This window comes from Trachurus trachurus (genome assembly GCF_905171665.1).
Source record: "Trachurus trachurus genome assembly, chromosome: 24".
Lineage (NCBI taxonomy): Eukaryota > Metazoa > Chordata > Actinopteri > Carangiformes > Carangidae > Trachurus > Trachurus trachurus.
The window spans coordinates 28,279,446-28,567,803 of record NC_139910.1 but is presented as its reverse complement, the minus strand read 5'-3'; the positions used below and the strand labels follow the sequence as shown (position 1 = coordinate 28,567,803).

Sequence of the window (288,358 nt, the reverse complement as noted above, 5' to 3'; positions counted from 1 at the left end):
GTGAGTTTCTCTACTGTGTTAAAAATAGCAACTTGCGCATTTACGCACAGCAGTACAGTTACAGTAGCTTAATTAACATGTCGCACATGCTCTCAATTTAAAGACCCCTTTCTTTCGTTGGGTAATAACATGTTCTGAATGTTGAAAGTGATTCCATTGATCTTTTTCCAGTAAATTTCTTTAAATTTGCACCTTCAATTGTGTCTGTTTTTCATACATTTCAATCCCCAGGTTTGATAAATTACATTGCGTGTCCAAATGCTCCTGGCCCGGCCCCTCTGTCAAATTTTAGAGCCCATTCTGGCCCACAAGTCAAAAAGTTTGCCCACCCCTGGACTAAACCCACCCTTGATTGTTTGATTTTAACCCTTTAATAAAGAGGAGCCCTGAAGCAGCCCTAGCAGTCATTAGTTATCAAGTATAATAAGTATTTTTTAAACAAATGGCATTAAAGCGCTTGAATTTGACAAATTAGCATCTATTAAATGACATTAATATCAAAAACTTATTTGGATAATATTTTTTGACTTGTTTTGATGATGGTAAAAATAGAGCATCTACATACCCAAGTGTTCCTTACCAACTTGACCAATTGTCTGGCCATGTATGTAACTTTGGACAGACAGATGAACAGTATCTGCTAGAGAGTACAGTAGTTATTACTAATTTGTAAGATACTGTACATGCAGTCATATCTAAGCTGATAGAAGCTTTACTTTATTCGTTACAATGAAGCTTGGAAACATACAATCTCTTCAAGGCAGTAGGAGATGCATTTATAACAGAGCAAAGTCCTTATGTTCCCTGGAGTGTACCCTGAGCTTGATTTGATCATTTGAAATGATCATCCTGATCATCCAACATGCACTGGCTGTGCCTCTGGCATTTTATATATGTTTTCTTTTTCTTTTTTACATGCATGTCTTCACAATATTAGATTACCATATCATGTTTCCCATTAGGTCAGGTCAGGCATGATTTGTAGCCTAATGCATGATTTGTAGCCTAAACTGTATTTGTATTATTATTATTTTAATATTGTTAGGGTTAGAATTTGGATTTTTGTTAAACATTGGCACATCTGTATACCGGTACTTACCATCACTAGAGGTAAACCTTTTGATTTCAGGATAGTTCAGATGACCTGTGGCTACATCCTGCAGGCCAACTCATGGCACACAGCAGCATTGAAAGACAATAAATATGAATTATTTTAATCCAATAGCACAATGCCATCATGCAAAGTTAAACTGGTTGCTGCTCTTTGCAGAGCCCCAGTATGGGCCAGTATGTACCCTGGGGGTGGAAATTGCTTCTTTTTTTTTCCAGAATTGTTATTTCACATGAGAATGGATGCATGACTGTTGTGTGCACAGAGAAAAAAAATCACATCAACAGCATTTCCTTAACGTAGTTCAGAGGTGATTAGTAGGATTATATCCAAGGGAATTAATTATTTTAGAACTGCAATACTTTCAAATGATTTTGTTTTTTAATTCAAAAAAGAGCAGTGAACACATCCAGTCTGAGAAGAGTAAATATATAGCAGTGTTTCAACCTGCAAAACTCCAGGCAAACATGATACAGTATGTACAAAAAACAGGTAACCTATGATTACAAGATAACCTACCAATTTTTGGGGGTTGTGTATCCATAATGATAGAAACTGAGGGAATTCCTCCCAATCACCTTTTCCGAGGGACTTTTCAGCTTTTTCAATGCTATACCCCCAGGCTGATAACTGAAAGGCCAGCTGCTGAAAGTAGACTGCTACCACACTCATTGCTGGTCCCATATTATTGCTATGCTGTTACTACTAATGACAGAAACATAGTATAGAGGGGAGACAGTTTTCCTCTCTAAGTAAGATCACGCTTATAAGTCTGATTAATTTACAGTGATGAGTCATTCACCAGGCAGGCAGAAGATTTTACCGGCAGATTGTTGCGAGAAGGAACCACTCTTTCTTATCCTGTTCCCACAGACTTGTAAAACTGTATTAATATTCTGTGCCACAGTGACACGTTCCTCCTGGGCTCTCTGAATCCACACAGCTGAGAACACAAATTATTAGGCCGAGCAGCCAAAGAGACAGGCAGCATAAACCACAGGAACAAGGTCTGGGAAAAGCCAGAGCACTAAAAAACATAGAAAAGGGGGATGATTTATTGTCCAACCGTGTTCACCGTGTTCTGTAAGAGTAAGTTCTACTGACCTCAGTCCTCCCCGATCATACTGACATATAAGAAAACACAAGTAAATCTTCCTCATCGTCAAAAGACGCTCATGTCACTAGACAGGTTGATCAATAGGCTACTAATGAATCTGCAAATGCCCAAATCATATTCAGTGACATTTTTAAATCAGCTTTATTGATTATAAATCAGGTGTCATTTTTTCAACTTAGGCTAAAGCCTCCAGGCAAATTGATTTGCAAATGACAAATATGTTGGTGTTATGGTTCAAGAAAGTTTATGGTTGTCAAAAAGCTATCTGCAGCTAGGCTAAGGTAAAAACATTCAATGGGAAGGCAGTAAATCATTAGTGTCATTTAAGCCCTTTGTCAAGACATGGACTACACTTCCCTGCATGAAAGACAGATCCTGCCTCCACACCTTTCATGTCACTACATTCCGGACATGCAGCTTTCTGTGCTGGCACGAACCCGCTGTCTGTGACATCATGAGAAGCTGTATTACATTATTTATTTCAATTTTTAAACCGTAGTGACACTTCACTAAATAAGCCCAGAAAAATTGACATATCTTTAGAGGAAGATATACAAAAGATGTAACTACAAATTTAGCATGCCCATTTCTTTTGCACATTCTGCATTTGCTGGATCACTGAAGCACTCCAGTGTTTTAGTAGTGCACTATGAAGTTGATGGCTTGCAAGCAGCAGATTAAAACAGCTGCAATGGTGTGAAACATTTCCTTCTGAAGAGAGGTGCAAATCCTCCAGACCTCTAGGGGGAGCTCTAAGTAGAACAGCTTGGGCTGCAACTCAAGAGACAGAGAGACCAGACAACAACATATTTTTGTAGCTGAAGGCAGTTAAAGCAGAACTATGCAACTCGGCCGGAAATAGCTCGCTCCTTCGTTGGTTTCTCTTTTTTTCCCTCTCCGGGGCTCCCCCACAGTTCTGGGAGGCACATGTCACTGTCGTAAAAAAAAAATTCGCCGCCACCACCTCCTCCACCCCCTCCCTACACGTGCTTGTGTTTACTGCTGAAGGTAGAGAGCGGTGTTTGCTAAGCCCTGCTAACACGGAGCTAACGCTAACACGGCGCTAACGCTAATACGGAGCTAACGCTAATACGGCCACACACAGACAAAGACACAAAGACACAGACATACACACACATGAATAAAGGTTCCAAAACGCGAAGGTGTGTGTGTGTCATGATGTATTACATTATCTTATAAAAGGTCCATGGTGTGTGTCCGTGTTAGCATTAGCTCCGTGTTAGCCACAAGCCGAACTTCTAAACATTTCATGTTTCCATGGTTTCCTCCGACTTTCCGAACTCAAACCAATCACGATTCATGACATGCATGACGTCATCTGCGTTCTTATCTCGTACTGCCGTAAGGCAGTTTCTCGCGATAGTTCTTTCCATTGATGAGATTTGGGACACCGAGACGGAGGACTGATCTTGCAAGTGTGGTTTTCAGCCAGTGGGGGGTGTGGGCGCATTGGCCTAGACCCCATTCACCTCATAATAGGTCACTCAACCATCACAGTGACTCTGAGCCACAATAATTACAGCCGAAATCCTGCATAGTTCTGCTTTAACGTGTCACGTGGGTTTCACCACTACTTCGCCCCTAGGAGACAATAGGAGCAGGTCTTGAGTCTATTGACTCCAAAGGGAGAAGTGAACATAAGCACAGATTCAGTGTTGTTTTTGGCAGGCATTTTAGATTTAGTCTTAGTCTTAGTCTTTTTGACGAAAATAATTATTAGTTTTAGTTAATTTTAGTCATTCCTATATGTGATAGTTTTAGTCTAGTTTTAGTCGACGAAAACTCAACAAGGTTTTCGTCTAGTTTTAGTAAAAAAAAAAAAAAAAGTCTTTTAACAAATTAATTCAATAAAGGAATGGTTTTACACATAATGTTTCCACCCAATGGCTTATGGTCTAAGGATTATGCATTAGCCTACACACAGATAAAGTGGTAACAGTAGCCTGGTGCATTCAGTTTTTTTTCTGCTGGATTATACGTCCATTAGGGCTGGACGATTATGGCAAAAATCATAATCACGATTATTTTGGTCAATATTGAAATCACGATTATTTACACGATTATGGGGGGGGTACAGGATTTATAGCTTGACCATGCTACATTATTACCTTAAATAAACAGTGCCAATGTGTGTTTAAGGTTTTTAAGTTTATAATTTTAAATATTTATTCAAAATGTATTTAAAACTTTTTTTTTTTTTTTTTTTTTTAAGTTTTATGATCCAGCAGCAGAAACTATACAGGGTGTTTAGCTTAACTTTTCTACATTTTTACCTTGAATAAACAGATTTGGAGTAATTGTCATGGTTTAACTTATTAAGAGGGAGAATGGAGGCTCTCTGCTTCCGTGTGTGTCGCTTATTGCGTCTCTGGGATTAAGGGATCAGAGCCTCCGCCCCGCTGCGCTGTCCCAGCTCTCGTCACAAACGCACCCCATAACTTTTTTTTTTTTTTTGACGCGCCCCATAAGTGATCTCTTGTTTATGACAGATTAAACTACACAAATACACGTCGTAACATCGTATAACGTTATCCGCCGCTCTACAGATTGCTTTGTAAACATATGCACATGTAGCCTACGGGCCGGAGGAAGAAGAGGAGGAGGAGGAGGAGGAGGAGGAGGGGGAGGAGGGTTGTTGTTGTGCGGCCGCTTTGAGGAGACGAGCGAGTGTTTTAAATTATTATTTCCCGTTCATTCGTCCTGAGCGGTGGCCGCTGCTCTCTCTTCACTGGCGCTGATTTTTAAACGCCGCCGTCAACACACGAGTGGACTCGTCCGCAGCATTAACTGAGAGAAGAGTGCAGTGCAGGCGCGGGGGCGGAAGCGCGCATGTGTGTTTTTCAAAATAAAACACCAATAGACAAAAAAAATAATCGTTTATCTTCGATTACAGTGTTTTTATGATCGTGAGAAGCCAAAATCGTAATCACGATCAAAATTCGATTAATCGTCCAGCCCTAACGTCCATATATCTTTTGGTCGAGTGACGGCAGGTGTGTTGAGCAGAACGTGCGCAGCATGCCAGATGGTGGCGTGACCACACAAGGATGAGATGCAGCAGCGTTGCAGATACTTGTTGATTTTTAATTGACAGGTTATATACACAATAAGCAGAAATGTCGTGCATTTTGAACGTCTGACCACCCGTCAGCGCTGCAGAGCGGCTGCACCGCGGCTGCACCGCGGTCACCGGAGCAGCTGATCACTGCCTGCTGCTCTCTGCCGCTCTGATCAGAAGCAGCGGGCGGCGGGCGCACCGCGGCTCGTCTCAGCAGCGTTGTTCTGTTGTTGACGGAGCCGTTGCTAAATCGTGTGCAGCTAGTAATGACAATCCATAATATGGAATAGGCGATCACAGCCCTACCACTAACATTTACGTCCGTTCTCGTCTCGTCAATGAAAACTCACACACGTCTCGTCATGTTTTCGTCATCAGAGAGCCATGTTTATCTCGTCACCGTCTCGTTATCGTCATGAAAAAAAGGGGCGTCAACGAAAATATTTCGTCATTGTCATCGTTAACGAAAACAACACTGCACAGATTGTGGTTGATTCTTTGGCCCCATAGTCACCAAAGTAAATACTGGACTCGTCACGTTTTTCACAAGCCACATATCATCTGAATATCTTGACAACACACTCACAAGATTTGGCACAGATATCCTAGGTTGCATCAACTAATATTTGCGAACGCCCACGCTGACTAATTTTCGTAATGCTAAATATGCCTGTTAGTTGTGTAGCCTAAATATTGAATGTTATCATAAGAAAATATAACTAGCTCACTTTCCTGTACCGACAACTTTTATAAATCCACATTCACAAAACGAGGTGGGGGTATGGGTGACCATGCCCACTTAGGAGACAGGAGGTGTACCATATCATATAATTGGCGCAGCTTGTAATGAGGTGAAGTGCTATGAATGCACAATTCTCTCCTTGACTACATCATCAGCACATATGAAAGCATTTTTTATAGGTCACTGAGGAAACATTAGGAGGAAGGTGGAGACAAGAGACGTGAAATAAAGAGATGGGAAAAGAAGAGCAGAGCATATAAAACTTGAATTCAACTCCCAGATAAGTTGCTGAAATATCAAACACCTTCCATGGATCTTATTTAAATACTTATGATAATTAAATGTCTAAAATTGCTAATGTAACCTCACTGACCTCCCAAACTCTACACTTTGTCCCTCAGATGCATTGTCCAATCTGTGATCTGCTGTAACAGTGTAGCTTGGCTTTTTAATGTACATAGTTAAGTCCTGGTGATGCACAGTCCACCACTAGTGCAGGTAAACAGATTTATATTTGTATTATATTAAAAAAAAAAAAAAAAAAAAGTGGTTAAGACAACTTGGTTTAAAGGGACAACGAGGAGTTTTGGAAAAGCGAAGCGTTTTCACACTACATTTATGAGCCTCCGCGCGCACCGTACATTTCTTTGACCGGGCGCAAGACGGACTCATGTTTTCATTCATCAATAATTAAAGTCAGAGGTTCAAAGAGGTTCACATACCACCGTAGTTCCGACCATAAACGGCGATGCGGCTGCGTTATTCTCATGATTCGCAACGAAGGAAACGCTGGTCGGCTCGACCAGCACTTCCGCCACCACTAATAATAACAAAATAACGATAGAGACAGAACGATATATTTATCTAAAATGGGCCCATTAACAAGTGTGGGTAGCGGAGATTCATCCACATTAACGTGAGACTTTTTTATAACCGAATAGAAACTCCTCGTTGTCCCTTTAAGAGTCCTGATTGTGTTCTTGTATTTAATCACATGACTGCACTATGTGGTTTTCCTATTTCAATAACCAGCATATTAAATGTGTTCTAAAATGCCCTGCAGGAAAGATTAATGAGACTACTGGTGAGCTTAATAATAAAAGAGTAATTAATGTCTCACTTCTGTATTTTCTGTAGCAGGAAGCTCATGTGCAGAATCCTCATTGAAATTTAGGGCAGAGAGAGAGAGAGAGAGAGAGAGAGAGAGAGAGAGAGAAAGAGAGAGGTATTATTTTCAAAGAAACAGACAATAGTGAAGGTATGTTTTGTTTTTCAGTTTTTGAAGATGTTTTTATCATCAACAATTTTTTAAAAACATATTTGTCATTACTCGTGTCATATAAATTCAGGTTTTATATGCTTGTATTATATAAGACACCATTTACTTCCTGCTGTTGTGTCCTGCTGTGTGTCCGGTCTGCCCTGACTGGCTTCACCTGTGTCTCAGTGACTCTTCCTCTGTGCCTGTTCATCTTTGTCCCATGTGTCAAATGTTCTAGCTGTTATTGCTTGTGTTTGCTTTTCTAGTTAATAATTCTGCTCATTTCCGGGGTGCAGATTTACTTGACTCCCTGTCAGATTTTGTTGCTTGCTTACCAACTGCCTACCTGAGTCCTCAACCTCTTTCTGACAAGTGAAGAGAGTCTAGCTCTGCACTGCTTATCCCTGTGGTTTCACGAGTGTGACGTTCCTGGTCTGACCTCTGTGTCAAACACTCTGCTGTGACACAATGTCAGGATGAGAAAGAACATCCAAACAGTTTCATCCTCCCAAACTAACATAGAAACTCCCATTTCAGGCTTTTATTTCCAATGCAATAAAGGGAAGTAAGACTGTGTAAAACTGTAGTGCTTACCACCTGATTCTGTCATTTCAAAAGTATATAATAAGTCTCAATGTAAACAGTTTTGATTGGTGGAAACTGAAAATTTCACCCGGAAATTTCATCATTGTGTAAGAATTACTCCCATCTAGCAGTGCGGTTGTAGATAGCAAGCAACTCAGTCGTATTTTTCATGCTGCATTCACGTGAAATCGGTTAGACAGCAGACGGACGACAGCCGCTGCACGTAACGGCATAAACAAGCCTCTATGTAAACAAGTGGTCCGTCAGCACGAGACAAAACAATACACCTGACAATATGTTGTCATGGTGATGTGGTATTGTTTACCTGACCCACGTTTTACCGGCTTTCTCTGGACTTCTGTGACTAAAATGACATCTGGTTTGTTAGCGACGGCCGTCTGCCCGACTGCAGGTGAATGCAGCATCAGTGTAACGCTCCATTCCTCCTCACTGCGTTACCACGGTGACTTTTCACAGACGCCACCTCCACCTGAGCCGACAGCTCCGGTGTCTCCGCTGAGTTTCCGTGGTTTCCTACCGTCACGCTGCCACTGAACGTAAAAACATGGAGACACCACATGGCAGCAGCACCGAGCTTACCCGCTCCATGGAGATATGAATGATATGAACGGCTCATTCAGAGCTGAAAGGAACACTTCACTTTGTTGATGGGGGGATTACTGGTTAATGAAAAACAGACTTTTGAATGAAATAATCGATTTTCGTGAATAGATAACAGGAGAAGTTACACAATGTACCTACAAAATTTGAATTTATACCTGAACAAGAGTAATGAATGTTTTTGAAAGGTTTCAGGTGGACAGGAGAGGATGACAGTGTGGTCCATGTTAATTTGCCTTCTGCTCTGGTACATCTTAAACATTGTATTGTTTCCAGTAGGGCTGTCCCAAACGATTATTTTTCTCCCGATTAATCTATCGACTATTTTTTCGATTAGTCGATTAGTCTAACGATTCATTTTTTGACTAATCTAACGATTCTTTTTTGGTTGACGATTAGTCTTTTACAAAAAAACACCTCTGAGCACTTCTCTTATTTAAATTCTTCAGATACTCTTTCTGGTGTGCATTCCTCTAAATCAGTGGTTCCCAACCTTTTTTCCTCAAAGCCCCCCCCCCCTGCTTTTGTCAAAGACAAGCCTTTTTATTCTATTTTGTGCCATCCTTATTTTGTTTTATTATATTTTGTTCTATTGGATGTGTTATCTAATTTTACAAATTTTGATAACCTCACAACCTCAGAACGAACAAAGCTCTGTGGACCCCCTGACATCTCAGGTTGGGAACCAATGCTCTAAATAATCTTTTTTTTGGAGGGGAAAAACTGTGCACACTGAAATATTAGCACAGTGATTTTGAATAGGCACATTTATTTAGTATAGTCATGGAGCAGACCAGTGTTTCCTCTAGGATTGTTCTTTAAGCCGGGGGTGCAGGACATCACCCTCACTTATGATCTGCTGCTGTGCTGCGTCCGGGTGCAGAGAGCAGCAGCGGAGTAGATAAAAAACAAAAAAAAAGACAACACGAGGACGTGTTTACATCTATTGATACATAAAGCAAGGAGACTGTGGCGGGTGGTCTGATTGTCCGACGAGGGAGGGGGGCGCCGGGGGTCCGCGATGAGTTTCGCTTTTACCGCGCACCCTTCGCTCTCTCCGTGTGTGTGTGTGTGAGAGAGAGTGCGTCAGTAACTGCGAAAGAGCGCTATGCGGAGATGAATGAACGGAACGATATTGCAGCTTCAGGTGCTCGTTCCTCGCTGTGGTGCTGCTGTGGTACAGCATGTGTTTTTCTGCTGCACGTTACAGTCTATGGTTCAAAACCCGACGGTGTGTTGTACCTGTCGACGTATTTACGTCATCGACGTAATCGATTAGGTCGATTAATCGGGACAGCCCTAGTTTCCAGCATCAAAGGGTAGACATGATGCTGGAAAAATTCCTATACCTCCTCTCAAATGAGCACATACAGCAGCAAGAGGAGTCTTTTTTTGGTCTGGAGAATGAGAAAACGTTCAATTTACATTTTAGAGTGAAGGATTATTTTAACATTGTGAGTCGTTGCCAGGAAATTTCATCATAGCTGGAGGTATGAATCAGGTCCTCTACTGTAGTGATGCTGACTCTGACAAACATAAAGAGAGGAAAGGATAAAAACAACACATTTTCAGACTGCAACACACCATCTGGTCAGCGGAGAAGACCTTCAGCTGTAGTGAACTCCTTTAGGACCAGACCCCTCCCATTCTTTAAGTGCTATCAACACCAAAACCAAACACTCGCTCTGCATGCCACTGACTTCAAGTCTGATTCTAATATTTTCTTTAATTCTATAAACCAAGAACTCAGAAAAACCACTGTAAAATATAAGCTGTGCATGTTTACCACATGAGCTACAGAGCAATTAATTCCCTGGATCTTAATCACAGAAACAGCATGGCAGCCTGGAAAGACAGACGCTGAATTGTCTAAATGGATGCTAGCATGTGTTTTGTTTGCCTGTCAGATGTTTGGTGCTGAGCAAGTGGTGGACGGTGGGGTGTTAGAGCTCTTTCCCTCAAACAGCCTCTTGCTGCATCCAAATACAGTACTATCAGAGTGGTGAGAGTGGACCAAGACAGCACAGTTGTGGGCTGGACAGCTAAATAATGAGCTGAAACTCACTGTGAAACGGTGGTGAACTGTCAACTTTTTTTGTTTTGCCTTTTTACAATAGTGAGATACATTATTATGTAAAAACCTGTTTCAGCCATATTAACCACCAAATGAAAACATGGTTTGCTGATATCACAGTCTAAAAACAATTCAATACATTGGTCAATAAAAGCTGATTACCAAAGTCAAATAGCCAACTACACAGAAAAGGAAGAAGGCAGCTATTAAATCATATTTTGTCCATCTTTAATGTGACTGTTCTCATTTCATGTGCCACACAGTAGGTCTGACACTGTTTCTGTGTGTTACATCAGCTTATAATTTCCATGTCAGTTCAACAGCAGCTTTTAAAGCAACAGTGCTGCTCGTACAGGAACGGGCGAGTCCAACAACATCATTTTAACATCCAGATGCTGATGTCAATACCTTGGGGATGGACATGGGCGAGGGTGGGGGAGCTGATCCTCAATTGAGCTAGCGTACTCAGCGTAAAGGGCAATACCGTTTACCACTGTAATTGAATGTTTCTCACCATTAAGGCCTTTCTCCATAGGCAGGGCTGTATGCGTGAATGGTAGTGTCGAGTCTGTAAAGGCAGGACAGTGAATTCAGTAAATGTTCTGACATGGATGAGTCTTTTATAGTTATACTTTCCCAGACTGCTGAGGCACATATTTTTTACTTTATTAAATATTCCTTGCCTGCACAAGACTAACTTGACCTCTCTTGGTACAATTAATCCCATCTGGACAAGCCTTTATATAACCCATGGTATTTTACAGAGGCTTTCTTTGCTCAGGGGTACAGTGCAAATGTCAAACTAACCGTAAGTGAAGCAGTTTGGTGCACATTCTGCCAGAGATATGAAATAGAGGCTGAAATAGCTGCTGATTGCTGACACTGAGGTTTCTGTGAGAGGGCAGTGTTGACAGTATCAGCATGCCAGCTCATACAGTAAATCTGACTGAGCAGGAGGAGCACAGTGAGATTGTGTGACTCAGACAGATATCGTCTTAAAAGTTAAAGGCACAGGGTGTACATCAGAACCTTACTGGTCAAATGCAACCTTCAAATAAAAATTGGCCAAATATTGTCAATCTTTTTCAGTCTTTTTAAGTTCTTCATTGTATCTGCATTATAATGTCTTGCAATTCATTGGGCATCATTTGAAGTGGTGTCAATGGATCAACTCTACCAAGCGGAAACCACTACGGCTGAAAAATAAAGCCGACACTCATGTCATGTGTTACTGAGAAAGTAACTTTTTCGTTACTTTAAAACGTTTTTTTTTTCAATGCTCCCATTAATAAAGGTTGGCTGAATTCCCCTCTATCCGTAATTTCAGTTCTGTGATGAAAACACAAGTTTTTATCTGTAAAATTTTACCATCATCATCTGTTTTCAATGACGGAAGTAAATTCACTCGAGTTGTTTTTTTTTTTGATCGATCAGCTGTGTTTACCCAGAGCGATCGCTCTGTGTTTACCGTTTCAGGTGTCATCACTCGAGTCGGTCTGTCGGACTCCAACCGCTGCGGCTCGGGTGTGTGTCTCGCTGTGACTCTCGAGCTGTGTCCCGATCATGGTCCCAATTCAGGGGCTTCAGCCTGAACTGGCACACAGCTTCGGTCGTGCGCGTGACGTCAGCCCGACTTCCCATTTCACCGACTACTAGGGGTGTAACGCCAGGTTCACACCGGACGCGGAAGCGCCGTGAAGCGAAGCGGCCGCGGAAATCGTGCGCGAGCCGCGTCCCTCCAGTTCACACCAGACGCCGATTTCTCCGCGGCGGTCGCGAGCGCCTCTGCTCCTCAGCTGTTGTTCACTCACATTCAGAGCTGTGTTTTTTACATCATGGATAAGTAAATAACCTCATATAATTATAACACCATGTGCTGTGGGTCACACAACTCCCTGTACTTCACTTCCAAGATTAATTTCACGTCCTCCTTCACTTTACAACAACTCGTCTCTCTCTCTCTCTCTCTCTCTTTCCCTGTTTGTTTGTGTGTTTTGACCCCCCCCCCCCCCCTCCTCCCTGCAGCCAGCCCACCGTGTCTCCCTATCCTGTGTGTGTGTTTTCATCTCTCTCGCTCTCTGTTGAGAGTCTGACAAATATAAATACGGTCGCATTTGTCAATCGCTGTATTTTATTTTGAAAAGTGCTTTATTTTGAAAATTGACCGGATTCTCTCGTTGTTTCATGTGTGACTTCCTGCCAAGATTGACGCGATTGCTCGCGGCTCGCGCACAAAATAGAACAGACGCCGAAACGATAAATGCACGGCGCGAGCAATCGCGGCGCTTCGCGGCGCGTCGCCTCTGGTCTGAACTACACAACCTGTTAACTTGGGCGCCGAAGGGAAGCGGTCTCCGTTCCGCGGCTATTCGCGGCGCTTCGGCGTCCGGTGTGAACCCGGCGTAACGGTATATGTATTCGTCCCGTGCCGTCACGGTACGGGGGTCACGGTTCGGTGCACACAGTCACACAACGAATACGTCTGAATGAATATTAAAAAAAAAAAAAAAAAAAAGTCGAGGCCTCACTCCAACCCAGGTGGCGGTAATGAGCCTCGAAGCTGCCACAACCATCATAACAGACGAAGAAGAGAAGTGATGAGAGTGTGAAGTTAGAGGAGCAGCTGCTTCATTTACTGTATGTCACCGTGGCTTCTCAATCAAACACAACGGCGACGGCTCGCGACCATAGACTGTGTAGCAGCTTGCGACTGGTCCACCGCATAGACTGTTAAGGTCGACCGGACAAAGTCCGTCGGCGATTTTCACGGATGCGCGCTGCGTTGCTAGAAACGCATTAAACACGTTAGCGCATGTTTACCCGCCCACTCCCACCCACATGTCAATCACTGGTGAAGGAAAAAGACAACTTGTGTGAAACAACTTATCCCACTGCTTTTAAGCCTCTTGACATGAACACAGACCAGAAACATCACCAAAGCAACTGGCATCTAGTCTAAATTAACTGTGTAAAGTTTAACCAACATTGATGTTAGTGTCTTGTTTTGTTTTGTTTGTAATAGTTGTCAGTTGTCAAGTGCAAGTTTTTTTTCCTCTAGAATTAATGAATGGCATGACACTCCTAATGCACTTGTTTAATTTTCTATTCTATTTTTTTTTTTTTTTTACTTTTATAACACAAGACAGATTTTAGTTTTACATTCAATAGTGTCTGTTGTACCGAAACCGTACCGAACCGTGACCCCTGAACCGAGGTACGTACCAAACCGTGACTTTTGTGTACCGTTACACCCCTACCGACTACCCATTTCTCCGACCATACATTTCTATATTTTTGCTCCCATTAGTCCGACTTCCCATTTCTCCGACAACCCCAAAGTCCGACTTCCCATTTCTCCGACCACACATTTCTATATTTTTGCGTCCATTAATCCGACCTCCCATTTCCTCGATTTAAGTATGCCCGGTGCTCCGACTCCCAGTAATTACGACAGTGTATTAGCCCGACTAATCCGGCCCAGAAGCAGCCCTGAACCAGGCTCTACAAACACTGGTGTGCATCATGCCACGTAGCAATGACACTCATCGTTCATTATTAATAATAGCCTACTGCACAACTGAAAATATTGTAGCGACCCCGCATGTTCTTGTTATGATGTTTAAGTTCTGTGATTTCATCGCTGTAGGCTACTGTATGTCCTCTGTGTGTGTGTGTAGGTGAGTGAGTGAGTGAGTGAGTGAGGGAGGAGGAGCAGAGTGTCTTTTTTTCTTTCCGCCTATCACCGGTTTGATGAGGGAGTGATGTTCTTAATCTGAACAACTAAACTATCAAGTCACACACAAAACTGACACACATGATAAACAAACATAACTATGCTGCAGTTTGTTTGTCAAGTTAACCTGTCACCTTCAGCACCACGGACAGCGCCGCGGATGAGCCACAGAGCTGCAGCTGTGAGCGTCTGGGCTTAGGGCTTAGGGCCTCATTAATCAAAACTGTAAGTAGCTAAACAGTGCAAAACTGCTACTAAATTTTTGCTTAGGCCTATGGCGAAAAGGGTCCATGGCACTGGTCCGACCTCCCATTAGTCCGACCTCCCATTGGTTCGAACTCCCATTGGTTCGAACTCCCATTGGTCCGACAATCGGAGTAATGAGAGTTCGAACTAATGGGAGGTCCTCATTAGTTCGAACTGGACTAGTTATTAGTCAAACTCTCCATTCTTACCGTTCACTATGCATTTATATAATTATTAATATAGGCTCCACCTGTCAATAAGACACACGTGGAAGAAGAGGTGCAGTTTATTGTGTTTCACCAACGAGGAGCTGTCATTACACACGACTTTTACGCACTGCTGCGCGCTCATTAGTGTCCGTAATTAAACCTTGACACTTATATCAAATCAAACTTACATTATTACAGACAGGTGGATTGGGTTCTCTCTCTCTCTCCCACTCCGAACAGACAGACGGACGCAATCAGAAAGGAAACGGAGGCTGCCCATTGATCCTTTTTTCCTTTCTGGGATCAAACGGATCATGTGCAAAACAAGCACTTCATATTAATGACATATAACGCTCATTATGCTTCCAGCCTGTCTAGTCTCTACCTGGTGTTTTTACTAAACTTAACCAACTCCTTTCTTCATTGCCTGAACCTAACCAAAGCGAAATTTACTTTTTTTTACTCTCAGTCTGCTGTCAGCAGGAGCGGCGGCTGCAGCAGGCTCGCGCCCGTGAAGTGAGCTCAAGCCGGCCAGGTTCAGCCGTGCTCGAGCGGAGGGGGGGAGAGAAAAAAAAAGTGTATTTCTTTTACTCTGTACTCTGGGAGGGGGGCTTTGATTATCAGTTAACAACACATCTTGATCAGCATTTATGATGGTTGTGCGCGATCTGACATGATCTGGCTTTCTGACTGGATATGGTGATATTCTGGGCCGCGCGTGTATGTGTGTGATCAGAGGCGGTCCTGGCTAGTTTTACGCCATGGGCGAAACCATCCCCCCCCCCACCCCAAAAAAAAACAAAAACCCACCAACGAACAAACAAAAGAATATTATAATCAGTGTTGGGGGGGTTTCTTTTAAAATGTATTCCCCTACAGATTACTGATTACATGTCCCAAAATCTGTAATCTGTAATGCATTTCGATTACTCAAGTAAAGTAATACTAATAGTATAGGATTACTTTTAGCGTATTTCAAAATCACCTGCCTGAGCGCCTTTAACACTGAATTTGATCTTACACATGATCTTATAGGCTACCGTGGTTCCTTTAAATTAAATCATCAATAAATGTGTTGTCAAACCACAGTTTAATTTGTTATTGATCATCCAGCCATATTTAAATGATTTTTTTAAATAGCCAATCACATAAAATTATAGGCTTAGGCTATATTAAAACTGAGCAGCTTGACTACAGCCTCTGAACCTCTAAAAAATACACAATTTAAAATAGTTTTTGTTTGTGAGTGTAGGGCCAGCAACATGATGATATTTTGAATATAAAGTAATGACAGGTACCACTGTTCCATCTGTAGGCTAAACTAAAAACCTACCTAAACTCACTTCTCTGCTGAAGTCGGTGTGGTTTTGGAAACAGCGTGACGTTGCTGCTAATTATAAACATCATGACAGTCTAGGATCCTTTTTAACACATGATCCTGTCGCAGTTCATTCATGTTGTTTACCAGAGACCGGACACTGAAGAGGAAGCATTTGGTATTTTCAAAAATAATTAAGGGCTGGCATTTCGAAAAATTAAAGAAATATTCGGAATGGCGGCCCTTCGGAATAGCGCACTGGAACCGGGGGCATCGACTCTCTGATCAGTCACACCTTGGCCGTTTCTCAATACCAAGAATGCAAAGAACGGACTTGTGTTCTTGAGAAGTTCTTACTAGTTGTTCTCCGAAGAATGAACTCCGTAGATCACAAGAATACAGAATGCTCCGTTTTCAGTTTTGAGATGATACGTTCTTCTGGTGCCAGAGGCAGCCTGCTCTGATCAAACAGCTGATTAAACAGCTGGGGCCTCATTTATCATTGTGAATACACCTTTTTTTTTTACACCATTTCCCCCCCATTTTGTGTGTACGCACTTTTCTCCGCCAAATGGGCTGTAAAGCTGGGTTTCCACCGAATAAACCTTTATTTTTTTTACGGCAACATCCATTGTCCATAGTTTTCTTTGTTTGATGTATGGAGCTGTCCATCATACAGACGCAGGATTATTTTTGTGTGAATAATATTAGGCAAAGTCACAGACTGGTGGACTTCAATGTTTTAGAATGTTTCAAAGTAATAGTAACTGGTAGTGGAAACCCTGCTGACATGTAAATAAATAAGTAAATAAATACACATGTAAATAAAGCAGCAACAACCCTCATTCGTTATGTTATTTATTTTATTTTTAAGTGCTTTTAAATCTCACGAGCCATGAATCTTCCTACATCGGGGGGAAAAAAAACAGCGAAAAGGCTGTTGTTTGTAGAGGATTGCCATTGTGGATTTGTGGATCGCTATTGTTCGTAGATTGTGTAGTTACCCTAGTAGACTATTACCACCGTTAAATATGGACCGGCGAGTGTTAAGGCCCCCACAGAGTCGGGCGTACTCTACGTGTACTGTGAGCCGCGTGCACTATCCGCGGACGTTTGAGGTTTTATAGTTGAGCATACGGTGTCACATTTAAAACAGGTCAATGAAAAGATTTCCCGCTGAGCAGTCTGTTGTGTGACACCAAGTACGTGGAGTCCGCACGGTCGTAAAAATTTTGCTTTGCGCGGATGGGTCCGGTGAACATCCGCATTGAGTCTGCCTCGAGTGCGCGCGGACGTCCGCGGAGTCAAGTACGGCCGAGTATGTGGGGGCCGGGGACAGCTCTCCATTCCGACACACCTCCACTTCGACACCCCGCTGTTCCGAAATACCCCCACTTCGAAACACCGCTGTCAGTGCCCAATCCGTACCCGGAACACGATCCGTTCCAGCGCTTCTGCGCATGCGCCGTTTTACGGCATTAGTTTCAAAGCTATGCTAACTGATAGCCTAGCAGTAGAGCAGCTAAAAGTCCGCCGTAGCGTTGTTAAAACGTCACTTTATTAATTTTAAATATTTTTTCATGCGAGAAAGTCACAGTTTAGAGTCCTAATCTGTGGTCAGTTTATCCAACTGACGTCTGTTTGGAAGTTTGCTCCGGTTTTTGGAGAAGTGCAGAGCTAGCTGGGAGTAGCCACCGGGAGCTAACGTTAGCTCGCTGCTCGGCTCATCTCAGAGGCAGCAGCCGGTCGGCTGAGGTGATTGACTGGTCACCCAGATGTCGTCATGCCGGTGGAGAAAGCGAGCAGATTAATTTATGGTCTCATTGATTAGTTTGTGTAAATGAAAAGTGAAGCTTCAGGAGGAGCTGGTCAGAGGAGCAGTGCTGACTTGCTGCTGTCTGTATGTGCAGAAATCACCACATTTACATCAATAAATAAATGTTTTACAATTAACTGATCGGTCTACATTACATTTAATTTAATCAGAAATAGAACAGAGGGGAATTTGTTGCGACGTGCTTGTGTTTTTCCTCATAGAACGTCTCTGTTTTCATCCATATCCGCGGTGTCTGCCGTAAACTAAAAGAAGGGGGGAGTGCGCGCAGAAGCGTCCTGGAACGGATCGTGTTCCGGGTACGGATCGGGCACTGACAACCGCTACTCCGCCCCGAGCTGCCGAGCTGAGGGGGCGTCTTCATCAGAGGAGAGCCAGGATGAGGAGGAGGAGTCTGGAGAGACGTCACGCTATCCTAGCCTTTGCTGGATTTGTAAGTTATCTTTTCTTCGGGAGCGCTTGGTTTTCCATTCATATTGAAGTTAACAAAATAAATATGGTACAGTTCCCATGGGATAGGAACTTCATTTGTGATAAGTAACAGTTTATAGTAAAATGGAATAAATATAAATAAATTAAGATGTTAGGTGTCTAGCAGTAGTGTGGAATGTACCCTGAGAAATGTGTTCCTTGTCATCTACCCATCTCTGTGGGTCATAGTTTTTGGGGATACTTGACACTGTATCTATGTTTAGTTAGCTTGGTCAAGAAGTTAAATGTCAGAAGGCATAGGTTAGGTTTTGTTTTTAGATCCTGTCTTTGTCTGACCATCTTGGACAGACATACCCTTATATTGGAAAAAGGTGGAGTTTTAGAAAACGTATATAAGGTTAGAGCTTTAGGCCAAGAGAGAGAGATCTCACATTGGCGCCAGAGATGCTCTAGGATTTTGACACTGTTGACACTAATTTTTGAATGCAAGTGAAGACGTGTTGGCGGGTATCCCTTCTTTTCATCAACACATCAATATACCACAGATGTTTACATCGGCAACACGGGGTCAGTCCATGATGCCCTTGTCCTCCGGAGGTCTACTATGTACAAGGAGTCCCTCTATCCACCAGCTGGCTTCTTCCTCCTGGGAGACGGGGGGTATCCTTGCCTACAGCATCCTGTGGCCCTCCAGACTCCCTACCGTCAACCTGTAGCAGGTAAGAGAATTCATTATTTATTACAGTTGTTACTTTGAATTTGCATTCCTGGATGTATTCTACATTACCTGTATTTTAATAAACAGGCCAAGTTGAGGCCCATTTCAACAGGCATCACGCCAAAGCCCAAAACATTATTGTGCGCACCTTAGGGTTGCTCAAAACCGGCTGGAGAGCCATCTTCCTCCGGGCTTTGGAGATCCGGGCTCTGTTTGCCCCCAAAGTTGTTGCAGCATGCTGCACAACCTCTGCCTGTTAGCAGGTGACATCCAGGAAGAGGAGGAGGCAGAGGAGGATCATGGGGCGGATGAGGAAGATGAGGGGAATGCTGCCCAAGGCCTAGGAGCTGTCGGGAGTCAATCTCCGAGCCAGACTTGTTGCCCAAGTGTCTGCCCCTGGAGAGCTCCCAGCTTGTCTGAGGGGGCATGACTACTGAGAGGAAAAACCCCAAAATCATAATCAGTTGAATAATTAGTTGTCATGTTGAATTGTTAATTGTAAATATTGTTTTGTTGATAAATTTAAAATGATTGTATATATAGTTTATCTTAATTAAAAATGTATAGTTTATCTTTGTTAAAAATGATTGTGTATATAGTTTATCTCAATTAAAAATGATTATATTATGTATATAGTTAAACATATAACAATGGTTAGAAAAGAAAACACCTAAGTAAAGTCAGGGGGGCGACCGCCATTCCGAAGGACCGCCATTCCGACGGTCTGCCAGTCCGTCATTTCGAACTTCCCGAGGGGCCGCCGTTCCGAATGTGTTTTATTTTGAAAATTGACCGGATTCTCTCGTGGTTTGACTTCCTGCCCGGCTTGACACGACGCGCCGCGGGGACAGCGCCCGACCGGCCCCTCCCCCTCCGCCTCCAAAGTTTCACCCAGGTGCGAGTCTGATGCATTACATCCATGGTCTGATGCAGCCGCGGCACTCCTGCTGAAAATAAATGTCCTTGCTCTGTGCTTTGGTTAGGTTTAGGCAATGTAGAAAGGAGTTGGTTAAGTTTAGTAAAAAGGTTAGGTAGAGGCCAATAAAATCGCAGTTAATATGTATCTCCCCCGGGAGTCGAACCCTGATCCACCGCGTCAAAAGCAGATGCTCTGACCACTACGCTACCACCGCAATTAGGCTTGTTTACTCCGTGCCGTAAACCATTCAAGATTTTTTCAGGTTCGGAATGGCACCCTTTCTTTCAGGTTCGTAATGGCACCCTTTTCCCATAAATAATTAAGGGTCGGCATTCCGACAAATTAAAGTAAACGTTCGGAGTGGCGGCCCTTCGGAATGGCACCCTGGAACCGTAAAGTCAACCTCCCAATCAGATTTCAGTTTCAGAAGCATTCTTTGTTGTGACCACCATTATAAGCCTTGGTGCCTCAAAGTCTAAATAACCCAATGCCTTACCTGCATATTAGCACTTAATTCACACTCAATACTCACACTATTCAATTGATAGAATAACAATAAAACAACAATAAACTACATTTGAAAATTACCTACAACTACTATATACACTATTTACATTTTCTCCACAAGCTTCTCAAAGAGAGACAAAAACCTGTCAGCTCTCTGAGCTGCTGCCCTCCCCCTCTCTTCCTCTTTACGCCAGGTTCACACCGGACGCAGAAGCGCCGTGAAGCGAAGCGGCCGCGGAAATCGCGCGCGAGCCGCGTCCCTCCAGTTCACACCAGACGCTGATTTCTCCGCGGCGGTCGCGAGCGCCTCTGCTCCTCAGCTGCTGTTTACTCATTCAGAGCTGTGTTTTTTACATCATGGATAAGTAAATAACCTCATATAATTATAACACCATGTGCTGTGGGTCACACAACTCCCTGTACTTCACTTCCAAGATTAATTTCACGTCGTCCTTCACTTTACAACAACTCGTCTCTGCCTCTCTCTCTCTCTCTCTCTTTCCCTGTTTGTTTGTGTGTTTTGACCCCCCCCCCCCCCTCCTCCCTGCAGCCAGCCCACTCCGTGTCTCCCTATCCTGTGTGTGTGTTTTCATCTCTCTTGCTCTCTGTTGAGAGTCTGACAAATATAAATACGGTCGCATTTGTCAATCGATGTATTTTATTTTGAAAAGTGTTTTATTTTGAAAATTGACCGGATTCTCTCGTTGTTTCATGTGTGACTTCCTGCCAAGATTGACGCGATGCTCGCGGCTCGCGCACAAAATAGAACAGACGCCGAAACGATAAATGCACGGTGCGAGCAATCGTGGCGCTTCGCGGCGCGTCGCCTCTGGTCTGAACTACAGAACCTGTTAACTTGGGCGCCGAAGGGAAGCGGTCTCCGTTCCGCGGCTATTCGCGGCGCTTCAGCGTCCGGTGTGAACCCGGCGTTAGGGTCCGGGCAGCTAAGCTGCCAGGACACTATTGTATTCCTAGTAACATATTGACTGAACTTAATCTTCTGTATTTTGACGGCGCCGCAGTCATAGAGGGTCCAGCAGCGCTCCTGTCCATACATTTTTCATGTTTTAAGACATGTTTACAGATGTGATAGAGTCAGTGAAAGCTTAATTACTGTAATAAACACAAAGTCTGGGCATCCGAAGGAGGAGAGGCCTTGAACGGGAAGCAGACTGTGCTTTCAATCTTGTTGCACTTTAGAAAATATAATTCAGGGTAGGGCTAGGCGATATACCGGTTCATACCGAATACCGGTGAATTTTTTTTTTATGATATGAATTTTTCATATACCCCAATACCGGTAAGTGTGTAGCGTACAAAACGTTGGGAACACAGAGCGGCGGAACGTCGCGCCGCGGGACATTGTTTGAGAGGGGGGCTATACCAAACAAGCTGCATGCCTGGGTTGAGTGGTGAATAATGTCACAGACACAGAGAAACTTATACCAAAAAGAGGAGCCGTGTCGGTTGTGTGGAAGTACTTCAGTTTAAAAAAAAAATCTGACGCTGATCAAACAACCATAATCTGTAAATGTTTTTTTTACTTAATTAATTATCCTTAAAAAAAAAACGAGTCTCCCCCAGACCAGATGGTTTCACCCAACCTGGCATTGTGCACGGCATCGCCTGTCAATCAAACAACGGAGTCGCAGTTGAAGTGTAGCAGCAGCGCTGCTGAAACAGGAGGGAAAAGTGATAAAGGCGAAACCAGCGCCGGTAAAATCCCGACAGTATTCAGAAGAATTTGTGATGAAGGGATTTACGTCCATGAGTTGCAACCCACATGAGCCATCGTGTTTTGTTTTTTTCTGTGGGGAGAAGTTAGCAAACAGTGGCATGAAGCTGCTCATCTCCAGCCGCATCTCAACCAGATCTCAACACAAAACATGCACGTCATGTCGGTGAGCCTCCTGAGTGTTAGTTTGTTTATGAGGAAACTTTATGAATTCATGTTGGTGTTACATGAGATTTTAAATGACAGCATCAAAGTGATCAACTTCATAAAGTCAAGGCCACTAATGCAGGTGTGTTTCACTGCCTCAGTTAACACAGACAGAGAGAAGTCCTCTGGCTCTCAACCTGTTGGAATTATGATCTGAAGCCACACCTCTGATTGAGCACAGTCCCCCCCATACTAGTCTGGATACTAATGTTCTTCTACGATATTCAATCCTCGTAACAGTAAAGTAGGTCATTCTAAGCCAATTTACCGCAGTAATTATTCTCTAAATTATTAACACCCAGTCATGCATGAAAAAAAAATACCGCCAAATACCGTGAAACCGATATAATTATGAAAAATACCGTGATATAAATTTTTGGTCATACCGCCCAGCTCTAATTCAGGGGGAGAAAAAAGGCTTACAAACATGGACCAAAACGGCTCTATAATACGCACAAAAATCCAAAAGAAACGAAAATTAACTAAACAGGTCGGTGTTTTACGCATGCCTCTGTGCGTCTGGCACACGTGTCTTGGAGCTCTCCCACATTGGTTTGAGAATGAAAACTATATGTTCAGCTCCCCTTACATGTGAAATTTATTATTATTATTATTATTATCATTATATTGTTGCTGTACGAGTCAAATACGACGAAGAGCCAGTCGCTCGAAACGTTGTCTTTTTAATAAAAAAAAAATATATATATTTTTCTATTTCGGGAGAAGACAGTGTTGAGTTCTCTTTCTGCCTCATAACTATATAGACAGTGCCATGGATTTATCGGTGAAGTCACTGCTGATATTTTGTCTTAGTAGTGCTGAAATATGACCAAGCCGCTGTCCGCTGTGTCAGTGCTGAAATGAATGACAGTGTGTCACTGAGAGAGAGAGAGATGGTCAGGTTACTGTATGTCAGATGAATTAGTCCTCTAACACAAACAGTTTGACTTGTCAGTTTTTCCAGTAGGATGTAGTTAACGGGCAGTGTAGCATAGGGGTCTGGGTTTGGGGAGCTCTCCGCGGTGCTGATCGCCCGCGGCGGATGCATTTCCTCCACAGGATGCGCTGCGACCGGCTCTGCCTCTTTCTTTTCTTTTTTCCACCAGCTTTCTAGCTTGTGTACATATTTGTCTTTCAGCTTATGACACGCGCCGTCCCTGCAGATTGGCAGCTGATTTGACAATCTAATGCAAATGATTTACTATTGCGCATTTCCTTTTGCTGCTATAATGATACAAATACGATGGAAACTGGCAATAACAAACATGCATCAAAATTACAGAAAGAAGTGTCAGGCAGGGAAGTGGAGTTTTGCTTGGTGCAGAGGGAGAGAGCAGAGCACAGCAGCGGATATTTAGCCTAACTGCTCCACAAAATGACACAAACAGGAGGCAAAAAAGAAAGAAAGGGGCAAACACATAAGCCGTGAGTCTCCTTTGCCCCGAATCTTTCCAAGCTGACCCGAAACTAGGCAATTAGTCATTATTCTAAAGCCTAAAAAACTCTAAAGACAATCAATCATTTTTTACTGCCATCATCGATTAAAAAATATGTCAATTTGATGGTTTGGTTTCAAATCACCAAATGATTTGCTGTGAATCATTTTGTTTGTTGTAATGATTGTGAGCTTGGACAACGGACGTCTTGTCTTGTCTGTTGATTACTGTACGCAACGAAATGTCATTTTACATGTAAGCGGAGCTGAACAGGCAGGTCATCGCTACTTTCTGACAAGCTCTTCCATTGATACGAGCATGCAGCTCTCGAGAATTACTGAAAGAGAGAGAGCTCACAGAAACGCACATCACACACACACGCGGCCCAGAAAGGAGCCAGATCATGTCAGATCGCGCACGACCATCATAAATGCTGATCAAGATGTGTAAACTGATAATCAAAGCCCCCCTCCCAGAGTACAGAGTAAAAGAACTTTTTTTTCTCTCCCCCCCTCCGCTCGAGCGTGGCCGAACCTGCCGGCTTGAGCTCACTTCACGGGCACGAGCCTGCTGCAGCCGCTGCTGCTGCTGACAGCAGACTGAGAGAAGAAAAAAAAGTTAATTTAGCTTTGGTTAGGTTCAGGCAATGAAGAAAGGAGTTGGTTAAGTTTAGTAAAAACGCCAGGTAGAGGCTAGACAGGCTGGAAGCATAATGAGCGTTATATGTTATTAATATGAAGTGCTTGTTTTGCACATCTGTCTGTCTGTTTGGAGTGGGAGAGAGAGAGAGAGAACCCAATCCACCTGTCTGTATACCTGTCTGTAATGTTAGTTTGATTTGATATGAGTGTCAAGCAGAGGTTGCGCTAGACTTTTTCGTCGCCGGTCATTTTGACTGACGGGGTCATAAAAATTCCGTCATAATCTATTTTTACCGGCCACTTTAATTTTTTAAAAATCATAATAATGCCGTATTCAGGGGACAGCTCTCCATTCCGACACACCTCCACTTCGACACCCCGCTGTTCCGAAATACCCCCACTTCGAAACACCGCTACTCCGACACCCCCCCCTCCCCCCCGCAGCTGTCCAAGGTGCTGAACCGCGTGACGTTGTTTACATTCTGCTTTGTGGCTTGTCTGTGAAACGTGCCCTGCTCAGAGACTGGGCAGATCTGTCCCACTTGCTTTCTCCCCGACTCCGTTGTTGGAGATCTCCACACAGTAAAAGAAATACACTTTTTTCTCCCCCCCTGCTCCGCTCGAGCGCGGCTGAAGCCGGCTTGAGCTCACACGGGCGCGAGGCTGCTGCAGCCGCCGCTCGTGCTCACAGCTGACTGAGGGAGATGCTTTGGTTGGGCTTAGGCAATGAAGAAAGGAGTTGGTTAAGTTTAGTAAAAAGACCAGGTAGAGGCTAGACAGGCTAGAAGCATAATGAACATTATCATTAATATGAAGTATTTGCTTGTTTTGCAGTTAATTATGCACATGATCCGTTTGACCCCAAAAAGGAAAAAAGGATCAATGCGCACTGCGCACTGGGGGTTTCCCCCAATAGCCTTTTCGGAGTAGCGGGGTTTTTAGAAAAAATAGAAAACCCCGCTATTACGATGAATGGAAGTCTATTGTCGGAAAGGCGGGGCTTCGGAAAGGCGGGGTGTAACCCCGTATTCAATAGCATTCAATTTTAATTCATATCAAGTCCAATCATTTCTCTTTTACGCATGCACGCAGCCAATCGCGCATCACTGAAACAACTGAAGCTATAGACCACACAGCCAGATGCAGCACACATTCAGACAGGACAAGCGGACAAGCGGCCAGCGGCGCTCTTTATGTCTGTGGCGTGGAGCAGTGCGTCTCTGAATGCAGCGGAGGCAGCTCCGTGACACTACTGTGTAGGCTGAATACCTGTGAGTGCCCGCGGCAGCGCCGCTGCTCGTTGAAAACAGCTGTGATAACGTGATTTCAGGTCCAGAAACGTTTGTAATATCATGGGAAAAAGTCGCTAGATTTGTCGCTAGTCGCTTTTGACAAAAAAAACGTAAAAGTGCGTAAAAACTGTTCTGTCATATTGGCTTCAGTTACAGCGATGACGTTCAATAAAAAGCCCCTTATAGCTCAGGTTGGTCATTATGCTGCTGAGAGCAGGCAGAGTTATGCGCTGCAGGATAACTGATAGCTTGCTGATGTATCTCTATTCTATTCATGTTATTTTCCTGCTTGATTTATGAGAGCAGATGCCCACTGGAAACTCTGGACTTGTAGATGAGTATGAGATGAGGATGCTGGGAGTATTTAAGGTGAGACCATTTCCCTCTGCTGTATTGGATTAGTTCATCTATTGTTTGTTTATCTATGAATGACAATACTCATTTATCAACACTGTCATGTTGAAAACTCTATGGAAAAGTGTTAGCTCAACAGCTAATGGATGCTTTAATCTACTAAAACATTAAACCATCAGCATGGCTTAATAAATGAGTACATACTGTAAATAATTATATGTTTTCAACTTCAGTCCTAAATATACAGCAAATACACACCATGCATGGACTGGTTCTTTGTCAATCCTGACCTAATGTAGCCGGGACGGGTCTGCAGGGTCCCGACTACGCTGTTCGTGTGTAGTACGCTGCGTTCATTCAATGACAGGGGACACGGGGCTGGTTCTCACATTCGACTTTATTCCTGCATGACGGTGACATGAGACACAATGTGATTGCAATGGTCATCTCCTCTCCACATAACTCCTCTCCCAGTGAGGGATAGCGCAGACTCACTCATGCGGTTACATGCTGCCACTCCGACATACCGCCATTCCGACATTCTACTATTCAGACATGTCACCATTCCGACATACCACTATTCCGACATGCAAACGTCCTGCCATTCCGACAGTTTCGTCCCACCATTCCGACAAGGCTTTAGTTTCCATAAGGAAATGTGCGTTACTCTGAGCGGTGTGTGTGTGTGTGTGTGTGTGAATACTGAACAAAATAACTCAAAGAAAATAAAGTCTATGAAAATTCTGCAAGGTGAAGTGCCTGCATGATCTCAATTTTAAAGCGACTCCTCTTCTCATCTGGCAGGTTATGGAGGCGAGGAGCCAAGCTGAGGAGAAACAGCTCCTCCTCATCCGGCTTTTGGCTGAGGATCCCCATCACCTTCTCAAAATCATCACCCTCTCTTTGTCTCTTTCTTTTTCCACCTCTAGGTGGACCTGGGGGAGGAGGGGGAGGTGGCGACAGGGAGGATGAGGTGCCTGGTGTGAACACCTCATACTCTTCTGGGGGAACCACAGAGAGGTTGAGGGTGAACGTGCCCTCATCAGGATCTAGGGAGGTGTGGGGACAGGAACTGGGGGTTGGCGGGCCCGAGCTGGAGGTGGAGGGCCACGAATTGGGGGTGGGGGGGTGTAAATTGGAAGTGGAGAGGGATGAACTGGGGGTGGAAGGTTGGGAGAGGTTGGAGGAGGTTTCCCTCTCCACCACACTTGGCTCCAGTTAAGTCCTAATGGTGAAGAACCTCCACACTGACCCTTCTGCCGCAGCTGACCCACTTTTTCTCTCCCTGACTACCTTCCTTTCCTTCATATAGCGGTCCCTTAGGTTCTTCCACTTTTTCTTTAGGTCCTCCACTGTAAGTAATCAAATACATGTTTGGTTTTTTTTGTTTTTTTTTATTGTACAATTAACTGTGCCTGACAATGTATGAACATATTTTTTTTTTAATAAAATATGTTGTGTGAATAAGCCTGTGCATATTGCGATTTTTCGAGGTCATAGTTATCTCAAAGAAAAAATCAAAATCGAAAGCAACTGCACTGGACTTGGTTATTTGTCTAGGAAGACGTTTCACCTCTCATCCAAGAGGCTTCATCAGTTCATGTTCGATATGTTGTGTGAATATGTATTTTTCCCCTCATTTTGATACACTATTTGACTGGGAATTGTGTTTCCATCACCCCTTCTGTTATCTACTTCATAAATGAATCAAATAGTCACTTAAACAATACATATTTCTGTATATTCATTGTATAACAATGTACAGAATTAAAAATTAAAAAAAAAAATTGTGTGAATGTAGTAAAGTGTGGCCTTTTCATAATCATGTATACATGGATGCAAACAGCGCGCCGAAAAGCGAAACTCGCTTTTTTCATGACCAATTAGGTGACTTGTGTGAATCGTTCAGATCCGAAGAGTTTTTGTTTGTGGGAGGGGGGGGTCTCAGCGTCTCAGCTGGGGTCAGTAAAATGTTTTTCTAACAGGCTGACAGTGACAATCACGTGAAACTGAGGCGAACTCATTCATGGTTGTCTCTGATTATATTGATAACAGCCGACCTCCAATGTAGACGCGCGACATGCGCGCTCATTAAAGCGGCGCGTATCCGCATGCAGTCGGTGCGACGGCGACGCCGTTTTTCCCCCATGCATGTGGAGCTGTGCGCCGCGGACATGCACGGTTCCCTACGTTGCTGTGTCAGGCAGGTGTTTCCCACGGAGCTCTGCCCCGTTTCAGAGGTGAAGGAAGCTCTAAGTGGAAAGACATCGCCTCCGCGATGTAGAATGTGTTCAATTAAAGTGAAACTAACACATTATATAGGCCTAGCTATATGTCCATTACACACTGAATGACACATCCCATGTCTAACATTCAGTGAAGACCTAAAATTCAGTATCTCCAAAATGGAAATATTGCAAAGGTTTCTTTTTTTTTAAAAGCATTTTTAATATAGAAATGTTGGCCTTCTGAAAACTATGTCTATCTATATGCACTCAATACTTGATTGGGGTTGAACTACTGGAAATTGCCTTTCCGTGATATTGTAATGTACTTATTTGTTAATGGTGAGCACCCCCCCCCCCGGGAAATTCCTCTCTTTTTTGGTCCTGACCCGTTTGCATCCCTGTGTATAGGCTACCTGATCCAAGAGAAGCATCTCTGGCAATGTATAGCTAGCATATTTTAAGATACCTGACAAACAAAAGGTTCAACAAACCTGATAAATTCAAAAAGTTGCTGATCTCCCTCCATCTCTGTGACTTTTTATTGAGATCGCAGTAGACCAGCAGTCTTGTGTCCCAAAGTTCAGGACACTGGGACACAGCATGAATTAGTTTGTCCTCCATTGTTTTCACGGTCCAGAACCCTGTACTTTAAAAAAAAAATAGTTTTCTTCTCTCCTTCTCTCCTATTGGACGTGCCGAGATGTCGTCACGTCAGATTAAACATTTTTTAATTTGGGCGCAGCATGCTGCGGCGGCATGCGCCCACCTTGCGTGCCGAGCGGTTCGCCCGTGCGCCACAGTAGCACATACACAATAAATGGGCTTGCCGCGTTCGATGTGAAAGGCCCTTAAAAGAAGGAATCTGAAGATTTTCAGTTTAATTGCTCCTGTTTTGCGGTAGTTGTGTCTGTCCCTGCATTGCCACCAGGGTATATACAGGAATCCTGAAGCTAATTTTAATACCTTTTTTAAGACTTTTTCCATGACCTTCCCAATTCTTTTTAATACCTCACCACCACTTCAATATGTAACCATTTACATCAGTGACACATTTAACACCGTTTTAGTTTGTGATAGACTACAGACCACTATGATACGACAGAATTCAAAATAGGCTGGGATAATAACTCAAGGGCTAAGTTTATTAAAAGGACAGGACAGTCATGACATGTGCCTCAGCTCATTTGATGTTGTTTCCAGCAGCTTCTCAGTTTGGACCAGTTCGTTCTGTTTTTCTTTACGTCTTCTTCTCAGGGTGTTGGACTTTGTTATCAGTTGTGCCATTAATGTCCCAGATTTCCCCTCTGCCTGCTCTGCTAACTCATCAGCATCTGTTTGGAGGAAGCTGCAGACCTCTGTGTCACGACCTGGCTCAAGGCAGACAACACGAAGGGAGGCAACGCACAACTCTAGGCCGCGACATGACCATTTATTTAACAAAAAGCAACAGAAATACTTGTGAATGTATGTGGTGTGGAAGTAAGAGAAGGATCAGTAGTGTATGCAGAGCATGGATGCTTGGACGTGTGTGTGTGGAGCGTGTTGGATGGTGAGCAGCAAACCAAACAAAAGACAAAAGGCTGTAGTCAGTGTTGGGAGGGTTACATTTAAAATGTATTCCCCTACAGATTACTGATTACATGTCCCAAAATGTAATCTGTAATGTAATTAGATTACTCAAGTAAAGTAATGTAACTTCATTACTTTCTGGATTACTTTTAGATTACTTTAAAATCTCCTGCCTAAGCGCCTTTGACTGGGACACTGAATTTGCTTTGAATGATCTTACACATGATCTTACTGTAGGCTACCGTGGCTTTAAACAAAAGCATTAATAGGCTACATGTGTTTGAATTTGTCAAACCACAGTTTAATTTGTTATTGATCATCCAGCCACATTTAAATGTTTTTTTTATCGCCAAACACATTGAATTAGTGGGCTTAGGCTATATTAAAACTGAGCAGCTTTCTCTGCTCTACAGTTCAGACTACAGCCTCTGAACCTCCTACTCATGCAGAATACCCTAAAAAAATACATGTTTTTTAAAATAGGTTTTGTTTGTGAGTGTAGAAGCACGGGCGATTTTAGAAAATTTTGGGGGGCCTGTACAGCGGGGGGCCCCTGTCGTGCCAAGGTGGTCTAGCTTGCAAGCAAAAAGACATACAATGTCTAGACATCCAGAGGTCATACAGACTGCAAAATAAACCCCAATTACACAAAGTACTTGTGTAGTGTGTGTGTAGTTGTATTCTTTGCCACTTACATAAGTGCATATCAAACTGACATCTGACACCACAGCACCTCTGCTCTGCCAATCTTGCTTAACATTTAATTTTTATATGATTAGAAAACCCTCATATAAATAACAATCAAGCTACATTAGTAGAGCAGAATCAAAATGTACTTATCTTTTAAAACCTACAATAAAAACAAGCAAATAGAAGGGATATGCCTCTGTTTTGGACATATAGCCCCATTTCTCACAACCGGAGAATGTATCTGAAGCATACAGACCATAATTTCACCGATCCATCAAGTATCAACTATCCATCCTCTGCTTCAACATGTGTCTCTTTCAGGCCACACTGTCTTCTTCCACCACATCTGCCCTATTCTCATCTGTCTGTCAGATATTGCTTGAGCTTCACAGAGCTGATGTGTCCTGATTTCAGCCTAGAATTAGCCTATCTCTCACAGCAGGCAGACGCACACACACACACACACACACACACACACACACACACACACACACACACACACACACACACACACACACACACACACACACCTGTTACTCTGCTGTCTCTCTCCTCTGCTCTCTGGTCTGGGCTGCCTGGTTCTTTTGGGCTAGGTGATGGACGGTCCAACCCGACCGGACGCGCTGGTTTGACCCTGGTTCGTGCCGAAAATCTGAGTCGTCAGGCCGGGCTGGGCCTCGGGCGTCATCTTCTTTTTTATTTTTTTTATTTTGGCCGGCCTCGCCTCGTAATAATTAATGCTAGTCCCACTGAGCAAGCAACGTCCATAGACGTCCAATACAGGTTGAAATCACGTCGGCCCGTCCAGGCCATGATCTGGACGTCTATATGACAGCCAGAATTAGTTGATAAATGACATTGAGACTATACGTCCACCCTGGCCCGGTTCTGGACGTCTATAGACAACCAAAATGAGTCGCAAATAGACATTCTGCTATGCCTTGTTCTGGACGTTTATATGACAGCCAGAATTAGTTGATATATGACATTGAGACTATACGTCCAGCCTGGCCCGGTTCTGAACGTCTATAGACAACCAAAATGAGTCGCAAATAGACGTTCTGCTAGGCCTTGATCTGAACGTCAACATGACAGCCAGAATTAGTTGATATATGACATTGAGACTATACGTCCAGCCTGGCCCAGTTCTGGATGTCTATAGACAACCAAAATGAGTTGCAAATAGACGTTCTGCTAGGCCTTGATCTGGACGTAAATATGACAGCCAGAATTAGTTGATATATGACATTGAGACTATACGTCCAGCCTGGCCCAGTTCTGGACGTCTATAGACAACCAAATTGAGTTACAAATAGATGTTCTGATAGGCCTTGATCTGAACGTCTATACGACAACCAGAATTAGTTGATATATGACATTGAGACTATACGTCCAGCCTGGCCCAGTTCTGGATGTCTATAGACAACCAAAATGAGTTACAAATAGACGTTCTGCTAGGCCTTGATCTGGACGTCTATACGGCATCCAGAATTAGTTGATATATGACATTGAGACAATATGTCCAGCCTGGCCCAGTTCTGGATGTCTATAGACAACCAAAATTAGTTGCAAATAGACGTTCTGCTAGGCCTTGATCTGGACATCAATATGACAACCAGAATTAGTTGATATATGACATTGAGACAATATGTCCAGCCTGGCCTGGTTCTGGACGTCTATAGACAACCAAATTGAGTTACAAATAGACGTTCTGCTAGGCCTTGATCTGAACGTCAATATGACAGCCAGAATGAGTTGATATATGACATTGAGACTATACGTCCAGCCTGGCCCGGTTCTGGATGTCTATAGACAACCAACCAAAATGAGTTGTAAATAGACGTTCTGCTAGGCCTTGATCTGAACGTCTATGACAGCCAGAATTAGTTGATAAATGACATTGAGACTATACGTCCAGCCTGACCCGGTCCTGGACGTCAATAGACAACCAAAAGGAGTTACAAATGATGTTCTGCTAAAAGATTATTTATAATTACTTGTATAACTCTAATGTTTATGAAGTAAATTTAGTGTTTTTGAAAGTGTGCAAAGGCCAACGAAATTACAGGAATGTCCTGTAAGGATTATGGTGGATTTCATTTATTTGAAAGGGAGAAAAACCAGCACACTCTGAATATAAGATCCTTTGGTGATCTTTAATGTAGGACAGGCAGGTAGACGTTTCGACCGTAGTCTTTTTCAATGTAAAAAAAAATGTGATTTCATTTATTTCCCATTTTGTAAATGAAACATTACTATCTTTCTCTGTTTTATTCAAGCACATGAAAGTATATCTGTATAAATGTGGAGCTTTTACCAAGGTAATATCTGTTTACAGTTCATGGTTTTTGTGCACTTTAATATTTAAATTTTTCTAATTCTGGATGTAAATATAGGAAACTTTTTTTGCATTGCTGCCAATTCACCGACAGAGTTGCCTTGGGTGCTAGCCCCAGAGCAGCTTGTATATCAGTAAAACGAATATACTGTATGGACAAGGGTCCTCAATTCAATAAAAGTGCATGGCAGATCCCTGGTAGAACATGGAAGCAAGAATCAGGTTTGAAGCTTGACCCAGCTGTGGCTGATGTTGTCTTCATTTCTACATGTGTGAACCAGTGTGAGCCCAGAACTTCATAATACATCATTCAAAATATTCAATCAAAAAACATGCATGGTGTATCAAAGGCTCTTATTCTGAAGGAGCATGCTCTTGTTGTGAAGGAGCGCCTCAGGAAGTGACGCAGTCACCACCAGTGAAGAAGTGAGAGCACACAGGAAAAGTCAAGCTGACAGAGTTTTTTCTCCTTCCTCTTTCTCACCTGCGCTCACTGTGGACTTATAGTATTTTTTCGCCTGAAACACGGTCGTTTTTTGTTTGAAGAGGGTTATTGTGCCACTCCGAATGTTTAAGTGAATGAACAAAGTGAGTATCGTTTCATACTGTGTTATACTGTGTTTACTAGCACACTTAGCTAAATATCGTGTGCTTTCTGCCGCCGGACGGTAATGGAGGTCCGTGGTGTTTACATTGTTCATGAATATACTGTGAACGCTGGTAGCCGAGTGTTGTGTGTGTGTCCAGCAAGCTAGCTGTCCGAACGTAACGTTGTTTGGGTCGTTAATTTATCAGCTGTCGGCCGCCATGTGCGCCGAGTGTTGTCTTAGTTTATACCCTGCTTCGCCAGGAGAGGGAGCTATTGACCACTAGTTAACCCATACCTGTGCTCCTGTGGATTTAAATGCATTACTGTTGCATATAAAGAAAAGACACTTATATTTTCTGATTGTGTAAACATTGATTATTCCCTTTATTATTTGAATACATTTATTATAATGGCTATGTGGTTTGTTACTATTTTGCAGAACTATATACAACAACATTGAGTGCACAATAAATGCCACCATCAGCGAACCTACAAGCCTCATTCCTGTGTCCTGACCGGCACCTCATCTTGACCGCTGTAACAACCTTAAAAGAGCTAGCGCTACAACTTACCTCCTAAACATTGGTCCTTCGAGCCGGATTACAGCCTTCAAGATGTTATCAGACGAAGAGCGCCTCGCTGATGCCAGACCTAAGCGTCACACACGTCGACCTGCCAGGCTCCAAGATTTCGATGTGGACTACGTGGAGAATCGTCATCGAGACTCATCATGGTGGAGACCGCCACCCTCTTCCCCTCCCCCCGAGCTGGCTTCCCTCCTCCCCCAGTACGGCCTAGTGAACCTGAGTCACCATCACTCACCTCAGCCTCCCTCTGGTGGCTTCCCTGTGGATGCTGCTCACCTAGAGACGCCTCAGCTAGCCCAGAGACACCTCCAGAGGAGAAACCTAGCCATGGATATCTTACCTGGAGCTCCCACCTCACAGCTGTGGAGTTCTTATCGAGACCCAGCCTTCCATCCAGATATCCAACGCATCCAGGAAGAGAACACAAAACTACTACAGTCTCAACAGGCCTTTCAGGCTACATTAAAGGAACTGTGTGAAGCTCGAAAGGAGATGAGAGAACTAATAGGTGAAGCCCGCTCATTGAGGGAGGATATGAAACGGTCCACTGACTCTGCCTCAAGTCATAGTAGCTACCGACCTATTGGGGCCAGTGCTGCGACCTCCCAGCCCGATCCTATGTTTCTACAGCCTGATGAAGAATCCGAGGAGGACTGGCCTGCTCCTCCACCCTGGCCTGAACCGGAGGATAACATGCTGACGGGTATGAGTGATCTTAATTTAGGGCCACGGGACATGTACCAGAACCTCCCTCCTCGCAGTCAGCCACGTCAAGCCCAGTCGACCTGTTATCCCCCTACTTCAGTCTCTTCACACCATCCCCCCTACCCCACCCATCTTCCCCCCTATGACCAGCCCCTGCCTCAGCCCTATCAGTCACACCCTCACTCTGCTCCTGTCTACACAGGCTCAAGACACTCAGTACTGCCTCAAGTAGCCCCTCCCCCAACAGCCACCAGGGTGACGCCCAGCTCTCTCCCCACCAACCAACCTGTAAAGCCCCCTGTGTCCGAACTGGTGTACAGAGGCCCCAAGCCCACAATCCCAAAACTCACTCAGCCAGACCCGAGTGAGTTTGCTCGGCTCCGCCTTGCATTGGAGAACCTGCTTCCACCAGACTCCACAGAACTATTCAAGTACCAGATCCTTGTGGATCACCTGAGACTGGAGGAAGCTAAGCTAATAGCAGACGCCTATTTAAATTCTCCCACCCCCTACACTGACACAATGAGATCCCTGTACGACAGATTCGGCCAGCCTCACCAACTAGCCTTGAGGAAAATAGCTAGTGTCCTGGAAGCCCCTGAGATTAGACGTGGCGACATCCCAGCCTTCCAGAGGTTCTCTCTCCAGATCCAGTCCTTAGTCGGCTTACTCAAGACCTTAGGCCCAGAGGGAGAGATTGAACTGAACTGTGGCTCCCATGTGGTTCGTCTCCTGACCAAGCTTCCCGCTGAACAGAGAGCTGACTTCCGTCGCCATCAGTTCAAGCAGCCTAGGACCTCACACACCCTGCACGACCTGTCAGAGTGGCTCAGCTACGAGTCCTGGTGCATGAGCTTCGACAGCCAAGTCAGCGCCAGAACCAACAGGGAAAGACAGCCCCCTAGACCGGATACTCGCTCTGGGAAACACACGGTGACGGTTCTACATGGTCTCGGAGAGCCGGCTGGCAACGTCTCTGCGTCCAGTCCTGTGAAAAGGACACCACAAAGGAAAGCCTACTGCGCTTACTGTCAAAGTGATGACCATTACCTCAGTCAGTGCAGCGAAGTCGCCAAACTCTCAAAAGAGCAGCTCAAGGAGTGGATTCAAGTTAACAAGCGATGCTGGCGCTGTGCGCGAAGCCACCAAGCAGCTCAGTGCACGCTGAAGAAACCCTGCAGCATCTGCCAAGGGAAACACCTCCTCGCCCTTCACGAGATAAACCTGAGGCCGGAGAGAAGCAATAAAGAGCCTGCAAGGAAGGAAGAGAGCTGCCTGACCAGCTCTGCCTCTGACTCCCTCTACCTCGACCGACCCGGAGCCAGCAATCGGGTCATGTTAAAGGTCGTCCCGGTGCTTCTCCATCACGAAGGACGTAGCTTCAGCACCTACGCTCTGCTGGATGATGGCTCAGAGCGGTCCATGCTGTTACCAGCTGCAGCCAAAGCACTAGGAATGAAAGGCGCCCCAGAAGATCTCCCTCTGCGGACAGTCCGGCAGGACATACAGGTGCTCCATGGACATAAAGTCTCCTTCCATGTTTCCCCCCCTGCAAACCCAAAGGTCAGCTATAAGATCGACGATGCCTTCACAGCTAGCCGACTCAGCCTAGCCCAGCATACCTACCCCATAGAGCAACTTCAGAAGAAGTATAAACATCTCCGTGGCCTCCCCATACCTGCCTTGAAGGACGCCAGACCATCGCTCCTTCTTGGCTCTGATCAGTCGCACCTCATCACACCTGTGGAACCAGTCAGACTCGGACCGCCTGGTGGTCCCGCAGCAGTCCACACCCGGCTGGGCTGGACCCTCCAAGGTCCTGTCCGTTCCATGGGGCGGCCAGCCGACGCCGTGCAGTGTCTCTTTACCTCCTTCCCTCCACAGATGGATGAGCTGTACCGCCACGTAGAGAGGCTCTGGCAGATGGACGCTGTACCTCACCGACCAGAAAGAGAAGTGACTAGGTCAAAACAGGACCAACAAGCGGTTGCATCGTTGGATGCCAAGACCGTCCGCACCGAGGTCGACGGGGTGAGGAGGTATGCTACCCCACTGCTACGTCATGCAGCCATGCCTCCATTGCAGGCCCCTAAGGAGTCAGTCATGGCTCTTTTGCGAAGCACGGAGCGACGACTCCTGAAAGATCCTGAGCGAGCAGCGATCTACAGAGCAGAAATGGAGAAGCTCATCGAGGCAGGCGCCGTTCAAGAGGTCACTCAAGAGGAACCGTCCGGTGAGTGTTGGTTCATTCCCCACCACCTAGTTTCTCACAATGGGAAGCACCGGCTCGTCTTTAACTGCTCTCACCAACACCTCGGCCAAACTCTGAACCAGTACCTACTGCCTGGCCCCACCCTTGGAGCTTCCTTGGTTGGCGTACTATTGAGGTTCCGGGAGCACCCCATCGCAGTAAGTGGAGACATCAAAGGGATGTTTCATCAGGTCCGCCTTCTTCCTGATGATCGCCCACTACTGAGGTTCCTTTGGCGTGACCTGAAAGTCGATGAGCCCCCAAGAGTGTTTGAGTGGAAAGTCCTGCCCTTCGGCACAACCTGTAGCCCCTGTTGTGCTACGTATGCACTGCAACGCCATGTTACAGATCACAGCCAGCCTGAAGACATCGTGAGGTTTTCTGTCGACCACTGCTTCTACGTCGATAACTGCCTGCAGAGTGTACGTACTCCAGAAGAAGCCAAGCAGCTGGTGGATCGGCTTAGAGATCTTCTGTCTTCAGCAGGCTTCGACCTCCGACAGTGGGCCTGCAATGAGCCGAGCGTCCTGAATCATCTGCCAACAGAGGCCCGATCACAGAGCCTAGACCTGTGGTTGGCCCAAGACAAGGCCAACCCTCAAGAGTCCACCCTGGGTCTCAGCTGGAACTGGGAGAGAGACTCCCTGAGCTACAAGCACCGACCGGTGACCTACGACGCTCCGACCCTAAGAAACATCTACAAGGTCCTAGCCTCACAGTACGACCCCCTAGGTTACCTCCTGCCTTTCTCCACCAGGGCAAAGCTCATTATCCGGCAACTGTGGGATAAGCAGCGCGGTTGGGATGACCCGAACTTACCTACAGTTCTGCTCCAAGCCTGGTCCACCTGGGAAGATGAGCTCCAGCTCTTACCTCTACTTACCTTTCCTCGAGCATATGTACCTGCAAACACTGACTACGACGCTGTCACTCGTGAAGTGCACATCTTCGCCGACGCTTCAGAGCAGGCTTACGGAGCTGTGGCCTACCTGAGGACAGCGACCAAAGAGGGCCAGATTCACCTTTCCTTCATCCTCGCCCGTTCCAGAGTAGCCCCCAAACGCGTACATTCCATTCCACGCCTGGAACTGTGCGCCGCTCTGGTCGCAGCACAACTCGCCAGTCTCCTCACCAAAGAACTCACCTTGGAAGTCGCTCACATCACTCTGTGGTCTGACTCTACCACGGTGCTCACCTGGCTCCATTCCCAGTCCTGTCGCTTCAAGGTGTTCGTCGGAGCAAGAGTGGCTGAGATACAGGAGCTAACGGAGGACTGTACCTGGCGCTACGTGGACTCAGAGCAAAACCCCGCAGACGACTTGACAAGAGGTAAAACTCTGCAGGAACTGAAAGATCCAAACAGATGGTCCCAGGGACCTCCCTTCCTGCTGAGAGGCCCAGACAGCTGGCCAGAGAGGCCCAACGCTGAGCCCCCCGAGGATCAAGCAGAGCTCAGAAAGACTGCCTTTTGCGGAGCTACAGTCACCTCACCTTCAGACTGTGGCCCAGGGGATAAAAGATCCAGTTCCTGGCAAGAACTCCTAGAGGACGCAGTCACAGAGCTCCAGGGAGCGACCCCCTCTGGCACTCCACTCACAGCTGAGGATTATCAGCGAGCAGAAACTGAGATCCTGCTGAGAGCTCAGAAGCAGTCCTTTCCTGATGACTACAAGCTCCTGGCTGGAGGGAAACCAGTGCCACCTTCAAGTCGCCTACTCACCCTATCACCTGTCCTCGATTCAACCTCTGGCCTAATAAGAGTGGGTGGTCGGCTCAGACGGCTGGAAGATGTCGATGTCCCCCTACATCCTGTTGTCCTCGATGCTGCTCATCCAGTGACACACCTGCTCATTCAGAAGTACGACAGTGATCTGCACCACCCAGGTCCCGAGCGAGTTTTTTCAGAGCTGCGGAGATCGTTCTGGATCATCAGAGGACGAGAGGCGGTCCGTAAGCATCAACGAGGCTGCGCTGAGTGTCAACGTTGGAGGGGCCAGCCCTCAGTTCCAAGGATGGCTGACCTCCCAGAGGCTCGCCTCAGACTTCATAAACCCCCCTTTTACTCCACAGGCGTGGATTGTTTTGGACCCATGCTGGTTAAAGTAGGCAGACGTCAAGAAAAACGCTGGAGAATCATCTTTAAGTGTTTGACGACCAGAGCTGTACATCTGGATCTCCTCAAGAACATGGACTCTGATGCCTATCTGATGGCGTTGAGGCGGTTCGCCGCCAGAAGAGGAACCCCCGCTGAAGTGTGGTCAGACAGAGGGACCAACTTTAAAGGAGCCCAACGAGAGCTCAGGGAGGCCTTTGAGAACATGGCTCCAGAGCTACAACAGCGGCTTGCCCGTCAGAAGATCAAGTTCAACTTTAACCCCCCTGCAGCCCCCCACTTCGGCGGAGTATGGGAGCGGGAAGTTCGTTCAGTCAAGTCAGCACTCTACACATGTGTTGGATCACAACCTGTTCCTGAAGAAGTGCTACTCACCGTGCTCCTGGAAGTTGAAGCCATCCTCAACTCAAAACCCTTAGGCTATGTCTCGGCTGACATAGCCGACATCGATCCTGTGACACCAAACAGTTTGCTCATGGGGCGGCCCGACGGTTCGCTCCCGCAAGTGGTGTACCCAGAGACTGACATCCTGAGCCGCAGGCGCTGGCGGCATTCCCAGATCCTGGCGGATCAATTCTGGTCCAGGTTCATCAGGGAGTACCTACCTGGTCTCCAGACGAGACAGAAATGGCAGTCCTGTCCTCCGGATCTGCAAGATGAAGCAGTCATCCTGCTGGTGGAGCCTCAGCTGCCACGGGCTCAGTGGCCAGTTGGGCGTGTGGTCAAGGTCCATCACAGTGATGATGGTTGTGTCAGATCAGCGGATGTCAACATTAAAGGACACATCTTCACACGGCCAGTGGCCCGACTGGTGAAGTTACCAGCTCTCCCACCTGGAGAGGAAGACCCTCCTCCGACCTCCAAACCCCCTAAGATGAACTGAGCCTTTTCTTAGATGCAAATGTGCCATGCACATTTGGGGGCGGCTGTATCAAAGGCTCTTATTCTGAAGGAGCATGCTCTTGTTGTGAAGGAGCGCCTCAGGAAGTGACGCAGTCACCACCAGTGAAGAAGTGAGAGCACACAGGAAAAGTCAAGCTGACAGAGTTTTTTCTCCTTCCTCTTTCTCACCTGCGCTCACTGTGGACTTATAGTATTTTTTCGCCTGAAACACGGTCGTTTTTTGTTTGAAGAGGGTTATTGTGCCACTCCGAATGTTTAAGTGAATGAACAAAGTGAGTATCGTTTCATACTGTGTTATACTGTGTTTACTAGCACACTTAGCTAAATATCGTGTGCTTTCTGCCGCCGGACGGTAATGGAGGTCCGTGGTGTTTACATTGTTCATGAATATACTGTGAACGCTGGTAGCCGAGTGTTGTGTGTGTGTCCAGCAAGCTAGCTGTCCGAACGTAACGTTGTTTGGGTCGTTAATTTATCAGCTGTCGGCCGCCATGTGCGCCGAGTGTTGTCTTAGTTTATACCCTGCTTCGCCAGGAGAGGGAGCTATTGACCACTAGTTAACCCATACCTGTGCTCCTGTGGATTTAAATGCATTACTGTTGCATATAAAGAAAAGACACTTATATTTTCTGATTGTGTAAACATTGATTATTCCCTTTATTATTTGAATACATTTATTATAATGGCTATGTGGTTTGTTACTATTTTGCAGAACTATATACAACAACATTGAGTGCACAATAAATGCCACCATCAGCGAACCTACAAGCCTCATTCCTGTGTCCTGACCGGCACCTCATCTTGACCGCTGTAACAACCTTAAAAGAGCTAGCGCTACAACTTACCTCCTAAACACATGGAGTGCCGCATCTTTGTCTCTTGTCTCTACCTCTGGTGCTCTTCATTGTCAGAAACACTTAATTCAAAATGTATTCAATAAATTAATGAAAAATACAATGTTTCACTTATTTAATTTAATTCATGTATTTAAAAAGGACAATGTACATAACATCAGCTCTTTTCTCTTTTGATCATGAAGGAATCAATGAATGATATTAACTAAATGCACACATTTATTGGTTTTAAGCACATATAAAAAACGTTTAAGTATTTTCCCCCCCTATTACTATGTAACCATAGTAAACAACACCCATTGGCTGTCTCAACCTGAGCATTTGACCGTGATTGGTTAGTTTGACTGTCATCACAGCGCGGCCAATGGGCGCGCCTTTCCGTCAAATTTGAAAATACGCGCTACTGCAGCTGGGAAATGGTAACCGCGACAATGCGCATCACCGTCATGTGGATTTTTTTATGCCGTGGATAAACGGATAAAGGCATGGACAAACCGTCGGGCGGAACCTGGTCAAGACCAAGTGAATTTAAATTCTTCAAAAAAAGAACAGGTAAGATAATATTCCTCTGTTATTATTGTGACGTTTGTTTGTGTGCCATCGGTTTCAGTAGCTCCGTGTGTGAGTGTGTGCGTGTGTGTGTGTGTGTGTCTGTGTTTGTGTTTGTGTGTGCCTTTGTGTGTGTGTGTCTGCGGGCGGGGTAACGGACGTGGAACGCCGATTGTAATTGCGACCGTGGCAGTATTTTTTTCCTGCATCTTACTAAGGTGAGGACGATATTGCAACCAGTGCAGCTTCATTAACGTGTGTGTTGAGATGAAAAATTACCTGCCATTAGCACATGAGCTATACTAACAGTTTCACAATGTATTAAGTAGCGAATTTCAGTGTATGTTGCTACCAGGTCTGAAGTCTGCAGGTAAATGAATAGAGTCGGTGAATAACAGAAAAGTGACTGTCATATACTTGTACAGTTACAGAGGATGAGGAGAGGAGCAGCAGAACAGCAGATGTTTCCTGCACAACCTTCACTTCATCTGGACTGAGTTGTTTCCAGTCTGCTGCTCATGGTCCCCTCGGACTGGTAAGTAATTGTCTAACTAATACTAATAATAGGCTATTACTAAAGGGACAGTTCACCCAAAATTCAAATTTCACTCCATCTACTCACCCTCATGTCAAGAGCTGTGAGAATTTTCAGAGTCCTTCGTTCCTTCTCTGAGTTACAGGGGGGTCCGCAAAAAATGAAATAAGTCTATATTTTAAGCTTGTTTGTAGCGGAAGCTCCCAGTGTCTCAGTTCACTGCTCTTCCACTGACCGGTGGAAAAATTTCTCATGTGGGGGCTTCAATACAAGAGGGACATTACAGACGAGCAGTATGGAGGTATTTGGATGTTTTTTGGTGTGTCTCTTTGGACGAAAAAAGTTGGTTGACAACCATTATATGGACAAATACTGCTGCGTGGACCCCCCCCCCCCCCCCCCCCCTGTAACTCAGAGAAGGAGCAGAGGACTCTGAAAATTCCCACAGCTCTTAGTCAACATGAGGGTGAGTAGATAATGAGGGAAATTTGAATTTTGGGCGAACTATCCCTATAATTCTAAACTGGAAACAACCTCTTTTTTTCCTGGCCATTGAAGAAAACAACATTAACTGATATGAGATGGAGTAGCATTAAATTCTACTAGGCACAACCTTCATCTCTTTCCAGTCTGCTGAGATCAAGAACTGCGCGGCAAGATGGTGTGATGCTGTTTTGGGGACTTCAAAATATCAACAACTTCACTTTATGTCTTACTTCAGCCTGGTAGGTAGTGCTCTTCATTCACATATAATTCCACCTGATACGAAGAGATGTCCTCATTGGTTTTGTGTTTAGGTTCACATGAGGTTTCTAAATTTCCCTGTAGGGACCAATAAAATATCTATATCTGTTTATGTAAACACTGATGTGTGCAGGGTAGATCACCGTTCAAGAACCTCCCCACATGACAAATATCCCAAAGTACTAGATGTGAAATATGACTGAATATTCTTTATGTCCAACTGTATTTTACACAGCCAAGGACCCACAGCAGTGCTTCACCTGTGAGATCATCATGCTGGAGAACCACAAGAGAGCAAAAGATGATGGGGAGTTCAGCACACAAACAGGTAGGAAAACAGACCAAGATCTACACCAAATGCAGTTTTGTTTCTAAATTTTTTCATACAGTAAAACCTATTTCAGATTAATTCAGTTTTATTTGTATAGCACCTCCCCCTACATAAGTAATGAACAAACTAGGAATTAAACACAAACACAGATACACACACATTGAGATGAAACAGCTAACGCTTTCAATACAGTTACAGATTACCGTATTACTGTTTAAATTTTAATCATCACATCTCTGATGAATGTGTGTTATGTTCAAGTCAAAACTAGATGGAAGGCAACAGCCCTGCTCTATAGAATTTTCCTTCCAACACTTTTTTACACCCAAGATAGTGACTATGGCCCCCCCTCATTTATCAAACTTGTGTAGGATCTGATGAAGAACAGTCAGCATATACCAGGTGTCAGGGGTTCAACTCCTCTCACTGGAGGAAATTTCTCTGGCGTCTCTGTTCTATTCTGATTTGTACTGTTCTGACAATAATAGTCATTGATGAGCATCTATCTGCCAGACCACGCATTGTTTGTAATTCACCTCAGTTGCTCAAAATAAGTGGAATTCAATTTCCAACAAGTGCAGTGTAGCTGTTGTGCCCCGTCCACTAACATTTAAGAAAATAGAGAGGTCCTGAGTTTGGTTTTAAAAGAACACAGTAATGGAGAAAGTCATAAAATTAGTAGGTAAACTGTTTTAGGTGGATAAATATTAAAAGCCATCTTTACTTGCAAAGTTGGAGATTTCCAACTGGCAGTCTGCTGGGGTTTTAAACTGTCTTTGATGTACTGTGTAGCCAGACCAGGAGCTGCTTTGTTGACCAAGAGTAGGTTTTTTGAATTGAAAACGACATGTAGCATGTTGATGTTACTGGTATTGAGTCTGGACTCCAGGTATTCACAGATCTGGGGTCTGTTTCACAAAGCAGGTTTAGTGAAAACTCTTGAGTCTGTTAACCCTGAAATGAGGCAAACTCTGGGTTTTCCGTTTCAGAAAGGGAGGTAACTCAAACCAGGTAAAGAGGAGTAACTCCAGCCCGTTTCACAAAGAGAGGTAACTGAAACTCAGAGTCAGTTACTATGGCAACCTCCAACGCACACGTGAACCTAACCTGGTTGGGAGCAGGTTTTCTCCAACTAACCCTGAGTTTCTCCTTTTTATCTGAAGCTGCAGACTGAAAGCAACGGCTGACAGTACGTGATGTTTTATTCTCCATGAGGATTTGTTTGATCGTTCCCGTTGTTCTGCACCGTCACTTTGTCTCAACAACCCTCACATGACACAACATGGACACGCACACAGAAGAAAATTGCTCTTCTCTCTCTCTCTCTTATTTTTTTCGTTGCAGATCGATCCACTTCTGGATTATTTCCAGGTGTGATTGATGACTACACGCACAGCCCCGTCACGTTATCATGGAGACAAACTGACAAACTGAACTTAACATATCAAACGCACATTTGGAGTTGCACCTGCTCAAACACACAATGTTGAATAACTCTCCAGATGTATTTTTATAGATTAATACTCACGTAATGTCCCGCGGTGTGAAGGTACGGGGGGGGGGTCGCGTCTGCGTCAGCATTCATACGTCAATCCACCATGAGAGGTGGGAGGGGCAACGTTTTTTTTTTTGCCGGTTGCCATGGTGAATCACGTTATCTTTGTTCCATTGATGAGGGCTTTCCATCTCCCCGTTACTCAGAGTTGAATGAACTAACTGTTATCACCTGTTCTGAAACACAAAACTCTGAATTCTGAGTTTAGGATTAGACTCAGAGTTTGTTGAACCTGCTTTGTGAAATGCACCCCTGCTGTCTTTGTTTCTCCTTGTTCATATGAATTAAGTTTTCTGCCATCTAGTGGTTACTTTTTTCCACGCGAGTGTATGCGTTCTATCTTTCATCAGGTGTAAAGCACAACTTAAATAGCCTATCTTTGCTAGTTTGAGACTGGTGCAGTGTGGCACAACTTAGGTTGGACATTAGAATGCAGCAAAGGATGCCAGAGCATTATTTGTACGCATAATTTAAATAATATAAAAAACTAATTTTTTTTCTCCCCTCTTCTCTTCCCTACATGCACCAAGGAGCCAGCTGAATACTAGCAATTGGAAGGTGGACGTCTCTTCATCTGCTTCATCTGCTGCATGACTTCTGGTATAGAATCATTGACCTCTGTGATGTTTTAATTTTACTCGTTATTACATTGCATTGTGTAATTGTTTTGAACAACTGTTTGTGAACAGTAGTTTGTTGTAAATTTAAAGCTGAATACATTACACAGGCAATGATGTTGTGTATTTTACTTTTAATTAAGTTGAGCTGAAAGTCTTATTGACCTATCAAATGCATTTATATTCCTCCATTATATTATATTTATGAGAAATGTAACAGTTTGATCTGAATCATTAAATAGTGCAGTAAGTATGTTTTATTGTAGTCATGTATTTGCATTTGAAATCTTTAAAGTAGCAGTTTTTCCTCCTGAAATAATGTCTTCTGGATGTTTAATAATTATGTCTTGAAAACGTTTTCTTTTTGTCGATGTTTGTGTCGATGTGTTTGATTTGTTTAAAATTTCCTCCTGTGTTGTACACAAAAGGAGATGCCTTTGTTGCGTTTTTTGCTTTATATTTTATTATTATTTTATAATAATAAAAATAATTTAAAAAAAATAAAGCGTATTTTAATGACGTCCATATAACATCCAAGATAACACATCTACACAACGTCTAGAAAAGACATAATAAAAACGTTCATTCTGGCTCCTTAAATGACGTCTTCTGGAAGTTTGATAATTACATCCTGACAACGTATTTTAATGACGTCTACATAACATCAACAATAAAACGTATATCCAACGTTCAGAAAAGACGTAATAAAAACCTTCATTCTGACTCCTCTGAAGACGTCTTCTGGATGTTCAAAAATTATGTCCTGAAAACGTATTTTAATGACGTCTATATGACATCTAAAATACACATCTATTCAACGTCTAGAAAAGACGTAATAAAAACTTTCATTCTGGCTCCTCTGAAGAAGTCTTCTGGACGTTCAATAATTACGTCCCGAAAACGTATTTTAATGACGTCTAAATGACATCCACAATAAAACGTATATTCAACGTCCAGAAAAGACGTAATAAAAACTTTCATTCTGGCTCCTCTGAAGAAGTCTTCTGGACGTTCAATAATTACGTCCCGAAAACGTATTTTAATGACGTCTATATGACATCTAAAATACACATCTATTCAACGTCTAGAAAAGACGTAATAAAAACTTTCATTCTGGCTCCTCTGAAGACGTCTTCTGGACGTTCGGAAAACACGTCTTTTCGACGTATTTTGGACCACTTTTTGCTCACTGGGGTGTGTCGGTCCGTGTCGGGTCCGGGCTTCAACAACTGCGGGTCGGATCTGTTACAGCTTACAGTCTATGACTTAGGCCTACTGTAAACTTACTGCTGAAGTCGGTGTGGTTTTGGAAACAGCGTGACTGACGTTGCTGTTAAACATGCAGCTCATCATAAACACATGACAGTCCAGGATCCTTTTAAAAACGTCATCCTGTCGCAGTTCATTCATGTTGTTTACCAGAGACCGGACATTGAAGAGGAATATGCTGGGCATCCCGATAGCGCCACTACCAAAATGAAGCCAACTTCACCAGTGACTGCCGACGAGTTTACTCTGTTTTGTCCGTCCCTCTCCCTTATAACTTCCCCACAGTGCAACAAGCGTCCGTCAGTGCAACCTGCTTGTGCGGTAGGCTAAAGTAATCCAAGTAATCCTTTTTAAAAAAAGAAAGTAACTGTAATCAGAATACATCAATTTAAACTGTAACTATAACGGAATACAGTTACTCATATTTTGTATTTTAATTACGTAACGCCGTTACATGTAATCCGTTACTCCCCAACCCTGGCTGTAGTGGTGAGTGTAGGCCTGGCTGGAAGAGAGAGAGCAGCCAGGCAGGAGGGCCTACCTTGCAGAGGCCACTGAAGCCATGAGCTCCTTTAAAAGACCCCCACAGACACTGGTCTTATCAACCTCAAAGCTTCCATCGATGTTTCAAGGATGTTGCACGTTTCAACCTCCTTGTTGATGGAGAACCCTCTTTCCACCATTGCTTGTCCGTGGGACAGAAGTAGAAGGCTCTGAGAAAACTTGGATAGCCCTGGGTAAGACTTGCTGAGGGACTGAATGCAGGAAGACATCAAGTCGCTCCTTCAGTGGCTGAAAGGAGAGGAATCCCTCGTCTCTCGCGTCAAGTAAGAGAAAGCTCTGGAACTGTTGTATGATTACATCATCTGGAATAAAAGAAAAAAAAATTACATATACGTATATAAATTACATATCTACTTACTATAAATACACTCAACATCATGCAGTGCAGTATACCAGCTGTGCCATAAATTCTGCTTTTATAAATCTTACACATGTTCGGTTTTTGTTAACATCAAAAAGGTGTTAATTGTACTTTATTTTGTTGAGATAATTTTCTATTAGATTGTAGTCAATTGGCAAATCATCACTTGTTACTCTGCCTCAACCAAGTCCGAAAGTAAAAAAAAGAGGAAATATTACGGTTTTATTGCTGTCAACAACTGTACGGGTTTAGTAGCTAAAGTTAACAGAGTTAAACAATTCAGTTAACACAAGCATATATATATATTGATAAGTAAGAAGAATAGTTAACAAATACTGATATAATTATGTGTATTTGCAATGTATTCAAATCAAATTTTACTTTATTTGCATGGATTTCCTATTTGAACACAGTTGTCATCATTATGCAGTTGTGGGTCCAGACTTATTGTGAGTGACCTGTCAGTTTGCCTCATTCAAGTCTGAAAGTTTGATAAAAACTGAGAAAATGCTACGATTTTATTGCTGTCGATGACTGTACGGGTTTAGTAAACTTAAAGTTCAAAGTAATTAACACAAGTATATAAATAAATAAAGGCATTCTATCTATTCTATCTATCTATACTGTAAATACTGCATTTATTGACCTTTATTTAGCAATTATCGGGGTTTTCCTATTGTTTTCAATTGCCTGCCAAGCACTTCCTGGAACTTTGGAGGCTACATGGACCACGTGATCGGCCAGCATTTTGAACTTCCGTTGTGGCCACTCTCTCTCTATAGGCACTCTACCCATGACCGTTCACCAAGCCTTCTCTTCCGTTTTTTCGCGCTGAGGGCGTCATGTGCATTCGTAATATGCACTGGGAGCGCCAGAGCGTACTTTGTGAATTTCCGAGGGCGCTCTCGAAGACAATTTACGAACACACCCACAATAGCGTAGTTTTTTATGTACCGGTTCATCTTTGTTTTTTAATGAAACGAATAAATTCACACACGTTTACGATGTTTTCAGGACCCAAACTCTTGGACAGCGAATTAAAAAAAATACCTTAAAAATGTAAGACTTAGTAAAGTCGTGAAAATACTTTTTAAATACTTTTTAAGGATCTTAATTTTCCCAAAATTGATTTATCACCTTTTAATACTTTTCAAGACACCGCGGATACCCTGGCCACGGCAGCGATGAATGGAGTGTATTGAAGTTCTGCTGCTTAGGCTGTTTACATCCCTCAAAGCCACAGACAGCATCAGATGGATACTCAAACATGCACTGAGAAGATTGTTTACTTCAAGCAAGCTGACATGTTTGTAAAACTAGATCTAATTCAAAGTCTTGCGCAAGACCCAAGTTGACGCTGGGTGTGTCCATGAAACTACACAAAAACCATTTCATATTCTTCCATACTGCTCGTTAGCTGCAATCCAAGTGTCACCTGTTGAGTAACGCACATTTCCTTATATTAAAAGGGCCCATATTATGCAAAATCCACTTTCTACAGGTTTTGTAGTGGTCCTATGTGTTCCCGTGGCCTTTCTATGACGCCTGGAGGTGAAAAAAGTCTGTTCACTCCCTTAATTGATTTCTACACTTTTTTGAGCTCGTGTCTCCAAACGGGCGAATTGGAAGTGCTGGCAGACTTGACGTCAGGATGCGCTGAACTCAGGTGACTCCACCTCCCGGTACTTCCTTGTACTCCCCCTGGGCCAGTCTGGAAAAACGTGAGCTCCGCCCGCTGACACTTTTCCGGTACAGCGACCCCCCCTGTCCGTCCGTCCGTCAGTCATTTGACATGAAGCGGTCGGCCTACGGGAGGAGCAGTCGGTACCGCGGCCGCCAGATGATCCTTTTGAATCATTGACTGAAAAACAGCCGCCTGTCATTAAAAATGAAATCGCGGATCAGAGAATATTGGAATGATACCGCTTCTCATCAGCGCAGCGGTCCTCATCACGGAATGAGAGACATCTGAACGAGGAAGTCTCCTCTCCCGCCGCAAAACCACGTCAATATTCTCCGGTAACGTCTTATCAGTCCATACAACAGTGCACAGTTTGTGCTGCTCCTCAGTTTCACTTGTTTTTTTTATTTGACAGTTTCACACAGTACTTTCTGATGGTAGTAGGAAAAGAGTAAAAGTAGTAAAAGAAAGAAGGAACATTTAGGCCTATATTTTTTCAGACAAGATGCCAGTCTCAAATTTTTTTTTCGGAAATCAATGCCGGACCCCTGTCCCAATGTCAACACTGGCACATGTACCTGTAGTGAAAACCACACCCTCTCCCCGTGACAGGTGTGGAGTGGAAGTGGTTTACACATCTTATTTGCATTTCAAGGTGCAGACACAGAAATGACTCGTTCTCAGGAGAGCTCTGGAGAGACACTTTTAGATTACTGAGATGTAGAGCTGCAGATTGATTTGGGGACAATACACTAGGAATACTATATGGTTGGACAACTTAGAACCATGTGAAATAGTTGAAAAACAGCATAATATGGGACCTTTAAAGCCTTGTCGGAATGGTGGGACAATCGCATGTTGGAATAGCGGTATGTCGGAATGGTGGTGTGTCTAAATGGTGGGATGTCGGAGTGACAGCATGTAACCGTTCTACTCAATGAAGTTGAGCCGCATAAACATGTTTTTTTTTTTTTTGCTGTCCTCCGGTAGAGATGGGACTTATGGCTCTTTGAGGGGAGCCGGATCTTTGTGAGCTGTTCCTTTAAAAGAGCCATTCAAAAAACTTGCTCATTTGACAGATTTTTACATTTATTAAGTTTTAAGAAGCCAGTCTGGTGGTTACTCATTTTATCTTGGAAATAATGGGGTGAGATTTGGAACAAAATAATACAAAATTAGATATCCCACTAATATCTGAGTTTGAATTATTCTGAAATATTGATTATAACCTCATTTGATATGTGTTGTTATGCCCCGGTCTAGGGGAACAGGGACACAACATAAATGATACAAAGAACGAGGGTTCACTATCAGAAAAGCCGTAATTTATTGTCCACAGCTTCAGAGTATTGTACAACGTGGTGGACACAGTCAAAACGAAATAAAACAGAAAACAAAATGAAGCGTGTCTTCAGGGTGAACAGTGACAGCTCTTCCCAATGCAGGCTGCTATTTCAAACGACCCGCTCCTTGCCAGCTGGTCAGGCTCATCGGCTGCAACTGCGGAGAACCAATGGCTGACGGCAGGAGGCGGGACCTGTAGAATAAGCAGAGATAGTGCAGGGGAAAACAGGGCAACATCGGCTGGGGGCCGTAACAGTGTGGACTAGATTTTAACGTCTGAAATGGATTCATTGTAAATATTAAGACCACTGCAGCTGCTCTGCTCTCCGAGGCAGGGGCACTCACGTGTTTGTTTTTGTTGTTGCACTCAAGTGAAGGCACAACTCAGGTGGTGTCATGCTACATTTGCATGTCTAATAAGGAGCAGCACAAATTTCTGCCATAGGCACACCTTTTAAGGCAGCCCAGGAAGTTGCCATACTTCTCACAGAGTGTGCCACCAGTTTACCAGGTATAGGAAGACCCTGTCCCTCATATGCCTGTGAGATGGTGTCCACCACCCAGTGTGACAAATGCTGTTTAGACACAGCAGCCCCCTGTTTGTTTCCCCCACAGCAGACAAACAGCTGTGAATGAGAGTGTCTCAGAGAGTGGGTGCGCGCCAAGTAGGCCCTCAATGCTCTCACTGGACAAAGCGTGCGCAGGGCCAAGTCCCCCTCACCCGAAGTCGGGTCTGGCTGAAAGGAGCTGATCTCAATTACACAGCAAAATTCCCAGTGTATATTGTACTCTATAAGTGTACATTTAACTCCGGTTTCAATATAGGTCCAAGAGTTCGGTGTTCACTAAACACCGTCAAAAGTGCAAAATATGTGTCACCGAGTGGAGTGACTGAGACAGGGTGCAAGACCACAATGTTTTCTGAGGGGAGCGACCACCACAACCAACAGAGACCAGAGGGGAGTTTCTTCTAAAAATATATATTTTATTACAACAATCAATAAAATATAAAACGATACTTTTAAGAGTCCATATAAAAGAGTCCAGTATGTTTTACTCCTGGGTGAGGGACGTGTTGAGCTCTTGGGCAGCAGGCCTCAATACCACTGGCAGTCAGTCACTTTAGAAAGAGAAAGGAGAACACAAGGTAACCGTCAGGATGTTTAGTCCATCAGTCTTCAGCTGATTTGGCTAACAGGGAATCAAACAGTTTTGGTGGGGAGGGAATAATTAATACTTCAACCAAATAAACAAAAGCCAACACAGGGCGGGTCAAAACAAATAAAGTAATCAAAGGTTAAAGAAATCAATTTCACTGCAACTCAAAATAATCCCCATCCAAACTATTGAGCCTGTTCATGCAATTACTGCTATAGGATTCCTTAGCTAAGAGAGGGATAGAAAGGGTACTTAGCTGGAGGAAGGGTGGAACGCATCCCCACCCTTCCACTGTCTCCCACGGCTTCCCTCTCTTGCACTGTGCGTCCTCTTGGTCGGCCTGGCGTGCCGATGGCGCCCTCCCTCTGTGCAGCGGCGATTCCTGTCGCTCCACAGCCGTGTTAAGTGCTCTAAGGTAGACTCAATCGTCCCCAGCCGTGACGACCGTCAGGTTGCACTCGATCCTTCCTGGCGTTCCTGCCCGTGTCCCTCGTCCGTGCCAGCTGAGCTGCTCCACGCTGGCCTGCTCACCGCTTGCTGCTCCTGAATGAAAAAGAGTGAAGCACCCACAGCCCTCCCCCCAGCGCTGCTCAATTACACACGTGCAAAGCATCAGGTAATTAGTGCTGCAGGTACGCAGGCAGGCACACCCACACACTCTCAACCTGTCACCCTGTGACATATGTGCTCCAAAAAAAGAGTTATATTTGAACCCTCTGAGAGTGCAATTGTACTCTGTCACTGGTAGCCTACTTTTAGACACTACTACACTGAGGAACACCTGACTGCGACTTGGAGCGCAGATCAGCCAGTCGTCCAAATAGGGCAAGATCTTTAGACCGCTTGCTTGCAGAGGGGACAGTGCCGCTGCCACCACCCTGGTGAACACCCTGGGGGACAGCAACAGGCCGAAGGAGAGGACCTTGAACTGATAGGCCTGGCCCTGGAATGCAAACCTTAGAAACGGCCAGTGGTCTTTGCTGATAGCAACGTGGAAGTAGGCGTCTTTTAGATCCAGGGACGTGAACCACTCCCCCTTCTCTATAGTGTGCAGGATCTGCCTCGTTGTCAGCATTTTGAATGGAAGGACCTTTAAAAACCTGTTTCGGTGCCTTAAAGGGATAGTAGCCCCAAATTGCGGAATTGTCCCGAAAAAAATTAAATAAGTCCACATTCCAAGCATGTTTGTAGCATTAGCTCCCAGTGTTGTTGTCCGGTCTTCCGCTGCCAGCGCGCATGCGCAAGAGCACATGAGAGCACTGAGACCGACTCGAGTCTCAGTGCGAACATTGCGCATGCGCGCTGGCAGCGGAAGACCGGACAACAACACTGGGAGCTAATGCTACAAACATGCTTGGAATGTGGACTTATTTAATTTTTTTCGGGACAATTCCGCAATTTGGGGCTTCAGCACAAGACGGACATTACATACGAGCATCATGGAGGTATTTGGATGTTTTTTTGTGTGTGTGTTTTTTTACGAAGAGCTCTGGTGTCCCTTTGCTACCATGGCATTGAAATGCACTGCTACGCTAAGACCCCCTGTAACTCAGAGAAGGGACGGTGGGCTCCGAAACTTCTTCCAGCCCTTAGTCAACATGAGGGTGAGTAGATAATGAGCGAAATATCATTCTAGGGTGAACTATCCCTTTAAATCTAAAATGGGCCTCAGGGCGCCATCTTTCTTGAGAATTAAAAAGTATTTGGAGTAAAACCCAGTGTGCTGTTCGCTGGAGTCTACTTTGACAATCGCCTCCTTCTGAAGGAGGGTCATAATCTCCGCAGCCAGCACCTGAGCCTGAACCGGGTTCTTTACCACAGTCATGTGGACCCGGTAAAGGGAGGGGGTCGGTGCTGAAACTGGATCCTGTAACCTGTCTTCACCGTGGATAGGACCCACGGATCTGACACAGACTTTTCCCAGTTGTCCAGGCAAAGTTGAGAAATAGGTTCGGTGGTGGACTTCGGAGCATCAGGTCCTCCGCCCCTGAGATCCTAGACCTCTGGAGGGGTGATTCCCCTGTGGCGTTCCTCTGGAACCTGACCGGGACCCGTATCGCTGGCACTGTGACGGCTGCCTAGCAGTTTCACCAGAAGCTCCCGTGTCTGGACCCTGTCGTCTGTCAAACCCCCGGGACCATGACACCTGAAGCGGGGGGTGCGGGCCCCGAGTCCTATATCTGGAGGCACTGGACCTGGAGAACGTCCGCTATACACTGTCCCTTACGTACGCTGAGACTTTTCTGCTTTGTCCAGCAAACTCTGGGAGTCTGGGATGAACACTCTGCCAGGGACCACAAGCAGATTAGTCAACTCCTTCCTGATATTCTCAGGCAATGTGGTCTGAGCTAACCAAACCTGACGGCATCCTAGCATGGCTGATGACATTGCTACCCCCATATCCCTGGTCAGCTGGGCATGAGACACCAGCGCCCCGTCAATGAAGTTCAATGTATCCTAAACTTCCTGGCTGACAGTCTTCCTGATTGCTGCCAGCACCTGTTGAGAGGGAAATGGCAGCCTTGACGTCACCCGGTCCAGAGCGGGTGAGTGCCAACCTTCGTTGCCACATTAAAGAGTGTCACAAGACGGACAGCCTGGTGTGCCGGACATACAATGCAGCTATATGCGCAGCTCCCTCCGACAACGCCTTAGCCATTCCATGCTTTCATAAGCATCTGCAGGTAATCTGCAGCTCCTGGAACAGAGACTGAGGGCTGAGGCTGAGAGATGCCAGCCCACACCCCCTCCACTGCACTCAAGAGCCTCCGCAGACACCGAAAGCCCAACAATTTTGGCTGCACTCAGTATTTTTGCCATGGCATCCTGAGCTGGGCTCTTATTGTCTGCAGTACTCCCCAGTTCTGAGTCCAAGCCACCCAGTGAGGTGTTCAGCTTCTTCTCCTCCAGAGGCTCCCTGGACAGGCTCACACTCCCGCCAAAGGAACTGTGATCATGTAGGGAGAGGACATCCGGCGAACCCTGCCTCTCCTGATATGGCGGAAGATCCTCCTGAGATGCCACACTCAGCTCCCATGAAACTGAGGCTGCAACAGTGACTGGCCACTGAGCCTCCATCCTATTCAGCCTATCAGATAGACTCTGAATAGCATTTGAGTATCCTCCCGTCTGAGACTGATGTTCTGGGCTGGGTCGTTTTCCACGTGCAGACTTTCCAGGGTCCCGTTCCTGATGGCGATCAGGGCTATGGTCCCACTTGCGACTCCTGCTCTGCTTTGCATTATGGCTGTGCTGTCTCCTCCACCAGCTTTGCTCTGCGACTGCGCTCCTCCAGCGGGAGCTCTGGCGCAGCATGGCATGGATTTTCAATATCCTCCACCAGGTGTACTACCCTCAAACAGTGGGGGCACTCCCTGTGGCCATCACGGGGATCCATGCCTGTCTGACAAAACCTACACCACTGGGAGGGCATCCCTTAGTCAACCAAAAATTAACTACAACACAAAACGCACCGCACTGCGAAAAGCGGGGGATTTTTTTCAGGGCCAAAAACGAATTTCACTAACTGAGCACCCACTGCGAACAGGGGAACAATAGCACAACAAACACAATATAATGTGTAAAGAATAATATAACACAAATAAATTCCGCAATCACTTACTGTTATGTCCTGAGTAACTTTACCACACTACTCGGACAGCCAAGTAACACAAAGAGACCTCACCTGAGGAAAACTGATTATAAGGCATCCCGCAAGGTGCGCAAATGCACGAGGGACGGTCCAAACAGGATATGACTCGAGGTTGTGAAACACTAAGGACAGCCCATGGAGACAAAACAGAAGTTAGGAGCTGGTAAATATGCTGGGTCTTCAAACAGTTGATAAACCTAGTCGCCGTGATCGTAAGTTCAAATCCAGGTCATGGCAACTCTGCACAGACAGGATGCTGCCGTCCTCGACATCACTGCATAATATACAACTGTTGACCCTCTATTCTGTGACAAATCAGGTGATCCAGCAACCTGATGAACAGAGGGGCTAGTGGCGCAATGGATAGCGCGTCTGACTATGGATCAGAAGATTCTAGGTTCGACTCCTGGCTAGCTCGCTCAGTCCTTTAACTGGTCACATGTCTGTCCATAAGTTAACCAATTAGAAATCTCTACTCCTTAATGATGTAAAGCAAAACACCTAGCCAAAACTAAATGGCATAGTGGCCACAGAAAGCCAACAGGCTCACATGAAGTTAACATTTAGGATATGACTGGAGTTTGTGAAACACTGGGGACCGCCCATGGCAACAAAACAGAAGTCAGGATCTGGTAAATATACTGGGTCTTCAAACAGACCATAAACCTAGTCGCCGTGATCGTATAGTGGTTAGTACTCTGCGTTGTGGCCGCAGCAACCCCGGTTCGAATCCGGGTCACGGCAACTCTGTGTGGCAAGGTGAAGAGGGCCCGGGCGGGGATTGAACCCACACCTCCCGGGTAAGAGTCATGCGCGCTTGCCAGTCACCCAAAGGGACATCCCCTTGGCCAAGTAGCCAGGGCACATCATCAATTGGAGGCATAGTGACAGGAACCTCAACTGTCACATCTCTCCCCCTCTTTTCACAAGCACGTCCTCGTGCTTCCGCGCAGGCTGCCACACATTAGGAATCCATGGACCCACCCCTAGTGCTACATGGATCCTGCCAACAACGCCAAGATGTGGCGGGGTGGAGTGGTGAGTAGTGGTGAGTGGTTGCCAACAACGCCACCTGGGGAGTTTCGCCCCAGGAAATAGTTACTGTTTTTTTTATAAAAATGAAAAAGGTCACGCAGGCTCGAATCACCACAGGGGAGAGTTCATGTATCAAAAGGATAATAATTTATTGTCACAATATTGTTTTGATAAAACTTCAATAGTTGCCAAAATATTTCACATTCACAACAGACTGGGCCAAAGAAAGGGGAATGGACAGGGCTGGGCCAGCCACGGCGACCCTAAATCAAACCAAGGGGAAGGAGAAACAAACCAAGAAAATAATATCACCCGTGACACTGCACACACACGCAATGGAGGAGTGAAGAAGCCACCACCAGGGATTGGGCCGCCGCGCTGGACTACAGCACCTGTCCACAGGGAGAGAGGGAAAAATTAAGATGGCCGCAGTCTAGCTGACCTCGCACACACACCACAAACAATTAAATACTATTTATAATACAAAACCAAATTAAACATAATATCTTCTTAAAATATTCAAATGCAAATTAGAGGAAAACAAACAATTATCAAACCCGCCCCCCCCACAAAAGAAAAAGGAAAACAAGAAAAAAAGAAATAAATTGTTAAATATCTCCGAGGTCACTGTCGTCGGCAACAACAATCATTTAATCAAAACCATGTAATCGAGCCAAACAAAACAGCAGCAAACATCATGGTGGCCGATGACCGGAACACACCAGGACGCAGGATAGTGTGCAGAACTAGGAGAGTGGGGGCCGCTGGTTACAGCGCCCCGCTGTAAAGCAAGAGAGACAGTGTCACAACTAGTGCAATGATGTAAAACTGCAACAGCAGACAATTAGAGCAGCCTACCTCTGAGCTCTACTGCACCCAACACGCGCCCACCAGAACCGCTCGCTCCCTCCGGCTCACCACCGCTCCGAGCACTGCAACGGAGCGGGAGGATGAAGCCCCAGGGCCAATAAAAGTAAAACACCAAACAATAACTAACACGGCATGCTTACCTTAATGATATGACGGGGAGACTCGGGCATGCACGCCAGCCCGCTCACCGAACGCGCCGCACAGCAGAGGCAGAGAGGGAGAACAGCGACCAAACACACCTGTCCCAATCACACACACAGCGTCGCTCCACCAGCTCGCCGTTGCTCCAACACTGCAACGGAGCAAAGGGATGAGGCCTCAGGCCCAATAACAGCAAACACAAACCAGCAAATACGCAGAATTCTTACCTTAATGGTACGACGGGAGGACACAAACAAGCACGCCGGCCAGCTCACCGGACGCACCGCACAGCAGAAGCAGAGAGGGAAAATGTCGACCAACACAGCTGTTTTAATCACCTAACAGTGCCGTCCCCCCATTAACCTGCGCCAGGCTGACAACAGCGCCATGCAGTGACCAGGAGGGAGATGACTCACCCGGTCACATCTGCACAGACAGGATGTTTTACTTCCTGCCGTCCTCGACATCACTGCATAATATACAACTGTTGACCCTCTATTCTGTGACAACTCAGGTGATCCAGCAACCTGCTGAACAGAGGGGCTAGTGGCGCAATGGATAACGCGTCTGACTACGGATCAGAAGATTCTAGGTTCGACTCCTGGCTAGCTCGGTCAGTCCTTTAACTGGTCACATGTCTGTCAATAACTTAACCAATTAGAAATCTCTACTCCTTCACGTTGTAAATCAAAACACCTAGCCAAAACTAAGTGGCATAGTTGCGGCCACAGGAAGCCAACAAAGTGGGAGCGTGCTTATGTTCCCACTGGACTCTCTCTACCTATCTGGACTCTATCTATCTGGCCTGTCTAGCATCTACCGGGTCTTATTACTAAACTTAACCAACTCCTTTCTTCATTGCCTAAACCCAACCAATGGTGTGACCAAAGGGCTGTGGGAACATAGGGCCTAATTTTCAGTGACAACAAAAGTTAGAAATGTGGGAACATAGGAATGACCCCAACAAAGTCACATGAAGTTAATATTTAGGATATGACTGGAGTTTGTGAAACACTAAGGACAGCCCATTGAGACAAAACAGAAGTCAGGAGCTGGTAAATATGCTGGGTCTTCAAACAGTCGCTAAACCTAGTCGCCGTGATCGTATAGTGGTTAGTACTCTGCGTTGTGGCCGCAGCAACCCCGGTTCGAATCCGGGTCACGGCAACTCTGCACAGACAGGATGTTTTACTTCCTGCCGTCCTCGACATCACTGCATAATATACAACTGTTGACCCTCTATTCTGTGACAACTCAGGTGATCCAGCAACCTGATGAACAGAGGGGCTAGTGGCGCAATGGATAACGCGTCTGACTACGGATTAGAAGATTCTAGGTTCGACTCCTGGCTAGCTTGGTCAATCCTTCAACTGGTCACATGTCTGTCCATAAGTTAACCAATTAGAAATCTCTACTCCTTAATGATGTAAAGCAAAACACCTAGCCAAAACTAAATGGCATAGTGGCCACAGAAAGCCAACAGGCTCACATGAAGTTAACATTTAGGATATGACTGGAGTTTGTGAAACACTGGGGACCGCCCATAACAACAAAACAGAAGTCAGGATCTGGTAAATATACTGGGTCTTCAAACAGACCATAAACCTAGTCGCCGTGATCGTATAGTGGTTAGTACTCTGCGTTGTGGCCGCAGCAACCCCGGTTCGAATCCGGGTCACGGCAACTCTGCGCAGACAGGATGTTTTACTTACTGCCGTCCTCTACATCACTGCATAATATACAACTGTTGACCCTCTATTCTGTGACAAATCAGGTGATCCAGCAACCTGATGAACAGAGGGGCTAGTGGCGCAATGGATAACGCTTCTGACTACGGATCAGAAGATTCTAGGTTCAACTCCTGGCTAGCTCGCTCAGTCCTTTAACTGGTCACATGTCTGTCCATAAGTTAACCAATTAGAAATCTCTACTCCTTAATGATGTAAAGCAAAACACCTAGCCAAAACTAAATGGCATAGTGGCCACAGAAAGCCAACAGGCTCACATGAAGTTAACATTTAGGATATGACTGGAGTTTGTGAAACACTGGGGACCGCCCATGGCAACAAAACAGAAGTCAGGATCTGGTAAATATACTGGGTCTTCAAACAGACCATAAACCTAGTCGCCGTGATCGTATAGTGGTTAGTACTCTGCGTTGTGGCCGCAGCAACCCCGGTTCGAATCTGGGTCACGGCAACTCTGCACAGACAGGATGTTTTACTTCCTGCCGTCCTCGACATCACTGCATAATATACAACTGTTGACCCTCTATTCTGTGACAGCTCAGGTGATCCAGCAACCTGATGAACAGAGGGGCTAGTGGCGCAATGGATAACTACGGATCAGAAGATTCTAGGTTCGACTCCTGGCTAGCTCGGTCAATCCTTTAACTGGTCACATGTCTGTCAATAACTTAAAGTGCCACTCCCGCGACCCTTTTCGGTCATTTTAAAACCAGCTCATTAGCAATGCACATTAGCAATGCACCTTAGCAATGCACCTCTGGAGGGTGGGCGGAGACTGCGCTGCTCTGCACCCGCCCAGCCACCTCCTCGCACCCCACCCCCCGCTCGCTGACAGCTGGACATTGCACAATTACAGATTCAGCACGTTTAGCGTAAAACTCCACACTGGGATTCGATCCCAGACAGGAACATAGTCCTTGCTCATGGTGCAAGCGGCCCTTCCGGGTGAGCTATACCTGTTATACCTTGACAGCTACACTGAGCTGCCAAGCCTTTCACCTCTCAGCCAGATGCAGAGCGGGGCGGGAGCTTGTAGCACTAGTGCCCTCCCCTGGAGCTGTGACACGTCAGCTCCAGTCTCCCTGAAACTGCCAGTTTGCGTCTGCCATTGGTTCACAGCGGTTTGAAGGCAGAAAAACTCAGAAATGCAATTTTGCACTTTCTGCTGATATGTACTCTAACACAAGAAAAATGCCACAGGAACATGTGAAAAGCACGAAATGGGAGTGGGTCTTTAAAGGGACAACGAGGAGTTTCTCCATCGGCAGAACAAAAAATTCCGCGACAATAAAAAAGTCTCATATTAATGTGGATGAATCTACGTTACCCGCACTTGTTAATGGGTCAATTTTCGATAAATATATTGTTTTGTCTCTATCGTTATTTTGTTACTATTATTAGTGGTGGAAATGCTGGGCGAGCCGACCAGCGTTTCCTTACTTTCGGTTTTGCGGACGCTGCCCGGCGAGTCATGGGAATAACACCGCCGATTCGCCATTTATGGTCGGAACTACGGCGGGATCTGATCGTCTTCAAACCTCTGACTTTCATTCTTGATGAATGAAAACATTCTTGGCAAGACGTCAGTATATATCACGTGACACTTAATACACTCGCTCGTAAATTAAGCTAGCGGACATTAGCGATCATAAATGGCTACAGCGAGTGCTACAATCACACATCATACAGCCAAGACAAGACAAAAGAACTTGTAATTGATTTTAGAAGGAAAAAGACACCAGTCACTCCGGTAGTTATCAAGGATGTGGCTATCGAGGTTGTCCCCCACTACAAATACCTTGGCATCCGTGTGGATAATAGGCTGGACTGGAAAGAGAACACCTGTGCTATTTTCACAAAGGCCCAGTCCAGGCTGTTTTTCCTCAGGAAGCTAAGATCATTTGATGTTAGCAGGCCACTCTTGAATGTGTTTTTTCATAGTATTTTAGCTAGTGTGCTTTTTTATGCTGTTGTCTGCTGGGGGTGGGGGTTGAAGTCTCAGGACAGACACAGGATTAACAAAGTGATCAAAAAAGCTGGTTCTATCATTGGTTTCCCTCCGGCCCCTTAGAGGTGGTCATGGAGAAGAGGGTGGGGAGGAAACTCTGGTGCATTCTGCACAATAAGGACCACCCACATGTTTTCTTCCATGAACTGAAGAGTTCTTCTAGCAACAGACTGGTGATGCCGAGATGTTCCTCAGAAAGATTCAGGAGGTCTTTTGTACCTGGTGCAGTGAAGTTTTTTAATGAACATTGTTGTTAATTATTGTTGTTTTCTGTTCTGTGCTATGCTGAGTAATGCATTGCATTGCACTTATTGTACTGCCTGAGTTGTCAATGCTTGTCATGTTGTAGTATTGTGTGTTGGATGTTGTGCGTACAGAGTGACAATCAATTTCCCTTCAGAGGGATTAATAAAGTAAACCAACCAACCAACCAGCCCAAACGTCCACCAATGCAGCAGCATACATCCAACACTCTCACAACCCTTCCAGACGTACTTACATGCTTCATTCACGCACAGACAGTCGCCATAGCACGAACAGATGACTCGATGGTTACTCCTCACTCCCATAGACTGTAAAAAGATACAACAAAAAAAAAGCTCTGAGAATGCATCATTTGGTCAATGTAGGGATGAAGGTGGGCCACAAACATTTTTTAGATTATCAAGTGGGCCCTGAGTTGGAAAAGTTTGGGAACCCCTGGTCTAGTGATAACTAACACATCTAACAGCAACAAATACACAGTAACTTTGGGCGCGTGACGTCAGTCCGACTTCCCATTTCTCCGACTTCCTATTTCTCCGACTACCCATTTCTCCGACCACACATTTCTATATTTTTGCTCCCATTAGTCTGACTTCCCATTTCTCCGACATTCCCATTTCTCCGACCATACATTTCTATATTTTTGCTCCCATTAGTCTGACTTCCCATTTCTCCGACATTCCCATTTCTCCGACCACACATTTCTCCGACCATACATTTCTATATTTTTGCGTCCATTAATCCGACCTCCCATTTCCTCGATTTAAGTATGCCCGGTGCTCCGACTCCCAGTAATTACGACAGTGTATTAGCCCGACTAATCCGGCCCAGAAGCAGCCCTGAACCAGGCTCTACAAACACTGGTGCGCATCATGCCACGTAGCAATGACACTCATCGCTCATTATTAATAATAGCCTACTGCACAACTGAAAATATTGTAGCGACCCCGCATGTTCTTGTTATGATGTTTAAGTTCTGTGATTTCATCTCTGTAGGCTACTGTATGTCCTGTGTGTGTGTGTGTGTGTGTGTGTGTGTGTGTGTGTGTGTGTGTGTGTAGGTGAGTGAGTGAGAGTGGGAGGAGGAGCAGAGGAAGAAGTGTCTTTTTTTCTTTTCAGCATGCCTATCACCGGTTTGATGAGGGAGTGATGTTCTTAATCTCAACAAGTAAACGATCAAGTCACACACAAAACTGACACACGATAAACAAACAGAACTATGTTGCAGTTTGTTTGTGAAGTTAACCTGTCACCTTCAGCACCACGGACAGCGCGGCGGATGAGCCGCGGAGAAGCTGCATCTGTGAGCGTCTGGGCTCTGGGCTTAGGGCCTGGGGTGTCATTTATCAAAACTAAATAAGTTAAAAAGCAGTGTAAAACTGCTACTAAATTTTTGCTTAGGCCTATGGCGAAAAGACGAAAATGGCGTACACCCAAAATATTAACACCTTTTTCAGATCTATCAAACTGTGCGTACGCACAACTCCCCGCAATTTCTTTTTGATAAATCACACTGAACCCAAGAATTGTGCGCACGTGAACACACCTCATATTCCGCCCCCGGAACATCTAGACACAACCATATATGGTCAGCACGTGCATATTAATTAGCCATGTGCGCTCTGTGGAGCGGCTACAAAGTGACAAAGTGACAACGAAGACAACGGGCGGAGGGCGGGGGAAAGAGAGCGAGATACATGGCATCGGGCAATAAATTAGTCAGAAAAATGATCTTGCATTTTAATAAGCTACAATAAAAACCTCCCAAATCTCAACAAAAGGGAGCAGAAAGAAGAATAATCTTATGTAGAATCTGCCCCTTTATCCCAGAAGAGAGAGAGAGAGTTATGTCAGATGAATTAGTCCTCTAACAAACTACAGTTTGACTTGTCAGTAGTTTTTCCAGTAGGATGTAGTTAACGGGCAGGGCTCTGGGTTGTTTACTGCTCCACAAAATGACACAAACAGGAAAGCCGGTGGCAAAAAAAAGAAGACAGAAAAAGAAAGGAGGCAAACACATAAACCGTGAGTCTCCTTCGTCTCGAGCCTCTCCAAACTGACCCAGAGCCGGTCCCGTCCAAAATCGGAATTCTGGATGGTCGGATTTAGCCCTGGTCGCAATATAGGGATTATTTTAGTTGGAGCAGTGGGCAGTCGGCCCAATGGGTCTAGAAAAGTCGGATTAATGGGTAGTCGGAGAGATGGGCCGTCGGACTTTTGGGTGGTCGGACTGACGTATGCTCCCCAGTAACTTGGGGGCCTTTTCTACAGTTAATTTTCGTTTCTTTTTGATTTTTGTTTGTATTATAGAGCCGTTTTGGTCCATGTTTGTAAGCCTTTTTTTCCCCTGAATTATATTTTCTAAAGTGCAACAAGTCAGTTCGGAAGATATAACTATTTAAGACTTATATTAACACAAACATTCCGCTTACTTCTGCTTTAAAGTTGGTTTATGAGGTTGTGGAGTCCCTCCGCTTAAAAATCAGTAAAATCTGAGGCTTTGATGTCGTCTGCCGTTTAAATTTTCTGTCCAATCTGTGTGCTTTAATGAGATTTTTTTTGGGGTTTAAAAAAGAAAAAAAGGAGACAAAGATTGTTGGAATGATGGGACGTTTAATTAAAAGGTTATAGCTATGGTCTACGACTTGGAAGATTGGTAATTATTATTAACATTGTTTATACAGCGATTATGGTCCGATCTACACAATATGAATAGCAAAAAGAACCAAAAAAATTCATTCAGTCTATCAGCTGTGGGCCTGCATAGAAATTGACCAATGCTATCCAACCGTCACAGTAAACTCGCATTGGTTCGTACCCTCCATCCAATCCCCTCGTCTCCCCTGCTCCTCCTCGACCCCCCTCGTCCCCACCCCCTTTCGGTTAGAAACTACAAGTAGTTGTAACCGCTCTGAGCTGCTCAGCCACAGACACATGAACCCATGAATTCAGGCCTGCTGCCCCGCACCCCCGGCCAGGCTGCCACTGAAAGCCCCACTAGGATTCAGAGAAGCACAGTACAGAAGCACAGAATGTGTTGCTGCCCTTATTACTGGTACCGGTGCCGCGTCGAGTCGCCCTCCCTGATCCTCTCCCCGACACAAAGCCGCTTCCAGCCGCAGCTGAAGCCTGACCGGGGTCTCTCTGCACTGCGGTGCCGCGGAGCTACAGGCCTCGGTCTTCCTGCTCCTCTCCCCCAGACACAGCACCCTGTCCTGGGTCCCCATGTAGCTTTGTAGCTGTGCTCGGCGCTGCTAATGGCGGCGGTGCCCGTACCGGCGGTCGCCACGGTCCCGTTGCCGGGTACAGTGACGACGGCAACTGGCACTGCCTCATTACCGGCAGCTGGTGCACAGCGGTGGCATCGGGACTGGCGCTGCCGCCATTAGCGGCGCCGAGCACAGCCGAGCTACAGGGAGACGTCGCGCTTGGCACCCCAGGACAGGGTGCTGTGTCTGGGGGAGAGGAGCAGGAAGACCCCGGTCAGGCTGCAGCGGCGGTGCTGATACAGCGGAGTTTATGTTGAACAGGTAATCTTTGGTTTTATTGTGGAAGTTGTGACTGTGAATCCGACATTTTACTCCACATTCAAAGCTGTGTTTAGTTTCTGCTGGCAGCAGGCTTGTTGCTTGCTCTGCTCTGCTCTGGGGGGGGCGGGGGCGTGTCGCGAGGAGGCTCTGAGGGGAGGGCCATACGAGCTCGGAGGGGAGGAACCTGTGTGTGTGTGTGTGTGGGGGGTGTGTTTTTCTCATCCTCTTTCAAATCGTAGACCCTAGCTTTAAGTGTTGCCAACAACAACAATTAGGGCCTAATGTCGGAATGGCGGTATGTCAGAATGGCGGTTGCCCCCCATTAACAATCATTGTTTAAATTGGTCTGGTCAATTGGTCAATTAAAATCAAAAAGTATCTGACTGCAATGCTGCTGCATCCCATCCTTGTGTGGTCACGCCGACCACCTGACATGCAGCGCACATTATGCTGAACACACCTGCCGTCACTCGACCAGAAGATATATGGACGTATTTTAAATATAATCCAGCAGAAAAAAACTGAATGCACTACTGTTACCACTTTATCTGTGTCTAGGCTAGTGCATAATCCTTAGACCATAAAGTATTTGCCATTGGGTGGAAACATTATATATGTAAAACCATTCCTTTATTATTGTAATTATTGGTGGAAATAACAATCTACAAGCTCACAATGTGTTGCAATGTGTTGAACTTATAGATCTGCTATTTTCACAACTTAGGTGTGACACTCTTGTATGATGAAGTAGGCCAGAGCATCAATTCACGGGGAAAAAAACAGTTGAAATATGTTGAAAAAAAAAAGTAAAAACGTTGAAATATGGAGATAAAATATTTCTGCAATCTCCTAAGCCTACTTTATAGCCTAATTTGTTAAAATACTTTTTTTTTTTATTTTTTTTACTAAAACTAGACTAAAACCTTTTTGAGTTTTCGTCGACTAAAACTAGACTAAAACTATCACATATAAAATTGACTAAAATTGACTAAAACTAATAAGTATTTTAGTCCAAAAGACTAAGACTAAATCTAAAATTCCTGCCAAAAACAACACTGGCAGAAACACAGAGCAGAAACTGTCTCAGGGTTAGTCAGGCCTGTTGAGAGAAAGAGAGGGAGATGCCAGCATGAGAAAAATAAAGAGAGTAGGGAGTCAGCCCAGCATCAGCCCAGCATCATAGCTCCTCTGTTTGCATTTGGGGGGTAGCAAGATGGCATCATGGTAAATGATCTGGGTTATATACACTGTCATGACCTTTCCTCAGTTGGTCTTATTGAAGTTACCGCTAATCACCAGCTCTGTATCTGTGTACCGTTTTGACTTGAGAGTAAGGATGAAAAAACAGGGTCTGTGCTGTCAAAGATAACAGAGCCAAAACCCTGAGCTTCCTGTACTGTAGCATTTATCATTAAAACTGACTCACAAAGCCCTGTACTGTAGCATTTATCATTAAAACTGACTCACAAAACCCTGTACTGTAGCATTTATCATTAAAACGGACTCACAAAGCCCTGTCAAGGGTCTTCCCTTAATAGTCTGTTTAGTCCATGCAGTGAATGGACAATCAAGGCAGCTGCACAACATGGTCACTGCTCTGTCAAACAGATTTACATTTCTGACGTCTCTCTGGAATCTGATCCTGGCTCTGAAATGATTCACTTTGTCAGTGGACAGGACAATTGTAATATGTTGGGCAGAGGAGTGAGGCTCTGCTCTCATCCTCTTCCTCCTCTGGCATTGCTCTCAGCATGATTTGAGGACCAGGTTGCTAAACTGTACTCGAGCCATTTGGATGGCTGGAAATTACATTTTATGCCATGGGGTTATGTCTGTTAACTCGTAACTGGTTGTGGCTGGCACATTATGAGGCTGTCATAGTTTGACTGCCCCTATGAGAGACTGGTGAGCTGTCCAGGGTGAACCCTGCCCTCACCCCATGTCAGCTGGGATTAGCTCACATCTCTCCAACCCTGCACAGCAATGTAAGCAATAGGATGGATGGATTGTTTCAGTTTAGTCCCAAGGTGAAAATTCACAGTCATGCCGTTGAATTTCCCTTAGGGTACAAACAGCACACTAACATGTTAACAAGGTTCAAAACTAGATTTTTAGTGGATGGGATCTTGAAATTGTTTTGAACAATGTTTCCTAAAATTATGGTTGTATAACAGAGAAAAGGGATTCAAATAAATCACCATGAACAGACACATAGTGTAACAACATCATTTAATACAACCAGAACAGGAGTCAACAGCCTGACGGAGCTCAGATGCTCTATCAGTAGTGAACATACAGCATCGGCTCACATGCTGGAAAATTGGCTGTCACATTGTTTCATGTGCAAATGAAGCAATCAAGTAGTAATTGGGATAAATGAATCCTTCCTCCTCTCCTTTATAATCATATCTTCCTTTCATCCTCTGTCTTCAGCTCTTCCTTTCTTCCTGCTCGTTGATCACACATGATAATTGTAGCGAACTTTATCTCCTGCTGGGTTCAAGTCCTGTACATCCCACACATTTAGGACAACTTGATGTATACTTCTGTGCATTACACAGAAATGGGTCTGGCTAGTCAGTAGTTGTAACAGAAACCATCCCCCATCGTTACATGAGTGTGTTACTTATATCTCCTCGACGCTGAATCCCCCTCATTTATTTCTTACGCCTGTCATCCATTTATTCCATGTCATTAAAGCTCCTGATCGGCTCTGAAATTGCACATCGTATGTGATGTTCCTTTTCAGTGAGTCACTCGTTCATGTGTGAGCGTCTGACCTTGAGGTGGTTGAGAGGAGATACAACGTACTGTAAATGCAGGCGCACTGGGGGAGGTTTCCAGATCAGTGCAGTGGATGATCACCCATGAGAGGTCAGAACTGGAGACCTTCTGTTTGGCTAAGCTCTGGTATTATTGCTACTAAAGACCGTGACAGAGCGAGGGCCCATATTTCAGCCTGGAATCACAGCTGGTTGAACAAATGAACCAATGTGCAATGTTCCTTCTCTCTCATAGTTGTTTTGTTGTTACATTATACTTAAATTCATTTCCATATCAACAACTGATCAAATAATGTATTTTAGCCTAATGTGAAACGTGTCACAATGAAAATGCCAATGAGAAATATGAGGAATTCTTCAGATTCAGTTAGACCTGTGATGGAGTTCCTGCCCCAAGTAAAGGAGGTAATGTAGTGACCAAAAGGATGTGATCATAGGTACAAGCAGCTTAAATTCATTTTCCCTGCAGGATGGTAGGGCTCGGCCTTAGAGATAAGGTGAGATAGACTGCTCTTTTGCATGGAAAGGCCATGGAAGATGGCTTCTGATTAGGACCTCAGAATGCATGGAAGTGATGGGAAGCCTCAGTGTTGACCAGAACATGCTAGAGAGGTTATATACCTCAGCTGGCCTGGGAGAACCTCAGGAGTCCACAGCAGGAGCTGGAAGACGTCACTGTGGAGAGGGATGTCTGGTCTACTTTGCTCAACCTGCTGCCACCATGAACTGACAGGATATGCGGATGAAAACTGATGGATGGATCTGCAGATTCAGCTAATTGTTTTGATTTTGTGTCACTCTTAATGTTCTCATCACCCTTGTTTCCCAGGCAGAAGACAGCTGTTTTCAAGCAGCAAATGACAGAGACAGAGTTAGCTGCATGGTGAACATTTAGCAGCTAAAAACATCTAATGAAAGTTGATATTACTTCATTTCTGTTTAGAAGTACAATTGCCTGCCTACATTGAAGCGTTACCACCTTAACAGGGTGCTAATATGTCAGTGTTTTACCAACAAGCAGCCGTCCATGACACAAACCTGTGTGACCCGGTGTCCCAACAGACTGAGCCATATCTGTTCTCCAGGTGCGAGATTGCATAACAATGCACACACACACACACACACACACACACACACACACACACACACACACACACACACACACACACATTTGAGGGCAACACTCACTTTGGTGCAGATATTTTGGGCTAGAAAAACTTAGTTGTCTGATTATACTGGACTTTGTAGTCACTAATGAGGCATCTCATTTGCATAACAGTGTTATCCAAACATCATGAGCAACAGCTCAGCATAAAATGTAATTTGACATCCTACTAACACTGTTTGCCAAAGATTGGTGGAGTTTTCAGTGGCTTGTGTCAGTTCTAATGTACACAGCTCTTTATACGGCACTGCGTTACAGTAATACACGCTGTCGCCTCTCAGGAAAAAAGGTTCTGGATTCCATTCCTGGGGCACTGGTACTGGTACTGGTACCCCACCCTCGCCCTATGACAGCTGGGATTGGCTCCAGCCATGGATAAGTGATATAGCGAATGGGTGAACGGATGTAAAATGTGTATGTGAGTATGTTCAGCATTAAACCACCATTTATTTTGTGTGTGCTCTCCCAAGTATTAATTTTCAGTCACTATGGGGCTCTAACTCATTCATTACATCTAGTTATTACAAGCTGTAAATGTAAAAATGTTTACTCGCCAAATAATCACATTACCATTTTCATCAGCTATACTGTGTGTTGCCATATCAGTGAACTACATTTCTAATAGGTAGCTCTTCAAGTATGTTTCTTCTTACTTGTAATCATGAGTAAGACCATCTGTCTGTAAATGGACATCTGCAGCAATTTAGGTTTTAAATGTATTTTTCTTCCACTATATGTATTTAACGCAGTGTGAGTTAAGGCAGTAAGATAAAAAAAAAAAAAAAAAAAAATACTGATAATACATATATTTGGAAAATACCAGAAATTAAGAAGTAATAAGAGTCACAAGGATTCACTTAATGTACCGTATGTTTACATCTCTTTTCTTTTATTGTGGCTAGTCTGTCCTTCTTTCCTGCTTGCACTAAAAATCAGCCTCGTATACTGTCGTCTCAGCACAATAATTGATTTATTAGTTAAATTACTACATTCATTCAGTCATGTATTCAATCATTCATCCCTTCTTCCTCCCCATATCTGCTGTCACCTCCCCCCTGTGTCTGCATGTTTCCCACTTGTCTATGAATTGAGGACAGATACTGTAGTCAAGTGAGGATGCGTCAGTGAGCTCCATAGAAAATTTATTAGCAGCTCTGATGTTGGCCGGCCAAAACTGTGATTGCTTAAGCACTTTTTTCATGGTGTGATGTCAAATGGATGTGTCATGCTTGATGAAAATAATTTGTTCTGAGTTTCCTGTCCCTCCTGTTACCAGCTGTGTGTGTGTGCGTGTGTGCGCTCTAGTGTTACCAAGCCATCTGCACTGGAATTTATGCATTGGAGCCCTTGTGAAAAAATGTTCATATATATTAATTTATATGTGGACTTGTTGTGTTTGTGTGCATCACTTTCATGGATGAAATCTCTGAAGCAGCTCCAAATGTATGGAGGGAGGCTTTGAAAATGATGAAATGATGAAATGAAATGACACGCAAACACATGCAATCAGAGAGCATAAATTTAGCTATCCTCAAATCCACAAACCAGTGCAGTACAGTGCAGTCAGTGATAAACACAAGCTCTATTGTGGTCTGGCGCAACATTGTGCGCAGCTAATTTGGTAGATGCAGGTGCGCCGTGATGAGTGTGGCAGCGCAGTTGGGGGAGGAGTCGACAGATTCAGCTTGGCGTAGTGACAATTTCGTGCCAAAAGGCTACGCCAAAGGTGTGCCGAAAGCTCGCCAGCTCCAACCTGGTCTACTTTTGGTGCAAGGCGGAGCGCAGCCGGTCTACATAGTGGTCATTTGGCTGACTGACGCACAGTGCGCACACGTCACCAAAATCACATGTTCTCTCACCGAACGCAGCTGGTGATTATACTGTAATGATGTGATTTGCCAAACTGTTTTAGCTGTCTTTATGTTTGTTTTGTTGTTGTTGTTCAAGTGTGTACTTTATGTGGACCTACTGTGCTGATCTTGGCCAGGAACCCCTTGCAAAAGAGATTCTGAATCTCATTGGGATTATTCCTGGTTAAATAAAGGTTAAATAAAAAAATCTCACAGGCAGGTTTTGAGAAGAGAGACAGGCACATTCTATGCAATGGGAGAATACCTATGTATATTCCCCAGGTCCTATGTTCCCCGCTGTTGCCGGTCGATGGACTCTCTCTACTTATCTGGACTCTGTCTATCTGGCCTGTCTAACCTCTAGCTGGTCTTTTTTTTTTACTAAACTTAACCAACTCCTTTCTTCATTGCCTAAACCCAACCAATGGGACAATTACACTTCTCACTCAAAGTCACATCTCAACTTCTCACTTAAAGATAGGCAAAAATCTGCAAAGTCACAACTCCACTTCCAGGTACAGGATCAAAAATTGCATGTAGAAAAGCGGGGAACATAGGACCCTTTTCTAAAAAAGGGTTCTATGTTCCCTGGTCACATACAAAGCGGGGAACATAGGACCCGGGGAACATAGGGATGACCCCCTATGGGGAATTAATAATCACAACAACCACTATATAATGTAACTATCAGAATCAGCACATAAATGTATATATATATCGATTGTCCCATCACATCTGATGTCAGATCAAAGGGTTACATGCTGCTATTCCGACATGCCGCTATTTCGACATTGACTTCTAATTGTCGGAATAGCGGCATTAACATTATTTTTCAAACGTCCCACTATTCCGACTTTTTTTTTTTCATTGTCGGAGTAGCGGCACTTTACTATTTTTCAAACATTCCGCTTTTCCGACATTGATTGATTACCTTATAGTCAGACTTGTCCTTCTGATTTTTTTTTTTTTTTTCATCTGAGACACTGTTTCTCATACACAAATACATAGGCCTATTAGAGAAGAAAAAACAAACCCTCCAAGTTTAAAAACACACAGGCAGCTGAGATTTGGGAGGTTTTTGTTTTTATTGTAGCTTATTAAAATGCAAGATCATTTTTCTGACTGATTTATTGCCCGATGCCGTGTATCTAGCTTTCTTTCCCCCACCCTCCGCCCGTTGTCTTCGTTGTCACTTTGTTGTCACTTTGTTGTCACTTTGTTGCCGCTCCACAGAGCGCACATGGCTAATTAATATGCACGTGCTGACCATATATGGTTGTGTCTAGGCATTCCGGGGGCGGAGGTGTGTTCACGTGCGCAACTGCGCACCATTCTTGGATCCAGTTTGATTTATCAAAGAGAAATTGTGGAGAGTTGTGCACGTACAGTTTGATAGATCTGAAAAAGGTGTAAATATTTTGGGTGTCTTTTCGCCGTAGGCCTAAGCAAAAAAATTAGTAGCAGCAGTTTTACACTGCTTACTTACAGTTTTGATAAATGAGGCCCCAGGCCCAGAGCCCAGACGCTCACAGATGCAGCTCCGTGGCTCATCCGCGGCGCTGTCCGTGGTGCTGAAGGTGACAGGTTAACTTGACAAACAAACTGCAGCATAGTTCTGTTTGTTTATCATGTGTGTCAGTTTTGTTTGTGACTTGATAGTTTTTTTTTTTTTTTTTTTTTTTTTTTTTAATACTTTATTGCAGAATTCAAGTTCATATTCCAGCACATATCTTATCAGTCACTGGCACGTTCCTGCAACATTTATGACATTTTTTTTGTGTGAAAAACATCAAAGGAAAAATGAAAATTAAATGGATAAAAATAAAATAAAATAAAAAGTAAAATAAGAATAAAAGATAAAAATAAGATACTAATAATAATAATATTAAGGGGAATATTAATAATAAGGGGGGGAGGGGGGTGGGACAAAGTTGGAGAAAAGAAAAAAAAAAAAAAAAAACAAGAAAAAAAGGGGGCATAAAATAGAAACAAAAATACAATATATACATACACAAATTTGTTCTCTTCAGAGATCTAATAAACATTTCTTCAGGGCTGAAAACATCCGTTTATTTATTTATTTATATAATCAAACCACTTGTGACTTGATAGTTGAGTTGTTGAGATTAAGAACATCACTCCCTCATCAAACCAGTGATAGGCATGCTGAAAAGAAAAGAGAGAGAGAGACGCGCCTAGGTATCGCAGCTGTAAAAAAAAAAAAGACCACGTGTCGGAATAGCGGTATCAAAAAGTGTCGGACTACCGGCATGTCTAGATAGAGGGATGTCGTAATAGCGGGATGTCTAAATAGAGACATGTCGGAATAGCGGGCGGACCCCAGATCAAAGGCGTTTGTCACACGTAATGGAAACTCAACCTGAAACTAAAAACAAACTATCATCTCTCTCAGCCAACCACAAACAGCCATGGCATCAGATAGTGAGTATATATTCGGTATATCTCATCTCAGAAAATTCAAAAGAAAAGAGAAAAAGATTCTTGGTTCTATCTTCAGTGCAGAAGTGCACTGCAGCCAGCGGGCACATGACGTCTGTCCGACTACCCATTTCTCCGACCACCCATTTCTCCGACTCCGACCATATATTTCTTTATTTTTGCGTCATCAGTCCGACCTCCCACTTCTCCGACTTAAGTAGCCCTAACCCTTAACCTTACCCTAAACCTAACCTCAACACTGTAGAATGGGTAGTCGGAGAAATGAGCCGTCGGACTTTTGGGCAGTCGGGGACTGACGTATGCTCCCCGCAGCCAGCGTCGGACTAATGGACGCAAAAATAAAGAAATGTATGGTCGGAGAAATGGGTAGTCAGACAGACGTCATGCGCCCGTGCACACCAGTCCGTTTTCAGAAAACGTTTCGTTTACACTAACCCGTGTATATCAGAATCCCGCACATGATCCCGCATAGCAACCTGATAGCAACAACAACAACAACGTCACTTGCCTCCTTGTGTGTAAAGTTTTAATATTTTTTCATGTGAGAAATTAACTGTTTAGATGCCAAATATACAGCCAGTTTATCCAGATGACGGCTGTTTAGAAGTTTGCTCCGATGTTTCTTGGAGAGATGAAGCTTCTTTTTTTCCGGAGAAGTGAAGCTCCACCTGTGGAGCAACGACCGGGACATCACAGAGACAGTGTCCGCTCTGCAAAGCTGCTCGGTCGGCCAGCCTCTGTCGTCCTCTCGGCGACAAAACGATCGCTAATTAACTTACCCGCAGGTTTTTAGAGGTTTACCACCGGCTGGTTAAATTATATTTGGGAGATAAATGTTGGTCTTATTGATGAAATCTAACAATTGTGGCAGTAACATTAGTTTGTTTGAATGAAAAGTGAAGCTTCATGTGTGTGGACAGATGAGCAGGGCAGCCTCGGGACTCTGTACAGAAATCATCCCATTTAACGTTACATCAATAAATAAATGTTTTACAATGCACACATCAGTCTGCATTAAATTTTATCATTATTATTATTTATTTATATAATATGGTTACGGTTAGACGTCAGGGTCTGACATCGATCGGCTGCCCAAATCTCTGTTTTTCTCTGTTTACGTGCAAACGGAGTTTTCCAAAATCTCCACTCTGGCCGGAGTTTTTAAAAAGCATCGTTTTCAGGGGCGAATTCTCAGTTTGCGTGCAAACGGAGGGTGCAAACGATGGTTAATGTCTCCGTATTTAAAAATAACCGGGTATGTATAAACGGGGCCTAACATTCTCACGCTTGGTCCAAACATGAGTTCACACGCCTACTATATGCTGTGGGAGGGTCAGTCTTGTTGACTCAGGTGATGATCAGCTTCGATGATGAACTGACTGGTTCTGTCCAAGTGTTTTTTTCACTGCACTGTAAGGTCTAGTTGTTCTCTTGTACTACAAATGAAACTCTGCTTACTTATGAAAACAAATTACATTTCCTTTCATTTCACAAAGTGTCCAAATGGTTTGCCAGTAGAGAGCTTTTATTTTATTTTCTGAAGTTACTTTTTTGGGCTTTTTTGGATAGGACAGTGGACATATGACAGGGAATTGGTTCAAGGTGTCTTTATTGTTGTGCAGTCAGCAGAGAGATGAAGAACCACATCAGACATACATAAAACAACACATAAGATGTACATAATAAATACAGCATGCGTGATACAAAATACAGCATAAAACACATGATACAATAAAATAAAATAAAAGGCAGCACAAGAATAAAAAGAGGAGCTATTTAGAAGATTCACATGGTAGTGTTTAAAGCAGAAGTGAGTGGTCCGGTCGTTTTCGCTAATGCTGCGTTCCAGGCAGGCTTTTGAAATCGTAAATTACAGCTTCAAGTCACAATTTACAACTTTGTAGCGTTCCAGGCAACCCACTCGTGTTTTTCCGACCTGTTTTACCGGTGAAAGTCACTATAACGGCCACTCGTAACTTCCGACCGGTGAACTCGTACCAGATCGAACTGGTACCACTTCACGGTCGGAAAAATACGAGTTTCCTTGAACGCACCATAACAGTCCTCGTCGCTACGTCACCACATTCACGGCGTTCCTTGGCTGCACACACAGCCCTGCATGCCGTTCTCTCTCCTCATTGGATAAAAACTGTAGGATACGATAAATGTTTTCTCCTCGGCTCAGAGCAGAGCAGAGGGACTGAGAGACCCGTGTTTCAGTCCAAACACTCTATGTAAGTGATTGCTGTCGGAAGATATAACTATTTAAGACTTATATTAACACAAATATATCACTTACTTCTGCTTTAAGGAGTTTTTGTATCTGTTGGTCTTACATCTCTTGGACACAAATCTACGGCCAGATGGAAGCAACGTGAATTCTGGGTGCAGGGGGGGCTGGGGTCATCCAGAATTGATCGGGCTTTCCTAATGATCACGTTATTTAAGGTAGCCCCAGCAATCTTGCTACACTCTTTTACAATGCTGTGCAGACTGTTTTTGTTCTTTAAAGTTAAAAACCCATACCAACAGATAAAAGAAAAAGTAAGAACAGATTCAATAAAACAACAGTAAAACATCTTCATAAAGGTGCTGTCCACATTAAAGTGCCTGAGTTTGCGGTGAGCTTTCCTGCATACTTGGTCAATCTGATGCTCAAAGGTTAATCTGTTGCCAACAGTACAATCATGAATACTGGAGAGAATCAAAACTCACCCAAACTCAGACTGGGATGCAGAGACAGAATTTATCTCAAGTCTCCAGCACAGCTCAGCGACTGAGGACATGGTCTGCAAGATTGAAGGTTTGGTACCGTGCAGCTAAAGTGTGCTAATCAAAGCTAACCTGGGCTAGTGAAATTACCTTCTAGTCAAAGTTCAGATTGATGTTGAATTCATCCATTGTGCAAACACTGTCACGGTGCCATCTACTTCTCCACTGACATCAGTAAAACTAATTTGACATCAATTCTAAGCCTCTCTGACTCAAACAGCTGCTCTGTGAGGAAGAATGAGTATAAGCTTATATCTCCTATAAGGAGGAAGGGAGTTCAACAGTTATGAGAATGTAGTGCAATAAGAAAGGGCAAGATAAAGCTATAAAAACAACATTTATCCTTTTTTTTCAAGCATGTGTTTACTAGTTTTGTTTGCAATTTACAGTAAATCAAACAGGACATTCTTACAAGCAAGAAACAAAGCAAACGTTTTCAACATTTATCCTTTGCTTATATTGGATTCATTTTGCCAAGCATTTATTAGGTGGCTAAAGAACATTTCTTTGTGCTGATCATGTCCGCAGCAATAAATCAATTAGCCATTATGTCAGTTTGCATATATTCAGATCTACTGCAGGTGATACATATCTTCATATCAGGTGATACACTGTCTGTAGATACAACACCACATCAAATAACATTTACTCCACGTCAAGGATGTAATGTAATACTATAAATTATTTTCCAACAACCTAGATTTTTTAATTAATTTAAACAAATGTTAATTATTTAACTCTGTTTTTAAAAGTCACTGATGCCATGTGTTGATTTCTGAAGGACACATATGATGTTAAAAAGGAACAGTTGTTACAGATATCACAGACTGACCATCAGCATGGTGTGACTTTAATGTCTATTTTAAAGATTAAATAAAGGACATTAGATTTTTTGCAGAGCAGATCTTAAAGGAAGCTCCTGCTATTAACAGCAAGAACATTTAAATCAATGTATGACACCATCCTACCTCCATTAATCTCTGTCTCAGGAGTGTCTGTAGAGGACAGAGGTTTAGAATATAGAGTGGGCTCCTAAGTAAGGCGCCAAATCCTTGAATAGAAGAAGAGATTCATGAGAGGAGAGAAACGCCTTTGATGTGCAGTAAATTAATTAACGTTCTCCCGTTTCTACCAGGAAGTAATTGGACTGTTGGTTTGCTGAGGTTTAACTTTCAAGTGAGGGTTTTATGGTAATTGATTTTTTTAAATAGTAAAAGGATTTTTTCCATGGGTTAGCTTCTCTGACTAATAAAAGCCTTAATCCTTCATCCAAGCATAAACAAAATGTATTTATCTTCCGAATGTGCACAAGCACAGTAGAATATGTTCAAAACATGAGAATGCAATGTCTGAAATTTAAAAAAAAAACAACATAGGTGAAATGCATACTGAAAAAAATATGTAAAATGACATAGGCCTCTAATTGTCTAAATGACAACACTTAGTTTTCTATCAAATGTCCCATCAATCCAACAATTCTTGCCTCCTGTGGTCGGAATGACAGTATTTTTTTCTTTTTTTAAACATCCTGCCTTTCCGACAATTCCTTTAATTCCTCCCCAATAGATCTTGCAGTGGTTGGGCTTAGGCAATGATGAAAGGAGTTGGTTAAAGGGACAACGAGGAGTTTTGGAAAAGCGAGGCATTTTCACACTACATTTATGAGCCTCCGCACCGTGAAATTCTTTGACCGGCGCAAGACAGACTCATGTTTTCATTCATCAAGAATTAAAGTCAGAGGTTCAAAGAGGTTCAGATACCGTCGTAGTCCCGACCATAAACGGAGATTCGGCGGCGTTATTCTCATGACTCGCCACAAAACCGAAAGTAAGGAAACGCTGGTCGGCTCGCTAGTTTTTACATATGTACAAGAACAAAGATTTCTTCTCAATATTATTTTGATTATGCATAGTGAAAAACAAGGTTACAGAAGTCCTAACAGTGGCAAAATCATAAGATTTGGCGGCTAATATCTGCAACCCATGAATCCCTCTTTTCACCAGCCAACCAACCAACAGCGAGGCCGAGACGCCCCATCTGCCTTGGCCGTCTTACCATGGACCTCCGTGGCAGGTGGCTCTGGCACGACACAATGTTTTTCAAGACCTGAAGACCAGCCGACTGACCTCAGCCCTGGCTGGTGGCAATCACAAGTTCACAACATCATGTTGTTTCGGCGTTAAAAGTCTGTTGGCCTATGTCTTATCAGTAACACACTTCTGTGTAATGGAGATGATAACTTCTTTCTCCCACAGTGTTGTGAATATGGTATCCTATAGGGTTACAGTTTTATCTGTGGTGGAAAACAACCAAATGAATCTGCATTAAAACAAAAAACAAAATAGTGGGCTTGCAGCTAGAATTAAATATACAAGGTGAAATAATGCTGCGAGTACTCATCCGACCAGGTCCATTCTTTGGGTGAAATCTTTTCCCCCGGAACTAAATGTAGCTCCTGTAGCTCCTTTCTTGTAGTCAAAAAGTTCATAGTTCCTTGAAAGGTTCCTGATTTCTGGGGAAAGTTCCTGTGGTGGAAATGTGCCTTTAGTAATAGAATAATGTTGTTTTCAACAGTAACCTGGCAGACACTGGCAGCCATGTTGCTACTATCTACTGCTACTATCATCATCTGTGATTCATTCATTCGAGAACTTGTGGACAAAACAACATGGTGTTGATGTCACTGGGTGTCAACAACATGTGGACAAAATGCTCTTACCCTGATGGTCTACAAGTAAAACACATAATAGTAAGGATGGAAGAAATTAAACAACAAATAAGAGCTGAAACACAAATGAAACAAAAGTAGAGCAGGACAGCAGAACATAGGACAGGTGACCTTTCTAATGGTTAAACAGCTAAACATTAACAACAATAAACACACACACAAGCTCCAATTAACAACAAATACACAACAAAAATCTATGCTCATGCACAGTGAAATATAACCTGCTGCTAATCTTGCTATCACCATTGATTCTACTTTACCATCCAACCTGCTGTGATGAATGTCTGCAGCGGAAATGTCTCCCTGTGTTCTGATAAGTCCGCTGAGATATTCACATCCCTCTGCTTTGGCGTTATCTCATTTGGTTGGAGGCCGTGTGACACACGGACCGCCTGAACAAGAGCACAGCTGATACGAAGAGCCTTGAGAGCATCATTTAAAATGCAGCAGATGGTTCACAGTGATGCAACAACAGCAGAGCTGAAGGTGTATGCGTAACTAGCTGTAACCAGATGTACAGCGACACATCCTCACTGCTCTGAAAAGTACACAGCAACTGATCCCCCCCCCCCCTTTACCCTAAATTTGGAATGTCTAATTGCTTGCACGCTGCAGGGCATGTAACTGAAACCTCCTACATTTACCACCTCAGCAACGCATTATCCATTTGGCTAGTGCTGCTCCTCGCTTCCTTCACTTGCTCTCGAGCATGGAAACATTGTGGGACATCCTCAGTCACTCCAGCATTATTTGGAGATGGAAATAGACGTTACTGAATCATAATAATCATCATTATGAGGGCTCCACATCATGGAGCCCACTTCAAAACTGTTGTCCTCTACATTTTCTGGTATCACTCTGCCATATTGAATAGTTTTGTAAATTTAAAACATCTGAAACCTCAGTAAATAAATACAATACATTTACGTATTTAGAATTCATCAACCTAAGAGTCCTTCAAACCTAACATAAACACAGGCATATGAGACCTTGACTGATATAGTTACAACAATAAACACATACACACACTGTACCGTGAGCATACCTACCTTCATCACCAGGGTTACTATAACAACAGCAGTGAAATGCAGTTGCATCAATTATACTGTGTGTGTATATATAAAAAACAAAACAAAACGGGGTCAGAAACAGCAGCAAGTGATAATATTAATGATTTAAACTAGCAGCCATTTTGATTCCCAAGTTGATCGAGAATCTACTTTCACAAGCGGATGATTTGTTGACTCATCTACCTCAACCTCCTCCTGATGCAGACTCGGCCACTCTACACATCACTTGACTTCTTATTTTGCTCCATCATAATCACTATTGTCACTTCTAGATGTCTCCTAAGTCCTAACAACATAAAACTCTGCTGCACAGACCTGTGGGCTTGTTTTTTCAGGAATTGTTTCACTAACAGTAAAACTACTTAAATTATCATATTACTCTGTTATCAGTCAGTCACCTTTAATACCTTTTATGATATGATCTCTGCTGCCTAATATTAACATGCTGGGACCATGTGGAGCTGGTTTAGAGTCGATCTAAAGGTCTCCCTCCAACACCGGAGGCACACACTGGGGGCAAAATGGAGATCCTGCTGAGACACACACAGTACACCGCTCACACACTCGCACCTGCGCACACACACACACACACACAATCCCAGTGGAAGTGAGCTTAGAGCAGTTAACTGGGTGTCATGTGGAGTTATTGGAACAGTAACCTTTCCTTCGGTTATTTATTCACCTCAAAAACTCTGGCTTCAGCTTTTGTAACATGCTTTTTAAAACCTAATGAAAACATTTTTGGCAGCAGTGTGTGACACAGATGTTGGCCTTTAATAAGATGTTTGTGCTACTAAGCTGATGCATTTCATTTGATGTGAAATTGTTCTCTATTGTTTTATTTGTTACTGCTGAAATGGAACAGTACAAGTACTACAGCACAACACTGTTGACAGTTTACATTACAAGCTGCATTGCTGAACACTGAGTGAAGGAGTCAAGGATTTCCTTTAAAACTGAACATGGACGATGGACCTTCATCTAAAGTTTGAAAATGGTGTTACCTTAATTGGCTTTTACTTCAGTTGTCCCTGTTCTTTAGAACAGATTTTTTTTTCATTACCAAAAAAAAAACTCTTCAAATACTGCACTTTTTTTTTGTAAGTTTTCTATTGCTTCACAGCTAATGTTAGCATTACGTCCAAGCCTATACAGGGTTTTTTTAATACACCCTCTCAGCAGTGCTACTCCTTCAGTGCAGACTGAATGCTACAGGGACTTGTTGTATCAGAGAGTGGCTTAACAAGGCCTGAGCTAGTTAAATAGCAACCTAACTTCAGCTGAAGAAGTGACAGAAACAGAGGCAAAACAAGAGTTATTATTAAGTTATTAAGTTATTATTTTCCAACTGCCCCTCCTTCTCAACAAAGGGTGCTCAATAAAAATCCAAATTCAGTTGAACAAATTATAAACGCATAAAAAAGGTCTGAAATGTTCACATATTAATATGTTTGCATCTTCTCCCTGTGCCTGTGTGTGTTATTCTGCCCTCTGCAATCCTGCACAGAAATACAGCATAGCCAATGGATGGATGGACAGATAGATAGATAGCTGTATATATGACTGGGTTATTTGAACTGGTCAGTAACCAACCCAAAGCTATATTGTCCATATCCAGCTAATATCAATAGGAAAATCACAAATAAATACGCTGTAGTTGTGAGCGATAGATTCTTCTAATTAACAACAAAAAGAAGCAGTTTATTCACTGTTTGGGCAAAATGTGTGTGCGTAGCATGGTGTATACTGAGCACAAATACAAAGACGTAGATGATGCTGCAGGGATGTGTTGTCTGGATGTTTAGAACGTCCCTGTGGTATCCAAGCTGACAACAGATGTCAACCCCCACAAAGGAACAAGCTGCAAAGTTTTCAGAGCCCCTCTCAATCTACAGAGGGCGCATTTGATATTCAAAACACTTTTTGGTGGTCTATTGCTTTACCAAAAACAACAAAAAGTTTACCTGTTGAATGATGAATTTTAAATAATAAATGCCAGCCTCCAAATATAGAATACACTCATGGTGTCTGTCATATGTGTACAGCAGTTAAGCAGGATAATGGTGGTGCTATTTTCAACACTTGGTTGTTCTGGATTACTCATCACAAGTGTTTGATCCATTCAGTCTGATCCTCTTTGCTTTGTCAACCTTTAATCCAGCTATTGTTGCATATAGTATGCCTGCAAAATACAGGCATTTCACAATAAAAGGTGTATCATAAGAGAAAGGTTTCTGTCAACTGAAATGCTGAAGGACTTTTATTGTGAAATGGTTTTTCAACTCTTTTTTTTTACTAGCAGCATAACTTTAACAGGGCAAACAGAAGTGGACTAAGACAAACCTTTCTACTAAAACATGATTGCCTATCAAACAGTAACTTTACCTGATATAGGCTTGTTACCTTTTGTGATAAAGGTACAAGAGAGGCCCTACTTCAGGCAGGTTACCGGCCGCTGTGGTTTTCCAGCTGCTCCATAACTGCAGGGTACATGTATCATTATTATTAAAGATGGCAGAGGAATAACTAAACACGGGACACACTGAGCAGAGAGAGCAGAAGAGACGAGGGAGAGAGAGCATCGGTCCTTGGTTACCTGCAAAAGAAAGCACCAGACCTGAGTAGCATGTAAACAACAGAAACATCTGCAACTGGAAATGAGATGAGCAATTGCAATCTGTTTCCTTAACAGAAAAATATCATTTTGTTTCTTTAAGTCGGTGATAGAAACAGGAATAAAGCATGTCCTTTTTTTCTTCAATTCTCACTTTTCAGAGCTCACTTTTATTACTCTTATCAGATACATTAAACAGTTTCACTACTGCTCTATGAGACTACAATACAATTTGTGCACAACAGGGAGCTTACATGAACAACCTCAATCCTTATGCTTTTGTCGACTAAGCAGCTTAACTGCAGGTTAAGAGTCTGCTGCTTTTGAGGAAGAGCTGGGCATTACTCATTCATGCTGCCCGCCCAGATTATTAATAGGGCTCTCGAGATATCTTACCTACTCAGAGCTGAAGAAACTGAATCATTATTAAAGAGTAATTCCACCAAAGCAACAATGCTTTGTTTAATTGAACGTGTCAGAGGATGGAGGCCAGAGCACAGACAGCTGGGTGCCATGATGACTTCTAGAAAATGGCTAGGTTGGGCAGCAGAAGCGAGGTCACTGGCGATGACCCCCAACACAAAGACACTATTGAATACCAGCGGGCAGGAAAATTGATCTGCAAACTCTCTCCGAGGAGCCATTGTTACACGCTTCCTGGTATTAAATGACAGAGAAAATAAGAAGAGATGGGATGGGGAAGGGGAGGAAAGAGAAAGGACAAGACGGGGTAGGAATGGGGGGAGGGGTTGGTCCGATAAGATGACAGGGGAAGGGAAAACGCAAGGAAAGGAACATGAGTGAAAAATGAGACGTGAGGATGAAAACACAGTGCTTCTTTCAAAGACACTCTCTTACATTCAAATTAAAATTATGTTCAGCAAACCTTTTTTTTCTTTTCTAGAAAATCACCCACTCCTTTGAAATCAAACTGAAATGAAAAACGAGCATTTTTACCAAACGTGACAACAAGCACTTACTGGACACTTCTGGCTCAGTGTGCTGTATGCCAATCAGTCCAGATGTGAAGGGAGCATCTTACAATGGTGGGCCAGATTCAGGTTGTGGAAACAGATGCAGACTGGTCCGTAAGAGAACAAGAATGTGCCCAACAAAGCATCAAGTGAGCAGCAGATATGACAACTCAGCTAGGTTAACAAGCTTTCACTCTCTGAATCGCTCACAAATAGGTTAATGTGTTACCCCCAGATCAGATTATTTAATAGATTAGGATTGATCAGACTGTATTATAATTTCATGTTTTATTTTGAAACTACTAGTATTGTCCAGATGTAATGAGCCAGGCATGACATGGGCCATAGCTAATGTTGTGTGAGTCCTGTGGTCTATTTATGAGGTTTATATTCTCAATATAGTCTTTGTAGTTGTTATTTGATTTGCCAGATTATAGAAAATTGATATTGTGCTCTTGTCCTAATATTTGATATCTTTTTTTTTGCTCAGAATTTGTCAAACCCACCCTCTGTGGTGATAAATGTATTTCCTCGGCTCTCAGTTGGGTTTCAAAAAGTTTTTTGTGGAAAGAAGCGAGAGTTTGTGTGTTTAAGAAAGCAGTAGATTGTGTACAACTCCACAACTTGAATGTCCCAACAGGAATATTGCTGACATTTTCTTCTGTTTACCGCCCACCCCCCCCAGTAGTGAAGTTAAAGTTCCACCCATGGAGTGACCATCTGTAAAAGCTCCGTCTCCACTTTGTTCCCTTTGTCTCTGATCTCATAGTAAATCAAAGAAGTGAGCCGAGGTAGAGAAATCAAGGTAATGCCGCGCTGTGAGTCATCTAATGTGTCAGCTGAGCTTGCACACTGCCATCACCATTTGGGTGGCTCATTGAAGCTGTCAAAGTCATTAGCTCATTGTGTGCTGCTGCTGATGCATCTCTCAGCTCCACCTGTTCCCTGTGGCAGAACACACTCAACTTTGAGCAGCTTTACATGACGCTAACATTATGTGAGAGACATTAAATCCCTACTTTACTGTTTAATGGTAAACATATTGCACGTGAGACTTTTCAGCATTCCTGCATGTACTGTTGGTAGTTATCAGATTAAACAGAGACACTGATACATGGCCTACACAGGAGAAAGACACTTTGTGGTGTAACATTTGTTCAAACTTTATTGTCACCCAGTTATTTCTGTACGTGTGTGGACAGTACAAGTGTTCTTGTTATTTTAGACTACCCAGAGGCGGTACCTCGTTTCACACTCGGCCCGCCCAACACTGTAGCATGTGCATACTTTTGTATGGTTCATATCAGTCCAGAGATACACACACACACACACATACACACACAAAAACATTCTCAGTAAATAGTGATTGTCATTGTCTCCACTGGAGCCGGCCCAAACGATAGCTCAGTTACCACACTGAGCTGGTGAGAGAGAGGCCTCTGCTCACTCTTGAAGCTGCAGAAAACAACCTTCTGTCTGTGGTAAATCAACAGCTACACACACGTCACAGCTAAATGAAATGTAGCTATGGATCCTTACACACAGCCACAGTTTTTGGATTGTGTATTTGATGAGTTTGATGAGGGAAACCAAGAAATCCCATGAGCCTCCGTAGCGTAGCTCTGAGCAGCTCGCCGCTCTGCTCCGCTGTTCTAAAAATAGCTTGCACCGACAATTAAAGGTAACGAACCTACTGATATGACTATAGCGATTATGGCAATGGGCCAATTTGCCAAAATGTTGAACTATCCCTTTATGGCTGTCAAAGTTTCGAAAATCAATTTTAACGGCGTCAATTTTTTTATTGTGCGATTAACGCCGGTGACACACCGGACGTGGAAGCACAGAGAAGTGGAGCCAGTTTGATTTCAGCGCCCATGTTAATGTGTCGTTCACACCAGACGTGCTGCAGCGTGCACCTCCGCCGCCGGCTCGCGCCCTGATCGTTTCGGCATCTGGTCTGTGTTGTGTGCGAGCCGCGAGCGACCGCGTCAATCCTGGCAGGATGTCAAACAAAGAAACACAAGAGAATCCGGTCAATTTTCAAAATAAAACACAGTTATTGGCGAACACGAGAGGCCATGTGTGTGTTTGTAGCTTATTTGTGTTTATTTATCTAAAGCGAGAGAGCGAGAGAGATGAACACACACACACACACACACACCCAGACACACACTATTGATAGATTTTGTGATGACTGCTCAAAGTGAGAATGTTAGTGTGAAATATAACACTACACATTGTTGGTTTCATTAAAAAACATTTGCACAAATCAAGCCTATCCACTTTTCCATGTTGATAAGAGTTTAAAAATTGACCATCCCCCCTGACTCGACTACTGATTATAACTATATTTATAATGCATTATCGATGTGGGCATTGTCAGCGAGTTGCTAACAACTATAACGTATTGTAATACCTGACCTTATAAATCATGATAAAATGCTTTATAGTGTGTTATAATTATTGTTATATGTTATATGATAGTGTTACAGACATTTCAAAGTTTCAAAAATTTAAAATTTTCATCTGATTTGTTTTAATTTTGTGCTCAAAGACAATACTTATTTTTATCATTTATGTCTACATTTTCAGATTTCTCTCACCTGTATCCTGGCTCTGATTCACAGTTCAGGGACTCCTGCTTTGCCTCCTCTCATCACCTGATTGTTCAGTCACTCTTGGCCAATAACCAAGTCATTTCTTGGTGCCTGTTCTTGTTTCCTTAACATTCTCAGATCCAATGTTTAGGATCCCTGTCCCAGACTGCAGCCAGCCTTCACCTTCCATGCTGCCTCAGCTGCAATCCACCCTGCACACTCTGAACCTGCAAACCCCCAGCTAGGCTCACACATTCATCCATCCATTAAACCCAACTCATATCTATTATCTTTTTGGATTCAATATAACAATCCATCACATTTACAAGTGCACCAAGACCACTGCAGGAATGGGTCTCTCTGATGCTCTGTTGTTGTTTGGTACCACTCATTTCAAATGATGGTTTATTACCGGAGACAGTGATGGCTTTGGGAATGTGGCGTGTAGTGATGGCTGCATCCTCCATAGAGGCAACTAGCTGAGCTTCAGCTTTTTAGTTGATCAGATTACTGTAATCCCACAGCACACACTACATGTAACCCACTGCTCGTCAACCTTGTGTTTTAGTTGATCCTGGTTTACACCATAAACATTCGATATAAGGCAGCCGTTGAGTCACACGCACACGCACACACACACACACACACACACACACACACACACACACACACACACACACACACACACACACACACACACACACACACACACACACACACACACACACACACACCAAATCCCCATCAAAAATAGGTTACCTAGGCAAAGCTCAAAGGAAATAAAATTCTTCCACTGAGGGATTTCCTCCGGCTGACTGTGACTGTGTGTCTCTATAGCCCATCATGTGCATGTATACATGTAAGTGTGTGTGTGTGTGTGTGTGTGTGTGTGTGTGTGTGTGTGTGTGTGTGTGTGTGTGTGTGTGTGTGTGTGTGTGTGTGTGTGTTTCACGGATTCCATTTTTATTACGGTATCCTTATCCTGCATAAACAGACATAATATTGACATGCACATGGGGGATCAGAGAGAGAAAAATAAAAAGAAGATATTTTATAGATGACCTTATTTTTATTTTTATGTTTGAGAAAATTGGCATTAATTCAATTACACAGACTATATACTAGATATAAAAGTGTGTGTGTGTGTGTGTGTGTGTGTGTGTGTGTGTGTGTGTGTGTGTGTGTGTGTGTGTGTGTGTGTGTGTGTGTGTGTGTGTGTGTGTGTGTGTGTGTGTGTGTGTGTGTGTGTGTCTGTTCCTTAATTTAGATCAGGCACTACATTCAGATGTTCAGCGGTTCACCCTGCAATATTAAAGCAGAAGTAAGTGGAATATTTGTGTTAATATAAGTCTTAAATAGTTCTATCTTCCGACAGCAATCACTTCTATAGAGTGTTTGGTCTGAAACACGGGTCTGTCAGTCACCCTGCTCTGCTCTGAGCCGAGGAGAAAACTTTCCTTGTATCCTACAACCTTTATCCAATGAGGAGCGAGAACGGCATAAAGGGGCGGTCCTCTCTGTGTGTGCAGCCAAGGGATGCGCGTGAATGTGGTGACGTAGGGACGAGGGCGGGGACTGCTAACTCCATCGGCTGACAGGAAGTTAGACAAAACCACCGGATCACTTACTTCTGCTTTAATGTTTGGGATGGCTCCTCAAGGACTTCTATGCATGAGTACATTTACCTTTCACTTGTCAATTGTGCCAACATATAAAATAAAATTTATAGATTTCTATAGTAGCTACAGTGAAATGTTACTCAGTATTTTAAATAGCACACCATCATTTTAGTTCAAATTAATATTTTGAATTCATACAAGAACACAAAAATCTATTTATTTATGAATATTTATATTTATATATTTTTTAACCAGTCCACCACAGTGAGCACAGCATGTGTGAATGTGTTTGTATGCTGTAACCCTGTGAATTTCCCCATCGTGGGATAAATAAAGGCATACTTTACTTTACTTATTTATCAAAGGAAAAAATATGGACCAGCCCAATACCTTGTTTAGAGGTAAATAAAAGTATCAACATAAGATTAGATCATGTAAGTGGAGAGCTGTAATACACACGGATCAACACCAGTTTATCAGGAGCCCTGTATTGTTGGACATTTATCCAATACTCAATATGCAGAAAAGCTTTCTCATCCTGCTGCACTATGCACCGATGGTGAAAATAGTTCAATGACCTTGGCAACGAGCAGCACTAAGAATAGTTAAGATAGATTAAGGTATAAAAAAGTCTGACTTCACTCATTTGCTCATCAAGGTCTGTTGTTTTTAGTGAGTGAAGAGTGAATTCAGGCAGTTTTCATACATAAAAATCAAGATCAAGATCTGCACAGCTAATTTCTGTAAATGGAGCCTGGGTGGATCATAACAGCTAAAAAGTTTGACCTAAAGTTTAGTGTAAAGGTCTAGAGGTTGTTCCCATATACCTACTGTAGATATAATAGGAAACAAGCTGTTACTCTTGGTTCAAACAGCTGTCTGGTGGCCAGGAGCAGGTTCAGAGCTGCTTCCTCTCACTTCCACACAATAGGAACAGAACAGCATTTTCCTCTTCAGCTGGAGAGTGTGCCACACAGCTGTCATATTTCATAAGCAGTGTGAGAGGCCTGGGTTTTATATAGCTTGCTTTAAAAATTAAAGATCTGCATCTCTCAGTTTTACCATTTTTAACTTTGTACAAGGAGTAGATGGTCCCTGTTTTAGGCTAAAGCAGCACAGCTCTGGCTAAACTCCTCATTTACTTTCAAACTAACTTTCAAAGATGGTTCAGTGGTCAATCCCAGATCCAACACCCACCTCACAAAGATAGGTAGGTAGGTGGAGTAAGATGAGCCTTTTTCATATTCAGGATTACTACATCAAGACAATTAAAGTTGTGTTGCTAACTAACATACAATACCTGCATATGTTTCAGGATGTTGTGCAGCCCTACTTCTTATGCTGATGACTGGATCATGCGCATCAACTGGGAGCAGCATAGTCTTGTAGCTCTGAGTTTTTACTCAACCTTTGCTTAATTTTTGTTGTTTATCTGTCATATTTTGTCAGCTACTGATGGATGCTTCTGTGGGGAGAGGAGATTCTTCAGAGAGGAGCACCTTTCACTGAAAATGGACCAAGTCTGGAGGATGCCATCCTGTTCCAGCTGAGATGAAGATGTGCTTTCATGGTTGCTGTGCTGCTGGGTTAGTTGAACCACTCCCCTCCTTCCCCTCCATCCATCTCCCACCTCCCCCTTTACTTAAAGGGATAGTTCAACATTTTGGCAAATTGGCCCATTGACATAATATATGCTATAGTCATAGCAGTAGGTTTGTTACCTTTAATTGTCGGTGCAAGCTATTTTTAGAACGGCGGAGCAGAGCCGTGAGCTGCTCAGAGCTATGCTACGGAGGCTAATGGGATTTCTTGGTTTCCCTCATCAAACTCATCAAATACACAATCCAACAACTCCACAACGCTCTGGTGGACAAGTTGTGACCTGCACATTCACCACGCTATGAGATAATAACGGAACGTTACAAAACAGAGCCGTTTTCGAGGTAAATACAGAGACTGCTTGCTGAAAAACTGTCCGTGAGGTCAACGCGCATCAGCAGTTTTACATGAATTTCCCTCTAAAACAACTCTGTCTGGTAACGTTCTGTTATTATCTCATAGTGTGGTGAATGTGCAGGTCACAACTTGTCCACACAATTAAAGGTAACAAACCTACTGCTATGACCTATAGCGATTATGGCAATGGGCCAATTTGCCAAAATGTTGAACTATCCCTTTAAAGCTGTACAGAAAAGAAAATTGAATTTGAGCCCACTGTGGGTCATAAAAGTAGTGTAATAACTCATCTATCAGACGATGTAGGCCAAACTTTGTGCAAAATGTTGAACTATCCCTTTAATATTCCACCTGTCTGGGTTGCAGGTGAACACAAACTGCTGGGACTTCCTGCTGGGCCACTAACAGCTTTGGGGAGTTTTGTGATTATGTTGCATCTTGGGAAGAATCCCTCATCTCTCTCTTTGAAAGTAAAGCTTGGCCTCACCATAACCTGCTTTTACTGTTTTCAGGAACATACTTACTGTAATCATAAACATCCAGAGTCTTGATTTAATAATTAAGAATAATTACCAGCCAAAAACATTCAGTATAGGGCAGGTGGCTCAACTTACCCCTGGCCTAATGGCACAACTTACCACACAGCTACTGTATTGACTTTATTACTCCCCACAGCTAAAATGGTGCACTTTCATGCTAGGTTTACTACCTCACAATGTAGCTCATAGATACCACAACTCATGTATACAAATGTATAATTATCTCTTTTGGTCTAAACACAATTTGCATGAAGCTTGTGATCGACTTAATTCACTTTTGAGAGCGAATTTATTATTATTATTTTTTTAATAAATGTTAAACCACTTTACCCATGTGGCCCTTACCTTCACAGACTCCATGAAATGATGCCTTCCTCCTAAATAATTAGTCAAATGCTCAACTTTTCCTATGGTGAAACAAGGGGTGTATCAACTAACCCTGTGTCTCTCATCTTACCCCGTTCTCCCCTACAGCAAAAGAGAAACAATGGAGTCAGGACAGAGAGAGAGATACAGTATAGCAGCAGCAGAGAGCCTGAGCTTGATTTAACCACAGTCAGGATTTAGGCTCTACAGGTGAGCTACAAGGGGGCTCAATCCCTGTCTTAGGTTTTGCTTCACCTCATCTCACTGTGCTGTATACTTTGTATTGCCTTTTATAACGTATTCCTTCTTTTCTTATCTGTTATTCATTTATATTTTTCATGTGTCTGTGTGCAGTCCTTTGTAACTGTGTTTTAAATGATGCTTTATAAACAAGGTTTTCTTAGTCCCTTTTGTGTGGCAGACGCCTTTGCCGGAGGCTGTGAAGGTACAAGTGCTCTTTAGAGATGGATTCATTTGCAGTCTTCTCCAACATTAAATGGAGGGAGCTTTGCAGCTCTCCTTTTGATTTCATTTCAGTAGACTGAGCTTAGTATTATTCTCAGAAAAGGTTATGTAAGTGGAACAGTAACCAGGTTTGTTGTTGTAGTAGAAATAATAATACCTTTTGTTGATTCATTTTGGACAGGAAAATAAGCTTTAAGGTTGTAAACATAACAGTGATATATTATTATTGGATGACCATGATGGGACCACATCACATCCATCACATTTGATTTTCTTTTATTGGATACTTTATCTTTCACATTAAAGGAGCCATTTGTAAGTTTTGATAGTGCTACATTAGCAGTGGGCAGCTTGGACATGAGGTGTGATTATTGTGTTCATGAATAGAGAGAGTAAAATCTGTAATGAGTGACTGTTACGTGTGGTTTGATATTAATGAAGAGACGAGAGAATAACTCCTACTTCCATCATTGCAAAACTTTTGCCACTAGAGTTAGTCCTCATGTGCAATAATTAAAAATGTTGAGACAGTTCAAAGATTCACATGAATAAGTCTGATCGCCTAACATTCTGTCAGCTATGATGTTAAACTCTTCATTAAGCTTAAAGCATTAAAATTCATACTGCATTAATTATGAGTCAGCTTAAAGGAAGAGAGGCCACTGCTGCCAGAGCCTGGGGACACTGTCAGTCAATCACATTCACACGTATTCCTAGAAGAATCAGAGTAGTAGCCTACCTTCACAGGCACCTGCTGTCATGTATGTTTGCAATTATGATAATTTTACAGTGAGTAGCACAGGAAAATGAGCACAAATATTTTGTGGAGAAGTTTCATCTTGCCAACACTTGGCAAGTCATTTGGCTGCAGTTTCAAACAGCCGGCTGTAAAACACCAGTGAATGTTATAATGTTGGGTGCAGTCCAGAGATTGTAGATCACGGTGGAAAACACCTGCTTGCACCTGTCACAGTGCCCATTGTTCTTCTTCTTTTGTCTTCTTCATTTTGTGTTTTTGACAGGTAGATCAATGGTGTTGTGAAGGGATTCATAATGAGCTGTCTTCTTGCGTATTAAAACCTAATAAGCCCACTCTCATGACTCATCAGGTAGATAATCATTTATTGGAAAGTAGTTCTCAAAGAGTGAGTTAAATGCAGATTAACCAGGTTTTATTATTTGTGGTTTGTAGTTTGTGCTTTTGCTGTCTTACAATTTGTGGCACAACACATCTGACACAGCCATGAGTCACGAGGCCAGCTGACAGCAAGTCTGGCCTGGAAGAGGTGCACTTTGGGAACATGGGAGGGGAGTGTACAGGAAGCTCAATTGTGACTATGATATGATGACCATGTAACAACAATATGTTTACATGCACACAATGAATGAGGCTAACCAAGGAAACTAGGTTATAAAGAGAACGTGTTTATATGCACTGTAACTTGGCTGCATGCAGCAGGAATACATTATTTTATGAGTTTGTCTTACTGTACTGTGTGTATTTTAGTTATTCACTGCACAGCTACAATGATACAAATTATTAAATTATTAACCCAGTCATATGAATGCATTGCCATTGCATCAATTCTACCTGGGGGAACCTGGTTCTTCAATACCACCTACCATATTTTTTTATATACAGTGAGATGTCTTGTCATAAAGCAGGTCTATGTTCTGTGTTAGAGCTCTGAGTATCAAAGAGCAGAATCCACAGAGAAATGTGCACAGCCTGGAGCTTTAAAACAAGGACTTCTGTAACTTTGTGATGTTACGACAAGGAAAAGAAGCTCAGAGCATCCTCTCCTCTGACTGGCTCGTTGACCTGCTGTTCCTTGAGCTCCACAGAGAAACCTAAGAGAGGAGATGTAAAACTAAACTGAAATGGTTTTTGGTTCTCAAGACGTTTTAAGTGTGAAATATGGGAGCGTTAAAAAAAATCTGATTACTACACATTAGCATACATTAGTGTGCTTGCTAACCCACTGAAAGCTTAAAGGGATAGTAGCATTTTTTTTTTTAAAAGTGGGGTTGTATGATTCACAAATAGCCCCTAAGTACTTTAATTGCAGTGGAAGACTCTCTGCACTCCTCCCGTTAGCAACACCAGCCCATAGCCCTGCCCAGAGATTTACAACACACAGTGTTGTGAACAGATCCAAAGAAACGGCCTATTTTCACGGCCTAAAAGAGGTTTTACCTGAAAAAAATACACAGTTCCATTGTTCACTATAATATCATTTATCATTTTTTCCTGCACTTTGAGGGGCTGGAAAAAATTATATTATACGAACAATGGAACAATGGAACTTTTAGGCCGTGAAAATAGGCCGTTTCTTTGGGTCTGTTCACAACACTGTATGTTGTAAATCTCTGGGCAGGGCTATGGGCTGGCGTTACTAACGGGAGGAGTGCAGAGAGTCTTCTACTGCAATTAAAGTACTTAGGGGCTATTTGTAGATCATACAACCCCACTTTAAAAAAATGCTACGATCCCTTTAAAAGCTGTTAGAAATTTGAATCAACACCAAATTTTTGTTTCTCTCTTTTTAATTTTGAAAGGCTTAACAAGGCTTTGTCATACGTTTCTTTTAGCTTTTTAGGTTTTGTTAAGTCGTAGGCAGGAAAACTAGGAATACATTGTTTTAAGTTTAACATTCTGTGGTTGATGTGTGTTGGGACTCGGCCCATTCAAAATGGAGGACTAGACCGCATGGCTTATTTTGTTCCCTCAGCCTCCCAGCATCCTTCACCTTTCAAAACCTAGGTGTGGAATCTCCACTCTTGACCTCCATTGGTCACTGTACTGTACCAAGCCATATAAAAGGAGTGCTTATTACATTAGGGCATAAAGGTAAATATATGCATGTATTTATGTATTCAGAAACATCAAGCTTCACGTACTTAAGATACATAAGCAGGACTTCTACTATGATCAGGGTAAATGTACAGTACTTTATCTAAAACTGACAGCACTGTTTGATGTATGCAGGTGTCTGGTGCACACACACAGGTGGAAACAAGTGGTGTTTTGAGTAATGCAGTTTGACAGGATGGCCATCTGAAGCACACAGGACGCTGACACACTGCCCATCCAGCTCTGCAGGGTGTCTCAATTGCACATGTCAAGTCCCATAATGCTTAGCTGCATCTTTCTTTCTCCCCGTCTGTGTCTGAGGATAAAAGGATGACAGGGAAGGACAGTGAAAGAGGCTGAGAATGTGCAGTGAAGGCAAAAAAATAAATAAAATAAAATAAAGATCAGTAAAAGACAGACGTTTTTGTGATAAGGTGCAAAACAAGAGTCCAGCTCTCTGGGGAGTGTCTGAAGGGATTAGACTTGAGAGGTGTTTTAGGGACAAAGTGGCTGACTCAGTGAACACGACGGAAAAAAAGTTGACTCAGTGGTTCTTTATGACAAAGTCACAAAGCCAAACACTGGTCCTTATATTTTTAAGCATTTATTTCTGGATAACCAACTGGCAAGAGACATTTCTGAGGTAGAGGAAAAAGCTGGAGCTCAATAGTGTTAACAGTCCTTGGGTTTATCTGGTTCGTCTTCAGATTAGCTGAATGATGTTTAACTTTTGTCAAAGTTAAACAAAAAAATATATAGGGTAGTTATGCAGATTGTTTACCTTTTACCAGCACCAAGCCATTGACGTCAATCCATTAGTAGAAATCCATCAAATATTTTAGTTTGAAGGTAAAGCTGCGTTCACACTGGACCTTTTGTTTTTCTCGCTGGCGACGAGTTTACATGTTAAGTCAATGCAGACGAGCGATTGAGCTTTTAATCGCTCAGGCGAAAAATCGCTGGGGCTCGAAGCGATGGAGATGCGCTTGAGATGAGAAATCCCAACTCTCCGGCCGTCAGTCGCTCGTCGCTGATTGGCTGCCGTAATCTATGTGTAACTATGACAACTACTGAAATCATGGAAACGTAATACAACTCTGCCGGTCCGGCAGAGCAAAGCCGGCTTGACGTTGTACGGCGCTTGTGGGACTTCCACAACAGGTAAACGGCGAATCTAGGGCAGAGAATACACTAGCTACAGATCATTTCTTAAAGGGATAGTTCACCCAAAATTCAAATTTCACTCATTATCTACTCACCCTCATGTCGACTAAGGGCTGGGAGAAGTTTCAGAGTCCTCCGTGGCTTCTCTGAGTAACGGGGGGGGGGTCCGTGCAGCAATATTTGTCCATATAATGGTTGTGAATGGTGCTCACTTTTCTTCGTCCAAAAAACATCAAAATACCTCCATACTGCTTGTCTGTAATGTCCCTCTTGTATTGAAGCCCCGACATGAGAAACTGTTCCGAAAAAGACCTCTACATTGGAGAAACAAAACAACCACTGCATAAACGCATGGCCCAACACAGGAGAGCAAACTCCTCAGGCCTGGACTCTGCTGTCCATTTACATCTCAAGGAGAAAGCCCACTCCTTTGAGGACAGCAATGTCCAAATCCTAGACAGAGGGGACAGATGGTTTGAAAGAGGAGTTAAAGAAGCCATTTTTGTAAAAGTAGAAAAACCAACCCTCAACAGGGGAGGAGGTCTCAGACACCACCTATCTCCAATTTACAATGCTGCCCTTTCATCCCTTCCCAGGAGATTCAACAATCTAGCCTCAAAGAACAACTACTGTTCACAAGTGGCAAGTGACTCCAACGACTGTCGTTATAACAACATAGGGCACTAACGAAGTCGAAACCAACTTTCCATCAAAGACAGTCCTTTAAACGACTGTCGTTGGCACTTGGAGCACAAAAGGGAACCAGTGACATCATCACCCTTGTGAAACGCCCACACAAGAGGTTAAATAGTGAGTCTCCACACCAGATAGTTGGACCAGTCCCAGCCTGGTCAGCTGCTACATGAACTGATGAAGCCTCTTGGATGAGAGGTGAAACGTCTTCCTAGACAAATAACTAAGTCCAGTTGCTTTCGATTTAACCTCCTTTGAAATACTATGACCTGGACAAATGAGAATATGCACCGGCCTGTTCCGAAAAAAATTAAATAAGTCTGTATCTTAAGCTTGTTTGTGGCGGAAGCTCCCAGTGTCTCAGTTCACTGCTTTGCCTGTGTTGATTTGCACTGACCGGCGGAACAATTTCTCATGTCGGGGCTTCAATACAAGAGGGACATTACAGACGAGCACAATGGAGGTATTTGGATGTTTTTTGGTGTGTCTTTTTGGACAAAGAAAAGTGAGCTCCGTTCTCAACCATCATATGGACATGCAGTGCTGCATGGAGCCCCGCTGTAACTCAGAGAAGCCACGGACTCTGAAACTTCTCCCAGCCCTTAGTCCACATGAGGGTGAGTAGATAATGAGTGCAATTTGAATTTTGGGTGAATTATCCCTTTAACACAACTCTAACATATGACACTGTTGTTAGCGAGTTATACTTGATCAAGTAAGGCAGAAGTAGCAAAGCCATTATCGCTCACGTGTCAAACTTTAGATTCAAACTTTTAGAACTTCAAAAATTTGAGGTATTCCCACTTACAAAAGCCACAGTTTATTAGGTGTAATAACAAGCTACGGCTCTTCACTCTTTTCTAACCAAATCAATAATAACAAATTTCAAGTTACCATGGTCTTTTAGACTGTTTTCTACCAAAACTTGGGAGTTTTCTTTCCAGCAGTTCACTCTTCAATTTGTTCACCTGAAGCCGGAGGGAAAAGTGTAAAAGTTTGGCTTGAATGCCAACCTGCAGAATCTCAGTCTCTGGTGTCACATAGGAGAAAACCACTGACCTAGAAAAGCTATGGCTCTCCTGTGTCCCATGTCAGTCCATTCAACAAAAGTTGACTCAGTGTCCTACATTCACAGTTTAGAAAACAGTGTGTTTGAACTCGGCATGGGTCACAGAGTCTAATTCTGCTGGTGCTCATCACAGAGAAAGCAGCAATTTTTGTCCATTGAAATTGGCTTCTGTGCTGTGAAAAGTTGAAGAAATACAATTATACAGACAAATCTAAGGTTCTAGATCAGGCATGGGCAAACTAAGGCCCAAATATATTGATACAATATTGATACAAAATGATCCAAACCCTAACCCTAACCCTGAGTCAAAAAGTTTTGCTCAACCCTGTTGTAGATGGATGAGCACGGTGTGTCAGAGCCGCAACACAAGAGCTCAGTGGCATTTCACAGCTTTAAGAGGAGTGCTGGATGCTGGGGAGGATTTGGGGAGAAGAACAGACCCAGAGGGAGGTGAGGCGAGGAGTACTCAAACACGTGACTGCCACCCGTACACACACACACACACACACACACACACACACACACACACACACACACACACACACACACACACACACACACACACACACACACACACACACACACACACACACACATGGCCACATGGTAAGGAGCCAAAAGGTCAGATGTGTGTGCATGGTTTAATTATGATGAAATACATGGCGGTGGTGTGGACAGCACCCAGGTGCATCCTGGGAAGAGAGGCTGTCAACAGTCTGTCACCGCCTGTCTGCCATAGCTCACACACACTCTCACTCACCAGCACATACTGCATACACAAGCACAAACAAGCACACAACTCCTCTTGATGTCACAATCACTTATTGTCACATTGAAACTATTTTTTTCACGGTCTGTGGTCAATGTAAGTGCAGGGACCAATAAACAGTTTACTGTATAAGTACAAGGTATTTTAGAAGCTACTTTGTTAATCCGTCATGGTGTGTATACAGTATTTACCAACTCTGTTTATAAGCAATGAAATATATATTTTGGGCCTCTTTTGACTCAAGGTAGAATAAAACTGAACAATATTTCTTTGATAGATAGCATTGAATAAATAGAAAAAGTTGCTCAAAAATGTTCTGTCCAGACATATAAACATATACATATATATATAAACACCTGCAAGAGCATTCAAAACCCCCTCTGTGTGTGGCTGGTAAGCGAAGTGGGCTACAAACATGACTCAACAGAGGAGGTTGGTAGAGGAAAATGTATGGAGCTGAGCAGGAAAAGAGAAATCTAGTCTGTGTGAACCCAAAATCATCTGATGTCCATGCAGCTAATGGCCACTGTCATGACTGCTTTGTGTCCTGTGGGGGGGGTCCACGCAGCAGTATTTGTCCATATACTGGTTGTGAATGGATACCACTTTTCTTCGTCCAAAAAACATCCAAATACCTCCATAGTGCTCGTCTGTAATGTCCCTCTTGTATTGAGTCCCCGACATGAGAAATTGTTCCACCGGTCAGTGCAAATCACGCGAGATTTGTACTGACACAGGAAGAGCAGTGAACCGAGATACTGGGAGCTTCCGCTACAAAACAAGCTTAAAATATAGACTTATTTAATTTTTTTTCGGAACAATTTCTCATGTTGGGGCTTCAATATAAGAGGGACATTACAGACGAGCAGTATGGAGGTATTTTGATGTTTTTTGGTGTGTCTTTTTGGATGAAGAAAGTTGGTATCCATTCACAACCATTATATGGACAAATACTGCTGTGCAGACCCCCCCTTAACTCAGAGAAGGCACGGAGGACTCTGAAAATTCTCACAGCTCTTAGTCGACATGAGGGTGAGTAGATAATGAGTGATATTTGAATTTTGGGTGAACTATCCCTTAAATGAATAATTTATTAATGAATTTGTTGACATCCTTACTCCTCAATTGACAAAACAATGCAACTATGCAATGTCAGTGTCACATTATTTCATATTATGTTATTGGGTTATTGCTATGGCAACAGCCTTGTCTCCCTTCCAGCAGAGTAGTTTATTACTGTTCTAAAATGCGCTCGTAGCACTGTTGTATAAAAGCAATATCACACTCGAGGTCGTGCTGTTGTACTGTACAACAGCACTCCCTCTCGTGTGATATTGCTTAATTCTATACAGAATTTTAATATTTGGATGATGTTTATTAAAAAATATTTTACAGTCATTCAACTGAGAGAGTGTCTAGCATGAAGCTAATCAGTAAGATTCAGTGCAGTCAGAAACCTTGTGGGAGCACCAAGTGTAGAAACTGTATACTAAAGCATAAGTGCTAGTTTTTGCTATTAAAGCAGATATCAGCTTCACGGCCGTTTCGGCTAATGCTGCGTTCAAGGCAGGCTTTTGAAACCGTAAGTTACAGCTTCAAGTCACAACTACGACTTGGTAGTGTTCCAGGTAACCCGTAGCTCGTGTTTTTACCATCCTGTTGTCTGTGAAAGTTCCCTATAACGGCCACTCGTAACTTCCGACCCGTGAACTCGTACCAGATCGAACTGGTATGACTTCACAGGAAGGAAAAACACAAAGTACGAGTTTCTTTGAACGCACCATGAGTTAGCAGCCCCCGCCCTTGTCAGGCATCAATTGGTCCTCGTGCTACGTCACCACATTCACGCGCATCCCTTGGCTGCACACACAGCCCTTCATGCCGTTCTCTCTCCTCATTGGATAACACTTGTATCCCACAAGGAAAATTTTCTCCTCGGGTTACAGCAGAGCAGAGTGACGGAGAGACTCGTGTTTAGGCTGAAATACTTCATGTACGTGATTGCTGACGGAAAATAGGACTATTTAGGACTTATATTAACAAAAACATTCCACTGATATCTGCTTTAACAAGTAAAAATATATTATATTTCACAAGCTGGTGATGAGGTTTATGTATGTTGATGTTCCTCTGCCCGCTGTTTGTACCTGTGTCTTGTTACATTTACTCTGTTTCACACATCTGTAAAGACGAAAGCTGTCGGTACTTTGATATCAGATATTCATTATGGATTATTATTAAACTGTTGTACACTATTGGTGTTGTTGGATGTGTTAACACAGACACAGGTGCAGCAGGTACATGACTATGGCTCCTGTGAGCAGTTCATGCCAACAACTTGGCTGTATGTATTTGTTCCTCCCATCATGTAAACCAGGTATTTCAGTCCTTTTATGATGGCAGCGCCAACAGTTATGGTTGAAACCCGATGCTTCTTTCAATTATAATATTGGTATTAAGCAGACTATTGTGAAAATTAATTGACAATTCACTATAAAAATTAACAATACCTACCTACCGTATTGTCACAGGACACAGAGATACGAATGTACCTAATATACAATGGATGTAAAACCAGTCACACTGAGATCTTACACCTGTTACTAAACAAGCTGTTACCCACAATGCAAAGCACACTTGGCTACAGAAGCTGTTGAACTCTGACTGAGTATGCCTGATAGTCCAAAGTTAGTTTGAAATCAAACAGAGACCTGCTCCTGTTGACAGCACTGCAGGCACGATAACTGTAAGCACATCTCCCAAACGAATCAGTCATAGGAGGAAATTAAAAAAGGAACAACTCATACAAAGAGTGCAGGTCTTTTGGGAAATTGTGCACAAATTGCACAATGATTTGTGCTTACGTATGTAGCCCCATGCATATACAAAATCATAGCACCTGATACAATGACAGATCACCGATAACCTAAGAAATGTGTGGATGATGAGTTAATACACATGTGGCATTAAAGCATTAAAAGTTAGATCTACCCGACCCCCCACCTCACCCTACCCTCCCGTGTTCCCTCGTGGTGATTCTGCATCACATTTTATGTTAACACAAACATCAAGTCTTTGATTTTAAAATACTTTTATTTCATAAACAATATCTAAATTTAACTCGGTTGGTCACATACACGGTAAGGATAGAAAATGCTTGACTTAGAATAAGAGAAAACAACAAGAACTGGGCATTCCCTATCTGATCCTTGAGTTTCAGCTTATACAAAGTGAGGGTGAAGATCTTAAAGAGTGGCCTTGGTGGTTAGAAAACTGTGCTACACGTGGAAGATGCAGGTTTCGAGCGCCTGCACTGCTGAAGTGTCTGTGAGCAAGAGACTGAATCCCTGGCAGCTGCAGGGTCTGTTGTTACGACCTCCTGTGTATGGACCTTGGGAATCATGATAGCGTCTTAATATATTCAGACAGTTTAGACAGTTTCTCGAATGTTATTTGCATCATCTGCTACAGTTGCTTTTGTTCAGATCATGTAGAAAGACGGATTAAACGCTAGGCACCTTTCCCATCCTCTTGCTTATGTTTTACCATGGCATTGGCACATGGGAAAATTATACTTTTCTTTAAGATAGAGCAATGGAAGCAAGCCACCAGTACCTCACAAATAGACATAAATAAATCAATTTAAATACTGAAAAGACAACATTTTGGTCCATGGTGTAAATAGTGCTAGAAAAGATTCACATTGTCTCCCCATTCTCAAACAGGGCTTTACATGTTGGAAGACCTTCACCTGTGTGGCTAGACTATCATAAATAATTTCTAATACATAGCCAAATATTGCGAATATTGTGCAAGATCAAAGACACTATTTGTGCAAAGAATGTGTGCTCCTCTACTATAAAAGCTTCGACAGGTTTCAGTGTTTTTTTTCTTACTTAATGTTGACTTTTAGAAAAGTTTCCCACAATAGAACAACACTAGGACAACACTAAGGAGGCATTTGCTGTATAGAATAGAATACTTTTTGCTGTAGATCAATTAGAAATGCCTTTTGTTAAAGAATACACCAAAAATGCACACGTCACAAAAGCCATTCACGTTATGTTAGAAAGGAAAATCCACAGGCCATGGACTGTATGTGCCGTCTGTGGGAAAATAAAGAGAATCCTCCTCCCTGGTGCTTCCTCCGGAGCTCACTTCTCTTTTCTGTACAGTGTGATCCGTCCGTCCACTCGTCCATCCATCCCTTGTTTCTGCCTCACCGATGGAGCTACGATTGGTGAGACAGGACTGGCCGAGGGCCGGCGAGTGGTGCTGGGCTGGACGGTGCTTCACCATGCTGTGCCTGAGACAAACTGTGTAAACGCTACTGTGCTCTTCGCTGCTCTGGGTTCCCTTCAGCTGCTACTGTACAGTGAGCGGTATCACTCCAGAGAACGTGTGGTTATATGTATATATGTATGTGTGTGTGTGTGTGTGTGTGTGTGGTACAAACGTTGGCCAGGCAGTGATTAATTTGGGTCTCGCTATGACCAATCAAACTGTAAACAGCAGATTTAGTCTTCAGTTTTTATATACACTCGAGCATAAAACATGTCCTCGTTCCTCTTTTTTGGGGGTGGGGGGGCAAAGCAGAGAAGAAGCTTCAGCCCCGATGTGTTCATTGTTTGGCAAAAACACATTTTTCTTTTTCTTTTTTTCTTATCGTCTTTCCTTTTAAATTTCCTGTGGGTTCAATTCTAGACGGCCACAACGGCCGTCTGTGGGTCCAGAAGCTTTTCTATTTCTCTGCAGTTGCTGATAAATCAGTTGTTATGAGGTAACCAAGGAGTAGATCATACTGAAACACAAGAAGAAGAAACAGGAAATAGGAAGTGAGCTGAGGCAGGAGGTGATGAAATAAATCTATGTAACAATTCAAGTCATAGAAGATAAAGCATTCAAAAGCTCTGCATGTGTGTATGTGTGTGTTTGTGTGTGTGCGTTACTTTTCTTGGTGATTCATCTCAATACTGCTGTCTCAGCTGCTTGCACATACTGGGGAGTCAGTTTGTTTGTGGACTTGAAAGAGGGGAACTCAGAAGTGGACTTATTCATCCTGGGTTTCTGACAGCATCCGTTTGAAGCTTCTCTGCATAATACACACTGATGCTGTGTTCACATGCACTGTTTGCTTTCTGCCATTAAGATGTTGATGCAGATTTTCATTGTTTTTTGTTTTTTTTAACAATGTCAATGCCATGCCAAAGATCTGTTCTATTTTTTATGTTGCTGTGTTAGAGATCCCACTAGTCACTTAAATGGGCTCACATTCTGTAAATCTGGTGATATTTTTGCAGCAATGTGGTTAAAGGTTAACTTTTGAAAGAAGAAAGCTGAATTAATGTGCAAGTCAGAGGAGCCAAACCAGGTTAATGTTTGGTAAGAAAAGAGGCCCCCAGTGGCCCCTAAAGATGACACATTTAGCAATAACAACTATAAACCTCTTTTAAGACTCCCATAAGGACTATGTGACTGTGTGATCATCTATGAGGATATGTTCTGTAACTAACATCTACCTATTGCCTGCATGCATAACATTTTGTAGAAATCCATAAATTGTAGCGTCTGCTAATAGTTTTCAGTTGAGGCATTTGGGAGACATCACTAAATTGCAGCATCTGCCAATAGTCTCCATGTGCAGGTTGCAGAGGAGTGGCCTTGGGCATCCCCGGAGTCTAAGTTTGCCATATGTATGCAATAAAATGCACCCTTGCTTAATTTAGTGCTCTCAAATTTTTATTCTTTAAAACTTCTGGATTTTATTGCACTAGTTGTTCTGGGGCCTGCGTCACCAAATTCACAGCAAACAAATTAAGTTGCACATTTTAGCCAATGTTTATAATGTTTTCGTCTACTTATGTGTGAACCCGGCCCTAGAATTGTATTTTGGTGCTTTAAACAACACACCAGCATTAACAAACCCTTTCCTTTTTCCTATCTGTGGCTATTTTGGTTCCAAAGGCACCATGGTCACTATTTGGTATTTACCATTACATATAATTGTAACTTGTGACCAAAGTGGCAGAAGCTACATCTTAAACCAAGACCACACAACAATAATCCTTCCTGGCATGTGTTGTATTCTTTTCTTATTTCCTGCAATATAATGGAAGCTGCAGCTGTGAATAGCTGAATGCAACATAAAAAAGCAAAGGCTGATGAGCATCATGTAATGCAATGAGCATGTATAAAAGAAGCTGTAAGACATACATCACTGCAAAGCAGAAAGATGATTTCACCAGAGAAATGTTTTGTTTTTTGTTTTTACATTAAATCTTTGACACTGATTCGGTGCTTAAAACACAATGACATTACTCGACCACAGTGGCGTTAACCTGAAAATAGAGGAAACAACAACAGCACAACACCACAGATTGGGAAATCAACACTTGTCCCACAGAGCTGTGATTTGACGAGATCAGGCTGACATCTCACTGTCAGTAACTAATGATCCCAAACTTTTGTGTTCATCCCAGAGGCGTGTGAGAGCTGAGGCGACACAGATCAGGAGTGAATGGCTGGTTTCTCCTCAGGGACTCAACCTCCTCCCATTTTTCAGCTTTAACAACCACACTGCTCTGGATGTTCAGTCAGTGTCCAGACTAGTGGAATTACAGTCTACAGTCAGATCAAGCTGATATCCACTGGCTAGTATCTTGGAACTGGGAAAAAAGACCCTGTACGGGGAGGCCAAAGTGGCTTCACATCTTTACAGCTATAAAGACCTACTGGGCAAATGTAATTACAGTACAGTAATTAAGTGTACTGCTGTTGCTCAATGACACATATGTGTGCATTTGTTAGAATATAGGTGGGATTTCTGAAATGTTGTTAAAAAATAGTGAATAGAACCTGTGAACAGGAGAGAACTGTGGAAATATAAAGGATCTCAACCATCTCACCCTCAAATCCAGTGGGAAATGATTAAAGACAGGGAAGAACACACCCCTCCTCTCTCTCACACTTGTGCTTGTGGTTGTGATGCCTGTGTATAAACACACTTCATATTAGTGGTTTTAAGTCATGCTGTATAAAGACTTGTTAATATGGGTAGGTAACTTGTTGGGAACCAGTGTGTAAGAAATATTTTTGTGACACTCTGATGTGAATGGGAACCTTTTAATTGTAAAAGTGTCAAGTGACTAGTTAGAAAGCTTTGCTCTGCACCACCCATAAGAGATGGATAGAACATGAAAAACATTGTTTCACCTCTTGATAAGTTCCCTCTGAAATAGTGTGTACCAGACCTTGTTGCACCTTCTTCACCATCTTACTGTAAATATGGCCATGGCTTTTTTTAGGTTAAAGAAAGGATGGTGTTTTAGGTTAAAATAAATACTTGTTCAACATCATACAAACTCTGTTGTTATGGTTACAACAACAATGTGGTTGACTTTATAGTCAACCACAGTATATTTTTTATACTGTTTTGACATGGAAATTGAACAGCATATTCATGTGTCATGGTCTGTTCATCCCCACAGATGGCATACTATGTCACTTTACTTACTTTATTTGTTTATTTGGATGGGACAGTGCACATTAATTGACATAAAAAAAACATGTAAATGTGCCGGATTGTAGCAAAAGTGCAAATTTCCATCCGGAGTCCCATAAACATAAAAACACATGACTATGACAATGTAAAACATATTGACAAACACGTTCAATGGGGAGGGGGACCATAAGAGTTTCTCGGAGATAAAGTGCATAAGTGCTGGGTTAAAGTGGTAAGTGCTAAAGGGCAGGAGTGCATAGGTACCAAGTTGTATTGCACAATGCCCTATAAGAGTATAAGTGCTAGATAGTATTGCACGATGCCCATTACAGCCAGTTGCACAAGCAGGTGTGTAGATATTGCATGAAATGTAATACATAATTGTAATTATCCCCTTGGCCAAGTAGCCAGGGCACATGATCAATTGGAGGCATAGTGACAAGACCGTCAACTGTTACACATGCTTTTAGTTTTCCCTTGAACGTGGTAAAAGTGCTGCTCTCCCTAATTGTGACTGGGAGGTTGTTCCACCTTTTATAGATAAAACATATTACTGTTTAATAAAAGTTGCTGTTTAGTCACTGCACCTTTCTCTTTGCTTCTGTCATTATTATTATGACCACTAGATGTCATCTAACGACAAAATGTTACCATTGGCCATAGTATCCTGCAACACAGGTGATAAGGGCCTTATGGGTTTTTTTACAGGACGATGGCCACATCACATGAAGTCTATGATATGCACATAAGTTTGATGTCTAATATAATATAATAGAATAATATATATAAAATAATATAACAGATGCTTGTGTTAAACGTAGGCTACATTTAAATACACATTCTGTTATTAGTAGTAAATGTATTTTATGTAGATGACAGGCTGCTGAACCAGCTTCATCGTTAGCACAAAGACCTGTAGCTCTTTACAGCTGCTCCACTTCCTGCACACAGCCTGATTAGAGACATGGTACATTTTAACATGACATACAGTGTGAGGAATTCTGTAATATTTCTCCAGTTGCATTGGACACTGTTGTCAGGTGATACCAGCATTAGAGTAGAAATTTATTGTATAATGTTTCCAGCTCCAATTAAAAGCCAGGATCAGTGTAAGTGAGCGTGAGATGAATCGGTGCTGAACATGCTTCCTCACAGACACCTTATTACACAGGAACAGCATGTTAATGAGGTAACATCCAATTATTGTGCCTTTAATTGGAGAGCAGTGCGGCCTCACATGTAATGTGTGAGGTGAAACAGATCAAATTCCCCTCACTTGTTATGTCATTTTCAGTGAACACTGCAACATTATGTATCCACAGCACCTGTTGTTATTTCTGTATTGACGGTATGTTAAACATGTTGTTGCCTATAAATATCTTAAAGGAGCATTATCGCAAATACAGCAGTAATAGCATAAAATAAGCTGAAATATGCAAAAGATGGGTCGGGGGGAGCCATAACTAAATTTACAAAAAAAATCGCCAACAGTATAGTGTCCGTGGGGCAAATGCAGCATTTGCCTTTGTTATGATCCAAGCCGGCCCGGCGCTTGCTGCGTTCAATTGCACTTGAGAGCCATCAGCTGATCAGCTCGTTGGCCGCTTCCTATTGGGGAATTGCATTCAGAGCGCGCTATTTAAACTGCTCTAGCCGACGTCTCCTCCCTTGCTGCTGCTGCTTCCTCTGCTGGCTTCTTTGCAACCCACCTCCACCCCAGCTCCTCCTGTTATCTGTTATGAATCCCTATTATTGTGTCTTGTTAGTTGTTCTGCTCTGTCTGGGTTTTCTTTGCTGCTGCGCTCTCTGCTTATGCAGTTTCATGAAGGCTCATGAAGGGCAGGAAGGTGCTCTTCCTGCCTCCAGAACAGTATCATACCGCCAAATGAAACTTGTGCACGTAAATATAGATTATTTTGACAAAGTGGTCCTGACTGAACCACTGTTATTTGTTGCTAGGCAACATCTAGCAACCGCAGTCATTATAACAGGAGTAAAGTGAAGCCATTGGGAGGATGAATTTGATGGAGAGGATAAAAAAAACACACACAGGAGAGAAGTGTTCGATTCCAACATGAACATCAATATAAAGATCTAGATAATTCTTCTTTGACCATTTTATAAAAGTTAACCTTGCTGCTGTGACAACAAAGACTGTCCACTGGAAAATAGAAAAATGTGAGTGCTGCCTGGGGTCAGAGTAGGGACAACAAGCCACTCAGCTGCTCTTTGAGGACAAAGGATGGATAAGATCATGGATAAAAGGCAGCATAAAGACTGTCCTAGTGCAGATCGGATTTCAAAGTACTGTAAAAGACAGTCCAAGACTGTGAGAGAAAGTAAAGGATTTTGCCTCTGACTTTTCAGTTTTGGACTGCCTTTTACTTTGAAACCCGATCTGCACTAGGCCAGTCTTTACGCTGCCTTTGATCCAAAGACTGTCCACTGTCAGCTAAATTGTTAGGTTCAGGAAAAAAATGGTGATTTGGGTCAAACTAACTTGAAGTAGCTCTAGTGGATAAACCTCAGGCTCAGAGCTGGACCTGTTGTTACTAGAGCTTCAGAGAGAGGGCTGATAGAGGAGATGGAATTAGATGGTTTTTGGTTCTGAAAGATATAAATATATCTTCTCAATAGCTATCTCTCTCCCATTGTGACAGATCTCGCTCATTTCATGTTAAGCTTTCAACATCTGTGTAGTTAATGAGCCAAGATTAACCTTGTGGGTCTCTGTGTGTGTGTGTGTGTGTGTGTGTGTGTGTAGGTGTGTGTGTGTGCGTGTGCGTGTGTGTGTGTGTGTGTGTGTGTGTGTGTGTGTGTGTGTGTGTGTGTGTGTGTAAGAGAGAGAACCCATAGAACAGCCAGATTTTCATGCCAGAAAGGAAAAACAAATGCTAAAGAAAAGTTTGACCTGTAAATGTTCAGCATGTACAGATAGAAAAACAGGCAGCAGCATCCAACAGCATGCTGAGGACCAGGGGGTGAAACCAAGCTGGGAAACAATGAAAACCATCCTGTCATATACAGTAGAGGAGGAAAGTATTAGATACCAGCGTGTATCACATTGCACACAGCATCCCTGTGACATAAACCACAGAGTCAAGGGGAGAAAGGGAAGAGAAAAGAGAATAAAGGTCAAAAGTCACATTCTGATGCAGGGTGTCAGGCAGGGTCTCATTATCATCCAGTGAGAGAAAGAGCTACTGCTGAGGTATGTGACATATGTGTAACATTGTAATACATATTCTACTGTTTCTGGTTCTTCTTTACTCACTGAGGTATCACACTGATTTGTCTTAATACAAATAATATATGCATCTACTTGATTCCCTCTGAGTGTCTCCTCTCCTGCTGAGCCCAGATGGACAAAACCAGGAGTTAAGTCACTGCAGTGGATCATCTGCACCGGATAAGCTCCGATGAGCAACCAAACAGGATTTTAAATCACCCGTCATTGGCGCTAAGTGCTCAGGTGCAGTGTGTGTTTACATCTGTGGCTGTGAGGGCATGCACAATTTCATTATATGCATACATGGGAGTTTCTTTTTGTTAGTTTGTGTATGTATGTGTTTACATGGCAGATAATTCTTGTGAGGGAGTGAGGGATCTGTTAGGTCACAGAGGTAGGCGAGTGGTGCTGGAGTGTGTTTGGTTTTTGGGAGCAGTGGAACATGAGGGTCAGTGGCATGAAGCAAGAAAACAGAAACAAGCTGCAACAAACAGGTTTCAGGGCACTTCACCTCCAGTTCAACCTGTCCTGGTTGTTTTTTTATATATATAAAAGCTTTTTGCATTGACTATCATTATATTTTTATGCAAAGAGGGTTCACTTCCCATACTGGTTTGGTTTACCTACACCAGCATTTTGGTTGAATGATGAAATGACTTGAGCTTTTATAGTGATTTGTAACCATCTGACCAGTGAAGGAAATATCAGTAACTATGAACTCCCACACTGAGGGTTTTTCATGAGTTTCAACTTGAAAGGCAGATAATGGTCAACCAACGCTGGTCTGAACGTTTTTTTTAATCATCTGTAGTGACAGAAAAATCTAAACTGTGGCAAAAAAAAACATACTCCTGAACTTGATGGAATTGGAAGTGAAGGCACCGTCGCCCTGCTCTGTAGAGAAGTACCTCACTTCTGCTGCTGCGGTCAGTGGTCTCTAAAAGATCAGATCAATCCAACATGAGCTAGAGCAGGACAGGATGGAGTGAGATGGAGAAGCAAGATGATTTCAGTTCAAGATGGAGCTTCAGTCTGTAGCTACAGACACCCAGTGTCCATGACAGGAACACCAAACAGTATTTACAACAAACTGTTCTGTCTTCAGAATTACAGAGAGAACAGTTAATAATGGTGAGGTCAAACCAGTCATTTTTCATGTTTTAGCCCATAAACTACCAGTAACTTAGTTACTTAAAGGATCATTTCCGTTTTTTACAACCTGGACCTTATTTCTAGCATAAAATACGATAATTTACTCACCCAGACAACTTTGGTGTCATTTGGAGTTGTTTTGACGAAATTAGCCCCAGTGGAGCGGTGCGTATATCCTTATAATGCAAGAACACGGGGCACGCAATGCAGCCTCTAAATAACACATTATTGGTGACATTTCGCATACAATAGCATTTTTATCTCAACTAGCCGGAGCTTTAGTGAGTCCAGGTTGAGGAGAGGAAGCCTGTGGAAGCTGAACTTCATCCAGCTGCTCATTTTGTTCTGACAAGTCAGAAACACACAGAAACGAACTGTAGCATTAGCGGTAGCAAGTTAGCTGCGCTGGGCAGCGGTCGGAGATGACATCATCCAGGTCAGAGGTCAGTAGTCAACCTACAGGTGCAGCATGTTGATAACATGCCACCACGGGCTCGGAGGGGAATAGCACTAGTGTATCATAACAAAATATTGGTGAAATGAACGAGTTTCGCCGCAGATAATGCGTTATATAGAGGCTGCGCTTGGGTGTCCCGAGTACTCGCATTATACGGATATACGCGCCACTGCAGGGGCTAATTTCGTCAAAACGACTCTAAATGACACCAAAGTTGTCTGGGTGAGTAAATGATCGTATTTTATGCTAGAAATAAGGTCCAGGTTGTAAAAAACGGAAATTATCATCCATCTGTAGACCTTTTGCAAAGCTGCTTTCATATTTAGTTACAGCACATGTATGGAATGTGTTGCATTCGAAAATTGGTTGAGATGCAAAACAAAAGTATGTTAAGTTTACATCAGCTGTAGTTTATGGTTTAAAACATGCAAAACCACCAGCATGGTCCTCTTAAAGTGGCCTGAAGTGTCTGGTTTGTTGAACCTCCAACAGGTGACTCTGCTCTACCAACTGACTGATGCAGGCACTGGTATGGAAATGGATGAGAACTGAGCATAAATTAATAGATATAAACCAATTATCCTTCTTTCCTTGTTGTCTAATTTCTGCCACTATATCATGCCAGGAGGGAACATACTTGTTGTAATGTTTGCGTGGCCTAGCATTTTATAGAAAAAAAATACTGTAGACACAACAGCAATCTAAAATTACATTAAATGATATTATTGCTGTCAGAGCAAAGCAAGTGCAGTCTGAAAAAGCTAACTTATTTGAGTTAGGAATTTAAAGACATTTTCTTTATAGTAAACCGTGATAACATCAGTATCACAATGACTGTGGAATAACACGGAAGGAAAGTTTTAAACATTGCAGTATCATGAAAAGGCTTATATCTATAATTAAGGATATATGGTCATTAACTGTCTGTTTCTACTAAAACCAAGCAAAATGCATCAACAAATATATATATATAGACCAACACTCGCTATCAGTGCTCATGATGTTGCTTTTCTACCTGTGTGGTATTACTGTGATGAACATATTAACATACTAGGAACAACATACTGTACCTTCTTCCTAAAAAGATACACCAACACCACATAAATTTCCTGCAAGGGTGAGCATGTGTTAAATGTTTCATCACAGCATTATCACACACATACAAGAACAACTTCATGTTAAAGTTGCAATCCTTTTTTGGGGGGGCGTTGGAATAATTTATCTTCAGAAATCATCATTGCCCTGCACTAATTCCAAACCATGTCTGGTTGCTGAAAAAGGAGCCAATTCATCCAAATACACTGTCTAACTGACATGGCTCCATAAAAAAATCTCTCACTGAGACTAAAGCTAAAAGCCATATAGCCACAACAGTCATTTGTGGTGTGTTAGCAATTTAAGGCAAGATTGGCCTCATTCAGTCAATTTGTGAATCACTGTGGTGGCCATATGGTAAGTGGTTTGGGTCAGATTTTCTTCATTCTGTCTCAACTGGCTATCCTAGAATAAAAGGTCAAAAAATATAAGGATTGTACCTTTAAGTGTTTCCATTGATAAGACCTATTAGAGGGCTATGTCCAGGTTCCACACACTGCAGCACCAACATGACACATGGGACAAGAATCCGGAGTGATTAATAAAATACAGCACTGTTAGACATGGACACGAAGCAACAGCAGAGTATTTAGGAAAAAAACACATTGGCAAATGTCATAGACGTGTTCAAATCAACATTTACACTGGCCTTCTAAAACCCTTACCTATACATGTGTTTGTATCATAACATTGTAACCAATGTGTGGTGCTTGTCAATGAAGTAAAGAATCAAATTCTCTTTAACATCACATGCATTAGCAGTACTGGCCCTAGAGTCAAAATCATTAGCCTAACAAACCTACAGTACATCAAAGAACATGCATGTGATTGCCAGAGAAATGGTTACTTTATTCAGTGATTTGCACTCATAGAGCTTCATCAGGACTGAGCAGTGAAACCCAGTTTAGAAGACCATGTGATAGAAACAAAACAATGTGAGTGTTCATTTTTTCTTTTTCCATCAATAGCAAGTCTAAAGCTGTTTGTTTAAAGTAGCTTTAGTTCACTTTCATAGTCTGTTATTCTAGCTGTTGTAATCAGATTAATGTAATCTCTTTACATGTAATCCAATTATGTCCCCCCCCCTCACCAAATGCTATGTGCTCACCAGTAGAGATAGTAGAAGAAGGAGAGGACGAAGAAGGACAGCTTGCACCACGCCTCCTTCAGGCAGAACTTGAGCGTGTCGCCGTTCATCACGGATGCTGGGTCGTAGAGCAGCTCCTTAGTGTCCGTTGGGGAATGGAAGTACCTACCACAGAGGGCAAAGACCACACCACGGGTAGTTGACCCGTTCCAGACCCCAGGACAGGGGTAGGGGCAACAAAGAGCGGGAGGTGGGGTAGATGATGGAAGGAGATGGGGAAAAAGATAATATGGAGAAAATGGCATGATGAGTTAGGGGGACAACCATCATGCAGAAGATGTGGGTGAAATAGTAGTTGAATATGCTCGTGGAGACTGACTGTTTGCTGAATCCCTTTACCTGCCTGTCAAGCTTTGGATTTCTCAACATGTCAAAGTGTTTCATTGGTTTTAGCGTGTGTTTTTTAAAACATGATGATGATGATGATGATGATCATAGGAATAACTAGCTGACAAGAAGACTACGGATGGAAAGTAGCTAGTAAGCTAAATCCGGTACAAGGCATCTCTTCTCATTTCGAGGCTAATGTTATTTTGTACATTGTCCCTGATACAAATAAACAGCTTCAGTCAAAAGGTTTTCCCTCTGCAAAGCGTCACACTTGTTATCTAGCAAGTGAACTGTGTCCTCAAAGTTACTGCCGTTATCACAAAGACATCTGTAGTCACCCCCATTATGACTGTCAGCCTGGGGTGATCAAAATACAAAGAGCAAATGCTTCATCATTACAGGCTGTCTGACCTTGAGATTAACTTTAAACCTTCTGCTTGAATAATGATTGAACTAAGGATTACTGTACAGAGGACAAAGATTAGGCTACTTACTTTCATGTCCTCTATCTGAATCATCACCTATTGATGTTGACTTTATACCTGAGACATGTAGATTAACCACAGTGTTTCATGTGCATGCATTTGATTTCATACCTTATATAGTAAATGGCTCTCTAAAACAGATCCAGAGTTCTCCTCTAACTCACAGAAAAGCAATTTAGCCTGCGCACTGGTAAAATCTGTGAGTTGTCATTTCAGTCTCCATCTAAGTCTGATTTGTCAACATTTATCTGATATCAGACACCACGTTATTTCAAATATTACAGTCAATTTCAAATAACAAATCTAACATTGTCACCATTATATGTGCCGTGTTGAAATAGAAAGCTTGACAGGTGCAGCAACAACTAAGGACAGCAGAAAACAATCCATTGGGGAAATATCAGAGCAGAATAGGTGTGACTTTATCTTGTGGTGAAAATTTTTCCAACAAGATAAAACAAAGATCAAATATTTCACTAGATATTCAAATATATTTTCACCCAGGTCTGTTATGTGGCTCTGAAGGTATAAGAGGTGGGGTTTATCCTGAGTTTCTAAATCCAGTCAGCTCAGTAGTGAATTACAAATCCAATCACGGGGTGAAAATGATTCTAACAATCATTTTTAATAAGATTTAATAATGAATTTTTCAATGAAACATTCTATCCCGTTTCAAATTATAGCCATTCATCAGGTGCTGACTGATTTAAAAGCTGAAGAGAGAATCCACCCTATACTAGAATCGGCATATCACTCAATACTTGTAAACACAAACAGCTCTCTCTGCCTTATTGCTGTGTCAAATGAAGATATGCAATGTCACAAAGACACGAAATCTTGTGGTGATTAATAACCAGAGCGGCATCGGGGAGTTGTTTCCAGGAGCTTTGTGCGTTCCAGTGAGACTGATTTGAGTCGGGCTGTTATGAAATAGAGTCGCTCCGAGGAGACGAGGAGCTGTCTGCTGCTTACAGAGAAAGCTGTTTATACACTTCGCTGTTTGTTTTATAGGAGGATGTTTGCCTTTAATGGACTCCACAGTTAATATGAATGAACAGGATTTTTGCAACAATGGATTATTGCACATTAATGTCATAGACCAGTTGCATAAAGATTGTCAGCTTCAATCATTTGAAACAGTTTCTAATTAAGATTTGATGAAGAATAAACCAAGCAGGAAGCTTCTGGCATGTGGCAAAACAGAGGCAAACAGATGGTTAAAATGCATGTCCAGACTGAATGGGAATTCATGTACACCAGCTGTTCATGACTGTGGAGTGATTGTGCATTTAGTTTGATATGAATTAATTACAATAATGCACAATCACTTCTTCACGTTTCTGTTGGTCAATATATGACTCATGCATATGTATGAGAAGTATTCAATAATGCACTTGAAATGCATCTTGATATGTTCTGAGTAATGAGTCATTGACTATCATTCCCATGTATGTCTACAATGACATGCACACATGACTGATGATGAGGTCAACAAAGTTAACTAATCGTTAACAGCCTGACACATAGTTAGCTAATATCATAAAAGTAACCACAACAATAACAATAATGATAATAGTAAAACAGTCATTGCCACTATTTTTGTTACTGTTCCCCTGAGCAAAGGTGACAGAGATGAGACAAGAGCAAAACTGCCATTTGACACACACTTGTTTTTTTGTGTCAGAGCATGAACAAATCTTCTGCACACGCACACACACACACCAACACACACACACATACTCTTTGACAAGGATTCAGCTGGCAACCAAAGCAATCTAAGAAACTGCAGCCTCTCTGGCAATTTCCCATCACACCCCCACAGTCACATATTGTGAGAGATTTCAGTCTGGCCAAACTTATTGGAAGTCCTCGGCCCACTTGAAGCGCCAGCTGAGACAGTATGCTCTGTTTGCTCTGTAGACCAAAAAGATCCTTCACATTTTCACACCTGTGAGATGCACTGCCGTTGGTGGAGTAACATCACCCTGTCAATCAAGCCGGCAGACAGACTCTCTGTGGATTTTCCCCTTAATTAGAAAAAGGGATAGTGTTTCTTTGACCTCACATTTGATTATTAATTAGTGATTTAAAATAACTAAACTCATGACAGAACCATTAAAGAGTCTAGACCAGCTATTGTGCTATCAGATTCTCTTTGTTAAAGGCCGGTGCCCTGAAGAACTTTAATATTAATTTAAGTTATTCAATATCAATTTTGATGATTACAGATAGCCCACAAATTGATCTGATTAACCTGTTGCACATACATATTTTCTCAGCAGCAATTTATGAAATGAAGCCGGGCACAGAGTTTCTCTGTCACACTCTAAGTCTGTTTTATTAAAAAGAAATTGTGATTTCTCCTTCATGTCTGACAGTCAAAGGACACACCAAGGTTGGTTCTTCCAGCCCAGACTTTTCAAGACAGATAGTTTCTTTAAGTCAGGGTGATGCTGGTTTGTATGTGATGCATACACACTATAAACCCAGATCTAAATGACTACATATTTGTGAGGCAATCTTCCCCTACACACATTTATACACACAAGCATTTCTAATGCCAGTGGACATGAAGAGACTGATCATGTTGAGCAGCAACAGGTCTTTCATGAGTTTTCAAACACTGACATGGGTGAGACAACTGTCCCAACCATATGGAGGCTTTGGAGGATGCAAACAGGAAGTATGATATTGACATGGGCTGTACACTTCACACCTACAGCTGAGATGTAGAAATGCAGAACACTGCAGCAAATACATGTTATCAGGATATCTCCTCAAAAACACTTTCATGTCCTACAGTATGTTATTCTTTTGTTTCCCTTTCTGCCTGCTCCCTGTTGGTTGAAGCTGTCTGCCTGTCCATCTATATGGCTGTAAACCTCTTCCTTGGCAGTTCTTCACTGGACCTGTCTGCCTGTGTTTAGGCCCCCTTTGCTTATTCTGGCACGACCAGCAACCTTAAAAGAATAGCTCACCCAAAATTCAAATTTCACTCATTATCTCCTCCCCCTCATGTGGACTAAGGGCTGGGAGAAGTTTCAGAGTCCTCCGTGGCTTCTCTGAGTTACAGGGGGTCTCGGCGTAGCAGTGCATGTCCATATAACGGTTGCAAATGGATACCAACTGTCTTTGTAACAAAAAGACACACCAAAAAACATCCAAATACCTCCATGCTGCTCGTATGTAATGTCCGTCTTGTAATGAAGCCCCGAAATGTGAAATTGTTCCGAAAAAAATTAAATAAGTCTATATTTCAAGCTTGTTTGTAACGGAAACTCCTCTTCCTGGTCCGTCCAAATCTCGCAAGATTTGCAAACGAAGACAGTTGGTATCCATTTGCAACCGTTATATTGACATGCGCTGCTATACCGAGACCCCCTGTAACTCAGAGAAGCCACGGAGGACTCTGAAACTTCTCCCAGCCCTTAGTCGACATGACATCAATTTTGAGTGAACTATTCCTTTAACAAATAAGTCATTTGCCAAAGTATTCAGTATTTAGCTCTTTGTATCAGCCCCTTTGCCAATCACAGATACATGTTCTTTTGAAGTCTCTACAAGCTATGATCCATTGTTCCTATTTCAGGTTGTGTGCTCTCTGGAACTGGTTGTGTTCATTCTGCACTACCATGTTACCATTGGGCAATTTAAAGGACAATTCCGGGCAAATTCAACTCGGGGCTGTATTTTCCTAACATTTTAGGTCTAAAAGAAGGAATCTGAAGATTTTCAGTTTAATTGCTCCTGTTTTGCGGTAGTTGTGTCTGTCCCCGCATCGCCATGGCAGCAATGAATGGGAGCGGATGCAAGTTCTGCTGCTTAGGCTGTTTACATCCCTCAAAGCCGCAATGTTTTTCCACAGACAGCATCAGATGGCGACTCAAACATGACCGGAGAAGTTTATTTACTTCAAGCAAGCCGGCATGTTTGTAAAACTAGATCTAATTCAAAGTCTGGCGTGACCCAAGTTGACGCTCGGTGTGTTTACGTGCAGTCAGAAGCTCCTGTTTGTGTCATAAACACAGGAATAGTAATAGTAAATAAACTTCTGGGTGCATGTTTGAGTAGCCATCTGAACTTCAGTAAAATCTGTAAACTCAAAGCAACAGATCACAACATAGCTGTACACACACGTGAGAAGCTTTGCATTCATTCAAACACACATAAGTTGCTGAGTTTATTCTGCATAATGCAGAAGAATCTCAGCAACACATATCCATGTGTTCCATGATGAGATGCCCCGTCAGTGTCTCCCCCTTACCTCCCCCTCCCACTATCCTCCAATCACCTTTTCTCCATCATATTTCTCTCCTGTAGCTTTCTCTCTCCGTGCACACCCTCTTGCTGCTACTCCTTCTCTCATCATCCACACTCCTCCATCCCTCCCTTCCCCTATTCTTCCTTTCCTTTATCATCTCTCAGCTGTGCAGGAAGCAGCATCTGTAGCTGGTGGGCATCTGGCACGCTCTCCAATTAATGAGAAAGCAAGATGCCCCCCCCTTCTCTCTTTGGCCGTCCTCTCCTCTACACTCACTTTGTTAACTTCTACAAGCTGAGCACACGAGCTTAAACCAAACCAGGCTGCCAGCAATCTAAATCCAACACATGAGCAGTGGGAAGAACAGCAACAAAGACAAAAACAGATAGACAAGGAGCAGCAAAAGAAATCTGACACTGTCTTTCAGAAGCTGACTCTACTTTGCTTTTAACTACATTCCCTCCAGAAGTTGTCTCTGTTTTGTTTGTTTGCATGTGTTTTATTAAATCATTAGAGCCCTCCTGGCCACCATACATTTGTCCAGACAGAGAGATACTACTCATCTGTGCCATGGACTTTTTGGTTTGTTTTGCATAACCTTAATCCTAATGAAAAGATCTAATATTATATTCCAATCTTTGAGTCTGAACACACGCACACACACACACACACAAACCATTAAATGGATTGAATAGTTACCTCCATGTGTTGTAGAAGAGCAGGGGGATGTTGAGGCCCACAGTCAGCCACTCCTGGGCACACAGGAACATGATACAGAAGAGCCCATGGATGGAGTATTCTGGTAGCACCAACTACAGAAGAAGAAGACACAAGCAGGAGGAAGAGGAGGATTATTCAGGCTTGAATCACTAATAGAAAGATGGAGCATGTAAACATGAGCAATCAAGGTTGTTTCTGTTTCTCCATCTGCTTTCTCCTGCATCGCTGATGATCAGTGTTACTAAACAGAAACAGAAACTGCCTGAATGTCATTTGCTCTAATACAAGAATTACATAAATGAACCAGAACTATATTTAACTAAAGGGCAGTTGGTTAGCAGATGCCACATTATCATTTTAATGCCCACAGGTGTAAGAAAACACATCAAGCATCATTAGCATTCAAATCCTTAGCCTAGCCTATATTTAGCCACTGAAATCTGCCTGCATGCATTCCAAATGGCTAAATGCCCCCCACCACCCAAATCTAGATTATGGAGAGCTTAGCTAGGCAGTGGGCAGCACACAATGATGGCAGGGTTCCATTATTATCATGATAACTGGAGGGCTCGGCCCCTCTGAATGCAGTAAGCCAGACCACCTCCTGGCAAATGGCGAGGGCAAGAATATGTGTGAGGATCCTTGCCACCAATCCCCCGCCAATCCCCACAACTCCCTCCTCCCCCGAAGCAACAAGGCCTCCTTTTGTTCTCCAAAGTAAAAAGTTGAGGGAAGTTAAAAGATGCATTTGTACAGTTTTATGATCCATCACCAAATCCACTTGTTTAGTTTGGCAGGGCTGGAAAGCAGGATTACATTTACAGCAAATTGAAGCGAATGAACATCATCGTTTATTATTCATTGTTCTTTCTTATCACTTATTGTGTTACTTTTTTAAAGCAAAATCTAAAACACATTGAGATTTAAGGAATTTAGCAAAAATGATATAATGGTGTGACGACCTTTTGCCTATGGATAGCTGCATCAATGGAGTAGTATATCTGTATGTCGTATTTGACAATGTCTCAGCTCAGTGGTGCAGTACAATAATGCAGCCAATGATCTAGACATATTCAATATGACTGCTATCAGTTTCATGCATTATATCATGATAACAGTAGTTTTTACTGCACATAAATGATAAATAAGGGCATAAATAAAAATAGTCTATTTTTATTTTTGGAAGTGTCAGAAAATCTGGATTGTAATGGCAAATAACAATGTGATGGGAAAACAATACAGTACACTGCAGGACAAGTTGTTACATAAATGTGTTCGAGAAATATTGACAAAAGAATAAGAGTGCTTTTCCAGTCATTGTCAATGTGATTAACATACAATAGGCACACATTGATGTGTAAAACAAAAAGGGTCTAACCTCATGAACTCTCTGCTATTGGCTTGACAATGGGCTCTTTGCACAACTCCAATACTTCCTGAATTTAGTGCTGCTCCTTCATTTCCTGTCTTATATTATTATTGGACAACCTGATTAATCCAGGTGTGTCTGACCATTGTGACTACTCAGACACACCTGGATTAATCAGGTTGTCCAATAATGTAAGACAGGAAACAAAGGAGCTGGCTTATTTCATGAAGTAGTGGAGCTGTGCATAAAGCCCATAGCATTGCATTGTACAGTACTCAGCAATGATAAACTGGGGCAAAGACAAACAACAACAACAAATCTTGCCCAGTTTTATAGTAAACCATGTGTTTGCTAGATCTGTAATATAATACATATGTTTAGAAGTTGCAATAAGCCAAATAACTGTCTACAATGTTAAGTTATTAGATTGAAAGGGAAATATATTCACATCTTGTTAAAACAACAACAACAGAACCTATGCTTTAACATTTCCTATGCTGTAATGATAAAGTAAAAAAAGTATGTAACCTTAAAAAAAACTTTCTGTTTTAAAATGATGAGGTAAGGATGCGGCACATCTGTTGCTAAGCAACAGATGTTGCAGCATGCTAAGAACTGACAGTGTTGCAGATGATCACTTCAAATTAGACAAAACATGTGTATAAACTTTGGCTGCCACATGAGTTGGCACACAGCCACTAAACCCTGCTTCACTCTACCACCCTCTATCAGGCTTTGGCCAATTTAATTACATGACTAAAACTGAGTGTCATGCATGTCCCACATACAACACACATCATAGTCCACTGAAATCTGCAGCAGCTTTTTGCCAATTAATGTTATTCACAAAGAAAGCCACTTCACTGCTCATGTATATTTAACAGTGTACAGGGCAACGCATTATGGTCCCATTCTGGTCCCTGAACATTATTGTATACACGGCCATAACAAGGCAGTGTTCAGGATGCATTATTCAGATGGCTAGATGCTTCCTAATGACAGAAAAACATGTTTTCACTGAATAGCTCTTCAACAGTGGGAGAGCAGAAAACTGCTGCTAAGACAAAACCTAAATATATCCATTTGCTGTACGGTAGGGAAGCTGCACACACATGCATACGCAACAATGCATCTTAAATGCATTACATGAACAAGAACACACACACTCAGACCCACAGCTGCACACACATACACACTTTTCCCTCCCTATGCACAGACAAAAAGCTTGTTGTAATAAAACAAATAGTCGCACTGAGCTTTACATTCTGCCTTTTCTGTCCCCATCTTATTCAAATTCCTATTGCTTGTTGGCTGACAGTGCTCAGATGAAAGTACAAACATGATCTGTCACAGCAGTAACTACGCAACACTGAGAAGGGCATAAAACTTTAAAGACAACAGCATAAAAATCTGATGTGAACAAGATGAAAAACGGCTTTGTGTCCCCAAGTTACCTTGTTAAAGAATGTAAAATAACTATAAAGTTAGAGGCATTTAACATGAAAGCGTGAAAGCTCTAGATGCTAGTCTTCACAGTGGTCTGCACAATTACACATACATACACTTGGTTAGTTTCTGACAACTGTGTGTGCATTTCTTTATGGACTGAGCGCTTTCATATTTTCACAGTATAGAAATAAATCTCACTAACGTAACATAGGAGCCATCTTTCATCTGGTGAATATACTGTAAGGGAGGAATTAGTAGATTTTAACACTGTGGTTTTTGCTGTGGACAAGGACCCACAGATTCTTCTGTGCAATTATTACAGTTTGGGGCTGTTTAAATAATTATCATAAATCTAACATAAGATTATATTTGCAGTGTGCAGTATATCTAAATAGGTCTCTGTTTAAGCAGCATTCATGTTACAGATTTCCTTTATTGAACTCACAGTCTAGTAGATTTACTGGACCTACAGAACAAGGTAGGAGTTTGGGCTGAGGCACTGTAATGTGTATAGTCACAATGGAAAAGTGTAACATCCCCTCTCCTGTGTCACGCCAAGAGACAATAGCCTGTATACAATATGTACAGACTGACTAACAATTTATAAGACGATTAAATATTCATTCTAAATAAATTGTCAAATCTAAAATGTAAATTTCAGTGACACATGCTGCTCTGACAAAAATAGATCTAAGTGCTTAAAGATAGTGAAGAAAGTGGCACAGAAAAAGAAAGAACAGGAAAGAGCTTTTCTCACATAAGCAGTGGACACAGACACAGGGCTCTAATTTGGTAGACTAGGTGCAGGCGAGGCGCATCTGCCCTGCGCCTCGCCTTCGCTTCGCCAACGGGGAGTGGCCAGGAGCAGATTGCGATTTTGCTTCGAGACGCAGCGGAGCGCATCCCGCCTACTTCCCTCCCACCGGCGCAAATGGCATAGAGGGTGGAGAGAAGGCGTGGAGTGGGTTTGACACAGCCGAGTCAGATCTTCACCAATCAAATGAGCTCCTCTCCTCACCTTTAAATCCGCCGCGCGCGCAAGGCGGACGTTTGATTTCACCGTGGAAGAGAAGATTTGAATCAGCACATACAGATTACAGCATACACATTCAGCACATCTACAGTATATCGATTGTCCCGTCACACTGATGACAGATCAAAGGCTGCACAGATGAAAGATGAGGATGGATTACTGCTGTGTTGACACTACACGATTATCTGCTATATTTATGTATTTACTTATTGATTTATTGAGCCGCATCGTCACGCGACCATAACAAATAAAACTGAAAACAAATAAACTATAATTTCTCACAGCAAACCACAATCAGCCTGGCATAGTGCTCATAGTGAGCAGATATTAACATCTCCCCTCTCAGGTAAATTCTAAAGAAAAAAGAAAAAGAGAGACGCTCCGCGATGCATCCATTACGCACAGCTGTTTGTGCACACGTGTTTAAATATAGGTTACTAAATATGAGTGTCTTTATTAATGGAAAAGGGGTGTGTGTGTTTTGTTTTTTGTTTTTTTTTACTGGGCAACAGCTCTCAATCTGTCAGAGCAAGTGAGATGGGAGGAAACTGATGTTCTGGTCCGGTCCAAGCTGGCAGTGTCAGGTCACGCGAACAGACCTCACGGGCTGATGGTGCAAAAGTAGTCTGGGAGGGAGGAGGTTATGATGTTTGCTCTGACAGATTGCTGTTGCCCAGTAAAAAAAAACAAAAAACAAAACACACACAGCCCTTTTCCATTAATAAAGACACTCATATTTAGTAACCTATATTTAAACAAGTGTGCACAGATCACAACATAACAAACAGCTGTGCGTAACGAGGCATCGCGGAGCGTCTCTCTTTTTCTTTTTTCTTTAGAATTTACCTGAGATTGAGATGTTAATATCTGCTCACTATGGTGCCGAGGTGATTGTGGTTTGCTGTGAGAGATGATAGTTTATTTGTTTTCAGTTGTATTTGTTATGGTCGCGTGACGATGCGGCGCTGGCCCCTAATAAATCAATAAGTAAATAAATAAATAAATAAATAGCTGATCATCTGCAACGGCACAGTGTGTAGTGTCAACACCTGCTCTTGGGACATCCACGGCTGTCTCAGTCCCTCCCTGGTTTCATCTGTGTTAATTCAGTCAGGCTGAGTTTCCATTACGCAAGCCTTTGATGGTCATCAGTGTGACGGGACAATCTATATAGATATAGGTGTATGTGCTGATTCAGATACAATAAATAGGGGTTATTGTGATGATGATGATTATTATTATTATTATTATTATTAATTGCATTTAAATGTGCCTGGAAGTGTGGAAATCTGCCTGTGAGGTCTTGGTGACGTGTCTGCACTGCGCGCTGGGCAGTCAAATTGCCACTGCGCTGGCTGCGCTTCGCCTTGCGCTGACATTAGACCAGGTTGGAGCTGGCGAGCTTTCGGCGCACTCTCCGCGCGGTCTATCGGCAACAAATTGTCACTGCGCCACGGCGAATCTGTCGACACCTCCCCCTGCTGCGCGACCACTCCCATCTCAGCGCACAGCAGTCCACCAATTTACCGAATCCGCTGCGCACCTTGTTGCACTGGAGGAAAATGCCACTGCGCCAGCTGCGTCAGGGCTCGCTTCGCTGCGCCCCCGTGAGTTGCGCCAAGAAATTAGGGCCCACACTCTCTAGAATGGCAGCGTGTTGTTACCAACCTCCACCACAGATCTGGAAACAGCTTCTGTATATGAGTCAAAGTGACATTCAGATATGGCTCCCATACAAGTCAAATATCTTTTACTTCTGTTTAAGTTGGAGTATCCTTTCTTTGAATTTAAAAAAATACTTCCCTGTTAAAAAAAACAAAAACAAAAACATTTTTTATCGCATTGTTCCACATTCAGAGAACCTAATAACTCGTAAACAAACCACTGGGTGCACCAACATAATAACAAGCAGTTTGATTTAACACAAAACTGATAGAAAAGGCCAAACACAAGTGAATTGTTGTCATCATGCTTTGTCTTCTTTTTCCTGCTTGTTTTTCGCTTGGTTGAACAGTGTACAATCTATCATATTTTCAAAATAGAAGAATTCATTCCACCAAATGAATTCCTAAAAGCTCTGTTCCACTACATTCATAGACTTGTAGTTAAGACAAACGTACAATATTTTCCCTGCACGTGACAGACCTGACACTCCTCATTGTTGCACGCATTGTGTAAACAGTGGAGGTGAAGCAGCATCAAGATACAGTAGTGTATCTGGAGAGGAAGACACAGGACCAGAGGACTGGAAATGCACTCTGTCAAGAAATATTAGCAATATTTGATAATGGTTCATGGGCAAGCAATAATTATGCAAAAGCTGAAGTTTGCACAGACTGGTGCAAAAAACCAAGTGGACCGTGCATAAAGGCTATGTAAACCCTTCAAGGTCTGCCGACTTCCACCAGACTCCATTCTGCTATTGACAGTTTTAGCGGAGAGCACAGAGTCCTGTTTGCTGTGTAAATGCAACGGTCTGACCACAAACAAACAGCCCCGTCTGTATCAACAGCTGTGTTGAAAATGTTACATAAATCCTTGTCTAATTACAATAACATACACAACAATTGCAGCTGTGTTTATTGGTTACTGTTACAAACAGACTGGATGTATTTTTCAAAACCCACCTGGTCCTGGTCCAGGTCCAGGTCCAGGTCCAGACCTGACACTACAGCTCTCCCGAGCTTATTTTACTTTTATTTTTTTCACAGCTCATTTTGTTGTGACGCACACACACCCAGCTGATGACCCTGCTGCCACTTCTTAGTATTCAGTGAACATCTTCATTATAGTAGATCTGCCTATGTGTGTGTGGTGGAGCATATACATTCAATTTCCATGCTAATGGGTTACAAACAACTTTTTTTCAATCACAGACTATCTTGCAGATCATGTGAAGCTGTGTGTGTGTGTGTGTGTGTGTGTGTGTGTGTGTGTGTGTGCGTGCGTGCGTGCGTGCGCGTGCGTGTGTGTGCGTGCGCGCTGGCAGAGGGACCCATATGGGACTGAGTCTGGCTGGGAGTGGAGATGTGTTTCTGAGCTGCGGTGCCTGGGGGCCGGCCTTGCCCCCATCTGATCCACTCAGCAGCAACACCGACACGGATTCATTCATGTGAGGATCTGTACTTCAGACACACCAGTGTTTCTGGACAACTCTGAATGGCTGCAGCCATGTTGTACACCACAAAGACAGGAATCCCAACAAGTATGTTAGAATTCTCTAAGTACAGTTTGTCCCAGATACGGGACATCATTCTTCAGGGAAAGCAGTGTACATAAGGTTTGGCCCTTTGTGGTTGCCATAGACCTCAAAGGCAGAGCCGAAATGTGACAGTTTGGCCTTTATGAAGGATTTCAACACCCAACTTTTTTTTCCCACACAAACTTGAGGTTTTAATATTGTTGGTTTTAACAGCTGCTGAACTGAGATGAAACCGTATTCTTTGCCGCCCAGTAGAGGGAGTTTTAAGACAGCCAAGTGATGCCGCTGTTACACACGGTGTTCCAATGGTCATATGGTTCATATGAAGTTCAACCGGGAAGACACTTTATGCCTCATTCAAATAGGAAACACAACGTAGTCTCAGTGTCCTGCCTTTGAGGATTTGGTATTTATCTAAAATCTGCTACATGTTTAATAAACCATTCAGAAAATAATCAGTCAATCAGAAGAAAAAATCCTCTCTTCTTCACCTAAACAGTCCAGCATTCACCTTAAAGTCCCCCTCCCGCGACCCTTTTTGGTTATTTTAAAACATTCTCTGTGGTCTTTAAATTGTGACAAAACCTGTGCCATTTCCCAGGGCTCTCCTTCTGCACAGCACCAGCAGCTCATTAGCAATGCACCTCTGGAGGGTGGGCGGAGACTGCGCTGCTCTGCACCCACCCAGCCACCCCCTCGCACCGACCGTTTTTTCTCAGTGAAAACTGTTGCGGACCCATACGTGACTGTTGCGGCCGCTACACCGAGCTGTCAAGCCTCTGAGCCGGATGCAGAGCGGGGCGGGAGCTTGTAGCACTAGTGCCCTCCCCTGGGATTGTGACACGTCAACCCCAGTCTCCCTGAAACTGCCAGTTTGCGTCTGCCATTGGTTCACAGCAATTTGAAAGCAGAAAAACTTGCAATTTTGCACTTCCTTTTCTGCTGATATGTGCTCTAACATCAGAAAAATGCCACAGGAACATGGGAAAAGTACGAAAAACACGATGTTCATGGGAGGGGGTCTTTAAACGTAAACGTTTTTAAAAACATAGCATTATTTACGAATATGAATATGAATATGAATATATATGAATATGAATATTACTTTATTAATTAAATTAAATTAAAATGGAAATTCTTTAAATTTTCCTTTGGGGATTAATAAATTAAAGTAGAAGTAAGCGATCCGGTCGTTTTGGCTAACTTCCTGTCAGCCGATGGAGTTAGCAGCCCCCGCCCTCGTCATGGATCTATTGGTCCTCGTCCCTACGTCACCACATTCACGCGCATCCTTTGGCTGCACACACAGAGAGGACCGCCCCTTTATGCCGTTCTCTCTCCTCATTGGATAAAGGTTGTAGGATACAAGGAAAGTTTTCTCCTCGGCTTACAGCAGAGCAGAGTGACTGACAGACCCGTGTTTCAGACCAAACACTCTATAGAAGTGATTGCTGTCGGAAGATAGAACTATTTAAGACTTATATTAACACAAATATTCCGCTTACTTCTGCTTTAATTATTTAAATTTTCTGTGCCAGAATCCAGATTTTTTTCTCTCTCATCTAACCTGTATTTCAAACCACTGTCATCCTCTCCAGAGAAAGGAGTCTCTGCTGGTTCATCCTCACACACTTTTTTCTCCCTCTCATTACCCAGTGCTGAGGCAAACAGCTCTCAGACCTCTTACTGCAAATCACCATCCAGCATGGCAAATGAGAGATTCTGCCCACGCTGAGTGGGGAACCTGGCAGGGCCACCGCCGCCACTCACCCTCAACCTCTCCAGCTCCAATTAGTAAGGCCACCCGCCATGGAGCAGTCGCTCACAGCTGGAGAGAGGCTAGAGAGCTTTTCAAATGTGACTTTCCAGGCAGTCCCCGCTTTGAGGGTAAGGGTAAGAACACTGGCTCATAGAGCAACACTCGCAGTTAATAAGGGAAATACGTAAATAGAGAGTAAAAGAGATGAGACAAAAAAAAGATGTGGTTTGTTCTACGTGTGGCCAAGCGAGCACACCGGTTACACTGCTTCATCTCTCCACACTGGGTGACTGGTTTGTCTCACACCTGTTTGTGCAGCTTGCAGAGCAGCAGCATGTATGGAGGCGCAGATCCCAACAGATTTATTCACTAGACAAACTCTATTTGGCCGACTGGCTCCTCTGTAAGGAACCTGGGTTCAAACTTCTAATGAGGGAAGAAACAGTTGAAAGTATGAGGCTGGCCTGAATATACACATCCATATTCTTAGGCTACAATGTATAGATTATATTTGGTTACAGAAAAATGTTAACATTGGATCTGGAAGACAGATAAAGAAGTCATCTTAGTTTCTAATAAATTAATGGCAAACAAAGTTAATATAAGAATAAATAAATGCTGATCAATTGGTATTGAAATAATTGTTATAGCAGTCATAATTCTTTGGTATGTACCATGGCAGTCCCTGAGCATCACTGAAATACTCAGCTCACCATGTCATGTCAACATGAACCAATCTGCTTAATGTATTTGATGTGGAGTTAAGCTGCAGATGTACACATTTACAATACAACTGACTGATACAGCAACATGGTTAAAATGTCACACAATACAAGGTAATAACAGCCTGTTGACTGCATGAATTCACTGAAGTTACTGGTGGAGAACGTTTAAAAATAAATAAAAGTACCGTCTTTATAGTTTAGGGCTTTGTTCCACAAATGCATCTAGTACCGTCACACTTTGAGTCCATTTGTGTAATTTATTTCCAACATGCACCGTCATCTGACTGTTCAAAGGTCCTAGCAGACAATTAAAGCAATCATACACAACTGAAATAAACCTTGATCTACATTTATACTGAAAGTAACATTATTAATTTTTGTCTGCTGAAACCATAGAAGTACGCCTCTTGCTAAATGACATTTTTAATATAATATGTGATACTATGAGGATCTGTCCTAGCACTAGTAGTGTATTACACATTCAAGGACTGCTTTCATTGATTGCCAAACTGCTAAAAAAACACTTTTCCTTGAGCTGAAATATCAAAGGCTAATCTTCTTCAGCTCAAATAAACTCATTTTACTAGAGTATTCAGCAGCACTCCGCCGATGCCCTTTCACCCTGAGGGTAAGAATGATAGGCATGAAATTGGAAGAGTCTTGTTTTTGCAATTGAGTTGATGAAATTCTCTTTCCGCATGAGTTGGAGAGGACAGCTGCCCGCGGCCTCGGTATCTTCAAAAAGCCTTCATACACTTGGGTGGAGTTTGGAGACTGGCGACATATGCGGTATCGCCTTGAGCTGGGAGATGTTGATGGTCACTGGGAGAAATCACATATGGAGGAATTACCCCAGTCACTCTGTATCATTTTCATTTCACCTAAACCATATGGTATTTTTATTGTCAAGATGACTAAGATATCAAAGTTTAACTTTTTAGATGTCAGCCTCACTTAATCTAAAGTAGGATATCTGATATTGTAATGAAAGACTGAGCGTCAAAGCTGACTGCCGGGCAGAATATCCATTTGACTTTGACAGACAGACACTGAGTTTCTTGTCTTGTAGAAAGCATGTAACAGGATCCTAATCTCACTTGAGATGAGTCAATTGTTGGAGGAGTTCCTGATAGAAGTGCTTTTGATGAAAACACAAATCCAAAAGTGGAGCAGCCATCACAGTAGGATTGATCATGCAACCACAAATACATCTTCTTATGATCACCACTCACACACAGGAGAAGAGTAATAAACTGCATAGGACTAGGGCCCGACCGATTTATCGGCGAGCCGATTAAATCGGCCGATTATAGCCCGTTTGAAACTAATCGGTAATCGGCCAAAACTCAGCGATTGTCGCCGATATTTTCAGGAATAAAATGCAGGGAATAAAACTTGGTTTTACTTTGAAAAGATTCCCCCGCACCGGCGCCGACCTCATGACAAACTCCATCCACTACCACCTCAGTCACAGCACACAGCAGAGTGACTGATCTGTCTCAAAACCAGTGTTGCCACTGGCTTTCTGTTTCCCTTTTTTTTTTTTTTTTTTTTTTTTACCGCGGTCGGGTTGTGAATTAATTAATGCTCGTCTCCGGCCGTGTTGGGTCCGAGATTCAACAAGCCGGTCGGGGTCGGGTTTTGCCGTTATATACCGGCACGGCAGTATGCTCATTTATCACCAATAAACACAGTAGATGAGGGAGGGAGTGACTGAGCTGAGGCTGTGTGACGGGTGCGGCGGGGGGTCCGCGGCGTGGAGCGGTGCGGGACTCTGACTGCAGCGGGGACTATCATGTCTCTGCTCCGTGACACTGCTGTGAGACTGACCGCCGGTGAGCGCTTTGACACGGTGCCGGGCACGGCAGCAACCGCTGATCGCTTTTAATTGAAGAGAGAGAGAGAGAGAGAGAGACGCCGTGCCGTGTAAAAAAAACAACAACAAAAAAGTATCACGTGTCATGACTTCCTGTATTTGGCCCTTCAAAATAAAAGCCCATATTGATTTTGACTTCATTTTGACAAGACAGGGCTTCAAATGTTTTTTTTTTTTCATGCAACCAATCGACCAATGAAATTTTAGTCGGCTAATGATTTTTTGGTCGACCAGGCAGCCCTAATTTATATATTATATAATATATATAGATATATTATTATAGTAATACCATTTTAAAACTTAATTTAAAAAAAAATAATAATCGGCCGATTAATCGGTTATCGGGTTTTTTTCCCCCTAATAATCGTAATCGGCATCGGCCCCAAAAAATCCATATCGGTCGGGCCCTACATAGGACCTTTAACTTCCACCTGATAACTACTTGAACATGGACATTACACATAAATCATTAGAGACAGAATTGTCCACTGTGATCATACGTCTGACAGGTACTGGGCTGAGTACAGAACCTCACAGTCCTGTTTCTTTTTGTGAGCACTTTGTTTTTTTCGGCCTAGCCCTTTGTTTTCTCCCTGGCCTTTTAGAACAGAGACTCACAGACTCTCTGACAAGCTAATGAGACCCCCTCTCCCACGCTTTCCTCTGTTTCCCCTGTCTTTGGCAGGCCATTCAATGTGATTATACCCTGCTCTGTTTTTTGAAAATGTGTGCACTTGTGGCCATTTGAGACCCACCAGGAATACCGCTTGATTTTTAGATGGCTCTTCTTGAGTAGTGGCTACATGAGCACCCATTTCATCCAAGTGTAAGGTGATATTATTTGTTCTATAGTCAGTACTAACTTCTTAAAGTTCAGTGTTTACTCATGTGACTGTTGGTCCTTCCATTCATTTTGTCTATCAACACAGTGGCCCACAACAAGACATCAAGATGACAGCTTCTTCTAGTTGTCACAGTTACCATGTGAGAACTGCCATGGGAAAAGATTGTGGTACTTTCTCAACAATTGAACACTTTTGTCATGATGGTTACATAACATTAATGATGTGGTTACAGTGGTCATGGACGTAATGGATGTCATTTTCATTCTCCTATCACAACGTTGTCTTGATGTGGACTTGGTCCCTCTTTACTGTCACCACACTTTTCCCTTTGGTCCTGTCATAATTACTATGACCACTGGATTACTCCAATTATTAAATTGTGTGTGTCACCATGAAATAAGTGAGAAAATCCACTCTTCTGTGGGAATAAGATAATTGAAATAAGGGAGTAAATCCACTCTTTTGTGGGAATAAAATAATTTGATGTGAAAGACAATGCATCATGGTATGACCTCCCCTGATGGCGTTAGCCCCTCATTATTGAATGATAAGAAAGATCAGCCAGTCAGTGATATCAGTACAGCAAAATCAATTGTTTCTGCCATTCATTTTGTCTATTTGTTAATAAGCAAAACTCAATTGTACAAGTTCCTAGTGGCTCTCTATCACAGGGGTCTTTGAATAACATGCCGCCACTCCTCCTTGAGCCCAGTGCTGTCGCTAACCGGGTAGAAAGTGACGATGATTACAGGGTCTACTGTCTGTAACGATTCCACTGGGATGTACAAATAACTGTAATTAAGCTCGGCCCAGAGCAACACTGTTTCAAAGGGCCTACACATTCTAACAGCCGCTGCTTGTGACTGAATGACTAAGAGGAGAGTGCTGTTTAAATTTTCCAAGCAATTGCTTTAGAAATGGAGCAGTGGTGCAGCAGAAATGCATCTTTGCCTCCATCGCTGAACATCTTTGCCATAAACTAAAAGACTGCCACTACCATTACTGTATGTTTCAACCATATTAATGCATCATTATGAGAACAAATGGACTACAAATAACACTGCAACCACATCATGATAATGTGGCACTCTGGGATCCTTTTAAGGGAATTGCTCATCACTAGCTGGAGCTTAGATATTCACATATGGGAAACCCTGAATTCAATGCAATATAAAACACACACACACTTGAACACATGAATACACACAATATCCCTGTAAAGCAGGTGTTGGCTTTGGGGGTAGAACTTGTCTGTAGCACAGTCAGATGACACACGGTCTGGTTCATGCACATTAAGAATAAAACACTGTTAACATGTCATTGCTTAATAGTAGTAATAGTAGTAGTAGTAGTTAATAGTATTTTTTGTGTGCTCTTTTTAGAAAACAGCTACTAGTTAAAGATTGTTACAAGTGGTTTAGAATAACACACAGAAACAGTGTATTCATTTTGTGGCAATCCGCCAGAAAAAAAAAAAAAAAAGAATAAATAAATTAATGTTTTCCCTAATCTTCTTCTATCCCTTCCACTGTTAATTCACACCCCCATCACACCCCCAGCACCAGCCAATGGTGTCCCCTCAGTAATCCACAGCCTTTTTTCAAAAACGGAAAGAGTCAAGAACGCGGCTCACTGTACTGGAGCAGTAGCCTCACCATATAACCATCTCCTCAGCACCGAGCCCCTCTGGCTTTTCAACAAAATCTGTGCTCAAGTTGGCCTCGTCCTGTGGATCATTTTCTGGACCCACGCTGGATTATTGGAGCTAAACCATGATTGTACAGAACCTGAGCAGCAGGAAGCTATAGGCCAGCTTCAAGGTAACTATGACCAAGTTAAAGCAGAAGTAAGCGATCCGGTGGTTTTGTCTAACTTCCTGTCAGCCGATGGAGTTAGCAGTCCCCGCCCTCGTCCCTACGTCACCACATTCACGCGCATCCCTTGGCTGCACACACAGAGAGGACCGCCCCTTTATGCCGTTCTCTCTCCTAATTGGATAAAGGTTATAGGATACAAGGAAAGTTTTCTCCTGGGCTTACAGCAGAGCAGAGTGACTGACAGACCCGTGTTTCAGACCAAACACTCTATAGAAGTGATTGCTGTCGGAAGATAGAACTATTTAAGACTTATTTTACTGTAACACAAATATTCCGCTTACTTCTGCTTTAAAGATACCTGGGGGTAACTGTGTCTTGCTTGTCTCCTCTCATGCTGGGTCTTGGTTTGATTGAAGGGTCACAAGTTGCTGAATTGTGTGTCATTGTGTGGGAGCTAGCGGTCTCTAACTCAGTTCAAGTTATTGGACATTTATGTATTTATTATTTTCCTGGCTGATCGCCACAACATCTTCACCTGCAGTGAATATTTGATAAAGTAGCTAATTAACCAAATAACTACACTTTTACACAGGACAATATTCTACACCCAGTAGCAACAGTAATCCTCAGCTAAGGTAGTATAGGCTATAATGCCGTTATAATGTTGCAATGGAGGTAAAGGCCTGGGTAGTGTTGTCCTAGTCCTATTTCACACTTAAAAACAAACTACACAAAGAACGGTGCTTCTTCCTGGACTCAGACTTGTGATGCACACAGCGGTACTAGTCCTGCTCCCAAGTCTTACTGACACCTCAGTGTGTTCCTGCAGTTCAAAGGCAGCCTGTTTCCACAAGGACTGTGAGGAGGTAGACTCACAGAACGACTGTTATCCCCAAGCGCACACACACACACTCACACACACGCACATACACACAACTACTATCTCTGATCTCCTATCCCCAAAACTTTCACCTGCACTCACTCAAAAGTAGATATTATTTTAGCCACTGAAAGAGATATAAAACTTTTTGAATGGGTATAGCTACGGCAACAGCAGCTGGACAAACTATATTGATCAGCTATAAAAACATTCCCTCTTTCCAATCCTGCTGTAGCTGTGGTATAATGAGTAATAATGAGTGTATATCACAGACTGGAGTGATGTAATTGCTTTATAAAACGGTTACCAATAATGGCAATATGAAAGAGGGATACACAATCGATTACATGTAATCAATCAGAAATACATATTATCTAAAAAGAAATAGCCCGACTGTAAAAAAAAAAAAAAAAAAAAAAGCTCTGCATGTCGTCTTTTCTTCCTCCTTTTTTCAGGAGAAAGTCACTGCTCAATCCACTCTACCATGGTTACCCCTCCCCAGAGGTGAAAGTTCACCTTGAACATTCAACTAATTTAGTCTATTTGTAAACGTCGTCAAAACACCATACCTTTTGCTACCTACTGTAACAGTTTGTTGTCATGGATACAGAGTGATATGTAAAGGATAATGCCCTACGAAGTGTCCATTATCAGAAATGAATGGACGACGCGGAGGCATGAACCGGTTGCTTCCACGAACTCCATTAATTTCTGATAATGGACAGGTTACAGGTTACGGGGGCGTTTGTGTGGCGGAGTCGCGGTGCCACCGAGACGAGAGGAGAGCTGTGACACCGGGTCAGAGGCTCTGATGCAAGTTTTCTTTTCAGCCAGGATGTGGAAGGAGCCTCCACTCTCCCTGTAACAAGCTACAAGTCATTTATCTAACATCACTATTAGTCCCAAGCTGTTTAATGACTGTAAAAATGAAACATAAGGTAAATATAGTTTCTCTTTTCTGTGCTGTGCTGATCAGAGCAGCGTCCCTAGCAACGGTCTGTTATACTTGATGACGGTCATTATACAGAAATAACGGACCGTAGAACGCAGCGATGGACCAATCAGAGAGCAGCATTCAATAGAGCCGTGTAATAATTAAGCAATATTACCCGAGAGGGTGTGCTTTAACGTCATTTGAGCACGACGGTGATGCGGTCAGGACCGAGGCGCTTGCGCCGAGGTCCGCAAGCATCACCGAAGTGCTCAAATTACGTTTAAGCACACCCTCGAGGGTAATATTGCGATTATACAACAATTACCAACAAAATAAAGCGTATAATTAAATAAATATTCATGTTGATGGACGTTTTGCTCTCAAAATTTAAAGTTTTTTGCGAGTGTGCTTCCCGTTTCCATGGAAATAAATGGGGTCTGACTAATAACTGAAACACAATCAGTCACGTCAGTAGACTCCTATGTGTAATGGAACCTAGTTCACCTCTACAGCAAATAGTCCGAACCTTAGTAACGACCTAGCAACAGAAATTATTTTCTAGTCCCAGATGAGTGAACTCTGAGCTGACGTTCATGTTTTAACGCGGTCTCGGACTTTCCCGAACTAAATCAACACTGCACAAACTCGCCCAAGTTATAACAAAGATGAAGATTTTTTTCCTTTCACAGATGTAGCTTCTACAACCGCAAACTCTACATGTAAATGAAGTTATAGCGCCGTGTCGCCGACACAGCTGATAGAGAAAGCCAAATGATTACTCCAGACTATTTAAAAGCCCAAAAGGCGCAAGCAAGAGAGAGGGAGAGAGAGAAACATACAGGTAATCACCTCCGTTTTATCCAATGAAATATTTTCAGCTCCAGGCCATATTTAAAAAAACATATTCACCGCGATCACAACTCTCCGACTTTGTAACGTTACACACATGGGAGGGAGACAATCCTCTCGGCTGTAACGGGGAAGTTTACAATATATTAACAAAAAATAAAATAACATAATTGTTCTATAAATGTGACGTTGGCAGCTGTCAGGAACAACCTACAGGAGGTCAATGTAGTTTGTGATTTATTTTCAGAGTAATAAATTACGTTTTTCAAAATAAAAGGGGGAAAAGTCCATGTTGCCATGGAGATGTGTAAACAACATGACATGGCGAAGTAATATTTTCAGTGATAAGTCAGCCGTGCTGTAATGCTGATTTGAGCACGTTCTAAATGTCTTATTGACCAATCAGATTGCTTGGTCGGAACTACTTGTTGTATAACACTTTTTAATGGACATCCCGCAGCCAATCAGAATCGAGTATTCACCCAGACCATGGTATAAGCTGTGATCATAGTAGCTGTGGTACAGTATAGGAACAACCAATCAGATTGCTGGAATTCACCTTTTCGTTTTATAATGGTTGTTTTATCACTTGTGCTATCAGGTTACTGTGACCAATGATTAATCTACTTATAATTACTTGCTGAACTGTGAAAATAATATGCGTGTGCAGCGTTTTTAGTTTGAGTTACATGGATGGATGTGATTTCTGCTTGCTGATCCATCGACATATGGTGTAGTGTACGGTCTAATGTTGTCATACACCAACACAGTCTAAGTCACTGTGATGGCATTCTTTCATCCTGCTGTTTGATGTGTACATTAACTGAACCCCCTGACCCGTAACTACATGATTTTATGCACTGCATTGCTGCTACATAACTGAGTGATTGGGTAACTGGATGAATAAGCAGTACAGGTGCTCAGTGAGTGTATAAACAGCACTCAAGTCTACTAGTTTTACTACGTTTTCTTTGAATAAGCGTCAATGAGCCTCATAAATATAAAGCTACCAGGGTGAAATTAATGAGTTTAGATTCCATATTTTTTATATGATTCCATCGGCGGAAGCTGTACGTTCGTCGGTGAATTAGGTCCGGGCTGTAAATCTTTTGAATCCTACATATGAATATACTGTCATTTACTAAAATGAGGTCACATTGCAGTTTACATTGCTTAGAAGGGTTGAAAAGTGTGCAGGTAACTCATTATCAGTCATCACGGCCGATCGGCTTCAATACATCCATGATTCTGACTCCGGAAACGAGTCTCCGCGGGCCGTTGTTATGGCAACCATGACGCCCCGCAAAGCGGGTGGACAAGTCACAAGCAGTCGGATAAATTATCATTAGAGGACTAATAAAACACAATTTGCTTTCATTCACAATAGATTTAGAGAGTAAAACACACATTTCTCGCTAGAAATGTCCTCAAACAATGCCAGATATATCTTGAAATGTTGTTTTTGCGGCCAAAATGCTGAATAAATATTACGTTGTATTCACGTATAGGAGACGTTGATACTGAACATAATTTAGCTCACGATAAATGAATGAGCAATGAAATACTGGGTTGGTTATGGTCATGTAATCACTTCTATTGGTTTATTTGCTTTGAAGGATTATGCTGCAAGTAATACACCCACTTGAACCTAATTTGGTTGGAGGGATGGGCAATGGGCTAAGAGAAGAACAGAACATCAAACACCAGTAGTGATATATGCAGAACTCAACATCACTGGAATACACTCATCGTTGTCATTGTTTTTCAGTTTGTAATCGGAGGGCAAAAAGTGGACGAAATATGACAAAACTGAAAGTTGTTTCCTCTGTATGTGTGCGTGTTTGTGTGTAACCATGTCCAGTTAAGCCACAAAACTGCTTTGCATCTGTGATAAGAGAGGTGGTCTATTCAGATTTTAATGCGCAGGCAGTTTTGTGCCAAAATTAGCACCAAAACTACACTGCATCAGTATAAATACACACTATGCTGCATCTCTCTTCCTGCATCTGTGAGAACGGGTTTGTTTGGTGGCAGGAAATACCCGGACAGAACAGAGGCAGACCAGAGACCTGTGCCTGCAGGAAATCATAGAAAAACTGTGTTTGCCTGAAAGCTTACATTTTCACCTACAGGAATACAGAGCCCATGGACTCCACAGATATTTCCATCGCTTTACAGAAAGAGATCCGGTGTAAAAATATGTTCCACTCCCTCACTGTTTTAAAAATATCTACACATTAGTGGAGACGCCTGCATGACTGACACCCATATTTTATCCATAGACACAACCTGAGAATGTATGGCCCAAAATGCATCCTTTTGTATCTTCAAATTTGTCTGTTAATCATGCACACACACGCGCACACATTCACACAGCTATAATCCCACAAACAGAGCCACCACCTGTGCTGTGCAGCCAGTTTCCCTTTTAGTCCAGTCATTTTATGAAAAAAGGTTGAACAAACTCAACTGGTTTTGTATCCTCAACATGTCCTGAGTGAGGGAAAAAAAGCCCAGAAGAATCCCATCAGGGGAAAGTTTAAAAAAAAAACCCAAACATAGCCCATTCATATGCTTATTAATTCGTTTTCTCACGTGAACAGGGTAAAAAATTTTAACCTTTTGATATCTCCATGAAAATTACTGAGTTGATTACTTACATTAAGACAAACAAAAAATGTATTACAAGTTTTTTGAAATTCTTTGTTAACATGAGCAGATTTGCATAAATTCCACCGTTTTGACGGCACATGTAAAGGTGCTGTTGTGGTACCAGCATGAAAGTTGGAATGAGTTGACTCCAGAGGTTCATAAAGGGACCTGTGTATTGTCTTGAAATTTCGGACCAATTCACGGAGTTTATTTTCACTTTTGTCAGCTTACCAACTGTAGCTTTAGCTAGGGCGCTATGGGCTACCATGTAAAACGAGTGCTTCCTGCAGCATCGGATTCTTGAAAAATTGCAGTCATCTTGAAATTTAAAGTGGTTTCTTTTCGGTTGACCGATGGAGTCAACTCATTCCAATTTTCATGTTGGTACCACCACAGCACCTTTATATATACATGTGCCATCAAAACAGTGGAATTTATGCAAATTTATGCAAATTTGCTCATGTTAACAAAGAATTTAAAAAAACTTATTTTTTGTTTGTCTTAATGTAAGTAATCAACTTTCCCCTGATGGGATTCTTCAGGGCTTTTTTCCCTCACTCAGGACATGTTGAGGATACAAAATCAGTTGAGTTTGCTTCTGTTGCAATTTGTTCAACGTTGACCCCTTTTTTGTCTTAAAATTACTGGACTATTTGTGTCTGGTGTCTTTCACAGATTTCTATCATCCAGTATGCAGGGCAGGCCTGCATCACCTGTCCACCCAGCTGCTGCTTCTACAGCATGTCTGTACTGTATATCCTACATGTGCAGCATCTGCATATGGTGCATGCAAATGAGAGTGAGTCAGGAAATAATAAGGGGGGGCTTTTGTACTAAAACATCAAAAGCATCCTGGCAACCACAGGGGACCCTTAACCTCCCCTCCTTTGCATCCTCAACTCTGATTGGCTGTAGCTGGAATGTGGCACAAGCTTTACCTTGACATCAGTAACATGGGAGAGGGAGGGAATAAAGGAGCCTGAAAGAAATGATATTCTTAACAATGAAACAGCACTCAATTCATTCTGCTGTAACAATCTCTACTATTAATGCAGAAGAGTTTGCATTTATTTCAGCTGGTGAAAATCTTATTTCCTTTGTGTTATAGCAGGTCAAGGTGTCTGCAGGTTTCTAAAGTGTGAAGCACTTTCGAAACTTGTGCCAGTGACAGGGACTTATTTCAACGAGACCAATAAAGAAACTGACCTGCAACAACTCAGGGGACAGAAAGAGTGATGAGGACACAGAGAGAAGAGCCTGAAAGAAGGTCAATGTATGTGTCCAACTCATCTGATACAACATCAGGTTCACAGACCAGAATCAAAGGCTAGCAGAGGGAACACAACATTTTTTTTTGTATGTTGCTTGTTTAGCTTGTTGGCAATTTGGTGGGTGTACAACACAACCTTTCATGCTTATTTTGCTCCTTCTTGGTCTCCACCAGCTCCCGAGGGAAACATCAGGCTCTTTAGCAGCTAAATGCTCAACTGTGTTGACCAGCTGCCTGTTGTTTTCTCCACGGTTTGAAGCCTCTCTGTTCATGATACTTAAAGGGATAGTAGCATTTTTTTTAAAGTGGGGTTGTATGATCTACAAATAGCCCCTAAGTACTTTAATTGCAGTAGAAGACTCTCTGCACTCCTCCCGTTAGCGACGCCAGCCCATAATAGCCCTGCCCAGAGATTTACAACATACATTGTTGTGAATGGACCCAAAGAAACGGCCTATTTTCACGGCCTAAAAGAGGTTTTACCTGAAAAAAAAATACACAGTTCCATTGTTCACTATAATATAATTTTTTCCAGCCCTTCAAAGTGCAGGAAAAACGCTGTTTTTATTTGGACCTAACCAACTGCTGATCGGCGGGCGCTAACCCTGGCCGGAGGGATACGTGAGTTGGTTAGGTCCAAATAAAAACAGCGTTTTTCCTGCACTTTGAAGGGCCAGAAAAAATTATATTAGAGCGAACAATGGAACTGTGTATTTTTTTTTCAGGTAAAACCTCTTTTAGGCCGCGAAAATAGGCCGTTTCTTTGGGTCCATTCACAACAATGTATGTTGTAAATCTCTGGGCAGGGCTATGGGCTGGCGTTGCTAACGGGAGGAGTGCAGAGAGTCTTCTACTGCAATTAAAGTACTTAGGGGCTATTTGTAGATCATACAACCCCACTTTTTTTTGTTGTAAATTAGATGTATTAATGAGATGACAGCAGCTTGAAAGAAATGATAAAGCTTGTCAAAGCCAGATTGACTTCTTATTTTTTTCTCTTAAGAATGTTGTATATATACCATCAGAGCTATGTTCACAGGTAAATAAATGCTCAACACACATTGGTTAACATTCAGCGACATGAGCAGTTCTCTTGGTTAAAAACAATCGCCCGGTGTGAAAGCGATACAATATCAAGAAACAGCAGTTCCCACTCATCCTCCTGTGATCACAATAATCTCACGATGCAGATATCACTGTCGAGGTTGTCCCAACACATGCCAGTTAACTGGTTAACCAAGAAAAGCCTATGAATACTGATGAAGTGTTCTGAATGCACTGAGTGCTGTTTTGCCCTGGGCTTGAATCTACAGTGAGTTCCAGCAGTCAGGCCGACCAACCCAGTTTATATTCCTGGGGAAAAATCACACCATGATTCTGCAGTGTTTGAAATTGCAAATGCTCCACTCAGTACAGCTAATCTAGTCTGTGACACATTTACATGCTAAAAAGAAATAACATAGAGGACATATGGATGCTAGTGTCTGAGTGGACAGGGTTAGATGGAGGAAGCACCTCATGGAGCGTTTGAGTGTTTGCAGCGTGTTTGGACATTTTTGTGTTTCTTGTCATATTTTTCTCAGTGCAGTAACGAACAAAACCATGTAAACCACCCTGGTAGCTGCGCTGCATGTGTTGTCTTCTATTAGTTTGTGTTGTCTGTTTGCTGTTGTAGAATCAGCCAGTTGTTGGCAGATGGTGCATCCTCCGTGTAAAACCTTTTTTCTTTCATGCATGAGCACAGTTATCATCCAGTGCCCAACATCTGTTTCACAGTCTACCTCAATAAAAAGACAAGTACCCAAACATGATTGGATGTCTATTGTAGTGTATTATTTTGATGTTTAATCAGTCAAGGAACATGATTAAGCTTTTTAAAAATATTCCATCACGCATCTGATTTAAAGAGTCAGATGTCAGTTGAGGGTCATATATAGGGTCAGTTTGAGGCATAATTAATTTTACAAGAGGTATGTGTCATCTGAGTAGCACAGCAACTTCAAGGCAGGATTAACACTAGTGAGTGAAAGCAGTAACCAGATTTGGCATACATACATCGAGACAGAACATTTTTGTTGCTTTTCATATAGGCTGATTCAGGAGTAAAGAATGATGTGTATGATATTGAACTGAACATTTCCTCTACTCTTAAAAGTAAAAGCTTTGTAATGGTACTGTAGCACATGTTACAAATAGCTCCTCAATTGCTGCTATTCCTGAAATAATTTGTTTTTACACATTCCTGCTGTTTGGACTGTTGCAATTCATGGTTCCTCAGAGACATAAGGGGAAGTAGGTTTTATATTTTAGTGATGGTAGTGCGAAACGGTATAATACATTTCAGATTTGAAGGAAGCCCTGCTCCAACCCAGACATCCAGACTATTATTAAGCATCAATAACAGAATCTGTGACATGTGAACATTTCCTGTGTAAAATAGAACAAATCTTTGAGGCAGTATGTTCTTTATGGTGACTATAACCATGGAAATCTGGGCTGTTTCCAGTGAATCTCATGCAGCACACTATTAATATTCATTTCCTGCTGAGCCTAACAGTGGTTGCTATTTTCTTGTCAAAGACGAGTTTCCCCCCTTCTCCCTTCCTCTTCGCCCACCAACCTCCTTCTCCTTCCCTCTCTTCATTTTTCTCTCCTTCAACACCATCCTCCCCCTGGTTATCTCTTGCCTTCTCCCCATTTGTTTTTCCTACCTCTCAGGTCTTCTTTCCTGGCAACAGAGTGTGGGATCAAGGAACCACTGGTTTGCATATAAGCTCATTACTCTGACTGACAGAGAACTTACACAGCTGCTGCATGACGGATAACACAGGAGAAATCACACATGTGCAGCCTTTTATCAGCAACAGACTGGGCGCCATTGTTATTGCTTTTGGTTTACTTACTGTCTGGCAGTTGCATAATTTTCCTTTCATAATATGAAAGCACGTGCACTAGTAAATGTCTGCTTTGTAGGCCTGTAGTGAGTTGTTGTGGAACAAATCCTGAATTTTCAATGAAAATAACAACACACACACACACACACACACACGTACGCACGCACGCACGCACACACGCACACACACACACACACACACACACACACACACACACACACACACACACACACACACACACACACACACACACACACACACACACGCACACACACACACACACACTGTATATATTACTTTAATTCAAATCAAATTATTGTTGAACCACTTTCACTAAGTTAATGACTGAAAGTCTTCATTTTGTCAACAATAAAAACTCACGTTAGTATAGTATATGAATCAAAAAATGTTACCAAGTTTAAGCAATCAAAACAGATGAAATAAATTAAATTATACTTATTGTTATTTTGTTCTTTATAAGAACAAAGGTTCTTAAGAACAAAATGAGAAAATGTTTCTCAGAGATCAATAAAACAGAAAATAGAATAAAGTAAACAAATGAGAAGGAAGAAAAAAAAGCAAAGAGCTACAGCAGCCACTGTCTGGAATTGAAAGTGATTAGATCAGTTTTTGTTTAAAGTCTCACAGCTTGTGGCAGAAAGCTGTTCAGCAGCCTTGTGCTCTTGCACCTGATGCTGTGATAGTGTTTCTGTGAGGGAAACATCTGGAAAGAAACTGCACAGAGGGTGTGAGGAGTCTCTTACCATGTTCACAGACCTGTTTTTTTAAGTCTTGGTTTACCACATTGTGCTGAGCTTTAACGAAATCAAGTATTTTCATATCAGTCACATGAAAAAGAAGTTCAAATTTGAGCACAATCAAACTTTCATCTGCTACCGAGTTATTTGAAGTTCCAGCCTTTGTTTGTATCAGCCTGAGGAGCTTTGTACAGACAGACTGATCCCAGTGGACATAAGCTTCCAGCTCAGTGCAGAGAAAAATGCAATGAAGCCTTTTCACAGATACATTAAACCGACCGTGAACAATGTTTATCACTGTAGGATCTGTGATATGTGGTGGGTGAGAAGGACTAGAAAGGCGGCTTCATTGTAGCGTTAGTATTTTGTGGAAGCCTGAGCAGAAGAGCTGGGAAGGTGGAAGGTGGTAGCCTATATAAATCCCATCATATGACAACAACTGGGGCTTTGCATTTGTGAGCATGAATGCTTTGAGGATCATGGGAACACATAGTTTGGTGATACTGATAGCTGGACTCTATAGATCTGGAACATTTGTAAACAGGAAGGGAGACAGGTGTTGAAAACAGCAGAATGGAGAATGAGGTGTAAGGGTGAATGTGTAAGTGGAAGAAAAATCCTTTGCAGTTAGTACAGAAGTGAAAATGTGAGAGGCAGGAGTAGGTGGTAAATGTAGTGGTATAGGAAGAGGGTAGAGTAAATAAAGTCAGTCTGATACATGATTGTGAGGTGAATTATGTAAGAGCCCTAAGGTATGGAAAGCTGTTAGGACGTAACACTGAAGTGCAGATGGAGAATGCAGAGAAATATCATTGTTGTAAAAGTTAACATAATGGGCCCTAATTTCTTGGCGCAACTCAGGGTGGCGCAGCGAAGCGAGCCCTGACGCAGCTGGCGAAGTGGTATTTTCGTCCAGTGCAACAAGGTGCGCAGCGGATTCGGTAAAGTGGCAGACTGCTGTGCGCTGAGATGGGAGTGGTTGCGCAGCAGGGGGAGGTGTCGACAGATTCGCCGTGGCGCAGTGACAATTTGTTGCCGATAGACCGCGCGGAGAGTGCGCCGAAAGCTCGCCAGCTCCAACCTGGTCTAATGTCAGCGCAAGGCGAAGCGCAGCCAGCAATTTGACTGCCCAGCGCGCAGTGCAGACACGTCACCAAGACCCCACAGGCAGATTTCCACACTTCCAGGCACATTTAAATGCAATTAACAATAATAATAATAATAATAATAATAATAATAATCACAATAACCCCTATTTATTGTATCTGAATCAGCACATACACCTATATCTATATAGATTGTCCCGTCACACTGATGGCAGACCAAAGGCTTGCGTAATGGAAACTCAGCCTGACTGAATTAACACAGATGAAACCAGGGAGGGACTGAGACAGCCGTGGATGTCCCAAGAGCAGGTGTTGACACTACACACTGTGCCGTTGCAGATGATCAGCTATTTATTTATTTATTTACTTATTGATTTATTAGGGGCCAGCGCCGCATCGTCACACGACCTTAACAAATAAAACTGAAATGCCTCCGTTACGCACTGCTGTTTGTTTATGCTGTGATGTGTGCACACGTGTTTAAATATAGGTTAGATAGATAGATAGACCTGCTCCCTCCTCCTCCCTCCTCCCTCCCAGACTACTTTTGCTTCATCAGCCCGTGAGGTCTGTTCGCGCGACCGGACACTGCCAGCTTGGACCGGACCAGAACATCAGTTTCCTCCCATCTCACTTGCTCTGACAGATTGAGAGCTGTTGCCCAGTAAAAAAAAACAAAAAACAAAACACACACACCCCTTTTCCATTAATAAAGACACTCATATTTAGTAACCTATATTTAAACACGTGTGCACAGATCACAATATAAACAAACAGCTGTGCGTGAAGGAGGCATCACGGAGCGTCTCTCTTTTTCTTTTTTCATTAGAATTGACCTGAGATGGAGATGTGAATATCTGCTCACTATGATGCCAGGCTGATTGTGGTTTGCTGTGAGAGATGATAGTTTATTTGTTTTCAGTTTTATTTGTTATGGTCGCGTGACGATGCGGCTCAATAAATCAATAAGTAAATACATAAATATAGCAGATAATCGTGTAGTGTCAACACAGCAGTAATCCATCCTCATCTTTCATCTGTGCAGCCTTTGATCTGTCATCAGTGTGACGGGACAATCGATATAGATGTGCTGAATGTGTATGCTGTATAGGTGCTGATTCAAATCTTCTCTTCCACGGTGAAATCAAACGTCCGCCTTGCGCGCGCGGCGGATTTAAAGGCGAGGAGAGGAGCTCATTTGATTGGTGAAGATCTGACTCGGCTGTGTCAAACCCACTCCACGCCTTCTCTCCTCCCTCTATGCCATTTGCGCCGGTGGGAGGGAAGTAGGCGGGATGCGCTCCGCTGCGTCTCGAAGGAAAATTGCAATCTACTCCTGACCACTCCCCGTTGGCGAAGCGAAGGCGAGGCGCAGGCCTGATCCGCTCCGCCTGCACCTAGTTCACGAAAGTAGAGCCCAATGTAGTAATAGAAGGGGAGCAGAGGTTGGGCTCAGGTTTATGGTATGGAGGAGACGGCAACACAGAGGGAACTGGAGTTTAAAGCATTAAAAGACTATAAAAAGTCATCACTCACAGGTGCTTGGTCAGGATCTCTTGGTGTCACTTTATACTTGTAAGACAAAAAAGCACCATGGTGGGATGAAAGATGTAGATAGTGGGGTGGTAGAAATGAAGAAAAGAACACATTTTCCAGCATATGATTCAGAGAAAGACAGCCCACACAGTACTACAGAGGACTACAACACTGGCAAGGATATACTGGAGAAAGTACAGTGCTTCTCTGGAAACAATAAGATGCAGTGATTAATCATCATCATGAATTTTGTTGTGATACATAGTTCCAATAATTTGTGTGAGTAATGAGAAAAAACAAACACATTTCAATCCACTATAAGTGGAACGGTTCAAAAGATCCACGGGTCAGTTCGTATAATGGTTTTGTGGTCGTGGTTTTCAGTTTGGTTATGTTGTTGTTTTCAACACCACAGAAATACCATATATCAACATGAGATATCTATGTCCAGTAATTCATGTCTTATATAGTCATGTATAAACTGAAAGAATGTGCACACACCCAAGCTTTCTTTAAGTTATCATTACATATTAATAGTATTAACAACAACAACAACAATAATAATCATAATCATAATACAATATAATAAGGTGCTCCGATGCTCTAATTTTAATTGCCAGGTAATCTATTTAAATAACCTAACAATGACTAAATATATTCACTTTGTGTCCAATTAAGCTCTTAACTGAAAAACATGATTTCAACCTACTTGTTGCAAAGAGAGCAAATGTATTTGCTGCTGCTAGGGTGCAGCTAGATTTGTAGGCTAAACTACAGCTTGTTCAAGGCAGAAATGTTGTGCAATTATTCTGCCTCACCGTTCTGTATTAAACGTATGAACACGGAATGTGGAGCATTGTTTCTCCGCCGGCGGCCGTGGAGGAGAGTCACAGAGCCGGATCGACATCTGTGTAAAAAGGAGAGCCGGCATAATGAGGGGTCTTCCTTTTAACGGGATCTCTTTCTAAAACGGACTTCAGAGTGTGAATGGGGAGGAGGGGCCGTTCCGTTGTTAATGTGTTTGTGAGAGAGAGAGAGAGAGAGAGAGAGAGAGAGAGAGAGAGAGAGAGAAGGAGAGGGGAAAGGAGGGGCTGAGTGAATTAATGCGCTTGTGCACAGCTCATCATGTCCACAACTAGGGATGGGAATCGAAAACCGGTTCTTGTTGAGAATCGGTTCCCAGTGTTTCAATTCCTTGGAATCGTTTGCCAATTTTGCAAACGATTCCCTTAACAATTCCAGTCCTTTTTTTTTTTCTTCTTGCCGCGGTCGCTCTTTGAATTAATGCTGGTGAGTCCAACACGGCGGTGGGGTTTAATTACAGGCAGTGTGCCTGTTTATCACCATAAACACGGTAGATGAGGTGAGTGAGTGAGCTGAGGCTGGTGGTGGGTGGTCAGCGGCGTGGAGCGGTGCTGCAGCTCCAACTGACCGCCTGTGAGTGCTTTGGGACGGGGTTCACGGTAACACCCGCTGCTCGTTGAAAACAGCAGTGATCGCCTACGTGCTTTCACGTCTGAGTCTCCAAACCAGACACGTCTGTAACAACATTGGAAAAGTTGGCAAGTTGCTCAAAACAGCGATATCGCAGCCGCAGGGACCTGCCGTGTAGAGAGAAAAAAAAACTGACAGCGAGTGAGTGTCACGACTTCCCGTAGGCTATGTGGCCCTTCAAATTAAAAGCCCTTCAACCTTTCACATGGTTCAGTCATATTGATTTTGACTTAATTTTGACAAGCCACGCCTCCAAATGTTGAAATTTAGGTCGACTAATGACTTTTAGGTCAATAATGCTTGGTCGACTATTTGGGGGCAGCCTTAGTACAAACGTCAACAAAGTTTGTTGTCCTTTTTTTTCCAAATGAGAATCGATGAGAGAATCGATAAAGAACGGAATCGTTAAGCAGAATCGAAGATGGAATTGGAATCGTAAAAATCTTAGCAATTCCCAACCCTATCCACAACATACAGTGAACACCTCCACATCTGACTGCCTGCTACGCTCCTTCTCCTTCTCCTTCATACTAAATGTCACGTCATGAACAAAAGATTAGGGGTTAGGGAGCGTTTGAGTTGTGGTGTGCAGAGAGGAGAGCTGTGACACCGGGGCAGCGGCCAGGTACTACACTGATGTTACAAGGCTGGTTTTCAGCTGTGAGACGCCAGGTGAAGACAGAGAGCCTCTGTTCTCACTGGCACAAGTCACAAGTCATAACTATCACAATCCTGCTTAGTTCCTCTTTAAGACATAGTACTTTCTTTCAAACTGTGCCTGAAAATCGGCGGTACGGCACCAACATGGCATCAACACAGCACCAACAAAACAGTAACATGCCTGGTTAGAAAATAAAACACTGCACCAAAAATCAAAACTAGTGTCTTGTTCGGCGCATAATCTTTCTCCACATGCCTGTCTCACTTGTGCGCTTCCTGCTAGAGCGCCCCCCGGAGGCCGTTAGCCAGTAAAAATCTATAAATGAGCCGCATCGTTGTATAGGCTGCAGGGTCCAAAGCGTGTGAAAAAAGTAGCGGCTTATAGTCCGGAATTTACGGTAATTAAACCAAATGCACAAAAACAAGACGGCAGGGTTTTCTTTGTTTTTTCGTATTTCAAAGAACACTTGCAGTTTAGGCTTTCTGAAACTGGCGGGCTCGCCTCTGTGACGAGAATATAATGTTCATACATGAAAGGCATAAGCTCTGCTGGATGCATTCAGCCTGTGTGCTGCTGTGAACTCAGAAGCTCTTTGACCACGATCAAGCTCATGTCATGCCCTGAGGGGACAGCTTGAAGCTTCTGTAGACTCTTTGACTTTGGCTCTATGTTTGGACATTGGTTCATTTGTAATCACTGCCATTGCGTGCGTCTCATGGTTATTTTACTTCCTGTCTGTGGTTTGATTTCTCTTCAATCATTCATTTTTCTTCCCACTTGTTCAACTACTCTTGCTTCGATGTCTGAAATCCTTCGTTATTCTTTACGTGGTCCGCTATATAGTAACAATTATTGTACCTAATGTGGATTCATACGTAGTATCCCACAATGTATCATGAAAAGTACAGTAGAGCACCACCGGCCATCACTAACCAAGCAATACCTGCTGAGCATGTGTTCTTGCATTTGTATTTCACTTTGAATTCTGCTTTTACCGAGGGATATTTTATATTCTAATATTTTTCCCCCTGATGTATGGTAAATAAGGTGGGCAATATAAATGTAATCCAGTCCCATGAGACAGCACTACACACTACAGCCTTGATAATAATGATGATGTAGAATAGACCCCTTTCTGAAAGTGTTAGCAAAAACTGAACATTTAAAAGTAATGTAAAAGTAGAATTCACAGTAAAGCTGCTGTAGTTATAGCAATTAGTGTTTCATAGAAATGTCAAAATGACTTTTGATTGAAGTTTTCTTCCATCTTTAATAGTTCCCAGAAGTTCCAGTTTCCCTTCTCTCATCTTTAAAGGTACATTGTGTAGGAATTCCTCCCATCTAGCATTGCGGTTGTATATCGCAAACACCACAATCATATTTTTCATGCTGCATTCACGTGAAATTGGGCAGACAGCAGACGGACAACAGCTGCTGCACGTAACGGCATAAACAAGCCTCTATGTAAACAAGTGGTCCGTCAGCACGAGGCAAAGCAATACACGTGACAATATGTTGTCATGGCGATGTGGTATTGTTTACCTGACCCACGTTTTACCGGCTTTCTCTGGACTTCTGTGACTAAAATGACATCTGGTTTGTTAGCGACGGCCGTCTGCCCGACTGCAGGTGAATGCAGCATCAGTGTAACGCTCCATCCCTCCTCACTGCGTTACCATGGTGACTTTTCACAGACGCCACCTCCACCTGAGCCGACAGCTCCGGTGTCTCCGCTGAGTTTCCGTGGTTTCCTACCGTCACGCTGCCACTGAACGTAACAACATGGAGACACCACATGGCAGCAGCACCGAGCTTACCCGCTCCATGGAGATATGAATGATATGAACGGCTCATTCAGAGCTGAAAGGAACACTTCACTTTGTTGATGGGGGGGATTACTGGTTAATGAAAAACAGACTTTTGAACCAAATAATCAATTTTCGTAAATAGATAACAGGAGAAGTTACACAATGTCCCTTTAAGTTGTTTGACACAGTTCTTCTGAAGCAGACAACTGTCTCAAACTGTAACCTGCTCTCTCTCTTCTCTCTGTGACAACTTGTGACGACTGTTCTCCAAAGAGATGCAGACATTATTTTAAAAATTCACTGATTTGATAATCACTTGATGACACATGTGAAAAGCAGCCAAAGTTGAATTTTATTTTGAAGACAGCATGACAGCGATTCAGGGGGGGAAAAGCCCCTGGGACCTTAGAAGAAAACAGTCTATTGCGTGATGTACTCATCCTCCATCACTTACTCATTACTACACTTATGAAGGTGGAGAGAGAGGGAGAGAGGAGGAGAGATGGAGGAGGAAGAGGAGGAGGAGGAGAGAGAGGAAAGAGACAGGCCCAAAAATAAAGGAAGGAAGAGCGCTAATGAGTACACTCAGGTTCGCTCAGTTGCTGTGACAACGCGCCGGCTCAAGCCACAAGACTGCACATCTAATGACTAACACACACACACACACACACACACACACACACACACACACACACACACACACACACACACACACACACACACACACACACACACACACACACACACACACACAGTTGAGAGTAAAGGACACAGAATATCCCTTCGAGCTTTCGTCATCTTCATGGGTTTGCAGTCGCCCAAAACTCATCAGAACACAACACACTCCACTGACGCCACAAATGGCACATGTCCATACCCCTGTGAATGCAAGTGTGTGTGTGTGTGTGTGTGTGTGTGTGTGTGTGTGTGTGTGTGTGTGTGTGTGTGTGTGTGTGTGTGTGTGTGTATGCACAATGAAAACTATGAAATAGGTATGCCAACACAGGGAAACACAGCCAGAGCTTTGAACCAAATCAATCAGGACCACCGTGCCGTGACTGTGCCAGTTGGAGCGAGCTGTATAGTTTTAGAGGAGTGAACAACAAAATAAAAACCTTCACAATGCAGCAGATCCTCCTGCATCAGGACCTCAGGCGTCCAAACTGACAGGCACTGTATGCACATTTTAGTAAAAAAAATACTTCCTAAAACGTGAAGGCTACATAGCTTCTAATTCAAGCAGATGTATGAAGAAGGAAAGTGTAGGTTTAGGTGCTTGGACAAGATGTACTGTACGGTATAATTCTGTTTGTCAGCTACCTCCCATACTGGAGTTAGGTTGGGTAGAATGATGACATACTGTACACAATGTACGATGATAGGATTTAGCCTCCGCTCACTGTGGGATATTAGAAATAGAAAAATAAATGCAGAAAAAGACACATTCTGACAGGAAGACCAGTTTCAGATGTTAGGAAGTAGGCTAGCAGTCACTTACTCCAGATAGTGCTCTTCTTGTTAGATTAGATCTTAGTAGTGTTTGGCTACATGCCACATAGCATAATATACATTTCTAAAAAGGTCACACATACAGGTGTAACTTTGCTTAGAACATCCACTTTTAAATGTTGCTTTTGCTACGTAGCTACAAGGTCAAGAGTGTATAATACATCCTCTGAACAGAACTAATTTTACAAGGAAAACGTGAAGCTACAGTGACTCGTATAAAGTGACAGGACAGTCCCTCGTCCACAGGAACAGCTGTTGAGTTCGTCCTGTTAAAATGTACTGAAGTTTATGGAAACATTCTGCAGTTGGAGCTGGAGACGGCGTACAGCCATTGGCTATGTGCACAGCTGCAGCTGCTCTGCCCGGCTGTCTTGGGTATAACTTTGGATACGGTTATCACTTGTAGTAAGGCTGTATCTGGGGTTGAATCTACTGTAAGACATTATGGATAGGGATACGATAACTGTGCTGCATCGTCAAGCTACATTTGAATAAACACTGGAGGAAAGGGGCTGTGGTTAGCTCAGTTGGTAGAGCACCCGCCCCATGTGTTGAGGCTATAGTCCTCACTGGAGGTGGCCCCGGTTCGAATCCTGTGTCGAGCGGCCCTATTCTGCGTGCCACCCCCCCTCCTCTGCCTCCCACTTCCAGGTGAAAAATCCCCTAAAAATATACTTTAAAGGGGTACGCCAAAAAAAAATTTCACTGCCGAGTCCATGACAAGCTGATAGACACCATCCTTTCCACTGTGTGTGCAGTAACAAGGGAGATGCGGGCAGAGCTGGCGCACAGCTGATTAGCTTAGCTCAAACGCCGGACGTCTACGGGTAATGGTAGCCTGCCTCCAGAGGCGGATTAAGGTAGTCATGGGCCCCTAGGCTATTCTTTCTGTGGGGCCCCCTTATGCAGCAGCAGCGGCATATAAAGCTAATAAAGGCACGTGCGGGGGGGGGGGGGGGGGGGGGGCGGCGGTATGATCAGGAAGGTACCAAATCCATACAAATACATCTGCAAATACCTTAACCTAGAAGGTGCGCCAAAGTCGCATTGTTGCGACAGGCAACACACTCAGTTTCAATCCTGATGTCATTTGTGGGTATGTTTTTAAGCAAAATATCTGAGAAAAGAAGAGTTTCACTGGAGCGCAGCCACTCCTCTTTCAGGGGCTCCCGCAGCTCGAAGCTGAACAGGAAGGGATCTTCAGGTGTTGAGAAACACTGTGTGTGTGTGTCCCCCCGTGTGGCAAACTGTAAATGTACAGAAAGAAATATTTACACAGAAATATTTTTTCTGTGTTAATATGTTAATATGTTTCAAATTAAGTTTTACTGAAAGTCACGTAATCCAATGTGGCTGCCACCTGGTGACGTTACAATATGCAAATTAGATGAGTAAATTTACTCCTATTTAGGTCATTATGAATATTTTTCTCATTTACACCATAGATTTATCCCTCACCACTTGCAAGCTACAGCCTTGTGAAATCTTGAAATCCAAACTTAATATTTTCCTAAATAAACTCTGGGGCCTAGAGGGTTAAAAAGATGAATTTAAGAAAATAAGTAAAAGTCAAGAAATTGGTCTCAGACCTCAGAGGATGTCTGTATGTGTCTGTTCATTCAGTTGTAAGCAGTGTGTGTGATTTGGTGTTTGCACTAGAGTGTTTTGGGGGCCACAAACAAGATCATGTTTAGGGCCACCAAAATCCTAGGGCCGGCCCTGTATGAAGGACTCGTGTGTGAAAAACTGAACCAATAGCCTAATAGGACTAGAGAACAAGAAGGCACTGCAAACGGATAGGAATGGATACGTTTCTCTAAGAGACTTTCTATTCTTGCATATTTGTCTTCCCTATTGTTTAGAGACAGTAGGGTTAAAAAAAAAAAAAAAAAAAACATGACGTGATGGTGGGATTTAAACATTAGCGCGAGTAAGGACGGCAGCTGAAAAAAAAGGACGGCAGCGGGAGCAGCGCTACAAGAAAGGTAGAACAAGTTCTCTGGGAACATGAGGAGCAAAAACACATCGTTCACATCATAACACTGGTGCACAGTGTTTCTGCCCCCCTGCCCTGCCGAATGAACGGGCAATTGAAAGAAAAAAAAAAAAAGGCACGTAGCCTAACCAGCTCTTTACTAACCTACAACAACAATATCCTTCTACAAATGAACGATCGCTCCCATATAATCGTGTAACTCCGGCTAATCATGATTTAACTCACTCTCAGTGGCCATCAGAGACAGGTGATTGAGCCTGCTTGGCCCATATGGATCTCACTTTATAGGCTAGTTGTTGGTCTCTTTTTTCTTTCTCCCACCTTGCGCTCTGCTGTCGGGCTCCGCTGTTTTTTCTATAACATTGCGGCTCCGTGACCACATAATCTGACCAATCCCGGGGCCCCTCCACATGTGGGGCCCCTAGGCTGCAGCCTAGGTTAGCCTGTGCATTAATCCGCGCCTGCCTGCCTCCTCCTAAAGTCATCAGAAACCCTCTTCAGCAACTCTAAACGGACCGATCTTCGTCTCAGAGCTGACAAAACTCTCCGGTAAGGCATCTTGAGCGGTCAAATGCCGGTAACGGGACGAGATCGGTCAAAACGGAGGGTTCAAGCAAAGACGCTTTATTTTGGTTGAAGCTAGCTACATCGAGGGTAGGTTAGCTTCCTATTTCAAAGTAAAAGTACTTCTGTATGTAAAGGGCAACGGGTGTTTTATTTTGTGAAAGTAAAGTAAGTTTGTGAAATCAGCTTTGGCACTACTAAAGCTAACCGTTGTGACCAACGCACTTCTGGTTACTTCCGGTTAACGTTGCTTTCACAAAATAAAACACCCGTTGCCCTTTACACACAGAAGTGCTTTTACTTTGAAATAGGAAGCTAACCTACCCTCGATGTAGCTAGCTTCAACCAAAATAAACCGTCTTTGCTTGAACCCTCCGTTTTGACCGATCTCGTCCCGTTACCGGCGTTACCGAAATACAGTGGCTACAATACTATGGTCAGACAGCACCACAATGCCAATTCACTGTACTTGCACATTCCCTGCCTGTGCTTGGTATTACAGCCATTACAGACCGATGAGTTGCAATAATAACTGCAACAACCAAAGAACAGCTACACCAATGACTAAAGCCATGTTTAATCACAGCTACAGTCTGTTAATAAGAGCTATAGGTTAACGAGCTCTGTTATTTTCCATCTCGTGGTGTGTGCCTGAGCCACCAGCAGCTGAGGGTGTGCTGACTCACAGTGTGGTTCCAACCAGCAGTGGTGTAACACGTAATACATAATACATAATACAATGGGATAGTATAGCTCAACCTCCCTCTATGGATCAGAAGGAATGTAACACACAGGGTAAATATCAATATTGTGGTGTCCTAATCTAATGTGGAGGAGCGTGTGGTGATGCAAATATTGCATTCACAGTGGTCGAGACCTGCTGACCAACCAATAAAAATAGATACTATACTGGGTCAGAGTTAAAGACTAACATTATACCATCCATTAGCTACACAGTTTAAACCAGAGTCAATGCTGGATGAGGTGCAGGGTATATCCTGGACAGGTCACCAGTTTATCTCAGGATTGTTGAATCAACAAGGGATGTCAGCTATTTTATTTATTTATTTATTTTTGCCTTGCAAGGTTGCAGGTTAATCCAGTACCTGAAGGCTGCCAGCGATTTGTAGGACTAGCAGTTTTTGTTACTGCTGCATTACTGGTGCTCACTTACAACTGATGATGCAGTTGCTTCCACAAAATCAATATTGCACTGCATGTACTATATTGTTGAAACATATTTTGATGATATGCACGTTTTATTGGCAGTTTAGAATCATTTATTGATTTATTTGTATTAATGAGTTAATTGGAATGGCAGAGATCACTACTTAGAATAAGTGACATTCTCCTTTAAGCTGCACTGTGATACCTCGTCTACTGTTACCTCCGGTGCTCCCTGCGCAGTAGGTCACAGCTGCAAGGACAGTGCATCTGGATGTGTGTGCGTGTGTGTGTGTGTATGTACTGTATGTTGCTTTTGTGAGTTCATGCATGTGTGTATTTGTCTCTGCATAAGTACTGTAGGGAGAACGTCCTCTCCAGGGGCCAGTGAATGGCCTGGGGGCTCGAGTTGGCAACACTGATAACCAAGATCAGCTGTCCAACTAATGAACCTCCAGCATAAACAGGCACACACACACACACACACACACTCTCTCTCTCTCTCTCTCTCTCTCTCTCTCTCTCTCTCTCTCTCTCTCTCTCTCTCTCTCTCGCTTCCTCTCTCTCACACAGACACACACACACATGCACGAAACATGCAGACACAGCTTGAGTTTCAGAGAGGTGGAGGGAAAAACAGATGTCACATTGAAGCTAGGAGGAGGCCTCCTCTCATCCTCATACTGATTCCTCAAGGCAAACTGTCGGCACACACAAACACACACAGATAGGATGCATCTGCAGAGCTCAGCACAGAATCACTCTATCTCTGTCTGCCTTTTAATGTCAGTCCAACATCAGGCAAGAAGACAAAGGCATCACTGCATCAGCATCACTGTGCAAATCAAAAATTCATTAAAAACTACCAAAATACCCATATACCAAACTAAAAACTGAACACAAGTTTCTCTTGCAGTGTCCTTAAAATTAGATAACAACGTTGAGATAAATATTATTGGTGTAGAGTACAGCATTTAAATCTATAATAACATTAAAATTTATAACAGAGCATACGTGGGTATTATTATATGTTGAAAATATGTGTGATGTGATTTATTGATTTTGCCAATGATCATGACATGTATCGATATCATGTTTAAAATACACATACACATGGTAATCTTGAATCTGTATCAGTTGTTTATCAGTTCATCTGATTTTATTACCCTCCCATTAGGTGCAATTTTCTGTACAGTTACAAACTAGTCTATTTGCTTTGCCAAAATAAATAAAACACAGAATATATAAAGCTGAGGATAATTTTGACTGACAATATTATTATGTCCATGAGAAAAGTATGGTGTCATCAGCAAACAGTTAGAATTTTCATTGGAAGATGCTGTTCTTTCCATTTGTGCTTCATACCTTCTCACTAGAACAGTAACTTGGGAATGATTATATCTAGATTCTGCACAACATACTGTAAGGGAGATTTTTTTTCTTACCTTCCTCAGCAAGTTGCAGATCCTCTCAATGTTTCGCAGTCTCTCCCTCTGTATGAACACAAACAGACACAGATACACACAGGGTAAGTGGTGGCATTCACAGACTAATCATTGCATTTATGACAGCAGAATGAACTGACATCTGAGGAGAGATGAAACAGAATAGAAATTGTGCAAGTTTGTCCTTTTGTACTGTATTTAGAGAAGTGGTGATGCGCAGTAGAGGGACATTCCCAGACAGGTTTAAGAGAAGCTGCAGGACTCCTGCTGCCCAACATACACAAATGCATCTTGTATCTGATTTTAATAGTAGAAAATGTCGATTAAAGCCCAAGTCATGACTTGACACAATCACAAATCTGTGGTTGATGTGTGTTTTATGTCAAGTCAGAATAATGGACCTGCCTGATGTGGCTACAAGCCAGAGGAGACAGGCATGAGTAGGGCTGTTGTAAAACATCAATTGTAGGAGCTAGCATGACCAGTGGGCTAATAGCAGGATTCCACAAAGTTGTAAATCATCCTTCCTCTTATCAAACACTTAGTTCAATACATTTCACTGTTCCTGTGCTCACTGCAGCTGATCACCATCCCTCTTTGTCTGCTGCTTGTATTGTTTTTGTGTACAGAACCACATGATTGAGAGCTCCATCCCACACACTCTCTCAAACATAATGGAGATCCTTATGAGGATACTTCTCAAATTTCAGTCAGACTGATCTCTGGAAGAGGTGGAGTCAGTTAATAATGAGGAGTAAATGTGTCTTACTTGTTTTTCAGACAAATAAATGGGGGCTGTGAGAATAGAAATCTGGTCTGACAACACCATTAACAAGATTTTCTTTGTATTTCATCACTGTGTTTCAGTGTTTATTGCTCAGACTTCAAAACTCTTCCTGCAATTGCTGTGCAGTGTCTTGTTTGGAGAGTTTTGTACGATATTTAGACATATTTTATTTTATATGTAAAATCAGATATTTGAAGAAAAAGAAGATATTTTTAAACAGAAAAATGTGTTTATTTTTACTTTTATGATGCCCAGTTTTGATTCTCTATAATTCATTGACTTATAAAAACCTACAAATGCGGAGGCGATTTCACTTCTTCTCAGTTTTTGCTGAATGATGGCACAAGCCGAGATCGCCATGGGCCCATATTGGGCCACATGTTAATTTTCCTCTGGCACAGTATACAGTAGTATACAGTAATATAGCCTGAGCTCTACACCATGACTGTTGGGTGCTAACTCCACATCTTGACTAATTCTGGGACTCAAAATAAAACTTAGCAACCAGGATAAACAGGATAACAGCTGGAGTCTGTGGAAGTCCATGGGCCAGACATATGTTGTGTTGCATGTTGCTACCTAAGACTCAGGCCTGGGGCCAATATTTAAACCACTGTGTGACAAATGAAAATTTCCTTTCACAGAATTTTTTGGGGAAAGAACAAGATGATGATTTTTCTTCAAGCAGCAGGGGTTGTCATCGTGTTTATATAAGTCAGTACATTTTCATGTATGTTCCTTGTGTGTAAAATGCTTGAATCAGCAATCAACACAACGCTGAGCCGCCATTTCACCAAAGCTTTTAACATTGCGATCAAATATTAACTAACTCCTACAGAGAGGCAGTATGGACTTGAGTGGCAGTGCAGTGTGTTCCACAGGGGGCGATGCATGGCTGCTGCTGCTTATGAATCATATATTAAACTGAGCGCCACGCTGTTTGTACCGGTGGACAGTTGGTTTGACTTTATCTCTGCTTCTCATATAAGGACTGCAGACGTCAACAACAACAAAGGCTCCACATGGGAACCACATACAGTAGCCTATATGAAAGAATATTTTGGCTCATGCAGAACATCAAAGCTGAACTGATATTTAACAGCCACACAAGAAAAACAGGATTAAAAGGGATGAAAATGTGCTTAAATAATTGGAGTGAAAACATTTCTCTGCCCATGATAACAACATTGATGAGTGTTTCTGATGCTCTACACTGATCAGCTTATAATCAGCCGCGGGCCAGTGTGTGTCTACACTACGTTCTTCATCCTGCAGCTTACATTCAGGCCTTTTGTGGCTTTTTAGCTCACCTGTGCATTTTTTATATCGTATAATGCTGAGTGCAGTGAAGATGTCTGTGTGAGAGAATCTACCCCTGCTGAACTACAGTATGAGCAGTCACGCTGCAGTGTGTGTGTGTGTGTGTGTGTCAGTCAGATACTAAAGCAGGAGCTCACTTGGAAGCTGCAAGAGAGATAGGCTTTGACAGACCGTGTGTGTGTGTGTTTGTGTGTTCACAGGGTCCAGGGACTTTCCTTCTTAATTCACTGTCATTTATAAACGTTTTTGAGTTAATGGGCTCTAATTCGTTGACCAGGTGCATTATGCAAATTTTGTGCATGGCGCGGCCATGCTCCTCTGTCCCGCCATTGCAAATTTTGTCATCTAGTTTTGTGGACCAGGCGCGTCCATGGCCGTAGCCAGCTATGAGGTCACCGAGGTCCGGACCTCAGTAGAAATAACTTTCAATGTCGACGTGTGTCATGCACGCGCTGTGCATTTGGTGCACTTTTTTCGTGCATGTCCGCAGCATACAGCTCCATGGGCCTGCTTCTACCGTCGGTGTTGTGTCAGACCGGTTCAGCTCTGTTTGAAAGGCGAAGGAAGCCCGTATGTGGAAAGACATCGCCTCAAAGATGTAGAATGAACAACTTTTATTATTAGACAAAGATGACCCAAATATGAAATGCTTGGGGGGGCTATCCAAACCTACCTGGTCCTATGTGAAAAAGTAATTGATGTTCTCAGCTGTAAACGGTAGGTAGGCTAAATATTATCATAGAAGGCTGAAAACCACAGGATATTTCTGTTCTGATAGTCAGTGGTATAAAGCTAAATAATTTCCTTCGGGATGAATAAAGTTCTATCTAATCTAATCTAATCTAAAGCATGTAGGAGACTCTTTTCATATCTAATGGGTCTATAATAAGAATAATAAAAAGTCTGAGTCTAGTTTATATAATTGTGGGTCATTTTGGTATGATTATGTACAGCCTATAAAACAACTACTAGCTAAAGGGGTCCAAAGTGTTGCATAGTTTTTTGTCAAATAATGTGAACATTTTCCACATGTTCACATACCCCCCCACCCCCCCGTGTGTGTGGGGTTGTGACGTACCTCCTTTTTTGTGCTACATGATTGGTTAATGCATTTATTCACTGGGTGGAAGCTCAAGCGAATCAATCTTGCTTCGAAAAAGATTATGTCGCATTTTCACTGCGTAACATTCGCTATGTGTGTGAAAGGACTTGTGATGAAAACCGGAGTGTGAAAAAAATATTTACATGCATATTACTCACACAAAAAATACGTCCCCAGTGTGTAAGGGCCTTAAGGAAGTCATTTGGTCGGTGTTTGGTTTATGCTGCTGCACCACATGTTTCACGTTCTTATTCACACATGCATCTATGTCATAGTTAGTTTTCCTCTTAGATTTGTTGGGTTCTTCATCATTTTGTTAATTGGCCTGCTTTGTCTGTCTCCTTTTGTCATGGCTGTGTGTGTGTGTGTGTGTGTGTCTGGGCCTATGTGTTGAGGGTTGCCAATATATAGCATCCTGACTTCCACTCCTGCAATCTCCCATCTCCCCCACATCACCTAAGGGTTATTCACCTCATTTCACAGGAGCATCAGAATTAGACCGTGTGGGGGAAAGTGAAAAGAATATTATACTGCACTGCCTTTTACCTTTTTATTATTTCAGATGTTTTAAAGTAGATGGAGAGACCCAGTTCAGCCCAGAGTTGACTTTGAAATGCAATATACGGCAGAGGCATGATGGGCAATAAAGGGAATCTATGATTGGGAGGAGGAACAGTGGGAAAGTCGGGCTGAATTTGTATTCATAGTGGTGGATTACATTTTTCCTGCAGAGTTCTTTCATGTTCTTCAAAACGCTGAATTTGAACCCAGCCTCCGTCCTCAATCTGCCCTCAGCAGATGAAGAGTCGAAAGTTGTCTCAGACTTTTGGACCTGACTGTGTACACACAAACTCCTGTATCGCTGACAAAAACACAACACCACAGGCATGAAGGACTTGGGCTAATGGCCAATTATCTATACCGTTAATGTCTATTTCTGAGACCATGCATCTCATCAAGGACGCCTCCTCCCCTTTGCTTCATCTGCTGCCGGGATTGAACAAGGACACACAAATATATTCCACCCAGAGCAGCACTCTGTCTGTGTACACGTGTGCGCATCAACACACACACAACTGTCTACTCATTAACAAGCAATTAGTGTGATGGCTCTTTGAAATGTTAGTCAGCAAGAATTTGCTTGACAAGCAGGAGTGGTGTGAAGGTAGAGTATAAACAAGAGCTGTAAAGAGGGAGGGGCTGTAAGGTGACCAATTAAAATAAAACTCTCTTTTGCAGGAAACGGCTTGTGTGAGCATGGTTGGACAGTGAGCCCCTTAAAGATGAAGTGGAAGAGGGTGTCCATGATGTCAACGTGTTTTAAATGTTGTGGAAAGAAGTGTCCCCTTTGACTGAAACCACTTGAACTTAAAGCAGAGAGACAGGCGTGGAGCAGCCAAGGCTGTCATCACTTTCTGCTTGTGTCCTTGGTGTAACGCTAATGAACATCAATCCGTTCCACTAATGAATTCACATCCATAAAACATTTGAAAAAAAAAGAAAGACCAAAAAAAAAAAAAAAAAAAACCCAACAAAAAAAGAACACCAGTCTCTCTTTTCCTCATCTCCTCCCTCAGTTATCAGCCTGATTTCACAATCGGATGATATTATCATGGCTCCTGGCTATAGCTTTATCCCCCTCATAAGAAAATGTGTGAATATGTAAGAGTGTGCATCCTTACTTCATGTGTGCGTGTATGTGTGTGTGTGTGTGTGTGTGTGTGTGAGGGTGAGGGAGAGAGAGAGAGAGAGAGAGAGAGAGAGAGAGAGAGAGAGAGAGAGAGAGAGAGAGAGAGAGAGAGAGAGAGAGAGAGAGAGAGAGAGAGAGAGAGAGCAACATGGTAACATTCAACTCTTGGCAGGATGGGAAACAGTACAATTACAGCCAGACAACTTTTCAAGTGATTTCACTGTCACAGACTGATTTCCCATGTCAGAGTGTTGCTAGAACTCCATTGGACTCCTGACAATCCTTTTTTTGTTCTCCCATCTTAACGTTTGGTTGTGCTTAGTTTTTAAGATTTTAGTAACAAAAAATCCAGCTGATAATAATCACAGATATGTGTGGAAGAGGTGCAATGATGTTAACTGTTTAGTAAGGCTGGACATTAAAAAGAAGCAAGAGTGACACCAGAAAAAGAATTTAAAATTAGAACACAAGTACAGTGTTGACTGACTAACTTTAAAACATCATTCTATTCTTCCCAAAATTTCCTCAACATACTGAAATCCTGGGTACAGAGAGCACAGTCCAGCTGGAGCTGTATTTAAAGTCACAGTCACAACAATGTTTAAAGGAAACCGTAGCTGCAGAACATATATTTATCTCATCACCTTAGAAAAGGACACGTCCACATGTCTCTTTGTGTTGTTGACAGTTGAGGAACTTGACTTCTAAACTCAGACATCTGATTTGATTTGATTGCACTAAGTATCACTTCTATTGACCAATAAACTGTTCTGTGGTATTACCAGTGGAGTTGCCCACAACTCCTTTCCCTGTTGTCACGTCATTACTTGAATGATGCCCTTGTTTGTAGTACCATAAAATTCCCAATAGGGCCACTGAGTAGGAAATAATGTCTCAGAAGAACTTGGATCATTTTTTGATGTTTGTGCGCCATCTTAAATGTACATTTACTCATTTGTCAGAATCCCAGATGCCTCGGGGCAGTAGAAAACCATGGAGACCTTGGTGTAAGTACTAAGTGTTACATCTGTTCAAGTGCAAGGAGATGAGGTAAACAAGTACTGAAAGTGCTAGTTAGGCATGTCAGCTGCTCCCAGAAGAGATGAGTGTTTAAGAGGTTCTTGAAGACATAACATTCAGTGGCTTGTTTCACCAGGACAGTTCTGAGATTGTCTTGTGTGCAGGGATGGTGATGCCAGACAGTATTCCTGGGAGGGAGGCAGCAGCCAAGAGGAGCATAAGGCTGCACGTTTCAACTCACTCTGAAGGCATTGTTGCACATCCCAGCTTAAACTTCCAGAAATAATGCACCGTTAATGTGCTTTCCAATTAGGCGCATGGACACAGTACAGAGGGATATCTGTGAAAAAGATCATTAGGTAAAACTCCAACTGCAGCCTTTTTCTCATATGGAACCCATGTGTGTGTGATGGTCTAATGTGCTGCCCTGTGAGACACATTGCTTCATATTGGCTGGAGAGGTCTTTGGGATATGATCTAAAGTCTCATGTCCCATGGAGAAGTCATCGTGGAGTGATTATTCTCAGGAAATATATTCAAATCACTGGAGAATTTGAGGGATGATTCATTAGCTGCATGGTGGGTCACTCTTGTTAGCATGAGGGCAGCTGGTGGCCTTGAGAAAGTCCGCATCGCAGACGAGCTTCAAATGTCTGCAAGGCAAAGGTATGTGACACATGCACCTTGACAACAAGAGAAGAAAAAGAGAGCAACTCAAAGAGCTGCCAGAAGGAAGAGCCTGGTAGATGAGCTTCAGGAACTGAAGCAAAAAAAAGAAAACAAGTGAAGTCAGACAAGTCAACATGTTGAGCAGTCTGCTGCACAGACTTGGCCTGCGGCATACAGTGAAAACAGGAAAAACAAACAAGAGAGGAATCCTGTCAGCTTCAGAAAAGGACAATCTACTATAGAGTACACAGATAAAACCATGATGGATGAATGTTACTTGTTTTCTTATGGCTGTCAAGTGAAGGGTGTGTCTGTAACTGTTTCTGAGTTGAGCATGTTCTCTTTAGTAACTTTGTGAATGCAACACACACAGGCCTTGTTGTTCCAAACAGTGCATATGAACTTCAAAGGAAGGCCGTGGTAGACCAGTGAATAATTGAAACTCACTAAAGCAATGTGGGTTATATTACATCTTGTGGGGTAGGATGTACCTTTTTGTCAAGGCCCTTTATTTAGTTGATAATACGATTTTAATTGTGCACCAGCAAGTCTGTTCAGTTTTCCATTAAAACCAGTGCCAGACTTTGTAATAATTTATTTCAGTAATAAAGGCTGATGCAATGCCTCCTGTTGTGTGGAGCTGTTGCAGTAGAATAACTGGCAATTAAGAAATGGAAGCTGAATGCTGTTTAATTTTGATGGGAAATGCATAGATATACATTAATTTAAAAATGAATGGGAGGATAGATGGAGTAAATGAGTGAATCAATACAAAGGTATTTACAGCACAAAACCACTGCTGCCTCCTCACCTTCACAAACCACTGTGCTGAATCATCTTGTTCTTCACATATAAGAGGTAAATTACAAATGGCCTCTCCGTCCTTTACCAGCTGCTTTATGTGAAGGTCACATCATTTTGGATTATTCACCAATTGCATACTTTCCCTGCTCCAGTCCCATTTAGCATCTATTCATTCAGGAGGTAGAGCGGGTCCTTCCCTAATCGGAAGGTGAACTGAACCATCCTTTACTTTGGTGCTATAAGCCAAGGCTGCTGGGGCGGCTTTTCTTATCTTTCTCCCTATATCACTACTATTGAATGTGATTAACTCTCTCTCGAAGTTTGTGCTTTTCCTCTTTGTCCTCTCACTATAAGATCCATTAGTCTCACTGAAAATTCCCAGAATCCAACAGTATAAACAACGATTCCCTTTTGGCTCAACCAGTCGAGGAAGGTGTCCATCTATCCATCTTCTCCTCACACTGAGCTGGTGTTTGCATCCAAACCCCATCTAGTGAGGAACTGACAGATACTGTTAGCCAATATGACTATATGGGTATTTCCCAAATGTTCTTGTTAACCATCTCTGATTGGTGTGGCCCCGTTCATTGAAGATTAAGTACAACACTTAATTCACTGAAGAAAGAAATTACATATACATACATTTACATGTAGATAGGAAACAAAGAAGAGAGAAAATGATCCCACAGCCCCAAATGCCCAAGCCAGGCAAAGTCTATGGAGACAGGAAGGATTAACAGAGACAGAGGGACACTGAATTAATCAAGTTTTACCTGATGTTTACTGCAAGGTTGCAACTAGTTTAAGCCTTTAAAGGAAACCTTGTTGGGAACACTGGTCCTCTGAGGGGCTAGGGAATGCTCTATGTCTATGCTTGTATCACACAGGGACAATGAAACAAGTGTGTGTGTGTGTGTGTGTGTGTGTGTGTGTGTGTGTGTGTGTGTGTGTGTGTGTGTGTGTGTGCGTGTGCACGCGCACGTGTGTATGTGTATGTGCAAAGGGACCAGGGTGACAGAAACTGCTAATTAGACTGCCTGGAAGAAAGAAGAAAGACAAAGACAGAAAGAGAGGAGAGGAGAGCTGGGTTGGAGATATTATGCAAGAGTTAGTGAGAGACAGATCATATGTATCATTTCTAGTGTGTGTGTGTGTGTGTGTGTGTGTGTGTGTGCTGTGAACTATGGCTGCTCACTCAGGATGAACCGGGTTAAAGAGAGAAGGAGCATGAAAATGTGAGGTGTTTAAACTTTACTCTTAAACATGATGCAAGTCACTTGAAAGACACAATTACCACAAAAGGGAAAGAAACCACTCAGGGCTTCTAATTTGAAACCATTAAAGTCCCAGTATGTAACTTATTTGGCTTTTTATTAACAAAAATCAAATCTTGCTTTCATTAATACGTATTTCACTGAAGTGGAATCACACCCACATTCAAATGAAAGCTTTCTGGTACCTTAGAATGAGTTGTTACAAGTCGTTACAAATACATAAGTGGGTGATGCACCGAACCGAGGCGGCCATGTTGCATCGTCATTTTTTACGTTGAGTGGCAGTGTGACCGTAGGTAACCACGGAAACTGAGCGGAGCTGTGGGCTCGGCCTGTTAAAACTGTCACCACTGTGTAGTGTGAGGAAGGACGGAGGCACTGGTGTTGCATTCAGGTGCAGACGGCAGACGGCCGTCAGCAAACCAACCGGATGTCATTTTACTCCACCAGAGAAAGACAGTAAAACAATACCACATCACCATGACAACATATTGTCACGCCTGTATTGTTTTGCCTCGTGCTGGTGGACCACTTGTTTACATAGATGTTGTTTATCCTGTTACATGCAGCTGTTGTCTGTCTGACGTCTGCCCCATTTCACCTGAATGCAACATCAAGAATACGTTCAGATATGCAACCGCACCACGAGATGGGGGGAATTCCTACATATTATACCTTCAAAAACTTTACTCACATAACAAATAGCAGTAGATCAAAACAAGAATATCACAGTGACCAATGACAAAACATCAAACAGACGGAATTATAAATCAAAGTCCATTAAAGCAGAAGTAAGAGGAATGTTTGTGTTAATATAAGTCTTAAATAGTTGTATCTTCCGACAGCAATCACTTCTATAGAGTGTTTGGTCTGAAACACGGGTCTGTCAGTCACTCTGCTCTGCTGTAAGCCGAGGAGAAAACTTTCCTTGTATCCTACAACCTTTATCCAATGAGGAGAGAGAACGACATGAAGGGCTGTGCGTGCAGCCAAGGGATGCGCGTGAATGTGGTGACGTAGGGACGAGGACCAATAGATCCATGACGAGGGCGGGGACTGCTAACTCCATCGGCTGACAGGAAGTTAGCCAGAACGACCGGATCACTTACTTCTGCTTTAAGGCTGTGGTGTCTTGCAGACCTTCTGAAATGAGGGTCTACTGTCCATATATGGACCCCTTTGAAAATTAGTCCATCAAGGGTTCCAGCTATCCAATAATAGATGTACCTATTTAATATCCCTGTTTCAGAATTTATAGATTTGTGTTGCAATAATGTTGTGTTTAAGTGCCCAATATATCTGTTGGCATTTGTTTGCTTTGTTGATAAATCAATTAAGTGTATTTCATTATACTGCAGCATCTCTATTTGAAAAGACCACCACTGAGCCAGGCACCACTGAAACTTTATTGATCACTACACATGATGTAGTTGGTCCACAGATGGTCCAGTCAATCATGGTATATTGTGAAATGCTGAGACTTTAATATTAACTGAGCTCATTAACCATTAACTTCAATGATCTATCATTTTTTCAATTAGGCTGCCCAACACACGCACATTGATGGACACAAACACCAAGACCATCAACAGCTTGTGTGCTCACCCTCAGTCTCAACAATCTGCCTCTCTTTTTTAAATAAAGCCCCAAAACGCAACAGCACACACACGAGAGGCTTGACATAATATGTCAGATTCTCAAAGTAAAAGCCTCAGTGAAATTCATCCTGACTCATCCAAATCTAATAACTCTTTGGCAGATCTTTGTTTGATTACATAAACCTGTATTTGTAATTGCAAGGCAGTATAGGAATAAATGAAACAGCTTACTTCACTTGCATTTGCATGTTTGGTTTCTAGTCTTATACCTTGAAAAGTGCCTTGAATTTGTGCGGACTGACCAAAATGTCTTCACAAAAATAGAAGCACAGGTACACACGCACAGGCACAGGCACAGGCACAGGCACAGGCACATGCACACACGAACACACACTAAAAACAGCCTACAAATTAATCTCTGAAGTCCCAATCAAGCAAAACTCTAATTAATTAGCTAAAATAAAAGCCCCCAGCCCTGAGCAGAACCTCAGAGAGCAGCCACATAAGTCTATTGAACCCAAATATGATTAACTAATTTATGTGTACATGAAATGAGGATAATGGAAGGGACATGGAGTAGAAATTTTCTCATACAGAATTTGACTAATACTGTAGTGTTGCATCTATAGGTTGTATCTCTTATATGTATACGTCTTTTGCTTAAACTACAATTTTTATGACTTTCTTACATGTAAATCACTGTAGATCCAAAAGGAGCAGATGAGAAAATCACTTGATTTTTTTTTTTTTCGGAAATCCACAAAGTTTCCATGGTTTTCTGGTGCCAGTGGGAACACAGTATCTTTAAGGGTATCTGCAGCTTTAACAATAGATTTAAAGGATGTTTGAAAGAGCAATCGTGCATTTCAGAGCCACATATTCACGTGGAAATGGGTGGAAGTAATTCATTTCATACAAAAAGCAGGAGGCAAAGGGGAAGGATGGGTTTAGAAAATACAAGAGAGTGAGAGAAGAAAGAAAAAGGAAGAGAAAATTGGATCGAACTTTTGTACCCGTTCCCCTGCCGGATTCTTTGATACATTCTGCGCTGCATAATGATATGCAAATATGACAAAATATGAAAGTGGAAATGAGTGGGGAAATCTGGTCTAATGCACTGTTTTTCAGACTCTTGAAAAATGCCTTTCAAGCTGAGGAATTCTTTTCAGTTTGCCTCTTAAGAAATCCTCATCCATCCATCTCCCTCTTTGCGTCCGTCTCCATCTCCAGCTCCTCTCTTTCACCCAGTTTGCAATTTTTTCGTCACTCTTTTCCCTTCTCCAACTTTTTTCTCCCTCTCTCTCTCTCTCTCTCTCTCTCTCTCTCTCTCTCTCTCTCTCTCTCTCTCTCTCTCTCTCCCTCTCTCTCTTCCACACATCCCCAAGGAACTATAGAAGTCAATACTCCAGAGAAGCTCCACAGTCCAGAGCTCTTAAGTCAAAGTCACCTCCAGACTAACTGTGCTGTAGCACTATGTATTATTAAGAGCCAACTGTGTTAGTAAAAGCCCAAATGACTCGAGGGAAAAGGATTTAGAGAGCTGGAATTCATCCTAAAACAACTTCACTTGTGGCAGATCTCCTATGTTAGCCAACACTAATGTACATCTCTTCCACACAGCCTCCCCTGACGGCTGCTGTGGAATGAAACATATTTGTTTTTTTCTTGTTTATTTTTTATTTTTTTTCCAAAAAGGTAACAGAAAGAGATGAGGATGAGGTAAAACCCCTTTTCTCTCACTAATATATTTATACATTGAACGGATCAGTGCAGATCTGCCAAAACACTGTTTAATCCGCTGTGTTTATTTGATATTCACTTCGCATCCGATTTGTTTATCAGACTTGCAGATGTATGTATAATCCTGTGTATTAACCTGTGACTAGACTATTGTTGAAACATAACATCTGAATGAATAACATGCAGCTGAAATGAATGAGCGTTCCTATTTAAATAGAAGATGGGTTATACAGTATTGCAAAAGACTTTAAACCTTACATTAGACTACTGGTGTATGTCAAGGTGATACTGTGCAGTTTTTCAGTGGTAACTGATGAAAAACATGTATCTTTAGTAAAATATGATGAAATCTTTGGTTGTCATGGTCTGAGATCTCACAGTAAGACACTGGGCATCATCTATGGATTTAAGTGAAGTGACATGTGTTGAATTGTGCGCAGAAAACACACAAGAGGGATCAGACAACAGAGGGTATGGTGGTGTAGCCGATGTCATATCTGGCCCTCTGCGTTGTGTTTCTCACGGCCTGCCCTAGGTGGGGTTCGGTTGGTTAGCACGTCTTTTATGGGTGGAGTGAGTGCACATCCGTTACAGTGGCCTAGATGTGCCAGTGCAGGGAGCAAATCAAATGGATAAAAGTGCTGCTTCAAGCATCAAACTCAGCTGAACATTCAAGTGTCGAGAAATGCAGTTTGTCCAATGGACACTTGAGTCCGTCCCCATGTCTCCCAGGTTAAAATGTCTAACTTTACATATGCTTACAGTTTTTTCCTCCTTCATGACAAATGTAAGGGGGTGAATTTTTATGACCCTTAGATTTTAAGTTCTGTTTAACTGGGGTATGACCACATTGACTGACGAGGTGGATGAGCTAATGCTTGCCACAAACCAGCATGTACCTCTGTCTCCTCTCCTTGCAGTAAAAGTAAAAGTTCAGTTTCAAAAATAGCCATGTTTGTGTGGACTAGGCCTGAGCTTCAAGATCACTCTTCAGAAATCATCAATGAGGCGACGCCAAGCTTCATAGTCTATGGTCGAGAGGCAGCCGATATGTCTTCATACAAAGATAAGCAACAGGATGAGGTGTTACGTGTTTTGACATGTTTGTCTGGTGTGTGTTGTCCTTCGCGATATGGTGACCAAATATTCTGTCACAGAAATACACCCACATCAGACATCATCAGTATATAGCACATTGGCTGAGGCGATGCTGTAAGCTCACTGTAAGCAATTTTTGTTTGTAGGTAAAAGAGAAATCTGCCAGCTCCATGTTCAACACCATGTCCAGGAGTGAAACAGGTGCATGGGGACTGAATAACAAGGTCAAGTCTAGAAATGTTCACATTTTTTGCACCCAAAAATAATATGTCTCAAGTCAAGACTCTCTGGGGCCGTTTATCCTGAACATGGCTCAGGCTACACAAAAGCCTGGCAGGAGGTCTAAGGTCTGGAATGATTTAGGTTAGAAAGAGTCTGCATTGGCACTGGCAAAAATCACAGTGTGTAAGATCGGACCAACTGTAAATTCTACTATATGTTTACTGCTGTTAGTGGCTTTTCACATTTATTTTATTTCTTTTTGAATTTCAGGGTTATTTGTAAATGATGATTCATTCACACTGGATGCTTTGCCCCGGAGTCTTACAATAGTATTCTTGCCAGCCAGGAAGTAAGTAGGGCTTACAAAAAACTACGTTGCCAGCTGCCTGATTTAAAATTAATAGAGATGGAGGGAAAAAGTGAAGATGCAGGAATGTAGACTTGGAAAGACACAGGCAAAGAATGAGAAATATCTGTTTGATTTTTTCTTTCTGTTGTTTTTTTCTGTTCTGTCTGTTTTCTACAGTTTCCATCAACACAAAAACATTAATTGAAAAGAAACTAAAATGTGTAGAATGTATGTGTACCGGTAGAATCGTATCAGTGAGCAGGAAAAAGGAAACCTACCGCATGGAGTGGATTGCCCTGATCGATTGGCACCTTGAAGTCAGCCTGGAGCTCATCAAAAGCTGTAATCTGAGAGAGAGAGAGAACAAGTGATGAATATTATGAATAAAATAGCGGGATAATGTAGAATGAAATTACACATAATGAAAAATAAAATACCGTTATTGCAAAAGTCCTGTGTGTCACAGAATGCATCAACCTGAGCTGTAGACAATGATGTTATCCGATTATCTTTACTTTATGTTGATTGGCAGAAAATAAACCACCATGACACAGCAAAAGGACACAGCCTTTGGTGATATGCTTGACCTACCATCTAGATAAAAGTACCAAAATCATCAGTTAAATAATCTGATTGTGAAATAGTGTCGCATTCCTCTGCACCATAAAGCTCCATTGTTGTCCAAAAACTGTTTAAACACATCAATGAATATTGCTCCTTAATGAAATGACCAGTTTTTGGAGTTATAAAAAGGTTATTACTTTATTCTGGCAGATATTGTGGTGAGTCCTATTTTCAGTAGTCATTTCTGCATTTCAATTTCACTAACAAAATTGATGATGCAACCTAACAAGCTTGGAGAATTTGATTTGCAGCACTCTGTAAAAGCACTATGCTTCATTTATGGATTTTATCAAACAAAATCATCATCATCAACAACAACAACAACACAGCTCCTGTCAAATGTGGAATCAGACTTGATTACAATAACATTTTGATTACATATGCAGTCCTAATTATGAGTCACCTCTGTGTATGCTGTCCTGCTCCTGTGAATACTTAGAATCCCACTTAATGTGTTTTGGATGAAAACATTATCCGACAACCACAAAATTTAGTCCTGATTAAATTACTGTATGTTCACACAAACCACAGAGCAGAGCTGTAGGAAAACCACTGGTGTAATTAATTACAATCAAGGGGACTGCAGTCCACTGAAGTCTACTGTGAAGTCTGTGTGTCAAAGAATGGCCAATAGGTAGAAATGGACTCTGAACACACCATTCTGTCAGGTTCATTTCAGAGTTCACATTCATGGGCGTGGTAGTGGGGGGAAAAGTGGACCTGACTACCCAGGGCCCGAGTAGAGAGAGGGGCCCATGAAAATCCTGATTTTTTTTTTTTTTTGTAATGTTTTTATTTCGAATGAATTGGGCCCTCCAATTAATTGGTGTCATAATTTATTTCAAATATATTGATAACATCAAATGAGAGAATGAACTTAATGTCACAGTTCTCCCAACATATTAGACATTCTGGGGCCCCCCTCTTGGAGATGCAAAATGGTTTAGTCCACCCAACAGCGACCGGCAACAAGTGTAAGGTCAGACAGTGCGCCCAGATCAGAGACCTGTGTGCAGGACATCATGCTGCCCAAAAAACATAAATCGGGCTATCAGAAAAAGAAAGAGAGGAAACAAAAAGAAAGACGGCAGAACGAGGGGAGGCAGCTGCTGACTGCTTTCTTTCCCAAAGGTGAACCAAGTTAGCTTGTCATGCAAAGTCCAATTAAAGTTAACATAGTCCACTCCAGACAGCTGCTGCTTATATTTGTATGCTCACGTGAAGTCTTTAGCTTAGCTAGCTGCCAACCAGGCTGCTTGCGGCTGTAAGTATAAAGACAAGTACAGGCCAGCTAACGTTAGTTGTCAATATTAACCAGTTTCAGAAACAGAGAGTGGCGCAGCCGCAGCAGCTGGAGCAGCAGAAGCAGCAGTGGTCAGTCCTGGCAGCTCTTCTGAAGATGAGATTAGAGATGAGCAAAGACCAGGTGAGATCGTTGTTCAAGTATTCAAAGGCGAGCTCCCCCCTCCGACCCCCCCTTACGTTGGTATATTGGTTCGCGAGGTGGAGAGAGAGAAAGAGAGAGAGTGGTGCTGACTGGTAGAATTGCTGTCTAAATATGAGTTGTTTACCTGAAGTTTAAAGTAAGTTAGCCTTTTGGTTCAGTGTGTGTGCTATAGCATTTTGTCTACTAACACAGCAGAGCTGAAAGTGAAACTCCGTGCTGAGATTTAATGAATGATCCATCTAGCAATATTGCTGCTGCATATATCAACATGTAAATAACATACCAATATCACTGTAGGCTCAAGTGCACACTAGTAATATATTAATTGAGCAATAACGCAATTTATTATTTTTGTCTGGTAAAAAGCCTTAGCATTGCGGTGCAGTGCTGTGCTTAAAAGATATTGTCAATGTTCAATAAATTCATGATGTTACCAAAGCCAATGAATGATCATGTTAAATAACTGTGATCTCACTATCAATCAAAAATGATTGTGATTCTGATTTTTGCCACAGATAGATAGATAGAGAGAGAAAGAGATAGGTCTGGGTGGTGAGAACATAGAAAAACAATTAGCTATTCTTCTCAATCTGGCTGAAAAATGGCTTAAAACATTTTTGCCTCTGCAACTTATTGAGCATGATGAATACTGATTGTAGTTGATTGTAGTAGATTGTATAAATACACCCCCCCCCCCCCCCCCTTTTTTTTTTCTCTCACGTGCCTCGCGGGCATGGATAGGGGCCCACTGACATTGAGAGTGTACAGGGCCCAGAATTTGGTGCTACACCCCTGTTCACATTACTCATGTTTACTTTGTAAAATTGTAAAAAGCTGAACAGTATAAAAAATGTAAAGTTACTGTTACTAGAAAATAGCACATCAAGAACTAGTTTACTTTTCCAAGGGCTGGAGATGCACAGTAGAGCAAAGCCTACGTCATGACATCACCCGTCTCAATTCTCCCTGCAACACTTATCATTCGGCTCATTTCATAACATTTTGATGATTTTTCAGGTCAGACAGTGACCATTAAAGGAGACATATTATGGCACTTTTCCCAGGTACATCTCTGTGACATGCTTCAGGTCAAAATACCCCGAGGATCAAACATCACAGCTCCTTTCATCTCCTCAAAATAGGCCTGATTCAGAACGGCTGCTTTCAGTGCCTGTTCCTTTAAATGCATAATGTTTGCAAAATGCAAACACCCCTCCCCGCCCCCTCTACTATGTCTAACTCTTTCGCGACCACACTAATTCCTCAGCACATCCACTCCGGACCACATGTTTTTGGCTATTTGTTTACCTTTTTCTCACGTCGAACTAGGGATGGGCATGATTAATCGATGATCGATTATTGATCGTTAAGAATTTTATCGATCACGGAAATGTTTTATCGATTTATTATAAGGGATCATGTAGAGGGCAGAGGTTGTCATGGAGAAATATACCACGGGTTTATTTTTTCATAACAACCAATAAACTCCATATAAGTATTATTATACAGGCCTATTATTATTATTACATGGTTTAAGAGTAAAATAAGTCATTAAATATGACGGGGCGCTTGTGTCGCGGACTCGGGTGCAACAGAGACATGAGCTGTGACCCCGCGGCTCCGCCCGCTCTGATCAGCAGGTTTGGTTTCCAGCAGCGGTGTGGAAGGAGCCTCCACTCTCTCTGTAAGTTACAAGCTACAAGTCATTTATCTAACATCACAATTAGTCCGAAGCTGTTTAACGACGGTTAAAATTAAACTTAAGGTAAATATCCTGCATAGTTTGTTTCTCTTTTCTGTGCCGCGCTGATCAGAGCACCGCTCCACGGTGTGTTGGCCACAGAAAAAACAATAAAACACACGCTTTCACAGTTTGAAAGTGCTTGTGATTTTTTTTGTACAAGTGCAGCCAAACACGAGGCTGAAGAGAGAGGGACAGCAGAGCTGCTCTGAACGTTCGGCAGGCTGTGACGAGTTTACTCGTCAATGGCATGGGACAACTGAGCATGGGAACAGCTTGTAAAACCACATAGATTTCGACCTGGGAACCTGCAAATTATAGATTTTTTTAGGGGACAACAAGGAGTTTTGGAAAAGTGAAGTGTTTTCACACTACATTTATGAGCCTCCGCACCGTGAAATTCTTTGACCGGCGCAAGACAGACTCATGTTTTCATTCATCAAGAATTAAAGTCAGAGGTTGGAAGACGATCACATACCGTCGTAGTTCCGACCATAAACGGAGATTCGGCGGCGTTATTCTCATGACTCGCCACGAAACCGAAAGTAAGGAAACGCTGGTCGGCTCGACCAGCATTTCCACCACCACTAATAATAACAAAATAATGATAGAGACAAAACTATATATTTATCGAAAATGGGCCCGTTAGTGTGGGTAACGTAGATTCATCCACATTAACGTGAGACTTTTTTATAACCAAATAGAAACTCCTTGTTGTCCCTTTAATTCTCACATTCTGGGGTCCGGAAGACAAGACAAACACCCAAATATAGAACCTTCAAAAAGTGATATTTCCATAATTTGTCCCCTTGGAGACTCCTTTACATCAGCAGTGTTTGTTAATTCTTTGTTAACCCTCTCCTTCTCAGGTGAGCTTGGCTTTGTTTCGTCACTTTGATGGAAAACCGCCCTGGTAGTGTACACTGAAAAAAGTGTAACATGCAGTTGTTCATTCAAACTAATAACTGCCATTTAAAACAGTATAAAATTATTGATTTGATTGTAAAACTCATTCTTTTTGCATTTAGATACATCAAGTTTGATTTATACTGAACTAAATATACGTCCAAAGGACCCAAAACAAAGTTTTTGATTTCTCTCAATTTATTTTTTTTCTTCATGACCTGCAGGTAATATTTTTAGGTTGAGTCAAATGAACTGCGCATGCGCACTGCACACTGCTCAGTCAGCGCACATGTTAAGTCCGGTAGCTCCCTCTCGGCATGCTGACCAGACGCTGGACATCGTGATATCCTTTACGTCCTGGGTGGATTTCGTCGAAAAATAAACGTAAGTAGCAAAGACTTTGCCATTAATTAATGTTTTAGTGTTTCGTGTTGTTAAAATTGCAAAGAATGGCCCAATTTAAGTACTTATATGGGGCGATAAGTTACCTGGCATGATTGTAACGTTAGCTGGCAGTAACGTTAGCTGGCTAGCTAGTTGGCAGTAGCAGCTATGACCGTGAATAATAATAAATATATTTTCTAACTCTTTACAAGTGTCGGTAATGTAAGCTAACGTTAGCCAAAAGGCTACATTCCAGGCTAAACAGATATTGCAGACTGGGCCCGTCCTCTCGGGCTCCAGCAACAGTTGTCAGGTCTGTAAAGGTAAGGAAATACAGTTCGAGTGAAGCACTGGAGACGTGGGCCGATAACAACGGCAGCCTCCAGTGTTTTGGTCTAAGTTACCGAGCAGGAGAGCCGTTGTGCTGAGCTGGGATGGGGGTGTTAGCGTCGGATGCTAACCGCTAACGCTAGTCGAAGTTAGCATCGAGCTAGCACACTACAACGGCTCTCATACTTGTTAACTACATTCCAGGCTTTAGTTAACGTTAGATATCGTCCGTTCGCGGCTCCAGCGCTTCACCCAGACTGCATTTTTTTCCTTTGTGGTGCTGCAAGAGAGAGAAAGAGAGACGTGCTAGCACTTGCTAACATCCAGCTAGTGTGGCTATTACTCTGAGGCTGAGCTCTGTTGCTGGTGAGAAAACGCTGGCTCTCTCCACCCATAAAGGTTTACCTCTTGGTTCTGTATTATGTGGTCTTCAGAGAGTAGTAATTGTTTATTTTATCTTGTATGCTTTCAGAAACACAAGGCTGCTCTCTTCAGCTCCCTGGCTGTAGCCTATATCTCCATCCAACCTGAGCAGGTAACATGTTGCACCTACACTGCACATCGCCTTTTTAACCATTTCACAAATCACCCTGAATATTAGACCCTCATCTATACATTTTCATAGTAGTAAATGGATTACTGTATTTTAAAAATATATATTTTTAGCTCTGTTGATTGCGCCAGCTCGGGAATTCACCATTTCTTCTTTTGTTTTCTCAGTTATCGGATGTGGAAATGCAAAGACTGCAGCCTGTCATTTTCAGCACGATCTGAGCTACTAAAACACTATCGCATTGACCATCGGTTTCACGGTAGGCGCCGTCCTTACCCATGCATCCACGAAAATTGTCCCTGTTCGTCTAAGACATGGAATGGTCTACAAAAACATCTTACTAGGAATCATCCTTCTCAGGAGTTCACACAAAAGGTCTCTTCATTCAAGTGCTACATTTGTGACAACAATCAGCTTTCCACGGAGTATGATTTTTTCCTTCATATCAATCAACATTTGAAAAAAAATGAACAAGTCTCTTGTATGTTTGATGGTTGTTCATACAAAACAAACATATACAGCAGTTTCAGGACCCATAAATGGAGAAAACATCAGACATGCACCGTTGATGACTTAAAAAGTGGAATAATTGTCACATCATCACTCAGTTCCAATCCTTCTGAATCATTGAACTCTGACCTGAATGAAGAAGTACAGCTGGGTGAGCCAACCACTGAAGAGTCTAGGGATTTTGAAAAGGAATTTGAACTGAAATTAGCTTCACTTTTACTTAAATTGGAACATACATACTTAGTCTCCAGTACAGCTGTCAACGAATTGCTTGAGGAGCTACAACATCTTATTGGAACTGTCTCTGTGCCACATAGTCTAAAAACAATTAATCAGGTTTTGGGAGATAACGATTGTCATGTGGAAGCATCTGTTGTTGAAGAGCTAGCTACAGTTCTTTGTTCTTCCCATCCAATTCAAAAAGCAATAGTGAAACAAGGCCCATTGTCTACATCTTGGAAGCGCAAGTCATATTATAAAAGAGAATTTGGTGTAGTGTCACCAGTGGAATATATTCTTGATAAAAGGAACAAAAAATCATTACAGTATGTATCTGTGCTGAAAACACTGCAGCAGATTCTAAATTTAGATTCTATCTTAAAAAAGACTGCCAATTTGAAAGGGAAATATCAGTCACCCGACAGTGATAAAGCAGTTTACAGTTGTCCCTTTGATGGTGAATTTTTCAGAAACAACACATTTTTGTCTAAAGACTGTGCAATTTCACTTAACCTTTATATTGATGATTTTGAAATATGCAACCCCATTGGGACATCACGAAGAAAACATAAGATCTGTGCCCTCTATTGGACTTTAGGTAATCTGTCCCCCGGTTGTCAATCTTCACTGTCATCGATACACTTGGCTCTTCTAGTCAGAAGTGATGATTTGAAGTTGTATGGCTATGAAGCAGTACTCGAGCCTCTCATTTGTGATTTAATTTCCTTGGAACAACACGGTGTGTTTTTGTCAAAGTTAGGGAAATGTGTTAAGGGAACAGTACAGTGTGTCATAGCAGACAATCTTGGAGCCCACGGCATCGCTGGATTTATTGAGAGTTTTTCAAGTGGTCACATATGCCGATTTTGTACCGCTTCCAAATCAGAAATTCAAACTAAGCAAGTAGACAGTGGATCTTTTACATCAAGAACAGAAGACCTTCACTCGGACCATCTCAAAACCATCGAAGAACAATCTCTGAACAATTTCTGTGGTGTTAAGAGGAGATGTGTTCTCTCTGAGAAACTCAGTCATTTCAAAGTCACTACCGGTTTCCCCCCGGATCTGGTCCACGATTTATTTGAAGGGATTGTTCCTGCAGAGATAGCTTTGTGTCTGTCCATCTTCACATCTAAGAAATACTTTACACTTGCATATTTAAACGAGTCTATACTACATTTCCCCTTTAAGTGGACTGACAAAGTTAATTGTCCCCATCCAGTGCCATTGAACTTTGCAACACGAAAGACGATAGGGGGGAATTCGCACGAAAACTGGAGCTTGTTAAGGTTTTTCCCCTTCCTTGTTGGCCAGAAGGTGCCTGTTGAAGAACCTGCATGGAAAATATTGACTGATCTAAAGGATATTGTGGACCTTATTGTCTCACCTGTTCATACAGAGGAATCGATTGCATATTTGAATTTCAAGATATCAGAGCACAGAGTACAACTTAAAGAGGTTTTCCCAGACTACAACCTGCTGCCTAAGCACCATTATTTGGAACATTACCCCCAACTAATTCATCAATTTGGACCATTAGTTTGTCTTTGGACTTTAAGATTTGAAGCCAAACACAGTTTTTTTAAAAGAGTTGCTCGATATATAAGATCTTTCAAGAATGTGTTGTTGTCTTTGGCCGAGCGACACCAATTTCACATGGCACAGCAGGTATTTATGTACCCTCAAAAACCTCTTCTGGAAGTGTCAAATGTTTCAACTCTTTCTCTTGATGTGTTGAAAGAGGAGATCGCAAAAGCTATCCGGCTGAAACACCCAGCTGTGGACAATGTGTGTCTGGCAAAGAATGTCACTTACGATGGATTCAATTACAGAACTGGAATGATCCTTGCATATGGATCTTTGGCAGGGATCCCTGAATTCACTGAAATCATCCACATGTTGGTTCTGAAGGACAATCTTTTTTTCATTGTTCGGAAGCTGAGTGCATGGCACTGGGAACACTTCAGGGCCTTTGAACTTAAAGTGAGCCCCACCAAAGACATAATACTCGTGGCGCCAGATGAACTGACGGATCCATATCCGCTGGTGGATTACACTGTGGGAGGATTGCGTTTGATTACCCTGAAGAGACATATTCAAGTTTAAGGTCTGCATTTTCATCAAAACATCATATTTGCATATAATTCATTCTACTAGAAATGTTAAATGGGCACTTAATTGCCACTGGGGTAATTTGACACTGCACTTATTACAATTCTAACCTGTCATCTTTATGCTCACACAATGTGATTGTGAATGTGAAATAATGCTTTGCTTCCCCCTCTCCTGTTCTCCACACCCATCCAGGACGTGTTTTTACACAAGCTTACTGCACTACATCTGTTTGCTCACAATCTGTCAACCCCTCTCAACACACCCAGGTAAGAATGACGGTTCTGACCTTGACCCCAACCTGGTTCTCCCTCTTTCCCGCTCTAGGAATCCTCATTTCTCTGCTGCTGGGGTTCAGTATTCTGCATCACATGTATCTGTCTCTGAGTCCTGTTGTAATGGTGGACTAAGTTAAAGGGACACTGAAACATTATTACAACTCTAACCTGTCATCTTTATGCCCACACAAGGTTGTTTTGAATGTAAATTAATGCTTTCCCTCTCCCCCTTTGTCTCTCCTGCTTTTTTTCTCCAGACACCCAGGACGTGGTTTGACTCCAGTCTCCTGCACTACACACGCCGTCAGGGCATCAAAATCTACACCAACACCTTTTTCAACACGCCCAGGTAAGAATGAGTTGTGACCCCAACTCCTAACCTGGGTCTCTCTCTCGCTCACTCGTCCGTCTCCGGAATCTTCCTCCTGCTGAGGTTCAGTATTCTTCATCATATGTGTCTGTATCTGACTGAGTCCTGTTGTCTCTCATGTCTCTTCCCCAGTGTAAAGACATCCAGGACGTTTTTTGACGCCAGCCTGCACTTCATCGGTTGCCTGGGCATCACCATTTACATTCAACTTCTTCAACACATCCAGGTAATAACAGTCCTCAACCTGACCCCCCTCACCTGGTGAAGCCTACTCAAACTCTAACCATGATTGTTGTGTGGGCTTCCTAGAGGAGCCTGTCCACAATTTGGGGGTAAAATCAACTTATGTTGTATTGTGGTATTATCTATAATATTAGTTGAAACATTACCCGATAGATCAGATAGGCTACCGTTGAGAACAAATGTTTTTATTCATCTGTAGAAACCTGCAGTGGGAGCTGATGCCATGTCTTTTGTGTGTCCCTGTCCTTTGTTATTTTAGTTGGTATTGAAGCAGCTTCCTGGACCCTTGATCCGTCAATATGGCAAATCCCATACGACTCCTCATCTTGTTGAGTGACGACAGCTCAGAGAGGATGGATCTACCACTGGTGCCAGACACTGTTGAAGAGCTCATTGAACAGGTCAAAGAAGCACACAAACTTACTGGAGGCATCAGGCTGCAATACAAAGATATTGACTTTGGAGGAGCATTTGTTAACTTAAGCTCAACTTCCTCGATCAAGGATCTTACCACCATCAAGGTCATACCGACTGTTCCTGATACTGATCTCATTCTTGAATTCATAGACAGTGCCCCAACTGATTTGAGTGACCTAGATTCATGCTCCGTATCGGCACTCACTGATTCAAGCTTCTTATCGACACACACTGATTCAGATGACACAATCATACTCAGCAGCAGCTCTTCTGAAAGACTCCGAACAAAGCCCTGGCCGAAAGAGTTCAACATCCCAACCTTCTCCTTTGAAACAGAAGGTCAACTCGAGAAAGGGAATGCTGAATACACACAGAACCAAACTAGACTGACCCCTACGTCTAAAATGCTGTCAGACATTCTGGAAAGATTGGCAGAGAAGATTTTCTCCTACAAGGCGTACCCCAATGATGCAGACCTGAGTGATGTCGCAGAGGCTCTCACAAGGAAGCATCCCTGCCTTAGGCAACCAGACTCCTTCAATGAGAGCTATGGATGGAAAATGAGACTCAAGAATAAGATGTGCAATTATCGCACTCAGTTGAAGTCACATGGACTTGCATCTGAGCTCATGGTGAACACACTCAAATCCAAGTCACGAGAAGATCCCCTTCCCCGCCCAGCAAAGAACAACAAAAAGGCAAGAAGAGGTGAGGCCAATTATTATCCTCAGCCCAGCATTGAGACTCCAGAAAGCCTGGAACAAGAAAGAACATTGCTTCTGACTGAAGTAAAGAAGAGAAACAATGACAAAACCATACGGGAGAAGATGGCCAGGACCTTCGAGTTTAGGAGGCAAGAGGTTGTAGATCAGAACCCTTCCATCGAGAACCTCATGGAAAGATGGCCAGCTCTATTTCAGGTGGAAGAGGTATACCTTTCTTAACCTCTTTCATACTAATTATAACAAACATTTTTTCAGAAATAATACATCCACAGGGCTTTGTGAAGACTAGTAATAGTATTGCTTTTTCATCAAAAATTATATTTAGTTTGAAATTACTAAGTGTGTAAGTGTTGTTGTTGTTGTTGTTGTCCTGCTTGTTGTTTTTATGAGACCAAAAACAAATTTCCACACCGTGGACTAGGGGTGTAACGGTACACAAAAGTCACGGTTCGGTACGTACCTCGGTTCAGGGGTCACGGTTCGGTACGGTTTCGGTACAACAGACACTAATTGAATGTAAAACTAAAATCTGTCTTGTGTTATAAAAGTTAAAAGAAAAAAGAATACAAAATAAAACAAGTGCATTAGGAGTGTTATAATGCCATTCATTAATTCTAGAGGAAAAAAACGTGCACTTGACAACTGGCAACTATTATTCGAATTATTAAATTATTATTAAAAAAACAAAACAATAAACTGACATCAATGTTGGTTTACACAGTTAAATTAGACTAGCAGTTACTTTGGTGATGTTTCTGGTCCTGCCTGTGTTCATAAAACATATTAGGCAGCTACACGCACATCCCCCAAAAAACTGAAGACTCAGTGCTGGACCACCAAGAAAGACACAGGTAAGGAAAAAAGGAGACCGCACACTAGTTAAAAGCTCCCGTGACAGTTTAATGTCACTCACACGTTTCGGGCGTCAGCCCTTCATCAGACAAAATGTGTCTGATTATATATAGTGTGCAGTCTCCTTTTCTCCTCACCTGTCTGTGTTCATGTCAAGAGGCTTAAAAGCTGCGGGATAAGTTGTTGCACACAACTAGTCTTTTTACTTGCACCAGTGATTGACATATCGGGTTGAACATGCGCTACGTGTTTGATGCGTTTCTAGCGACGCAGCGCGCATCCATGAAACATCGCCGACGGACTTTGTCCGGTCGACCAGTCGCGAGCATGGATGTATTATGGTCGCGAGCCGCCGCCGCCGCCGCTTGTTTCATTGAGAAGCCACAGTGACATGAATGAAGCAGACAGCTCTCCTCCTCTAACTTCACTCTCTCATCACTTCTCTTCTTCGTCTGCTATGACGGCTGCAGGCAGCTTCGAGGCTCATTACCGCCACCTGGATTCGAGTGAGGACTCGACTTTTTTTTTTTTTTTTTTTTTTTTTTTAATATTCATTCAGACGTATTCGTCGTGTGACTGTGTGCACCGAACCGTGACCCCCGTACCGTGACGGCACGGGACGAATACATATACCGTTACACCCCTACCGTGGACAATAAATGAAACTAACTAAATTTTGACAGAAGTAACAATGAACAACAACAAATCATAACAAATCATAACCAAAACACAACCAAATGGGGAACAATTGTTACATGATTGTTATAGACCATACATTCTAGTGGGACCTAAATGATCATTGAGGGGTATTTGTGTATGAAGAATTATACATTTTGATAATTGACAATTTAGTAAAGGAGAGACTACATAAAACTCATACTTTGGAGGTGGGAAATGAATGCTTGTGCGAAGTTTGTCTATAAATTATTAAAATATATATATTGTGCACTGCTTCCTCATGTACAGATCAATGCAGAGTTTCTGCGGGTTACTGCAGTTCCCCTGCTGTCGAGATTTATGGCCCAGCTGGACAAGTACTCCACGCAGCTACTGAAGATCATCAAAAAGAGAGGAGGGGCAACCAAAGCAAAAACTGCCATGATCCTGGAGTTTCTTGATCAGGTATGATGTATATAATGAACCACTAACAACAGTTAGCATTTTAACCCTTGTCTGATGGGGATAGGTATCCTTTTCCATTTTTATTTCAGTGATTATGGTTATAGTCATTTGAAAAATGCTGTATCTTTTTAAACTGTTGGTATGAAGTGTGTGTGTGTCAAGCAAGGATGTGTGGGCTTTGCAAATGTTCTTTACACACTAGCAGCAGGTGCCCTTCCTCTGGTGCACACAGAGTTGCATTTTGGGGGATTTGGAGGAACTGCTCTCCTCACCTTGCTGTGGCCTTCTCCCTTGGTGGGGAGCTACTGCCATTGTTGTATTTGTGAAGTGACCAGTGCAAATACCAGCTCTTCCACAAACCAGCGAGATGCTTGCACAATACCTTGATTCCAGCTCAAATCCACATTCATCCACAGCACAAATTAGTGAAAGCAGAGACATCCAGGATGAGAACATGTCAATGACCACTGGCAGGTCTTGAGAGAGCGCTGTAAAAGACAGGATTGGCCTGACCTGGCAAAGAGACATCCAATCATCTCTCTTGTAAGAGAGACTGTCAGTGGTCTCTGACATATCCTGTAACGCTCTGATTTCAATTAATTGTGCTATGGATCCAATCGTACAAGCACCGACTGTTTGTGGTAGAGCTGGAAATTCAAAAGCTTGCCTATCCTCCACACTGCATAGTAACCCTTTTTCACTGTCCCTGCAGGATGCTGATGCTGATCTCAGAAGGGAGTGTGTCCTCAAATCTCTCATCATATACCTGGGAGAATGTGTTGAGGACCTGATAAAAGAATACACGGTATGTCCAAATCTGTTTTCTCTCCGTGATGAGATGCAACTTTAATAATCCTGGGGGAAGCTTGAAAGCCCTGCTATTGGATGTGGTGATTAATAATCAGTTGTTCACTTGTACATTTTGTCCTATATTTGACCTCAGATGTCCCAGAAAGATCAAGCCGAGCTGGAGAGTACCACCATGGCGGTCTTCGTCTTTAGAGAGAACTCCAGCCTTCTACAACAGCCAAAAGAGATCGGGATCATCATTGATGGTGTGGAAGTTCTCAGTGAGTTGCCTTCTGTGGCAGCTGGAGTGGTAATGCTCTTTGGACTCTGTTATGCTCTTAACATGGAATATCCACAGGGGTTCAGGTTTACCTTTGAGGCTCTTCAGAAGATCCTGATGGAGCTTGGTTCCAACAAGATGAGCTCCAAGATTCGCAAACTGAATGGTGAACTCCACACTGCACAGTAGTATGTGTGACATGCGTACACATGCTTGTGTGTTTACACACACAGTAGATGTTGCATTTATATTGAGGTAGCCTGTAGTAACCACAAGTCAGCACTTTATGAGGGGGAGAACCTCTGCACTTAGAACCTCTGCACTTAGTTGCACTTAGTTGCACCTAGCCAAGGGTGCTGTAGCCATTTAAGGCTATGTTATATTGTTGGGCTTTGAGTGAGTGTTTTGAATAATATTTCATGTAATTTCATTTACCGGTTATTACAGTTCAGATTGTATAGAGCCTGTGTATAGGCCTATTACCACGTGTGTGTTTGTCCTGGTTCATTTGCTAATCTATTTTTTTTATCTGACTTGTATTTCTTAAAGATCTGTGCTGAAAACGTTGTAGCAGATTCTAAGTTCAGATACAATATTGATAAAGACTGCCCAGTTCAAAGGGAGATTCCAGTTGCCAGAGGGTGATAAAACGGCATGTTTTCTCAAAAACAATTCACTGTTATTCCTGTGTGTTAACAGTATATCCTCCCCTGCCCTCATGGCCCTGTCCTGCTCTCTCTCCTCCTCTCTCCTGCCTCTCATCCTTTCCTCTGTTCCCCTCTCCATATCTTCTCCTGGCCTGACTAACCCAAGAAATCAAAGGTAGTCTTAGTTTAAATGAATGATTGGCATGAAAAATAAAAGAGAGTACCTGAAAATTGTATTCTTACATGGCTATACAAGTTGTAATGATTTCACATACAAATAAAAAATAAGTAACTTTATGTCTGGATGTTTAATCCCAGGCATTACAGGGAAATGACAACAATATCACCCTTTGTTGAAGCATCTGTGTTTTATTTAATTTTCAATTGGCTCCACATCACCCTCTCCAGCCTTTCTCCTCTTCTCTCCACCGTCTCCTCCCCTTGCCACCTTGCAGTGCCTTTAGGGATGCTATACAGTGTATAATTTTAGTCAGCATCCAGGTTTAGTCATAGTCCAGGGTTACACACATATCTGCCCTCTTTTAGTTTAAAAAAAAAAAGAAGGCCGATTGCATAATGTTAATGTTGCATATGGTTAATATGTTTAATATTAATAAATACATTTAATGTAATCTGTTGGCGAAGTGTCTTTTTTATAGAGTTTATAAGGTGGGAAACAAATTATTTTTGGGTCAAATAAAATGTAAAAAATATAGTTTGGATATATGTAAATTAATTAACTGGTGTCAATGCAAACAATTCAAGTTAAATCAGTTAAAAGTGAATACATTAGGTTGGTTCAATTTCAATTTATTAGTTTGGTTCAATAACTAAAAGTGAAGAAAATAATTTGGATCAAGGCAAAAAATTAAGGTTGAGTCAAGTGCAGTATTATTGTTTACATCAACATAAAATAATTAGGTCATATGAAGTTACTCAATTTAGATTCTGTGAAGTCAAATATTTTAGATGTGATATCTGGACATCATTTTTTTTAGTTTGAGCAAGGTTATACTTTTTTCAGTGTACAGGCTGATTCACTGTCATGGTTTACACCGTGACTCTGACACTGAGCCATCATTTACTACAGTGGCTTCACCTGTGCTTTTCTTCCAATATCCTCCATGAAACAGTCTGACAGACACTACTGTATGTTGACACACTGATGTTTGGCAAGAGTAGTCACTATATAACATTTAGCATATTAGCATGTTAGTATCTCATTAGTTTTGCAGACAATTTACCATTAAACAAAGTGTTGGACAAGTTTAAAATAAGACTTAAAGTTCAACACCTGAATTTTACACCTCCACCTGCTGTGCTCAGGTTTAAAAAAAAGAAAGAAAAAAAGGCCCTTGATATGAACTTCTGTATCTGGTGCTCTCTCTCCAAGTTGCTCCTTCAATGAGACATCTTCCATTTCAGAGTCAACTCTTCAATCTTGTCATCATTTACATAATCTGCGGCAGTTAAAATGCATATCTGCCCAGAGGCGCAGCATTTCCATGTGAGAGAGCATTAACATGATGCTGCTGCTGCCCACCCACTGGCACATTGTGGAACACAGAACATGAACAATTTAGATTCAGTAACCAATGTGTTGATGTGATGATACCTAGGTGTTAAAGGGCTGTTGAGTATATCATTGTCCAAATGAAGTCAGTCATTAGGTCAGAAATAGGTCTTGCTCTTTTGTTTACCAGATGGAAGACCTTAAAGGCAACAACCACACGTTGGTTTCCTCTCTTTGCAGCATTCTTACAGCTGCAGCTGTAGTCTGTAGGATATTGTTGTGTGCTCAGTAGAACGTCTATTCCCCTGCTTGAGCTTGTTTCCTGTTACTGAGGTGCTGCCCCTCGTTGCTCAGGATCCTGATTGGAGCACCACCCTCACAAATCCAGAGGAGGCAATAGAGAGGACTGAGAAGTTCTACAATCTGGGTCAGCTCCACAACTGCAGAGGCTGTTATATTCAACCCCTCTCACTGTTGTTTCGTCTGGTAGATGTTAATTGTACTGGTTACATAAAACAAGTTTTGATGAACTCGTATAACTTAACCCCGAGGTGATTGTGTGCAATTGTTTTATTTCATCTTTTGATTGTTCTATCAGTACAGTGGGAGCTCTGTCTGTTTCATAAGTTGCTACAGTGATTACATCAGGTAATGGTGACCAGTAGAGAGACTATGCAACAGGTCCATTAGAGTTGCACAAAAAGAGGTGGACAAATTATACAGCTCCACGTTAAAGTATAGATCCCAGAGATGTTCACAAGTCTTTTTTTGAAAGTCCAAGTCAAGTCTCTAGAAAATAAGTATGCTGTCTCTTCTGGTTGTAATGAGCCTTCTATCATCTGCTGAAATCCAGTCTGCTAAGAATACTGCACAGCTGTATCTAAGAAATTCAAAGCATTTACTGTATTATTATCACTTTATGTGTAGCAAAACCGTTCTGGAACCACATGTTTCTGAGAGAAGAGAACTGGTTGTGATTTTTTTGAATTAGCTCCTCAACTCATGGGGGCGTGTCGACACGTGCAGACTTCCACACGTGCCTTCAGTCATATTTCGCAGCAAAAAAAAAGGAGGAGTAGGCTACTTAGCCTACAGAGTCTGCCAGTAATGCAGCAGTCCACGTGAAGGAAGGTCAGACAACAAACGGACGTCTACATGCGCCTCACCTGGACGGAAAAAAACTAACAAAAAAAACTGCCGGTTGACAGTCACCTGTCACTCACTTGCAGCTGATGGAGCTGCCAGAGGAGCTCTGCTGTTCCTCTCTTTAGCCTGGAGTTTGGCTGCTCTCTGTATAAAAGGAGTTGAGTGTATGAAGATCTAACCTCCATCTGAACACTGATCATGTGGTGCTGCTCAGCTGTAGCAGTGTGTTTTCATTTTCTTTTAGGGTGACTTTTAACATCAGTCCAGGGACAACAGATGCAAAATAGCCTTTCGGCTAATTCTGGCATGTTTATATTTGTTTAAATGTTTTTATTAATGTGCAATGTCCCTGATCCTTAAACCTTTAAATAAATCAATAAATATAAAGGTAAAAGAGAAAAACCACATCGTCTGTCGACCTGTCAGGATGGAGGATTGGGTTGCTGATCGGCACAAGCCAAGAAAACAATGATTCTTCACGAGTCCCAAAACACGAGTCCGAGTTGAGTCTGAAATCTTTTGAGCACGAGTCCAAGTCAAGTCTGACTCGAGATATGTTTTATAGATTATGTTGCATTTAAGCAATGTTCTTTAGGTAGTGATGTACTAACATTTAAAATGAAGAGAATCTCTTTCTAAAATGTCAAACAATAAGACAAGGCCGTGTTGCTCTGGCAAAACTTTTCTAAAGCAGCCACTGTTAGGACACTGCAAGGTTTAAATTGAGCTGTTCAAAAACGCAGCAAGCACATAATGACTGGCAGTGTAGGAGTTTGTTGTGATTGATTTTTCTCCAGCATATGGTGTATTTCATTTTCCAAAATATATTTAACTGACTAAAAGCTCTGCTTCAAAGGAACAAGTTCTTCACTGAAATGTATTGCAGTCAAAAGGACAGTGTTTGAGTGAAGTAGAGTCACATGTTTCTAAAAAACAAACAAACCCAACAACACTCAATTAAGTACATATACAAATACACTCAGGTATTTATACATCAGGTAATTGTACTACTTAGTCATTGTCCACCTCTCTACATGAGTTGCACTGGAAGCCATTGTACTACAGACAGATGCTTTTGCTTTACTATTAAGCCTCATGTGAAAATTAATGAAATAAAAATGTGTTTAATAATGTGTTAGTGTGTCTGCATACGAGCTACTCTTAGTACCATGGGGGAACTGTAAGATGTGACATCAATGTGTGTGTGTGTGTGTGTGTGTGTGTGTGTGTGTGTGTGTGTGTGTGTGTGTGTGTGTGTGTGTGTGTGTGTGTGTGTGTGTGTGTGTGTAGGAGTAGGAAAAACTGGATCACTCTGTCTGTGTGGTACAACATTATCCATACAGTACGTTGTGGGCTGATGTGAGCAAGAAACAGAGGAAGAAGTGATGTGTGTGTGTGTGTGTGTGTGTGTGTGTGTGTGTGTGTGTGTGTGTGTGTGTGTGTGTGTGTGTGTGTGTGTGTGTGTGTGTACATGAGAACGTGTCAGTGTGGAGAATTAACATCAGAGAGATGGCAGTGGTTGGGTTATTTCCCTGGGCTCGCCCCCGCGCTAACAGGCAGCTCTTCTCTTTACATGTTATTTCCCAGTGGAGCCCAACAGTGATCATTGCCTCAGTGTGTTACAGTGTGTTAGCTTCCCCCAGGCTGTTCCTCGTGGGGCAATGGGAATACATGCTCACACTCACACAAGTCACCACGGTGCATACAGGGAAGCACTGTACTGTACGTATTCATGCATAGGAACAGACTCTTCCACAGAGATACTTTGCCTATACATCCCTGTGTGACGCTCTGGATGCTCTGAGTGGAAGTCAGGCGTAAAGGATCATTTACATTTAGTACAAAGGGTCTTGTCATTTTTGGCTGTTGTTTTTTTTTATTAGTAGTAGTAATTGCTTAGTAGTGGGAACACTGCCAAAATAAAGTTTGTGTCAGCAATGAACAATGAGTGGATAGATGATAAGAAAGGTTAAAACTGTTTATCCAGATGACATACAGCATCCATCCATCCATCCATGAGGCACCCCAAAATCCGATCTCCACATCCTCCAGCTCCTCTAGAGGCTCTGAAGCACTGCTGGGCCAGGTACCTACTATCTCCAACATGTCCAGGTTTGTCCCAGCTGGATCTGCCTTTGCTTGGTCATATCCAGTCTAATCCTATTACCGCATCTTAATCAGATGACCAACACACTTCAGTTAGCCCCTTTCCACTGGAAGGGACAACGGCTGTACTCCAAGCCTACAGCCTGAAAATCAGGCAATTGCCTTAAGCCTGAAGAAGGTTGTACGACCGAAACGTCGCCAAAATTAAAATAGTTGTGCAAGTTAAACAATGCAGTTATTGTTGGTTCCTCCTTTCATCCAAGTTTTCTCAGTCAATTACCCAGAGCCATTAGCCATAGGTAAACACTGGGATGTTTATTTATTTAAAGGTTTAAAGATCAGGGACAATGCACATTAATTAAAAACATTTAATAAATGTAAATGTGCCAGAATTAGCCAAAAGGCTATTTTACATCTGTTGTCCTTGGACTGATGTTAAAAGTCACCCCAAAAGAAAATACAATGATTTGATTGTCAACATACAAATAATACATTCAATTATTAAAAAGCTCAATCTGAATAGTGGACAAAAGACAGAGAGCTCAGCCATAAACAAGGCTGTGAACAGAGCTCATGTTCACAGCCTTGACGTGTTTAAAGGAGGCATAATTTGAAATATTTCTAATGTGAGTTGGAATAGAGTTCCATTCACGAGCAGCCCTAATAGAAAATGCAGACTGGCTAAAAGAACTTTTTCTAAACAGGACAAATGTTGATGGACTGGTAAATCTGGAGTTGGGCCTGTTGGCTGTTGGATTGGGGAACCTTGCTGCTTCTTCTGGAGCTGGGCCTGGGAGGACCATGTCACTCAGGCTGCAAAATCTCTTTTAAACCAACTCTGGTTGAAAGTTTAATGAAGACTATGATGGGTATTCTGTCTTACAATGCTCCCTGACTGAACATTTAACCTTGTAGGTGGTGAGGCCACAGGGCAGTGGCGTAACATCATGGTGATGGGCCCCGGTGCAAATATTTTTTTTGTGCCCTATAGGCTACCTGCTGCCCTAAACACAAGCGCGCACGCACACACACACACACACACACACACACACACACACACACACACACACACACACAGACACGCACACAGCCTGAGAACTGCTATTGTCACCATAGGGTTTTCACACAAACTGGTGAAAATGACACATTGTTTCATTTTGCAGCCCATATGTATTACATTTACACACGTTTGTTTTTTTCTCTGGTCACCATGGATGCGTTATGATCCAAACGCCGCACCACTGTCAGAGCGTTATGTTTCCATCATGACAACTGATGGGAGAAAGACGTGTGGCACGTTGTCATGTTTACATGAGCTCAAACTTGTGGCGCACACTGAGCAGAAGGCTCGAGGTCCGGCTGCATTCACATACACGGACCGCGAGCTCGACTGCAGCCGCACCGAGACCTCGCGCTGCTCAGACTCACATGCGTATTCTGTCCGCGTCAGTCCCGACTGCGATCGACACGGTCCGCCGAGAAAAAATGCTGGTACCGACGTATTTTTTGCGTGTCAGCATCGACTTGGTACCGAGGTATCAGTTCTCGTGGCAACCCCAGTTACAGGTGACTGGCCACAAACTCACCCTGCAAACCAGCATTTAAGCACCACGGACAGCGGCTCAATATCAACACTTATGTAACAGCCTGCCTTGACCTGGGCTCAAACCGCGACTCATCATGACTGACAAGGTGATTGGATAAATGATCATTTCCTCCTCCCATACCAGCCACTCAGCGTTACCTTACCGACCTGCCCCGAGCTATGCCATTCACAAAAACAGAGGCCTGTGGCAATTTTCTTTTTCTTTTTTTCTCTTCCTTCATGGGCCCCTGACGGCGCCTGGGCCCCGGTGCAGCTGCACCGGTTGCACCGTCGATATTTACGCCACTGCCACAGGGCTTCATGAAATGTCTTAAAGCCAATCTCCAGACGGTCGACACCCAGCTCCCCTGCCAGGTCATTATAGGCTGCTCTGGTTTGCCTAATCCAGGTGAGGTGACACATTCTAAAATTGGATGATCACTGTGGTTTATGTATCCAAGTGTTGTAGTCTGGCCTCTCCACATCAAACCAATTTGCTTTGAGATACCCCACCAGATACCTGTGTCCCTGACAAGGATCCCACAGGATCACTGAGATTCAAAACCTTCCATCACATTTAAAGGGACAACGAGGAGTTTCTATTTGGTTATAAAAAAGTCTCATATTAATGTGGATGAATCTACGTTACCACTTGTTAATGGCTCCATTTTCGATAAATATATGGTTTTGTCTCTATCGTTATTTTGTTATTATTAGTGGTGGTGGAGATGCTGGTCGAGCCGACCAGCGTTTCTTTACTTTCGGTTTCGCGGTGAGTCATGAGAATAACGCCGCCGAATCGCCGTTTATGGTCGGAACTACGATATGTACTACGGTATGTGATCGTCTTCCAACCTCTGACTTTAATTCTTGATGAATGAAAACATGAGTCTGTCTTGCGCCGGTCAAAGAATTTCACGGTGCGCGGAGGCTCATAAATGTAGTGTGAAAACACTTCGCTTTTCCAAAACTCCTCGTTGTCCCTTTAACTCAAGGATACTTTGCTTGAGCTCCTGCCAACAGAACCTGACCTCATAAGTGGAGGAAAATGGATGGTGAAGGAAATTTACAATGGTTCTTTTTGGGAAATCATGTTTTGTTTCACTTAAATTTTCATCTTACCCAGAGGTTTGTTACAGTCTGTCTAATTATCTGATTCCTGGTGCTCTCTATACCTCATCAAACTTATTTTTTAACAATGACCCAGCATTCCCCGATATCCACTAAAAAACTTGGCACATACAAGTTTAACAGAAAAATGAACTGCACTAACTGACTAAAGAAAAGAGCTGTGTTGTGATAAGAAAGTGTATTATCCTTTAAGGGAAAATCCAGTACTGTAAAGCAGAATATCATCCCCTTGATCTCAGACCACTCAGCCACTGATCAGAAGTAACATTTGCCTCGGAGCTGCAGACCAGAGGACCAAAACTAAAATACGTGACGTGCTCAGAGGGTGATTCCTGCAGAAGCTCAATGGCAGTGACAATGGATTTTCTGTTTTTGCAAATCCAGTTCTATTTTGATGTTCACTTTAACAGGCTGCTTTGAAGTCAAGGTTGGCTGGCAGACACAGCCAACATACTGGCAGCCTCTGCTCCTTCCCTTGGCGCGCCAAATTCCGTGCTTCAATGCAGACTGTGGCTGCTACTGGGCTGCAAGCAGAAGAAGAGATCAGAAAGATGGATGTATCCTAATCTGTTGTGTTTAAGTCCATGCATCTACATTTGTTAATCACTTTCACCAAATATCAGTCAGTGGAACCAACCAAACACACTTTCCCCTCCATTCAGCCTTCAAAGAATTCATATAAGTAACAAGATTAAAAACAACAACAGCAATCAGCGGAACCTCCACCCTAATGTGAAACACAACAAGGTCCATTTTAATTATTCAAAGCCTTGCCTCAATTATTCATTGGGATTTTAAAATCCACTCAATATAGGTTAATTTTCTGCACAACCACTCTTCACCAACCTCTGACGTGCAATTAACAACACAACCAAGCCGCAGCCAACCACTAAGTCTATTATGCATGCAGCCAAATGAGAAATGAGCAGTGCTGAATTTAATTCATGCATTTTCTTTTGTATTAACCACAAGGCATGACGCAAAGTTTACAACACAGGCTGCCCGACATCCCCGTGAGGAGCATTACATTTTCATCTTATCTCAGGCGAAGAGTAAAATACAGAACCTTGCTAACAAAGAATCAGGGGTCTGATGTGAAGCCTATGTTGGTCTTCCCTGATTCTGATTACATTTTTTAGCAATTGCAGGTTTCATTATGAAATGTTAGCAGAGCAGAGAGGCAGTGGAAATGGTTGGCACTGCATGGTTTGGATGCCTTTCAGACAAATCTGTATGCAAGGATTCTCATTTAAGGAAGGATCACCTGTTTCACTAACTGAAGAATGAAATGTTTGCTATTGCCTTATTTTTGTTTGAACCTGTAAAACAACACTTAATGAATTTAGCTTCTCATTCTCTGCCCCTCCAGATATGTTTCCCTCCTCTGTGACTTAATAGTGAAGCTCCAGTCTGCTGTAGAGACTTCCCAGAGGTCAGTGGCTGGTCGTGTGCAGGGAGCTGCTTGTTTTGAATCACTACCGTGCTCCTGTCAGTGTCAGCCTGTATCTCTGCTGAACAGTTTGGTGTCTGTGTCTGTGCTCAACACCTTGCCAGGGGGACACAGCCGGAGGAGGCAGTTCCCCTCATTTCCCTGAGTAGACACTGTAGGCACAGTTAACCCTTTCCATCACTGACACAGGATCAAAGGGAACAAATAGCTCTTCCTTCCAAATAATTCACCACTCACTAAACATGAATCAGTTGTCAGGACAGGATTTGGCACCAACGGTGAATGATGAGCACACATTCAGGAATAACAAAGGTTGACAGATGGATCACCTAAGCACATTCAAAACATAAAGCTAGTACAGTTGTTTACGGGCCGGTCTTGCTTCAGGCAACTCACTAGAGCCAAGGTAAAAAGACTTTAAAGAGTAGCCTAACTAAACCTCTAAACCACTAATTTCTTCTGAAAACAAATATATTTGGGTATGAAGTAGTGTTGTTAATTGATTCTGGCCCAACTCTTCAGTCAAAATATTTCAATTTGGTGTATTTTGTAGTAAAAATGTAAGAGTGACTGCCCTCTATGGGTTGAAACACGGCTATTACAATCAAATGTTTCAATTGGCTGAGATGGAGGCTGATGACGTTTTGGAGGCAGCTTTCTCACGGGCCACCAGCTCCCCGGCCAATCAGCACTTTTAAGCAATTTCCAGTTTAGATCCAAAACTGAGGGGTTTAGTTGCTCTTTAATGAATCAGGGCCTAAGCATAAAACAATAGTGAAGCAAGAGGGCTACATCTGTTTACAGGACAGTCTGGTATGACCACACCTTCTGAGGGGCCAGAGCAATGATGCTGCAGTGACTTCATCACTGCGGGACAATATTGATGTTTGTCCTGAAATCAATTGAAAGAGTTGGATTACCATGGAAACATTGCTTGTAGCAACATCTCCTTCTGTAACCTTAGAGCCTGTTAATGAGACAATATTGTAAAGGTTCATCTTTGAAGCATATAAAAACTGGAAGTCCATGGAAGTCATGAGCACAGCCACCTGGTGTGTTGCATAATAACACCGAGAGCATGAGAACAAACTGGATTATTGGCCATTCAGTTAAAGCAGAAGTGAGTGATATATTTGTGTTAATAGAAGTCTTAAATAGTTATATCTTCCGACAGCAATCACTTACATAGAGTGTTTGGACCGAAACACGGGTCTGTCAGTCACTCTGCTCTGCTCTGAGCCGAGGAGAAAACATTTATCGTATCCTACAGTTTTTATCCAATGAGGAGAGAGAACGGCATGCAGGGCTGTGTGCGCAGCCAAGGAACGCCGTGAATGTGGTGACGTAGGGACGAGGACTGTTATGGTGCGTTCAAGGAAACTCGTAACTCGTATTTTTCCGACCGTGAAGTGGTACCAGTTCGATCTGGTGCGAGTTCACGGGTCAGAAGTTACGAGTGGCCGTTATAGTGACTTTCACCGGTAAAACAGGTCAGAAAAACACGAGTGGGTTGCCTGGAACGCTACAAAATCGTAAGTTGTGACTTGAAGCTGTAATTTACGGTTTCAAAAGCCTGCCTGGAACGCAGCATTAGCCAAAACGACCGGATCGCTTACTTCTGCTTTAAATGTTGACATTTTCATATGTTTATAACTACTTATCAGTAATGAATCCTCCAAATATTATGAACATATAAGCAGAAGCCCGTTATAAACAGTTTAGCTTTATAAACTAAGGTGATATTATGTCAGTGTTAATTGCACTGCCAAATGTGCTGAAACTATCTGTGTATGCACAGAGTTCTGACGAGAGTTTAACTCAGCCCACATAGAGATCAGTGACTGCATTTCCATGCACTTCAGTACCCCGATTTTAATCAGGTTTTTTAAGTACCCCGTTTTTGTGTTCATGCATGTAAACACCATTTCCCGATTCGAGAAATCGGGATAAGCTCATATCCCGATTTTGAGAAACCCGATTTTGCTGCCTGGAGAACTCCGAAAGAAACCAGGATACTGGAGCATGTAAACACCGTACCCCGATATCTGAAAGCCGCTCAGCCAGCTGACGTAACCGTTACCATAGATACGTTACGTAACAAAATGGCGGCGACAACAAGAGCGCATTCTAGAGCGACGAGGAGACTATTAAGTTTTAATATGTTTTCATGCGAGAAAGTCACTGTTTAGATCCCCAACGTGCGGCCGGTTTATCCAAACGACGGCTGTGTACAAGTTTGCTACAACGTTTTTAGCTCCCTGTGTGTGAGCTGTGACCGGGACATCACAGAGGCAGCAACCCCGTCTCCTGACGTGCTCGGCCGGCCAGACTACTCCGTCACCTCGGGGGAGAAAACCATCGTTAATTAACTTACCCGTAGGTTTTTAGAGGTTAACCGCCGGCTGGTTAAATTCTTTTTAGGAGATAAATGCTGGTTTCATTGATGAAATCTAACAATTGTGGCAGTCGCATTAGTTTGTTTAAATGAAAAGTGAAGCTTCATGTGTGTATTAGAGGAGCAGTGCTGCCTGGAGGCTCTGTCGCCTAACGTGTGTACAGAAATCACCACTTTTACATCAATAAATGCATGTTTTACAATGAACCGATCAGTCTGCATTGAATTTCCCTTTCTTTTATTAAGTTATATAACATGGCATCATTTTTAATTTGTAAATTTTCTGACCTACATATTTCCTAGTAGTTGCGCTTCCTGTTGTAAACAATAAACATGAATGAAACACACATACAGTACGCACGTAATCAGAAACCGGGATACTGTATTTATCATGTATACAGGGATACTGAATAACCGGGTTTCTCTAAGTTCATGTAAACACCATACCCCGAATTTGATCAAAATACGGGGTACTTAAAAAAACAGATTAAAACCGGGGTACTGAAGTGCATGTAAACGCAGTCAGTGTGTAGGGTACCAAAGGTGGATGTAAAAGATAACGTTATGCAATCTATACTTTTCCATCAATAATCAAGACAAAACTAAATAACACTTAAAAAATAATGTTCACCACAACAACCTCTGACAGTTACTGATGTTAAGTTCCTACTGTATATGCTGCATCTCACTTACAGTTAGCACAGCTGCTAATTATCCTCTTTCTATTTGCCTGAGCAGTACTGAGCTATACTGCTGAGTGCCTCTGCTACATAACACTCCAGCAGTAATCTGTGAAATGTGGCAAATCACAATGCACTCACATTTGCAAGTGAAAAGCTTATGATGGTTAAAGTCTCTCTAGTGACTGTTATCCACTACTGTGCATGTTAAATGACACAATTCTTTTAACATGGAAGAAAAATGCAGATCTGTCACACTTGGCCAAAGGAAATGTCTCAAGCAACACGCACGTATGAATAAAACACTGGAAAAGCTGTTTGTCTGATGTCAGAAGTGAATGTAGTGACCTTTTGTTCCTGTAGAATTGTCATTAGGCTGTTAAAGTAAAACTGCACTTTTTTATTATTTAAATGTGAAAAGCCAGTCCTGTTGCAGGTGATGTGTAAACCCGGGGAGGAAAAGGAGGGAGGACAGGAATCACCCAGAAAATCCCCCGGTGTGTGCACTGTGCAGTGGAACAATAGGAACAGTGAGGTAAGAATGATGGATGGGGAGGCAGCAGGGGTTAATGAACACATGGATCGATGCTGAACCAACCCAGCTATATACTGAACACCACCAGCATTAGCTTCCAGGGCCTGCTGCCAGAAAACCCCCGTTGACTGTCTGCTCATTGGAATTACAATCAGCTGCATCACCTATGCATTTCTTTCCCCTGATGTCTTACTAGGGCACCTTGAGCACGAGCTGCTTCCTTGTTTGTACATACAAAACCAGTGTGGCTCTGCATGCTAAGTAATCGCTGGATTATTACCATGTCGACCAACTTCAAGCACATTCCTCTTGCATAATGTATAGTCTTCTTAAATACATGGAACTTTTGTCCTTCAGTCAATGTTATCCCTGTTTCCCCCACATTATCCCCACCTGCCTTGTTATTATCATCAAGTTATGATGAAGCAAAGATTGCATAGGCTCTGTGTTACTTTCATAAACCTTGTGTCCTATTTTAATTCTAGTTCATTAACAGCATTGGGATGTGTTGCCCAGATGTTGTGAGGGAGTATAACAAACATTTAAAATGTGCTCACTTCTATCTCTTGCAAGTGGTTAAAAGAATGGCCAGCTAATTTGGACTTCATTGTTGGCTTGATACTTCCCCTGAATTACCATGTTTCTCAAGTGCAGAAGTTTGAGACTTGCTGTTTCTTTGTCTTCTTCTTCTTCTTCTTCTTTTTTTCATTTAATGTTTAATCACTGAGAAAATCAAACTTGTTTCTGGATCCAACTTCATTAAAATATGATTAACATAACACAAACCAACCACGACTACAGTCTCAGTTTAACCAGAATTACAGATTTAATCAAAATCATGCACTGTTACTATTAACTCATTTCTAACTTAAAGCTTATTAAAGCAGAAGTAAGTGGTCCGGTCGTTTTTGCTAATGCTGCGTTCCAGGCAGGCTTTTGAAATCGTAAATTACAGCTTCAAGTCACAACTTACGACTTTGTAGCGTTTCAGGCAACCCACTCGTGTTTTTCCGACCTGTTTTACCGGTGAAAGTCACTATAACGGCCACTCGTAGCTTCCGACCGGTGAACTCGTACCAGATCGAACTGGTACGACTTCACGGTCGGAAAAATAAGAGTTTCCTTGAACGCACCATAACAGTCCTCGTCTCTACGTCGCCACATTCACGGCGTTCCTTGGCTGCACACACAGCCCTGCATGCCGTTCTCTCTCCTCATTGGATAAAAACTGTAGGATACGATAAATGTTTTCTCTTCGGCTCAGAGCAGAGCAGAGGGACTGACAGACCCGTGTTTCAGTCCAAACACTCTATGTAAGTGATTGCTGTCGGAAGATATAACTATTTAAGACTTATATTAACACAAATATATCACTCACTTCTGCTTTAAGTGATGTCTGGATGTCTGCTACATGTGTTAACTGCCACATTGTGTTAAATACAGTTCAGCCAGGATTAAAGAAATGGTTATATTTCTTTATTTATATTTTGCCATCTGGCACATATTATCCTCTATACTAAATTCAATACAGAGTTTGGTAAATATTGAATGAGGAAATTATTTCAGGCACAGACGGTAGACAGTCGTAACAAGAACCTTAAGTACATAAAGCTGATTGTGCCACATCTTTATTTCATTACTGTTATTAAGACATGAATAATCCACATGAAGACGGTGTACTACCTGCTGTAGTCTGCTCTCCTGTCTCAACTTCATTTCTGTTGCTGGGTTCATATTTTATTTTGTGAATTTCTGCCTTTATCATCTTTTTCATTATCTGACTATCACTTTGTATTCTGCTCCAGTCCAGTATGCCCTGGTCTGAACTCCCAGTAAGGGAAATCCAGTCTCTCTGGCCTTTCGCCTCTTTTCTACTCCATCAACCTATCACTCCTGCAGCTCCTGTCATTTGTCTCTCCTAAGGCACACTGCCTCATCCCCATTCCATCTATCTCCCTGTGACTTTCTCTGTCCCTTCCCTTTGCCTTTCCCCACAAGACCCAAGCAATAGATGTCTGAGGCATTACAGATCATAGGACCAGGGTTAGGCCTCTGGCAGGCTAATGAAAGTAGCACAAACCATGTTTGGCTAAACATCGCTCTCACTTTTCACCCTCTCCTTCACACACAAAGTCAACTGTCTCTCTTTTGAAAGTCAAACCCTCCAAATTTCATCAAAGGAAAACACTCTTTCTTCCCAATGCATCCCCCAGAGTCTTTTCTCTCTCATTCCTCCACATAGAAACCCCGCCTCCCTCAAAAACAACTGGTTTTGCTCCATCACCAAAGCGCCACAGAGACAGCAACTGCTGAGGGAGTGTCATGATTGTGCAGTATTCACACGACACCTTTAAAACCTGTGATGGCCCTGTACTTGTCAAAATCACAGTGCAATGCAAAGTCACACCCAGCAGTGAAACAACAACGAGCACAGTGCTACAGCTGAGCTGCTGATCTCCAAATCAGCCCTAAAGCAAATGCATGACATGCTATCGTGTTGTGTTGCCCTGGTGATAATCAAACTAGTGTTTGTGGTAATTTAAAGCAGTAGTGGAAGGCAGGTGGAATGGAGAGGGTGAAGACAAAAGCGTTTATCAGTAAGCCGGTGCATATTCTCATTTGCCCAGGTCATAGTATTTCAAAGGAGGTTAAATCGAAAGCAACTGGACTTAGTTATTTGTCTAGGAATTTCCTAGACGTTTATCAGTAACACTTTACAATAAGGGTCCCTTAAAGCTGCCCAGTGGAGTTTTGCTCATTATGAGCCATCAGCCGTGTTTTTTTTCGAGTAGGCTATTGCAACAGTCAGTCTGCGCCGTTCGATGACGTTGAACCCCCTTCCCTCCCTCCCTCCCTCTCCGAACGGTAAGTGCAGGTAACCAGGCAACCAGGTGACTGGCGAAGTAGGAAGAGAAAAAAAAGTTGTGGTCATTCAGCTTTGGCATTTATTTAGGGGTGTGACCTTATACATGTGTAAACGTTTACACGGAATGAAACTGTAGACGTTTAGTAAAAAAATCCCTAAATGATATCTAGGCCTACACGCAATTTATGTTCATATTTCTATACATAGGCCTACATTTTGGGGGGGCTGGGTGAAAAATAGTCCCGCACACTGTCTTAATTTAGAGAAAACTATGATTTAATAAAAATGATGCTGTGACGCGCTTCCCTCCTCCAAAATGTGTGTAAGTGCGTTTTTTCTTTCCTTTTTTCTTGTCTTTATTTTTTTGCGAGCGAGCTTGGCGCCGCCACGCCGCGTCAAACATTGCTTTTCTGGTTGCCCAAAAATATTCTAAGCAAATATAGCCTCCCTAAACACAAACAAATAACCTTAAACGGATTGAAAAGGGTGTCTCGAGACATTGAAGACGGCCGAGGACTGACGAGACGCCTCTGGGCTGGTTGCTCCTGCGGTCTGTCCACTCCTCTCATCCGCACTTCAGCACCTGTCCTGGGCTGCACAGTGTCGGCTCGGCTCGGCTCGTTCCTCGTTTTAAATGACTTTACTCCTTTTAAAAGTAACGTAAACAATTTACTGTTCTGGTCACTCATACGCGTGTATAGTTAGGCTATATGTTGCATTGCATTATTATTAGTTATAGCTACTTCAAAAATAAAGGACGGTGGAGCGAGCCAAGCTGTAGCCCAGGACAGGTGCTGCAGTGTGGGAGAGGAGGGAGAGACTGGGCTCCGCGGGGCTCTTGCAACTTGCGGCGGATCAGAGAGGGTGGAGGACCGACATGACAGCGGGTCTTGGTCTCCTGGTACCTGTACGGTCCAGGACCGCGGAGGTCAGCGAGAGGGGGGGGGGGTACGGTGGTCGACTCTGAACGCGCTCACCGGGCGGATCTCTCCAGTTACGGTGCGGTGCGTGTCAGGGGGGAGGCCGGCGGGACGAATCCGCCGTCGGGTCTCCTCCGCTCCGGTGTAACACCGGCACGGTGGCTCGGTGGCAGTGCTTCCACCGGCTGCGCATATCAGACTAGACAAAAATAAGATAACATGTTCTTCTTCTCTTCCGTTTACCAGCGCTCTAAACTCTACGTCAAATCCGAACGTGTTGCGTTGCATGCGTAATCCCTGTGCAACAGCGCGGGAAAGTCGCTCCTCAGAGGCAATTGCGCTCCTGGGTAAGCCAGGGACTCTTGTGTAGTGGAGATGCGTTCAATGATCATCCTGATAAGTCGTTTGGCAGTGGCTGCAATGTAACGGACATTGTTTTATATGTATAAACTCCACAGGTCAGCTTTAAGTAACAATAGTTAGTACATTATTAAGCATTAATTAACTGTTTACAGATATATTAACAATCATTATTATGTATTTTTTAGGATTAGGAAACATATTAATTAATGTAGCCTATTAGTAAGCAGTTAATTAATGTTTACTACTCAAAGTTAGTTAATAATGATCAAAAGTTGAATAATGTAATTATGTATGCATTACTCAGCATTAACACATTAGTTTTGCTTAATAATGTACTAACTAACGTTAATTAAGGGACCCTGATTGTAAAGTGTTATTCAAACACTTTAAAGGGAAACTTTGTTTTTTTTTTTCAACCTGGACCCTGTTTTCAGATGTTTTTCTGTATACGTGAGTGATGGATAATACAATTATTGAGGTGGCTCCAGTATTGACCCGGCAAGCAGCCTGCAGCCCAGCTAACGCTCTTCAACCAGGCAAGTGGCTCTCGTCAAAGTTCGCCCTATAAATGTGCACAGACTCAGATAGTTACAATGAGTGTCCAACAACATACTAGAAAGGAGAAATGAACGTATGTCTCTACCTTTAGCAGGAGGTCGCTGTTTGTTGTGATCTGTGTCCAAATCTCACCATGCTAGAAATCTCGTTCTGAAATCTCGTGATAACTCGCGGCAAAACACCGATGGGGAATAGCTAGGCTACTGTTACCTGACTGAGGTGAAGAGAGACGACTGAAGTGAATTGAACTGATTTCCAAATTGTAGTAACAAAATGTTGGGCTGCTCTCAGCGCAGCTTTCACAGAGCTTTCACAAGTTAGGGCTAACAGTTAGCTGTGCTACAAATGGATGCTAACACTCCTGTGGATGCACTGCACCATCGCCGTGCCGACCACAGGGTCTGCTGTGAGCACTTTGACCGGGATGACTACTACCAGTCAAAGAAGAGACGCACTAAAGGTAGAGACATACGTTCATTTCTCCTTTCTAGTATGTTGTCGGACACTCATTGTAACTATCTGAGCCTGTCACGTTTATAGGGCGAACTTTGACGGGAGCCACTTGCCCCGTGGAAGAGCGTTAGCTGGGCTGCAGGCTGCTTGCCCTAGGCTATACAGAAAAACATGTGAAAACAGGGCCCAGGTTGAAAAAAAAACGAAGTTTCCCTTTAACTACCAGATGATTATTGTTGAGAAGCATTGAACAAAAAAGGTATGTCAGTAAATTAATGTACTTAATACATAGGTCCCATTGTTCCTACTGGTTTTCTGTCATTCTTTAACATTTCTTAGTTTGTGTACTTTGTGAAACTGGTATAAAATTATTTCATGTGTTAATAAAATGTTCTTAAATGTCTGTCATTTTTCAAAAGAACTTCACAGTTCAGAGGGATTGAAATGTTAAGATAAATCTTGATGCTATAGCAGTGTACAGGCACTTATGCTTTGCAGAAGTGAGATGTTTCCAACACACCTGCATCAAAGAGATTTGGATCTGCCAGCATCTTTGTTGTTGAAACCAAAGCTCAAAACCATATCATTATTTTACCAGGATTGTTTACTGTACTGTTTTCTGACATCAGTAACACAACTAAAAAAACAATACAGCCCTCTCAGGTCTGAGGTTTATAGCGCAGGCTACATACGAGAGACATCAAGCTATACACGAATTCGGCGAGCGATTTGTGTATGCCGCCATCTTGCGGCGGCGCCATTGCTGCGGTGACATGTGTCAGTCATAGTACCGGTAAACTGATTCTCTATGACAGCATCATCAATAGGCTGCATTTGTGATGTTTAGTGCCCCCCAGTAACTGATTAAGGTATCTTACATGAATACCAATATTAATTTAGGAATTAATCATTTGTTTGAGCGATTAGCAGGAAAGATTAGAGTAACAGGGAGATAAGGGACTGTATCATAAACAATAACATACCGGTACGTTATGCGTGCTGCCGTTAGCAAGCCAGCAGCGGGATATTTAATCATGTGGACAGGCTACATGAATAAAAACAACAACTTGTGCTTTGTTTTAGATATTCAAGAATATTTTATTGATCAGCTGGCCTCCGATGATCAGAAAAAACGTCAATTACAGGTCTCTGATTTATGGTCAAAATTACCTGAGCTCCGGATGGGTCGGACATATTTTACACCGGCTTTTAGACGACCATGATCACATCATATTGAAGGGATCAGTGAGACATTCACAGACCGTCCACTTTTACCACGATGTGAAGGTAACGGTGAGGGAGAGTAGCCTGTACAGGTCAGCTGTGACTGCGTCACTGGCGGCTGCTGCTGCTGACACGCTGTACGTAACGTTACGGTCTAAACACGGACACTCCTCCTGACGTAAGGGGCTGTGTTTTGCTGATATTAGAGCAGTCGAGACGGCACATGTCCTCCCAGCCTTCCTAGACATATTTACAGAAGAGAAAAGGTCCACTTCTTGGCGCTTGCATTCAAATGCCCGCTTCGCGCACAGAACCCATCGCTGCCTGACTGGGAGCTGTCACCGCAGTAATGGCGGCTGCTCCACTAACGGTTATTTCGCCGAATTAGTGTATATTTTGGGATAAGGAGAATTATTTTTTATGGCCGGCACACTATGCCTTCCAGCTGCTCCCCTCTGGGAGACACTACAGGACAATTGCCTCCAAAACAACCTGCTTCAGAAACAGTTTCATCCCCACTGCAATAAATATCCTGAACTATGAACACTGTGGAACAAGCATGGCACTATAAGTTGTAATTGTATGTTTGTCTATACGTGTTATATGTGATCATTAAAAGAATCAATCAATCAATCAATCAATCAATCAATCAATCAATCAATCAATCAATCAATCAATCAATCGATCAATTAATCAATCAATCAATCAATCAATCAATCAATCAATTCAGTGGACAATAAGTTTGACGTTGGTTGTGAAGGTCCTTTCTCTTGGCTAATAATACAGATTTAAATGTTGATAATCCATTTCAACATTGGATTATCAATCACAAATAACCACATTGATCATATCACACCCATAATGAATTGATAACATGGTTGGATAACATGGCTTAGTATTTAAAGGTCCCATATTTTACAGTTTTACAGTGTTTTATTTGAAATGTTGATCCAAAAGATGATAGACAAAGTCTATGCTTCTCACTTTTAATAATCAGTCAGGTCTATATGAAATGTTAATTAGGTTTATGACTGATGGCTTGTGTTGATTAAACACAAAGGAAAAGGCAAGTGTGATGAAGTACAAAAGTGTGAAGGATTTGAGAAGCCGTGTGCCTGTAATTGTAACTACACTGCAGTTTTTTGTTAGTTTTAAACTAGAAAACACAGTAAAGACGACAGTAAATCTGAGGGCCTTTACCCTGGTGGTCTGGGGTACTGGGGATTCAGTCCAGTTTTCTCAGCCTTTCTTTTGTGCTCCATGCATACAAAATATGCCTCCATATTTCACCATGCCTTCCAACCACTTAATACCAAAACTGCCACCACATAATGGAAACCCCCGACTGGGAGTGTAAATGATGTCAGTGTGACATTATACCCCCTGCCTCGCTGCCCGGAGAGCCTCCACATCATATCTGCACTACAGGGTTTTCCCAGCTCACACCAACAGAGCGTCTGGCTCGCTCTCAGCTCCTCAACACATTATGGTCTGTGGTTACACAGGGAGGAGAATCACTCAAGCAGTGGGACCATTGAAGCGCTGAAGCGTTCAGTGCTCGGGGGAGGTCGCAGTTCACCTTGTATGGTAATTAAAATGGCTTTTGTGAGTACTCCCATGGGTGACTTTAATGTTGTATTTTATTTGACGAACATATTGATTGTGGCAATCGCTGCACTTTGTTGGAAGTGAAACACTCAAAGTGTCATTATGTGAGAATACTGTGACCTGTCTCCTTTTAATATATTACATAAGTGAGACTTGAAAAATACGTCATTAAGAGCTGCCAAAATCCTCATTTTAAACAATTACTTAAATTCCTCAGTTGGTAGAGCACCCGCCCCATGTGTTGAGGCTATAGTCCTAACTGCAGGTGGCCCCAGTTCGATTCCCGTGTCGAGCGGTCCTATCCTGTGTGTCTGCCTCCCCATTTCCTGTCTCTCTCGACTGTCCTATCAAATAAAGGCATGAAAAGCCAAAAAAATTAAATAAATAAAAAATTACTTCAGTTTCCAAACAAGAAACGATAGAATATTTGAAGTGAAAAAAGTTTAACTTGCCATGTAATATAAAGGGTCAACTGAAGATACTGTGCAACTCTGAACACTGAGGGATATTTAACATTTTGGCAAACTGGCCAAAATTCCTATAGTCATAGCAGTAGGTTCATTACCTTTAACTGTCGGTGCATGTTGTTTTGAGATTGGCGGGGGAGAGACAGAGGCGCACGGTATTTCCACATTTCCCTCATCAAACTAAATACACAATCCAACAACTCCAAAACACTCTCGTTGACAAGTTGTGACCTGCACATTCACCACGCTATGAAATAATAATGGAACATTACAAGGCCAATGTGTAACCAAAACTTCAGACACATGGGCGGACTATAGGGATTATGGCAATAGGTGAATTTGCCAAAATGTTGAAATATCCCTTTAAGAAATGAATCTCAAATTACTGCATTCATCATATCACATCCATAATGAAATGATAACATGGTTAAATAACATGGCTGAGTATTTAAAGGTCCCATATTTTACAGTTTTACATTGTTTTATTTCAAGTGTTGATCCAAAAGACAATAGATGAAATTCCACAGAGCAATGCACACACACATAAAAGCCTACAACTGAGCTGTGAAATGAGCTGTCAGGACTTCTGCAACTTTGTGATGCTCAGAAACATTTTCCACTGATTGGCTCACTGACCTGTTGTTACTGGAGCTCCATAGAGAAGCAGATGTAAAACTACATTGATGGTTCTTAAAAACCACAAATTAATTTTCTTACGGATCAATGCTTTAGATAAAAGACTGGATAAGTGTAAAATGTGCATCATACAGTGACTTTTATGAACGTTTACATTAACACTGAGTTGATTCCCTGATACTCGACCTTGTCTTACTGAAGACATTAGCTCATGCTTTGTCAAGAGTCTGACCAGAGAGGTGTGATGTTAATGTAATAATATATATTCTAAAGATATCAAACATTTATTATTTATTGTGTTTTTTATACATTATGTTTTATGCATTTTAGGTAGCTAGGCTACTTTGTTTTTGTGTTTCTGTGATTTGTGTTTTGTCTTGTCGTTGTTATGTCTGTCTATCTATCTATCTATCTATCTATCTATCTATCTATCTATCTATCTATCTATCTATCTATCTATCTATCTATCTATCTATCTATCTATCTATCTATCTATGTCGTCCTCTTTTGTTTCCTCACAGATTTTTATACAGAACAGCTTGATGTGTAAACGATGGTAGAGAAAGAGGAACACAGTATTTTTCAGTGAAATTTCAAACAAGTGAATGGATGATTTATCAGCACCTTAAAATAAGTAGCAAGTACAGCAATACCACCTACGTATTGTATGAGGTAATTGACTGGGAAGCATATTGGTTGATTGATTATGGGCAATTAATGACAGCGATTCATCTATGAGCGGCCATTTGTCACTGTGGTATTCAGAGGCTCAGGCTCACATATTACCCTCAGATAGGACTGGTGTGTGTTTGACTCAGAGCAGTTCATTACTCATTTTATTTCCATTGTTTTTTTCCTTCTTCTATGCACCCTCTATCTTTTCATGTTCATTAACACTGGCTCATTTTATTTATAGTTTGATTTAACCCCCGGGTTCTTTGACTCAACACACTGCACTGCTGCTCAGGGCGTGGAGGTCTAACCTGAATCCTGCCACCACAGTGGCCACTGTTTTTATCTGAGGTTCTTTGAAACCAGATGAAATTGAAGAAAAAAAGACTGAGAGTTGGCCACCTGCCAAAGACGACTAATAGAAGTGAAACAGTTATGGCCAAAATTTTCCCCCAGCATTTGGCAGGTGTCTGGTGTTAATGTGCAGCCTTGGCTACCACAGCTCCACATATTCCCACCTCACAGCCTCCTTCCTAATTATGTTTTCTCGCAGTATGGAGCCACCAGCTTATTATTATTATTATTATTATTATTATTACTATTACTGCTGCATGTCTTGTGTGTCACCGTAGATGGGGATCAGTGAAGGAAGCGTTCTCCACTGTTTCTGCCGTGTTAAGCAGAATGCAAAATAAAGCCTGGGTGCGATGTGGATTATTGCTGAAGCTAGAATAATAGTCTTCCATTGTGATCCTTCCAATGGTGCTGAATCTCCATTGCATAGAGAAGGGAAGTGTTGAGGTTTCTTGGGCCTGTACTCTGAATCAAGACAGATGGAGGTGTTTTTCCTTGTCAGCATCATAAAGCTGCTCTTGTTTATTTGATTTTGCAGCTTTTTTTGCTTGATCAGTCAGTTCTAACTGTACTATCTGCACTCTAACATTGGACAGTGGGTGATAGACAGGCAGAACGGTTATTAACTGTAATTGCCAGTGGATCAGTCACCAGATCTCTTTCTGTTTCCACACAACAAATGCAGCCTAGGGGCAATAGGCTGGAAGACCTGACCCAAATCTGTCTTTATATAAGGCCCCGCATTGATGGAGATGTTGCTCTGGGAGCAAATAATTAGATTATTCAAATATCATAATGCAGTCAGTCATATTGGCACTGGTGTGTAGCTGAGCTGAGGCTTGATTAAAGGCAGAGGGTGCAGAGGAAGATGAGAGAGGGGGAGATAAGACTCTACAAGATTTCCTAATTGATGTGGAAGGAAGGGTGGTTAATTGATCTAAGATGCTGCACAGGGGTGCAAGCTTTTCTGGCTATGAAAATTGGGTCAGCACGAACGCGTAAAGTAGAGAATTGTCACCAAGTGATTCAAACGCTGGATGCATGGTGGGTGATGGAGCTGTTACCGTGCAGATACAGGTGCGCACCTGTCATGTGGAGGAAAATAGGAAAATAATGTTCCCGCAGCGTTGAACTGTGTCAAAATGTCCATGCGAAATGAATGTATCTATGTATCACACCTGCGCGTCCGTATGCAAACACATTCCCAGTGATGTGAGATCTGCCAGTAATCATAATCATAATCATAATCAATACAGGAAAAAAAAAGACCTGATCAATGTCAATCTGAGGTACTTACGTGCCATATTGCAAAGAAGATCAGGGACACGCAGAGGACCAGAGACAGCATGTAGCAGAAGGCAGCAAAAGTGAACATAATTGAAAAGGGAAACGATGGATAATTCCCCAAAGAAGCACGATCCCGCTGACAAACATCTAAAACAAAATACGGGGGAAACGAGACAAAGTTCTCACGGTGCCATGAGAATCCGTGGCGGCACCGACACCATGACTTCGCCCTTCGCAGTGTTTGCAACAAATTGTTGCAGGAAACCTCTCCAGATGATCAGCCGCGCGTCCACCCAGCAGCAGCAGCAGCAGCAGCAGCAGCAGCGGTGGTGGGGATGCGACTGGAGTCAAAGAAGCTGCTCTCAAATCAGTGCACTTCGCATGATGAGCGATCAGTGTCCTCAGTAATAGTGAGATGATCATGTAATCATGGGAAGGCAACAGTTTCCTCGGGAATCTGATGTGACGAGGGAATGCGCCAAACCATCCGGGAGAGGTGAGCGTGTAGGTAATCCATCCGGAGGAGAGTCCTGCTCTGCTCTGCTCTGCTCTGCTCTGCTCTGCTGCTGGGAGCTGTGAGCTGGAGCTGCTGATCCTCCACACTTCACACACTACGCCTCAATACAAGCTGCTTTCTCTGACAGCGGCAGGGAGGCAGGGAGAAGGCGCGAGAACAAGTGGATTTAAAAGAGCAGCACAAGGTTTACGTGTGTGTATGCGTGTGTGTGTGACTTGTTTGAACCTCCAGTTGTTAATGATATAGACAGACTGTGCTGTGTTGATCTCTCGGTTGATGATTCTGAACCTGGTTCTGGTTCTGGTTCTGGTAAAGCACAGTGCTTTAATGTGAAATCACTGAGTTGCTGTGTGTAACTGCTAGGTCTGTAACCAGTTCATACATATTGGCACATTCACCTGTACAAAACTGGATTTACCACTTAATGCTGTATACCTCAGGAAAAAAGGCAGACAAAGCAGTGACTGAATTAGAAAAAAATAAATAAAGAATAGGTAAATAAATAAATAAATTCATTCATTCATTATCATATTAATTGGGCTACACAAGATTATGATGTGTAATTTAAAAAAGCACAATTCACAATCATCATCTAGAAATTGATCATTGAGACTGAGTCTAAACTAGAATATGTGGTTTAAATGATATCTCAAAAGAACTGTGTACGTGTCGTGAGGTTTGCAGCATATTTCATCTGTGGAAATGGCTCCATCCTGTGACGCTTTTATAAACTGCCTGCAACAAGACCAACAGAACAATAACAGTGGAAAAATGCAGCAGAGACACCTGAGATACATGTAAGTCTGTTCTATGACAGATGTAATGACACAGGCCTACATGCAGAGAGGTCATTGACATATTACAGCATTAACAACAGTGTAGCTACACTCTAAACATGTGTTTTATTACAAATACACACTGAAGCTATTATTTTGTATGAATTTACTCTGTATCTGAAGAGTTCATTTGCAAAAGCAGATAACTCAGTTTCCAAAAAAATTTCAATTTTGTTCTTCAATTACTATTTACACCAGGTGATATCAGTCAAACCAAAGTTGAGTGGCTTTGACCAAGGAGATGAGACATAACAAAACAGATGTAGCTAAAAAAAAAAAAAAAAAAAAATATTGACAACAACACTATGCAAAGAACAATTCAAAAGCATCAGCTCATTTTTTTTCAAAATGGCATTTATCTGCTTTTGCAAATGAACTCTTCAATGAGTAGAGAATAAAACTAGGTGTAATACGGGATGGCCTGATATGTTAATACATAATCTCATAAAGAAAAAAGAAGATAACAATACAATACAATACAACAACAAAAAGTGAAAAAGGTATAGATACATATATTAAAGAGGCATCAGTGTGTTGCAGGTGTTCTGAGAGCAGGAGCAGCAGATTTTAAAGACTCTGAGTGAAATATGTGAAACAGCTCGCTATGACTGTAACTTACATGTGGAAACACATCAAGACATTTTCTTCATGTGGGGTTAGGGTTAGACGGATGGAACAAACACCATAAGCTTTATTTTGAAATCAGTGCCATATCCTGTTTTCAGATAGGCTGTGTTTCGCAAACTTGACACTTGAGTCATTGCCTAGCAACAGCTCTAGACAGTTAACTGAGGTTCTGGTGGATGTTGTTATGTGGCACGATATTACTCCTCCCAAACACTGGGAACTAACCTACCACCCGGTTACAGCTGACACTATGGACTGAACTGCTGCCTTATTCTATTCACTAATAGCAGAACAGCAGTGATCACACAACAAAGAAGAAGTGTAACTTTCAGATGAAAATACAGTCATCTACACCAGACCACACTTCAGCTCACATGTATGACAGTGTATTGACTTACAGGTAATTAAGCCTCTTCATTAGTCTGTCATGGCAGGAGAGCTCCATGCACTCACTGTTATTCACTGTGTGCTCAGCACTCTAACAGATCAGGTCTGATGGCTTAAATTAAAGAGATAATTAATTAAAGGGCTATATTTGGAGCGACTGGGATAAACAGTGAAAAAGATTCCAACAAGCAAAAGGCAATTTTACAGTTCATTGCATCATTTATGCATTCCCATTTTCTCCGCAGCATGACAAGTGCTCAATAAAATCATATATAAAAAAAGAAGAAGGCAGAACACAAAATTGCCATCTTATTCCTTTCAGAGTGTCTCCATGTGGGAGCTTTGTAGTCTGACACTTAAGCCTGTCACTCAGGCCCTCCTGCGATGTTACAGAAAATGACTGCAGTGCAGCTTTTCATTCTCAGCTGAGATCCTCTTCAAACTCATCACATACTGCTAAGTCACTCCACAACTTGTCTCTGTAGCTGTGACACTCCAACCGGCGTTCTACTTGGCTGATACGCGCGGCTCCGTGACAGCACCGACGGCCACTTTGCGAGGTGTCGAGAAGTTGTCGTGCCGAAGTGTCAATGAGAGACAGACAGGATGCCTGCGAGGGGACAGACAGACAGGTGGAGACAGTCTGAGTGACAGCAGTGGCTCATAATCTAGTGACATGCTCAGAATCCAGCTGCTGGTGCTCTTATCTTACACACTGATAACTTGCTATTCATTACGAAGGAAATGACCCTGATGATGTGAGGCAGGATTTCTCTGCTGGGTTTGGGGGGAAAAGGCAGCTTCCAATGAACTATTTCTAAGGTTTGTTACATTACCAGCTTTAACATTTTTTTTTTTGACATACTGCTCTAGAAGTAATGTTTGAGTTCAATATCACTATCAGACTTAATTCCCCCTCACTAACAGCTGTCTCCAGTGGTGGAAAGCAACACCATTGTTAACTGTGTCTGTCACATCTTTTCTTATACTGAAGTTACCAAGACAACCAGTTAACCCCGACCCATCTTGTCACTTTCTGACAGCGGCTTACTGTGGCACTGCTCAGAGTATGATAACCTCTTGTGTAATACAGCAATGTGACAATCACCTTGCGATCATGGCTTTGTGGTTAAATATCTCAACAAATGATCCATAAAAGTAGTATAGCGATATAATTTAATACAAACATTAATTAACCTTTAAAGGGACAACGAGGAGTTTCTATTTGGTTATAAAGAAGTCTCACGTTAATGTGGATGAATCTACGTTACCCATACTTGTTAATGGCTCCATTTTCGATCAATAGATCGTTTTTCTCTATCATTATTTTGTTATTTTAATTAATGGTGGAAATTCTGGGCGAGCCGACCAGCGTTTCCTTACTTTTGGTTTCGCGGACGCTGCCCGGCTGACTTTCATTCTTGATGAATGAAAACATTCTTGGCAAGACGTCGGTCTTGTGCCGGTCCAAGAATTTCACTGTGCGTGCGGAGGCTCATGGTAAATGTAGTGTGAAAACACTTCACTCTCCAAAACTCCTCGTTGTCCCTTTAAAGGTAGGGTTAGAGATTTTAGAAAAATAGTAGCATACTAGCAGGCTACATTTTGAAAATACCCAAGTCAAAAGTCCCAGCCCCTTTCCTCAGACTTCTCTCTGAAGCCATCCTTCACATTTCCACGGACATGTCTGGGGCCGTTGACTCGCTGTTTTGGTAAGCAACCGGATCCAGGGCGAGAGAGACAGGCCTTTCCTGTCAAATTAAAAGCACCAAGCTAATAAAATGAGGTGAAACTCTTTAATTTAAGGAATATAATTTAAAAGAAAGTCCCTGAGCCATTAAGATAACCTTTTGCTTTTATTGTATTACAAGTTAATGTCTATTTTATAAGTTTGATGTTGGTTAACACTTTTACTTTGGTGAATTTGGTGATTTCTGGATTCACTAGAAGACGGGAACCAGAATGCAGACAACATTGGGAGTTAACAGACACCAGGCTCTTCTCCTCTCTGAAGAGCCTGGTGACGCGAGGCTTGGTAAAGACACCTAATGCACATTACCAGAGCTACACTGCCACCCACCAGACTGGAGTGTGGCAGCTTGATTGGGTGTAGACAGAACTAGACATGAAGGCATCTGATTGTTTTTTTTGCTGTCGGAGCCAAAAGCATGGATTGGTCAGAGTTTTGTCAGTCCTGCTGCTGCCACAGAGGTCTGATTATTTTTATTCCTTTTTACTGAATACATAATGTATTGATTGCTCTCAGGATAGTCTGACCTGACGGAAGTGTGTTGCTGCGATTAGCCTCTAATTGGTCGGGACGAGCCACCCGGTGGAAGTCCCGCCTCCGTGTTGCAGCGTTCACAGTCCGCCCGGTAAAGGGAAACATCAACAAACAACAACAGGAACCGAACCATGGATCTATTCTACATCCGTGTCATGAACTGAACAGAAGAAGAAATATCCGTCAGCGGTTGCCGACCGTCGTTACACCACGGACCCAAATCCAGTTTCCAACCGGCAATATTTTGCTACGGCGCCGACCACAATGATTGTGACTGGTTGAAAGATTTCCTAACGGCTGGAGCGTTTTTTTCTCCAATCGCAGAATCATAGGCCAGCCAGGCCCTTCTTCTCTGGAGGAGGGGCTGGGGAGCCAGACTTCTCTCCAAGGACCATTTCACCCAGTATACCAAAACGTGTATCTGAACAGGATTACCAACTATAACTTGAAGAAATTACATTTTAAAATGGGTGATCCTTTAAATTCTTAATATATCAGATTTTAACCTCTTCAAAGTTTTGGGTATGACCAAATAGTTGCAAAACTATGGTTAGTATGGTTTCATGACTGAGGTAAAGCACACCTGTTTAACATCAACATGTTGGTGTAACATTGTGAGAATTCTATTCACACACTGACATTATCATTTAGCTAGCTAAGGTAAGGAAGTCTATACACCCTCACAGGTTGACACATGAATAAAGATCTGATCAAGATGTCTCTATTCACATACATTTAAGATTTAAAGGCATGTGGAGGCATCACCTTTTTCATCAACAGTGCACATCTCTTACCCAACATAGGATTGCAACATAGGTGACCTAAGATCCAGCGCTTAAAGGGATAGTTCAACATTTTGGCAAACTGGCCCATTGCCATAATCGCTATAGTCATAGCAGTAGGTTTGTTACCTTTAATTGTCGGTGTAAGCTATTTTTAGAACGGTGGAGCGGAGCGGAGAGCTGCTCAGGGCTATACTATGGAGGCTAAGGGAATTTCTTGGTTTTCCTCATCAAACTCATCAAATACACAACCCAACAACTCCAAAAGGCTGTCGTGGACAAGTTGTGAGCTGCACAATCACCACGCTATGAGATAATAATGTAACGTTACGAGACAGAGTTGTTTTAGAGGTAAATTCATGCAAAACCGCTGATGCGTTGCCTTCAGGGACAGTTTTTCAGCAAGCAGTCTCTGTATTTACCCTGTATTTACCTCGAAAATGCTCCGTTTTATAACGTTCCGTTATTATCTCATAGCGTGGTGAATGTGCAGGTCACAACTTGTCCACGAAAGCGTTTTGGAGTTTTGGGATTTTGTATTTGATGAGTTTGATGAGGGAAACCAAGAAATTCCTTTAGCCTCCATAGCATAGCCCTGAGCAGCCTGCCGCTCCGCTCCTCCGTTCTAAAAATAGCTTGCACCAACAATTAAAGGTAACAAACCTACTGCTATGACTATAGCAATTATGGCAAAGGGCCAATTTGCCAAAATGTTGAACTATCCTTAAGATCATGTATGATGGTCTGTATGCCACGTTCACATGAGTGTGAATGCCAGTCTACTTTCACAGCCAGTCTTTACCCATGCTGCATCACTTCTCTGTACCCGTCCCTTAATGTCTGCACAGTATCTAAGTTTGCTGTTTGAGACTGTGATGTTCACTTTAAAATAACTCCTCAGGGCCGTGCCCACGCCCCCAACGTGTTTGTGAGTGTGGACCATCGGTATCAGCTGCCACGGGGATTCATTTTTATCACAGACAGGCATTAGTGTGGTGTTGGCTGTTTTACAGCTCTTTCCTGAAAACACCCAATGCCAGAAATTGGCAAAGCCTCTAATTTGTTGTTTGGAAAGAGGCCAAGGCCATGATGTGCTCAGCTCCCGGTAGACATTTCAAATGGTGTTGCATAGCAACTAATAATCAGTTCTGCCGACTCAAGAATAATTTTCCAATCGTTACTTATCCCAGGGAGAGTTTTACAGAGGAGCTGTTTGATGTGCACCTACAGGAGGTCACACACATCTGAGAGTTCTTAAGTGAAAGTGATGTCATTGGTCATCATTAGCTCAAAATGTCTGGCAATTACCAGTCTGTGAAGGGAATTCAACATTTTCATGATCAATTCAGAGGGGACAGGGTAGCATTAGCTTTAACTCTCAACTACTGCACTATGCATGTAGTTCCGTTCTCCTTATTTATTTTATGGAAAGAGGCCAGGCTATGTTTGGGTAAAAGTGCTGTACAGCAATGAACAGGCTGTGTTTTAGTTGGCAATCACATATGAAGTCAGCAAACACAATACTGTTAACAACAACAGATCTGAGAACGCAGCAACAATTTAAACCCAGAAAATCTTTGTAGAAACAGTGACAACATACAGAACAGATTCAATGAACATTCATTAAATGAACTGAATACGCAGATTTCTCAAATTTGATTTTGATTTGAAGTTGATGACAGTTGTCAATCAAGAGCAATGTGATTAACGTACAAACAGACAGTCCTTGCATTTCGCTACTACTGTACTCTATATTACCTGCAGTAATTGTTTTGACCACTTAGGGCAGTAGAAATAAGCCGTGCACGTGCATGTGTAACCTCCAATATTAGGAACAGATAGCAACATGCAGTACAAAGAGAAAACAATCAGTCATGCAGCATTCTTTTTTTTTTTTACCTTCTTTTGTAGTTAGATTTTTCACATGATTCACAAGATGAGTCTGTTTTCATGACTTGGGCTCAATATTATGTAATATAAGCTGGTGAATAAAACTCCAGTCCTGCCAAAAGTAATTAGTTGCAGAAAAGCATGAGAGAAAACAATAGAACCAAAGCTGGAACACAGAAGCTACAAGCAGGTATTAATGTGGAAAACTTTGTACAAAAGTTTATCGAACTTTAAAGTCAATATGTCATGACAGTTGCTGGATGAAACTTTTGTAAGAAGAAGTAAAATAGTCTGATCAATATAATATGTATTGATTAAACTCTTTTACAAAAGAGGGTTGTTTATGCGTCACAGAGCTGCTGCTTGTCTAACAAGAAAAAGAACAAACAACAAGAAACAATCTCAGCACAACAGCGTTGAGGCTCTTATATATATGTATATATATTGTATGTACTGTATACAGCCCAGATCATGTTCCTGTTTTTACTGTAGGGTGAACTGGATACATTTGTCCAGAAGATGGTGCCACTTTCCTTCCCTTTCCAAACTTTGTGGCCATGCATCCTACTTCCCAACCCCGCTGACGCACCCCCAATGGCCAACACATAACAATCAGTCATTTTAATCAAGTTGCAACAAATACTCCACCAAACAAAGAACAAATGACAATACTGTAACAGTTTCCCTGTTTCTAACCAGTTCTGCACTTCTGCATATTTGCATGCTCGCTGTCACAACAAGCTACTTGCAGTTCGCCCCCAGTAGTTAGGCTGCTGGTAGGAAGACAAGAGCATTGTGGGTACTTTTTTAAAAGTTATTATTAAAACATTTTGTATTAAACAAAGAATTGTGAACCCATTTGCAATAATGTATGAGCCATATGCGCCACAAAGTTTGATGTTTTACATGTGAGTGTTTCATAGAACATCTTTTGTCAGTAATGTTACAAACTTACAGCAGTTTTTAAAGCTAAAGAAATATAAATACTGTCATACTGTAGATCAAAAACAACAGTAAGAATGTGGAAATATAAAAAAGATGTTTTTCTTCATTAACGATGTGCACCACGCAGAGAAAGTAGAAGACAAGGGGTAGAGCCACAGATCACTACATCTGTGGTCTAACATCATTGCTCTCATTGTGGACGATGGTTGTTGTAGTCTAGTCTACTACGTTCACAATGACCAGATGAGACTCTGCTTTAAAACGGATACTGTCTGAAGTGAATATAAAAGAAAGGCAACATGTGAGCAGAGGCTATGTTTTTTGCAGCAATGGCTCACCAACTTCTGTTTCAAACCCACAGCCTTATGGGTAGTGGAGTCTATAATCTAATTATTTTTTGTAGCCTACATCACAATAAAATATCTCACAGCCTCAATATCATTTAGTGTTTAACATTTTACACCTCTTTTATTCCTCTTAATATTATATAATTAGATCAGTCCTCTGTGATCAACATTTTCTTTTTGCTTCAGTGTTGGATTCAATGTCACCAAAAGATTTGATTCTACTCCTGAAACCAGTACAAAGATATGTGACTTGTAACGCCCGCCAATGTAATAATGCCCACAAACGTAATAAACCACAAACGTAATAAAAATATGCAGCTTTCAATGTAATAATCCTGCAAACGTAATACATTTTCCACAAACGTAATAGCCGCTGCCTACTACAAACGTAATACGCGATTTCCCACAAATGTAATAACTATTACGTTTGCAGAGATTTATTACATTTGTGGGGAAGTGAAAATCTTCAATTTTCAATGTAATAAAATGTAATAACGCAATGACTAATGGTCGTTGTGTTGGTTGTTGTTGTTTATATCTACTAATAGCCTACTGACTGGGCGAAATCCAGCTGCTGACTCTCCGCTCCACGATCACGGAGAGCCCACCCCACCCTGCCCACCCCTCAAACAGCGCATCTCTCTCTCTCTCTCTCTCTCTCTCGCCGCTGTCTGCGGGAAAATTGAATTGAATTAATAAACCTTTAGATGCCTATTTAGACTGATAAGTGTTGTGTTTACCTTTTTAAAAAAATCAGGCTATCTCCCTCTGTCAATCACAATATGTGTCCTCTGTCAGTATCAGCCCTGTCAATAAACAGGTAGGGGGAAAACCCTCCGACCTAATGTTAAACTAACTTATCATTGGAATGTAGGGTGTGCGCTATAGCTACGCTCTCCACCTGGCTCAGCTCTGCTGTCCCCCACTTTAGCCCCCCAAAAACGTTGTCTTTATCATATATTTATTTATTTATATAATATTGTTCTACTTCAGTGTTGAGTTCTTTCTGCCTCATAACTATTATGGACAGTGCCATGGATTTATCGGGGAACTGCTGATATTTTGTCTTAGTAGTGCTGAATATGACCAAGCCGCTGTCCGCTGTCTCAGTGCTGAAATATGAATGAATGACAGCGTGTCGCTGCCCGAGAGAGAGAGAGAGAGAGAGAGAGAGAGAGAGAGAGAGAGAGAGAGAGAGAGAGAGATGCCTCTTTCTTTTCTTTTGCTTCTTTTGCGTACATTTTTGTCCTCCTGCTTATGACACGCGCTGTCCCCTGCAAACATTTGCTTAGGATTGATTGTGATAGGTACACGGTTGGGAGGAAGAGAGAGAGAGAGAGAGAGAGAGAGAGAGAGGGAGAGAGAGAGAGAGAGAGAGAGAGAGAGAGAGAGAGGCGCTGTTTGAGGGGTGGGCAGTGATCGTGGAGCGGAGAGTCAGCAGCGGGATTTCGCACAGTCAGTAGGCTATTAGTAGATATAAACAACAACAACCAACACAACGACCATTAGTCATTGCGTTATTACATTTTATTACATTAAAAATTGAAGATTTTCACTTCCCCACAAATGTAATAAATCTCTGCAAACGTAATAGTTATTACATTTGTGGGAAATCGCGTATTACGTTTGTAGTAGGCAGCGGCTATTACGTTTGTGGAAAATGTATTACGTTTGCAGGATTATTACATTAAAAGCTGCATATTTTTATTACGTTTGTGGTTTATTACGTTTGTGGGCATTATTACATTGGCGGGCGTTACAGGACTGTTTTCAGGGCTTTCACACCATTTTTACTGATTTGATTGTTTTAATATTGAAATACCTGTGAGCTGCCTGAATCCTCTAGCAGCTGTATCAATAAATAAATATGATATTTTACCTCTTGTGATAAAATTGACTATTGTTTTGGTTGGGGCGTAATGGTCCATTTAAAAAAACAAAACAAAAAAACTGCTGTTCAATCAGCCACTGCATCAAAAGGCAGTGTGTGCATCTCAGCGCATCACTAAGATTAATCAAATTGATCAAATACGTTGAGGTAAATATCCACATCAAGAAAGCAGAGGTCTCGCACACACACATACAGTTGTTTCATTTGTTTTGGTGTAGTGATGGTTTGTCACCATGTTCCTCTTTTTTGTCATCAATACATCTTCAAACTTTGTAAAGTTGCAGCGTCCAAAGTGTCTTCCCAAGGACATTTTTGTCGTATTTGTAAAATAAAATCTTTATTTATTTATTTTCATGCTCTTGTGCCTGTCTTCCTGACCTGAAAGGTTTTTGTGGTGATATCCGTGTTCACCAGAGGATGATGTGAAAACGTGTTCTCTATTTTCTATTTTCCCAGGGATTTTCTCAAATCTGACCTGAACGTTTTTTGTGGAGATATCCATGTTCATAGGAGGATGATGTGAAAAATATTTTCTTCATTTTTGTATAGTTATTGTTAAGATCGTCAACATTTTCCTTTGTTGTCGTTGTCAAGACATCCGTGCGCATTGGTTACACCACTTGTGTCTTCTCCAGAAAAACTGTTTTGGTGTTTTGTATTTTTGTGTAGTCGTTGTTAAGATCACCATTTTCCTTCAGTCTGACCTAAAAGCTTTTTGAGGAGAGAACTGTGTCATCCAGAGGTAGGTCTTTATTTTTCTCTTTTTGTGTAGTCATTGTTAAGATCATCATCATTTTCTTTATTCTATAATTTTCAGATGAATCCATCCCTTGGTTCTACTGTTTTCCACCCACTGCATGGTGATACCCACGATGCACTGTGGGAACTCTTTCTCTTTTATCATTCCATGCCACTAACGTATTTTTCTGTCCAGTAATTTCATGCTTGTCCTGTCTCTGTCCTCATTCTGCAGGGACAGTGAGTGTTATTGTGGAACCTGGATAAGCAGCAGAGAGCAGTCCAGTCCAGTTCTCATGAGCCAATTTGACACCTAAATACAAAAATGGTTCTTGAATAAACCTCTGTCAGTCAGAGCTTCTAGATTATGAAATTGAAGATTTATTTTCTCTTTTTTTGTGGCATATATCTTTTTTTTTTTGTTTTGTACATTAACTCATTGAGTGCCATTGACATCTATGGACGTCACTCAGCAACTGCTCGTACTTGTTGTATTTTAGTTGTTGTTTTTTCTTTTCTTTTTTTTTTTGGGGGGGGGGGGGGGGGGGGGGGGGGGGGGGTCAATGAAAAAACATGTTAAATGAAATTTTCTGATGTCTTACATGTTTTTGAAGCCAAAATTAAAACAGATAAATCACTGTTTTTCCTGAGAGCTTTCTAGAAAAAAAGTGGTCTTTTTGGTGCAACCAGGCTCTATTCAACTTAAAGCAATACTTACCTTTCTGGAACTTTTGCACATTTCTTTGTCTAAGTTAAAATGCTATTAATAATCTGATGATACATTAAAATGTAAGAGAAACCCAACAAGGTTAAAAACTCATAATTTTTTCATTCTCATATAATTCTGAGAAAAGTCTGACCAATAATATTATTCGGTCCGATTAATAAGATTTGACGAGCGACCGAACCTACTTAATATGTAATCACTTTGTGCACTCTCCTCCTCTCCCCCCTCCCGACCAGGAAGAACGCTTATTGACAGAGCAGTACCAGGACAGAGCAGAGGAGACTAGAGTCACAACACACAAGAAAGAAGGTTTTTGGAAATAAATAGTTTTTTAAAAGACCAATAACTGCAGCCGCAGCTGGTCGTGGAGTTTCATGTCTGATATTGTAACGTTGATAGTGAGCAGCCCCGAGTGATACGTAAACACAGGAAGTCACATGTGTCTATAAAGCATCCAGTGCTAACGGCTAGGGGGCTAGGCTACTGTTAGCTCTGTGCTAACGGCTAGGCTACTGTTAGCTCTGTGCTAACGGCTAGGCTACTGTTAGCTCTGTGAGTTCTCAGCGGTCCGGACCCGGTTGAACTCCGGACCGGCGCGGCTCGACTCGGCTCGGTCTGGATTTATTTTGGCCCTGAACCAGCGCATCAGGTGGCGCTGGTCCGGCCGCCAGCCCGGCTCGTTGAGAACTGTAATCTGTAACAATCACTTCAGTCATCACTGAGTCCGTTTATACGGTTTAAAACTCCGGTGTTGTGTTTGTTTGTGTTGTTCCCGTTTCACTCACGTTCCTGTTCTGTTTACCGTTGCCATGCCAACGCATGCAGCAGGGAGGGAGGGGGCTCGTGGAGGTGCAGGAGGAGGGAGAGGTGGGTGGGACTTGTGAGGGAGGTGGAGCTGTTGATTTTCAAATGTTTGTGCTGTGCTGAGTGAAATGCCAGATCGGTAAGTATTGCTTTAAGATATATTAAGAATGGAACAAGGTACAAACAAATGTTTTTTTTCCCTAGTTAAATAGAGAGTCTCCTCTTTCCTTTGAGCTGTTTGGTGTTTTCAGAGTTATAGTACAAAATATTCTGTGCGGTCTTGAAATATTACTCAAAATGCCCCAAAACGCTGGCACATGGCACTGACCATTTTATAAAAGGGCTGGCACTCAATGAGTTAATAACAACAGAAGCACACAAGTGACTGAGACATGTGCAAACATGTGCTGACACACATACACACACCCATTCCTTCAAACCCCTCCTGAAGATTTGCATGTAATTAGAGGTGGTGTGAAGTCTTGCACAGAGCCTGGGCCTGCTAGATAAGCTAATATGCAACCACCTACCTTACATTCCCACTCACACCACCACCACCACAACCACTGGCAACCCCCTGCTGGGGCCTGACATGGAGAGTGTGGCTTTTGTGTGTACACTGAGTGGTTTCTGGCACATGCAGGTTTTGCCTCATGTTAGACTTTCAAAGTCACAAACTTTTCTGAAGTAGATGCTCTTTATTGGTGGTGTTAACCCTGTAAAGCCTGAACCATGAAATAATTGTCAGAACATTTTGAAATTGGACCCTTTATTGGACCTTCTGACAAAAAAAAAAAAAAAAAAAAAAAAAAAAAAGAAGTCAAAATTTTTTTTTTTAACTCATTGAGTGCCAACCACGTAATTTCTCGTTTTTCGTTCCCATGCGTTGAGTGCCAAAAACGTAATTTTACGTTTTTTGCTTTTTTTTTTAAATTATGAAAATAGACACTTTAATACACATTATATGTAAATTTGGGGACTCTACGACGAGGAGAACTGAAATAGATGACGATCAAAGTCACATGACAGCTCATGATCTGGAAGTTTTTATCATAACTCGGCTTCTGCAAACGAGTTCTGCATGCAGATGCAGCGCAGCTGCTCTGCTCTCACCCGCGCTGCAGCTCCAGCTGCTCGAGCTGCTCGGAGCAGAAACAGGAAGCTCTCAGCCGACAGTCCGCCCGGTCTTCAGCTGGAGCAACACCGTGTCCTCCCCAAAGTCCTCCCGCGGTAAAATCTGATGGTCTCTGGGCCAAAGCAGACCGGCATCACCGACCCGAACCACAGAAGGACCGCGACCACCGGTGGGACCGGTCTTCCCGAGCCGCGGTGGCCGACTGACCCTCACGTTCCGCGGGGAGAAGCTGTGAGACGGCACGGTGCGTCTGTGTTATTGTTGTTTAGTGGCGCCCCCCCCGCCCCCGCTGGTGGTTTTGTGAATAGAACAACCATTGTTGTATATATTTATCTTATACGAGCCCTTTGATCCAGAAATGCGAGTGTGAGAAGAGCGACAGACACAAACACAGCACCTTTCATAAAAGACGCTCTATCTCCTTTTCTAGAAAAAAAGGAGGGATTTTGGTGAAACCCAGCCATGTTTAGCTTGACTTTTCTCAGGAACGGAGGCACGTAGAAACAAACGGTTTGTGGCCACTTGAAGCATTAAGTTAAACCTTTCAATTGAGCCACAGTATGTGTTGGTGGCAATAATATAGAATACACTGTGGCTCTACATAAAAAGTCAAAAATGGTCTAAATTGCCGGTACACTTGACTAAAACTTTGGAAAGGAGCGCGGCACTCAATGAGTTAAAACACATTTGGGTGACTGACTGACAGCAGCCATATTGGATATCCCAGTGAAGGCCTGCTGGTGCATAAATAACTGCACCCTGGTGGTTTGTCTGATCATTGCATGTATCTGATTGTACACATTAGGTTTTTCAGGAAAAAAAATCACAGTGAGGATGTAGAGGTCTGAAAAACTCATGTATTTTCATGTATCAAATTTGATACAAATGGCGACATTAATATTTGATCATTTCAGGTCAATCATTTTAACAGCCATATATTTCACACATGGAATTCAAGTTTCTGTTTTGAGATTGCTACTGGGGGAACTAGTGTCAGGCACGAGAGAGAGAGAGAGAGAGAGAGAGAGAGAGAGAGAGAGAGAGAGAGAGAGAGAGAGAGAGAGAGAGAGAGAGAGAGAGAGAGAGAGAGAGTGCGGTGCTATCTGGCCCTAAACCGACAGTACACCACAGCAGATTATTTGAGCATGGTGACAGATCAGCAACTAAAACAAACCCTGACCAAGTCCAGACAGAGTGAACACAGCCTGGCTATTGAAACAGGGAGGCACAGGAAACCCAGAGGCTGTGCTGTCACTGCAGCCTTAACCAACCAGAAACAGAACTACGCTTCCTCACCAAATGTGAAAAATATATAAATATTAGAGAAACGTATTTCCCAAAATTTGAATCAATAACAAAAGGTTTTTTACTGTAAAACTATCAGATGAGGAAACACTGACCATCCTGCTGGAGGAAGAATCAAAGAATGATAAATTAGCAGCAGTCTATGTAAGTAAGAAAAGTAAAAGTAAGTAAAATTTTATTTATATAGCACTTCTCACAGAAAAGAATCACAAAGTGCTTCCCAAGATACATAAAAATACAAACATCATACCATCTGTGCCGCCCCTTTAAGAGACAGGGGCATTGTGGACTCTAGTGTGCTGTGTGTCTCTTTAGACCAAGGGGGCAGTTGTCGGTCTGAGAAGTGAAGCTCACTTCCGCATTCAAAAAGCTGCAATCCCCTCGGCTGTCGCTGGGGGCTGGCTCCAGAAGGGAGCAACTCCAATCGAGCCCCATGTTAAAATAGCCGATTTTACAGCTTAAAAAAACATATTTACAGCCTGGTACATTTTATTTTTTTGGTCTCAATCGATAGTTTCTACCCCCGCACACACTCTGAGGGGGGTGAATTTTTTTTAAACTCTACCGTTTTACTATTATTAGGGTTAAAGTTCTGGCCAATCAGGGCGCAGAACCGTTGAGTGACAGGTCCGGCGACCGCTGCTACGAGGCCAGTGGGCGGGCTCTCGGCCGGCCAACGGCCGCACCGCTCCAAATATGGCAAGTAGAATCCAACATGGCGCGGTTCTAACCCCCATAGTAGCGGCACAAAACAGACTCCCCCAAACCAATGGGTGACGTCACGGACGCTACGTCCATTCTTTTTACAGTCTATGCTTTAGACTTGCCATAGTTCTTCTCCACAGACAGGGAGCTTTGAGTGAAGCTGTTGTTATCATTTTTTACTCATTCATTTTTTCTCAGCTGTACCCTGGAAGGCATATATGTCTGTGAGTATTGGTTGTTCTTGTGTGGAACTTACCTGTTGACGTTTTAGAAACAGTTCATATTTGTGTGGGAAAACTTTAAAAACGGAACGATGCTAATGCGCTAGCTTGTCAATGGCGTTTTCAATGTAACGTTAGCATTAAGCTAATCGCTAATTATTCTTTGTGGTCAGTTAATTAAGAATTGAACTTGTTTATGAGTATTTGTGTCATGTATTATAATTGTTGTGTTAAAGAACAAAGCCAAACAACATGTAACATTTTATTTTCTATCTTTGTATTGCAGTTTCACAGTGTATCAACAGTAAACATCCCAAAACTTACCTGCTGACTCGGTGTTTATTGAAGATCCCTGTTAGCTATCTGCCAAGTTAACCACAGCAACAACAAGGGCAGAATAGTGAAAAGACATACGCTGAAAGGGGTTCCTACAGAAAAGTGGATCTTCGTAAAAGCACAAAGATTTCTTCTGTCAACAAAGCTTCACAATGGACAATATTGAAGACACACTGGACACGAGGTCAGTATGTTCCAACACCTCACGTGCCAGTCAGCGTTCCTCAGCCAGTGCCATTGCAGCCAGAGCGCGTGCAAAAGCGGAGGCTGGAGGGCCTGGAAGGAATCTTTCCACAGTTCTACGGCTGACCTAAATTTGACATTTAGAGAGGAGCTTGATCTGCTGTGTAAATGGCTTGGGCCAAAATCATCCGAACATGCAAAGAGGATACGAGCAGTCCACATCCATGATGCAGCAGCAGGCGTGAGCATGGTATGGCAAAGGTTAGAAGATTGTTATGGATCCCCGGAGGCTATCGAAAACGCACTCCTTAAGAAGGTGGAGGATTTTCCAAAAATCGCAAACCGAGATAATCAAAGGTTGAGAGAGCTGGGAGACATTCTTTTGGAGCTCGAAGCGGCCAGGTCAGATGGATTCCTGCCTGGTCTAAATTACCTGGACACATCTCGTGGAATCACTCCTATTGTACAAAAGCTGCCATACTCCCTGCACGACAAGTGGGTCTCTCTCGCATCACATTACAAGGAAAAATACCACACATCTTACCCACCTTTCGCCTTCTTTGCAAAGTTTGTTTGTGATCAAGCCAAAACGCTCAACGACCCAAGCTTTGCAGCACTCACAGGTGGTGGGAGCATGGGGAAGTCAGAGCATCCTTTTCGACCAAATGTGAGAACACCCATTTCTGTCAAAAAGACAGAGGTCTCAGTGAACTCTGACAGTAGCTATAACAACCACTCAGAGAAAAATATGGCTGACCCAGACAAGCAATGCCCACTCCACAACAAGCCACACCCCCTTCGGAAGTGTCGTGGGTTTAGGAGCAAATCATTGGATGAGAAGAAAGCCTACCTTAAAGAGAAAAACATTTGCTACAGGTGCTGTGCATCAACCAGTCACCTAGCCAAAGACTGTGGTAAAAATGTTCAGTGCAGAGAATGCCGGAGCGATAGACACCCCACTGCACTACATCCAGGGCCGGCTCCATGGATGACTGAGATCTCTGTAACCACGAGAGATCAAGGCGGGGAGCAAGAAGAAGAAGCCGCTCAAACTGTCACATCGAAATGCACCGACATCTGTGGGACAACTGTCAGAGGAAGATCATGCTCCAAAATCTGTCTCGTCAGAGTGTATCCAGCAGGCCAACGAGAGAGAGCGGTCAAGGCTTACGCTGTCCTCGATGAGCAGAGCAACAAGTCCCTAGCAAGAACAGAGTTTTTCGAGCTCTTTGGGATTACAGAGGGCACAGCCGCATACACTCTGAAGACTTGCTCAGGAGTCATTGAAACCATGGGCCTGAGAGCCAACAATTTCATCATGGAGTCATTAGATGGTAAAACTCACATCCCACTCCCCACACTAATAGAATGTGATATGCTCCCAGATGACAAGTCCGAAATCCCCACGCCGGAGATCGCCAGACACTATACACACCTCAAGCGGGTTGTGGACAGGATCCCAGCTCTAGATCCCTCAGCAGCCATCCTCATCCTGCTCGGCCGAGACATCCCAAGGGCACACAAGGTTTGGGAACAATGCAATGGCCCCCACAGTGCTCCTTACGCCCAGCGTCTCGACTTGGGCTGGGTGATCGTAGGAGAGGTTTGCCTTGGAAGAGCCCATAAATCGGATCGTGTCAATGTCTATCGAACTAACGTGCTGAGCAACGGACGTACATCTCTGTTTGACCCCTGCACTAACAGTCTCCACATCAAAGAGAAGCTTGAAGTTCCAGTACATCGCTTTCACTTTCTAAAGGCTAACACGCCGAAAGACCTGTTTGATGAAAAAGATAGCCTTGGTGAAGGAGTCTTCCAGCAAACACCACATGATGACAGGCCTGCCATGTCTGTGGAAGACAAAGCTTTTCTGGAAATAATGGACAAGGAAGTCTTCATGGATGACTCAAACAGTTGGCTACCTTTCAGGGAACCAAGGCAGAAACTCCCCAACAATCGAGTGCAAGCAGTCAAGCGCCTTTCGTCGTTACGCCACATGCTTGCTAAAAAGCCGGACATGAAAGAACATATGGTTGCATTCATGCAGAAAATCTTCGAGGCAGGTCATGCTGAACCAGCCCCACCACCCAATGGAGAGCAGGAGTGTTGGTACTTACTAGGGCCCGACCGATTTATCGGCGAGCCGATTAAATCGGCCGATTATAGCCCGTTTGAAACTAATCGGTAATCGGCCAAAACTCTGCGATTGTCGCCGATATTTTCAGGAATAAAATGCAGGGAATAAAACTTGGTTTTACTTTGAAAAGATTCCCCCGCACGGCGCCGACCTCATGACAAACTCCATCCACTACTACCTCAGTTACAGCACACAGCAGAGTGACTGATCTGTCTCAAAACCAGTGTTGCCACTGGCTTTCTGTTTCCCTTTTTTTTAATTTTTTTTACCGCGGTCGGGTTGTGAATTAATTAATTAATGCTTGTCTCCGGCCGTGTTGGGTCCGAGATTCAACAAGCCGGTCGGGGTCGGGTTTTACCGTTATATACCGGCACGGCAGTATGCTCATCTATCACCAATAAACACAGTAGAGGGTGAGTGACTGAGCTGAGGCTGTGTGATGGGTGGGGGGGTCCGCGGCGTGGAGCGGTGCGGGACTCTGACTGCAGCGGGGACTATCATGTCTCTGCTCCGTGACACTGCTGTGAGACTGACCGCCGGTGAGCGCTTTGACACGGTGCCGGGCACGGCAGCAACCGCTGATTGCTTTTAATTGAAAAGAGAGAGAGAGAGGGAGAGAGAGACGCCGTGCCGTGTAAAAAAAACAACAACAAAAAAGTATCACGTGTCATGACTTCCTGTATTTGGCCCTTCAAAATAAAAGCCCATATTGATTTTGACTTCATTTTGACAAGACAGGGCTTCAAATGTTTGTTTTTTTTCATGCAACCAATCGACCAATGAAATTTTAGTCGGCTAATGATTTTTTGGTCGACCAGGCAGCCCTAATTTATATATTATATAATATATATAGATATATTATTATAGTAATACAATTTTAAAACTTAATTAAAAAAATAATAATAATCGGCCGATTAATCGGTTATCGGGTTTTTTCCCCCCTAATAATCGTAATCGGCATCGGCCCCAAAAAATCCATATCGGTCGGGCCCTAGTACTTACCAATTTTTGGAGTCTATCATCCGCGCAAGCCGGGTCAGGTGCGAGCAGTGTTTGACTCCAGCGCCAAGCATGAAGGCGTCTCCCTGAACGACGTCCTGTTGAGCGGCCCTGACCTAAATAACACACTTTTGGGAGTCCTCACTCGCTTCCGTAAGGAACCCGTGGCGGTAGCAGCGGATATAGAACAAATGTTCTACTGTTTCAAGGTTTGCCCAGACCATCGCGACTTCTTACGTTTCCTCTGGTTTGAGGACAATGACCCGACCAAAGAGGTCACGGAGTACCGCATGACTGTACACGTATTTGGCAACAGCCCTTCTCCCGCTGTTGCCATATATGGGTTGAGAAGAGCTGCCCTGCAAAGTCAGGAAGAACACGACACTGAGGCAAAACAGTTCGTTCTAAGGAACTTCTATGTTGACGATGGACTTACCTCATTCTCCTCCTCCTCCGACGCCATCCGAGTCCTGAAAAAGACAAAGGAAATGTTAGCCGAATCAAACATACGACTGCATAAGATAGCCTCTAATCATAATGCAGTGATGGAAGCGTTTCCACCGGAAGAACGTGCTAAGGAGCTGAAAGACCTGGAGCTGGGTGTGGATCCTTTACCCCTGCAGAGAAGTTTAGGTCTTAATTGGCAACTTCAAACTGACAGCTTTACCTTCCTTGTCTCTACAGAGGAGAAGCCATTCACCCGTAGGGGAATTCTCTCTACAGTCAACAGCATATTCGATCCGTTGGGGTTTGTGGCTCCAATAACAGTGCAAGGCAAGGCTATCGTCGAGAGAACTGTGCATCGAGAACTGTGCACTGAGCAATATGGATGGGATGACCCAATACCTGCAGAAAAGGAGACACAGTGGAAGTCCTGGAAAGAATCACTCAAGGCACTTGAGCAACTGCACATACCAAGACCATACCTACCTGTTTCCTTACTCTCCACGCAGCAGAGGGAACTATGTGTCTTCTCTGACGCCTCCACTACGGCCATCTCGGCGGTGGCCTACCTCAGAGCCGTCGCCGATCAAGGACACAGTCATGTAGGATTCTGTATGGGGAAATCTAAATTAGCACCACGTCACTCCCATACTGTGCCTCGTCTGGAGCTTTGTGCAGCCGTGCTCGCAATCGAGCTAGCCGACATGTTAGTGGACGAGCTAGACGTCAACATCCACACAGTGAAGTTTTACACTGACTCTAGAGTTGTGCTAGGGTATATCTACAACGCCAACCGGAGATTCTATGTGTACGTCGCTAACAGAGTCACGCGCATAAGGAAGTCATCACAGCCAGAACAGTGGCACTTTGTCAGCACGGAACACAATCCTGCAGACCATGGAACACGACCAGTACCAGCAGCACTTCTTGGAGAGACACATTGGTTTTCAGGACATTCCTTTCTCAGAAAGGATGATGGAGCGACACCTACCCAGCCTGAGTCCTTTGAGCTGATTGAGCCAGACGGGGATGCAGATGTGCGTACACTGATTGCCACGTTTGCCACCAAAGCCGCTGGAGCACTGCTTGGTTCACACAGATTCAGACGCTTTTCCAGCTGGAAGATGCTGACATGCGGAATAGCCAAGCTCATTCAGAAAGTTAGATCCTGTACTAGAGCTCCCGAGGGAGATACGCCAAAGGCAGATGAACTAGTGCAGGCAAGAACAGTAATTGTCCAGACGGTACAGCAAGAGACCTTTAAAGAGGAGATCAAGAGCCTGTCCAAAGGAGAAATTGTCTCAAAACACAGTCCTCTCAGGAAGCTCGATCCCATCCTAGATTCAGATGGTGTGTTGAGGATTGGTGGCCGGATGTCATCAGCTACAATCTCATGGGAGGAAAAACATCCTATCATCATCCCTAAAAACAGCCACATTGCTACGTTGTTGGTGCAGTATTACCATGAAAGAGTCGTACACCAGGGAAGGCACATCACTGAAGGGGCCGTCAGGTCCGCCGGGCTGTGGATTCTAGGAGGGAAGAGACTGGTGTCAAGCATCATACACAAGTGTGTCACCTGCAGGAGGTTAAGAGGAAGTATGGAAAAACAAAAAATGTCCAACTTACCTGCCGATCGGCTCACCCAAGCACCTCCATTCACACAGGTCGGATTAGACGTGTTTGGACCATGGTCTGTCTGTGCTCGTCGTACCAGGGGAGGTCTCTCAGAAAGCAAGCGCTGGGCCGTAATGTTCACCTGTTTGGTTACCAGAGCGGTTCATGTGGAGGTGGTAGAGTCTCTGTCTACATCAAGCTTCATAAATGCGCTCAGAAGATTCATCGCTATCAGAGGTCCAGCAAAGCTCTTTCGTTCGGACCGAGGGACGAACTTTGTTGGCGCATGCAAGGAACTCGGCATAACATCTGAAAATGCTGAGCTTCAGTCTTACCTCAAAGACCAAGGCTGTACTTGGGACTTTAATCTTCCACACTCTTCTCACATGGGGGGAGTGTGGGAAAGAATGATTGGGGTTGCTCGGCGCATTTTAGATGGCATGTTGCTTAAGGTGCATTCCCCCAGTCTGACACACGAAGTTCTCGTTACGCTGATGGCGGAAGTCGTCGCCATAATGAATGCATGTCCGATAGTTCCTGTGTCATCAGATCCCGACATGCCAACTGTACTCACTCCTGCAATGCTTTTAACACAAAAGGTCGATTCTGTGTCAGCTCCTTCAGGAGACCTCGACCTTAAGGATCTCTACCGGAGTCAGTGGAAACAAGTCCAGGGACTTGCTGATTCATTCTGGAAATGATGGCGCCAAGAGTACCTGGCAACACTCCAGCCAAGGAGGAAATGGCAAGCAGACCAACCCAACTTGCAAGTTGGAGATATTGTGCTCCTAAAGGATAGCCAGGCCAAACGTAATGAATGGCCTACAGGACTTGTAGTAAACACCTTTCCTGGTCAAGACGACAGGGTCAGTAAGGTGGAAGTGAGAGTCGTTAAAGGTGGCTCCCCTAAGGTGTATTCAAGACCCACCTCTGAAGTAGTGTTGTTACTTAAAGGGTCATAGTGGTATAGCATAGCATACCAGACGGGGAGTGTGCCGCCCCTTTAAGAGACAGGGGCATTGTGGACTCTAGTGTGCTGTGTGTCTCTTTAGACTTGCCATAGTTCTTCTCCACAGACAGGGAGCTTTGAGTGAAGCTGTTGTTATCATTTTTTACTCATTCATTTTTTCTCAGCTGTACCCTGGAAGGCATATATGTCTGTGAGTATTGGTTGTTCTTGTGTGGAACTTACCTGTTGACGTTTTAGAAACAGTTCATATTTGTGTGGGAAAACTTTAAAAACGGAACGATGCTAATGCGCTAGCTTGTCAATGGCGTTTTCAATGTAACGTTAGCATTAAGCTAATCGCTAATTATTCTTTGTGGTCAGTTAATTAAGAATTGAACTTGTTTATGAGTATTTGTGTCATGTATGATAATTGTTGTGTTAAAGAACAAAGCCAAACAACATGTAACATTTTATTTTCTATCTTTGTATTGCAGTTTCACAGTTTATCAACAGTAAACATCCCAAAACTTACCTGCTGACTCGGTGTTTATTGAAGATCCCTGTTAGCTATCTGCCAAGTTAACCACAGCAACAACAAGGGCAGAATACCATCGATACACAAGTAAATAACAACAAACAAAAGCAGCACCACATTTTACAGTGACACAATACAAACAATACAACAGCCCAGGCTTATTCAAGTGCCTGCCTAAACACATACCTTTTTCATTGTTTTTTAAAAGTGTCAGCAGAAGAGGCAGCTCTTAACACAAAAGGGAGAGTTCCACCATTTTGGGGCAGCAGACTGAAAAGCTCTACCACCTCTGGTCTTCAGTCTGCTGTGTGTCTGACAGGGAGTGACACTTTATTGTTTGTTGTTTTGTTCTTTTTTATTTACAGTGTTTATACATTTATTTCTACAGTAATCACAACACTATACTGTAGATGTTGTTTTCCTTAATTGTTATGATTCTTATTTTCTAATTCCAAACACTTGCTTTGGCAATATGCCAATAAAGCTATTTCAATTGAATTGAGAGAGAGAGGGAGAGAGAGAGAGAGCCTGCAAGTGTGTGTGTGTGTGTGTGTGTGTGTGTGTGTGTGTGTGTAGGTGTGTGTGTGTGTGTGTGTGTGTGTGTGTGTGTGTGTGTGTGTGTGTGTGTGTGTGTGTGTGTGTGTGTGTGTGTGTGTGTGTGCAGCTGCCTGAACAGCAGGTGTCTGTGTTTTTTGCCACCATCTATCAAACACTGTGGGGTGTAATTAATCTAAAACTGAAAAACAGATGAATCACAATCAACAAAGCATTTACATGCAGACAGAGTGAGTGACTCTGGCAGCAGGTGGAAGTAGCTACATACTTACAGTCAATGTGAACACAATGTCCCCATGCAGTCGACCCATGGCTCCGGTTCCAACGTCACCACCAGGACCATGAACCACCAGCATGGCTCCAGGTCCAGTTTCAGAGGAAGTTTCTGAACACAGACTTTTGTGTCCATTTATCTGTGGACTGATCCAACACCTGCTTTCAAATGAAACAGCTATGGAAATCTACTTTCATACAAATATGTTTCCATTACAGGATAGTACCGCCTTTAGAGTAGCCGGATGTCATATTGACAGGGCTTAATAAAATAAAACAAAAGTTAATATAGACTTATCTATTCAGTTTAAAGGGACAACGAGGAGTTTCTCCAGCGGCAGAACGAAAAATTCTGCGACAATAAAAAAAGTCTCATATTAATGTGGATGAATCTACGTTACCACTTGTTAATGGGCCCATTTTCGATAAATATATGGTTTTGTCTCTATGGTTATTTTGTTATTATTAGTGGTGGTGGAAATGCTGGTCGAGCCGACCAGCGTTTCCTTACTTTCAGTTTTGTGGCGAGTCATGAGAATAACGCCGCCGAATCGCCGTTTATGGTCGGAACTACGACGGTATGTGATCGTCTTCGGACCTCTGACTTTAAAGCAGATATCAGTGGAATGTTTTTGTTAATATAAGTCCTAAATAGTCCTATTTTCCGTCAGCAATCACTTACATGAAGTATTTCAGCCTAAACACGAGTCTCTCCGTCACTCTGCTCTGCTGTAACCCGAGGAGAAAATTTTCCTTGTGGGATACAAGTGTTATCCAATGAGGAGAGAGAACGGCATGAAGGGCTGTGTGTGCAGCCAAGGGATGCGCGTGAATGTGGTGACGTAGCACGAGGACCAATTGATGCCTGACAAGGGCGGGGGCTGCTAACTCATGGTGCGTTCAAAGAAACTCGTACTTTGTGTTTTTCCTTCCTGTGAAGTCATACCAGTTCGATCTGGTACGAGTTCACGGGTCGGAAGTTACGAGTGGCCGTTATAGGGAACTTTCACAGACAACAGGATGGTAAAAACACGAGCTACGGGTTACCTGGAACGCTACCAAGTCGTAGTTGTGACTTGAAGCTGTAACTTACGGTTTCAAAAGCCTGCCTTGAACGCAGCATTAGCCGAAACGGCCGTAAAGCTGATATCTGCTTTAATTCTTGATGAATGAAAACATGAGTCTGTCTTGCGCCGGTCAAAGAATTTCACGGTGCGCGGAGGCTCATAAATGTAGTGTGAAAACACTTCGCTTTTCCAAAACTCCTCGTTGTCCCTTTAAAACATTTGTTTATTGAAACTACGAACTAATGTGGCTGATAAAGTTGTAAAAAACTAACATTTATCTGCCAGAAGGAATTACATCAGCCGGCAGTAAATCTCCAGAGAGCTACGTTTGTAAAAACGGGCTATACAAATAAAATTGCCTTGCCTTACAGGTAACTTCATCAGGAGACTCCTGCCTCTGAGATGGCCTGCAGCCGCTGGTGACCAGTCTCTGACCAGTCAGTGGTCTGCAGTGTTTACATGTCACATTTTACTACCTCTTCACCCGCTTTAGAACCTCAGCCGAGCAGGTACTAAAAAAATATTACTTGCTACCAGATTCCAGGTACTTTTGCGCAATGGAAACGCAAAAAGGCCGAGTCCAGTGGAGCTGGTACCACGTAGTGGAAACGGGGCATAAGACAGACATTGGAGTTGTGTCCCAATTCGGGGGCTGCATCCTTGGGAGGATGCATGTGAAGGCTGATTATGTCACAGCGTCGCACCAAGGCCTGTCCCAATTCGAAGGCTCCTCCAAATGAAGCCGACAAATCTGGTCTTCTCTTGCCTGTTCTCGGAGGACAAACCACACCTATCCTTTGTGGCCTCCCGTATCCCAGGATTCTTTGTGTGCTGGTTATTATTAGCCACCTAGTATGCAAGCTATTGGACATGGTAGCCCTGCTTTGCAACTGGCTTGGAGGCGTGGCTGCCTGCTGAGCTCAGTAATAGGGCTGCCACAAACGATTATTTTGATAGTCGACTAGTCACCGACTATTTTTTTCGATTAGTCTACTAATCGGATCATACGTAAATTGAATGTAAAACATACAGCTTATCGCACCAGCATGCAGCTGCTCTTATATACCATCATTAGCTTTCAGCTTGAAGTGTTTAAGGTATATGCTAACTAAAAATAGAGACAATTAAGATGATAGTTCATTAAACTTTTAATGAAATATGCAGCTTTAACTGTAGCATAAAGTGCAAACAGCTGAGTAAAATAAGGATAAGGCACTGGCCTAAACAACACCAAAATAAATACTTAAAGGTTTTATAGGTTTTTCTTTCCTTCATTTGTCTCTGGCATTAAACAGCTACAGTACATTTAAATAAAATGAGGTAGACACCTGAAACTAAGGAATTATTCACATGCCGGGAGAGAAGACTTCCTCGTTAAGATGAGCGCTCATTACGTGACCAGGACGCTGTGACCGGACGCGGTAACGTTCCAATATTCTCCAACACCGACTCTCAAAGTCCGCGATTTTATTTTTAAATGACGAACGGCTGTTTTTCAGTCCGTGACCTAAAGCGATGGAGCGGCGGTACCGCTCCTAGTACCGCTTCTCATTTAAAATGACAGAGAGAGAGAGAGAAAAAGAGAGAGGGGGAGAGAGGGAGAGGAGCGGTGGCGGCGGCGGCGGCGGGGGGGAGGGGGAGGGGGCTACACCGGTACCGCTTGATGAGGGACAAGACAGGTAGAGAGAGAAAAGAGAGAGAACACGCCTTGAATGAGTGAGTGCACGTGTGTGTGTGTGGTGGGCGGCGGCGGCGGCGGGTGCGTGTGTGGAAGGTGCCGCAGCAGTTTTGAGAGAAAAACAAAGTAAAAAAAACAAGAAAACAATGACGCATCGACTATTAAAGCAGAAGTAAGTGATATATTTGTGTTAAAGTCTTAAATAGTTATATCTTCCGACAGCAATCACTTACATAGAGTGTTTGGTCTGAAACACGGGTCTGTCAGTCACTCTGCTCTGCTCTGAGCCGAAGAGAAAACATTTATCGTATCCTACAGTTTTTATCCAATGAGGAGAGAGAACGGCATGCAGGGCTGTGTGTGCAGCCAAGGAACGCCGTGAATGTGGTGACGTAGGGACGAGGACTGTTATGGTGCGTTCAAGGAAACTCGTATTTTTCCGACCGTGAAGTGGTACCAGTTCGATCTGGTACGAGTTCACCGGTCGGAAGTTACGAGTGGCCGTTATAGTGACTTTCACCGGTAAAACAGGTCGGAAAAACACGAGTGGGTTGCCTGGAACGCTACAAAGTCGTAAGTTGTGACTTGAAGCTGTAATTTACGATTTCAAATGCCTGCCTGGAACGCAGCATTAGCGAAAACGACCGGACCACTTACTTCTGCTTTAAATTAGTTGTCGACGATTTTTATAGTCGATGTAGTCGTGACTAGTCGACTAATCGTGGCAGCCCTACTCAGTAGCCATTGGAAGTGTAAAAAAGCCGCTACTTTTAAAGGTATAATATGTAGGAATTCCCCCCATCTAGCCGTGCGGTTGTTTTTGTGTGAGTACGTGTGGGCGTGTGTGCCTTGTATACTTGTTTCTTCTGTTTTTTTTAAATATATTTCTTTTCTCTTCTTACCAAAACTGTAGGCACTTTACCTCTGGCACTTTAAAATCCAGCACTTTATTATAGCACTTTTTGTAAGCAATAATAGCACTTTATAACAGATGCACTTTAATGGTTCCTAACAGCTCCCGAACCTATTTACAATGCTGCTCTTTCCACTGCAGCTAAGGTTTAAATTTGTAATGTGATTTGTGTAATAGTATTGTGATATTGTGATATGGTACTCGTACCATACTAAATGTTATAAATGTTGTTATTGATGTTTTGTATAATTGTCGTTATGTGTGCCGCGGGACTACGGATGGAAATTAGCCCTGAGCTAAATCTGGTGTATTTACATTTTTTATAATGTTCATTAATATGCAAAGTCCCGTCACAAATAAACAATAAATGAAAATGAAATATCAGAACGTATTCTTGATGTTGCATTCAGGTGAAATGGGGCAGACGTCAGACAGACAACAGACGCTGCATGTAACAGGATAAACAAGCCTCTATGTAAACAAGTGGTAAAACAATACAGGCGTGACAATATGTTGTCATGGTGATGTGGTATTGTTTTACCGTCTTTCTCTCGTCAAGTAAAATTACATCCGGCCGTCTGTCTGACTGCACCTGAATGCAACACAAGTGCCTCCTCTTCCTCACACTACACAGTGGTGACAGTTTTAACAGGCCGAGCCCACAGTTCCGCTGAGTTTCCGTGGTTACCTACGGTCACGCTGCCACTCAACGTAGAAAATGGCGATGCAACATGGCCGCCTCGGTTCGGTGCGTCGCCCACTTATGTATTTGTAACGACTTGTAACAACTCATTCTAAGGTACCAGAAAGCTTTCATTTGTATGCAGGTATAGAAATATGTATTTATGAAAGACATATTTGATTTTTGCTAATAAAAAGCCAAATAAGTTACATACTGGGGCTTTAAATGTTTTGCATGAGGATGTTGATTATGTATGGACACAACCAGGAAAAGTTCTGAAGTCTAGACTGTCCCATCTGCTAAAGTTAACAAGGCTGTAGGCGCCTCTGAAGCCGTTGCCTCGGTAGACCACATACTGGGTGCTCCGAAGGACACAAAATAAATGAAGCCAATTCCCAGGTGAATTGGGACACGGTTCACTTGGGAATTGGGAATGGGACACAGTTTGAGTCTTGGCGAGTCCCTGGTGGCTCATCAGGTGGAACACATGCTGATTTGTTGCCATTGTGGCCCTGGTTTGAGTCTGACCTGTTGCATATAAGAGTAAATGAGGATGGGGCTTAAGCAGGCGCCCCATGTGTTGAGGCCAAAGTCCTCACTTCAGGCCCTGGTTCGAATCCCGTGTCAGGCGGCCCTTTCCTGTCTCTCTCAACTGTTCTATCAACAAATAAGGAAGTGTATTTTGCTCAGTTCGCCCTGAGCCCTCACCTGCACAGTCTCCTGCTCTGTCTTTTTTCCACTGAGCTCTGCAGTGAATCATTTTAGTAATATCGGTTTATAATCTAATGGTTGATTATTTGATTTCCCATTCCTGTGAAAACCCTAAAATATTGACCAGTGGCCTTGGCCAATCCACTGAATCATCATCATCAATATCAATCACTTCAGTTTGATCAATACATTCTTAATCACTGTTAGGGTGAATGAGAACTTAATGGTGATTGCTGGTTGTGCAAATCTCACTCTCTTGATTACTGGCTCAAACAGACAAATTGTAGATTTGATTAATTACGGTTAAGGCAAATTTGGCCATATAAATATCCCAATTTTTTGCCACCCTGCAGCATATTTCCCTGGTGTAATACTCAACCTCACCACTAGATGGCAGTCTTTAATTTCACAATGCATTTACAGTATCATACCATTTTGTCATCATCACTCTGCCTATCAGCTGCTTCCAGTAGGATCTTCAGCTCTCCAGCACAGTAAATGCAGAGAGACACACTACTACACATGCAGATACAGATAAACAGTAGGCACATGTCAGAGAGAAGCCCACACAGGATTTATTCTGTATGTTCACGATGAATCACAGATAAATGCTGCCATCTGAAGCAGCACTTACCCTGTATAAAACTGTTGCCAAATGGCTTTCCACACTGCTGCAGGCAGAAACGTGTGGAGCAGTGACCTCTGACTCCAAGGCAGCTTCTTTGATTCTCCCTTTTCATTTTCACTCTGCCTTTTCTTTATTTCAGAAGGTAGTGGGTGAAATCATTATTTCGGGAGAGGAGAAAGGTTACAAAGAATTATATGTAGTATTACATTTAATTTCTAGAAAGGAACACATCCAGCATGTAATTGTTATTTCTTAAGAAGAACAAACCATTTCATTTAGTAATATTAAACTATTAAGACAATCTTAAATAGCTGCAGTGTCCATTGAGATGCAATGTGATTTTAAAACAATAAAGTAACAATTTAGTGTTTACAGCTGGTCAGATGTAACAATGTATCATGGTGTTATACAGTATACTATAGAAAATCACAATAAATCAAACAAACTCACAAATACACACAATAATTACATGCCATATTTTCTCATCAGATTTTTTTTTCAAAGAATGTAGAGTGATAGATTGTGCTTGTTGCCCTGTTACACCGATGTTAACTTGTTTAGCATGTGGATATTACCACTGATTTGGACTTTGGAGCGAGTCACTGCTGCAGTTTTGGTTAGTGACATGGGGTCATTCCTATGTTCCCACAGCCCTATGTTCCCTCAGCCCTATGTTCCCTCATTTCTAACTTTTGTTGTCACTGAAAATTAGACCCTATGTTCCCTCAGCCCTTTGGTCCCACCATTGGTTGGGTTTAGGCAATGAAGAAAGGAGTTGGTTAAGTTTAGTAAAAAGACCAGGTAGAGGCTAGACAGGCCAGATAGGTAGAGTCCAGATAGGTAGAGAGAGTCCAGAGGGAACATAGGGCTGAGGGAACATAGGGCTGTGGGAACATAGGCACGCTCCCAGTGACATAACTTGTAGGTTTTATTATTTGTGGGGATTCCGTTTACAAAATACCAACACTTAAAATTTAGGTGACCATGGTATTTAGACAGGAGGCGACGTTTAATGACTGTTGCAGAGATGCTAGATGGAAATAATAGGTGAGCTTACTGTTGAACGCAAATGAGGGTATGTCTTCAAACTCCAAATTCAACTGAATTAAGTCAATATAGGGTCACTGACTGACAATAAACTACCATGTTACATTTTGACAGACAGACACTGTAGCTACCATGTTGTTTTTGATCCCTTTATATCCTCACCTTAGTACTGAAGTGTGATGCATTCAACAAGGTGTATAAACCATTCAAAAACTGAGCAAGTGATTCTTGCATGAGGCACCTTGGCTCTGTTTAGTCTTTACTGTAAATACTACAAACTTACAAATTCCTTTCTGAGAAACGCTTCAGGCAATTAGGCAACAAAAAAACACAACCCATTAAATTGAGCATTGCAAAACATACTGTTTATTATCATCAAATAACCTCAAACATTAAAATCCAGCGTAATATTTTCTGTGACAGAGATATCCCTTACAGAATATATGTAAATACCTCTAGCAGGATAACTCTTTACCTGTGTTTTATTTGAGGTGTGGATTCATAGGAATGTAAAACACAACAACAAGCCCATAGGTCAAGATCTGATTCTCACAATGGATTGGTTAAGCCACTCAATGAAACCAATTGCCACTGCAAAGTTTGATTGTCTGCTCAGATGGGTGGGGCTTGGAGCATGGCTAATGGTGACTATGTTGTGACATCACAAAGTTAAAGAAATCCGAACAACTGGTTTTCAAGCTCAGCTTCTGAATTCAGGTTGTGTGCATTTTTCTGTGGACTGAGGCTTTCACAGTATTAATATAGAACTAATAGAGCTGCTTATAATGAAACTACACACGGAAATCTTCCTTTATGAGATATACATCCTTTAAAGCAACATTTTTAAATATTGTATCCAACTCCTCCTCCTAGAGCACCTGCTGTTTGTACACAATGTGACAGTAGAGAACTTCATTAGGGCTCTGGCAGAGGGAAGTGACACATGCAGCAGAATCTGTTGCACCCATTATGAATATCTATCAGTTTAGCTACATCAGCATAGAGCTTGGCCATGTTTCTCATCAAGTGTTGATGTTGGCTGTGAGTTTGTAAGTTTTCAGGTTGTAAACAGCAAAGAAAGAGTTGGACCACAGTGCCTTTGTGACCGTGCCAGGGCCTATCAGTGTAGGGCACAGGCTGCTGCATCAGCAGTTTGCTCAAAGAGATAGGGACGAAAAAAAGTCTGTTCTAAGGGTATGAGGCCCATGAGAGGTCAAACGGGGTGAATGCCACACACTGGAGTCTCTCCTCTTTGTTCTGTTATTTTTTCTCCTTCTTTTCTGCTTTAATAGCATTAGGTTTTCTCTTCTTCTTTCTTTTCTCTTTGCCATTTCTATGCTTATCATCTGTCTGTTCTCCTGTCCCTCCATTTAAATCCCTTCGCTTTCATCTTAATTTCTCATCATTTCAATGGCAGACTTTCTCTCCTGCCATGAAATCAGAATCCTCTCGTCTTTTTTTTTTAAATTCAACTTAAGATGCAGCAAAGTCAGTATCCTTTACATCAGCATGTCAGATACGGCCCCCAGAGCCGGCAGCGTTCCCAGAAACCAGGAGAAGGAAGAACAAAAGTAGACACTGTAAAGCCCCTCTTCAACATAGCTTGCAATCCGTCCGAGAGTTCACCTTGATGTAAATGTGCAACCAATCAATACACAACATTAAAGCAGCAACAATAGGCTTGGCAAATTGCCCCCTTTAAGGGCACACTTGGGAATTGGCTTCATCTATTTAAGAGCTCCTTTGCTGCCAGTTGTGTTGCTTTACTGATCATGTACGGGGGAAAAGTTTTCTGTCCTTCCACTGTATCTCTCTTTCTTTCACTGTTTTTCTATAACCCCCCCCCCCCCCCCCCCCCCCCCGCCCCACGGCGCTCTCATTTAGACTAATTTGTTCCGGCCTGTATCTCTTCTGCAGGCGAAAGCTGCTGATGCGAGTTTGACTTTCGCTCACCTTCCTAATTCCACTCAGTTCCTCTGTGAAGTGCACGGGTGTTAATTCAGTCTGCTAAAGGGCAATAGGACACCGGTCACTCACACCCATTCTGCTAATTAAGACAAATTAGTGCGTCAGCAGTGTCCATAGAATTAAACACACGGATACACATGCTCTGACAGAGGTAACAGCATATGTGTTGTGTTGAACAGACCTAATTCCTTATCAGTTTCGGAGGTTTATTTCTACTTGCCAGTCACAGGTTACTGTTGCATTACTTTCATGGATGAAGAATATTATAGTGTGCACGTCTTGGGGTGTTAAAAATAATTAGCGTGAACTTGTTATTGTTGCGTTAAAGCAGAAGTAAGCAATCCGGTGGTTTTGGCTAACTTCCTGTCAGCCGATGGAGTTAGCAGTCCCCGCCCTCGTCCCTATGTCACCACATTCACGTGCATCCCTTGGCTGCACACACAGAGAGGACCGCCCCTTTATGCCGTTCTCTCTCCTCATTGGATAAAGGTTGTAGGATACAAGGAAAGTTTTCTCCTCGGCTTACAGCAGAGCAGAGTGACTGACAGACCCGTGTTTCAGACCAAACACTCTATAGAAGTGATTGCTGTCGGAAGATGAAGAGCTCTTTTCCAAAACGCGATCAACGCCAAATTTAAAAACGCCATTTTGCTGTGTACTGAACCTATTCACTGCTCCATCAACGTATCATGTTAAATCGCTACATTTCCCTGTTTAAAAGGCACCGCAAGATGCAGTTCCCCTCCAAACCGCGATAAGCGCCAAATCTATTTTTAGCCAAAATGCGACATCTCTCTCGACCAATCAGAATTCTATGAGCGCTCCATGCAGTCCAACATGGTAGTGTTGTGTCGTTCGCGAGTGATTCGTTCGAAGGAACGAATTATTTAAGTGAACATACTGACTAGAATCACTTCCTGACCTGATTCGTTCCTTTCTCAGTTCAGTAGTTGAGCTCAGCAGCGAGCGTGCAGGCCGACAGTGGAACTGTGGTCTGTGAATCACTGAATCACCTACGAATCTGGTGGCGGAGACTCTCATTGCGAGGGAACGGTGCATGTTCAGTGATGCGTTCACTGACAGTCGGGGCTGAGGGCTCCAGTTCACTCTGTGTGCGAGTCGTTCGGGGTCCGCCCGCTATTCCGACATCCCGCTATTCCGACATGTCTCTATTTAGACATCCCGCTATTACGACATCCCTCTATCTAGACATGCCGGTAGTCCGACACTTTTTGATACCGCTATTCCGACACGTCATCTTTTTTTTCTTTTTTACAGCTGCGATACCCAGGCGCGTCTCTCTCTCTTTTCTTTTCAGCATGCCTATCACTGGTTTGATGAGGGAGTGATGTTCTTAATCTCAACAACTCAACTATCAAGTCACAAACAAAACTGACACACATGATAAACAAACATAACTATGCTGCAGTTTGTTTGTCAAGTTAACCTGTGACATTCAGCACCACGGACAGCGCCGCGGATGAGCCGCGGAGCTGCAGCTGTGCGTCTCTGGGCTTAGGGCCTGGGGCCTCATTTATCAAAACTGTAAGTAAGCAGTGTAAAACTGCTGCTACTAAATTTTTTGCTTAGGCCTACGGCGAAAAGACACCCAAAATATTTACACCTTTTTCAGATCTATCAAACTGTGCGTGCACAACTCTCCACAATTTCTCTTTGATAAATCAAACTGGATCCAAGAATGGTGCGCAGTTGCGCACGTGAACACACCTCCGCCCCCAGAATGCCTAGACACAACCATATATGGTCAGCACGTGCATATTAATTAGCCATGTGCGCTCTGTGGAGCGGCAACAAAGTGACAACGAAGACAACGGGCGGAGGGTGGGGGAAAGAAAAAGCGAGATACACGGCGACATCGGGCAATAAATCAGTCAGAAAAATGATCTTGCATTTTAATAAGCTACAATAAAAACAAAAACCTCCCAAATCTGAGCTGCCTGTGTGTTTTTAAACTTGGAGGGTTTGTTTTTTCTTCTCTTATAGGCCTATGTATTTGTGTATGAGAAACAGTGTCTCAGATGAAAAAGAAAAAAAAAATCAGAAGGACACGTCTGACTATAACGTAATCGGTTACACCCCGCCTTTCCGAAGCCCCGCCTTTCCGACAATAGACTTCCATTCATCATAATAGCGGGGTTTTCTATTTTTTCTAAAGACCCCGCTACTCCGAAAAGGCTATTGGGGGAAACCCCCAGTGCTCAGTGCGCATTGATCCTTTTTTCCTTTTTGGGGTCAAACAGATCATGTGCATAATTAATTGCAAAACAAGCAAATACTTCATATTAATGACATATAATGTTCATTATGCTTCTAGCCTGTCTACACTGTTAAGAATTTTCCTGTAAAATAACAGTAAAGAACTGGCAGCTGGGTTACCATTATGATACTGTAAAATTTACAGTTTTTTACTGTCATGGAAATTTACAGCTTTTTACTGTTAATGAAGAAAACAGTATGGGACTGTTTTTTTATTATAAAAACAGTAAACAACTGGCAGCTGGGTTACCATTATGCTACTGTAAAATTACATATTTGTTACTGTTACTAAAAACTACAGTTTTGTACTGTATTTGAAAATTACACTGTGTACTGTTTTTTAAGATTACTTTAACAATACTTTACAGTTAACTGATTTGTTTAAAAATACATTATCAGTCTTCACAAAATCTACAAACTACAACAAAATAGAAACAGAGCAGCATGTAATTGCAATATGAAAAAAGCACAGCTTCTTAATACACTTTGACTTTTATTTCAACATGAATTTAGAATCTCCACATTCAGACCACATTCAGACACCTTCTTTAAAAAAAGACGTTACAGACAATTGAGCAATAGATAAGTCATAAATTTACAAAGCTCTCAGATGTGTCTGCCCTTTGTATCCTCTTGTAATCTGCTATTGTAATGTGGTCTATGAACATAAAAATCAAAGAAAAGCCACAAGTCCAGAAAAAAATATCCAAAGTCCTGACCTCAGACAGTCAAAAATATGCCAGAATGAAACATTCAAACAGTTGTATGTTCAGAAACAGACACAAATAACTTGGCAAGAATAACAGCAAGGGACTTTCAACTCTGTAAAGGAGAGAGAAAGAGGGTGAGATTGAGAGGGAGAAAGAATTAAAGCAATGAGACAAGATGGTCTGTGTGTGTTATGGGATTGAATAATCTCACCTAAATGAAGTCCTGCTGAAATTCCATGAGTGTTTCAGCATGTGGATACAGTACATGTGGTTTGACTGCTGTCATCCTTTTGCTTGTGGTGCTGGTGCCCCATCCAGCCTTTGGTGCCTCTCAGGGTTTATGAAGCACCTGCAATTAATAGTGTCTCATCAGACAGTGGGAAAATCATTGCACATATTCATTAACAACACAATAAAAAGCAGCAAATGTTAATTTAGAATAGCATGCTATTGAAAAGATGAAAAAAACACATGTTATAGTGAAAATACCTGACGTTTGGGTGAATTCAAGGGCACAGGAGGCATCTTCCTGGTTGAAGATAGAAGGTGGAAAATAAGGTGGGTTGGATTCCCTCACATACGACATGGCCCTCGATGCTGACCATCCAGCGCTGAAGTTTCCTGTTGTTTACCTGAAACTTGACCAAGAATTGCCCTGGTAAATTAAGATGTGCTCACTGCTTTCACCTGCACATTTTTGCAATTTGCAATCAGGCAGACAACACTACAGGTCTAATATTGCTGTGACTTTTCATGTACCCCACATAGACAACTGAGGTGCATATACCTGACAAAGAAAAGATTATTGCAAACTTGACCATGATTCAACAAACAGGAAGCACCGTGCAATATGAACAACAACTCACAAATACTTACTGTGATCAGTAGCGCAGCAGCAAATAGTCTTCAGTAGGCCTATGTGTAATGTCAAAGAAATATGTCAAAAACTGTACCGTAAATGACGCTCAAAGAACTCAGCAAACATCTTATGGATCATGAGCCCCCATAGATTAATTAATTAATGGCAAACATGGTAACAACAACAGCAACAACAGTGGTCTTATACTGACTAGAAAAAGTACTAAAGCACTAAATTTCTGAGCTAAAATTTAAAATCTGGAATACCTCAGAATGAACAGACCTCTTATGTTGTGGTGTGTTACACCATTAAGGCATTATATGAATGCTTCATGAATTCACTTCATCTATCATCTGTGAAAATTTAGCTAGCTACCGAATCATTCTGTCATGACATGCACATTTGCAATAGGCTGATGAAAACAAACTGAAAACACTGCCAATTTACTTTGTACCAATTTACAAATGAAATAAAACTGCTACTCACCAAATAATTTGCTAGATGGGGGTGGATGAAGGGTCGACAAAGAGAGGAACAGATCCGGCTTCACATGTGTAGTTTCGGTTAAATTTCCCACAATGCAAAAAATACAACATGATACCGTGACTTAGATGGTTTAGATGAAAGATTAGCGGTTAAGTGCTGTATATTAGGAAAACAGTATAGTTCCGTTAAAAGAACAGTAAATTACCAAAATTTAACAGTTTTTGTTTATTTTAACAGTAGAATGATGTATTTAAAAATAACAGGTTAATACTGTTGGAATTCTGCTGTAAATTCACAGCTTTTTCTTACAGTGTAGCCTCTACCTGGTCTTTTTACTAAACTTAACCAACTCCTTTCTTCATTGCCTAAGCCCAACCAAAGCATCTCCCTCAGTCAGCTGTCAGCACGAGCGGCGGCTGCAGCAGCCTCGCGCCCGTGTGAGCTCAAACCGGGTTCAGCCGCGCTCGAGCGGGGGAGAAAAAAAGTGTATAAATATTACTGTGTGGAGATCTCCAACAACGGAGTAGTGGAGAAAGCAAGTGGGACAGATCTGCCCAGTCCCTGAGCAGCGCACGTTTCACAGACAAGCCGCAACACAGAGTGTAAACAACGTCACGCGGTTCAGCACCTTGGACAGCTGTGGGCGGGGAGGGTATTTCGGAACAGCGGTGTTTCGAAGTGGAGGTGTGTCGGAATGGAGAGCTGTCCCCAACGTAATCAATCAATGTCGGAAAAGCCGAATGTTTGAAAAATAGTAAAGTGCCGCTACTCCGACAATGAAAAAAAAAATGTCGGAATAGTGGGACGTTTGAAAAATAATGTTAATGCCGTTATTCCGACAATTAGAAGTCAATGTCGAAATAGCGGCATGTCGGAATAGCAGCATGTAACCGAGAACACAGAGACACACAGAGAACTGCTGCTGAGGACGTGAATCAGGTTTGCGCTGCCACTCACTCACTCATGATTTGCAAACCTACTGCACACACAGAGAACTGCCGCTGGGGAAGCTGTTACTCACTCACTCACTGGTGATTCGCGAACCTGCACCAGAGAACTGCTGCTGCAGACGTGATTCAGGTTCACGTACTGTGCTGAATGTAGCGCTGTGTCACTCACTGCCTGGCGTACTGCATGCACAGAGCAGAGGACTTTATTCACGTACTGCTAAACTTAGCACATCTGTGTAGCATCATGTGAAGTGAATGTACTGTAATAGTAATATTTGCTGCTTCTCCTGCGAATGTCTGTACTGTACACTGTACTACGCACGTCCCCTTTTTTTTTTTTTTTGCACCGTCCCTTACAGAGAGAGGGGGGGGGGGCGACGACCGTAACGTCTGAGCGGGGGGGGGAGTGATTCGGTGAACAAATTTTTTGAACGACTCATTTTAAGGAACTGATTCTAGTGATTCAGTACAGTCAAAAGAACTGCCGATCCCGTCACTACAACATGGCGGTGCTCTGAACCGAGGTTTGTTTTCAGTCATTCATTCAGTAGTTTCTGGTTTCTGTGTTAATTACTGTATCTGTTTATGTGTTGGACACTGGGCCGTTAAGTAGCCTATACCCCCACAGCCCCCGCATACCGGAGGGGCCCGCCCCGCCTGTAACGCCGGCTATCCTCCGAATCAACGATCAAATTTTTTTTTTTTTTTTTTACAGCAAAGACGTATTTTTGTTTACAGCAACATGTGCTCACGTCATGATAACGTCTGTATTCTGACCATTAAGAGAGAGAGAGACACACAGACACACACACAACTCAGTGATGTTCTCACATCATGTTGGTTGTTTTTTCAAGAAAGAAACCATCAGGTTTTGTTTTTTTAAATGTGGATTTATAGCGTTTTGAAAAAAAAAAAAAACTTTGAGTTTTTAATCAACAATATTGTTGTTTGATTTAATAATCATTGTTCAACATGTTCAGACTGAGCCAACAATAATTTTAACAGGATAAATTGAATATTAACAAAATGGGTGGGTCTAGGTAAAAAATGTCATTTTCTGGAAAACTATTAAAATGGATTTATAGCGTTTTGGAAAAGAGCTCTTCAGATATAACTATTTAAGACTTATATTGACACAAATATTCCGCTTACTTCTGCTTTAACTCTGGCAAATGTCAAGTGTTCTTTGCCAATCTCAGCTTTTGATCCACAACTTCAACTATATGGGCAATGGTTTCATGCATAAAAGTAATAAGTCCTCAAAATCCTCATTCATTCATCATTGTTTTGCTTCATGTATTCACCCTTATTCTAGTATCCATTCCCAACTGATGACATATGTGATCATATACACCAAAACTGATCGATCAGTTATGAATGATTGTATTCATAAAAATGACTTCCAAGGTGTTGTTTGGCGCAGTTGGTGGAGCAGGCGCCCCATATATTGAGGCTACAGTCCTTGTTACAGTCGGCCAGGTTTGAATCCTGCATCAGGCGGCCCTTCACTGCATGTCATTCCCCCTCTCTCTGCCTCCCCATTTCCTGTCTCTCTATATACTATCCAATAAAAAAGACAAAAATGCTCCAAAAATAAAAACAACTTCCCTGAGTGTGACCCATATAATAAAGTGTCCTATCAGTTCACAGTTCTTAGTTCATTTAGCATATCTCCTGAAGTGTCTGGGGGAGTAATGGAATTTTCAACAAGATTTTGTTTCACCATGTCATTATGTCATATAATATGATGTTGATGAATGATTTGATGAATGATTTGATGAAGTTTTATAGAAATGACTCCCATTTTCTCACATATTTAATCTCTCTAATGTAAGACAAGTCATTTTTCTTGACAATTCAAAAGACTTCTTACAACCTCTGCTGTAGATGACCGGGCTCTGATATAATTATAATTTCCAGTGATAATGTTGCTGTTCCCTTTTGATGCTTATTTTTGGGTGGGAAAGAAAAGCAGCCACGCATTTCTCTTTTGAGCTATTGTTGTATCATTGTGATATCCAGATCTATTTTCCCTTCCTCTCTATTCATCTGACCTCATTATCAAGCATTTCAGTCTGAAGGGAACATTGCCTGAAGCAAAATAAAAACATGCTTCAATGTTTAAAGTCATGCTCATCCAAAAGAAATAGCCTCTTCCTTATCTCTAACTAGGTAATAGATAACTGCCCAAGGATAAAAGATGGCAGAAACACAGAACAAAACAAATAATTACGACAGGAGGTGGAAAAGAGAAACTAACTCAATTTACTCAGGTAAAAACTAAATTGTTGTTATTGCTGCATGGCCAACATGCACAATGAGAAGTCTTGAAGTAATGACCAAGAGGTGTCTCCTTTCTTTTAGTCCGTGTGTACAAGCCTGTGTTACTACTCATGAGCAGGTTTAAAAAACACAGGTCTATGCAGTGATTCTCACCTTCCTTCTTCTGCGCTCCCATCCTCAGCAATTTCACACGTGCTAACCATACTGTATTATGGATGATGTACAGAAATGGATGGCGATGCACCTTTTTTTACTCACCGTGCCACCCTCTCTCCTTTCCTCATAAAACATTAATATACAGTCAGACAAACAGTGTTTTCCAGAGACAGTTGGCACACCAGGGGAGCCTCAACACGGCAAGGCAACGTGACAGAATCAGCTGAGACAAAATATCTCAGAGGCATCCATCAATCATGTCTTGACTTTTCTTGAATTTAAGGTTTTTAACACTGTAGCTGTGGCACGTTTGTGTTTAAAGAAGCACTGAGATGAATCATGAAAAGGCTCAGAGCAAATTGTCTTTCATCATGTTTATTACTGATGCAGTTCACTACACAAAATTAAACTTCTAAGTCCTGTACTGGAGTATCTCAACTTTCAGCTTTTAATCACAGCCAGTTTGCTCTGAAAGATAGCTAATACATAAATATATTGAACAAAGCATCATCACAGACAACATCTTTCTGATATCCATCCAACTATGATACTGCTGTTCTTTGAAGGTTGCAGGGGTTTGGAGCCAGTCCCAGCTGGTGCTGGGCGAGGGGCGGGGTAGCCAGTCTATCACAGAGCTGACACACAGGGACAAATACCCAGTTGTGATTGGTGCTACGGTCCCCAATCAACTTAACCTGCGGTCTGCGTTTATAGGACTGGGCAGAAACCTATAAACCTGATCAAATCCTCAGGCGGTGTAGTTACCACTCAATCTAAAAATGTGTGTATCATATCATTACCAACCTGCCCCAGGGACAACAGATGGAAATGAACCACTGTGGCAAACTCTGGCACATTTACATTGATGGTAAAACTGACTGTTAATTAATCGTGAATGGAACTCTATTCCAACTCACATTAGAAATATTTCAAATTATGCCTCTTTTAAACACTTTTTTAAAAAAGTGGCTAATTAGTGGTCAAGGCTGTGAACATTAAATTTCCCGTCATGTTGTCTGTCAGTGTATTAATTGTCTAGTATTGTTGCTTTTTGTGCATGGCTTCTAATGTGTCTAATGTTATAATGTTATTGTGTCTTTTTTTTCTTCTTTTTTTTCTGTTGATGTTGGTGTTGCTGCTTAATGTTGCTTCTGTTTTGTCTGTAGCGGCTGCTGTTTGAGTTGAGTTTATGTTAGTTTGTGTGTGTATGCATGGACCTTCACTGAGCTCTCTGTCTTTTCTCCACTATTCAGATTTAGCTTTTTAATCATTGAATGTATTATTTGTATGTTGACAATCAAATCATTGTATTTTCTTTTAGGGTGACTTTTAACATCAGTCCGGGGACAACAGATGTAAAATAGCCTTTTGAATTAGAATTAGAATGGCCTAATTCTGGCACATTTACATTTGTTTAAATGTTTTTATTAATGTGCATTGTTCCTGATCTTTAAACCTTTAAATAAATAAAATCTAATTGGACAGAAAACTATTCAATCTGGTGATAGTGGACTATGATGCTAGTTATGTTTACTGGCAGTCCACCATCTCTCTTTCTGAGAACTATACTATAATAATGTAATAATGCTGTGTTATTTCATTAGAAAAATGTCTGTAAATTGATAATACAATGACATTTGATGCCGACTAATAACATTATGTTGGAGCTGTTCGTCATGTCATTATCAGACAGTGGATAAAGCTAATCAGTAATTCTTACAACTAACCTATCAACAGTGCCATTCCTACACCCACACTGTTCACTGTTGGCATGGTTTATGTAAAAGAAAAAAAAAGAAAAGGATAGCTGACTGGCTTGCAACTTGTTATCGCTAAAACCTCAGTAAACTGCACAAGTTATGAGGGACACATGAGTCTCAGGTCAGGTCTGGGATGACCTGCGGATGTGATGATGCAGCAGATTGTGATTTTGTTTTGATGAATTGCCAAAGGAAGCCAACGTCTATCTCATCTCTGCAGCCTGTTGAAATGGATCATCTCTTCTCCTCTCTCTTTCTGCTCTTTTCTCAGCTCATGCCGCTTCTCTTTGATCTCCTCTGAATAACCATGTGGGAGTAAGCTTGGCAATATACTGCTGTTCCTATACAGCTATTGGTGGAGTTAATATATTCCCTTTATCCTCCTAAATTGGCTCTCCTTTTTTAATGAACCACACCATCTGGAGAGTGGTGTTGTATGACACCTCTGGGGGGAGGTTTTTTTTTTTTTTTTGCCATGCAAGAAACCTCTGACTGACCCCAACTTGACCTGCAGGAGAGGTCAGAGACCAAAGAGAGGGGTCCTGTATAGTCAAGGCCAGAACTGATCACCGTGAAATTGCCTTACACTCTGAAGTACAAAGATCATTTAACTCTTGCATCATCCATCATGTTCTCATATTACTGCATGACCTGCTTTAACTCAACACAACTGATCATCATCATTTCTCTCTGCCTTCACCTTGCCTCACACCCTTTATTCACACTCCGTTACAATGCAAATCACAGGTTCCTTTTACCTTGTTAACAAGATCAGTCTCCTGTTGCTCTCCTGCTACATTCATTCCTTTTTTAGGTATTGTTCAAGGCAGCTGAGAAAAGGACGTGTTTCAGTTTGTGGTGTTGCCTTAACATGGAGCAGTTTTTTTCAAAAGCTTTTTCAAAACACTACATAGGCTACAATAAGCACAACCACACACCCAATTAGCAGCACCTCTAACCTAAAACACATTTAGAAATTCAGTGATTAGAGTACTGTAAATGAAGTACACAGAGGTAGTCCGTCAACATGTTAGCAAAACATGTCCCAGTTTTCTTGCTACTACTGTTCTATGCATAATACAGTCAGCTCCATAAATATTAGACAAACATAAAATACAGTATCCAGTCCAAATTAAAATTACAGTGTGAAAAAAGGATAAAATAAATTAAAGGTGGTATCGACAACGCAGGAAGAATCGCCTTGACTTCTGGCCTTGACTCTTCTTCTCCGAGCATGCACCTCTAACTCCTCCTCCTCTCACCCTCACTCTTCTTCTAAATCCTGGGGACAAATAAAGTTCTTCTTCTTCTTCAACTGGTATTGTTCCCCCCTCTCTCAAAACAGCCTCACACCCACACCCATATTATATTATAATTGCCATTTTTTACAATCTGGACCTTATTTCTAGCATAAAATACGATCATTTACTCACCCAGATAACTTTGAATACGTCTTCTGACGATTTGTACGAGTAAGAGTTCATAACTTTCAATACACAATACCTCAGTCTTAAGAACTGCTGTGGTTTCAGAGGCATCCAGGTGTGTTTGCGTTGTTGCAGCCGCCACAGCAGCGATCGTCGGTGTGGGAAAAAACTGTCTGACTGAGCTGCTCCTGCAGCGATCTGCAGCTGCCATGTGTTTTTTCTCTTTCATGTGGCTCTGCAGCGCCGCTTCTCCCATGCTGCTCACATCGAAGGACTTTGAGCAAAGTCTGCATTTTGGTCAGGGTCTTTCTGAAGTTGGTACTTATCCTTAAAAAGTCCCTGATTGTTAAAACTACATTTCCCCGGTATGTTGGCAGTTAGTAGCTCATCATTTTAGTCCATGTTGCAAGTTGAGCGCAAAATGCATTAACACTTAGCTAGCTTTACGTCAACGTGATTCACGTGAACTGTTGCATCATCGATGTAGCGCGGGGAGCATGTCAGTCCGACCACCCTGCTTATGCCGCTCTCACGCTCTCTCTCTCTCTGCACCTTCTGCAACTTCCCTGCCTGTCACTTCTTTCTGTCATTTTGATGCACGTTTGTGTAACGGGTGTGTCTTTTCTGTTAATGTCTGTGATGCACATCCGTTAACTTCTCTGTATTCTGCGTTGTGTTCTTGGTGTAGAGGTGATAGAAGAGGGACTCAGGTCGTGATATCCATAGGTTGTTTATTCAACAGGACTATGGTCGAATCTGCATGATGAGCAAAATGAAACAGGACTGTGACATGGCGTTTCACATGAGACACAGCAGGCCCCTGCTCTCAGTGGGCACAGCGCAGACTGATACTATCATGTTTAAACTAACATTTACAGTAAAATGCTTTTAATAAAATCATGAAAATAAATGAAATAAAATGTATTAAATTGGGCCTCTATGAATTTATATCCAATCAAAACAACCAGTTAAATACGAAATAAAAACAGTGAATACAGCAATGCAAATAACCAACAAAGTCTCCATACCTGCATGATGAGCAAAATGAAACAGGACTGTGACATGGCGTTTCACATGAGACACAGCAGGCCCCTGTTAGCAAGCACACATTGGGCCCTAGTTTCCTAGACCGGGCGAAGTCTAAGTGCAGCGCAGCTTCGCCACGCCAACTAGGCGTGTCCAGGTCCATTTCGCAAGTTTGGTGGGCTGCGCAGTCCGACTTACGCCAGTGCAAGCCCGCCCCTCGTCCCTCCTACCGGCGCAAACGGCAAAGGGGGAGGAGACAGGGCGGGAGGGAGACAGGGGGAGGAGAAGTGGGATTAACACAGCCGATTCGGATCTTCACCAATCAAATGTCTATATGTCATTTTATACTTTGACATGGACGGAGGAGACAGCGACGCCAGTGGCCGAACCTCTCCCAGGAGGAAACAGCTGTTTTGGTCCGGAGGTCCAAGCTCAAAGTGGCCGAATAATGAGTTTACTAATATCCTTAATCAGGTTTGATCTGATACACTGAGAACCGCTGCCCAGAGTAAAAAACAACTAATAAACTAAAAAGAAACTCATATTTATTCAATTCAATGTATTATTCCCTGTGTAAGACAGATGAGAGGTGTACACTAATCACAACATAAACAAACACCATGCGGGATGAAATCAGCGTAAAGGACGCTCTCTCTCTCTCTCTCTGTCTGTCTGTCTCTTTTTTTTCTGTGATAGAGATGCTGAGTATACTGTAGTAGGCTATTGTTGAAGTCCACCTCTGACTTCCCCGCTGTTGGTTTGATGCAAGGAAAGAACCACGTTGCACGAGAGAATTAGAGTTGATATATCATCAGCATTTATTAAAGGGGACCTATTATGCTCCTTTTTGCACAAACTAAAATAGTTCCTGGGTGTCTGAAAGACATGTCTGTGACGTGCTTCGGTCAAAATACCCCAAAGATCAAACATCACAGCATTCTCAAAAACAGGGCTGGGCAAAACGGTCTGTTTCAGTGGCCCCTCCCTTTAAATGCAAATGAACCACTCCCTCAGCATCGTGTTACCATGACGATGTCTACTACTAGTACCTATACTGATTTGGCCAAAATGTAGTATGCAAACAAAAGCTAAATCTGCAGTAGGCAAATTGCCAGATCTCCAGTCTGCATCTGACCAGTCTACATTGTGTAATGAAATGTGCCCATGACCTAGTGTCACCCTAACCAAAGATGGTATAGAGTAGTATTTGCCATCAATCAATCAATCAATCAACTTTATTTATATAGCACATTTAAAAAACCACAGGGGAAGCCAAAGTGCTTTACATTAGGACATAAAAGATTAAGATAAAAGACATAAGCACATAAACACAAAATCACTTTAAAAAAACAAACAAATGGACCAGCTCACTGCAGGTGCTTTTATAGGGAGTGACAAGTAAAAATTAAAATTAAGATGAGTTAAAAGCACGGGAGTAAAAGTGTGTTTTTAAAAGAGATTTAAAAACAGGAAGCGAGGAGGCCTGTCTAACATTCAGGGGTAGCTCATTCCAGAGCTTGGGTGCAGCAGCGGCAAATGCTCTGTCACCTCTGAGCTTCAGCCTTGTTTTGGGGACTGTCAGCAACAGCTGGTCGGCTGATCTTAGTGATCGGGGTGGGCGGTAAGGCTGAAGCAAATTGGTTAGATAGGGTGGAGCAAGGTTGTTTATGCTTTTAAAAACAAATAACAAAAGCTTAAAATTGATTCTGTAATACACAGGGAGCCAGTGTAGGGACGCCAGGATGGGAGTGATGTGCTCACGCCTGCGCGTCTGGGTTAGCAGGCGTGCAGCAGAGTTCTGCACAAGCTGCAGACGGGCGAGAGACGCCTGGCTGATCCCTATGTACAGAGAGTTGCAGTAGTCAAGACGAGTTGTAATAAAAGCATGGATTAATTTTTCCAAGTCAGGTCTTGATAAAATAGGTTTCACCTTCGCTATTTGACGTAATTGATAAAAACTTTTCTGTACTACACCACTGATCTGTTTCTCAAATTTAAAATCAGAGTCAAACTTGACCCCCAGATTAGTGACGCAGTCTTTGAAATACAGTGACAGAGGGCCGAGGTCAACTTTGGGGGGGGAATAACAGCTTGGTCCAAACATCATTATTTCAGTTTTATTCTCATTGAGACTCAAAAAATTAAGTGAGAGCCAGGCTTTGATGTCGTTAAGGCAGTCAATGAGTGGTTGGACAGTGTGAGCATCGCTTTGTGCCAGTGGAACATAGATCTGGCAATCGTCAGCATAAAAATGGAATAAAATACTATGTTTTCTAAAAACAGAACCAAGGGGGAGTAAATAAAGAGCAAATAAAAGAGGGCCGAGGATTGAGCCCTGGGGGACCCCATGTGGAAGAGGAGCTGTTGAAGACACAAAGTTGTCAATTTTTACACAAAAGCTTCTGTCAGTTAAGTATGACCGGAACCAGTCAAGGGCGACACCCTTAATGCCCACGCAATGCTCAAGGCGAGAGATTAAAATGCTGTGGTCAACAGTGTCAAATGCAGCAGACAAATCTAAAAGCACTAGGACAACAGACTTTCCCGAGTCTGTTGACAAAAGTATATCATTTGACACCTTCAAAAGTGCTGACTCTGTACTATGGAGGGCTTTGAATCCTGACTGGAATAGCTCAGTGATGCCATTATCTTCTAAGAATGGTAATAACTGGTTGTAGACAACCTTCTCTAAAATTTTGGAAACGTATGAAAGATTGGAGATAGGCCTGAAGTTGGAGCTGAGGGAGGGGTCAAGGCCTGTTTTTTTTAAGTAGAGGGCGTACTACTGCATGTTTAAAAACCCCAGGTACTGTACCAGAGGAGAGACTTTCATTAATAATCTCAAGAATGCTTGGTCCTGTTGTCGTAAGTACCTCTTTAAACAGACGAGGGGGGATGGCATCTGCAGGGGAACCAGAGGGCTTCATATGACTAACTGTGTCCTTTAAAATGGAGAGGGACACCGGCTCAAACTGAGAAAATACAGATGAGCAGAGCAAAGGAATCGAAGGATCATAGGGGGGCTGAGAGATACAAGCTCTTGTAGACACAATTTTATCAGTGAAGAAGTGGAGGAATCTTTCACAGATTTCAGTGGAGGCATCAAAACCAATAAACTTGGGAGTATCTAAGACAGTATTTATGGTTTTGAACAGAGCACTGGGATTGTTACAATTAGAAGCAATTATTTCTGAGAGATATTTATTTTTCTCAGCTTTTACGGTCCTTTGATAGCACAGCAGGCTCTCTTTAAAAATACCATAGAAAACATGCAGCATGTCCTTTTTCCACCTGCGCTCCGCTCTCCTGCACTCTTGTCTGGCAGCGCGAGTGACGTCATTCAGCCAGGGCTCGGGCGCAGATTTGATGCGCCGGCTCTTCAAAGGAGCAATCATGTCCAGTGTTTGTAAACAAGTAGAATGAAAACTCGTTGCCAGCTCCTCAGTGTTCGAGCACACGGAGGCTTTGGAGTTATCCTCTAGCTCACGGAGACCAGTGAATGTTGAGGAGAACAGCGCTGGAGTGGAGGAGTTGAACATGCGACAGCGTCGGGGGGGGGGGGCGATGGTTTAACCGGACATTGAAAGGGGATGTCAAATAAAATCGGCATGTGATCCGAGAAAATAGCGTCACAAATGTCCAGATTGGAAACACACAGGCCGTGCGAGAGCACTAAGTCAAGTGTGTGCCCGAGTTCATGGGTAGGACCACACACAGACTGCACTAAATTAAAAGAGTCAATGACATTTAAAAAGTTCCTGGAGATCGGCTCATCTGGGCAGCAGGTGTGAATATTAAAATCACCAATGATAAGAACGCGATCATATTTAGGTAGGATGTCAGCCAGGAATTCAGAAAAGTCACTTATAAAGTCCTTGTTGTACTTGGGCGGTCGATAAATGACAGCACACAATACGACATGAGAGCGGCCCAGTCCAAATAGGCAAAGTTCAAAACTTTTGAAGGAGGACTGCAGGCAGATGTGCCGGCATTTAAAGTCACTTTTAAAAACAACTGCTATTCCTCCTCCTTTCCGACCCGACGACCGCGGGGAATTAAAATAACAGCAATCTGGTGGTGAGAGTTCAACAAGAGAGGTAGACTCACCAGGACTCAGCCATGTCTCCGTTACACAGAGTAAATCCAATTCATGGGACATAAAGAAATCCCTTAGAATAAAAGTTTTATTTGCCAGCGATATTGCGTTGACAAGGCCGAACCTGGTGCGGACAGTCGCATCCGAGGCATCGGCTGTTGGTGGGGCTCGACACAGGGTCCGTAGGTGGCGGGGATTCACTCCACGCCAGCGGGGGTGAGGAGCACAAGGGCCGCGGGGGCGGATTTCCTCATCCGAACCGACGACCGGTACCAGCCAGGTGCCGACAGGATCCAGCGATCGCGTGTGGAAAAAGAGACCAGGTACCGCTCCGTTTCTCCTCCGGGAAGCCACGGAAATTCGTGCCGAGAGAGCCTTCAGCTTTACCAGCTGGCCGCTGCGTTTCCCCCGGCGGCGTCGGCGTTTGCGCCGAGGGAGTGGAGCGAGGGAGTGCCTCAGGTGAGTGGTAGGCATCCTGCTGGGGAAGTGAGCCGGCCGAAACGTCATGAGCCGGCCGAAACGCCATGTAGGCTACTGTAACCATGTAACATGTAATATAAAAATGCAAAAATAAATATATAAAATAAATTAAAAATATATGCAGACTGGTCAGTTCATTGTAAAACAGTTATTTATTGATGTAAATGTGGTGATTTGTGCACATAGACTACAGCAGCACTGCTCCTCCTCTCCTCCTCCTTCTCACAGCTTCACTTTTCATTCAAACTAATTCAACTGCCACAAGATTTCATCAATGAGACCAACATTCTGCTAAATAGACTAACCACACGGCGGTAAACGTCTAAAAAACCTGCGGGTATGTTTATTAGCGAGGGTTTTCTCTACCGCGATGAGCACGGACGCCCGCCCGGCCAAGGAGGCCTGCAGACGGGCTCTGCCTGTGTGAGGAGCCGCTGCAGCTGCGGAGCTCCGGTGCTGCGGCTGTCCAGCGTTACGTCGGTCTGACGAACAACGTCGCCCCGGCGGTACGTCGCTTCTCACACAGGTACAGCTTCACTTACATGAAACGTCGGCGTAAACTCCTAAATAAAACTCAGTAAAGTGGCGCGACAGCGCTAAAACATGCAGGGAAGAAGCAGGAAGTGCTCTGCTCCGCTCTCCGCTGTGACACCAGGCACAACAGAGCAGCATGGGAGGAGGCGGGGCCGGTTTATGGGCTGGAGCAGAGACCTCGGCATGACCATGTAGGGGAGTCCGACACGCATCGACGTAGACGCGAGCTCATGTAAAAAAAAAAACTCAGCGCAACTGAGTGTTAACAGGTGTGCAGAGAAATCCCAATTATCTAGCAGGGTTTACCTCCAAATGCATTAACCTCAGGATATGACACTTCCACGGCCTCTAGAACCATTATCCAACATTTTAAACATATATAAAAGTCTGAAAAGCTGGAAAAGCATAATAGGTCCCCTTTAAGCAAAGATCTTTGGAGAACACAATACAGAAGATCTGTGTCTTGAGCCAAGCGCCCTGTGTTCTGAAGCTCATCCCTATCACTATTTCTTATACCCTTTCTCTATCATCTCCCCCCGCCTTGGTTCCTCTCCGTACCATGCCCTGTTTAGGAGTTACTCATCCTACTCCCTATTAGGGAGTTGCATTTTCTGACCCCTTTTTTGGAGTGAATGGCCCTGTCTGTGTTTTGTTATGTATGGGAGGATAGATGCTAGCTAGTGTGGTGCAATTGGCGGGAGTCGCTTCACGAGTTAAGCCTATTATGCACCCAAATCCCCATGTGTCATTACTATATAATGGTGCTGGTACTGTGACCAGATGTGGTCTTGCTGACGCGCATGCGATGCAGTCACTCTTAACCTGTTCTTTTGCGTTGTTTGCTAACCATTTTAGCCACAGGTTGTCATCGGTGTATCCCGTGGCAGATTGTATTACATCTAGTGGTTGGAGGGTATTATAGTCTACTTCTATTATTCCTGATTTTCTTGTTTTTGTCATAATCTTGAGGTGCAGGAGCCGGTGTACTTTTAGAATTGTTTTCGATATTGGTTTTGACTGGGACTGATAACAGGTTAATTTTGATTAACGCCCCGGTGTCCATCCCAGCTTGATCTACCCCCAATGTAAGATACAACACGGTTGTATCGGAATGACTGGCTGGGTAGAACCCGCCAGTCAGTCCTTTCACGGTCAGTAACACAGGGCTATATTTTGTTCCGGTTGTAGCCATTAATTGCCCCCTTTGGAAGTCAAAGAGTGCTGCTTTATCTTTTGGCCCATAGGAGTAGGACGGGGTCCATTGGGTACCCGTCCATCCTATTGCCATTCCCCAATCTGAACACCAGGAATTCATACACCCTACAGGTCCACATGGCTTTTTTTGCCGAGAACAGTCTGCGTTTAACACCGGAGTGGCGCACAGATAGAGGTCATATCCCCTCCATTGTAGAGGCTTCCCTCCGCATGCAATTACGTCGCAGAGGTCAAATTGGAAGGTCGTGTGTGCTCCCGACGTATAGTTTAGTTCTAACCCCCCATACCGTTTCAGGCAGTAATCGGTACTGCCTGACGAACTTCTTTTCTCTCTTATGACCTGGGGTCTGCTACTTCGCTCCCACATCAGAATGCCCGTGACTATTACTGCGGACGTTACGGACAGTACAATCAGATACCTCCAGTTCCTATACATTTGCATATTTATTTTGTTTTTGTTACGTCTTTAAACAGAATACTTTGCCCAACTGTAAATGATGGCCCCCAGAAAAGTGATACATACGAGTAACCATAAGACAATAAAGAAATTTAGCACAACATCCTTCACATTTGTGTTCCTTTCATCTACTTTTAGCCTTAGCTGTAAAAGAAAACTGAGTGGGATTAAATGAAAGTGCTATAGTGAGCTTAGCGATTCGTGAACTATGTGCTCTACTATGTGTAAGCGTTTTAGCGTGTTAGACCTTCTACATCTTCAACCTTCAAATATACCGGAAGTGTATACACAGAGTTGAACACTCAGGACCCCTTGGTAGGGCCGGTCGATGCCTATCCTGTGGAGTGCTGGATTACCCTAATAGTGGGTGCCAGCCGACCTATTATTCTCGTCTGCGGTTGGATGAGGATGAGTTGGTAGCTTGGCACGCTACGTGTCGGGAGAGGAGCGCTTTTTCACCTCCTCCCAAGCTGTCTTCTGATGAGTATAAGGTGGTAGCTTGGCACGCTACGTGTCGGAGAGGAGCGCTTTTTTCGCCTCCTCCCAAACTGTCTTCTGGGTGCAAGGGTAGACTACCCTGCCCCGATGGACCACTCCAGAGGATTATTCTGCCTCTTTGTTGGAGTGGTCTTTCGTGGCTCGGTCCACTTTCTTTTGATGACTCGGAGCAGGACCCACTCAGCCCCAGGTACGGTTCCACTGCTGCCTCCTTGTTCTTTCTCACCAACCTGTTTGGAGAAAGCGTGGTGGTGAGCTTCTTTTTTCTCTCTCTCTCTGTTGTCCTCCGTGCCACGATGTCTCATACAGAGAAAAAATGATCTTGTCAACACTTTTCATAAGACATATAAAAACTACTTACCATTAATTATCAGTACAACAACAAGTTTATTTTATTTCTGTTAATTTGGGGGACCCTTAATTCCCCGGGATTAACTACACCCAGCCGCCTACCGCAGGCTCTGTCCCCTCGTCAGAGGACAGTGGGACTTGCCACAGTCTAGGGTGACTTTAGTGGTTGCTTTTAGGAGGGCTCTTCCCTCCACGGGGCTCTAAACCGACACTATTTGTCCTTTAAAATCATACTTTTTCTTTCAACCTATGTATTACTCTTATTCTCTCGGCTTTTTACTGATCTCACACTCCAACACTGTAACCAAAGCAATTTGAAATGCCCAATGTGCAGAATTCGTTAAACAGGTTTCTGCTTACCTTATTTATTTGGGTCGACCCTGGTTGCGGTGTTGTTGGTGCTTGATCCTGTTTTGCCGGATTCTCGTCCCCCTCCTTGCATCCCGGACGAAAGCCCCCAAATTGTTGAAGTGCACCTCTGACTTCCCCGCGGTTGGTTTGATGCAAGGAAAGAACCACGTTGCACGAGAGAATTAGAGTTGATATATCATCAGCATTTATTAAGCAAGGATCTTTGGAGAACACAATACAGAAGATCTGTGTCTTGAGCCGAGCGCCCTGTGTTCTGAAGAAGCTCATCCCTATCACTATTTCTTATACCCTTTCTCTATCATCTCCCCCCGCCTCGGTTCCTCTCCGTACCATGCCCTGTTTAGGAGTTACTCATCCTACTCCCTATTAGGGAGTTGCTTTCAGCTAAAGGTTGATATCTCACACCTGCACAGGAAACCTCTGCGGTATGTCTGCTGTGGTCTTACACAATCTTAACTGATGCTGTCCTTAAATGAACTTCTGCTAAGAGGCAGGCTTCGACAGAACACAGTGTACAATTTCCTTGTATAAATCAGTGACATGTATTATAAGCAAATCACACACACATATATTCAGATACATAGTGAATACATAGTGAATGGCCATTTCCCACACTATATACTGACTATCTGATACCGAGGCTGTTGTGGTGGGCTAAGAGAGATGATGATTTGTGTTTTGTTTTTCATTATGGCTGCGTGACTTGGGACATCCACAGCTGCTTTTCAGTGCCAGTTCGTCCCTGCTGTGTTAATTCAGGTGGAGTTTCCATTACGCGCCGACAGCCTTTGATCTCTGCTTTGATCTGACGTCAGATGTGACGGGGCAATCTATATAGATATAAATCCACTTGTGATTCCGTTAGTTGCATTAAATAGTGGTTATTGTGGATATTTATTGTATTGAAATGTGCCTGGAACTGTGGAAACCTGCCTGTGAGGTCTTGGTGACGTGTGTGCACTGCAGGTCAGTCAGCCAAACTTCCACTGCACCTGCTGCGCTCCGCCCTGCGCTGAGAATGGTTACATGCTGCTATTCCGACATGCCGCTATTTCGACATTGACTTCTAATTGTCGGAATAGCGGCATTAACATTATTTTTCAAACGTCCCACTATTCCAACATTTTTTTTTTCATTGTCGGAGTAGCGGCACTTTACTATTTTTCAAACATTCCGCTTTTCCGACATTGATTGATTACGTTATAGTCAGGCGTGTCCTTCTGATTTTTTTTTTCTTTTTCATCTGAGACACTGTTTCTCATACACAAATACATAGGCCTATAAGAGAAGAAAAAACAAACCCTCCAAGTTTAAAAACACACAGGCAGCTCAGATTTGGGAGGATTTTGTTTTTATTGTAGCTTATTAAAATGCAAGATCATTTTTCTGACAGATTTATTGCCCGTGTATCTCGCTTTTTCTTTCCCCCGCCCTCCACCCGTTGCCTTCGTTGTCACTTTGTTGCCGCTCCACAGAGCGCACATGGCTAATTAATATGCACGTGCTGACCATATATGGTCAGCACAAATCCAGCAGCAGCAGCTTCCACCAGGCCAGGCTTAGGCCCAGGCTCCAGCAGCAGCAGCTTCCACCAACGCCAGGCCAGGCCCAGGCTCCAGCAGCAGCAGCTTCCACCAGGCCAGGCTTAGGCCCAGGCTCCCGCAGCAGCAGCTTCCACCAGGCCAGGCTTAGGCCCAGGCTCCAGCAGCAGCAGCTTCCACCAAGGCCAGGCCAGGCCCAGGCTCCAGCAACAGCCAGACCCCACCACACCAGGGTTAGTGCAGATTCCATCAGAAAATGGGACCAAAGCAGCAAAAAAACACTGTGGAGGAGGAGTATGTATCGCTCACGCAGGTAAATGACTTGCTGAATCAGCAGAAAGACATGTTCACTGCTCTATTAAATCAACAACAAGATATATTCAAAAGTTTTGTCAAAGTCATTATGGACTCAACAAACTCCAGAGTGGATGCAATAACTAAAGAAGTGCAGGATCTGAAATCTAGCATACAATACACACAAAAAGATGTTGATGAACTGAAAATCACTCAAGCTAAACAGTCTGATCACTGCAACACAATTCAAATGGACATCATGAGGTTATGTGAGAGTTTGCAGGTCATCCTGGACAAGCATGAGTACCTCGAGGGTCAATCAAGGCGGAATAACATCGTGATTGATGGAATACCTGAAACCCCAGGGGAATCCTGGGCGGACTCAGAGGAAAAAGTAAAGGACATGCTGAAGAAGAAGTTGCAGCTACAGAGGGAGATTGAGGTGGAGCGTGCACACCGCACAGGTAAACCTGAAGCGACCAGAGAAAGACCAAGATCTATAGTTGTTAAATTCCTGCGTTTTAAGGATAAGGCTGCAGTCTTGCAAAGGGCCAAGAACCTCAAGGGCACGAAGATATTCATCAATGAGGACTACACGGACGCTGCAAGACAAAAAAGGAAAGAACTGATGCCAAAGATGAAAGCAGCACGTGAAAGAGGAGGGATAGCCTATCTCAGACATGACAGGCTGATCATCCATCCTCGCACCAGCACCCCATGTTAAGTGGGGTATGAATGAAGGTATGCCTACATAAAATACACTTTTAACACTTTTAGGACTAACACAATCATGTCACAACACAAACAACCAAAGAGAGGCCTAAGTATTGCACATATTAACATAAACAGTCTTAGGAACAAAATAAATGAAGTCACTGAAATGTTATTTGAACATAAATTGCACATTCTTGCCATCTCGGAAACTCACCTGGACTCTTCCTTTGAAGATACGGAGCTAGAGATTAAAGGTTACAACATTTACAGAAATGATAGAAATAAATATGGTGGGGGAGTAGCTTTTTATGTTCGGGATCACGTGCCTGTGAAAATATGTACTGATATGATGCAATACAACATTGAAATATTATGGTTACAAGCATATTTACCTCATCGAAAGCCTACAGTGGGTACTAGTTTCATTTGGACGTTTCCCTCACGGAAAGCGTGATTCACGCGTTGCGTGAAATTGTAGGTCACATTGTAGCCACTAGGTGGAAGCATCGTACTGAGATGCAGCTCAAAAGATTTGGGGGTAATTCCACGTTTGACCACAACGTAGCTGCAATGGAGAGTGGCGCTGTTCATAGGCCATAGGTACTTAATTTGCAGCTGTGGTCGAGAGAGCTAGAGAGTGGATGGAGAGAGGGACCGCTACGCCGGTGATCAATGGTGTTGTTTATATTGTATCACAGTGGTTACAGTAGCCTACGTTCAACAGGATCAGTGGTTCTCATGGGGGTCCTGGACCCCTCCATATTTCTGATCTCTCCTGTAGCCTGGCCGGGTCTGGCTCCAAGTTTGAGTAAATTGTCTCGTATCTATTTTCTGCAAGTTCTGGTGAATGTAACAATCCACTCAGCCGACGATCGCTCGTTTAACAGTTTCTAAGCTGCTTTGTCCGTGCCAGCAGCCTGGACCCGATGCGGCTGGACTCACGAGCGAAGCATTAATGCACATCTGTCAGCAGCTGCTCCAAACACACAATTTGAAGGGACAGATTAGATGCTGATTTTGTTACCAGTGACTTTGTTTCAGCCAAGAGCAGCAGGTTGTTTTAATGGAAAGTAGGTAGCCTAGGCTCGAGCATACAAAAAAAGCTGATCACAGCCTGAATCAACAATGTTGCTGCAAATACAACAAGAGGAGGCTGCTTTTAATTTCTGACAGTTGAACATTGCGCTTTTAAAAATGAAGCTTATCCAAACAAAAAACTGTGTTTTATAGGCTACCTATTGTTTTCATATAGCCTATTTCACTGATTGTAATAGAATGCGAGTGTGTTTTATTGAAAGCGAGACTGTTTGGCCACTGTTTAAAAATAATCAGAATATGAGGAAATAATCTGATCGATCCAGAGCAGCATTCATTTACAAGTTTAATCAAACTTCTTCTAAATAGGCTAAACATTCAATAACTGGTTCAGGTCGGACCACATGCTTTTTCTCTTCTTCCACACAGGATCGGTGTTTTATTTTATTTTATTAGGCTACATGAAACACGACGAAATTTCTTCTCTTTTTCCCATCGGCTTCTGTGTACATTTTTGTCCTCCGGCTTATGAAACTTATGAACTGATAATGCTGAGTGAATGAGCATGCTAATAAGTGATCTACAAACGTTTAAAAAAAAATCCAAATGAGCGTCATTGATCGTTCGTTCTAAAAATTAAATTTAATAAAAATTTTAAATAAGATAATGGTCACAATATGTTTGTAATCACATATTAACAAGAGCATTGTCAGACATTTTAAATAAAAACAAGAAAAAAATAAGAACAAGTCCAGTTTATATTGTCGTGTTACTTTTGACCCACCCCCCTGTTACTTTCGTCCCTGCCGTGAGGGACGAAAGTCACAAAGCGCAGCTTCTCTTCAAAGTCAAATTACACCGACGTCGTTTCACATTTTTACAAAATAACACCTGATAGAGAACACATATGAGATGGTGATCACAACAAAAAAATGTCTCTTTCTGTAATAGGCTACTATCTTTTTAAATGACATTTATTTGAAAAATGTTACTTTCGACCCTGCTCTCCCCTACATTTTTGTCCTCCTGCTTATGAAACTTGTGAACTGAGAAGTGTGAGGAACCGGTTTTTCTGTTCAAAGCAAACAGCTGTGTGAAGTAGCCTTACTGTGGGGGGCAGGACTTCTGTCTGACAATGTAGGCTACTTGAGTGAAGTATCCACAAACACACCCTTTGGTCAGAGATAAAGAGGATGCTAATATAATGTGTCGCTAATGTGTTACATTGTGTCCAGCTGTCGTCACAGCAATTATTACAAGCATTACATTGTACATGTATTAGCCTACATTTTTGTGCGTATTACTGAGTTGCAACAAGCTATCCCGGTTTCAATAATTCCCCCGGCCCCACCCACATCAAATGAAACAAACCAGTAAAACATAGAAGAATATTTCGTTTTAAATCACATATAATGCTACTCTGCCTGTAGTGCAGCCCAGTAGGCTATAAATAGTCTAAATTCAAGTCTCTCCGGCCATATGGTGCCCACGTGAATGCACGGCTGAGCGGAGCTTCTGCAGCTTCCGTCATCCTCCCTCCGCTTATTATCGTCCGATCAGTGTCACCTTCACCTTCGTCACCTTCTCAGGCTTCATCCACAAACACTGTGGACCAAGTGCACCATCCCAGAAAGTGCAACTTCTGCTCTGCCGGTGAGCGAAGGGAAGTTTACTTTGAAAAAATGCGAGGAAAAAATGAATTAACCCGATTAGGATGTGTTAATAGCCTAGTTCAGCTTTGGTGATATGCCTTTAGTTATTATCAATTCCAGGTGTTTTACAGTTGTTACAGTTGTTTCACCTGGAGATGACGTAGCCTACACACCCACAGAGACAGGTGATGAACCGGACAGCGGCGAGAGATTTATGACGTTACGTAGCCTATTCAATAATCAATAATAACGAGGGCGAGTATGGTGTCTGCTTATTTCCAGCATGTCACTGTCTGTTTACAGAATCAACATCTAGCTTATTCCTAAAGTTTGTGAAGTGTGGAGCGGTCAAGCGGACCTGCTGACAGATGTGCAGCTGACAGTGACAGACATCTCTAACCAGCTGATCCTCCCTCGCGCATGTCCTGAGGACGGGACAAAGTCTCCTGGATATTATTTTTTCTTTTCCTTTATTCATTTCTAACTGGCTCGTTTTGCCAGTAAAAACCATAACTTGTGAGAAAAAGAAGAACAGAGTTGCGGTGATAGTATCCACTTTATGATAGGCTATGAAAACACATATATTTTGTTTTGAAAACAACAAAATGGAAACATTGTAGCCTAATAACGCATGTGACCACAGCTGGACGAGTGGTCTGTGTGGTCTACATGAAGCGAGCACAGTCACGGACTGAGATAAAATTATTTAGCTACATAAAGTCCAAACGTCAGCAGGCGTTGACCTTAAGAATTGTTCCTATTATTAAAACATGAATGACAAGAATAAGAGGTGAAAAGTAGCCGCTGCAGACTGATGCGCCACAGACCTGAGTGCTCATAAACTGTTACTTCGGCTTTTACAAAGACTGATTTTCTGCTTGATCCATGATGGTAAATTTACCTACAGAAAAACTAAATGCATGGTAAAAGTAATATTTTAGAGATCTCAAATTCACAAATGGTGTTTTCTATTATTAAAATTCTGATTAAAAATTGGGTCAGGTCGGACCACGGGGTTCTTTTATTTATCTATTTTTTTTATTTTTGCCGTGGTCCAGCCGAGAGACTGCTCGTGAGTCCGGCTGCATCAGGTCCAGGCTTCAACACCTGGATCGGACCGGGTCGGGTCGTTGAGAACATAGCAGTTTATAGAAACTGCTCAAACGGGCTTCAAGAGGTGTATTCACAACATTTTATTTGCTCAAACATGCAGCCAGACCAGCACAGCTTTTTTTTTGAGAAGTTACGGTAGGCATGATGGTCTGGGAAACGCTGGCATGGGGGGGGGGGGGATTACGTATTATGCTGTTATTACGCACGCTACAATATGACTATTGCACTGACAGTGAGTGTGTAAATCTGTGCCCCGTAACAACCCAAACTCCATGCCCCCCCCACCTCTAAAATGAATCCGGCGCCGCTGACACACACCCTCCAAAAAAAAAAAAAAAAACATTGGCAGAAGTCCGGGCCGTGAGAACCGGCAGCCTACCTCTCGTATGGATAATCAGCTTGATATCCAACGGATTTGATCTGGAAAATATATGTGTTTTCATAATGTAGCCTATCATAAAGTGGATACAATCACCGCAACTCTGTCCGGAGCTTCGCTACTTTTATTTCCGTATACTGTACTTGGAAATAAGATGCGTTCCGTGGTCCAAGGCGATTTTCATACACACACCCAGCCTCGCTTTCAATAAAACACACACACGCCTTCTTCGATGTGACTCACAGATGCCACCTGGCGGTTGTTTGGGCACATTGCAGCTTCTGGTGAAAACACAATTACTCCTCCACAAAAAATCCGCGTGAGTCTCCCGTGACTCACGCGTGAATCTCGCGTGAAATCGTCCAAATGAAACTAGTACCCACTGTATACTGTTAGGATGCTGCTACAGACCACCCAGTGCTAAGAGTGAATATCTTGATACAATCTCTGATATGTTAGATAATAATGCTGTTGTGGGTCAGGATATTTACTTCATGGGAGATTTTAACATTGACTGGTTTGCTAATAACTGCCCTTTGAAGAACAAGATGCAAACTGCCACAAATACATGTGGACTTACTCAAGTTATAAATAAACCTACGAGAATATGTGTAAAGCTGGATGGCACTAAAACATCAACGTGCATAGACCATATTTTTACAAATTGTCCAGACCTGTGTAATAATATATTGTCTGTTCCCATCGGCAGCAGTGATCACAACCTGGTCATAGTTGGAAGAAACATTAAAGTAAGTAATCCTGGACCCAAAATTATTTTTAAAAGGTCATATAAACGGTTCAATCAAGATGTATTTGTTAATGATGTGAAAGAAATCTGTTGGTCTGAAGTCTTAGCAGCCAATAATCCTGAAATTGCTCTATTGAAGTTTAACAATTTATTTTTGCCTCTAGTGGAGAAACATGCACCACTACAGAAGTCTACTGTCAGGAATGCCAAAACACCCTGGTTAGATAAAGAAATTAAAGATGCTATGAGAATGAGAGATCAAATGAAAAAAACTGCAAGTATAACGGGAAATATATGTGACTGGGACCTCTATAAGAAAATGAGAAACTCTGTTACTAAACTTAACAGAAAAAAAAAGAAAATTTACTTTGAAAAACGAGTTAACGAGGTAGGAAATGATAGTAAAAAACTATGGAACATTTTAAATGATCTGACAGGGAGAAAAAACAAAACGAATCCATCCTTTATGGAGGCAAATGGCAAGTTCATTACCAAGCCCAATGAAATTGCAAACTATTTAAATGATTATTTTATTAGCAAACTAGAAAAAATAAGAGGAAACATGTCTAATCTAAGTAATGATATATCTCACCTATTAATAAGAAATAAAATCATGAATGGAAAAAACTCCAAGTTTAAACTGGAGAATATAAGCACTAACAAGGTAAAGGATTTCCTAAAAAATTGCAAAGACAAACCATCGGGTGTTGATGGCCTTGACAGCAGGCTTCTCAAAATAGCTGTTGATCAGATAGCTCCTGCATTAACCCATATAATTAATTTAAGTTTTATGTGTGGTACATGTCCACAAGCATGGAAGCAGGCGAAAATAATCTCACTGCCAAAAAACAAGAGAATGCCCTTTTCCAGCTCAAATAGCCGTCCTATAAGTTTATTACCAGTATTAGGAAAAATAATGGAAACGATTGTATTTGAACAAATTAATAACTATTTATCTGCGAATAACATTATCTGTAACTCTCAACATGCTTACAGAAGGGCTCACTCCACGGCAACGGCGCTGACTAGCATGTCTGATGATTGGCTTAGAGCAATTGATAACAAAAATATGGTTGGTGTTGTATTTCTGGATTTCTCAGCTGCTTTTGATGTAATTGATCATCACTTACTACTAACAAAACTGTCCTGCTATGGCTTTGAGCAATCTGCACTTAATTGGTTTTATAGCTATCTATCAAACAGGACACAAACAGTATTTTTTAATGGCAGCTACTCAGAAACCAAAACCACGACATGTGGAGTACCTCAAGGGAGCTGCCTTGGTCCTTTATTATTCAGTATTTTCACAAATGATTTACCGTATGTATTAGAGAAAGCTAACACAGTTATGTATGCGGATGACGCAACCATATATACATCAGCATCTACTAATAATGTATTAGAAACTATTATGAATAAGGAACTAGAAAGTGTGGCTGAATGGGTTAAAGAAAACAAGCTGGTCCTGAACATATCTAAAACCAAGTGCATGATTGTAGGCTCAAATCATAATATTGATAGAAATCCTGTATTAAATATTAAAATCAAAGATATCACTATAGACCAGGTACATGAGACCAAATTGCTGGGAGTGACAGTTGACAACAAATTATCATGGAAAAAACACATTAATAATATGATTGCTAAGATGGGTAGAGGTATATCAATTCTAAGAAGACATGCAACTTTTATAAATATAAACATCTTGAAAACAGCAATCCAATCGATAATATTATCACATCTCGACTATTGCCCAGCAGTTTGGTCAAATGCCACTGGAGACATGTTAAATAAACTACAATGTATACAGAATAGAGCTGCCCGCACAATACTGAAGTGTGACTACAGGACAAGGATAATTTCTATGCACAAGAAACTTAACTGGTTACTGGTCAAAGACAGACTATTGTACTCACTGTTTGTTGTTATTAGAAATATATCTGTCCTAAAAACACCTGTTATCTTGTTTAAAAACCTCGCTTTTAGTGCAGAGAGTCATAAATATATCACCAGACATGCAGCTGTAGGAAACTTTACATTACCTAAAGCAAGATCTAACGCCATCAAGCGTACAGTTTTGTATAGAGGTATGAAAGAATGGAATTCACTGCCGAAAAATATCAAACTCACCACGAACACAAAGAAATTCAAAATATTAATAAAACAGCATTTATCAAAGACAACAACATGGTATATTTATATATGGAGTATATTTCGATGGATATATGTGTTATTATAATTTATAAAACGGACTGTAGAATGAATGTATATACAAGTATGATGTGTGATGTGTAATGATGTATACATATATGATATGTAGAAATGTGGGTAATAGGATTAGTATGTGAACAATTAATATAACGAAGAATGAATGAAGCACAGTTAAGAAATGTAAACACTTATTCTGTTTTTGTTTTGTTAGGTTAAGCTTATCGCTCACTTGTTTTTTTTGTTTAAAATTTTTATAATGTTTATGTTTTGTGTTTTCAACTGTATATTTGATACTGTTGGACCCCAGGAAGAATAGCTGTGGCTTTGCTGCAGCTAATGGGGATCTTAATAAACAAATAAACAAATATGGTTGTGTCTAGGCATTCCGGGGGCGGAGGTGTGTTCACGTGCGCAACTGCGCACCATTCTTGGATCCAGTTTGATTTATCAAAGAGAAATTGTGGAGAGTTGTGCACGCAGTTTGATAGATCTGAAAAAGGTGTAAATATTTTGGGTGCCTTTTCGCCGTAGGCCTAAGCAAAACATTTAGTAGCAGCAGTTTTACACTGCTTACTTACAGTTTTGATAAATGAGGCCCCAGGCCCTAAGCCCAGACGCTCACAGCTGTAGGTCCGTGGCTCATCCACCGCGCTGTCTGTGGTGCTGAAGGTGACAGGTTAACTTGACAAACAAACTGCAGCATAGTTCTGTTTGTTTATCATGTGTGTCAGTTTTGTTTGTGGCTTGATAGTTTAGTTGTTAAGATTAAGAACAGAGACGCGCATGGGTATCGCAGCTGTAAAAAAAAAAAAAAAAAAAAAAGACGACGTGTCGGAATAGCGGTATCAAAAAGTGTCGGACTACCGGCATGTCTAGATAGAGGGATGTCGTAATAGCGGGATGTCTAAATAGAGACATGTCTGAATAGCGGGATGTCTGAATAGCGGGCGGACCCCATTGACAGACATGTGACCAGTTAAAGGATTGACCAAGCTAGCCAGGAGTCAAACCTAGAATCTTCTGATCCGTAGTCAGACGCATTATCCATTGCGCCACTAGCCCCTCTGTTCATCAGGTTGCTGGATCACCTGAGTTGTCACAGAACAGAGGGTCAACAGTTGTATATTATGCAGTGATGTCCAGGACGGCAGGAAGTAAAACATCCTGTCTGTGCAGAGTTGCCGTGACCCGGATTCGAACCGGGGTTGCTGCTGCCACAACACAGAGTACTAACCACTATACGATCACGGCAACTAGGTTTATGGTCTGTTTGAAGACCCAGCATATTTACCAGCTCCTGACTTCTGTTTTGTCTCAATGGGCTGTCCTTAGTGTTTCACAAACTCCAGTCATATCCTAAATATTAACTTCATGTGAGCCTGTTGGCTTTCTGTGGCCACAACTATGCCACTTAGTCTTGGCTAGGTGTTTTGCTTTACATCGTGAAGGGGTAGAGATTTCTAATTGGTTAAAGGGACAACGAGGAGTTTTGGAAAGCGAAGTGTTTTCACACTACATTTACCGCACGGTGAAATTCTTGGGCCGGCGCAAGACTGACATCTTGCCAAGAACGTTTTCATTCATCAAGAATGAAAGTCAGAGGTTTGAAGATGATCAGATACCGCCGTAGTTCCCACCATAAACGGCGAATCGGCGGCGTTATTCCCATGACCTGCCGGGCAGCGTCCGCAAAACCGAAAGTAAGGAAACGCTGGTCGGCTCGCCCAGCATTTCCACTACTAATAATAATAACAAAATAACGATAGAGACAAAACAATATATTTATTGAAAATGGACCCATTAACATGTATGGATAAAATAGATTCATCCACATTAATATGAGACTTTTTTATTGTCGCGAAATTTTTCGTTCTGTCGATGGAGAAACTCCTCGTTGTCCTTTTAAGTTATTGACAGACATGTGACCAGTTAAAGGACTGACCGAGCTAGCCAGGAGTCCAACCTAGAATCTTCTGATCCGTAGTCAGACACGTTATCCATTGCGCCACGAGCCCCTCTGTTCATCAGGTTGCTGGATCACCTGAGTTGTCACAGAATAGAGGGTCAACAGTTGTATATTATGCAGTGATGTCGAGGACGGCAGGAAGTAAAACATCCTGTCTGTGCAGAGTTGCCGTGACCCGGATTCGAACCGGGGTTGCTGCGGCCACAACGCAGAGTACTAACCACTATACGATCACGGCGACTAGGTTTATGGTCTGTTTGAAGACCCAGCATATTTACCAGCTCCTGATTTCTGTAATGTCTACATGTCTGTCCTTAGTGTTTCACAAAAGTGACTTACATGCAGAGCATGATTTTAATGTCACTTTTTACCACCTTGTTGTTGACGGAAATGCATACCAACAATTGTGGTGTATGTTGCAGTGTCAAGAACTCCAGTCCACTTCACTGTCAACACCTTAACTGTCTGGTTGGTCTGATTAAGATTGTAAAATGGGATTGTAAAATGCATTTTGCTATCTGAAATTTCCAAGCATCATTCTTCATCTCTGTTGTATTTTTTCTTTCTACAGATCCCCGCCAGCTGTAAATGAGGGATTCTGCAGCAAGCAGAATTAAAACTTGGTTGTTTTGGTTGTGTATCTTTTTATTGCCCAAATATTGTTATTAAAATAAATATGCGTAGGCAACAACAAAGGCAAAAATGTATCTGAGACAATTGTGATGTATTAACCTATTTTCATCACATTTTGAAGTCGGCTATTTATTATTTGATGACTGCAGTTTGGTCCATAGTATGCTGAGGAGGAGTTTTGGAATTGATGGTCATGTGGCAAAACAACAAATATGGATAATTTACTTAAAATGTGGATTTTTGCTTGAAAGTTGTTCTGCAATACAGTTTTGCCCAGACAAAGAAAAATCCCCCGCCGATTGGAAGACGCAGGTGCGCCGCCGCCGCACAGCTTTCAGACAGCAGAAGAACTGTACCGACAACAGTACTTCCAGGTTATGGACACAGCATCAGCATCCCTGGATTGGAGATTTAGTCCTTCTTCATTTAAACACATGCAGGATGTTGAGGAATTTCTAACTGGAAAAGGCGACAGCAAGAACATCATGGAGTTTCATCAGGATGACTTGGATGAAACCTGACTCACACTGCATCGCAAAACAGAAAGGAGTGAGCCTGACTACTTTTCAGGATGTAGTGAACTTTCTCAAGGGGGATCAGGGAGAGTATTTGAGAACACAGTTGCCAGAGGTCATAAAACTTGTGAAACTTGACCTTGGCCTGCTGTATACTGTAAGGATAGAGTCGGAATGGTTTTGAATTGTGGATTTGCTTTTATTTGAGCCTTTTTGCTATAGTTTTGGTGGTTATGGTTATTCTTTCCTTGTGTGTGATATTAGTAAAACCTCAGATTTACTATACGTTTGTCTCATTAAAAGCCATTGTGATCAATGACAGTATAAGGTTGTGATTAATGAATGAATGAAGTGACCTATATGCTCATGAGGGGTCCATGCCTATGTTACCACAGCCCTATGTTCCCACAGTTCTAAGATTTTTCTCAAATATGGATAATTTACTTAAAATGTGGATTTTTGCTTGAAAGTTGTTCTGCAATACAGTTATTTCACTGTTTTGGGTTACTGTTCTGCAGCATCACCAAGCTTGTACTGACCCTTAGCGGGTGGACAGCCACCTTGACATTGTCTTGTAACAGACCTTGCTTATTTTGGAATTTAATCTACCCCATGATAATGTTGAGTTGTCCAGATGCAGCAAAGCCCTGAATCATGTTTCCTTCACCTTAGCCGTGTTTTATGTTTAAGAGTTGGTTTGAAGTGCATTTTTTACACCATACACAATGCTGTATGATCTTTCTGAACACTTCCAAAGGGTTTATTTAGCTCAGTAACAAGACATTACAGTAAACAGAAAGTAATATAACATCTGCTTCCACCTTTTGCAGAAAAAAGTTAGTTATAGCCTGTGTTTACTGTAATTATGCTTCCTCTGTGTATGTGTGTGTGCTATGGGAATGATGAATGACTAGTGACTGGACTTGTGCGTGCATGTGTGTTTGTGTATGTATATGTGTGCATATGTGAGACGGTGGCTGTGGGTGGTGGTATGTTTGCATGTGTGCCATCTACCCCTTTCCCACTGGCCAAAAAACCCGTTTAAACCCGCTAAACCTGCGTCGACCCGCTAATTTTAGTGGGAAAACGGCTTTAGAGAAGCAATGACAGAGAGAGTTTTCCCTTGTTTGCTCCGACGTATTCACAAGGAGATGGATGTTCTGCTCACATATGTTAATGCCCACTTGAAATGACCTGTTCAGTCAGTTCACATACACAAGCAGGTGAGGAAAAACAACAGTGGCATAAGAAAAGTGGTTTGTCTGAATCTGTTAAGCTTTAATCTTATATTCTACAAGGATCAAATTCAGTGTATCTGGACTACTACCACAGTGTATGACCACCATCCAGCCCTTAATATGGCCAATAATACATCCAGATTTGTCTCTGTCAAATATGTAATTTCAGCAGCAGTCAAAAGTAAATTGCCCAGCCTCCCACAGTACTTTATTAATGATTTACAAATTGTGGTGGAGCAGATAATGGGTACACACATTCCCCACTGTGCATTCAGGCCGTGGCATGTGTCATTTTTCACCCCAACTCTACTGCACACATTGATTCCTGTGAAAAATGTGGTGTGTTAGTGGTGTAATTGTGTGTGTGTGTAGTGCGTAGGAAAATGTAGCGTTAAATTAATGCATGCATGCATGTTCCTTTTATATGGTTGCCTCTTGTGTATGTACATAAAAAACAAACAAATGTGTTCTCCGGTGCTGTGATGTAGTGCAACAGTTAGCAGGGCTATACATGGCCAATTGGCTGGAGTGAAAATGCTTCAAAGCAGCTGGTATGTTCTTATATTTCTCATCTGTGAAGAACAATGTGGACCACACTGGAGGCATCTAAAACAAATTCAGGGCACTTTACTTATGAGACCAACATGCAAAGTCCAAATTCATTTTCCAAATTCTTCATATAGGTATATAGCCTATCTTAGCTAAGGGAAAACCAATCTTTTATCATTGGTGGAAGAAAAATGTTTGTTTTATGAAACCTTCAAGCAGTCTCTTACTGAAAATCATAGCCTGTTTGGGATTTGTACTTTATTCTATGTACCTCAGGTCCATTTATAAATGATCATTAACTCTAAATCATATTGTGTGGAACATTAGCTTCATAAATGAATAGAATAACACAAGGGGACAGATATGGAGCCTGGAGAACCTCCTTTTCCAAGTTTTGACCCCTAATGCTTCATGAGCATAATCACAGTATTGATTGGAGGCAGTGTCGACTGTCTCCAAGTCTACACAAACTCAAACAAGGTTTTAGTGATTGATCTTATCGGTGGCTATTTTGTTGATAAAAAGTAGAGAGATGTGCTTGTCCTTAAAATGCACTTAATCTGTCCTTCAAGCTCACTCAGGATCAGGATCATCTCAGCTGCACACTAGAGGCTGACATTTTCTCTGGATTCCCGCGGGACACGGGATTCAATTTATTTTGAATCACGTGATCGGGACGTGACGGGAAAAAATGTAAACGGGAGTGAACGGGACCGGGAGTCAAAGCGCGACATTCAAAGAAGCACAAGCCAGGCAGTGCTACGGATGGTGCGCTCAAAACGGTCCAAAAGTTTAAAGTGTGTGGACTGATGCACACTGCACACCCTCAGTGATCACTGTCGTGGCTACGTAGCGGTGTATAACGTGTAAATCAACATACCGGTAGGGAAACGTTTTCCGCCAGTCAGACTGACTCAGAGGAGTCAGCTGATGCGGCGGCGGCGTAATCTCCACCTCGCATTAAACAGCTGATGCAGACAAGCAAAAAATAAAGAAAGAAAAAGAGAGAGAGGGAGAGAGAAAGGACGAGGAGGGCTAGCCTGGTTGGCACGACTTTCCAATGTTGATACTCAGCATTGGGTCTGGCCAAGACGTTAAGAGAATCCATTTCTCAAAGTGCATCCTTCAAACCTGGTTTACCCGCCCCCCTCAAATGCCTCAGTCTGCTATTGGTCGAAGCCAGAATAGGCGGTGTCGAAGCTTAAACCAATCACACCGCTCTTTCCTCTGACGTATGTGATGCGACGAAAACTGAACACTGACGCGAGAGAATGAAAACAAACATGGAGGAATGGCAACGAACGACTTTTGCAGGACATATAAAGTTAACATGCGAGTGGCGGGGGTGTATTCGCATTGTAGTACGTTGTTTGATAGAAGGACAAAGCCGCAGTCGATAGCGGAACGACTCCATAACATTGGCCTCACTGTCTCGCAGGACAGCGGACAGTCAGACAGAATGTGTCCAAGATGTGTTTCTACTCTCACGCGGCTCGAACGGGACCTGCCCGTTTTTCGAGAATGGCAGAGTGAGTTTACTGGAGCCACCGGAGCCACTTCTGAAGCCCCCACAGACGACAATGCCTAAAAGATTGTCTTTGTAGACCTCGTTGGCCAACATGTCACGCCATTTCCCACTCAGCCACGACTCCGGACTGCCGAATACGATGTTGAAGCTGCCTCTTTTGAGTAACTCTTCGTTGTCGGAGTCCAGTTGGCAAGCAGAAATACCCAGGGCAGTCGCCTCCCGAACCTGGTCCTCCATAAGTGCGATTAAAGGCGAGACGACCACAACTATGGGGTTCTCGCTGAGTCCCATTGATTTGGCTACCAGCGGGGCTAACTGGTAGATTAAACTCTTACCAAAGCCGGTCGGGAGCAAGGCAAATACATCTTTCTTTTCTATAAATGCCTCCAGGGCTGCTCTCTGCTCGGTTTTCAATACAAATGTACGGTTGAAATCTTTCAACACAGCATCGACTGCTGTGTTGAACGCTGTCCGCTGCTCCATGCTGCTGTTTACAATGAGGTTCCGGTCGCTGCTCTACTGCGTCACTTACTTGAACACGCCTCTACCCAGAGCCGTTGGAGAGGCTCGACGTTGATTGGCTCTCGAAAAAGAGGGTGGAGTTCCCGAAAATTCGGGAGACAGAAATCCAGTTAATAGCACGGTTGGCCAGACTAGCAGTCAGCAGCGCTTTTGCGAGGCGTGACGTCACTAGTGTGGGCGCGACCAGGCTAGAGGAGGGCGTTCATTATCGCTAATTGAAAGAACAAAACAAGACTGTAGATGTGGCGTCAATCTACCGTCTTGTTTTGACTGTCACTCAGCCTGCAGTGCGCTGGGGGGGGGGGGGGGGGGATCTGTGTCTGTCAACACAATCGTTTACATGATGACTGTGTTCATAGAAAAAAACGGGAACAGGACGGGTTCGGGAGTGATTTATTCTGGATTTGAACGGGACAGGATTTTTTTTTTACTTTGTCACGGGACCGGGACGGGAATTTTTTTGTGGGACGGGACGGGACGGGATTGAAAAAACACTCCCGTGTCAGCCTCTACTGCACACATGGTACCAGCTGTCTTGACCAACTGTCTAAGCTGTTGCCTATGATATTTTGCAGGCAGCCTGTCACAGACATACGATTTACAGACAAAAAAGAGAAAAGAGGAGAGAAGCATGTCTATGTTATACTGGGAGTGCATTTGAATGAATGGAACATGAGATATCACATCACTTCATCAATGTCTATGTAGAAAAAACAATATTTTAAACATGCTCACACTAATTTTTGGAATGCCCTCTTTTTGTTGTCAAGTCATGGATTCCTCAAATGCTAGAAACTGCTTTGGGATCATGAAAGCATCACATACTGTCAGATCAACAATGTCCCCACCACCCAGAACCAGCCTCTACCTGCGGAGAGTCGAGTGTCTTCTGCTGCTGCTGCTCTGAGCTCTGCCTGTGGCTGCTTGAATGCTACTCCAGAGACCAAAGACCATTACTGACTCAGTGTTTGCTGTTCACTTGCAGCTCCAGTCTTCTTCATTTCCCAACTGTAACCCAGGTCACAAATGTACTATTTGCACATCACCTGTACTATAACGTCACAATCTCATTGTCTCTCGCGAGATTTGTGTGAGACAATCAGAGCAGCCCTAAAGCTGTATGCTGTATGGATGATCTGAGCCTTGAACCCGACACCAGCAACACCAAATATATCCTGGTCTTGACTGATCACTTCAGTTTGCTGTCGCTATCCCAACTGCTAACCAGAAAGCTAAAACAGTAGCAAAATGTTTGTGGGACAGCTTGTCTGTTATGGTGTACCTGAACGGCTACATACAGACCAAGGCCCTGACTTTGAGTCCAAGCTCATCAAAGAGCTCTGTGATGTCATTGGGATTCAGAAAATCAGGACCACTCTCTACCGTCCAAGGGGAAACCATGTTGAGCAATTTAATTGGACTCTACTCAATATGCTGGGAACTTTGGAAACCAAGCAAAAGCTTAAGTGGAGATAGTATGTAAAACCTTTGGTACATAGTTATAACTGCACTCGAAATGAGGTCACTGGTTTCATTCCTTACCAGCTCATGTCCGGACGAACACCTCGATTGCCTGTGGATTTAAATTTGGTTTACCTGTTGGATCAATCCCACTCTGAATACGTCAAGAATCTGAAGGCTCGATTGGAGGAGAGCTACAACCTAGCATCTCAACATGCTTGAAAACGGCTGAAAGGAACAAAATCCGCTTTGACCAGAAAGTACCAACATCAGGCATGGAGGTGGGTGACGGAGTGCTTGTGAGAAAAGTTCTGATTCGTGGGAAAGAAAAGCTCATGGACGAGTGGGAATCTGTTCCTTCTAGGAAGCTAATTCTGCTCCAGCCATGTGCTTTGCTAACAATTGAATGTCACAAATCTGGCCCAGGGACAAAGGAAATGCAGCAAAAATCATACATGAAAACCATTGTTTAGTATATAGTAAAAAATGATCATCAAAGACCACAATTCCTCTTCATGTCAAGTAAGTGTCCCAAAAAAACAAACAAGAAATGTGTTTTCGTTTATTGTATCTGCCAGGGACACAAATTCTACGATAGTTTGAAGCAGAAGTAAGTGGAATGTTTGTGTAAATATAAGTCTTAAATAGTTCTATCTTCCGACAGCAATCACTTCTATAGAGTGTTTGGTCTGAAACACGGGTCTGTCAGTCACTCTGCTCTGCTGTAAGCCGAGGAGAAAACTTTCCTTGTATCCTACAACCTTTATCCAATGAGGAGAGAGAACGGCATAAAGGGGCGGTCCTCTCTGTGTGTGTAGCCAAGGGATGCACGTTAATGTGGTGACGTAGGGACGAGGGCGGGGACTGCTAACTCCCATCTGCTGACAGGAAGTTAGCCAAAACCACCGGATCACTTACTTCTGCTTTAAGAATCAGAAGTGAGACAGCTGTGATTTATTTATTATGTTTGATTGTTTAAAGTGGGCCTTATGTTCATACAGGCCAGGTTTTCCTGAGAAATTGATGGCGAGCTGGAACCAGTGGCAAGCAACGTGTCCGCCTGTGTGGTAGGACACCACCAGTAGCACTCCTGTGCTCCTCCCCCATTCACCCCTCACACATGTGTAACAGAGGTCCACGGGTCTAGTCACAGTCACGGGGTACCAGTAAGGAGAAGTGCTAACTCATTGGTTAGCATTGTCGCCCACGGTGCGGGAGACCCGGGTTCGAAACCCGCTCAGGGCTGACTAGAACAACATCGGTCACACATGCACGCACTCAACCACCAGCCTAATCCCCTTTTCTCCCCCTTCCTGGACAATACATACCCACATATCTCCCACAGACTCTCTCATTATTTTGGGGTGGACACAGTATTAGACTTTGGGACTGGAGCAGCAACGCTCTGCATTGCTTTTGATGTTCCCGGTTGGGGCCAGATTTTTCAAACCTGCTACATAGTCCTGAGGGTGATTGCATTTGATAATTCTCTCAACCTGTGCGACCCATGTCACATTACATAAACTAATTTGATCCATGGTTGATTTAGAAATTACTGAGTTCTGCATTTGTGACAAAAAATATATAACCATGTTTCTTTTTGGTGGTAGCCTTGTACCACTATAAAAAACACAGCCATTATTTTAAGTGACTCACACCATTAATACAGCGTATTGTTAAGTGATGGAGTGGCTTTTACTTTGAATTCCCAGACCTGTGCTCTGTGAGTAATGATGGACTGTTGTTTGCTGTTTCCCTCTCGGGGGAAGTATCTTGGATAAACCTCTCACTGAACTCCATTAGCTGCAAAAGCCACTCTGCTTAGTGTCAGCTCAGTTATATATAGTGCAGATTTGTTTTATGTTTATACCTAATCGATGAGTGTAGTTTTATGTGACATCTGCTTTTATCAGACACAAGCTCAGTTTGCAATTCCAGGATTGTTTGGCCGATTGCTGTCGATGGAGTCCTGACATTTACGCAGCAGTGCCGTTTACACTTTATATGTGTTTAGATCATGTCAGGATAGCATACACTTAAACAGAAATGTGTATAGATCGATGGATAAAGTGGCCCATGCTGCTGCCTCTATGCCCTATAGTGCCCCTCTGAACCACCAGTAGGCCACAACAGTGCATTGTCAGATTATTGTAATTCTTAATCTTACAACAGCCACACTTACTATCCACATCACACTAATGATAATAAACCAAATAAAGATACTGACACTGGGTCACTAGACTTCCAAACACAAATGTATGTCTGTGAGTAACTGCTGCATATTTTGTTTTTTATTACTGCAATTCACCTCTGTTGGAAGATGAGGCTGCATTAACAGAGTAGCTAGTCTCACTGAGTGTTTGTCAGGCTGGCTCAAGTAGCCTATCCAAGTAGATTAACACACTGCACACAGTTCCAGTGTCCCTGCCCAGTCAAAAAAGTTGCTGATGTCAAAGTCTGCCTGTCATATACCCTTGGATGAATAAAGGGAACTGGATTAGACACTGCCACCCAGCCTTGCTGCCAGTTTGTCCTGGTGGAGATATTGTGTGACCTGCTCAAAAGATGAGATCACATATTTTGGGTGCTATTTACTGACAAAGTCAGTTGGTGGCAGCAGGACATTGAGCAGCTGGCCGGAACTTTGCTTCAAGCTCTTGGAGCAGCACAGTCACATCCTGACATTGTCCTGTCTGCTCATCTTACCTTTATCTTTATGAAAATGTGTTGCACTTTTTATATGGTTGAATGGCATCAGAAAATCTAATGAATTTATTCATTAATTAATCAAATTAAAAATGTTTGATGTAGGCTAATAGTTACATTGTTATTTTATGTAGTTGTATTGCTGCTACCTACACATTAATACCAAGAGTAATTACACTTAGCCTCACAATGTATTTATCAGTAAACTCTAATGACATAAATTGTAATCAGTGTTTTTCTCCTGCTTTCTTTCTAATGTAGAGCTTTATGTTGTTTCCAGTGTATAGGTACCCTGTCATATTTGATATTTATATATAAACAGTATTTAATCAGGTAATTTCAATTAGATCAGGATGTATTTTACAAAAGAGAGTACATAAAGCCCCGTTTCCACTATGCAGTACAGTACGGGTTGGTAAGGAACAGTACGCCTATTTCAGTGTTTCCACTACCATGGAACTGTACTGGTCCCATGGTACCTGTTACCATGGAACCGTACTGGTCCCATGGTACCCGTTGCCATTTTTGTAATGGTGGGGTACCTAGCACACAGGACCGGTTCCCTTGGGGAGGAGCCAAAGCACTGCCAGCTGGTGATTGGCCGAGCATATGGCGTCATCGCGCAGCGCGGCGGATATCTGAAGTACAACAACACAAGCTTCTCCTTTTTATTTTTTTTCTATTATTTATTTCTATTTATGTATGTATTTATTATATTGTCACGTCTATTTGTTATCCAATTGTATTGTTATTAATATGATGCTCATCATATGGTTTTATGCACTGTTTGTGTATTTTGTAAAGCAATAATAAAGTTGTAAAAAAAAAAAAAAAAAAAAGTACAACACAAGCGCTCCATTTAAAAAAAAATGTCTGCTAGCAACAGAGTCTGGAGTGCTGAGGAGCTGCAGGCTCTGCTCTCTGTTGTTGGTGAGGAGTTGTGCAGCGGAGCTCCATGGTGCTGTGCAGCCGGAGCTCCATGGTGCTGTGCGGAAGGAGGAGGTTTTCCAGCTGGTTGCCGTAAAAATGGCAGAGAATGGGTTCAACCGGACCGCGAGCTAGTGTCGCTACATAAGTCAACGTAGTGACGCTTCGACACGCACTCCGCCTACCCCTGAAGGTCCTTTATACAATGGAAAGGGGAGCATACGTCAGTCCGACTGCCCAAAAGTCCGACGGCTCATTTCTCCGACTACGCCTTCTACAGTGTTATGGTTAGGTTTAGGGTAAGGTTAAGGGTTAGGGCTACTTAAGTCGGAGAAGTGGGAGGTCGGACTAATGGACGCAAAAATAAAGAAATGTATGGTCGGAGAAATGGGTAGTCGGACAGACGTCATGCGCCCCAATGGAAACACAAAGCTGACCATATCCGACCTGAACCATACCGTACCGATCCGTACTGGGCCGTACCGTACTGACAGTGGAAACCAGGCTTTAGAGAAAAGGACAAACACAGCCATATGAAACACTTATACATACAGCATGAGGGATGATCAGAGAAATTCATGAGAAAAACAAGACTAGTTAAAAAAAAAAGTTCAGGAATTCCTCACTGGGTAACTACAGTCCAAAGTCCGTGAGATCTGCTCTGGTGAGCAGTGGTTTTAAATTGGAAGAGGATAAGTGTTGTACTGAGGCAGCATGTCAAGTGCAGACATGATGGTGTACAGTCATTTTCCTGTCTTCAAGATACAAACATGCTTTATTCTGACATGAGGAGCCAGTTGTTCCACATGCTTGTTCAAAGCAAGACTACTGGCGGGGTCCGCTCGCTATTCCGACATCCCGCTATTCCGACATGTCTCTATTTAGACATCCCTCTATTTAGACATCCCGGTATTCCGACATGTCTCTATTTACAGTGTTGGGAAAGTTCACTTTCTACATGAACTAGTTCAAAGTTCAGTTCACAAATTTTAAAATGAACTAGTTCAGTTCATAGTTCATAATTCAAAATTTTGAACTAAGTTCACGGTTCCAAAACTGAACTAGTTCATAGTTCTTTTTTATTTTCTTTTTTTTCTCCAATATGTTTCTACAAGCTATTATTTTCCAAAATTATTGCCTCAGCCCATATCGAACCACAGTAGTTTAGTTTACTACTTTTAACCAGTAGTATTAGTTATAGTTACTACTTTACTTTACCCAAAAAGTAACAGAGTTAGATGTGTCCAATGTGTGTACGTTTGTAGCCTATTTGTGTTTATTAATCCAAACAGAGCGTGAGAGAGAAACACAGACACACACACATCTACATATACAGGTAGGCTACACACACACACAGCTGAGGGGCAGAAGCGCTTCTCGACCGCGCGGAGAAGCGACTGATGTGAACAGGAGGGCCGCGGCTCGCGCGTCCGGTGTGGCCCCAGCGTAACCCCCGTTTATCTTTTACCAAAGACGGTTTATAAAATAAATAGAGTATCTTTGCTTTTACTAACAACTGGGTCAGTATTCCTCCACACAGACAGGCTCCGCGACGCGCATCACTCCGTCTCTTTTATGCGCCGCTGATCCAAACAGCTGATAGGTGTTGCCAGATTGGGTGGTTTTCTGCTACATATGAACGCCTGTTTACAGTGTGTTTTAGCTGGGTTTTCTATGGAAATCTGGCACACTCCTGAACGAAGTCGAGAGCGGCGTTCACAAACGCCAGAATGAACGCGTTCACAATAACGTTCATCAAGCAGAAATACCTACGTTCAGTTCACGTTCGCCCAAAATATGAACGAGTTCATGAACGATCGTTCATTGAACGCGTTCAGGCACAACACTGTCTATTTAGACATCCCTCTATCTAGACATCCCTCTATCTAGACATCCCTCTATTTAGACATCCCGCTATTACGACATCCCTCTTTCTAGACATCCAGCTATTCCGACATGTCTCTATTTAGACATCCCGCTATTACGACATCCCTCTATCTAGACATCCCGGTATTCCGACACGTCATCTTTTTTTTTTTTTTTTACACAGCTGCGATACCCAGGCGCATCTCTCTCTCTCTTTTTCTTTTCAGCATGCCTATCACCGGTTTGATGAGGGAGTGATGTTCTTAATCTCAACAACTATGAAGTCACACACAAAACCGACTGTCACCTTCAGCACCACGGACAGAGGATGAGCCACGGAGAAGCTGCAGCTGTGAGCGTCTGGGCTCTGGGCTCAGGGCCTGGGGCCTCATTTATCAAAACTAAGTAAGCAGTGTAAAACTGCTACTACTAAATTTACAGTGAAAAGACACCCAAAATATTAACACCTTTTTCAGATCTATCAAACTGTGCGTGCACAACTCTCCGCAATTTCTCTTTGATAAATCAAACTGGATCCAAGAATGGTGCGCACGTGAACACACCTCATACTCCGCCCCCGGAATGCCTAGACACAACCATATATGGTCAGCACGTGCATATTAATTAGCCATGTGCGCTCTGTGGAGCGGCTACAAAGTGACAACAAAGAAGAGAGCGAGATACATGGCATCGGGCAATAAATCAGTCAGAAAAATTATCTTGCATTTTAATAAGCTACAATAAAAACAAAAACCTCCCAAATCTCAACAAAAGGGAGCAGAAAGAAGAATAATCTGTAATCTGCCCCTTTATCCCAGAAAATCTTTTTTTTCTTCTTTTACCTATATGTTAAAACAATTTAAAGCAGGATTTCCAGGATAGTTACTTTGAACGCATTTCCACTACACAGTTACAGCACTACTGGACTCGGTTAAGGTCATTTTCCATTACAGCTGAGTCCTTCACAGTTCCTCCTCAGGGCTGCGTTGTCTCACTCTTTATTCTCTCGTCAGCTCCAAACACACGTGCACCTCGTTAACTCAGGTGACAGAATAATAACAGTCTCAGTAGCTGCAGATCAGTGTGCGCTGCTGCCGGTGTGTTTTTAAACTTGGCGGGTTTGTTTTTTCTTCTCTCTTATAGGCCTATGTGTATGAGAAACAGTGTCTCAGGTGAAAAAAAAAAAATCAGAAGGACACGTCTGACTATAAGGTAATCAATCAATGTCTGAAAAGTGAAATGTTTGAAAAATAGTAAAGTGCCGCTACTCCGACAATGAAAAAAAAAAAGTCGGAATAGTGGGACGCTTGAAAAATAATGTTAATGCCGCTATTCCGACAATTAGAAGTCAATGTCGAAATAGCGGCATGTCGGAATAGCAGCATGTAACCACTACTGGCAAGTGAAACTACCATGAACAGATTTGGGACAGAATCAAAAACAAAAGTGAAAAAAAAAGACATGGCATTGTTGTTTCGTATATTTATTTATCGTTGAATCAGTGTTTTTCCCTTGCACAAGCTTGTGCACATGAGTGTTATACAGTGAAGCATGGCGATGATCCAGTGCATGTGCCTCATTTTTTAAAATGAAAATGAAACCACCGGCCCTGTCCTCTCTTCGTGTCTGTGCAATTTCAGATTGCATCTTAACAATGATGGATTACTCTCGTCACTGCCTCCTGTAATGCACAAAAATAAACGCAGAAAAATATGTCTCTCTGTGAAACCGCACCGTTCTCTGTCAGCACCAGAGTGTTCATATCCAGAGACATCTTTTTACCCACAGCCGGCGAATAAGAGAAAAACTGCTCCAGCTGCACCGCTAATATCCTCACACTTTCCAAACAAATCCACATTCACTTCCCTGCATCCGAAAGCCAATTTCAGGAGACATCTTTCTTAATCTATGTCACTGAAGCAGCAGCGGGGTTCCTCTCTGCAAACTATGTCACATTTACATACCCCCCCCCCCCCCCCCCCCCCCCAAAGGACTACAGAGGATGTGACACCAGGGTTTACTCTCAGAAGCCAATACATTTCTAAAAGAGCCACAATTATTGTTCCCTTTTAGATGTTATTGAAAAATAACTTTGTTTGCGGTAAAGTCATTCATCTAATGTTGTAAACGACTGGAGTGGGAAGTGGGAGGAAAAGTAGGGAAAAGACGAGGCAGGAATTGGACCAGTATTGGTGTTGGAATGAGGCTTTGTTGTAGATGTGTGGATTTTTTATTTTTTATTCTTCTGTTCCACTCCTCCCCCCTTCCCCCTCTCCTCCTCTCCTTCTTCCACGTTCATGCTTTATGTACATCATCAATTATTCAACACAGTTTTCACAAAGCACTTTGCTTTGTTGTGGCTTCAAATAAACACAGCTACTGTAGGCTGCAGACAGCACCAGTGCTACAGCATAGTCTTCCATCCTGAGACCTACAGGACATTTCAATCACACACCTCTGGAATGAGAAATCATTTATTGAGCATGTGGCTGATCAGCTGATCAGGATGGGCACGGCTTGAGTTGTCTGCCTGAACTAGCTTCGCATCATTAATGTTGCGGTTTCACTGATAGAACTACTCTTGTCCACTGATGTTTTTAGGAGAATGTGACAAAATTACCGGTAGATATATGCAATTCTTGTGAAGAAAAGCATACATCTTATCAATTGCATATTGATAAGATATATGCAATATTCTTGTTTCACTTTATTGACATGCATTGACATTATTAGCAAAATGAGCAGTTTAATATAAAAACTGATTCAGACAGTCAGAATTCCATATGTCACAAACCAAAGGAACCAATCCTGTAAACTTGAGTGGGTAGGGACAGGGCCAAACAAAAACATGAGACCAGTAAAGACAGCAAAAAGATGACATTGATTGTAAGCTGCTAACATTGTGTCCACCACTGTCAGCAACAAGCTAACTGATACAATAATTAAATAGCTGTAGTTACAGCTTAAAGCCCCTGTACAGACTTTTCATTTAGTGTTGATTCTGGCGGCCCCTGTGGACGAGAGGTGGTGTTTTACCGTAATGAAGACTGCATTTCCCACTGTCATGAAGGCGTTTGTCTGGCCAGCGCTTGTAGATTTGTTTTGGAAACGTTTTTTTTTTTTTTTTCTTTTTAATGTATCTAATGCAGGGGTCTTCAACGTTTTTCAGGCCAAGGACCCCAACAGGTCACAACTACGCTCGTGGTAACTGAACGCTGCTACTGCAAAAGAATTACACGACTAAACCATAAAAAGACAGAGAACACAAAGCAGTGTTTCCCCTACTGTGTTTTTTTTTTCTCAGGATTTTTATGCATTTATTTTGAAAGGGCAGCTGGAGAGAGACGGGGGCACGGAGAGAGAGTGAGAGGGAGGATTGACACGCAGCGCTGGGACTGTCGGAGGGTCGCTGCAGCGGCCGTGCTCTACCAAGACATGTGAATTAATGTAGAATGAAAACGTAAAGTCCCATCGTTGTGTAGCCGATGGTTCAGGGGCTGAGTGTCACAGCACCACTGACAGCGGTGTGTGTGTGTGTGCGCGCGCCTGTGATCTGGCTAATTTTAGAGGGGGGTGGGGGGTAGTGAGCGAGAGAGACGGTGCAAGGTACAAGGACTTGTATGTAAAAATCCAATGTTCAGCAGCAGGGAACACCCCTATATTCACAATGGATCTTTTTTTCATAACTTCCATATCTTTTTTCCCTCAACCAAAACTTTCGCGACTCCCCTGCAGTACCTCGGTGGACCCCCTAGGGGTCGCAGACCCCCTGTTGAAGACCTCTGTACTAAAGAGTAATATAACCTAATATAAAGAAATGCCAGTGCTGGTCCACTTCAAGAACTGACTTTTGCTTTATCTACTTCAGAGAGGTAATAGGTCAATGTGAGCCACTTCAGAGTGCATGTGGAGACTGAAGGATACAGGACACCCCGGCACACCTCACTGTCTGGACAGATCTATTTATCAGACTCTATTGGCCTGAGCTTACCAAGATAGAGGTAAACAGTGTTGCCAACGACTGAGACGAAATAAGTGAACAACAGGAAACAGCACAATCACATCTCACCTATTTAAATCAGGCAGCAATTCTGCACTCTGTGCCATTGGAATGGGAGGAGGTAAAAATAGCTGCGGGGAGATGAAAGAGGGCAGAGAGTGGGTAAAAATGGAACAGAGGAGACGTGCCTCAAATTCCTGAAATAGAGTGAGTGAAAATAATAATGATCACAGCCTCCTTCTGCATTGTCACAGCCTCCTGCAGTGACAGCTATGAATTTCAAGAGCAAGAGCAGCACTTTGTCACCCCCTTCAAACGGTCATATTCCTGCATGTGTATGTGCACGCACGCAT

At 42.6% G+C, this 288,358-nt stretch overlaps 1 protein-coding gene and 1 long non-coding RNA gene across 3 annotated transcripts; both read right to left on the bottom strand.

Annotated features, from left to right (window-relative positions):
- Nucleotides 1–102,156: 102,156 nt before the first annotated feature.
- On the bottom strand, nt 102,157–207,695 carry cnih3 (cornichon family AMPA receptor auxiliary protein 3; the record flags this gene model as incomplete). 2 transcript variants are annotated; one of them, XM_084001168.1, is made up of 7 exons in its annotated part: nt 109,032–109,159; nt 111,339–111,394; nt 112,007–112,150; nt 117,821–117,933; nt 155,437–155,484; nt 169,388–169,456; nt 207,618–207,695. In XM_084001168.1, the coding sequence occupies 6 exons, from the start codon at nt 207,693–207,695 to the stop codon at nt 111,367–111,369; spliced, it is 480 nt and encodes a 159-aa protein (XP_083857294.1). In that variant the 3' UTR covers nt 109,032–109,159; nt 111,339–111,366. The 2 variants fall into 2 exon arrangements, with proteins under 2 accessions (XP_083857293.1, XP_083857294.1); XM_084001167.1 differs by lacking the exons at nt 109,032–109,159; nt 111,339–111,394 and adding an exon at nt 102,157–102,265.
- A 36,005-nt stretch (nt 207,696–243,700) lies between these two features.
- Nucleotides 243,701–244,918, bottom strand: LOC311007500. The gene is made up of 3 exons (XR_014596424.1): nt 244,803–244,918; nt 243,947–244,089; nt 243,701–243,806 (listed from the first exon to the last, which is right to left on the bottom strand). It is a non-coding gene; the product is annotated as an uncharacterized lncRNA (long non-coding RNA).
- Nucleotides 244,919–288,358: the final 43,440 nt, after the last annotated feature.